At 36.8% G+C, this 288,358-nt stretch overlaps 5 protein-coding genes and 1 non-coding gene across 13 annotated transcripts; 3 read left to right on the top strand and 3 right to left on the bottom strand.

Moving 5' to 3' along the window:
- Positions 1-1,910: 1,910 nt before the first annotated feature.
- On the bottom strand, positions 1,911-65,707 carry DNAI4 (dynein axonemal intermediate chain 4). 2 transcript variants are annotated; one of them, XM_087820504.1, is made up of 17 exons: positions 65,631-65,707; positions 61,010-61,193; positions 52,106-52,290; positions 50,684-50,796; positions 42,403-42,556; positions 36,574-36,713; positions 33,357-33,551; positions 31,717-31,911; positions 22,316-22,524; positions 18,317-18,403; positions 16,965-17,116; positions 14,982-15,139; positions 13,743-13,864; positions 11,912-12,010; positions 10,832-11,058; positions 8,156-8,312; positions 1,911-3,499 (listed from the first exon to the last, which is right to left on the bottom strand). In XM_087820504.1, the coding sequence occupies exons 1-17, from the start codon at positions 65,675-65,677 to the stop codon at positions 3,449-3,451; spliced, it is 2,475 nt and encodes an 824-aa protein (XP_087676630.1). In that variant the 5' UTR covers positions 65,678-65,707; the 3' UTR covers positions 1,911-3,448. The 2 variants fall into 2 exon arrangements, with proteins under 2 accessions (XP_087676630.1, XP_087676631.1); XM_087820505.1 differs by lacking the exons at positions 1,911-3,499; positions 10,832-11,058 and having other exon boundaries at positions 8,196-8,312; positions 65,631-65,686.
- Positions 65,708-65,982: 275 nt separating this feature from the next.
- Positions 65,983-117,877, top strand: MIER1 (MIER1 transcriptional regulator). 5 transcript variants are annotated; one of them, XM_016208214.2, is made up of 16 exons: positions 65,983-66,064; positions 67,111-67,211; positions 69,946-70,019; positions 80,426-80,448; positions 80,579-80,617; positions 84,876-85,021; positions 92,276-92,437; positions 93,124-93,256; positions 95,371-95,435; positions 98,423-98,495; positions 105,561-105,712; positions 106,464-106,545; positions 107,722-107,816; positions 110,256-110,383; positions 112,504-112,643; positions 114,956-117,877. In XM_016208214.2, exons 1-16 carry the CDS (start codon positions 65,998-66,000, stop codon positions 115,258-115,260), a joined length of 1,785 nt encoding a protein of 594 aa, XP_016063700.1. In that variant the 5' UTR covers positions 65,983-65,997; the 3' UTR covers positions 115,261-117,877. The 5 variants fall into 5 exon arrangements, with proteins under 5 accessions (XP_016063700.1, XP_016063654.2, XP_087676632.1 ...); XM_016208168.2 differs by lacking the exons at positions 69,946-70,019; positions 80,579-80,617 and having other exon boundaries at positions 65,998-66,064; positions 80,426-80,450; XM_087820506.1 differs by lacking the exons at positions 65,983-66,064; positions 80,579-80,617 and having other exon boundaries at positions 66,968-67,211; positions 69,943-70,019; positions 80,426-80,450.
- Positions 117,878-129,830: 11,953 nt separating this feature from the next.
- SLC35D1 (solute carrier family 35 member D1) lies at positions 129,831-170,465 on the bottom strand. 3 transcript variants are annotated; one of them, XR_015715040.1, is made up of 13 exons: positions 170,243-170,465; positions 169,415-169,448; positions 169,232-169,318; positions 168,472-168,539; positions 166,860-166,931; positions 165,962-166,030; positions 163,512-163,614; positions 159,487-159,579; positions 149,006-149,073; positions 147,776-147,854; positions 144,062-144,144; positions 131,626-135,073; positions 129,831-131,520 (listed from the first exon to the last, which is right to left on the bottom strand). XR_015715040.1 is itself a non-coding variant. In XM_016208145.2 (12 exons), exons 1-12 carry the CDS (start codon positions 170,443-170,445, stop codon positions 134,965-134,967), a joined length of 1,068 nt encoding a protein of 355 aa, XP_016063631.2. In that variant the 5' UTR covers positions 170,446-170,460; the 3' UTR covers positions 129,831-134,964. The 3 variants fall into 3 exon arrangements, 1 of the variants encoding a protein (XP_016063631.2); XM_016208145.2 differs by having other exon boundaries at positions 129,831-135,073; positions 170,243-170,460; XR_015715041.1 differs by lacking the exons at positions 129,831-131,520; positions 131,626-135,073; positions 144,062-144,144 and adding an exon at positions 149,171-149,297.
- A 13,377-nt stretch (positions 170,466-183,842) lies between these two features.
- On the bottom strand, positions 183,843-204,512 carry C9H1orf141 (chromosome 9 C1orf141 homolog). Its single transcript, XM_016208787.2, has 6 exons — positions 204,438-204,512; positions 202,637-202,797; positions 196,223-196,335; positions 187,911-187,980; positions 186,025-186,211; positions 183,843-184,409 (listed from the first exon to the last, which is right to left on the bottom strand). The coding sequence occupies exons 1-6, from the start codon at positions 204,510-204,512 to the stop codon at positions 183,843-183,845; spliced, it is 1,173 nt and encodes a 390-aa protein (XP_016064273.2).
- Positions 204,513-219,091: 14,579 nt separating this feature from the next.
- Positions 219,092-271,828, top strand: IL23R (interleukin 23 receptor). Its single transcript, XM_016208776.2, has 10 exons — positions 219,092-219,161; positions 220,673-220,969; positions 228,025-228,148; positions 240,459-240,619; positions 246,313-246,458; positions 252,219-252,375; positions 262,416-262,505; positions 264,901-265,006; positions 268,349-268,439; positions 271,175-271,828. The coding sequence occupies exons 1-10, from the start codon at positions 219,092-219,094 to the stop codon at positions 271,826-271,828; spliced, it is 1,896 nt and encodes a 631-aa protein (XP_016064262.2).
- On the top strand, positions 237,022-237,128 carry LOC148092445 (U6 spliceosomal RNA). The gene has a single exon (XR_015715149.1). It is a non-coding gene; the product is annotated as a U6 spliceosomal RNA (small nuclear RNA).
- Positions 271,829-288,358: the final 16,530 nt, after the last annotated feature.

Genomic DNA, 288,358 nt, shown 5'->3' on the forward strand with positions numbered 1-288,358 from the left:
AGAATATCTGGCCTGATTTGTGAAGAGGGTGCTGGGAAATCATTTTTTAAATTCATATAAAAAAACACTAAGCTTAGAAAGTCATTATTTCATTAAAAAAAAAAAAAAGAACTAAATGTTAATTTTATATAAAAATACATTATATTTTCCTTTAAGGAAATTTATTCTATAACAAGAAATTTGCTTTGACAAGAGTTAAAAATTTTGAAAACCAGTCAATTTGCATCCAAAATCTTAAACACAAGTAAAAGCCTCTTAAGGACCCACTCTAGAGAACTGGGTCAACCTGAGGAAATTGGAATGTTCTTAAGCACAGGTCAGAAAAATGTAAAAGGCCAGTTAGTAACTATTTTAAGCTCTGTAGACCATAGGTCTCTGTTACAGCTTCTCAACTCTGGCCTTGAAGCACAAAAGCAGCCATGGACAGTAAGTAACCAAGTAAGTGTGGCTGTGTCCCAATAAAACTGAAAAATTACACACTTGGTTGTATTATACTACAGTGAATTTTTTTTTAGTCACCAAGCAAAAGATACTATTGTTACCAGCAAGACAAAAGACAACGAGTGCTCAGTTCTTGTCTTCTTGAAGGAAAGATTTCAATCAAGAGACAAAGTGTAGCAAAGTAAATAAGAATTTATTGGCCGCAGCAAAAATATAGTTGGGACAGAGAAACAAGGAAGGGCACAGAAGAAGCAACAGGAGAGCCTAGGCTGGGCTGCTTTGGCTCACGGGGAAGTCAGAGAAAAGGGGGCGTTGGAGACAGGTTCAGGGGGTTAGCCCAGGGCAACCTGCCTCTGCCCATTGCTCCTCTCATGGGGTCCCTTAGAGGAAAGAAGGGGGAAGGGATTGGCACGGGTGTGCGCCCTGGGGGAGAGCACACACCCGGTCCTTCATCCTGAGCATATTTCTCTCTCTCTTGCAGGTGGGAATCTTAGGGGAGGTCTCAGGGAGGGTCTCAACAGAATATTCATCAGCTTTCCAGGGGTGCTCTTTCAGGGTCCCGGTCTCCATTGATAGGTTGGCACCAGGGCAGGGGTCAATGCAGCTGGTTCTGAGCAGCCACGGAGGTCACTTGTCTGTTTTGCTGCTTTCCTGGGCCTGGAGCTGAAATAAACTGAGGCCTAGGGGTCATCTCTGCGGAGGGAAAGGTCAGGGGATTCTAGACTGCATGAGCAGTATGAAAAGTCAGGGGGTCCAAACCGCATGACCAGCAACATGCTAGGGGAGGAAAGGCTACCCTGGGGGTGAGGTTCTTGTTTCCCCAGTTTTGCCCCTCGCTAGGGATTCAGAGCTTTCTGCCCTGGTGAGTTTCTGTACCTAGCCCATCGTCCTTGTTCTGCTCATGTCTGTCTAATTGCCTATAACACTATTACAGCTTTTTTTCTTTCAGATTTCTAAAGAACAGATAAATGCCTTCATTTTATGAAGTTATATCAGTCTTCACTGCCAAACAGGTAGAGATCAATTTTTCTTATAAACACAGACATAAAAATCCCAAATAAAATATTAACAGTTCAGTCATTCTGCGTATTAAAAATATTACATCATGATCAAATAGATTTATTCTGAGAATGCAGAGAAATTTCAACATGAGGAAGGCTATCAACACAATTCTTTTTGTTTTTTTTAATCTCACCTGAGTATATATTTTACTGATTTTAGAGGGGGGGGAGGGAGACAGAGTGAGAGTGAGAGAAACAGAAACATTGATGTGAGAGACACACCAATTGGATCCCTGCCCCATGCGCCGGGGATCAAGCCTGCAACCAAGGTTCGTGTGCCCTTGACCAGAATCAAACCCGAGACCCTTCAGTCCGAAGGCCAGCACTCTAACCACTGAGCAAAACCGGTAGGGCTATGAGAAATCTCTGTGCCTCCCTTTCAATTGTGTTATAAATCTCAAATTGCTACAAGAAAATTAAGTCTTAAATTTTTAAAAATTTTATGGTAACTAAAATTTACTAGTGAGAATCCAAAGCCAGCCTAGAAAGCCAGCAAAATAATGCCTTCTGTAATCCGTAACTCTCAGGTGAAAATCTTCAAGTAAAAATTTGATGCTAATCTGAAAGTATAGGAGAGTCTACAAGATCAGGGTTGAGAAACGCAGAATGGAATAGTTCAGTGCTTCAGGCTCAGTTGCCCAGGATCCAAGTATGAAATAGCTTCATTTTTCATTTAGGCTTGATGAGAGTAGGATATGTGAAAATTTTTAAAGATCAAAAACACATAATAAAAAGAAACACATCTTTTTTTTTTTTTCAATGAAATAAAGTTTTATTTTGTTGCACAAAGTGTTTTAGGAAGACCAGCCTTTCAAGAAAGACAAGAGGAAGTATCACAAGGACTTATAGGGCCAGAAAGGGTTGCTCCAAAGAAATGGAGATTTTGAAGAAATTGACACTTGTGAAAGGTAGTTCCCACTGTTGCACTGATTGCATTCTCGGTTTTCTATATCTGTCTTTTTTCAGAGAGCTTAGTGAGTTTTAAATGCCTTATCTTGCCCTCCTCACGGAACATGCTTTATAGGCCATACTGTCCTTCAGCCTCAGTTAACAAGATCGAGGACTTGTTAAACAGCACGGAACAGACTGTTAGCTATCTATATTTGGAGGAGTTGCTGCCTCCCACTCCTTCTATTTCCACAAGCTTGCCCTAGAACCCATTATAAAGTAACATCCTGATGCAAACTCTAGATCAGGGACTTTGTTTTCTCTGTGGGCCCATTAAGTCTGGGCAGATTCTGGGTGTGCAAGAGGAGGGAGCCCTGATGTGTCCCCGGCTCTCCTCACTGAACCGGGAGTGTGATGCCCAGGGGGCAAACAGTTCAATTCTCACATTTGCTGTCATATCTTTTGCTTGTTGAATAGTCTAATAAAGCTCTATAGCTTCAGCTCTCAGATCCAAGAAGATTAATATTGATTTAAAGTTGAGCATGAGGATCCAATACTCTTCTTAATACTAACACCTGCATAATTCATAAACCTTGAAAAACAGAGCTTGGAAAGTAGAAGTGTATTTAAAAAGTAGAAGTAGATTTAAAAGTGTATAGAACTTGGTCTTAATTAATATTTTTGTTTAAGTAATTCTAATACCTTCCATGCTTTTCTTCTAAAGAAATAATTTTCTAACATATTTAGACATTTTCTAAGTATGTATGTCTACTTGGAATATGATTAAGAAACAGAGTAGGAGTATCTTTCAAAATTTAAGAAAATCTCAACAATACCCTTACAATTAGCTTAGATAAAAAACTAATCACATAACTCTGGAATAAAAGTTGATTAAATTTATATTATACTTAAACAGAAGTTATATGTTAAATATTATTTTTAAAAATAAAAATCCCAGCTTACTGCATCTGAATCAGGCTATTGGATATTAAACGCTCTTTCTTTCTTTCTTTCTTTTATTTTAAACAATAACATGAAAAGATATCAGTAATGATGAATTATCCTGGTTGGTTTGACCTGGGTCCAAGCAAATTATCTATCATATCTCTCTGAAAAAAAAAAAAAGTCACATAATTACAATCAAAATACAAATTAGGAGGTAAAGTAGTCTTTAAAATGTCATTTAAAATTTATAAGTTAGTGATACACATATAAAGGACATCTGATAAGATTGTAAAAGGGAAATAAACCAAGGTAAGTTTAAACAGTAACAGTCACTTCCTTGTATAAACTTGCTCTTTCCTATGAAAGGCTTTTACTGCAGTTTGATAAACAGATTTATAAGGATTAGTAAAGGGACAATTTTGGCAGCTCCTGTTTAGCTTAATGCATAGACCTGAGTTTTCCCATCTGTAAAATAACTTTTAATCTTAATGATATCTTAGGCTTTTTCATGATCTGTAATACTTGATTTAGAGAGAATAAAATGTCTGAATTTCTATGTGGATTTTGTATTTCATTTAATAATAACAATCTTCGTACTAAAGGGTCAAAATGATCATATGTAAGTGGATGAAACCAAAGAGGGGCAGGGAGTTTTTAAGAACGATACAGTGAAAAGATGGGAACTGGAAGCAGAAGACTGGAGATTTTTCAATCACGCAGTCAAGGTGGTCTTGAGAAAATCACTTACATCTAGAAATCTTAGTTTCCTTTAGTGTATAAGGGAAATATTTAACATCTACTTCTAAAAACTGTTATAAGGTTCAATGAGCTAATGTATGTGAAAGTGTGTTATAAACTCTGAAGTTACAATAAACACAGTAGCTAGCGCTGTGCGACCCAGGTCCTGTCTTTCTGCCTGGACTATCGTTCTCCTTGGCCTTTCTCCATGCTTCACGCCCTGACACCCCAAATCAGCTGCCACATTGCTTCTCAAACCCACCTCATTCTAGTTCCTTCTCACTTGGGCAGATGTAATAGATCACTACTGTAATGTGTTCACTGTTATATTCTTAGTGCCCAAAATAGACCTCACCATAGTGCATACTCAGTAAATATTTGCTGAAAGAGTGGTCTGTTTTTTCTGCCTTCCATGTCTCTCAGCATTTATTTATTGTGTGTGTGTGTGTTATGTTTCTAAAACCCCATTTTGAAGATTTTACTTTTACTTTTTCTTTAATTTGGGGGAAGAAAAAGGTAAATGCCCAAAGTATACAGAATGACATGACAAACATTTGTGCATGGAAACGTAAGAGTAGACGTAATAACACCCAGGAGTCATTCTCTACAGGCTGCCTCCAGAAAAGGAGTTTCTTTGTGCAATGCCCCATGAAAATTGGCGTCTACCAAGTGCTTAAACCATAATTCTATACAATGCAAGACTTGAGCCCCCAGCAACCTGAGCCAGTTGGTGTTTGGACAAACAATAAATGCTAATGTGGTGGTAGATCCTGTTGACACCTGGCTACATCATTTGCTCTAATTGCAAGGCTCGGACCCCAGGCCCGTTCACGCCAGGCATCAGAATGATGTTGCGCCTAACCATGAGCCCTGACTGGGTAGGCCAGGGCTGCAGCCAATGTTCTACCACGTCACAGCACAATAATATTCTGGGTTTTGATCACATCAGGGAGCAGCCAGAGCTTTAGAAATCTTGTCCCTCAAAACCTCCACAGCCCAAGGGTCCTTCTCCTGCTGCTGTGTAAGGCTACAAGGCTGCGGGGCAATGCGGAGATGCAGGGGAGTTCTGACCCTAAGCCTGCTGCTGGTCCTTTCTCTGTGGTTTCCCCGGTGAGCCCTGCGGCAGCACACTAGCTGCATGTTGTCTGTACTTTGCCTTTGGAAAACACACATCCACTCCAAGTCAACAAATGTCTCTTTGCCTTGGATACTTTTTAATAAAAGAAATAAAACCTTATTGATAAATTTAAAGTTCCCTTTGCAACCCTCCCCAATCCTGTTCCCTCAGCATTCACCTCCCAGAGACAGCCTTTACCATCAATTTGGGACACATTCTTCCTATAGAATGAAATCATAAGCCTTCCAAAATTTTGATTCACTCTTGGTCAAAATTAATGGGGAAATGATAGGTCATAATGTTACTTGATAAGATATCTTGATAGAAAATAATGGTTTGATGTTAATTTGAGACTTCATATTACTGTTATGATTATAATTCTCTGAAAAGCTAGGAAAGAGGTATATCAGATAAGCTTGTGTTTGGCTATAAGTAACATAAAAACTGATTATTGGTTAATCTCCCAGAAATACAATCCTTAACCTTTAAAATACTATGACCAAAGCATAAAAAACTTACTTGTAGTAGGAAACTATAGTTATTTACTAATGCCTGGAATATATTTGTTAAAAGAAAATTTTGCTCATCAGCATTGAAATCATTCACACACACACATGCACACATTTGTCAAAAAGTGCAGACTCTTGGAATGTAGCCTTCTTTCTGCTTGCATGGCATACTGCTCACAATAAAAGATGCCTCTAACTGATTTAAGTCCAAACACAAAAATGAAACATTGTCTTCCACATTCTAGTCCATACATTTACTAACTATAAATATGTCTACTAAGAAACACAGTTTTAACTTTTGTGTTTAAATAATATTACATAAATCATAACATATTGTACATTCATGAAATTTGCTTTTATCACTCAACACTGTGTTTTTTAAGATTTATTCAAAATTTGTCATATTGACACACTGAAATATATATCATTTAAACTTTTGTATTGTAGTCACTCATGTGAATGTGCTATATTTTATTTATCTAGTTTTCCACTGATGATCATGTAGGTTGTTTCCAATTTATCAACACAGAAGCAAGGCTCTTATAAACATTCTTTTCTCATAAGTATGTCTGTCAAACTATCCACAAATTAAACAAAGCCCTGGGAGATATGTAGAATCCAAACAGATAGCATTTAAACATCTATAAAGATAGTAGTCCTACCAGATAGGAAAACTGTATTAACTTAGAATTAATTACCCAGTAAATAAATGAATAGAAATCAGTCAAGTGATACAGCAATATGTACAGGATTGCAGACCTCCATGAGAAGATGGAGAATGTAAGTAATATGTAACTAGACTAGGAGACAAGAGCTTCGAGACCACTCCATATGGAGGACACTGACAAGTCAACAGTAGAACAGGGCGCGGCCCGGCAGCCAAGATAGGAAAGTCCCCTTAAGGTCCACAGACAATATGCATCTCAGCCAGTTGAGAAAAGAATCTCCAAAACTGCTTAGAATGTTTCATGTGTTTCTTTATCGGGAAAACAAGTTTTTACCCTCAGGAGAATAAGAATTGTATATGGAAATAATGTAGCAAATCAAACCGGTAATGTTGCCATTTTTGTATAAGGCATTTGAACATATATTTTGTATTTTAAATTATTCATTATATAGAGAGAATTTGTCATATTAAATTTTCTAACGAATGAAGTTGTGATTTTAATTTAAATTAACTTTTATTTCTTTCCAATTTGATTATTTATTTAACATTTACAGCTACATAAATGGTTACGGTTGGGGTAGAACTAACTCCACCTCCTACACGTGACCCAAATCTAGTCCACACATCTGACTTCCCTGACCACATTCCCCTCTGGTTGGATACTCAAGTTAGTTCCTTCTTTTTCTTCTTCTTTTCTCTAATACAATCACAAATAATGCTATGGTTAATTTCTTTGATTGCCTTTATGAATATTTCTACAGGACAGAGTCCTAGAAGTGGACAGTCTCGGTTCATATTGCTAAATTGCTTCCAAAGAAGTCATACCAATTTCTCTTCCAACCACCAGTATACCAGAGGACCTATCTTATCAACTCAAATGTAAAAAAAATTTTTTTTAAATATAGGAGAATGCTATCACATTTTAATTTAATGTAATAAATTTTTATTTCTTTAGTTATTAGCAAGGTTGAATTTTAAAGTGTAAGTTACTAGTAATTTTTTGTGAATGAAGCTTCTAATCATTACCCACTCTCACTGAGTCTTAGTGTCTTTTCTTACTGATTTGTGAATATTTTTAACATGTTTATTGTATTTACTGTAATATTTGCGAGGTTAGTCCTTAAAATAGAAATTTAAACATGAAGAACTTGAAAAGCTACCTTAAAAATAATGGGCATCTATTGATACTGCTTTGCTTGCCAATGTTTTACAACACAGTTTTGGTATTTTAAGATCAGAGAAAGGAACTAGAATAATGCCAAACCAATAGAAACAAATGCCTAATTTAGGAACACTGGATACTGTCTAAAAATATTATTTCTTGTAAAAGTCTTTGAATATTTTCAGTAAACATTTTTTGGCAACATTTAACAATTATTAAGCCCTAAATATATACTAGACACAATTTTAAGTTCTTACATATGACATTATTATCCTCATTTTACAGATAGAGAACGTGAGGCTCAAAGAAAATTAAGTCTAGGAATCATGCCTAGTAGTAGGTAGCAACTCTTGGGACTTATATTTTTCTATTAGGTGTCATATATACGATTAACATTTAAATCAGGAGAATCTGAATATAGCAGATTATCCTACTGCACATGGGTGGGACTCATCCGATTTGTTGAAGGCTGTAAGAGAAAAACCTGAATTCCCGGAGGTGGAATAATATTCTGCCTCTTGACCGTACCATACTTAAGATATAAAAAATGTAAATCCCTTGCATGACACAAAATTGCAATTAAATAAAATCACGTAATCACATAAAATTTTGACTTTTGAGTCTTACCCGGCCAGACTCCGAAGCGGCGGGCATGTTTCTCAGTTCATACACAGCAACCTGCCCATCACTGTCTCCCACTAGAAGGCAGTCTGTTTGCTTAGCAAAGACGACAGTTGTGAACTTGATTCCAGGGTTAGCAACATTCACAATTAGGGGATCCAAACTGCAATAAAATATTTTATTTGTAAATTTAGTTGTTGTTAATACGTTCTTTGTACTATCAGACTTAGACAAGTCTGAAATATGCTTTGTGTTTCATGTAGCAAAAATCAAAAGCTTAAGTGTTTTCAAAATCAAAATAACTGCTTCTTACTCTTTTTTCAATCAAAACTTTCCATTTCAACTCGATAAAGCAATTCACAATTAAGGCGTGCACTTTTAAGGTTAAACTCCGGTGACGGTTAACTTCATGTGCTAACTTGGCTGGGCTAAGGTACTCAGCTATTTGGTCAAAACCAGTCTACATGTTGCTGTGAAGGCGTCATATACATGATGAACATTTAAATCAGGGGAATCTGAACATAGCAGATTATCCTACCGCACACGGGTGGGACTCATCCGATTTGTTGAAGGCCGTAAGAGAAAAGCCTGAATTCCTGGAGGTGGAATAATATTCTGCCTCTTGACCACCTTTGAACTCTAGGCTGCAGCCCGGACTCGACAAAAATGCCAGCTTGCCAGCCAGTCGTGCAGATTTGGGGTTTGCCAGGCACCTCAAGGATGTGAGCCAGTTCCTTACAAAAAAATCTCTCTCCCCTTCTCTTTCTTCCTGTCCCCCTCCTCTTCACCCCCTTTTCCTTCTTTCTTCCCTCCCTCTCTTTATTGGTTCTGTTTCCCTGACTAAATACAACTCCTTAAATAATAAATTTCTTTTAATAAAAGGACGTTTTGGTCCAAATGAACTTCTGAAACATAAAAGAATATTTTGAACAAGAACTTTTCCTACTCTTGGTCATCCAAAGCATCCACGGATTCCCTTAAAAAACAAACAGAAGCAGGAACTTGAATATTTCTTTTGAGGAAATGGGGTCTTAGGAGCTTCAGTTTTACCAGAATAATTAAAATCAGAGGTGGGATCATTTAAGTAGCCACTTTATATATTAGTCATCTCATACTCAAAAATTAATTGCTTTGTGATGTAATCCTTGATTTTTGGTTCAAGCTGTCTTAAGGAACAAACCATAACAAAAATTTTAAAGTTAAACATTATTAACTTCCAGGAAAAAATTTTTGCCATGAAGAATAAACCCATTGAATTTTCCATCATCTATTTAAAAATTTTTTAATTTATTGACTTTAGGAGGGGGAGGAGACAGAGAGAGAAGCATCATTTGTTGTTCCACTTATTTATGCCTCATTGGTTGCTTCTTGTAAGTGCCCTGACTGGAGATCAAACCAGCAACCTTTGTGTATTGGGACAACGCTCTAATCAAGTGAGCTACATGGCCAAGGCCATCATTTTTTTAAACAAGAATGTTTTCCCCTGCTCCTTCTACTGAAAACTAGCATAAAGATCTCCAATATTTTCCAATTGAGGTGGAATCATTAAACACTTATTGCAGCATTACATAAACTTGCAAATTAAAAAGAATAGGTGGGTGTAAGTGACACTAATAACTTTGGTGTAACACCTTAAGTCAAAAATTTTAATTAAATGAATTCTCCTTTGAATATGTTCTGAAACAAGGTAAGAGAATAAGTAAATATTTTAAAAAATAATTATTTTGTTCCTTTTCTTTATCTTACTGAAGAAAATCTATAGTTAAAACAATTAGCTGCCTCTCTGCATTCTATAAACTGGGCAATTAAAAAGAATTAAAGGTAGTTATGATATTATATATCAGCCTGTAATCATTTGAGGAAATGAATAATATAACCTATTTTCTCTTTATTTTTATTTATTTAAAAAATTTTTTTTTAAAAATATATCTTTATTGATTTCAGAGAGAGGAAGGAAGAGGGGGGGAGAGAGAGAGATAGAAACATCAATGATGAGAGAGTCATTGATCGGCTGCAGCCGGCAACCCAGGCATGTGCCCTGACTGGGAATCGAACCCTGATCACCTGGATCCTAGGTCGACGCTCAACTGCTGAGCCACGCCCGGCCGGAATATTTTTATTTATTTTTAGAGAGTGAGGAAGGGAGAGGGAGCGCGCATGCATGAGAGAAACATTGATGTGACAGGGACACACTGACTGGCTGCCTCCTGCACGCCCCACACCAGGGATCAAGCCCACAACCCGGGCATGTGCTCTTACCAGGAATTGAACTGGCAACCTTTTGGTGCGAGGGACTACATTCAACCAACTGAGCCACACTGACCAGGGCAATATAATCTATTTTCATTGAAGTATTTTTAAAACCACATAAGTAATTAATGTTAATATAGCATCTTGGCATACATCTTTATTCTTAAAGGACTCTCATAGTATAAACTATTACTTGTTTCAAAGTAAATGCAAGATGGGGGAAGTAGGTTTGCAGTTGTGAGTACACAAAACACAGAGTTCATTCTTGTATTATTCTCTATTAATTATTGTATTATTTTTGATAGAACAGCTGTAAACCTGCTTTTGCCCTACCCTGTACAGGTCTCTCTAACCAATGTCAAAACTATCAGGTATCGCTTAGTTTGAACTGCTTCTACTAGAAACATCCCTAAGAAAAATACTAACACTTACGTGCTGATGTGAAGGTCCCAAATCTCCACTCTGCTCTCATTTGCAGCTGCAAATATATAGGATGATTTTGGAGACCAGGCAACATCATAAACGACAGAAGTAGTTGGATAAAAACTCAAAAATGGCTTGGGATTCTCCTGTTGCCATATAATGACACCCCAGTCTGCAGAACAGCTTAAGAATACATCATGACAGAATGGATTCCATGCTATCTTATATACTGGACCCTTAAATTAAAAAAACAAATGAAAACACATAGGTAAATAGTATTTAATATCTGATTCTTTAAACTTCACCAATAAAATAAAAATGTTAAGATTTCTTAAAAAAAAAAAAAAAAAAAAAAAAAGCCCGGCCAGGCGTGGCTCAGCGGTTGAGCATCAACCCAGGATCCAGGAGATCGGGGTTTGATTCCCGGTCAGGGCGCATGCCCAGGTTGCGGGCTCGATCAATGACTCTCTCATCATTGATGTTTCTATCTCTCTCTCTCCCTCACCTTTCCTCTCTCTGAAATCAATAAAGATATATTTAAGAAAAAAATCATTTAAAAAAGATTTCTAGAAGATTTATCTACCATGCATTATTGTGTGGGTATTATTTTTGCTGAGGGTAAGGTCATAAATTGAATCTTCTCTAAATTATGCCAAACAAAAACATAAAAAATAGTTGATATAATATTCACTAAATATTAATACATATTATACATATTTACTTAAAAATATAAGGAGTATTAAGAAATGAATATAGATGGAACAATCATAAAAGATACAGAGAACAGGGATAGCCAAGAGATAATTTTACTTTCGGATCAGCAAGTTATCATAAGCAAAGCCTTTCAGAAACAAATAAAAATTGTGACTTCCTTAATGTGCAAGAAAAAAATCGAGGATATCTGGAAGCCAGATAAAATGCCCCAGACATTATGAGTGGTTTCCAAGTAAGAAAGCACTTATTTTGAGTTGATATTTTTAACTCTGAAGTTGTAAACTTATTGCATGTTAAAAATACTATGTATAATGACATTATTGTTTCAGAAATACTACAAGATAAATTTTCCATACTCACTATAATTAAACTAACCTTATGTCCTCTGTAGGTATCTAAGTATTGTTCATTGTATGAACAAGAACATTTGTGAATATGGCCTTCTTCAGTGCCAGCTAAATAGATATTTGTGTCCTACAACACAAAAAACAAAATGCGTTTGTTTTTAATACATTGGTAAATGTGCTAAATAGAAGATTAGACCATTCAAGATACATTAAAATCAATTCAAGAACCAAAACTAGAAATATTACCTCAAAGATAGTTGTCCATTGCCTTTTTCTTTCTATCATGATTTTATAATCATTAAACTACCTGAAGGCCTACTATGCAAAGAAAACATAGATTTGTTCTTTGCTGGAATAGAGGATATAATTTAGAAATTATAAGGACAAACACTGGCTTAAAATGGGGAAGAAACTCTTTAACACTTTTACTATCTGACACTGGAACTAGCAGTCCAGGGAAATAGTAAGTATTCTTTCATTAGAACTAGTCAAGGATAAGGCAGATGACTTAATAATACCTATTAATGTATATAATGCTGAAGAAATGGTTCTTGCTGGGAATGAGAACTTGAACTAGATGGTTTCTCAGAAATCTGTAACTAAATGTATGTATTAAATAAAGATTTTAAATGTATTTCCTATAGAGAAGTCTGGAAGTAAGTGTCCTATGTCCTCACTATGTGGGGTCAGAATCACCTTGGGACCATTTTAGAACTGCAGAATCTCAGGCCTTACCCCGGACCTTCTGAGTCAGAATCTGCATTTTCATAAGATTTCCAAATAATTTATATGTACATTAAAATTTGAGACACACTGTTTTAGTGTGTACCAGTACTTGAAGAATGCAACTACTGGATGATGGGGTATATGCAGTTTTAAATTACACAAAAAGTAAAATTTTTCCCCCAAAGTAGTATTACTAATTTACATTCAACTGTAAATAAAAGTCCCCTTTGACCTATGCTCTCTTCAACAGTTGGTTATAAAGAAATCTTAAATTTTGCCATTAAAAAGTTATACCTGATGATCTTAGGTGCCATGTATGTGAATATTAAGTGTTAAGCACATTTTTATTTCCTATTCTGTTCATATCTCTTGACTATTTTACTAATAACCTGTCTTTTGCATATTTATTTGTGTAATTTCTTTATATGTTCTAATACATATGCTTTATCTATTAAATGTGTCACAAATATCTTTTCCCAGTGTATGGCTTCTTATTTTCTTTAGTGTCTTTTGGTAAATAATAGCTCTCATTTTAATGTCATGGTTTGATTCCTGGTCAGGGCACATGCCTGGGTTGCAGGCTTGATCCCCAGTAGGGGGTGTGCAATGATGTTTCTATCTCTCTCTCCCTCTCCCTTCTTCTCTCTGAAATCAATAAAAATATATTTAAAAAAACCCAGAAGTTCATTAACTGTGCTTTGATTTGACTCTGGTCTTGATAAGCATGAACTTAAGTGGTCTTCCTGATCCCCAGAATCATAAGAGTAACTGCTCACACTGAGGGTATAGAGGGCTATATAGTACATTTGGTTTCTATCAGTATAATAGAGCAGCAGAGCAGATAAGAAGGGCAAGGAGGGGCACTCATTAAACATGCAGTTGTAAAGAGGATCCTGCCATCGTGCCTCAGAAATGCAGACCTTACCTCTGGAAAGTAGATAAAGACAGACTATATAATCAACTGGAATGTGCCATACTACCTTAGGTTGGAAGCTATGTTTGTTATTTTTTTCACTTACAAGGCACAGTATTAATCAACATGCTAACCTTTTGTCTTGCTTCCTATCTTAATACACTTCAATTATTGGAAGTTGTTCATATGCAATAGTAAATAATGGCTTGAAATAATTTACCTTGGGATGAAAAGCAAAACACATTCCAGGAGCCTGTCGAGATATCAAAGCTTCACCTTTCTTTTCCTTTTCCCCTCCTTTTTTACTGGCAGTAGGAGTAGTTCGCTTCAAACGCATCAAATCTTTATTTAAAGGAAAAATACATTACATTTCTTAGGCCCCACAGGGGTTTCAAATTATGGAGGTACACAGGTTTTTATTGCCTTCATGGGGAAATAAAGTCACTGTGATTTTTGCCATTAGATCTGTTTTTTCATGGTCTGAAAATAGAAGGTTTTAAGTTGCTTTCCCTGGGACCAGGATGGGGGTTTTAGTAGCTAGAAGAAGCTAGGATGGTGAGTGGACCAAGCAGGTAACAGGGGAAGAAAATCAATTACCATGTGATTTAACACGCATACGCTGTTTCTGCTACATCTGTGCCATAGTTTCAAGCAATTATATAGACAACTGTCAGGGCATCTGAACTAATTTTTAGAATGATGCAGGGCAGAGATAAATAAATGGAAAAAAGAATGGGAGAGAATAAGGGAAAAGGCTTTCTGCCTTAGAAAAGTAAGTTTGCAAATATAATAGTGTTGTTTGAGAGTGTTACTAGTTTCAACTGAAATTCTAAACTGTCTCCAAACCTCTTTGTTAAAATTACTTTAGAAGGGCAAAAAATAAATAAAATAAAAATCTATCTATCATCTATCTATCTATCTATCTATCTATCTATCTATCTATCTATCTATCTATCTATCTATCATCTATCTATCTATCTATCTATCTATCTATCTATCTATCTATCTATCTATCTATCATCATCTATTATCTATCTATCATCTATCTATCTATCTATCTATCTATCTATCTATCTATCTATCTATCTATCTATCTATCTAATCTATCATCTATCTATCATCTATCTATCTATCTATCTATCTATCTATCTATCTATCTATCTATCTATCTATCTATCTATCTATCATCTATCTGATTTACCACATGAAAAAGTATTGTAGATATAATGTGTCCCTTCTGCAAATAATGATTTCTGCCATCTTTTGCATGTGATTAGGTTAAAATTAGCAAATACCCAAACTAGATCCTTAGAAAGAAAATAACCAAGCCCAGTTTTCTTATTTAGCAAAACCAAAATCTGTCACCTCTTACACATGGTCTCCTAGGAATTTTTAATTCAGCATATAACAAGAGAAAGATAATTTGACATATATTTATTAGTAGTATATATTTTTTTACCGTGACAGTCCAGTCCTTTCCTTATAACCCATTTGGAGATTCTTCCATCTGCTGATATAGAAACTAATATTTCTCTCTTGTCATCACCTGTTGTCCCTCGATCTTGCTCTATCCACTGTAGTTGCCATACAGGCCCCAGATGTTTTTGAGGTGATTCACTGAAACAGGGAAAAGTACTAAATATAGATTCATTATAATATTTTTTTTAAAAAAGACTTGGAGTACAGGTGATAAGGACAACTCTGTAGAACACCATCACCTACTTATAGAATGCTTTTATTGCTCAAATCTGGACTTTTAATTTAAATATTTTGAAAAACAGGAAAGATCATCACTTTGCCACTTAATATTCACTGCTGTTTTTCTCATTTCTTAAAAAAGAAAAATTTTACTGCCATTAATTAAATTGGCTGTCATAACAAACACAAAAGCAAATTATTTCCTCTCTTAAGAATATATTTCACTTACTCTATTCCTTTTATTTTTTCCCAGTTAAGTTGTTTAAATTTAGTTTGTTTTAGACAAACTAAATAAAAGTACTTTATTTTTATAAGGATTTTTCATAGTTTAAATGAATAAGTTGTTTAAGTTTTATTCACTTCTCAGTGAATTTTAAAATCACTTGTCAGATTACTGACTGTTTTTCTATCAATGTTAATGGGTTGCTCTGTTCCTAGTCCTGAATTCCTTGATTCTTTTAAAAAGCAAACTCTCCGAAATAATAGTTCTGAATCTTTTAAAAATCATAGATATCTTTGATTATATGGTAAAATTTATGGACACTCTTCCTGGAAATAAGCAGAAAGGCCCACACTTACAAAACTATGCAAATAATTTCAAAGTTAAGCTTAAGAACTCCTGTTTTAATGCCTACTGCCACCCAGTTCTTGCTAAGTTTACTCAAACACTAACATAAATATTCTACCTCATTTTTGCCCCATTGATATCTGGTCTATCACAAAAACCTAACGTACTCAATATTTTTCCCCTTTAACTTTTTCATTTTCTCAATATGACTCATTTATTTATTCATTCACTGTGGTTTTTTTTCTTTTAAAAGTTCAATATTTATTTCTTTTTTATTAAATGTATTAGGGTGACATTGGTTAATAAAATTATATAGGTTTCAAGTGTACAATCCTATAATACATCATCTGTATATTGCATTGTGCCTTTACAGTCATTCATTCATTCTTAAACACTTACTATAATCCTATTACATATCTAATATCATGTGACAGATGTACTGAGCATGCAAAGATAAGTAAGACTTAATCCTTGCCTTCAAAGAGCTTACAGACTCCTCAGGAAGATGATATATACATAAACAATTTACATACAGCACGATATGTCTGTGACAGAGGTGTGTATAGGATGCACAAAAGAAAGACATGGGAATGTTTCCTTGAGAAGATGACACCGCAGCAGTCCAGGGTACATACAAACTTTCAGCTATAAGATGAGTAATTTCTGGAGATCTAATGTACAGCATGGTGATTATAGTTAATGATACTGTACTGTATGCTTGAGTTTTACTAAGAGAGGACATCTTAAGCGTTCTCACCACACACACAGAATGGTAACTATGTATGGTGATGGATGTGTTAATTAATTTGATTGTGCTCTTCATAATGTATACATATATTCAATCATCATATACAACCTAAATATATACAAATTTTTTAGTTATTCCTCAATAAAGCTTAGAAAAAATTAATTTTCTTTAAAAAAGAATAAGCATAAACTGTCAAGCCAAAGGAAGTTTGTTGATGAGGTGGGCAGAGAAGGAGATGAAGGGGATATTAGAGCAAAGCATTGCAGCTGGGGAGACAGGATGAGGGATCAGTAAATGTTTGAAAAATAATGGTAGCCCTCTCGGTAACAACGTAAACACTCATTCAGAACCAAATAACGTTAGAGTGTATTTTTACTTCTCTCTAAATAAGTATGTACTATACGTTTATCTAATTCTTGGATTCTCACCTGCTATCCAGAACTGGAACATTAACATTGCTCTGTACGTTATACACCGCAATGGTGCCATTGTGATAGCCAACTGCCAGAAGATTGGGTGTTCCAATCGAAAAGTCCACAGCAGTAACTCCATGTAGACTCTGATAAATACGTTCTGGCCACTGAATTAAAAAAAAAAATGACATCACATTGGTTTCGTAGACCACAGCAGGTAGGGTATGATGATGGCTGCAGTGTTGTTGGGTGGCAGTGGGGATGTGAGAAGAGTTAGTCCCCATTTAGTTACTCTTCTCTCCCTAACTTTCAGTATAAATGAGAACAGAGCCTCCTTGCCTTTCCTTTGACGAATCCTCAGAGCTCAATAATTTTAAGAAATACAAGATGGGTTTTTACAATAATTACCATATTTTGGCAATCTTTCAACAGGATTTGTTTGATCACTATAGGTTTACATTCTGAAAGAAAGAAATAATGGGCTCCAAAACAAATTACCTAGCATATATATTCCTATCTTCCAGTATATGTTCCAAAACAACCGATAGAAGAAGCTCCAGGACTCTCTAAGGTACTCTTTTCTACAACTCTGTCAAGAGTTTTATTGTTTGTTTTAATGTCTAATCTAAATCCTTTCTTGTTTTTAACACTCTACATGGAAAAGAAGACAACCTACTGATGAAGAATCTTATATCAATCCTTCCACATATTTAAAGTTGCTTCTTCCTTTCTTTTATGCTCTATAAACCTATCTTCCTAACAAACGTGAGACTATTTATAAAAACTCTAATTTTATATGCTCTTCTGATCCTTTATTAAGTTTTTTACTTTACATCTCAGTTGTGAATTAAAACTAAATGCAAAGCTATAAAGTAACAAGTTGACTAGGGCTATTTATCACACACACAAAAACATGACTGATTCTTATTTATTCTCTTTGAAAAATTCATGGCAATAATATCAATCTATTTTAAATCAACTGAGGGCAGCAGAAATCTGTATAGTAAGGTGATAAGGAGATACTCATATATTAAGAAACCACCCAGTATTAAATGAGATGTAATTTTCAAAGGCTTTTCATTTGCAAATTCATTCTTTGTATTTAGCAGTGATAAACAATGATGGTTCAGCTCTGGATCTTCAGATCTGACAGCACATAGTAGATGCTCACTAAATACTGAATGAATTTGTAAATGAATTTACTTTATCCTTCAACAAGAACACATTTTAATTGTTATGTATTTAAACCAAAAAAGAAGTTTTGTTTGAAAAATATTCTTGACTTTATCATATACAATTAACTACTTTATGATAGTTATGCCAACATTTAATTAAATAAAAATGGGTCTTATTCCTGTTTGGATTACCATGGGATTCTTTATTGACCAGCAGCAAGCCAATCCTTTTTTTTGCTCTTTAAATCCAAAATGCCCATAGCCAACAGCCAAAAGGTCCTGAAAACCAGAAAAATACATTTAATATAAGAGACGGTGGTATACAAATATTGGCAAATGTATAAAGATGCATATTAATTAACTGTGTTTAAAATAGTTCAACTGAGATTTTTTAAAATGACAGTATACCATGTATTTTACTTTATACCTTCATCTTCCTAAGCAAAATTATAATAAAAATCAAACTTTCAGATTAAAGAATAAGTACCCCAAAAGAATGAATTGCTAACAAGTTCTTTTATTATTGAGATACATATAAAAGATTTATAATCTTTCCAAGATTGCATTATTACATTATAATATCCCATGAATTTTTGAATCATTTCAAATGTAAAATAAAAGACATTTAAGGTAACAACAGGTGTCATGGAATGAATTGTGTCTGCTCCTTCAAAATTCATATACAAAAGTCATAATCCCCAATGTGATTATTTTAAGGATAGGCTTTTAGGACGTTATTAAGGTTAAATGAGGTCGTATGGGTGGGGTCCTAATCTGACAAAATCGATGGCCTTATAAAAAGAGAAAGAGACACCAGAGCCCTCTCTCTCCACCATGTGAGGACACAGCTGTCTGCAAGCCAGGAAGAGAGGCTTCACCAGTTACCCAATCAGTTAGCACCTTGATTCTGGACTTCCTAGCATCCAGAACTGTAAGAAAATAAATTTCTGTTGTTTAAGTCACCCAGTATATGGTATTTTATTATGGCACCCTAAGCTGATGAGTACAGCAGGTCATTTCAAGAAATGGTTATAAAGTTAATGATTGCCCTGGCCAGTGTGGCTCAGTGGGTTGGGCATTGTCCTGTGCACTGAAGAGTTGCCAGTTTGATTCCCCGTCAGGTCAGTCAGGGCACATGCCTGGGTTGTGAGCTCAATCCCTGGTATGGGATGTACAGGAGGCAGCTGATCAAAGTTTCACTCTCACATCTACGTTTTTTTTTCTCTCTCTCTCTCCTTCTCCTTTCCTCTCTAAAAATTAATGAAAGTGTTTTTTTAAAAGCTAGTGATTGACCAAACTCAGTTTTTTATTTGTAATCAGAATACCTTTATCAAAAATATATTGTTATGTTTTCTTGCCATCACCCTACTTTCAAGCAAAATTCATCCGTCTACAATTCCCTCTGCCTTAAAATATTCTTTACTGCTGTCCTTTCACCCAGACATTGAAAAACTCCTATTTCATCTCTTCTAAACTCAGCATAGGCACCACTTCCTCTAAGAAGCATTCATGAAACTCTCTTATGTGCTCCCACAGCACTATTTATTTTCCTTATTAAAGCACGTAGAAAACAATTATATGGGCAGTGTCCATATATGACTAAATTACTACTATATCTCTAGTGCCTTAACAGAGTTCCTGGCACAGAGTAAATATTCAATAAATATTTGTAGAATAGTTTAGAATAATAAATATAATAAACACCATTTGTCATATATATTTTAGTTTCATTCACAATTATTTACGTTTAATCTTAACAGCAATACAGGATGGGGCAAAAGTTTTACAGTTGTTCATATAGAAAATAACAAAATAATAAATAATAATACACAAATAAACCCTGTGTTTTATGTACTCACAATTGTAAACCTACTTTGCACCATGCTGTATATTAATTTTTAAAATGCCAATGGATATCCTAGATGGCTACAGAGTAGGTGGAAGCTACACTCACCTCCTAGTGACCAAACTGAAATTGCAACTAAAATATAGTACAATCAACCTGAATAACCAACTGAACATTGGCTGAACAGAAGTCTTATAAGCAAAGATTTACAGAGGAAGCCACATGATGACTGGTAGGAAGGGTGGAGACGTGAAAGGAGCTGGCCCCACTCCCATGGGCCATGGCTGAGATTCCAGAGGATCATCTCATCTGCAAAGGTTCCCCTGAGGAGCAGTGTCTCAACTCCAATGCCAAGCTCCCCGGTGCCAAGCTCCCGAGTCCAAAGCACCAAAGCTGGGAAGAGGAGTCCATATAACATCTGCTGTGAAAAACAGTGAGAATTCTGTCCATCAGGGAAAGACAGGAGTATTCTAGAGGCACGGAAGCCATATTAAAGGGCCAATTCACAAAATCTTGTTCACAGCCACTCACCCTGGGCTCTGGCAGGGAGAGGGTAGAGCAGACTATAAGACTATAATCATGTGAGGATCGGCTGGGGTTTGTGGATCTGGGGAAGAAGCTGAGGGGACAGTGACCAGAATTCCTGCACTGAGGCCCTCTACCACACTGCAGACACCATCTTTCTTGGGTGGGAGCCCTCCCCTTTCGGCATCAGCCTGGGGAATGCAAGAGCCCCACCCTCTGATCTCCCTGTTGTCCTACCCTGTAAAGCTCATGCCCTGCTGCGAAGTCTGCTATCAGAGCCAGGGAGCAAAAGTCCAGGCAAACTCAGGGGGTGTCCATGAATGGGTTGTGTGGCTGTGGGGCAGAAGCCATTCCCCACGCTTTCCAGTGAATAGTGATTGAGACTCAATTATAACAGGAGGGCTCACATAGCTCACACCAGGGAGGATCCTGGAGCACCCAGCTCAGATGGTAAGGAGACTGCACCACTGGGTCCCACAGGACACCTACTACATAAGGCCACCCTACCAAGACCTAGGAACACAGCAGATCTCCTAATACATAGAAACAAAGACAAAGAGGCAGAAAAAATGGGGAGACAAAGAAACACACCTCAAATGAAAGAACAGGGAGAAATCTCCAGAAAAAGAGCTAAATGAAATACAGGCAAGCAATCTACCAGATAGAGAGTTCAGCAAAATGGTTGTAAGGATGCTCAAGGAAATTAGTGAGAACTTCAACAGAGATAGCAAGCGTAAAAAAGGACATAGAAGCCATCAAAATGAACAAGTGAGGAATATAATATCTGAAATGAAGACTACACTAAAAAGAATAAAGGGTGGGTTGGATGAAACAGAGGATCAATGTTTCTCTCTCTCGCTCTCTCCCTCTCTCTCTGTCCCCCTCTCTAAAATCAATAAAAACATACTTAAAGTAATAATAATAATATACATAATTCAAATTATGTGTTAACTTTAAAAATACACTAAATATTTATTTCAAAGGTATTGACATTACATGAAAGGGTTTAGGAATAACTAATCCTGTCTTCAGAAGCAGTTTATAAATCCCAGGAGAAAATAAGTTTCATTACTCTATAATCATTTCTCTTTTACAAGCAAACATACCATTCCCCTGCTTAATGATTCATCTAATTTGTCTCAAGATGATTTTTAGCAGTGTAATATTTAAGAGTAAGAAACCTGGAGACGGATGTCTGTGTTTGGACCCTAGCTGTTTCACTTACATTGCATAACTTTGGGCAAGTTATTTATTCTTTCTGTGCTTCAATTTCTTTATCAACATAATGGGGAAATTAATACCTAACTCACAGAGTTTTTATGTTAATACAAGTAAAGTGCTTACAATATGTCTGGTACGTAGTAAGTACTATTTAAGTATTTGCTATTAATAGTAGCGATAGTATTTTAAGGAATCTCAAAATTATTTTGCACATTTTCACTGTTACTGGATGAAGTATCTATTTCTGAATATGATTAACTTAAGGAGAATACAAATTTGGGTCCGTGAGTTTAGTAAATGTTGAAATAAATCAATTATATATTATATCCTAGGTCATTTCTCACTATCTGGTGTGAATTCAGAGAATGTGATGTCCGAAGTAAATCTCTCAAAATAAAAATGGTAAGGAGAAAAACACTTTTTCGTAACTGTAGGCATTCTCCCCCTTTTGAGATACGAACTTGCTTTACAGGCATTTTTAAAAGTACGGATTATGTCCATTTAAGTACCTTGCCTAATAGATAAAGGAATTTTCCTTTGGACTTGACAGTTGCCCTTAAAAGCTAGAGATGGAGTTGTTAAAATATTCGATAACTTACTGGATTTGTTTTATTCCAGGCGAGGCTGCTCACGTTAAGCCCTTTGGTTAAGTCACAGGAAAACGACCACAGCCGCTCCAGGTTGGCTGGTATGGTTGACTGCCCTGCGCCCATCTCTATTTCTTCTTCTTCTTCCTTCTTAGGCTCTTCTTCTGCCTCTTCAAGCTTTTCACCTTCTGAAAGTTCTTCAGGCTCTTCAGGTTCTGGTTCTAAAAGTAAATCGAATAAAGAGAGTAGCATTTTCTATGCCTGTAGGGCCCTGCCCAAGGATCCAAACAGCACCTCTGTCTACCGCTGACACCACAAGCCCCACTGGACCAGCTGGATCATGTGGCTCAAATGACAGTGCATCCTGCAATAGCCGTCTGGCCCTGTTGCAGAAGCTTCTATGGTTCTAGGCCCCCTCAAAGCTAGCAGCTTTTCAGGTCACTCAACGAATAAGCCAGAGTAGCACATCCAAATGAGGAATGTGTTGCTTCCACAATGGGAAGAGGTCCATTGGGCATTGTGCCTCTCTTTTGGTTGTAAGAGGGGCTGGATGAAAGTATGTCTTGACATACTCTAAACCACCAGAAATTTAACTGAGGTGAAAGGCCCCTGAAACTTTGTGGGATTTATTTCTCACACTGATATGCAAATCAGTATGTTTATTTCTTGCTCACTGGATCCAGTCAGCATAATGTCATCAATGAAATGAACGAGTGTGATGTCTTGTTGAAGAAAAATGCCCCTGCAGACTAAATTACAACATAAAGCCTGAGAGTTGATATACCCCTGTGGTAGGACGGGGTCTTGTATTGTCAGCCTGGCAAGCTGAGAGCAGATGGTTCTGGTGGTTTTTACCAACAGATATTGGGGGGAAAGAAAGCATTCACTGTATAAATAAGTACACACCAGGTACCAAGAAAGGTGTTAATTTGCTCAGACAATGAAATCTCATCTGGAACAGCAGCTGCAGTTGGAGTCACCTATCATTAAGTTTATAATAACCCAATGTTTTTCTCCAAGATTGTATGTTTTCTACACAAGCCAAATAGTTGAGTTGAATGGGAGATGTGGTGGGAGTCAGTACTCCTGCATCTTTCAAGTTCTTGACGGTGGCATTAATCTCTGAAATCCCTCCAGAAATGTGGAATTGGTTTACTATTTTCATAGGTAGAGGCAGCCCCAGTGGCTTCCACTTAGCCATTTCCTACCATAAGAGCCCTCACTCCACAGTTCAACTACCAAGTGTGGAGACTCTGCCAGTTGCTAAATATTCTCTTGCAAGTATACGTTCTGGAACAGGGGAAATAACCACTGGATGGGCTCGGTGACCCACTGGACCCACTGTGAGATGGACCTGAGCTAGAGCTCCACTGATCACCTGACCTCTATGTGCCCTTACTCTCTGACTAGTGGATCACAGCGATGTTTTGGGTCTCTGGGAGCTAATGACTAATTATGTTTAGTACCTTTTTAGGTGTCTAGTAGTCATTCTTGTATATTTTGGTGAAGTTTCTGTTCAAACCTTTCACCTATTTTCATTAGACTGTTTACTTTCTTTTTATTAAGCTGTAAGTATCCTTTACATATTCCAAATTTAAGTCTTTGATCAGATGTATGCACTGTAAACATATTCTTCTAGTCTGTTGCTTGCATTTTTTCCCTTTAACAGTTTCTCAAAGAGCAGACATTTTAACTATCTCAAAAGTCTTACCAGTTTTTTCTTTTATGTCTTGGAATTTTGGGGTATTAAGTAATCTTTTCTTATAAAAAGATGACAAACATTTCCTCTTTTATCTTTTCAAATTTTTAAATTTAAATGGTTCATTCTGAGTTAATTTAGACATATGATATGACATAGGGATTGAGGTTAATTTTTTGCCCATATAAATATCCAATTGTTTCAGCATCACTTATTTAAAAATCAGCCTTTTTCTACTGAATCACCTCTGCATGTTTGTCAAAAAGCAATTGATCATATAGGTCTGTGTTTATTTCTGGACCTACTCTTCTGATGCCATCTATATATCATCTATCCTTAGGCAAATACCACACCGCCTTGATTATTATAGCTTTATAATAAGTCACTTATAAACAGATAGGGTAAGTCCTTCACCTTCATTCTCCTGTTTCAAAATTGACTTGGTTATTCTAGGTCCTTTGCTTTGCCACATAAAATTTGGAACCTTCTTGTCAGTTTAATTCTATTTAAAGAAATTTAAAATCATGGGAAATGTCTCATTTTTTACTCACGGTTTCCAGTTCTAGTACTCTTCATTCATTGGTGTGGATGCTAATATTTGTTATTGTCTTTCATCAACCTGAAGAACTTCCTTTAACATGCCTTGCAGTGGTGGTCTGCGAGCAACAAATTCTCTCATATTTTGTTTGTTTTTATTTCACCTTGATTATTAAAGATTATTTTCTCCAAGTGTAGAAGTTTTTTAGCACAGTAAAAATGTCATTGCATTGTCTTCTGGCTTCTGATGAGAAATTAGGGCATTATTCACTTTCTTCCCTGAATGTAATGCATTTTTTTCTGGCAACTTTTAAGATTTTTGACATATTACTTATGATATGCCTCAGTCTTGTTTTTATTGTGTTTAGCTTGCTTTGGTTTTGTCGAGCTTCTTGTAATGGGTGGTTTAAAGATTTTTCAAGTATGGAAATTTTCAGCTATTCTTTCTTCAAATATTTTTCTGCTGCTTCTCCTCTCTTTTCTACCACCACGGTTCCAAGTGCATGCATGTTAAACAGCATGATCGATCTTGAGACACAGGTCACTGAGGCTCTATGTTTTTTTTAGCCTTATTTCTCTCTATACTTCATTTTGGAATGTCCCTATTGCTTTGCTTTTGAGTTCACTGATCTATAGTTTTTAGAATTCTTCAACCCATCCAGTGAATTTTTTTTATTTCAAGTATTATGTTTTTCAGACCTAGAAGTTTCCTTTGGTTCTACATGTAGCTTTCATTACTTTTCTTATATTCTTATTTTCCTTTAAATACTTAAGCATATTTTATTTATTTATTTTTTTAATATATCTTTATTGATTTCAGAGAGAGGAAAGGAGAGGGAAAGAGAGAGACAGAAACATCAATGATGAGAGAGTCATTGATCGAGCCCACAACCTGGGCATGTGCCCTGACTGGGAATCAAACCCCGATCGCCAGGATCCTAGGTCGAAGCTCAACCGCTGAGCGACGCCGGGCTGGGCAAGCATATTCTAATATATTTTTCTTTAATAGACTATTTTTAAGGCAGTTTTAAATTCACAACAACATTGAACTCAAAGTGTAGAGTTCCCATACACTCAAACACAGATATATGCACAGCCTCCCCCAGAATCAACATCCTGAACCAATGGTACCTTTGCTACTATCAATGAACCTACATTTACAAATCATTATCACTGAAAATTCACAGTTCACATTAGGGTTCACCCTTGGTGTTGTACATTCTATGGCTTTGAACAATGGTACAATTGATATGTACCCATTATTCTAGCATCATACAGAATAATTTCACTGCTCTAAAATCTTATATGCTCTGCCTATTCAATCTTCCCAACCCTCTAAACACTGGCAACCATTGATCTTTTTTACTGTCTTCATACTTTTGCCTTTTCCAGACTAGCATATAGTTGGAATCATACAGTATGCAGTCTTTTTAGATTGGCTTCTGTCACTTAGTAATATGCCTGTAAGTTTTCTCCATGTCTGTTCATGACTTGGTAATTCATTTCTTTTTAGTGCTAAATAATATTCCATTGTTTGGAAGTACCATAATTTACTCATTTATCTACTGAAAGACAGCCTGGTTGCTTCAAAGTTTTGGCACTTATCAATAAAGCCATTAAAAACATCTGTGTGCAGGTTTCTGTGTAGATATACTCAACTCCTTTGGGTAAATTCCAAGGTGTGCTATTATGAACCATATGGTAACAGTACATTTAGTTTTGTAATAAACTGCCAAACTGTCTTCCAAAGTGGCTAAACTTTTGTGCATTCTTACCAGCACTGAATGAGATTCTTGTTGCCCCACATCTTTGGCAGCATTTGGGGGGGTGTTTTAAATTTTGGCCTTCTAATAGGTATATAGTGGTCTCATTTTAATTTGCAATTCCCTAATAACACATGATGTTGAGTATCTTTTTATATGCTTATTTGGCATATGTATATTTCTTTAGTGAGGTCTCTGTTAAGGTCTTCTGCCCATGTTTTAATAATGTTGTTTGTTTTCTTATTGTTGAGGGATTTTGGATAATATGTCTTTTGTAAATATTCTCCAGTCTGTGACTTTACTTCTCATTATCTTGAAAATGTCTTTCACAAACAGTTTTTTAATTTAATAAAGTAAGCTTATCAATTATTATTTTCAATGGATCATGCCTTTGGTGTTAAATTAAAAAAAAAAGTCATCACCATACTCAAGGTCATACTCATTTTCTCCTGTGTTGTCTTTTAGAAGTTTCATAGTTTTGCATTTTACATTGTGGTCTTTGATCCATTTTGAGTTACTTTTTGTGATAGGTGTGAGTTCTGTGTCTAGATTCTTTATTTTGCCTGTAAATGTCCAATTGTTGCAGTACTATTTGTTGAAAAGACTCTTTCCTTCACTGTATTGCCTTTCCTCTTTTGTCAAAGATCAGTTGACTATATTCATGTGGATGTATTTCTGGGCTCTGTGTTTTGTTTTGATCCATTGATCTATGTATCTATCCTTTCATCAATGACCGCACTGTCTTAACTACTGTAGCTTTATACTAAGTCTTGAAGTCCAGTAATGCCAGTCTTCTGACTTTGTTATTTTTCTTCAATATTTACTGACTCTTCTGGGTATAATAGCCTTTTAAAAGTCCCTGCCTGCTTTCCCATCATCTCCACCACCTTTCATCTGTTTCTGTTGACTGAGTTCTCTCATGGCATGGCTCATGTGTCCTTGCTTCTTCACGTGACTAGGAATTTTTTGCTGGATGCTGTACATTGGATGTTACAGTATTGAAAGTCTGGATTGTGTTTTCTTCCTTTATACAGTGTTAAAGTTTGTTTTGAAAGGCAGTTCACTTACTTTCAGGTTAGCTTAATTTTTCTGAAAGCTTTTTCTAAAGGGTTGTTTGTTGGGGAAAGTGGCCCTTCTGGATATCTATTGAACACCCCAGGTGTGCAATAAGGTCTCTACCTTCAGCCACTCAGAACTCAAAGGTCTCCTAGTCCTGAGTAAACTCTGACACTTGTTCATCTTATAGCTCCTGGTAGTTGTTCTTTGTTTACATTCTGGAATTTTACTCCAACATGCACAACTTGTGTTTCGGCCAAAGACTCAATGGTAGATTTATGCATTTATTTCTCTTCATAGCTTCCTCCTGTCTGATTCTCTATCCTACCAATTCCAGTCACCTCAGCCTCTCTGAACTCTTATCTTTATGTGCCATAGAATAAGCAAAATGATGTACTCTACTACAATTCATCTCCCTGTCCTGTGTGTGGTCTCATAATTATCTACATTATAACTAAAAGTAGAAGTACTATTTCATCTTTTTAAAATGGTCAATGATGGGTTCCACATTGCTATGATAAGCTTCCAGTTATTATGAGTTAACTGTATTAGACTTGCCCTCCTACCATAAATAGATATAAAGCTGTATTTGAAATATGAGGTAACTTTTCAGGCACTAAACAATAGGCATTGCACAACTGTAAACACCATGGTCAACCACACTTTCAGCCTGGGACAATGACCTCACCACAGTGCTGGGAAGTGAGTGTAGCAAAACACAGCAGTCCAGCTGAGTTGCAGAGGCAGAGATAAAAGTTCAAAGAGGCAGAGATAAAAATAAGCTCCAACAACTTGATTTAAAGGTGGAGATTGTTAAACTGAGTAAAAAAATCAAGACCAAACTATATACTGTTTACAACAGATACATATTAAACATAAAAATAAAAATGTTATAAGTAAAAGGTAGGAAAAATATCTACCATGCAAATAAAAAGGCTAGGAAAGTTAGTATGGCTATATTAATGTAATGCAAATTAGACTTCAAGACAAAAAGTATTATCAGAATAAATACAGGCATTTCTTAATTATGAAAGTGCAAATAACGATTTTTAAAAAGGGTAGCATCAATAAGACAGAACACTTTTAAATTTGAATGTACCTGAAAACAAAGCTCTCAGATATATAGAACAAAATTAACAAACCTAAAGGAAAATATAAACAAAACTATAATCATAAACTAGGGATTTTAATATTACTCTCTTATTAATTGATAGAAAGGGTCAACAAAAAGTCAATAAAGGTAAAATTTTGAAAACATTAACAGCAATTTGACAAAATTAACATTTAAAGAATACCACACCAATAATAACAGAATATACAATGTTCTTGAGTATAAAACACTCTCCATATGCTGGGCCATAAAACAAGTCTTGATAAACTTCAAAGGCTAGAAATCATAGGAATATGTTCTCTGACCACCCCACAGTATTAAATTAGAAATCAATACAAAAATATAGTATAAAAATTGGTAAAAAACTTTAAAAAATACACACTTCAAACTAACCTATGGGTCAAGAAAATCCACATAAGAAATTAAAAATTATTACTAACTGAATAATTATGAAAACACAAGCTATCAAAATATGTGGGATGCAGCTAATATAGTACTTACAGGTGAATTTATAGTACTAAATACCTATCTTACGCAAGAAAAAATATGTGAAATTAATGACTAACCTTCTATCTTGAAAAACTTGAAAAAAAGAGTAAATTAAACACAATATAAAACAAAAACATAAAAGTAAAAATGGAAATAATTGAATTTTGTTTTTTTAAAAGCAGATAAAAATTGAGAAAGTCAAGAAAGCCAGGTGATTTTTTTTAAGGATTAATACAATTGAAAAAGGCCCAACTACACTAATAAAAAAAGAGGAGAAAATTCACAAATGACCAATATCAAGAATGAAATAAGTGATATCACTATAAAGCCTGCAGATATTAAAGGATAGAATTTAAGGAGAGGGTATTATGAGCAGCTTTATGCATATAACTTCAACAACATAAATAAAATGGGTAAATTCCTCACAAATTACCAAAACTGACATAGGTAGAAATAGAATATCTGAATAACCCTATATGTGTCAAAAAAATTAAACTTGCAATTTGAAAACTTCTTATAAAGAAAATTCAGTTCCAGATGGGTTCATTGGTAAATTTTATCAAACAATTAAAGAAGAAATAATACACTTCTTTTTTTTTTAAAAAAAGAAAATGAGAGAAGGCTTCCAAAACTCATTTTATATATCTATCATAAAACTGATACAAAAACTCATCATGGTCTTTACAAGAACAAAAAATTACAGAAAAATATGCTGCATAAACTCAATTGGAAAATTCTTAACAGAATATTAAAAAATTGAATTTGCCAATATAGAAAAAGGATAATACAACATAACCAAGTGAGATTTAAACACAGGGATTAAGTACTTGGGGAAAAAGCACCTGAAAAGTACTCAATGTGATTAGTCTTTAGGACATTAAAAAGATTGCCAACATCAGGTGTTACCGAGAGTATGGAGCAACTGCTACTCTTGTATTTTGCTTGTAGGATTGTAAGATGGTACAAGTACTTTGGAAAGGTATTTTTCAGTTTCGAAAGAAGTTAAACATACATCTACACAATGACTCAATAATTCCATCTCTAGGTATTTACCCAAGAGAAATTAAAACTTATGTCCACAAAAAGATACATAACAATGATCATAGCAGCTTTATCCATAATAGTCTAAAACTGCAGACAGCCCAGGTATCCATTAACAGATGAATCAATATACAAATCTTTACGGTACATTCATTAAATGAAACAGTACTTGGGGGGAAAAATGAACTACTTATATATGCATCGCAAAATCATTATGTTGAGTGAAAGAAACCAGACACCAAAGAATACTACTATATGAACCCACTTATATGATATACCAAAACACCTAATCGATGGTGAGAGAAATCAGGTGAATGCTTTTTATGGTAAGGTGTAACTAAAAAACAGCACAAGGGAATTTTGGGGGTTGATGGATATATTCTCTATTTCTATTAGAGTATTAGTTACACAGTCTTATATACTTTCAAAATATATCAAACGATACAGTTAAAATATCTCTATTTTATTGTGTTTAAATCTTATCTCATTAAAATACTTTCTACAATATTTAATTTCTTAGATACATTTAAAGAAGTAATCTATCAACAGTTTTGCTTTTAAAATGTCAAAATGCACAGTACAAAGTAAATTTCAACCTTATAGCTCTTTAAATATAGAATTAAAAGTTTACATATATGATGAAAATGGTAAATATCAACCTAATACGAGAGAGGGGACATAGTTTTTCAATATTCTTGGATGTATGTAAGGAAAAGGTTTACAACCATTTGTCACACATGCTATTTTGTAACCTAAGTTTTTAATGTAGGCATACAGAAGTTTGATTTTGACTTGAAGGATCAAGAAAGATGTCATGAAGCAGCCTGCCCTAATGCATACTTGAAAGATAGGAATATAATAGGCAAAGATGGGATGGGTACAAGGGTGGGTACTTTTAATTGAAATATGCTTGGACTGTCAAGCATATTCCAATTAAAAGTAAAGCAGAAATGTTTAGATTTTGTTTAGGGATTATCAGGTGAGTATAATATGGATAACTTTTAGGGTCTCCAAAGTCATACAACGAGATAAAGTAGTCCGTGTCCAGATTGCAAGTATCTTTGTATGATACGTTTGTAATTTATACTAGGAAATGGGAAGGTACTGAAGGGTTTTGGGGGCAGTTAAATGCCATGTTCAAACCTGTGTTTATGATACATCAGTATGTCAGGATGGTAGAGTGGAAAGACAATTGGAATGGAATCAAAAGATCTTGGTTGGATGTCTAGCTTTGCCATAGACTATGTAACCTTAGAAAGTTTCTATAGCCTTTATTTTGTTCATTCAAATATTGAAAGGTGGAATAAGATCATCTTTAAAACCCTTCAAAATATTCTGAGAACAAAGAGGTGGAATCTGTAGCAAGGAGAACAGGAAGAATGACCCTGCAATAAAATTAGGGACAGGTGATAAAAGCCAGAACCTGGGAAGTGTTAATGGCAATGGAAAAGGAAGTCTGAATATGAGAGAATAATTTAATGCAGGGAGAAGGAAGCCACAGACGCTTATGAGTTTTGAATCCAAGGGACCAGGACTTGCTGTGGGTTCTCTAGTCTGGACTCTACTGTCACTCGCTCCCATGTTTAGTGCTGAAAGCTATATAAACACATCTTCTGATAAGTGATAACCCAGTCGAGATTACATTTAGAAATAGTAACATCATTTAATTTTTAAAATTATTTGAGTTTGTTTAAATGTGATTATGTTTTGAAAATACCTTTTAAAATAGGAAGCTGACGATAAGCTGCAAGTTTGGGCTGAAATATATTTTCCATTAGAACTCGTTCCATAAAAAATAAGTCCTGCTGAAACTTTCCAGATTTGAATATTGAATCTGAGTAGTTTTCTTCATCATCATGCACTTTAGACAGAATTACATTTTCTATTTCCATTATAGAACTAGCTTCACTATCTGTAAAATACAAACATAATGATAAAATAATCCAAGTAATATTAGATGATTCATGCATTCTAAATATTTTAAAAATGACATTTTGCTATCACTATTTCTTTTCTTCCAGTACTCAACAACTTCAATAGACATTTAATGAATATCTTTTATGTACTAAGCGCATGCAAGATATATATATATATAATATACATATATGTGTATATATATATATAAAACACACACACACATATATATATTATCTCATTTTGGAATTCTCAACCACTCAAAAATGTACTGTCTTTTGAAAGATAAAAAATGATAACCTCATGAGGTAATTTTTATGTCTGTACATTTTTTCCAATTAAAATAAGATAATCAGTCTTCAGATAAATGTCTGATCTGATTATTGTTTCATAGGAATATTCTACTACTGTGTTAATTTTTTATTGATGCTATAATTAATTATCAAAAACTTAGTGGATTAAAAACATGCAAATTTATTAACTTAGAATACTGTAGGTTAGAGGTCTGGTTGCAGGTCTCACTGGGCTAAACCAAGAAGTCAATAGGGTTATGTTCCTTTCCAGAGGCTCTAGAGGAGAATTTATTTTCTTTCCTTTTCCAGCTTCTAGAGGCCACCCACGCCCTCCCCCATCTTAAAAGTCAGGCAACATGGCATCTTGCTGATCTTCTGTCATTGCGTCTCCCTCTGACCACAGGTGGGAAAGGTCCTCCACTTTTAAGTACACATGTGATTAGATGGAGCCCACTTGAATAATGCAAGAAAATCTCCTCCTTTGAAGATCTTTATTTAATCACATCTGGAAAGTCTTTTTTGCCATGTAAAGTAAGATATTTATAGATTCCAGGGATTGGGATGTGTACATATTTGGGGAACTATTATTCTGCTTACCATACTACTTAGCACACTCTTATTTAAAAAAACAAAAACCAAATAAAGGTCAGTCCTACTTCCATGAAGATGGCATAGACATATTTTTGCCTGTTCCTCTTGCTAAAAACAACTAAAAATCTTGGAATATATGTGACAAACATAAGAAGGCTTTAAAAGTCTTTGGAAGAAGGCAGAGCAACTAGATAGAGTCCTGGGAACCTAAGGAATGACACAGTTGTGAATTCTCTGGGTTTCCTTATGGTCACATATATTCCAAATATAAAGCTGAAGAAGCCAGCAAATTTAATAAAATTGAATTTGTAATTGCAAAATTCCCCCCTCCCCCCCCCCCAAATCCCCAGGCACAGATAGCTTTACTGCAGAATTCTACCAGACATTTAAAGAATGAACACCAATTCTACACAATCTCTTCCAGAAAATAGAAGGGGAAGGGAAACTTTCTAATTCAATACTTTTCATGTTCCACCAGAAAGAAAATATTATAACTGCTAAAAAGAGAATTTATTGAAAACATCATGTGAAAACCTCATTCAAAAAACTGAAATCTTACTTTTTTCTGTAGTACTTCCTAGCCCTTTTCGGTCCTGATCTTTAGGAGGTACACTTGCTCTGCTGCTTGAATCAACTACAGATCGTTTTACACTTGCTTTACTGGTTGAATCAATTATAGATTGTGTTACTGGTAAGGAGGAAACTTCCAGAGCATTATAAGAATCATACAAATCCCAAGCAGTAGACATTATGCCTAAAGAGACAGAAAGGTAAAAATTACTGGAGACCAAATTCTAATATTTCAGCTTATACATAAACTAGTCATAGCAAAATCTAAGATATCTACAGTCTAGGAAAAAAAGTACTACTATTTAACCACAAAAGTACCAGTGCAGGAAGTGAATAAAAATTAAAAAGAAACAGATCATGAAGACAACTTAAAAAATCCTTAGGCATCACACTCTTAGCATCTCCAAATACCTTACTGTTTTGGTGACAGCTCCAAATTATCCTCACCATCCTTTCTGACCCCCACACCTCCCTCCTCTTTATCCCAAGTTGGTGCAGCATAATCTCATCTGTCTGTGAGTTGATATGGACTCAGACAATCATGTTATAACAAGGTTTTAATGTTCCTTTACTATGGTTAACAGATAACATGTTATATTCTGCAGAGCTTTTCCTTTTTAATTATCTAATTCATTTTATCAAGAAAAATTTTCTATATGCTTATGTGAAAAGATCATACATTTTGGGGAAATGATAGACTGTTCTCAAAAAATTGGTAGACTAGTATGGTTTTTAACTTCTCTTTTAAATTTTTTGTTTATATTTGTTCAAACGGGCAAATATAACAATGTCTCAGGAAAAAAGCTCCCAACACTTCATTGCTGATATAAAAATGAAAGGCTTATATAGCAATTATTTTATCAGTGACCACATAACAATATATTCCTACATGCTAAACTTACTAAACTTTCAGTTGAAGTACAGTGATTTAATAAAGAATTTTTCCCTGAAAATAAAAACAGGATCTGGATCTAACAAGTGCAACTATTTCATTGTTAGCAGCTTTTTCATAACGTAAAATGAAAGATTTCTGGTGTTTAACAAGGTTTTCAATTAGTAGGAGGGTTAACTTACATTTTATAACATTTCTATCTTATTGAGCTTAATAATATCTAGCAAAATCATACACGGAATAAATACCTACTGTATTTTGCTGAATTGGAAGGGGTATAATGTCCATGTTCATGAAGTAAAAGATCATAGAAAGAAACTGTCTTTGAATATTGAATTAAAAAAAAAAGAATGCTCTACCCTAGCTGGTTTGGCTCAGTGGTTATAGCGTCAGCCCATGGGCTAAAGGGTCATAGGTTCAATTCCGGCCAAGGGCACATACTTCGGGTGCACACTTGATACCTGGCCCTGGTCAGGGGCATGTGCGGGAGGCAACCAATCGATGAGTCTCTCTCACATTGGTGATTCTCTCTCTCTCTCTCTCTCTCTCTCTCTCTCTCTCTCTCTCTTTCTCCCACTCTCGCTGAAAAGCAATGGAAATAAAATCCTTGGGTGAGGATGGAAAGAATGCTCTGCTTAAAAAGAAAGAGAGAACAAATTACCACTCGTAGATGAGGACTCCCAGGAAAAGATAATCAGAACAGTCTGGGCCATAGTCTGACTTCAGCTTCCTTGAGAGTCTAGAGGAGCCACTTATAGGGAAAATACAGGGTAAGACCATAAATAAGTCCCCCGAAACAGAGTTTAACCCACTGAGGGCACCTGACAAGCTAGACACTGAATGTCCAGTGAAATAAAGATCAGGGTAAGTGGGCTGCTCTATATTTTCTATTCATCATGGTTTCTCTGAAGCTCTCCAGAGTAAGGTAAAACAGAACATGTCTGTGCAGTGAAATCCGTTTTCTCAACTTACCAAGAAAGGCCTATTGGAAAGGAACTACATTAAGAATGATAAAGGCAAGCTAGATACAGAGAAGAATCTGGGCAGATTCAACTGGGCATTCTATCCTCAGGTTTAGAAGATAGGACTTGGGATTTCCAGTTCCGTAATTAAGGAGCTTGGAAGTCACCATTCGGTCCTAAGAACAAGTGAAAAGCTAAACAGACTGAAAATCAACAACTCGTCTTGGATCTAAAAGAGAGGTAAGGATACTGCTGCCCCCAAGAGTGAAGAGATTAACAGGCAAATACAGGAAATCATGGCTTATTTGGAGCCAAGACTCAGGAGTGGAGTCCACTGTGGGAACCAGTGCTGGGGCAGGAAAACCTGGATTGTATTATCAGGTTGCTGGAGAACTCCACAAGATTTTGGAGAATAAAATATGCAAAACTGCCTTACCACTTGAGAGTTACGAGTTAGGCAAAAAACAAACAAACAGAGAGACAGACAAGTACATCAGTCCTTCAGATAAAACAGTCAAACCAAATTCCTTGAGAAAAAGGTCTGTTCTGCTCCCTCTCAAACCAGGAGCCAGGGTCTCATACTGGGAAGGCAGGCAGCTGTCTTTAAGACAAACCTTTCCCACTATTAAGTTCTTCTCTTGATTTAGCATTTGCCTAGAAGTTTGTCTTTTAAAAGAACTAGCTTATAGTTTTGCTGAGTAACAAAGGCCATTAAGATTATAACCTTTCTTTTAATTACCACTTTGACCACACTTCACTATTTTGGGCTATGCAGTGCTCTCAGGGTTGTTAATTTATAAACATTAAAAGATAGTAGTAAGAGAACAAGCTCTAGAGCTAGACTGTTTAGGGGTATCATTGTCTTCAATAATAGCTGAGTGACCTTGGGCAAGTGAGCTTGTTTCTTCCTCTAAAAAATGGGGGAATAATAATAGTACCTACCTTGTAGGGTTGTTTTGAGAATTAAACTGGTTAAAGGTCTAGAATAATGTAAAAGGCCTAGAATAATGTCTGGCACATTTTAAATGTTATTAGTTGTACATGATAGTCTTTGTAATACAAACAATTAGTCTTTATAAAGTTTCATAAACATTTGAAGAGTATAAAGTTCTGTGAGATAGTTTGTATGAAAATCAAAATTGATAATTATGTTATTCAAATATTCTCTATCTATTACTGGTTAACTTATTTGTCAAATTCTGAAAGCTGTACATCACAGTACCCAGTTACTGTTGTGATTTGGCAAATTATTTGTTGCTTTATATATTTTAACATTTACTTGTTAATTGACAGATTCAGAGAATGTATATCAAAACATGGTAGTTTATCAAGCAGAATAAAACATAAATTACCTTTCTCTTCCTTTATAATTTTGTCACATTGAACATCTTTATTCTTCGGTGCTCCATTAATAGTCTGCATCATTCTTTCAACATATAAGTCATTGCCTATTCTATTTCTACAAAGGTTCTCATAATTCTTGTTTCTATAGCTATAAAAAACAAAGTATACTCAGTTCATTAATAAAAATTTATTACCACACATGTCATCTCTCTATATTATGCATTTTCTTAAAATTATCTTCCCAATGTGGACTGTACCAAAAAGTAAGAGATCAAAAAACTCCTTAGGAAGAGATTGCATTAAACTAACAACAAAGGAGTTCTTTATGATATATCTCCCAACTTCACTAGTACTTTCAGTGGCCACCAAAAATATGTTAGCACTATCTCCACATAGATTTTATGAACTTTGATATGGACACTTAAAGCTATAAATTTCCCTCAAAGTACTACTTATTTTTTGTATCATCCTGTAAGCATTACTTTCATAATTGTTTAGTTCTGAGTATTTAAATTTCCATTATGACTTTTCCTTTGATTCATGAAGAATTTAGAAAATGTACTTGTTAACTTACAAATGTATATGTGAATGTGTTTATGTTTTAGTTGAGACTTATTAATTTTTATCTTCATTCCACTGTGGTTAGAGAATTTATTTTGTATGATACCACTTCTTAGACATTTTTTTTTTTTATATCCTTATTGATTTCAGAGAGAGGAAAGGAGAGGGAGAGAGACAGAAACATCAATGATGAGAGAGTCATTGATCAGCTGCCTCCTGCACGCCCCCGACTGGGGATTGAGCCTGTGACCCGGGCATGTGCCCTGACCGGGAATCGAACCCCGATCGCCTGGATCCTAGGTCGACGCTCAACCACTGAGCCACGCCCGGCCGGGCCACTTCTTAGACATTTTTGAAAGTGTTTCATGGCCTTGTGCATGGATGATTTTTATAAATGTTTCATGTGTGCCTGAAAAGAGTGTGTGTTCTCCAATTGTGGAATGTAGAGTTCATGTATAACTATTAAAATATATTTTTGGTTCAAATTATCTACATCTGTACTAATTTTTATCTGGTTGACCTATCAATAATTGATAGAAGTATGTTTAAATATTTTACTTTAACAGGATACTTATCAAGTTTCCAATTTTTACTTTATATATTTGGAGGTTATTTTATTAGGAAAATGCAAGTTTAGAATTATTATAAGTTTCTGTCATTATGAAGTGACCTCCTATATCCCTAATAATGCTGTCCGTTTAATTGTTTCTCTGTAGATGATATGCTCTCTTTTTTCCTTCTGCTTTAAAATCTTTTAATATTTGATATTCAATACAGTATCATACAATGCACTAAGTTCTTTTGGTGTGTATGTAGATTTATTTTTATTTATTTCTTTTTCTGTAGAATGGTGTCTCTAAATAGTTTGGGAAAGTCCTTAACCACTTTCTTTGCTTAGTACCTCTCCTCCATTCTCTTTATACTTTGCCCTTTTGGAACTGAGGATATGTACATTAGACATTTATTCTATTGTCAATATCTTTTTAAATTTGTAATACTTTATATACCATTCTTATTTTTTATATTATACAAATTTTATTTTGTATAATTTATCCAGATCTATGTCTGTATGGTATTCAGATCCAATTTATTAAATCTATATTCAATTATGTCTTATTTAAATTTAATATTTACTTTATTTATTTATTTATTTATTTATTTATTTATTTATTTATTTATTTATTTATTTTTGTTCCAAATATTACAGATGTTCCTTTTTTTCCCCATTGACCCCTTCTACACCACACCCACTCCCCTCCCCAGGTCTTCACCACACTATTGTCTGTGTCCATTGGTTATGCATATATGCATATAAATTCTTTGGTTAATCTCTCCCCACACCCCACCCTCCATCTTCCCTCTAAGATTCATCAGTCTGATTCATGCTTCCATGCCACTGAATCTATTTTGTTCATCAGTTTATTCTGTTCTTTAGATTCCACATATAAGTGAGATCATGTGATATTTTCTTTCTCTGCCTGGCTTATTTCACTTAGCATAATTTCTCCAGGTCCATCCATACTGTCCCAAAGGGTACGAGATCCTTCTTTACAGCTGCATAGTACTCCATGGTGTAAATGTCCCACAGCTTTTTTATCCACTCATCTACTGATGCACACTTGGGCTGTTTCCAGATCTTAGCCATTGTGAATTGAGCTGCTATGAACATAGGGGTGCATATATTTTTTCTGATTAGTGTTTCAGGATTCTTTGGATATATTCCTAGAAGTGGGATCAATGGGTCAAAAGGCAGCTTCACTTTTAATTTTCTGAGGAGCCTCCATACTGTTTTCCATAGTGACTGCACCAGTCTGCATTCCCACCAGCAGTGTACCAGGGTTCCCCTTTCTCCACATCCTCGCCAGCACTTGTTGTTTGTTGATTTGTTGATGGTAGACATTCTGACAGGTGTGATTTTAATTGTGGTTTTAATTTGCATTTCTCTGATGATTAGCAACGTTGAGCATTTTCTCATGTCTCTTGGCCATCTGTACGTCTTCTTTGGAGAAGTGTCTATTCAGGTCCTTTGCCCATTTTTTAATTGGATTGTTTGTCTTCCTCTTGTTGAGTTGTATGAGTTCTTTGTGCACTTTGGAAATTAGCCCCTTATCAGATGCATCCTTGGCAAATATGTTCTCCCAGACCGTAGGGTTCCTTTGTATTTTGAGGCTGATTTCTTCTGCCGTTCAGAAGCTTTTAGTTTGACATAGTCCCATTTGTTTATTTTTTCTTTTGTTTCTCTTGCCCTAGGAAATATATCGGTGAAAATTCCACTGCGTGAGATGTCTGTGACTTTACTGTCTATGTTTTCTTCCAGGATTTTAATGGCTTTGAGACTTATATTTAAGTCTTTTATCCATTTTGAATTTATTCTTGTGTATGGAGTAAGTTGGTGATCTAGTTTCATTTTTTTTGCATGTACCTGTCCAATTTCCCGAATACCATTTATTGAAGAGACTGTCTTTACTTCACTGTATGCCGTAAGCCCTTAAAAGTGGGAACAAGACAGGGTTGTCTGCTTTCACCACTCTTACTCAACATAGTACTGGAAATCCTTGCCATAGCCATCAGACAGGAAGAAAACATAAAAGGCATACAAATTGGAAAGGAGGAAGTAAAACTGTCAATATTTGCAGATGACATAATATTGTACATAGAAAACCCTAAAGACTCCACCAAGTACTACTAGATTTGATAAATGAATTCAGCAAGGTAGATGGATACAAAATTAACATCCGAAAAGTGACAGCATTTTAATACACCAACAATGAACTCTCAGAAAGAGAAACTAAAAAAAACAATACCACTTACTGTTGGAACAAAAAAATAAGATACCTTGGAATAAACTTAACCAAGAATGTAAAAGACCTGTATTTGGAAAACTACAGGACAATGAAAAAAGAAACAGAGGAAGATATAAACAAGTGGAAGTATATACCATGTTCATGAATTGGAAGAATATCATTAAAATGTCCATACTACCCAAAGCAATCTATAGATTCAATGCAAGTCCTATTAAAATACCAATGGCATATTTCACAGAGCTAGAACAAATATTCCAAAAATGCATATGGAACCAAAAAGGACCCCAAATAGCCGCAGCAATCTTGAGAAAGAACAGAGTAGGCCCGGCTGGGCGTGGCTCAGCAGTTGAGCGTCGACCTAGGATCCAGGCGATTGGGGTTTGATTCCCAGTCAGGGCACATGCCTGGGTTGTGGGCTTGATCAATGGCTCTCTCATCATTGATGTTTCTATCTCTCTCTCTCTTCCTCTCTTTTCCTCTCTCTGAAATCAATAAAGATATATTAAAAAAAAAAAAAAAAAAAAGAACAGAGTTGGAGAGCTCACTTTACTGGATATCAAACTATACTACAAAGCCATTGTAATCAGAACAGCCTCGTATTGGTACAACAACAGACATATAGATAAATGGAACAGAACAGAAACCCAGAAATAGACCCACACCATTATGGTCAGTTAATATTTGACAAAGGAGGCAAGAGCATACAACGGAGTAATATTTACTTTTTAATTACAAGAATTAAGTCAGTGTTTACTTTCTGATTTCAACAATCATGTAAACATACTTTAAAGTACTTTTTAGATGTTTTTCCAAATATAAGTCATCATTGTGATAGTTTCTTAACGTTAATGATGTTTTAACGCTTTTACTTAAATGTTTTACATATATTTTACATTCTATATCTAGTAATATCATTATCCATAGTTGTCAGGGTCTAGTTATCGCATTTCTTATATCTTTTAACTCTCATTCTTAATGGCTTTAAAAAAAACAGAAACTAGTAATCTTTATTAATTTAGTGTACTTTTAACAAACCTTATCTAAGGGAATCTTAAGAGCCTAAATGGGTGTTTTCCTTCAGAAAAGACTTGTACTAGCTTATAATAGTAGCTAGGAGACCCTAATGACCTGGTACAACTTGAGATAATTGAGATCTTCTTAAGGGTCTGGGCTTAATAAAATAACCGCTTTTAGCTTTCTCAATTTTTGGGGACCCAAGACTTACTGGTGGACTCTAGATCCATGAGCTAATATAACATTTGTTTCTAGCATCTCTCGCTTTCTGATTTCAGATCACTTATTTATCTCTGTGTTATTTTTCCCTTCCCTTTTTTTGGTCCTAGTAGCTTTCGTTTATGTCATATAAACTTATTTATTTATTTTACTTATTTATTTTTTGTTAATCTTCAGCCGAGGATATTTTTTCCATTGATTTTTAGAGAGAGTGGAATGGAGGGAGGGAGGGGGAGAGAGAGAGAGAAAAAAAGAGAGACATAGATTGATTGCCTCCCACAACCTGACCAGCCGCAGGAACTGAAGCCAGGGATCGAACCTGCAACCCAGGTATGTGCTCTTGACCAGGATTCGATCCCATAACCCTTCAGTGTGTGGGCCAACATTCTATCCACTGAGCCACCCCAGCCAGGAATGTCATGTGAACTTCTAAAAGTACGTTATTCAAGATCTAATTGTACTATATTTTATAGTGCAAATAATTCTATAATATTTTATATTTGGATAAGAATAATGCCCTAAAAAATATTTTAGTGGATTTTTTTATCACTACTCATCATATTCAAATTATATTGGAAGCTAAATAATTTGAATAACTACATTAATAATTTATTTGTAGTAACTATATCAATTTCAAACAGCGGACTTCAGAGCAAGGAAAATCATCAGAGATAGACAGTGGTGTTACATAGTGATAAAGGGGTCAATTCTTCAAAAACAACAATCCTTACTTAATATGTATGTGCCTAACAACAGAGGTTCAAAATACATAAGGCAAAAACTAGTAATCTATTTATAGTCATTAATAAAGAGAAATGGAAAATCTCTAATATAATAAAGTCAATTATTTTCCCATAACATATATTCCCTTAAGTTCTGAATATAAAAATGTCAGTCCTTTCTTTTTTAAATTGAAAATAATTTATATATGCATAAAAATCATTAAAACCTATATTGAGGCTTAGAAGCTTCCTTTATTTCTTTTATGATTTAACTTAGTAGTTCCTCTACTTTTAAAAGAATATGGTAAAGTCATGGGTTCCTCCTTTAGAAAAAAAGTACATACAGCATAAACACTTTAAGTATAATTTCACAGGGCACATAGAGTAACAAATAGTTTCACCAGGCACATACACCACAGTATTTATCCAGGTACCCCCAAGGATAGAAACAAGAATAAGAAATTCCATCTTAGCACTCAAATTACAGAAGCAATGTAAACAGTTGAACCATACATACAGCACTTTGTCAGCTTCTTCAGCTTCTGTAGAAATCATGACTGTTGGTAGGTTAAAAAATGTCATTGTTTCTGTCTCTGTGAGTAGTATCTCTACAGTCTTCTTTAAGTCTTCTATTACAGGTTTTCCATCTGTTTTCTTCTTAACTGGTAAATCTAAAATGCACAATACAAATCATTTACTGATTGCTATTTTAAAATTTCATTTCATAAGTTATTGTGATAGGTCATACATTAGAGGTGGCTTTATATGGTCAAGAATCAGGACATGTTGAGAGATGTAGTCTGTTCAATTCCTCTGAAGCCAAACTGAATCTTACAGCCCATAAACAGTCTCTGTTTCTAATACAATAAGCATACCCGTCTCATACTTTTAGTCATAGCTCCAAAAGCATTCCATTACATCTCCCATAATATTAACGGAGAATGGGGTGAATGACTGTTGATACTACTCAAGAATATGGGCAAGTGTATTTTGGGACAATAGTATACAACCCTTCTTTGAGCCTAAGCTAACTTCTAGTCTATCTCTACAACAACCTTTTGTTGTTTGGCCTTCTTATCAGTTGTCTTTCGATTTAGATTACAGCCCACACCTCTAATCATCTTCACCAGGAGCTAAAGACTCTCCAATGAAAGTTCTGCTTAAATATAGGATCAAAATAGGCTCAATATCCATGTAAGTAATACAGGGAAAAGGGTTAGCCTCAAGCCTTTAGGCGAACCAGAGGTTCAAGTTCTTTAAAAAAATTTCATTCAGGACTGGGGAAGTTGGACTTGGGTAATAAAGAGCCATGACAAGGTATATAGGTCAGGCAGAGTGCAATGTTTTCTGTTAAAAACAGGATGTGAAGAAGGAATCCATGAGTCTTTGGGAAGGGTTAAGCTTGAATAGCTTTAGAAAAACAGAATTTAAGGGTGTACTTTCCAGAGACTAAGGCTCAGTCTCCTCTTAAGAAGGTCCAGAGCCTGAGAAAAACACTTCTTATAATCTAAAAAAATCCACAAGTTATTAATTCCACTAATTCCAGGAAATTAATAGTCTAGTCAATCTTCTAATGGCAGAGGAACTACCATTCACAGACAAAGCCCTAGGTTGGCAAAAAGGATTTTTGCCTGGATCTATCAACCATTGTCTGAATGTTGTTTAAATTTGGTATATATTGAAAAATTGTCTGAAACTCCCCCATATAACCTATAGAATCTATTTCGTGGGTCAGATCCCCTAACACAATTAGATCTTGACTACTTATCCTTCTCCACCTGGAAAAGTATCCCACATTTATCAATTTGCCTTGCCTGCTCCTATTTACTCCCAGTAATGGAGAGAACACTTCTTCTCCATTCCTGACAGTTCTTCTGGAAGGGAGCTCTAGTATGACAACCTTGGCTCCTCTCCATACCTTTACAAATGATATACCTTACGAGGGTTGGGGTGGGCCTGAGGTGGTCTAGATTCTTTAGTGAATGGGTGGGTAGGTCTGTCAAATTTGGGAGTTCAAGAGCAGGACTTTATCCATAATGTCATATTTTGTCTCCAATCTATCACAGCTACCCTTACTATATTTTTCAATTAAAAAGGGTTGCTATTATTTGACTACCTTTGGAGACCCCAATAGACAGGAATCTGTGAAGCCTTCCTTGGTTCCTACTTAGGCTAAAATTGGTGTGATACAATAACAATACAATTGAGTCGCAAAAGCATTTTATTCTTCTCTCCCTACAAATGGACTATATGCAGCAAATCAAGATACTCTATGAGTTTATGTAAAAGGTAGATAGCTATTACTTATTCATTTATTCAATGAGATCATTCAGAGACAATCTGTGTGTAAGGTGCTGTTTGGTCCCTACCTTGCAATAAAATCACAAGCTTTTCTAATCGTAAGCTTCCTTTTGATTATAAATAAAGCAATGGTTCTAAATTTTAGCATGCATCAGAATCACCTGAAGAGCATATTAAAGATTGCTGGGACTCACAGCTAGACATTTTTTAAACATTTAATAAACATTTGATTTTAGAATCATTTTACATATACAGAAAATTTGAAAAACTATTATAAAGAGTTCCTTCCTGTTTCCCTTCACCCAGTTTTTCCTATTGTTAACACTTATTAAAACTAATAAGTCAATATTGATACCAATATTGATACATTATTATCAAAAGCCATACTTTATCACAATTTTCTTAGTTTTTAACTAATTTCCTTTTTCTTTTCCAGGATCTCATCCAATATGCATTACAGTTAGTCATCTTATGTCCTTAGGCTTCTCTAGACTGTGACAGTTTCTTAAACTTCTCTCATTTTTGATGACCTTGAGCTTTGAGGAGTACTGGTCATGTATTTAGCAGAATGTCCTTCGATTTGGGTTTGCCTGATGGTGGGGAGGGGTTATGGATTTCTGGTAGGAAGATTACAGAGGTAATGTGTCATTCTCATCTTATATCAAGGGTACATGCTATCAACATGTCTTACCATTGATCATGTTAACCCTGAACTGAGGTAGTGTGTCAGGTTTCTCTGCTGTCAAGTTACTCTTCTCTGTATCCAGTACTCTTTGGAAGGCAATCAATATGCAAAACCCACACTTAAACAGGATGGAGAGTTAAGCTCTGCCTTCTTGAGGGAGGAATATCTATGTTAATTATTTGGAATTCTTTTGTACAGATTTTTCTATTCCCCCCATCTATTTACTTGTTCAATCATTTACTTACATCAGTATGGACCCATGAGTATTTGCTTTATACTTTGGAATATAATCTAATATTACACTATTTATTTTGTTGATGAAATTTTTCACCTTTGACCATTGGAAGCTCTTTCTGTCGGCTGCTGTGTCCCTTTCACTACCTCTACCATTTTTTGTTTGTTTATTTTTATTGTAGTTTTCTTTCTTAGCATTTGTTTACTTTCTGATCCCTGCCACAAACCTAGAATGCATCAATTCTCCAAAGATTCCTGTTTCCTTTTATTAGAGAATGGTATTAGAAACCAAGATCCGGGTACTGGGTAGCTATTGCTACTGGGATATCATTGTTTCTAGGCTCTTCAGACATTGTTCCTAGCAGACAGAGCTAGGAAATATTTCCTTTTATACTAACCCATGCATACATCTATATCAATATACATATATTAATCTGTATCTATATTAAGCTAAACATGAGTTCATATTAATGTTTCTGATTCTCATCTAGTGCCACATGTATAATTCTAACCTCCCTTTGTTTTATGGTCATCTCCCATTCCAACAACAGTGTAAAATCTGCTTCCCGCCATCTGCCTTCCATTTGTTTACATGTTCAAACCTAGTATACATGTACAACGGTTCAGAATTGTTTACCTATACTCCCTTGAAAAATGACTTTATCAACTAGAGTACACTGTTTTATGTGCAGTTCCATGTTTTAAATCTTACACAATCTACTCAATATCAATATCATTTAGGTCTACACCTTCCCCCCTCAACCACCACCACTCTTTCAGTGAGGTGATGTCATACATTTGTAAGTTATATTCTGATGTCACAGTTTGTATTCCATTCAAAGGTCCTTTAGCTTCTTCATTTCTTAATGTAGATATATTAAAGTTCACTTTTGTGCTGTAAGATTCTAGAATTTATAAATGTATACTTTTACGTATCCACCACTACAATATCATACAGAATAGTTTCACCCTCCTGAAAAATCCACTGTTTCACCTATTCAACCCCCTGCCCTCTCCAAGCCCCTGGCAACCAGTGATGTATTTTCTGTTTCTTTACTTTTGCATTTTCCAGAATATCATATACATGGAATTATGCAATGCTACACACGAGACTTTTCAGACTGGCTTACTTGACTTAGCAATAAGTATTTAAGATTCATCCATACTGTTGTGCAGTTTTATAGCTCATTTATTTTAATTGCTGAATATTCCATTATATACATGTACTATTGTTCATTTATCCATTCGCCTATTAAAGGACATCTTGATTGATTCCAATATTTTGTGATTATGATTAAGGGGCTAGAAACATTGGAGTGCAGATTTTCATGTGGATATGTTTTCAAATCAGTTGAATCCTTAGGAGTGGAACTGCTGGATTATATGGTAATACTATATTTAGCTTTATAAGAAACCGTCAAATTGTCTTTCAAATTTGTTGTGCCATTTGCATTCCCATCAGTAATGACTTAGAGTTCCTATTGCTTCTTATCCTTGCTAACAATTGGTATTGTCAGTTTTTTTGATTTTAGTCATTTTAATGGGTGTGTAGTGATATCTTATTGTTTAATTTGCAATTCCCTAACTACAAATAAAGCTGAGTATCTTTACATATGCTTATCTGCCATACATATATTTTTTTGTAAAATCTTTGTTCTACTCTTTTTTTATTTTTATACAAGTTATCATATATGTAATTTTCTAATATTTTCTCCCAGTATGTGGCTTGCCTTTTCATCCACTTAACACTGCCTTTTACACAGTAAAAAATTTTAATTTTAATAAAGCCCAACCAATCAATTTTTTTCTTGCATGGATTATGCTACTGGTATAATATCTAAAATCTCATCACCAATCTAAAAATCACAGAATATTTTGATATTTTCTTCTAGAAATTTTATACTTTTCATTTTACATTTAGGTTTATGATTTATTTAGAGTTAATTTTTGCGTAAGGTGTAAGGTCAGTGTTTATGTTCTTTTATTTTTTTTGCATTTTGACCTACAATTGTTCCATCACAGTCATTGAAAAGATAAGCCTTCCTCTATTGAAGTGCCTTTGTGTCTTTACCAAAGATCAGTTGATTATACTACTGTGGGTCTATTTTTGGGCTCTCTATTCTGTTTCGTTGATCAGTGTTTACTGTTTTACCAGTATGCTGTCTTGATGATGGTAGCTTTACACTTACTCTTGAACTTAGGTAACTTGAGTCCTTCAAATTTGTCCCTTTTTTTTTCAGGGTTGTGTTGGCTATTCTAGGTGCTTTGCCTTTATGTCTATAGAAGTTATAGAATCAGTTAGTTGATATATGTAAAAAATCTTGCTGGGATTTCGATAGAGATTGTATTGAATCTATACATCAAATTATGAAGAACTGACATCTAAACAATATCAAACGCCAATGCACAAATAGAGAATACCTCTCAATTTATTTAGATCTTTTTAATTCCTTTCTTCCCTCTTTTGCAGGTTTTGCATACAGATTTGGTCCATATTTTGTTGGGTTAATACCTCTTTTATTCTGCTCTACTATAAATGGTATTGTTTTTGAAAATTTCAAATTCAAGTTGTTCATTGATGGTATACAGAAAAGTAATTTGCTTTTATATATTATCCTGCAACATTGCAGGATATAAGCTTATTGGTGCCAGGAATTTTTATTTTTTGTAGACTCTTTAGCATTTTCTACATAGACAATCATGTCATCTGCAAGTATACAGTTGTATTTTTTCCTTTCCAATGTATATAAATTTTATTTTTCTTGTCTTGTTAAACTATGGAGGACTTCCAATGCAATGTTGAATAGGACTTGTGAGAGAAGACATCCTTCCCTTATTCTGGATCTCAGTGGGGAAACATTCAGCCTCTCATCATTAAATATGTGCCCTAGGGTCTTTTTTGAGATACAACTGACATAACGTTATATTAGTTTCAGGTGTATAATGTAATGATTCAATATTTGCATATACTGCAAAATGATCACCACAGTAAGTCCAGTTAATATTCATCACCATACAGTTACAGATTTTAGCTCCACTCTCCCAGCTACTTTCAAATATGCAACACAGTATTATTAACTACAGTCACCATGCTGTATATTATATCACCATGACTCATTCCTTTTATAACTGGAAATTTGTACCTTTGACTTAGGTTTTTGTATATTTCCTTTATTAGCTTAAGAAAGTTCCTTCTAGCTCTTGTTTTTAAAGTTTTTAAAAATTATGAATAGATATTATTTTTTCATCAAGTACTTTTTCTGCATCTACTGATAGATCATATGGTTTTTCTTATTCAGTCTTTTAATGATAAATTACATTAAAAAAATTATAAGTGTTGAACCAGCCTTATATTCTTGAAATGGGCTCTATTTGGTTGAGATGTACTATCTCCTTTATAAATTGCTAGATTTTGTTTTCCAATATTATTTTTTAAGATTTTTTTTTTGCATTTATGTTCCATGAGAGTTATTGGTCTATAATTTTCTTATGTCTTTATCTAGTTTTAGTATTAGGGTAATGCTATCTCATAAAATGAGCTGGTGAATGTTTCCTCTTTACCTATTTTCCAGAACAAACTATATCAGCGATTTTCAACCCTTATGCCACAGCACACTGGGGAACCACAAGAATTTTTAACACATGCAATACCTGACTATTTAGTCAAGGGCACTGACCTCTTTTCCCTGAGACTGTCAAATTAAAAAATGATAACATCCAGCACAACAATGGCCGTGTGATGTGAATGAATCAAAATTATATCTATTTTTTTCCTACCTCAGAGGAGATAGGTTTACACATATCAGCACACCACTATTTATGTCTAACCCCCACTCCCAGATACTCCAATTTAATAGGGCTGAAATAAGACTTTACTAGGGGAATTTTAAGAGGTATACCAGATGATGTTAATGTGCATTTAAGATTAAGAAACACTGCTCTAGTCTAAATAATCAGCTATGTGGCAGTAGAATTGTTTAGGTGTAATTCACTTTAGAGACTAGCTTCACCAGCACCTGGCCAAGACCACATAAACATCTGTATCATTCTTCAAGGCTTCCAGGGTGAGGCTGTGTCACGTCTGTTTGTTTTTGATGTAGACAAGCAGAGGAAAGTCTTAGGCAAATCATTTTTATAAAGATTTTAGTTCTTATCTTAAGAACAATGCAAATCCATGGAAGGGTTTTTAAGCTGGCGAGAGTGATCAGATTGTGTTTTTAAACAGATCATTCTGAATACAGTTTGGAAAAACAAACTGGAGGGTGGCAAGAAGATCTGTAGAGAGGGCTGGAGACAGTCGTGACAATAATCCAATCCTCTTGGTCTCCCTCTGAAAGGGTGAGTTTCACTCCTGGGACAGATTGTTGATTGCCTAAAATTCTTCGCTAAGTCTTTCTCCCTTACTTTGCCTCTCTCCATATATATAACAACAGAGAGGTGGGGACATCAACTATTTAGTTTTCCAACACTCTCTTGAAGCTAGGGGTGACCATGTGGCACATTTCTGGCCAAAAAGATAAAAGCAAAAATAAACAAGAAGAAAAGTCTTCTGGGGAAGCTTTTCTTTCCTGATGAGGGAGATGTGACTGGGGCAACGGCCTTTCTCCTTCTCCTGCCTCTTACGTGGATATAATGCCCAAGAGGTGGGGTGAATATTTTGAGTCCACGAAGCAAGAAGAAAGGGCTTAGGGAAAGAGAAGAGTGAAGCTGCCATACCAGAGTCTGGCATAATTAAGTCACAAAACCAAGGCCAAAAGTTAGCTACCTCTTAACTTCTTTTAATGTGAGAAAAATAAGACTTTGTTTAAGCTAATGGTAGTTAGGTATTCTGTTACTTGTTGTCAGATGCATGCCTATTGCACCGAAAATGTGAGTCCATCACCAAAAAAGAGGATTCCATCAAGCACTTTTCCAACTGTATCAATATTTTCACTAATCCTTCATTATCATCTTAGAGGGAAAAGCATCCTTACTGTGCTCTTAATGCAAATGCCCCTCAAGTAGGTACTCATTTCTTCTGGTGCTTCTAATCAACCATTATTTCGTCATTGTTTTATCTTCACTTTCAAAATCCTTTGCACTACCTCATGGTTTCTCCTTGGCTTGGAGTGGGCCTCTCCCCTTCATTCTGACAAATTACCGTTATCTTTAAAAACCCAATTCAAAAAAGTCAGTGACGTTCTCTGTGAACATTTTCTCTTTTTCTTACCTCAAAGGAGTTAATCTTTCCTTTCTAAGTACTCCCATCACATTCTGCATATGTCTTAGTATAGCATTGATCACAATGTATCAGGATTATTTGTCTCCTGAGTAAAAAGCTGAGTTCTTTAAAAAACAAACAAACAAAAAAACATGGTCTGTGATTCCTCAAGCTGGTGATATAGGAACAGTCACCTCGGGAACTTCTAGAAACATATGGGTAGTTATTACTCTGGTAATATTCATGTGGCTACTGTACACACCAGCATTTGGGAATCATTACCACAGTTCTTTTATCTTAAGTATCTAACAAATAATGAGCATATCTGCTAAAGAAATATAATGGTCTGCTACTGATAAACAGCTGTATTTTCATTACCTGTAAAACTTGTCAGTCCTTCCCGTTTATAGGGTTGTTCTTCTATTTCTTCTGCTGTTGATTCACTAGTTGATAGACTTGACTTAGAAACTGTACTGCTTCCTAAAACTGATCTTTAATAATAACATTATTCATTTATTTAGATGTCAATATGGATAATTAAATATACAAATGAAAAAATCAGATTGAGAAATCAATTATACATAAGCAAAATTGATAAAAATTAGTTCTTCAAACATCGTGATTTTTAATATTCTTTAAGAAGTCATTTTAAATATATTTTAGAGATGAGACATGTCAAAACTATGCCTGAAGTCCTTCAATGGATTCCCAATATATTTAGGGTAAAGACCCAAAAGTACAGCCTACCTACCTAGACCCCACCTTCAGTATCACTCTTTCCTTCCCCTCTTCTTTCTTTTAAGTTCCTCAATCTTGTAGAGCTTTCCTCCTTCAAGACTTCAGCCTAGAACACCCTTCCTTTCATGTGTCACCAGGTTGCTGCTCATCATTCAAATCTCATCTTAACTGTGACTTACTCAATTTGATAAGGATCCTCCCTAGATTTACTTAAAAGAAAATCTGTGTACTCAATGGAAAATCAATACTAAAGAATCCCAAAATAATTTCCTCAAATACATGAACTTAAAATTACTCCATGATATCAAGTGCTTTCTTCCTTTCTATTTATGGTCCCAACTGCACTCCCTGAGGGTGGGTTAAGTTTACCGGAATATCCATTGTTTCGCTTAGCACTCCCATGGATACTCTAGAGCAGCATTCCCCCCCCCTAAATCTCATGCTTAGTTAACATCTGGAACTTTTGTCAGATTGAAAATTACACACTCAAATATTTCGCCATAATCTTTACATTGTTTTAGGATGTATACTGTTTTATTATTGCAAAGACTCTGAACTTCTCTACTATAAGCATTCATAAAATTTCAAGTACAAAAACAAATTTCAAGTACATTAGTATCTATGTAATAGATGCATAACATTTCATTTACAAAAAGGAAAATTATAAAATAGGAGAAACCAAACCCTGAGAGAACAGGATTTGCATGGGAAAATGGGGGTGGGGGAAAGCCACTCTTTCCCAGAAATTGCAGCACAAAAAAGAAACTGAATAAATATGTCTGTGGGCATGTAATATGGCCCCCTCTTTTGGTTTTTCAGGAAATACAGTAAAATTTATATATTTTTTCACAAATGTTTTGGTGTGAGAGCAGGGGAACTTAAGCCATGCAAAGTTCTACATCTAATTAAAATTAATTATGAGAAGAGCATAAGGATGGCACATTAGCATGACAGAGCGGAGCCGGGAGACTGGAGACAATAGGCATCTAAGTTACACATATGCAACTTAATGGAAAAACAGTATATATGATATAAAAAAATATATAAAATAGTATACTCTACCTTGTAAACTGCCCTAACATACTAGGATTTAGTGTATTTTGATAAAGGCTGTGGGAAGTTACATATTCTGATGCAAATGATCCTTCCTGTGATGTCAATAGTTTATTTGGCTTTGCTGTACCAGTAAGTGGATCTGGACGGTAAAGAGGCCGAGGAGTAACATCAACTCCATTTACATCAAACACCTGTGGGAAGTGTAATATAAAATGAAATAAGTTCAAAAGATGAGGTTTCTAAATAATTAGTCCTATAAATTAGAAATAAAAGCAGTAGGGGAAAAAAGATAAGCATAATGTTTCTAGGATAGAATAAACATGAAAAATTGATCAATAAAAGATTTTATGCTTAAAAAGTTTCTTAAGTAGGCATACGTTTTTAAGTCTTATGTTTCACCTATGTACAAGCAATATATACTAATTTTGAAAAACTTCAGAAAGATTATTATTCATCCAGATTATTTTTGTATATTTATTTTTTTGTGTATAGCTTTTTAAAAACTTACTTTTCACATTAATAATCATTTCCAGATTACATATGGGGGGAGGGGAACACAGCATTTATTCTTGCATTATTGTTTATTAATTATTGTATTATTTTCCATATGAACAACTGTAAACTTACTTTTGTCCCACCCTGTATTCTCGGTTTGTTTTTGGCTAGCTTTTCATTTTTTCAATTTGAAATTTAGCATATACAGAATTGTAATTAAAACAAAACCATACAGTTAATATAAGGCAAGTATTACAATAATCACAACTAAAAAAATTAGAACATTGATAGCACCTCCAGAAGACTTTGCCTCTCTGGATCACAGCTAGTGCCCCTAGCCTTTGCCCCTTCTGGATTTCAGCCATTCACTCCTCCCAGTGGTAATTATTAACTTGATTTTGCTAGTCATTTCCTTTCTTCTTTTTATAGTTTTATTAAGCATGCATTCTTAAACAACAGCATTTACTTTTTATATATTGTATCGAAGTAAAATATGCATATAGAAAGTACACATATAAATGTACAGCTTAATGCATTTTCACCAACTGAACACACCCATGGACCCAGTATTCAGGTTTAGAAACAGAAAATTACAGAATCCCGGAAACTCCTTTCATGAAGGATACTATCTCCCACCAAAGGTAATAATTACTCTGATACCATGGATTAATTTTGCCTGTTTTTAAACTTTATTTAGATGGAATCATACTATATTTCCCTTTGGTATCTGGTTTCTTTTGTTCAATATTATATTTGTGAGATTCATTCATATTATCAAGTATAGTTGTAGATGATTCATTTTCACTGTTTACACTATTCCATTGTGTGAATATGTCACAATTTTATTTACCTATTCTATCGTTCATGGACATTTCTGTGGTTTCCAATATTCTGGCTCTTACAAATGGTGCTGCTATGAATACTGTTGTACGTATTTTGCTGAATATGCTGTATGAATTTATGTTGGATATGTACCTGAGAGTGAAATTTCTGGGTAATGAATTATGTATATGTTCATCTTTAATAGCACTGCTAACGTTTTTGCAAGTGGTTCCCACCAACAATGTATGAGAGTTCTGGTTGCTCCAGATTTTTGCAAGCAAAATCCCAGTATTTACCATGTTTGTCAATGTAATTTAGTTTTGCCTGTTTTTAAAATTTATATAGTCATATATTATGACTGATACTCTGTCATCTTTTGTTCAACATTTTTATATTTCTCCATGTACAGAAGAGGTTTGTTCATTTACTGGAGACTATAAACTAATCTGTTGGATTAGTATATCATATCTTATTTTTCCATTTTACTTTGACTAGACATTAAGTTGTTTCTAGGTTTGGGGCATCATGAAAACTGTTTTAATGAACATTTACGTAAAAGTATACTGATACACATGAGAATGCAATTCTGTGGGGGATGTATAAATGTGCATTTGATGGGTCAACCTGATTAAATTACACCTAACTATTCCCGAAATTGGTTGTAAAAATTTTTACGATTACCACCATTGTGTGACAACTGCTATTACTCCACATTCTCAACAACTAGCACTGTCAGATTTATAAATTTAAGCCAGTCTGGTATGTGTATACAGATATCTCATTTTGATCTTAATTTCCATAAAGTTGAGTTTCTTTTCATATAATTACTCCCATTTTAATTCTTTTTTTTTTTGGGGGGGGGGAGAAAAATGTCCCATACCGGTCTTTTGCAGACTTTTTTTTTTTTTAAAATTGATAATGGGAGTTCATTATATATTCCAAATATGAATCCTTTCAGTTTTATGTGTTGCAGATGTCTTCTTTCACTCTGTAGCTTCATTTTCTTTGTGATAATTTTTAATAAATAGAAGTGCTTAATCTTAAAGTAGTCAAATTTATCACATTTTCCTTTATGGTTTATGCTTTAGATGTCTCGTTTAAAAAACATTTCCAATCCTGGAGTTATGAAGATGTTTTTCTGTTGCTTTTCATGTTTAGATCTACAGTATAACTGGAATTGGGTTTTGTGTATAAGATGCGGAAGGCAAAAAAAGAATTAAAATGGGAGTAATTATATGAAAAGAAACTCAACCTTATGGAAATTAAGATCAAAATGAGGTATCTGTATACACATACCAGACTGGCTTAAATTTATAAATCTGACAGTGCTAGTTGTTGAGAATGTGGAGTAAAGTCCTGATCACATTTGTTATAAAACAAGTGTTTATATGTGCTTGAGTCACTTGTAGGCTCTCTGCTCATCCCTTTGCTAATGTCACCCTTGTTATTAAACTTGGTATCTGAGAGGGTAAATCTTTCCACCAAGTTCTTAATCAAGAGTGTCTTGGCTATTCTTAGGCTTTAGCAGTTTCATACAAATTTTAGAATTACCTAGACAAGTTCCTGAAAAACATATCATGAAAAAAAAACTTCTGAGATTTTGACTGAAATTGCAAAGAATCTATATGTCAAAATTCGAGTATAACTGATACGTGTACAATCTTTCTATGCATAAACATGACCTATCTCTTCATTTGTATCTCCTTTAATATCCTCCAGTAAAATATTAAAATTTTAAAAATACAGATATTTACATCTTTTGTTATATTTATTCAAAAGTACATGATGCATTTAATGCTATTATAAATGGTATCACTTAAAAAGATGTAATTTTAAAATCATTTGTTGCTGGTATACATATGTCATGTGTTGCTTGTTTGATTTGATATCCAATAACCTTGCTTAAACTCTTACTATTTTGATAATTATCAGTAGGTTATTTTCAATTTTATATGTAGACTATTGTGTCATCTACAAATATTCAACATTTTGTTTCTTCATTTCTAATTCTTATTCTTTGCATTTCTTTTTCTTCTCATACTGAACTGGCTGAGGCTTCCAAAAATGTTGGATAGAAGTGGATCCTTCTTAGAAATGCCTCACCATTAAATATAATCATTGCTGTATGATTTTTATAGATAAGAAATCAGATTAAGAAAGTTCCTTGTGATTTCCAGTTTCATAAGAATCCTTTAAATAATATTTAATCTTATCAAATACTTTCTATCTGTATTTAGATAATCATATGCTTTTTTCCTTTTAAATGTCATTATGGTAAATTACACTAATGAATTTTTAAACATTAAACCTATCTTAGTATTTTGGTATACACTCAACCTCCTCATAATGTATTATCTCTTTTTATTGATATTGAATTTTGCTAATATTTTATTGAGGATTTCTCCATCTATGTTGGAAACTCAAATAAGATTGGCTTATAATGTTTCTCATATTGTTGTTGGCTTTTAATATCAAGATAAGACTAGCCTCATAAAATGAGTTTTGGAGTATATCCACTTTTCTATTTCTGTTTTCATCCATATATGTTTAGCACATATCACTAGAGAAAAACCATCTGGGCCTAGAATTACTTTAAAGGAAGGTTTTTAAATTATTCATATTACTTTCTTTAATAGATTACAATTTTCAATTTGTCGTCTCAGTAAAATGCATGTTTTGAAAGAATTTTTCCATTTTATCTTAATTTTCAAAATTTAAAATTGGAATTTACAGACAATATGCACTATCTTTTATTTTTATTTAAAAAAATTTTTTTAATCCTCACTTGAGGATATTTTTCCATTGCTTTCCAGAGAGAGGGAGGGAGAGGGAGAAAGAGAAGTATCAATGATGAGAAACATTCGTTGGTTGCCTCCTGTAGGCCCCCTACTAGGGATCCAGCCTGCAACCCAGGCATGTGCCCTGAGCAGGGCAGTTTGTGTATTTTTAGGAATGTGTCTATCTTATATAAGTCATTTTATTTCTTGGCATGCAATTTATTATAGTATTCCTTTATAATCCTTTTTATTTCTGTAAGGTTGGTGGTAATGAACACTCATTTCTGATTTTAGTACTTTGAGTCTCTTTTTTGTGGTGAAGCAGGATACATGATTGTCAATTTTTGCTGATCTTATCAAAGAACCAGCTTTTGGTTTCACTGATTCTATTGTTTTTTATTCAATATTTCATTAATTTCTAATCTATATTATTTCCTTCTTTCTGCTTCCTTTTTGTTGTTGGTTTTTTTTCTTCCCAGTTTCTTAAAGTGGAAATTTATGCTACTGATTCTAGACTTATCTTCTTTCTTTATAATGTGGGCATTTACATGTATAAATTTCCCTCTAAGCACTGCTTTAACTGTACCCCATAAGTTTTGTTATATTGTGTCTTAATTATCAATCATCGTAAAATATTTTTTATTTCCTTTTGATTTTCCTTTGACTCATTGAATATTTAGGAGTGTGTTGCCTGATTTATACATACTTATGAGTTTCACAGTTTTTTCCTGTTACTGATTTATAATTGTATTCCTTTTGTTGTTTATTCATGGTTTTATAAACTCCACATGAGTAAAATCATCCAGTATTGCCTTTCTCTGACTTTTCACTTAGCATAATACCCTCTAGGCCCATCCATGTTGTCACATATGGCAAGATTTCATTCCTTTTTATTGCCAAATAATATTCCTTTATCCATTTACCTATTGATGGGCATCTAGGTTGTTTCCTTGGCTATTACCAGTAATGCTGCAATAAACATGGGGATGCATATTTCTTTTTCAATTAGTGTTTTTACTTTCTTCAGATAAATACCCAGAAGTGAAACTGCTGGATCACGGGGTAGCTTTTTTTTTTTGAGGCGTCTCTAAAATAATAAAAAGTATAGTATAGTAAATACATAAATCAGTAACATAGTTGTTATCAAGTGTTACATACTGTACACAATTGTATGTGCTATACTTTTATATGATTAGTCATATAAAAGTATATGACTAATCATATAAAAGTATAGACATAGGTCTGTCTAATCTAGCATCAATACGAGCATGTGAGTAATGTGTTGCACTCAGACATTATGATAGCTATGACATCCCTAGGTGACAGAAATTATTCAGCTCCCCTATAATCTTCTGGGACCACTGTAGTATATGTGGTTCATCATTGAACAAAACATTGTTATGCAGTGCATGGCAGTCATTTTTTAGGTCAATCTTTGATATCTGTTCTCACTACAAAAGACCCCTTCCAGCTGTCGTTATTCCCTGGTTCCCTGTAAACTAGACAGCCTACAATCTAATGTATATCTTCACTAGATCCACAAATCTCCCAATTGCCTCCTACCATAACCTCCACTGTTTTTTAGGGTACTCTTGGGTTTAAACTTCATGCTCTGTTGAAAATAAAGTTGGTTACTTTCAGAAGATATTAGGGGCTGTTTTACACCTTGCTTCTTCCCCCCGATTAAATCTCTCCATCAGGTCCCTGTAATGTGAGTGGGGACAATGTTAAACTTCCCTATGAGTGACAACATGGAGGGGGTGGAGCAGTAACCTGAGGTCTTCTCAGCTTAGATCTCCTGATAAGGAACCATAATCTCTTGAACCAGAGGACCCAATATTCTTAGGATGTCATATTCAAGGTTGACCTCATCAGTGGGGATTAGGCAGAAGAAAAAAAAATCCACACTTCTCAACCACAGGATTTAGCCTCAGCAATGGGGCTGGATGAGAATCACTAAGGTTCTGCTTCTGGGAAAGTAAGTCATCAGCTGGGAGGTGAGCGGAGAGGGAGTTGTGTTCTTGGCCTCAAGCAGTCTAGAGTGCAGTGTTACTTTTGTATAGGGTGTGAGATAAGAGTCCTACCTCATTCTTTTCGTGTAGATATCCAGTTTTACCAACACATTCATGGAAAAGACCATTCTTCCCCATTGCATAGTCTTGGCAGTCTTGTTGAAAAGCATTTGACACATATTGAGGGTTTATTCCTGGGCCCTACATTCTATTCCATTGGTTTATATTTCTTTTTTTTTTTAATGTCAGTACTATACTGTATGTTTTTAAATTAGGAAGTATGAGACCTCCAATTTTGTTCTCTTTTTCATGATTGTTTTGGCTACTTGGGTTCCTTTGCTATTCCATATAAATTTTAGGATGAATTTTTTTTCTGTAAAAAATGTCATTGAAATTTGATAAGGGTTGCATTGAATCTGTGGATCGCTTTGGGTAGTATTGACATCTTAACAATATTAAGTCTTCCAACCCATGAACAAGGGATTTTTTTCTCATTTATTATTGTCTTCTTTTATTTCTTTCAGCAATTTCTGTAGTTATCAGTATACAAAGCTTTCACCTCCGTTCTTTATTCCTAAGTACTTTATTATTTTTGATGTTACTGTAAATGGATATCTTTTTCTTAATTTTCTTTTGGGAGTGTTCATTGCTCAGTGTACAGAAATGCAACTGATTTTTATGTTAATTTCCTATACTACTTTTCTGAAAAATTTTTTTTAAATGTGAAATCATTAGGTTTTCTATATATAAGATCACAGCATCATGTTTTCTATATATAAGATCATGTGAATTGAGATAATTTTACTTCTTCTTTTCTACTTTAAATGACTTTTATGTCTTTTTCTTGCCTAATTGCTCTGGCAACAACGCCCATTATGAGGTTGAATAAAGTGGCAAAAGCGGGCATCCTTGTCCTGTTTCTTTATTTCATCATTGTGTATGATGTTAGCTGTAGGTTTTACAGAATGTCACTCAGGAAATACTTTCTCTTTCAAGTTAGTCAAAACATTAAAGAAAAAAATTAAAAAAAAAATCATGAATGGATATTGAATTTTTCCTAAATGCTTTTCCTTTATGTGTTTTTTATTATTTTTTTTGTCTATTAATATGGCAAGTAGTAATGATTTTTAAATGTTGGAACAACCTTGCATTCATTATCCCTATTTGGTCATGACTGATTATCCCTTTTATGAAGTATTGCTAATCCTATGTAATATGTATGTTATATATGTATGAATGTATAATATATACATAATGTATATAAATGTGTACACAATCTGTATATTGTTGTTATGAAGTAAATATTTGTATACTCCCAAAATTCATGTTGGAACCCTAATCCCAATGAGATGGTATTGGGACATGGAATCTTTGAGAGGCAATTAGGTAATGAAGTTGGAGCCTCATGAATGAGATTAGTGCCCTTATAAGAAGAGGCCAAGAGAAGTAGCTAAATCTCTTTCAGCCCGACAAAGATACAATGAGAAGGTGGCAGTCTGCAACCTGATAGTGGGTCCTCACCAGAACCTCATCATACTGGCACTCTAATCTTGGACTGCCAGAAGTGTGAGAAATACATTTCTTTGTTTATAGGCCAGCCACTCCATGGTGCTTTGGCATAACAGCCCGGACTAAGATGATGGTACATGTAATATATTAATTTATTAAAAATGTATAGGGTTGTTTCCATTTTTTGGCTATTATAAATAAAGTTGCTATGAACATTCCAGGTACTAGTCTTTGTATAAACCTATACTTTCTTTTCTCTTGGGTAAATACCTAGAAGTGGAATGGCTGAATGCTATAGTAGCTATATATGTGACATTTAATAAACTGTCAAATTGTTTTTCATTTTTCATAAGAGAGTTCTAGTTGTTTCATATACTTGCCAACATTTGGAATGATCAGTCTTTTAATTTTAGTCATTCCAAAATAGGTGTTTAGCAATATCTCACGGTTTTACTTTGCATTTCCCTAATGATTAATACTGATCATCTTTAATGTGCTCATTTGCCATCTGAATATGTCCTTTGGTGCAGTTTATTCAAATGTTTCACTCTTTTTAAAATGAGGTTGTCTTAATATTGTTTTGGGCACTGTTTATATATTTTGGTAACTACTTTATCAGATATAGGGTTTGTAAATAACTTTTCCCATTGTGTGGCTTTTCTTTCCATTCTCTTAGCAGTGTCTTTTAAAGACCAGTTTTCATTATGATGAAGTCCAGTTTATCAATTTTATCTTTAATGGACTGTGTTTTTGGTGTCATATCTAAAAAATCATTGCCTAGCCCATTCAGATTTATATATTATAAACTTTTCTGTATAACAAGCTGTTATAACAAAGTACATGTTTTATATATACATAACAAACATATATATATACACATGTTATACTTTGTTTAAAAGTTTTAAAAGGCAATTCTTAATAGTCCTCTATTGAGATAACCTATTTTATGACAATTCATTTCATGATATTTTCTAGAGAATGCTGCAAAGAGGGGATGAAAACTGTACTATCTGTATTATAGCTAGATTAGTTACAATTAATATCATAACCAACTAGTTATTAAGGTCATGAGGAAATTTTTCTCATTCCACTCTAATATTATTATCAATAATAAATTATAGGAGGCAACTGCCAATATTATACTGTAAGATATGTTATGTGGTAAAGACTAATAAAATCAACATATCAGTATTAGGAGTGATTATTTCAAAGCATCATATTTTCTACCTTTAACATTTCATCAAGTTCTTCAAGGTGTCATTTTCAAATAAACTCAGAATACTAAAGAATATTACCTGTGTGACTGTCTTTGTCATGGGAATATTCATTCTTTCTGATATTTTCACTTCCGGTAGAATCATCATGTTTTTTGACATACCCATTCTGCTTTGGTTTGAACTACTATATGCTTTCATTTGAGCTCCTTTTACTGGGTTGGTAAAGCCAATAACAGACCTCCTTGGCTGAAGGCCAACGCTCCTATACCAGGAAAAGAAAACAATACAGAGGACCCACAATTGAAGAAAAATTAACCAACGATAAAAAGACTTTCATTTAGAAACATGAAAACAATCTAGACATATAAATAAGAAATAGTAATAATACTTAAGAGCTCATTAGGGGTAAGCACAGTTCTAGAATGTTTACATGCATTATGTCAATATTTCCGCACAACTCTTAAGAGGTTGCTATTACTATTATTTATATGAAATCACAGAAGTTTAAAGGGAAACATTTCTACTAGAGTTGAAATTTAAACCCAGGCAGTAAGATCCAAATTTCACATTGATTCCTCTGGGTCTGTTTCCTTATCTGTATAATAGGGATAATAATAGTATCTAATTCATAGGTTATTTGAGGATTAAAAGAATTAATTTATATATTATGGTTAGGAAGTATCTAACATGTAGTAAGTACAAATGAGTGTAGAGTGCACTTACATAGGCAGATTAAAGCATGAGTATAAACCTGGGAAAGAATATCATTTCTTGCCTAAGCAATTACATAATAATTTTTAATAAGAAGAGAAGTTATAAAGTCATAATCAAAATGTTTATATCCTGAAGTAAAAATATGATTTCACTTTTGGATCTACTCTGTAAATTCATTAGGACAAAAACCTACCTTATCATTCATTCATTCTAGTATTCTGATTGTACTGTGGATTTCTATAAAATAAGGATAATTTGCCCTTAGACTTTAAAAAGGAAATATATTTCCAAAGAAAGTGTTTTTAATGATAGTGTTACTTTTCAAATCATAAAAGATCAGACTACAATAAAATATTTGTAAATGACATCAATCCACTTTTCATATTTTATTCACAGCATTTATTACTCCTTGACACTTTGTTGTTGTCCACTCCTCTGCTAGAATATAACCATGTTTAAGGCAAGAACTTTGTCTTGTTCACTGCTACGTCCCTAATACCCAGGACAGTGCCCAGTATACTGTGGGCACAAAACAAGTATTTTTTGAAGTAACTAAGTAAGTTCCATTCATGCTGCATTGTTTTTAAGTATTCCACCTTATCCTCCCTACTTCAGCCTCTAAACAACTTTACCTCCAACACCGCTAAGAAAATAAAAATGACCAATCAGGTAAAAACTCTTTAAATTATTTCTCCACCTTCATTAAATTCTTCTTCCATATCCTACAAACTCATATAAACCCATCTTTATTTATTTCTTTCTCTTTCAGTAGAAGAGTTGCCATTCTCATCTAAGGCTATCTTTCTACTTATGCTTTGAAATGTCTTACTACTGTCTCAGGGACACTTCTCCATCAATAATTCCCTGTCTCCTATATCTTATTTCCTATCTTTTACCCTTGGCATATAATTATGCCCCAGTCATCCCCTAATTTAAAAATCTTTCCTTTAGCTATGTCTTCCTCTATCTATTTACTGTATTTCTCCTTCCTTTCATAGTCTAACTTCTTAAAATACTAGACAGTTATACTGGCTACTTCGTTACTCATTTGCTTCATAATTCACTGCAATCCAGTTCTACTTTTTCCTCTCCTCTCCTACTGCACAGAAACTATTTTCATTAAAATCACCTAGTCCTCCAAACTGAAATCCAAGGGACTTTTTCAGTACTTATCTTTGCAGCATCTGACAGTTGTCCATTCCCCCTTCTTCAACTTCTTTGGGGCCTCCAGTCACCTGACCCTTCCATTTTCTACCAACTAGTACCTTTTAGGTTTCTCTTCTTTCTCTACTCAATCCAGAATACGCAATTCATCAATGGACTTACTTTTATATATATATATATATATATATATATATATATATATATATATACACACACACATATATATATATATTTTTATTGATTTCAGAGAGAGGAAAGGAGAGAGAGAGATAGTTGAAACATCAATGATGAGAAAGTCGTCATTGATGGGCTGCCTCCCGCATGCCCCCGAATGGGGATCGAGCCCGCAACCCGGACATGTGCCCTGACCGGGAATCGAACTGCAATCTCCTGGATCCTAGACCAACACTCAACTGCCATGCCCGGCCGGGCTGGAATCACTCTTTTAACATAATCTTCAACTCTTATTTTCTTTCTCCTTGACATTTGCCCTCTCATCGTTACAAAATCCAGTCTTCCCATTCTATTTTTCCTTTATTAGTTTCCTATTTTGAGGATTACACTGAGGCTCAAACCTCAGTTATCTGTCTTCACACTATACACACTACTCCTGAGTAAATATAACAAAACACATGGATTACATGACTACTTATATTCCACTTCCTTATGGTAATCTACATCATCATCACTATTTCCTTTCTCCCATCCCTTAAAGATTTTATATCTTGAATTACTGACTCTGAGTATTTCAATACCTATGAAGGTAATCCTGCTAATACTATGGTTTCTTAGTTCCTTGAAGTCTTCTCGCATAAATGATATTGTCATCCTTGCTATGTCAGCTAATTACTCCCATGTTCATAGCAGGTCAACCATCACTTCCTATTTTTCCATAGCTTGGGTGAAGACAGATTAACAAACAGAGTATACCAAGTAGGGGTAAGTTTCACAGAGAAAAATAAAGCAGTGTAGATAAGGAGGAAGTATTGTTATATATATGTGGGGTGGTTAGAGAATTCTTTGATAAGGTGACAGCTAAAGGAAATGAGTGAGTCATGGGGTCATCTAGGGGTACAATATTCCAAAAGACAGCAAGTACATCTTTTTTCTTTTTTTATCCTTACCCGAGGATATTTTTTCCTTTGCTTTTCAGAGAGAGTGAAAGGGAGAGAGAGAGAAACATTGATGTGAATGAGACATCGATTGGTTGCCTCCTACACACCCCCTACTGGGGCAGGGGATTCAGCCTGCAACCCAGGTTCATGTCCTTGACTGGAACCGAACCTGAGACCCTTCAGTCTGGGGGCCGGTGATCTAAGCACTGAGCAAACTAGCCAGGGCAAATACATACATCTTGAAGTGGGGAAATAATGTGCCTGATATTATTTAGAACAATAGTCAGTGTAACTAGTCAAGAGGAAGAGTCCAAGGTGAAATACTGTAAGGCAATGTAAGTAGTGAGCTTTAACTCGGAGTGAAATGGGAGGCAGAGGTAGAGGAAGGTTTTGAGAAGAGCCACAGCCATTACTATGTTGAGGATGTTGGCAAGGCCATTTATGTGGTTACTGCAGTGTTACAGTGACTTACATTGGAGTGGTAGTCTGGACTTATTTTGCAGATAGAGATGGTAGAATCTGCTAATAGAGTGGGATTTTAGAGAAGTCAAGGGTAACTCCAAGGTTTTTTACTAACAGAAAGAGTAGAAATTGCCATTTCACTACAGAGTTGGTTAGAAAATTAAGTTCAGTTTTGGATATGAATTTTGAGATGTCTTATTAACTTCTAAGTGCAGATGTTTGATTTTTTAAAGTCTGTTTTCTTGGGAGAGGTGCTGGCTAGATATATAAACTTGTGAATCATCAGTGTATAGGTGATTTTTAAAGGCATAATGGTGAAGAAACGACATTTAAAGACTGACCCCAACAACACTCCAATATTTAAACACGGAGAAATGAAGAAGTAACAGCAAAGTATTTTGACAAGAAGCCATAAACCAAGGGAAGAACTAGGGAAGAGTGGTAGTGTCCCTGAAACCAAAGGTAGTGAATGAAAATTCAAGAAGTGATAAACTAGATCAAAGCTGCTGATGGGTGAGTTAAGAATTGAACAGACATGGCCATTGAATATGGCTGGGCAGCTACTGTTGTTGACCTTTACTAAAACAGAAGGTTCTCTCCCAAGAACTTTCAACAAGTTCTGCTAAAGAAAAATTAGCTGAGCTGGAGGAGATGGAAGAGATGTTCAAAATTTGAAGAGAGAGAAGAAAAGGGGTCTGGAAATATGGGAGAGTGAACTAATCAGGGAGCTTTAGCGGCATTGCTGAGCAGCATTAAGGGAACACTTAAACTTATCAGCAAGACAAGTCCTCGGAGCTGTGTGCTTTCGCCAGCCTCTTATTCACCTGTTGCAGGAACAGAAGAATGTTGTAAGCAGGAACGAGCTTTAAGGCAGGATGGAGTGAGGAGGAGACAGAAAAAGATACCCGCGACTACAGAGCAAAGTAATGTTCAGTTAGACCGCTCTCAGAAGTTGAAAGGGTTGCACGTGTAGGCACAGGGTGTAGGCAACTAGCTTGAGTCTGCAGAGTGAAAAAACGGAGTGCTAGGAGGGTGGTTCTCAACAAATTCGGTCTTTTCTCATAGAGCAAGCACAGCAGGAGGTTTGAAAAAGGCTGTACTGGGTCAAGGAAGGAGAGACATTGCCGCCTGGAAGGTTCGAGGGCTGCTGACTGAGCCCAGCTGAAGCCGGAGAAAGGCTCTGAAAGGGTTGCTTCCCTGCGCGACCCAGAGGGAAGGACTAAGGTTTTAGCGCCGGAACTTACATTCCGAGGTTCTGCTGCTTGCGGCTGCCTCCTGGAGAGGTGGGCATGGTGGCGACTGGCTGGGAAGGGGTCGATCACCCCCTTCCCATCCGGTTTCTGGAGTCCCTGTACCCCAACCCCAGGCGTTAGCGGCTGGGGCAGAAGCACCCGAATGTTTGCCGGGCGCCATGGAGACGGTGGAGCTCAGGCTCAACAAGCGGCCGCGCGGTTGGCTGGCGGCCGCAGGCCAAGGAGGAGGGCGGAGGCGGAGGGGAGGGCAGAGGGTTGGTGGAGCAAGAGGAAGCTTGGGGAGACGACTAGAAGAAGGAGGCGGGCGGCCCCGGCCCCAGGCCCCTCCCAGGCTCCGAGTCTCCCCGGCTGCAGGCGGATGGATGGGGCTTCTTCAGGCGGTGGCGGCAGCAGCGAAGGTGGCGGCGGCGGCAGCGGCAGCGGCTGTAAGTGCAGCCTCCACAAACCACCTCTCCTCTCCTAGTCCTTTTTGGGACGAGGGACTCCTGAGTTGTCCTCTGTCCCCTTTCTCCCCTTCCCCTCCCCCACCGTAGAGTACCGCCCGGAAGACCCCTAACTTCCGGGGAGGGGCTGCGGCTCGCTTCCCCTCCCAGAGTGGCGCCGGCGCATGCGCAGCTCCGCTCCGCCCCTCCCAACCCCCCAACCTGGTCTTTCGCTTTGGCGGTGGCCACCGGAAGCCTGTGCGGAGTGAGTTTGCCTAGCCCCGTTCGCCTCCGCCCCTTTCTCCTGTGGGCCTCTGATCCTGGTGGGGTGGGGCTAAGCTGACCTCCCCTCTGTGGCTCCGCCTCTTTTCCCCAGCATCTCGGGGTTCTGTCCCAGCCCACCGGAGGCTCCGGCTCGCACCGCAGCCCTTGGGGTGAGCAGGGTCCTGGGCAGATCTGCTCTTTTTAGAGGGAATGAGGGAGGGAAGAGAGATCCTAAGAGGGCATTATTGTGAGGGACCGAGGTTCTCCCAGCCGGTGGAAGGATTCCTGGGAACAGATGCCTCCCCCTCCTTTGAATGGCCTTGTTCTTCCAGCTTTTAGTGGAGAGATCTCTGGCCTGTAGCTCATCTCTGGTCCTCCTCGCTTGCTGTGTGACCTTGAGCGAGTCACCACCCCTTTCTGGGCCCCAGTTATCCATCAAGCTTTCTCCAACACTAAAATTCTTAATTTTGCAGAAAAACTTATGCAGTAACAAGAGTGTCCGGTCTCCTGAGGCCGCTTAGCCGAGATGACCTGGAGTTGACTGAACCTTCTTTCTTCATTCCTGGGTGGAATGAGGTGACCTATTTATTGGGTCGCTTTTATTCCTTTACCATTGGTTACAAATTGCATGACTCAAGATTCGTTAATGTTTTCAAAAATTGTCATGGGATCCTTGTTCTAATTCCTGGACATCTTTTAAAAATTAGAGATAGGGTGAATGGTGAGCTTGTGGTACTTTCGTCTCTGGTCTAGTTACTACTGAGGCTCTCTTTCCTTTGATCCAGATGGTGTGGTGGCTCGATTCTCCCAGTGCCTGGCTGAGTTTCGGACGTGGTTAAGAACCAACTGGTTGAGGTTCAATGCAGACAAGACGGATGTGATGCTGGTAGGCAGGGGCACACTTGGAGATTAAGGGAGGGAAAATCCAAACTCCCTCAAGTACTATCAATATACTGTTCTTATATGTCCCATTGTTTGAGAACTGCGAATGGGCCAATAATTTCCAGAGTTTGGGTGAGATAAAAATAACATGTCAGTATAAGAACTATAAAAATATCGGTTGGTGATAATCTGATAAAATAGGGCCACTGGATAAAACTCTTTATGTAAAAATTATGAAAAGAAAAACCTAAACTGTTCTTTGAAGAACCAAAAGGCTATGTGAGTGTATTGGGCTGGCGTTAACAATAAAAATCAAACTAATATAAAGATGCTGATGCTGATTGTCGAATAGATGAGGGGCTTCCAGATGTAATGCATTACTGCTTTGTAACCTGCATCCTGCCTACTAAAGTAAAAGTAAACTCTCAGCCTTTATCTAAAATGTCATTTTAAAAAATAAGTGGTATTTAGGTATTTTCAACCAAATTAGTAGTTATCCATAATTTTTTTTTACCGCACATTGTGTAGGCTTTCACTTTTAAACAAATTTTAGGAAATAGTTAAAAAATCTCAAAAGGAACTCAGGGACTCTGAAAATTGTTAGATATAGAATTTGTTTTTAGGGTTTTGTATGTGCTGTATTAATCTTGTTTCATTCAAACAGCCCCAGAGTCTAAATTGTTACAAGTATTTTTGGGGTGCATTTTGAGAGGTACCTTTTTGAGTTGCGTAACAGGATGTTTATATGGTATGGGTATATATTACTTATATTTGAATCAGGTGTTGGTACTGAATAAAAGGTTATATTTCTTAGGATATGTAAATTGCCAGAATTGTTTACTAATTGGTTAGTTTAAGGTATTGGTTGAAGTAAAATTGTGACCTTAAAATGCTTTTGTTAACAGGAAAATAATAATTCTGAGTGGTTCTTGTGTGTGTATTATAGCTTCTATAAAATTGTTTAATAACTTTAATGGAGCATTCAGTAAATTGCTTAAAAATAATTTCCCAATATAATAGCAGTTTTGAGTAGCTTAATATAGTAAAAGTTAATGTTAGTTTCCCTGAAAATAGAAAGCCTTAGGTGGGGAATGGGAACTAAAGAGGCATTTATTCAGGCTTTGTATAGTGATTTTTTTTGGGGGGGGGGGGGGACATTAGCCACAAACCTCACATAAAATTGGAATTAACCACACTTTTTAGTTTAACTTTAAACATATACTACAATTAACAGAACTACTATTCTGAATGTCACATTAATAAATACTGTAAACCATAATAATTTTACACAACTCATAGGTATTGGTGAATTTTCTCATGCCTTTAACTCTATCATGTCTTGTTTTCAGCTCTTCTAATATCAGTAGTCTTTCAACATTTATTTTTTTGTTAACCCAAGTATAAATATTGACTGTTTGCATTTGAATACAAAGAAGACATCTGTTGTATTAATCCAAAGTGCTGAAGAACTCAGGGTAATGGATGGAAGTAACGAGGTAGATGCTGGATTAATAAAAAGAATGTTCCAAAAATTAGAGTTTTATTTTTGAGAAGAGCAGCTTCTTCATGACACAGTGAGTTATTGGAGGTGTTTGAACATAGGCAGAAAAGCCTAGTAGTGAGTAGGAAAACATAGTGAGGGACTCCTACCTAGAGAGGGGAGAAATAGACCAAAGACCTTTAAGGTCTCATCTAACACTAAGATTCTATGGCTAATGAATACTTAACTTTTACATATTTGATACTGAAGAGGTAATCAAGAGTTTTGAAAAAGACTTCACTTTCCTTAAGGTGGCTCCTAAAATTTGTAAACATATATCCCTAGAATAAAATGGGAGTAGAACTATACTGAATTTAGTAGTCACATGGTACCAATGACCTACAGTATTGGAGCTGTTTCTCTTTACATTTAGAATCTCTGAACCCCCCCTCCAAACGTCACTGGACCCACTTTTATAAAGATGGGAAAGAGAAAAATGTAGAGGGAGGTTTTTTCTCCCTCTATACCATAATGCCACTAAAAATTAGTAAAATTAATACACAGTATTAATAAACTTAAAGATCACTTGTCATTAATACCCATTTCAAGTACTTCTCAGACCTCGTTTTTCCTGACAATTTCAGAATTCATTCAGTAGTTTAAGAGGCTGTGATCCCCAGCTTTTTATCACAGTTGGGACTTTTATTGATGGTTTAACTGAAGAAGCAAAGATTAAATGGGCCTAAGCAAGCAAATTATTCCTGTACCTTACATTTTTGACAACACTTTAAAATTTTCCTTTTGGTAACAAGCTACAGAAATTTCATATATTAGCTTTCGTATTTAAATGGAAAATCCTTTATCATCATGGTATTATAAAGCCTGAGTTTCTACCTTGAGGCCCCTTATTATTTTTATCTTTACCCACCTCAAGTCTATGCACATCCACTGTTCTTTGCCTTTAGCTGTATCCATCAAACATCTAAAGTGAAAATTATGTGACTGTGAACTGACTTTAAAAAGCCATTTTTATTTCAAGTCCTAAGGATTAAGGTAATTCCAACAGGGTAACTTAAAAACTATATATCTATGCTAAAATATTTATTCCCCCAAGGAATCCTGAAATACACTTTTATATAAGTATTCTAAAAAATAAAATGAAAATACTGTACAGTACAGTTTATGGTAAAACTTGTTTGTAGATTTGGGAACCTTAAAGTTTTCCTTTCTCTTCTTTCCCTTGCTTTTCTTTCAGTAGAAAATGTGCATCAGATGTTTATGTTTAATTGGTTTACAGACTGTCTGTGGACTCTTTTCCTGTCAAATTACCAGGTAATGTCTTTTCACTTAGCAGCTACTTCATATATCTGTAAATGCACAAATTATTATTGGACATAAGAATTTCAAGTTAATGTTGAATCTTTAGAAATAGGAAACTGCTTAACAGTCTAGAATTCTAAGGGAATACAAACACCGTAAGAAAACAGCCTCCCCCATATTGCCTTGTAAGTTAAGTATTAAAGAAAAATTTTATATACGCACATTTGTGCAATATATTGTAGCACTGGCATTACATTATTTGGAGAGAATGAGCAGTTTTCATAGTTAACTTGGTGATTTTGGTAGTCATTTAAAAAATTGCATTGAGAGGAACCCTTGTACATGGGGGGGGGCTGTCCTTTTGAAATAAGACTTTTAAACTCCTGGTTTAGTAAAATATGTTAATGCATGTTTTAATATCACCTTTGCATTAGCCAGTATGTACCTTAGTAGTGGAAGTGAAATATGTTTGTTATTTTGCAGTCATTGGCTCTGGCAATCAGAGCTGGCATTAAGGCCCATTGACAGTTCTAGGCCAATATGTTATAATAAACTTTCAAATTGCAGGCATTGTAGGCATTGCAAATAAGTTCTCCCTACATGCAGTCAAATCAGAGATTATGTCCATCAAAGAGCAGCTTTTCAATATTTCACATTTAAAATTGTTTCTCTAGTGGAAAATTCGACCATTGCACACTTACTTGTTACTGGCATGTCAGCAGGTGTGTGAGGAAAAGCAAAGCGAGGAGGATGGCAGACTACCTAACACAATCCCTTTTCTTAATCTCTGCCCGTATCGCTAACATTTTGAGATACTGAATTTTACATTTCCCATTGCAAATCAATCGAGGGAGGAGTATATATGTCAAGGGATAACTGCTTTAAAAGCGCACTACTTGCCGCTGTTGCATCACAGCAACATCCGTTTTCCAGCAATGCACTTCAGAAAAGGCCTACATGTAAAATATAACGTGTCTTTTTCCCTGCGGCGTGAATGCCAGAGGCGGTGCCTTTGGCACCCCTTGACTTCTCTAGATCCGAGAGTCCTCTGTCCTGGCTGGAGTCGCCGATCGGCCAGGTCTGGGACTTCCTGAGATGCCCACCTCCCTCCACACCCACCTTGACTCCGCCCCCGCCGCCCAGCACAGGGGGAGGGGGGAGGGCTGCCGCGGGCCCGCGCTCCAGTCCCCGCTCCCGCGCGCGCCGCCTTCTCCCTCCAGTCCAGCTCCGCCGGGTAGCCGCGAGGGGGCAGAGTGGGGCGTGGTGGGCGCGCTCGGGCTGCTTCTGCGCGTTCCCGCCGAGGCAGCGGCGGCGGGAGCGGAGAGGAGGCGGGAGGCGGCAGCGACTGGAGTCCCGTTGCCGAGTCTCACATCCGGGTTCTGGCCGTGACCCAGCTGTGGCCGTAGCGGCGATGTGACCCGTCAGTACGGCAAATATGGCGGAGGTAAGGGAGCGAGCTCCCCCTCCCCGTCCCGGAGCCGGGCGCTCCCGGGCCCCGGCCGGGGAGGAGTGGAGTGGGCCTGGCTAGGAGAGGCCCAGCCCTGCTGGCGCCACTGCCCACCTGTTGTCCGGAACAGGCCGCGCTCTGGGCGGAAGCTTTTCCTGGAACTTAGTTGGGATGGGTGCGGGGGCTGGAGGGACCGGAGGCATAGTTGGACTTCGGGGACAGTTTGAAGGGTCGGGAGCTGCGTAGTACTGCGTGCGGGGAGAGACCCGGGGCGGGGGCGTCCGCTGAGCGGGGGCGCCTGTGGCGCAACTTTGCCGCCGGGTTCTAGGGGCCGAGAGAGGAGCTGCCGCTTCCTCTTGCGAAGTTTCTTCCCTCCCTGACCGAGATGCTGTTGCGCCCTTCCGCGCCACCCCCGCCGTCGCTGCTGACAGCCAGCCCGTGTTGGTGGGGAAAGCCCAAGGCTGGACGGCCTTGGAATAACTAATTTTCCTGATGGAGATAGTATGAGCTTGGAGAAATGAACCTGGCCTTTCGCAATCCAGCCCTCTAGGATGCGGGAGTCTCCCCATTTCTCCAAACTGTTCCATCCCTCCGCCCCAAGGTAGAAAGAACCTCTTTTTTTCTCTACATTTCAGCAGAGTGGCTTTTTACCTTCCCCTATTTCCCTTTCCTGGCATTTTCACCCCATTCCAAATCTAGTCGATCGTTGTCTTTTAATATATTTTTTTCTCCCTTGGGGAAGTTTGTTTTGTTTGGTATTTTTTTGCCCCCCTTTCTTCGGTGGTATTTACTTTAAATATTTGGCCTCAAACTGGTGGACAAACAACACTGTCTTGATTAATTTGACCTTAGTATATGAACTGGCGATTTAAATTTTTGCTTCTGATTTAAGCCGTAACATTCGATTTTTACAAAACTTTTTTCTTATCCCAGGAAGAATTTTATTATTCTTTACCTTTCAGTTCAAGAGGTGTGATATATTTAGATTTTTGTTTTCTTTGAGTACAGCCACTATTAATGATTGATAAGGCATTTCTCTTGTGTGAATTGCCATTTGCATGATCTCAGAGGCACCCAAAAACAGATTCAGGAAGTAGGCAACTTTTTACCATCAGCCCCCAATTTTTGTCTTTTTTATTTGGTAATTGAAGTCAGTGGAGAGTACTTTTATCAAAACCATAATACCTCCTTTTTAAACCTTGGAATACAGAAACATGACTAAATTAAGGAAAGTTTATTTGGAGGTCTTTTCATGTACCTGTTGCGTTAACTGTATTCTGGAATGGTTCTTAGGATGCTCCTGCTTGCCTTATGGAAACTGGCTTTATACTTATGTCCTGGAGTATTTGCTATTAAACAGGATGAAATTTTGCTGTAGCCAGCCTGTTTGCTACCAATATTCTTTTTAAAACATTCAATTTTTCAGATTTAAGATTAAATTTAACCTTATATTCTATTTCTTTGCTCTTTGTGGTTAAAGAATTGTATTTTAATTTCACATGAATTGGAGAAAACATGGTACTTTGTGTTTACTTAAATGTGACTGGATTTAGTCCACTCAGCTGAAAGAATTTTAGTCCTGGTGAGTCTTAAGTGTTTTTCCCTTCATATATAAGAGGAGGGAGGGGTTGTATGTAGCTGACTTTACATATATTTTATCAAATAGTCTTTATTGGATCATCCTGTCAGTGAGTATTCATTGGATAAGCAGCAATGTGCTTGCCATGTTATAGGTGTTGTGGTTTCTTCCCTAGTTGTGCTGCTCACAATGGTTTGAGTTTTAAGTTCTGTAGTCATATTTTAAAGCAAGATATTATTGAAGGAAAGTAACTTACTATATGAAAATATGGTGAAATTTAAATTTTTAAAAAACCTCACCCAGAAATTTTCACTGCCCAGCACACTGAAAACTTACTACGTAAATGGAAGTATATTAACATTTTCTTTCTTGTTTTAGAAGTTAAAGATGGTTGCATTAGTGTAATAGAGGAAAAGCAATATTTTGAATCATCAGTCATTTCCTAGTATTTTCAAGTGTATATTTTAGTTTTCTTAAAAATTGCATCGCTTAGAGAATGGAACTTGCATTCTGTAAAAACACTTGCGTGGTTCAATTTTAAGAAGAAAAACCCTGAATTTTGTTTTCAGCACATTTATTTAGGGACCTGGTATCTTTAAAAAATTCATCTTTTACATTCTTCAGTTACTTGTAGATGGTTTTCTTGATAGTGAATTTGGAAGAAGAGTGGAGTAAACCTTCATCTGTGTCCTACAAAAAATCTAAAACAGCTGAAGAGGTGAAAAGTAAAATTAATTTATAATATTCTGGTTTCAACATTTTAATAAAGATGATTTTAGTGACTGCTCATTTAAAAAAATTAGATGAAGGAGAAATGCTTGGTTTATAAAGTGCTTTTACTTGCTTTTGTGTGAGTTTTCTGGAGATTCATTCTTTATGATCCATGTGGTAAAATAATTCAAATGCTGGCTCTATTTCTTTGGTTAAGTAAACCTGAGGATTGAAGCTAACTGATGAAGTAACAGTAAGTGCAAAGCAACAAAATGCGTTTATTCAATAAATCTGAGGGGAAAACAGATTATTGAAGAAGCATGTCTCCAGAGGAAAAAATGGAGGTATTATATGCTTCTGGGGGTTTTGGTTGTTATTTCCTACATAGGAGAATGACCCTGGCCTTGTTTGTTTGTCGTCCCCCACCCCAAAAAGTATTTAATTCTTGAATACAAATTACTTTAGATGTAAATAGAATATACCACTTTTTCATACTTGGTCTGATCATCTCAGTCCATAATAGGAAGTAACTAATTAATGATTCTTCAAATTGCGGTAACATTAAAAACAATATGCTTAGAAGAAATGGCATATGCTCCCTTTTAAAAATACTTTTTGGTAATATTTTTCATTCTTTATTATACCTTAAAGTTATTTATCAACATTCTAAAAGAAGACTCTTCTAGTCACACTTGAAATTACAGGGCAGTCACAATTTTACAAAGGCAGTGAGAAAGAAAGAATAAGAGGAAGAAATAGTTGATCCTTTGGGTTTTATAAGGAACGTGGTGTAGGGACCTCTGGGAAGGAACAATTTGTCTTTATTTCAGAGTTTGTAAACACATAAGGGACTTTTTTTCTCTAGGAAAAAAAAAGCCACAGCATAGCGCAAGACCTATCTTTTCACTTAGGCCATATTGCTGTTATGTAAAGAGAAGAAAATTTAATGGACTTGCTTTTCTGTGTTTTATGTATTCTGATATTTCCAAAAATTATACATAATCGTTTATTCACTATCACATCTATTCATTCATTTATTTAAAAACATACTCCTTGTTTAATATTTTTTTAGTGTTTTTGGGTTTGTTTTTTTTTAAGGAAATGTGATCATCTTGCTATTCTTGATAGAATTAATTTCTACTCTAAAAACTTATTTTGCTACAATGAATTTAGATCTTAAATAATTCTCTGTATTGGTAATGAAATTTTTTTCTTTTTATAGTATTTATAATTCAGAGTTAGTAAGGATTTATCGAAAGTAATCAAGAACATCAGTGCATGAGATTCCTTAAAAGCTTAATTCAGAAGAAGTAATAGGTAAAAAAGTGCTTGATAAGGTAGGAAAGGTTGATGGGGAATATATAGACGTGAATTAGTTTTAGAGAATTCTTGTGAGACTAATCAGTTTCCCAGATAATTTGGAAATACAATGTTGCCATTGGAACTTTAGCATGTCTTTATGAAAAGTAATTAACTGTATAGAAATTTCTTTGTTTGAACTTCAGATTGAGTCCCCTGTACATTTCAAAAGATTTGCAAATGGTTTCAAAAATAATTGCAGTGATTAAACTGTTCAAGTACCATTCTTTGCTTGGCAGCCATTGTGCTCGACTTATTCTACGGCTTAGAAGAATGACTTATAATTATGCTTATGTAGATGTGCAGTTCATAAAGTAGTGCCCCTAGAAAGCTTTTTGCAAATTGAGATCCTCTTTTCCCAATAGTCCTAGATTAAAAAAAATAAATTTTGAAGAGTCTGTTAAACATATCCCATCCATTTGGCTAAGGATTCCTTAGTAGTAGTATGTCTTATGATAAATTCATAATAAAAGTAAAGAACTTTTATTGTAAAGGAATTTGAACTAAACTTGAAGAAATTTAAATCTTAGAGAAAATGAAACTAAGCAAAGAGTTGTAATTTGTCCTAGGTCCTGCAGTTAGTCTGTGGCACAATTAAGACCGGAACCTCGGCTTCTGAATTCCTAAAGCTTAATAATAGTAATTCATCCTTTAAGTCATTACTACTATAGTAAGTTTGTTAATTTTTACTCCAAGACTTAGTTATTACTTAACCTTTTTATGCTCTGGAATTCCTCAGGATAACAGCAAAGTTAAGTGATTTAATTTTGTATGGAGGAAGAGGGATGGTGAGCTCTTGGCATAGTCCCTTCTGCCTTTCCCGCTATGGAGTAAGGCCCTTAGCTTCTTCCTGGCTTCTGTTCTGACGCCCATCTGTGTGAGAATCTCCATTTTAGTGTCTACGTTACTAAGTAGGTGACATACACTTAAAGAAATGGCGGCAGAATTGGTTTGAAGGGAAAAATTCAGTTATATTAATATGCTCTTGATTGCCTGGAATTAAAGAATCTAAAGATTACTTCATGTTTTTACTACCTTATTATTTTTAAATACTGGTAATATTCTACTTTATTTATTTATTTTTTTACTCTCTCCCAATTTATAGTTTTCTGGTGTATGGGATATTTCTCACCGTGTGCTAGAAAAATATAAAATCATTTGAACATATCTGAGGCATTGAATATTTGTTACAACTATTAACAACTTGATTGACTAAATTGTATACTATATGGGTCAAGGTATAAAAATTGCTATAAAAGTTAATAGGTTTCATTTTTTAAATTTGATTTAGCCTACTCATACTGTGTGTATGTGTCTGTCTGGTGTTATGTTTTCCATCTCAAACAATTATGTATGTACCTAAAAGAAAACTAGGTTATTTTTCAGAATTACAGACTTGGTAAAGAAAAAATAGTGGTGAGTACTAGGTTTTTTTAACAAAGAGTAAAGGAAGAAAATGAAAATGTCTCATAATTCTACAAGACAATCTTCATTGACTTTCTTTTTAAGAAACAAGGAATAATGCTTGTAAATAGTTAGAAATCCCAACTGTACAGAGAGGTGTAAAATGAAAAAACCCTTCTCTCCCTGACCCATTCCTTAGTGGTAACTGTTGTTAACAGATTCTTGTATATACTTTTGGGAAAAAAGTTTTTTATGTATATTCTAGCCCAATTTACTCCCTTACTCTACACATCTCCTTCCCTCCCTCCACCCCTCCCTCCCCCCCATAGACACACACACAAACATACATATGTATGTATTTTTATATTAATCAATATAAACATCTGTGTCCTTTTTGATGGATTAATAGTGTTCCATTGCTTGGAAGAACTATATTTCCATTTCTAACTAAATAGTGGGCTTTAAAAATTTCCCCCAGCTTTTTGCTATGAACAACTTTGTGATGATGAACATTATACATCTTCGTGTTCTTTATTAGGCATATCAGTAGGGTAAGTTCATTTTGGCAAAATGATCTCCCGAGCAGTTAAACCAACTCGTATTTTTACCAATAATATATGAGTTCATTTAAAATAATTTTAATCCCCAATGTAAAATCTTTACTGCTTACATTTAATCGTTTGAGCTTTTTCTAAAATTTGATATTGTTGCAAGTGAGTACCTGTATGGCTTTAGTTTTATTTTTTTCCCCTTCTTTCTCTTCTCCAGTTTACTGTCGTCATTGCTGGTAGATTGTTGCAGTTTTCCTGGAGGGTATTAAAGATACCATTTCCGAAGGAGACATAGATAATAGTCTGACATGACCAATGATGACTTGCAGTCACATTTTAAACCTTTGGACAGATGAAAACCATTTGAAAAAGAAAAAGAGAATAAGGGTAAAGTAAGGGTAAAGGAGAAAGCAAATGAAGAGAAATTTTTTTACTTGTTTACCTGGGAGGTATAGAAGGAATCGGGCCCTAGGTTTTAGTTCCACCTTTTTCATCTACCATGGAATCCTAAATAAGTCACTCTGTCTTTCTGGGTTTGCTGAGATACAAAATTAGGTAGCCGGGGAAGGTATTATTGCCAGGTTTATGGTTATGATCATATAACCATATATAGTCCTATATATAAATGTAAACTAGTTTTAAATACGTAAATAAAAAAGGCCCTCATTCCATACTGAAATGCCCTGTATTATTATTCTAAACTCATATTTTGAAAGATACTAATTTTGTTTGTTGGTTGGGCAGAAGTAATCTTTACAGTATAAACTGTTTTCAAATGCCAGTTTTCCAGAAGCTCCCCTTTTTCAAATTTATTTATTTAGTAATCAGTCATAGTTTTTCTTTTTTTTTAAATTAAATTTATTGGGGTTATATTGGTTAATGATCTTATTTAACTGGATATCATTTCAAGAAACTGATGTCATTCCCATCCTTCCCAAATCAATACAATGGAATTTTATTTTGAATATAGAATACTAAAATGTGTATGTGTAGGTTAAACCATCCCTGCTTTCCCTTCCCCATCCTAATCTAGATACAGCATCAGTCAAGTCATGGTTTTTGAAACATTCCAGTATGTCTGACATAATATGATCATTAATGCTATCTTTTAACACTGGGTGTTCTACTTTATGCCAGCTGTACTTACAAATGCTACCGTCCTCGAGATATTTGGTATCTTAGTGAATGGAAAATATTTGTGGGCTTTTTTGTAACCTTAAAACCTTAAACTGGTAACTACCAATAAAATAACAATCAGTATGGTATTGGCATTTAGTGCTGTTTGAGGCCTTTTACAAACTAAAGTATACAGACACTATTCACAATTCAATGTCTCTGTTATTACCAGTATCTAACATCAATGAAAATGTACCAGTTATTCTTCAGTAGAATAACTTATTTTTAATCACAAAGCATTTTTAGCAGACTGTTAGATGGAATAATTATTGGAGTGTTCAAAAACAACTAAATGTTCAAAGAACATTTCTTTTAAGCTGCTCATTTGAAAGATGCTGGTTTTTCTTCTTTATGCCAAGCAAGCCTGTTTCAAACGTTTAGTAAAAACGAAAAACAGAGTTGTAAGGCTACTTTGTGGATAGTGAATCTGAGACCAGGTGAAGATAGTCATGAACATTGCTGTAGCCTTGGACCAAGGTTGTACTTAAACTTTGGAAATAAAGTATAATTACACAAAATAAAAGATTAATTTTTGAAAATATTGATTAAATTTGTATGGTGGTTAAATTCATTTTCAGCTGGAAATGGGTAGTTCTGCCTGAAAGATGTTAAGCAAACTAGAAACCCTTTTTATGGTTACATTATTCTATTCACTCACCCTACTCTTCAGCTTCCCATTAGAGGAACTGAATTAAAAAGTAACACTCGTTTGATTGTTGTGGCAGAGTAACTTAAATAAGGATGATGACACTTGAAAATATGTGTTACTAAATACTGTCAGTTTTTTGTTAGAATAAGACAATGCTATAGGCAAGAACCATTTTCTTGTAAGAATTAAAAGAAGAAAATAGGGCCCTTGAAAAAGTGTGCCTTAAAAGAACTGCGTCACCACATGGGATTTGGGCACTTACTACAGTAGCATAATGTGGACAGTTTTCAAAATGGAGTTCTAACACCTCATAAAAATGTGTTGGGCTTTTGAAGTATTGAGCACATTCTTCATTTCTATTTTGTTGTTGCCTTTCTGTACCATTATTTGGGAGAAAGAAGGAAAATACTAGAATATTCCCTATCTCTTCGATAGTGTTTTGGCCTTCTAGTGTCTCTTACTTCTATTGGGCATAAAATAGATAGCTCTGAATGAATAGATAAGGTTTTAATGATAAAGTTTATATCATTTGAAGCATCTTTTGAGTTTCTTACTGAATTTATCTTATAGAAGTTTATGTAGATGACTTTGTTATAATTTAATTAAGATAAAATATAGCCACAAACTCTCAAGTGGAGATATTACTAAAATAAGTTACTAACAATTTTATCTTCTAAGTTTTCCAACATGTATGTGATTAAATTTGAGAGGTGGAATGGTACAGTAGAAGGAGCATTATAATTTGGAGTCTTTGTGGTCTTCTATCAGATAACCTAACCTCTCTAGACTTAGCATGAAAGGTTGCTAATTTTGTCATAATTTACAAGTATGTTGTTTGTTAGTGAAGTTAACCTAATGTGCTGTTTGGTGCTTAAGTAATATTTTAATCTTTCCATCTGCTTCCTTGCAATATAATTTTTAGTTAAAATAATGTCTTAAATTGTTTCCGCCTCCATTCTCACACATATTTAAAAAATATATTTTTATTGATTTTTAGAGAGAGAGGGTGGGAAAGGAACATAGGCTGCCTCCTGCATGCCCCCTACCGGGAATCGAGCCAGCAACCTGGGCATGGGCCCTGACTGGGACTCAGTCGGCAGCCTTTTGGTACAATGGATGACACCCAACCGAGCCACACGGGCCAGGACTCACACATTTTAAGTTAGAGATCAGCTTTATAGCAAGCCTTGTACATAGTTTTCCTGTATTGATATGAGGGAATATTTCAGAAAGTTTCAAGATCTAAGTCACATCTCTTAAATTACATATGTTATGGGACCCATATTTGCCTTTAAAATCTGAATCAATTTCATATTACTGTCTTTGCTTCTAGATTCAGGAGTGTTTTTCAATTTCCCTATATGTTTAAATAAATACAACGTCAGAAAGGATTATACGGGAAGTTTTTGTTCGTCTTAGACAGTTCAGACATTAAAACTTAGGGTAGTTTTTGATGTCATATTAGCCATTGAATAATTCCTGTAATGTTTGTAAAGATGACTACACAAAAATGCTAATTTTTCTTCTTTTCTCCTCCCTTAGCCATCTGTTGAGTCTTCAAGTCCAGGTAAGTATTTTCTATATTTTTTATAATCTCTATTTGACTAATATTTGTCCTACTAGTTGCATAAAGGCTAGAGGAGTTAGACTATCATCTGACTTCCTTTTCTTTTGAACGCTTCTTTTCTCTGGGAAAAAAATGGATGAAATATTTGACTGCCCGTGAAAATACAGGTGAGGCTGCTCTGAGTTCAACCTCATGACTGTTTGTGGGCTCTCTTTTTTTTTTTTTTTTTGATGAATTTTCACATGTATTTCATAATAGTTTTTAATTGCTATTTGACTTGAAGTACATATGAAGTGTACTTTTAAAAAAGGAATTACTAACTGCTTAGAAATATGGCTTGTATAGGAAAGTCAAAGTATTTTATTTGAGAGAGAAATTATTAAACATTTAGTGAAGGAAGGAAAAATAAAATAAGGAAAATATTCAACAAATGAATATTTAATGTTGTAGGTTAAGGATGTTATTTTTATATTTCAATAGGATCAATTTTTATCCTGTGACCATATATCTTTGGATTTTTGTATTCAAATACAAGACAGATTAATTTTTTCCTAACTTATAAGTTGTTATCTTTGGGCCAAATCTGGGCGACAAATAAATGTGTTTTTGTTTGGCTAGTGTAGTGATCTTAAAAAATTTAAATATTTTATATAAAAATCTTGATTTAGGCTTCTCATGATCAATCAGAGGTTCCAGCTCCACTGGTACAGGATTTCTGTGTGGCAGCAATTGGTAGGAGCTAAATAGCAGTCAGCAAAGAATTTGGCACCAACCAGTTTTTCTAACTCAGTGTCCAGGGACTTTACTGAGAGGGAGTACTGCCTTCTGCAGTGAAATACTTGGATTAAGTGGCAGGGTAATATAGCTAAGAAGAGAGAGAGAGAGAGAAAGGGAGCTCTCTGAGGCCTTGTAATATTTTATTTGAAAACATCTCACATTTATTGAATATTTAGTTATGTATTATTGAATTTTCCAGATTATTGAAGCAGTTACTGTTCTGTGTTTTAAATTTTAGAAAGTTTGTAAAAATGCTTAACATGATATTTGGCTTTTTTTTTTAATAGAACAGTTCTTTTCATGAACATATATCATTGTACTCTGTATAGTATAAGGCATCAAGTAGGGTTGAACTAGCATACCTCCAGATTCCTTCTAAATGACTAGTATGCTAAATTCACAGTTGATTTTATCATATTTATTTCAACTTCCTGGTTTATAAATATGTTCTGGATGGTTGAGTCTGACCTCAGATAATACTAGATTACCATATCTTTTATAGGACATGCAGTTTTTCCTAATTTCTTTTTCTTTCAAACAGAAATCATTTTCATTGAAAAAATAGGTTGTAGTTGGTTTTTGTTACTGTTGTGACATTGTCGATAGACTGAGTTTTAGATATTGTTCTGTGAAGTTTTGAGACATTCATCAGGTAATACATAGGGACATAAAATAATGAACGACTTTCTGAGTTTCCATTGCATTTGAATTAGTCCAGGCTGAACTGGAAGTATACAGCAGCTTAAAGAATGTAAATGTCTTTGGTGCTCTTTACTACTTGCTGAATGCTTATACAAACAGATTGAATCTTTGGGTGTTTTTTGTTTAGATTTTTTAATTGTTTTAGACTAGGGAAGATCTTTTAAGATAGATAGTGCTTCTGCCCAAAGGAATATTTATTCTTATAAATAATACTAACTACATAAGTTGGAGAAAATTAGGATAGAGGCTTCATTTAAAAAAGTGTTTGGCTCACTGGTGAAAGGCTGTGTCCTGTGTAACATCTGCACTTTGGAATTCATTCTAGTAATAATAGTCACATGACTCAGGTTAAGTGGTTTGTCTATAGACTCCACCAAATAAACTAATGTGGAGGCATAATACAAGGTTTAACCTGTAAGACTAGTAGCCATTAGAGGCGGGGATTTAGGGAGGGGAGGTAATAAAATAATTTAATGAGTGCACATGATATAAACTGAATTTATCTTTTGAATGTTTGAAATAATGTAAGGTACCTTTTAGTAATTTTGCAGTAGAATGTAATTTTATGACAAAGCACTGACTGATATTGGCTGTAACTCTGAAATATAATATTTATTTACACAAAGCATCAGACTCCCTACCCCTAATAATTTACTTTTGAGACTTTTTTTCCTATGAGACAGCCTAACAATGGGCCTTAGTAAAAGGAATAGGATGGTTATTTTGTCCCAAACAACAAGGTAAAAAGAAGTCAAACAAAGAAGTCACATGAAGGCAAGAAAAAATTGAAAGTTTATAAGAAACAATACAGTGTATATGTGGGGAAAGGAATTAGAGTGAGAAGGGAGAACAGGTTTACCCAAACTATTCCGTGTCGGGAGGGAAGTGGCAGGGCCTTAAATGTAATTGGCTTTAAGTGTAATGACAAAAAATGAGGGACTTCAGGGAAGTCGTATAATACTCGTGATTTGGTCTGTATACTCATGTGAGTCCGATTTTCTTTTTTTTTCTTAAGTTGGTAAAGGAGGGTAAGTTGTTAGTAATTAAGCATAGTTATTGTGACAATATTTGCATCTAATAGGAATTATATTAGGATAGTAGTATTCACAGGGGTTGTGTGAGGCTTTTTAGTATCTTTCTGTGTATAGGGGAGAAGAAAAGTATAGTATCATCTATAGGAATACATAATTATTGACTGAGTGTCCTAGAAGATTGATTGCTAGGTGAACTGAAAGTTTTCGGAGTGTTTTCCATTAAAAACTCAGAAGGGATAATGATTGGGACCAAAAAGCTATGACTAAATTAGTGATTCTCAAACTGCAAGTCCCTCAACCAGTACTAAAATGCCATATTTTTCTTAATTTTCAAAAGAAATTAAGGTAATATGCTTTTCTAAGTGTTTTTATTTTGTAAATCATTCTAAAACTTTGATAATTTGTTAATTCTTCTGTACTGTACTGTAGGATGAGACCTGATTTAGCAGTTTCGTGTTTAGTTATTTTATGTTTAAAGTCAATATTTTATTATGTTCTTCAGAGAGTACAATGGCTTCTAAGTGTTTTGCTTTCTGACCTGGCTTGATATTCACTTATAGTAAGCATAGGCTCTCTTCAGGTATTCTTTGAGGCAGGATACCTACTGTTTCTGAGGCTGAGACTTACAGGAGGCTTGGAGTGCATTAAAAGCACAGGCTTTGGAATTAGCAGGCCCAGGATTCAAATTCCATCCTTGCCACCTACAGGCTCTATGAGTTTAAACAAGCTTCTTAACTCTCTGAGCCTTAAGTTTTTCTTTTTGTTTTTGATAGGATTGTTTGAAGATTAAATGAAATAATGTATGTGAAGTGCTTGAACATAGTATTTGGCACATAGTAAGCACTCCAAAAATGGTTCTTACTCTAAAAATTGTGGGACGTGACAAGAACCCAGAGTCTTCTGCATTTCCTTATCCCCAATAGTCTGTATTTCAACAAACCAGCGTCTGTATCGCTTTGTTTTACTTATTGGTTCTTTAACTGGAGTGAAATGGAAGGGTAGGTGCATCTATAAATACAACCTTTAACAGTTTAAACTTAAATTGATTTTTTTAATGTTAAATAACTTATTTGTTTATTAGTGAACAATGCTTTTGCAAACTTAAGTCCATGTTTGACAATAGCCAGATGTGGGGATGGTTTACAGAATATGTATGCCATCTACTATTACAAGGCTTGACCTATTGAGTACAGCAATATTCTCCAGACACCAGGCTAAAAATAGATTTAGCTTAACCTACTAGGTTATTTTTAATGCCTTTCATAAGAGTTTTGTATGTAATGTTAGTACATTTTGCTTTTATATTTTATCTTTGAGTTATTTCATATAAAATCATCTAAGTAAGTTAAGGACAGTTACCTACTTATTGGAATAAATTTTCATGGAAGTGCTAATAGAAGAATAACATTTGAGTGCAGCTTTATTTTCATTAGACTATATATTCAGATGGCTACATATTTTACATGCCTATGTATTCTCAGGAACCGTAGGGGTTCATACTTGTTGGGTCTATTAAATACCAATCAAATGATCAAGAATTGTGAACTTTCCCACACAAAAGATCACTTTTTGATATGACCATTTATTTTTTACAACTCAGGTTTCGTGTTTAGAAGATTACAATATTTTTCAAATGCTGTACATACTTTTTAAAATTTATACCCTCCTACCCCCCCAGTTCTAACTGTGTATAAAGATGAGACAAGGCAAAAAAGAATTCCTTAAATTCCTTACAGAAGATTTGGCGGGGGTTGGGGGAGGTATGAGTAAGGACAAGAATTTCAGAAAACAAATATTTGCTGTGCATAGCTTTTCTTTGACTTATATCAGCTTCAGATAACATACATTATATTAATATTTATAGGATAAACTTAATTTGATTTACTAAACTTTTAAAATTATTCTTTTCCAGGAGGTTCAGCAACATCAGATGACCATGAATTTGATCCATCAGCTGACATGTTGGTTCATGATTTTGATGATGAACGAACATTAGAAGAAGAAGAAATGATGGAAGGAGAAACAAACTTCAGTTCTGAAATAGAGGATCTTGCAAGGGTAAATAACAGTAAGAACTAGAGGATGAAGCATTGATAACTTTTTTGTGGAGAGGGTAAATGCTTGAAATTTTGGTTCTCTACCTATGTTTTGAGAGAAAAGGGATATTATATACACTTGATACTGAAAAATTCTATGTGGTCATAGGTGGGATGTTTAAAGTTTGAAATGAAAAGCTTTTTTTTTTTTTTAAATATATCGTTATTGATTTCAGAGAGAGGAAAGGAGAGGGGGAGAGAGAGAGATAGAAACATCAATGATGAGAGAGTCATTGATCGAGCCCACAACCCAGGCATGTGCCCTGACCGGGAATCGAATCCCGATCGCCTGGATCCTAGGTCGATGCTCAACCGCTGAACCATGCCTTGCTAGGCTGAAAAGCTTTTTTTGAAGAAGTAACTTTATTATGTAAAATAGAATTCAAGTACTTACTTTGTAAAACATCACAGTTATTGGGTCAAAAATGGGCTGTAAAAGGATCCTAAATTCCTTCTTACACACCTCCTGTCCTCTCCCAGTTACTGCGCCTTTTATTTTTACTCCCCTCATAGCCAAAATTTAAGAGTTGTCATCTCCTTCCTCATTTCTCATTTATTCCATAAAGTGCTGTAGTTTGTCTCTGCCCCTTCCTGTTTTTTTTTTGTTTGTTTTTTTGTTTTTAAATATATCTTTATTGATTTCAGAGAGATGACAGGAGGGGAGGGAGAGAGAGAAACATCAATGATGAGAGAGAGTAATTGATCGAGCCTGCAACCTAGGCATGTGCCCTGACCGGGAATCAAACCCTGATCACCTGGATCCTAGGTCCACACTCAGCCGCTGAGCCATGCCCGGCCGGGCTCTGCCCCTTCCTGTTAAGATGACCAATGATTTTATTATCATATCCATCAGTCGGTTTTCTCTATTGCCAGTGGTGATTGACCCAACTTACCACTCCCTTCTTTACTTGAATTCTGGAGTACCCCACTGTCCAGTTTTTCCTGTCCACTTGTTCTTATTCATTATCCTCTGTAGACTCATCTTCCTTTACCCAGGGTTTAAATTTGGAATTTCTCAATTCTTAGTTCTGGACTTTTTCTTCTGACTCTAGAACATTGCTTCTCAAAATGTAATATGAGAGTCAGCTGCTTCAGAATCACTCTTGGACTTACTAAGAAATGCAGGTTCCTTTGCCTCTCCCCAGGCATACTGAGGCAGAATCTCATGGGGGTTAGGGAGTCGGTGCGTGGGGCTCAAATCTGTATCTTCATTAAGTATGCACATCACATTTGAAAATTGGTAAACTATTAGGTGGTCTGATCTAATCTTTTCTCATGGTGTCTGTAAGCTCAGTATCTTAGTTCATTTTTTCTAGCACTATTGTATTCTCTGCTCCAGTTTTGTTTATCTAACCACCTGTTTGACATTTCTGCTTGGATATCTCAATAGACATCTTTAAGTTTTAAATGTTCAAAACAGAACTATTAATTGATGTTCTTCATCTCTACCTGTTCCTTCCCTGTCTTTCACTTCAGTAAAAAATGGTACTACTATTTACGTTGTTACCTAAGTCAGAAACCAAGGAGTCATCTTCCTTTATTCTAAATAAGTCTATTTCTGTTTACAGAAGTATCTCTTATCACCCGGCTGGCGTGGCTCAGTGGTTGAGTATTGACCTATATGATCCAGGAGATGGTGGTTCAGTTCCAGGTCAGGGCACATGCCCTGGTTGCAGGCTCGATCCCCAGGCTCTGTGGTATACCACCATCATATATGTGGTGCATCATTTACAAAATATCATGACTGTAGTTATGAAAACTTCAGGAATAGTTTAAAAAGCGCATGAAGAAACTGGAGTCAGAACTATAGAAGAGGCTGGAAAGTCATTCAAAACGCAGATAATTTGCTTGGATAACTCAGAACCTAGGTGAACGTCAGAGGAAACAAATGATTTAATAATCACAGTCATTTCATATATTCATGAAATGTAAAGGCAGTTATTTTCAGTTATTTGCCTGTATATACACACAGATTTCTATCATTTTAGATATAGTTTCCTGTTTCTGAATAATACATCCATGGGATAAAAGAAGGAAAATCTTGTATTTTCTGTCTTTTCACATTCTACATTACGCAAGTAATTAACTACTCGAGGACATAATTAAGTACAGGTTATAATAGATTATGAGATGGAATGATTGTTGTTTTCTGTTTCAGAAAATGGGCTATTACATTTAATTAGCATAAAGTTACTAATAGGCTTTGCTGAAATTTTGGGCATGTGATTGTCTTTTCATTTTTTCTTTATTTTACCTCCTTCCCCATTCTGTAACAGCTGCTCAAAATTTGCTTTCAAACGACTGTTCCTTAGGAAATAGTAATTAAAATAGAATTATTTATAGAGGACATAGAAAGGAAGAGAAAGACAAGGGAACCAGTCTTTCATCATTATTTTCAACAAGACAGTCTTAAACCTTTTCAGATACTTCTAACTTTTCCCAGACTAACTAAGTAAGGCTTAGGTTTATGTAGCACACAATCACCAGTGTCTTCATCAGTAACCTATAGCGAAGCTAGTTCAGGGCCAGTGTGTTGGATTTACTGTAGTTATAAAATCTTCAGGTATGAACCAGACCAAACTGGTTTTTGTTTTTATTTTAAAAGTAAGCAAGATTTTATCTTTACTTGCTTTTATAGAAGCTAAACATATAGTTAGTTATTCCATGGATTGCAAAGTGTTTTTACCTAGCACTTTTGTTGCGTGAAATGGACTTTTGATATAATTGTGGCAGGATTCTGACAGTTGATTCATTCACGAGTAATCAGTAACTGCATAGCTTGTGGTTTTCAGTTCATTTCATTTAAATTCTAAAATTTTAAGTGAAAACTAGCTTTTCATAGAGGAAGCTTTGATATGTATTGTTATGGTTGCTTGCATGAAGCTTACCAATGTAAAAGGTAATTATATAAGTTCAACATTTAAATGTTTTAATAGAATTAGATATACAGGTTAGAATTTACTGTGGTGATCTTAATAGGGATGTTGGAATCATTTCTATAGTAAATAGACTTTTGTTGGCTAGAAATAGCAATATGCAGATTTAATCCTGTTTTTCAAATGCACTCTTAAAACTCATAGTTTCACAGGGTAAAGTCTGGACCTCAAGGACTCAAGTGCCACCAAAACATGCTTTTTGTTTCTGCTTTTCTATATGGTGATGTCCTTTTTCAGGCCAGCTTTCTTCATACATTGTCAGTTCCCAGGTCTCCCAGATTTACTGCTTGAGATAGTCTGTGTTTCTTTAATTGCTATTGATAAAAACCTAGAAACAAACTGTAGCCACACTTGGGTCACGTGCCCATTCCAAACCTGTGGTTAGGGAATGCAGTAATTTCAGTTGGGTCAGGTGCTGTGTGATCTAGGGGAGGCTTTCAATCATAATACATGCTTGGAATGGAGAAAAGAATATTCCTGGAAAAAGAGTATAAAAGTAGATTGGGAGTGGACAACAAAAAATGATTCTTACATGATACTTACTAAATCTTTAAGTATTTCAGTTAGCACATAGTAGGAACACTGTTATTTGAATTTGAAAGTGAGGATTCCTCAGCAAAATTGATGTTGGTTTTTATTATAGTTTTAGCCCAGTGTTTGCTATAAGATCTTAATTTTATACTCTAGATCAAGTAGGATACTTTTCATATTACTGTCAAACTCTAGATGTTGTATTCCACAGTGGGCCATGACTGTTGCTTAATAACTTATTGCTGCTGACTGTTGCTTACTAAATTGATATTGGGTGACAGAGGTTAAGAAAAAAGTTAATATCTAAACAGAAGCACAATACCACTATATACTTTGTTTTTATATTAAGCAAGCATTTTCTTGATGGAATAGGCAAGGATTCCTTTGCTTATACATGATAGAACCCACCTAAAACTAACTTTGAGAATAAACGTTTTAGATGTATATTAGAACTTCTTTAGAAGTTTATTGTTTTTATTATTTTTTAGAAGTCATATGAATGTGTATCTGGGTCCAAGGAATGCCTAGAACCAGAGATTCACTGTCACTAGGACCTCTTGATCACTCTTAACCCATGGTTATAAATCCTGTTTATTTCTTCTGCAAGGCCTCTTAAGATTTTTCTTTACCACAACCACTCATTTAGGTTATGTTCTGATTATACTGCATGTGACTTAAAGCAGTGAATTCCAACTTAGCTTAGTCTCCCAGGCAAACTAAATCTCTCCCTGCCTATGTCCATCTTGAGCATTTGGTTGTATTTTCCCTAAGCCCTGCCATAGTGTCAATCACTGCTCAACAGCTACTCTCAAACTGAATCAAAAGTAGAATGTGACAGATTTTTTCGAAACTAAATAAAATAGAGAAAATAGTTTAAAATGCCAGCCCTAACTTTCTGTTTTTAGTTATTACAGATATCCTCTACTCTAATCACGGTAACCTATTCATTATTGTTTCTATACTTGTGTAGTTTTTTCTGACTTGATTCACGTTTTTCTGTTTGCAAGTTCTATTACTATTTTTCAAGTTAAAGCAGTTCTCCAAATGCACTGTGATCAGCCACTTTTGACTCTCACTTGTCTGCCTAGTCAATATTGGAAGTGTTGGTAAAATTTTCTTTGAGAAATAAAGTTTTATAAAGTGAGTCACACTTCTCAAATATGTATCCAAGAGGGGAAAATATTAACCTAACCATGGATGTCAGACATTCCACATTCTTGATAGTGATTTAAAAAATAAAAATTTCTTTCCATGCAGTTAGTATGATACCAATTCTTTTGACACATAACTGAGCTAGATGCCAGATATCAGTGACAAGGTTTATTAAAGGTAACGATCAAGCTTTATTACCGCCCACTGGAAATGCTGATTTGTAGGTATTTTATCATAGAACTATGAGATAAGTGGTTCTTAATCTGATCTCATCAGATACTGATGCCAGCAGCATCAGTATCACCTGGCACTTATTTTTAAAAATGCGTATACTCAGGCCCCACTTCATATTTATAAGATCAGAAACTATAGGGTGAGACTCAACAGTCTGTTTTAATAGACTCTCGAGGTGATTCTTTTGCCTTTGGGTAAGACAGACCACAGGGTAGAGAGCCTGAGGACATTTCTTTGGTAACCTGCCTGTTTTGTGTTATCTCTCAAAGTATCAGTTAACTCAGTTGTTAAAAAGTTATTAGGATAGTTTTAAAGATGAAATCAAATGAAACAAGCTCTTCATGAATTCTTAAGGTCCATGTAAATGTCAGTTGCAAACTTATACTAAAGTGTTTTTCCTTGTTTTGCCCTTACTCGTACCAGTGACTTCAGTGACTTGTTCATAGTAGTGACTTCAGTTGTTAAACCTGCTTCTAATTTGTGGTGCAGAATGAGTTTATGGAAAGTATGAGCTGGGATTAGGAGGTCTAGGTATTGTAATAAAGTCTCTGTCAGTGCATGATGTTTCTCTTTGCTTGGTTTTCTGAATATTTATAAATAAAAAAAAAGCATTCCTATCTGGTACTTTTAAAGATCTAATAAGATTGTGTAATATTCTCACTGTGCTTTTATTTCTCTCCTTGAAATGCCTGGCACATAGAAGATACTTTATGGCAGCTTTTTGTTATTATTGTGTATAAAACCAATCTCTTATCTTCTCTTATTCTACTTTTTTCTTAGTTTCGGAATTCTGTTTTACTTCTCAAATCTTGGCTCCTAATTCCCAAATTTCTGTATCTTGTACCAGATCCTTGGTACATGGACCAGATATCTGCATGGACTAGATCCTTCAACACCTCAAACACTGTGCTATTTACACTTTGAGAATCACAATATAAGATATCAGTTAAGTGTATACCAGCTGGTCATTCAGCTTGGTTGTTATACCTTGCCTGACATAGTTGCCACTTTTCAGGCTGTGGCTACAGTAGGTCATTAGCCAGGGATTTTAGAATCGATTTCTCTTTCAGAAACAGATTCTCAAACTGACTTTTAATTAGAACATTGATTTATAATGTGAAGTAGAAGTGTTAAAACAACATTCTCTTCCTATTTTTATAAGAAAGGTTTTAAAAATTGTAATAGTTGCTTCTTGCACACGAATTCTGAGTGATGGGAGTTAATTATATGATCTACGTGATTAGTGTCATTGGGTTATATCATCTAGTTTGATGTACCCATCTCTACCGCAACAATATATTTAACATGGGCGAGATTTATTTCTGCCCATGAATAAAACTACAAGACTGCTGGAGAAATACACAACATGTTTTGTTTCATGATTACCCTTTTGCTAGTTTCTAAACTGACTCTTTCTGTTAAGGGTTTCGTGTGTGCTTGTGTGTAACACGTTCAGGTGATTGGGTTAAGTATTTTTAGAATCAAAATTTTGTCATGTTTCCCTGACAGTTCATATCAGTAATCATATTGATTACTGATTAGAGTGAGTACCTTCTGCAGGAAGCCGATTTCATTTTACTATCACATGGATATTTCTTCATTTCTCACCCTCAGGGTATGTTTTTGTGGGATTTGGGGGAGATCCCTGGCTGAGGCAGCATGGTATACTGATAAGGGTATGGACTTCTGGAATTAGACTTGAAATCTGGCTACGCTAGTTGTAACTTATATGACTTTTTTGGAGAAATGGCTTAATCTGTCAGCCTCAGTTTTCTTATCTATAAAATGGAGATAATATAACAATTTTATAAGGTAAATAGTAGGGATTGCATGAGATGGTTTTATATGTAATTATAGATTACCCTAGAAAAGAATATATGGCTAATGCAGTTCAGTATCATTCCTGTACTATATCATTGCTGTTTTCTTTTAATGTATTTGGCTGGGTGGGCTGTGAACTTCATCTCCCTTTCTGGATATATTAGTTTACAGTCTGTTTATTTTCTAATTATTCTATTTTCCCACTTCCATATATGGCTCCTAAGTGTGAGCATCCATACATGGTATTAACTGATGGTGTACATTAACTGAATTGATTGCACACAAAAATAGTTGTAAATCAATGTCCCTGTTTGTTATACTTAAATATTTTGTTGTGAACAATTTTAATTGGTCAGTCTCTTAAAAAATTCTTAAAAGACTAGAATTTTCTTAGCTTTCAGAATTATTTTCAGTTTCACTTTTTGTGATTTGAGAATTACTGATACAGATTTAAGAACATTCTTCTGTATGGAATGAATACAAATTTGTGAATATGAAATATTACTTGTTCAGAAATTAACTTTTTATTTTGGTCTATTTAGGAAGGCGACATGCCAATTCATGAACTTCTTAGCCTTTATGGTTATGATAGTACTAGCCGACTACCTGAAGAAGATGAGGAAGAGGAGGAAGAGGAAGAAGAAGGTGAAGATGATGAAGATGCTGATAATGATGATAATAGTGGCTGTAGTGGAGAAAATAAAGTAAGCTTATACGCAAATTTTTAAGATTGTAGTCTTTATTGTCAGTTTTAATTTTTGAATACAGTCATTTTGACTACTTATTTTTATAATCTGTCTTCTTTCTGATTTTAGAAGTAATACATTTAAATATTAAAATTTAAGATATAGAAATACACTATAAAAATTAGAAGTCCCCTGTTATCCATTCCTAAGGGGTAATAATTTCATCTGTGTTATTCAGATTTCTTTTCAATGCATATTCTAAATAAATTTGTACCAACTTCTAAAAAACACTATGTTTTTAAGTAATAAAGGCTAATTTGCAGTTCTGTTCATTTTTATTATTTGTTTTGAAATAATTTTAGATTTACAGAAGAGGTTCTGATGTTGTACAGAGACTTCCTATGTACTCTTCACCCAAAACTTTCCTTTATGTTGACATCTTACGTAACTATGGTATATTGATCAAAACTAAGAAATCAACACTGGTACCATACTATTTAATTAAACTATAGACAATTCAGATTTATCAGTTTTCCATTAATGTCCTTTCTCCTGTTCCAGGATTTGACCCAGGACACTATGCTACAGTCAGTGTATTTTAGTCTTCTGTTGTATTTGGAATATGGTGACCTTTTATCTCCCAGCAGGTTTTTTGGGGTGAGGAGGGGTTACATCTTAAAGGAATTTAATTTATGATTCCACAGGAAGAGAATATAAAGGATTCATCAGGTCAAGAGGATGAAACTCAGTCTTCCAATGATGATCCATCACAATCTGTTGCTTCTCAAGATGCGCAGGAAATAATCCGCCCACGTCGATGTAAATATTTTGATACAAGTAAGTGTCACTGGTTGCTATAGTTGGGGTATAATTTTTACTACCTAATATAGGGCCTAAAATTCTAGTATTGTTTTTACTGCTGTGTTTGAACTTACTCTGAAATCTCACTCAGCAGTAATGGGGTTTTGTTCTAGGTTATTAGTTTTGTAATGCTGGGCCCTGTTCATGAATATACTACAGTAATTATGTCACTATACTACTTGTTTTGAGTGTCTTCCTTTTTTTCTGTCCTGACCCTTTCTTAAATTTAGCTTGTTTCATGGTCATCTTTATTTCTCCTAGTCTTTTCCTCAGTTTTCATTTTCTACTTTCTTTGCCCTTACTTTTTTGAGATATATTCATAAGCCTTGCTTTCTCTAATCAGTGCCTCCTAGGTCTAAAGAAGTGGTTGACTCTTGAGATAAGAATATGTTATACATAGAAAGAATTCTCCTAATTTTTCTACAATTATGATCTAGTCAGAAATGACCAGTAGTCAGATCAGCATTTAATGTATCTATCTTGATTATTTGTATGCTCCATCTGCTCCACAGTGTTTCATTCTAAACAGTAATCTTTACTCTAGAAGTCAGCTCTTTGATAAGGAATCAACCATTACTGTCGTTTGTTTAAATTTTTGGTCTAAATTTCTGTACTTTAAAAGAAAGAACACTTAAAGAACAATAACTTCTCATGAAATGTAGTAATGTATTAACTGATTAACCATGTCTACTGCTTTGTATTTCTGTTACACATTTAGTTTAGAAGTGAATGTAGTACTGCTAATAATAATTTTACTGAGTTTTGATTCAAGATATGGGCCAGTTGAAAAGTGCATCAGTGCAAGAAGAGATTAGTTACTGAAATAATTGTGTTGATTTTGTTGTTGTTCCTCACCCGAGGATATTTTTTCCATTGATTTTTAGAGAGAGTGGAAGAAGAGAGAGAGGTCAGTCTATTGCCTCCTGCCCACACCCCAACCAGGGGTGGGGATTGAACCTGGAACCCAGGTACATGCCCTTGATGGGGAATCGAACCTTGAGACCCTTCTGTTTGCAAGACAACGCTCTAACCACTTAGCCACACCAGCCAGGGCAATAATTGTGTTAATTTTAAGTTTGGGGAAATGTAGTATTAATCACTTAGAGAGCAGATCCATTGACAAAGTGGGGTGCTAAGTAACTGCCTCTTGAAATAGTATTTAATCTGGTATTTCAGTTGTGATGTGTGCATGGAAGCTGTACATATACTGCCTAGCTTAGTTTCTCCATAAGAAGATTAATATCTTTTTTTTTTTTTTTTTTAACATATCTTTATTGATTTCAGAGAGAGGAAAGGAAGGGGGAGAGAGAGAGAGATAGAAACATCAGTGATGAGAGAGTCATTGATCGGCTGCCTAGCCCACAACCCAGGCATGTGCCCTGACCGGGAATCGAACCCCAATCTCCTGGATCCTAGGTTGATGCTCAACCGCTGAGCCATACCCGGCCAGGCAGAAGATTAATTTCTATATGTAATGTTACTCTGTTGAAATTTGTATGCCATTTTTTAGTTAAGATGCTGAGAATCTAATAGTTTTCAGATTTCCCACCCCTTTCTATAAATACATTCTTACTCCAAAATGTAAACACACAGCAGCTGATTTCCTGCTCTGAATAAAACAGAGGTTGGGGAGAATGGAGGGCTCCTCCCTTCACGTGTTTCCCCCCCAAAATGATGCTAAAAGTTCTCAGTGTTTCAAGCACTGTTTGGAAATGACTGTTTTGTCCAAATTCTCATTTTATAGGGAAGAAATTGAGATCATAGAGCTTATTCTGTCACCAGGCTGTTGATAGAAGAATTAGGTTTAGAAACATACTATTTTGATTATAAATTCTGTTCCCTGAAGTTGTTGTAGAATATCATTTCATGAGAATACAGTTGTCTAAGATAAGGATTGACCTAGAACGTTTATGGGCTTTTTTTTTTTAACCGATAGGGTATTATTTGATTAGAAATATCTTGGCCTAACTCTGGAAATACCTTTGGGCTTATTTAAATATTTTGATGATAAATGTAAGAATAAAATACAAATATACAATGTGGACAGGATAAGCAATCATTTTATAGTAGTATTGTCTTACTTATTCTAGATAGCGAAATAGAAGAAGAATCTGAAGAAGATGAAGATTATATTCCATCAGAAGACTGGAAAAAGGTAGGTAGAGCCATATTTTCCAAAAACTTAGATAAATTAATATTTAAAAAGCCAAGCGAAATTACTTTTTTACTAGCTACATATATGTTGATAATGTTGAGGTAAGCCCTTTTGTGACATGTAAATGTTGGGTAGATGTTCAGATTTCCCCTAGTACATTCAGGTGTTTATCTTTTTATGAAATAAAATAATGGTATAAAAAGAATTGTCCTTTGTTGAACAAACTGACACTCAAACCAAGATTAGAAATTCAAATTTCTGAACTAGTGCTGAATTAGACTTTGTTGCACTATAGAAAGTATCACGTGATTTTTTTTTTTTTTAATGTATATAATTGGAAAAACAATTGTGGAGGCCTTCTGGTATTTGTTAAGTAAATTCTGTTTAAAAATTTAGATTATAAAATTTTCTATCTTATATTGTTGATATTTACAGCTCCAAATATAATGTGTAAAGAGATGGATTTGAGCTTCTCTAAAACTGCATAATTAAATAAGTCGATTTCTAAAATGAATCTAAAGATAATATGTAAGTTTTAAATTACAGAATTGAAAAGGGACATCTGTAAGATTTTAAACAAAAATAAAATTTTGAAAAATTACAGAATTGTATAACATTGTTTAATCATACAATTAAATTGAATTAATTTTAAGCTGTTGCAGAACTGTTGACTTATGAATATGTATCAAAATGTCATGTAAAGTTGTTTAGAGCAAATCACTTATATAGAAGAAATGATGCTATACTTCTTAGATCACCTGGTTTTTCCCTTAAAAACTCTGTTGAGTGTTTTCTTGTTGTTTTTCCTACATTTGATTTTTAAATTTTGTGCATAAACAATCATTTCTTTGAACACAGACTAGCCCAGAACATCAAATTAAGTGGAATTTCTGCAGATAAGTCATGATTGTTTGATTATTTAGTTAATACTTTAGAGCTTTCCCTATGGTTTCTTGTTTTGTTTAAAGTTGTCTGGTCTGGGATGCTTGGGGCAAACTTAAAAATGAGCTGACCCCCTTGCTGATTAAAATAAGGGAACATTATATTTAGAGTTTTTAATTAAGAAGAATAAAGTATTCAGATGAATTTGGACTGGGCTACCCAGGATTTTGGGCTACAGCCAGAATTGATCTATTACAGGTTTCCAAAAAGGTGTTTAGAAGAGAGGGACATCTGTTTGAGATAGAATGGTAAGGGAAAGTTAGCCCAGTACAGTATCTGTTAATTAATTCGAGTGAGTGGTGAATGAGTGATGGGTCTGAAGACAGAACAAGGTTCACAGAAGTAACTATTTGTGTGACCTATTTGGGGAAATGGTTTTTGATCCAGTTTTTTTCTGGTTTTTATATCATGTAGAAATTAAAATGATAAAATCTAGAAACCTTGAGTCATCTTAAACTGTTATTTTCCGCCACACATTCAAGTTTATATAGCTTTTCTCCAACATAAATTAACCATTTTTGTATCTGGAGTGTTCAGTACAGTATTTAATTAGATGTTATTTTATTTTAATGAAGGGACAAAAAGCTCAGGAGGGAGAACAGGGGGGACGTGAAGTCTTTGCTGAGGAGTATTAAGTGCTTCCTCAGGAATAGTATATAAGAAAGCAGGCTATGGTAAATCCAGATTGTTTTATTTTAGTATGATTTTGTTGCAATAAAAAATTGTCTAGATTCAGAGATCTAAGGCTTGTAAGATAAAATTGAATTTTTATAGAAACAGGTAGAAGAAACAGCTTTGAAATCAAATCTGTGTTCAAGTTATAGCCCTAGAACTTACTAATAGCGTGTTCTTGAGGAAATAAATATTTTTGAGTTTCATCTCCTCACATAAAATATGAGAATAATAATTTCTAACATCAGTGAGGTGACAGTAGCTGTAGAGAGGGAGGAACTTTTTAAATCCTAATAGTTATTTAAACTTACTAGACCAAGATTTTTGTATCTTTCCTCCTTTAGTCTTCATTTTTAAAATGCAGTAAATTTATTCTTAACATTTAGCCACCAGACAAAAGAGAGTCTGTAATCTTGGATCCTGTGTGTTGTAAAATCTCATCTGTGGTGATTTCCAGTGTCTTTTTGAACAGCCAGTTTCCCCTAATTTGTGATTTGACTATATAAATATGATTACTAGATTTCCTAAAGTAAGATTTAATTATGTTTTGGGAGGTTTTTATTTTATATTGCTTTAATGAAAGGCACTTACCTGCTTATCCATTTGGTTTGGAGTTTCATATATTTGGTCTCTGCTGAGCTTTATGCAAACCCTTTTTATTGCTTTCTTTATCTTAAAAAGCTCTGGTTCTCAGACTTAAATGTGTGTCAGAATCACCTGGATATCTTGTTAAAACACTAATTGCTAAGTCCTATCCCCTGAGTTTCTGGTTCAGTAGGTCTGGTATAGAACCTGAGTATTTGCATGTCTATCAGTTTCCCAGGGACCATAGTTTAGAGTGTAGATACTATGAAAATATCTGAATTTGACTTCCTGTTTTTTAGTGTTGGAATGATCTTACTAATTGAATAGTAAGAATTCACTTTTTTATCTATATTTTGAAGTAAAGTTTGTATCCATTGTCTGTATTGCATTTCACCCCATTATTATTACTAATATTTTCATCCAATCATATCCAAGCTCCTATCTATTATTAACTCATTCATCCTCACAATACTTCTCTGAGGTAGTTAATTGTTGCATCTTTATTGTATGACACAGGAACCAGGAACAGTTTGCCCAAGAAGATGGTAATGCTAGAAAATGGATATCTGTTACTAGGTCTTCCTAATGTATTTTTAAATTTTTTTTATTGATTGATTTGAGAGAATATTGATTTGTTATTCCACTTATTGATGCATTCATTGGTTGATTCTTGTATGTGCCCTGACCAGGATCGAACCCGAAACTCTGGTGCATCAGGACGATGCTCCAAACCAATTGACCTACCTGGTCAGGGCCCTTACTAATGCTTTGTGTTATTTTTAAAATAGGAGATTATGGTGGGCTCCATGTTTCAAGCAGAGATTCCAGTTGGCATTTGTAGATACAAAGAAAATGAAAAAGGTGGGTTATTAGTAAAGTTAATAGCTGAATTTATGTTTTTGAAGTGATGAATGGTTGTTTTATAATGGGATAAGAACATGACAGTTTATGTTACCCCGTTGAATTTTGAAAGAGGGCCTGCATTATTTCTGTAAGAAGAAATATGTTTACTGTTTTTTTACTTTTGTTCACACAAGTCTAGTGAAAAAAGTGAATTCTTATTTTGGTATTAAGTGACTTAAAACATCCCAACTTTTTATTTCTTTTTTCTTCATATTTTAAATACTCTGAATATACCCTTTCATAGCCTGTATAATTTAGATTTTAAAAGTTATGTCAGTGGAAACTGTTGGACAGGTCTAAAAAAAACTTAATTGCTGTAGAAAGCAAATTTACTTCTGAAACTTAACATTACTTATTAAAATGTATTACTTTGATATTTGTGTATTTAAAATAATTTGGGAAACAACATATACTTGAAGTCTTTCAGGTTACTCACTTTAGGTGAGTTCTAGAAAGAATGTTGTGGGTGTATGTGTGTTTTCAATGAGTTCATGTGCAATGTGACATCACTCAGTGCTAGAAATCTTTCTTCATTTCTTTTATTTCAGTTTTCTCCACATTTCAGCTTACATATGCAGATCCTTTTGGAGTTGTAGATGTCTTTCGTTGTTTGTTTTCTTTTTAGCATCCCCTCCAGAAATTTACTTTATATTCTCAGTGTTCACCTGCTTTCAGGGCAAGCAGCAGATCAGAGGTAATTAAGGGAACACCACAGACTGGTAAATTCTAGTGACAGTAAAAATGTTTTAACACACCAGTAACTGCTTTCCACTCACTTTCAAGTTAATTCCTACAACACATAGGAACATTAAAAATATGAATATGGAGTGACCTAGTTACATAGAAAAGTTGTGCATATGTTTTGTTAATACATTGTAATCGTATGTAAAAATAAATGATTCATTAGCTTTTATATTGAATTTTTGAAATTGAATTTTCAACGTTATGCTTTACCTGTGTTATATAATGGTTAGTATATGTTCATTGAGTTTTTTCTCTCCAACTAAAGAACTGAAAGTTAGACATTTGTTCCATGTTATTAAATTTCTTTATTAAGCTCTATTACAAATTAATTTAAAATTGACTATGAAAGATAGTGCTTGTCTTTGAAATTTTGTATTTTGTCAATGGGAAGGAAAACTCAGTTTTATATGTGGCAAGTTAATGTTATGGCTAAAGATAGTTTAATTATCTCAGTGTGTTCTGTCTTTTTTATTTTAAAATTTTTTTGTCATATATCACAGTAAATAAGTGATCATAATCTCTAATTTTCAATTTTTCAATTTTGGTTTAGTATTTTTAGTTTTAACAATTTTAGAAAGGAATTTTTTTTTGCCTTTTTTTTTTTTTCAGACAAAGCAGTAATTCATGAAGCTTTCTCACTTTGAGAATTAAAGCCTATTATATTGTGTGAGGATCGGAGTAGATTTAGCAAGGTGATAACTGCCTTGGAGGGGGTCACTGTGGTATAGGACCTGTCCTCTGCTTTGTAGCTACAGGAATTGAAACTTTTGTTGTGATACCCAGAATTTGTTTTCACTTAAGGTACCCCATGCATACAAACCAAACAGATGCAAAACTTACGTAAACCACATTGTTAGAAATAAAGCTGTGAAAGGGACTGTGCTTGGTTAGTGCGATCTTTTCTTAGAAAAACAAGTATAGGATATTTTTCGTTGGTTTGGTGAGCACACATTCAAAAGGGAAAACATTTGGTTTGAGCGATTTTGATAAAAGTTCCATAAAACTAAGATATCCTGATATCTTCACTGTGGGAATTATTTGACAGGTGGATTAGGATTTTTTCATTGATACAAGGAAACCCTGTTACTGAGTATTTGGACAGACAGTGACAAATTTTTTCTCTGTGACATCTGATTTCTTTTTTACTAGGCTCTATGCAGATTATATATTCCTCATCAGTTATCACTCCTAATTCAAACAATTATATAAATAAGATTTATTTGTTACAGTCAATTCAAAGCATGTTCCTTTGAACCTATACCTATTCTAGTCACAAAACTTAAACTACACGTTAACATTGTCTTAAATTTTTGTAAATTATCATTTATTCTCAACACAGTATGTTATAATCATTTATTCATCTTTGTATCCTTAATACCTAGAGTGATCCTTGTCACATAAGCACTTAGTAAACATTTGGTGGCTGGTTATTAGGTGGGTGCAGAATGCTGTTAACACTACTGATACAGAGTCAGTAAACTTGGGTCAGTATCTAGGTATTTGACTTTGTACATATTTCTTAATTTTTTGCCCCTCATCTATAAAATAGCAACATTAGAGCATTTATTTACAGAGCCTGTTGTGAGGATTTATATAGGACATTTTTATGTGTAGCACTTAGCAGCATAGTGTCTGGCAAATAGTAAGTGCTCGATAAATGGCATTAATATTCAATAGATGATTAATTTTATCCATTATATTTAGGTTTTATTTAGATTTTTCAGAAAGCATCAGTTTGTGCTCTTTTGCTTGCAAGTGATTAAAACCCAGTTCAGTTTAGCTTCAACTAAAAAGAATTTACCTGATTGCTTTACTGGAAAGTTCTTTCTTTAAATATAACTAGATTCAGAGGTTCCTCTATCAGGTGTCCCTTCCCTCCTTCTCTCTTTTTTATTGTCAGACACGCTGAGATGGCTACTGGAAACTCCTGGCTTATACTTTACACTGTCCTTGTAGCTGGAGAACCAGCAAAAATAAGAACTTCCCCATCCCCCTTTACTCCAGCAAGAGTCTAAAGAGAGCCTCTGTTGACTCAGCTTGGGTCATATACCAGCCAGAAATAATTATGGTGACCAGAGAGATGAGTGAGTAATTTAGTTTGCCCTGGCTCCTTTATCTGCTCTTGGGGCTCCCGGGGGTGGTGTCAGCCCCACTCAGAGCGTATAGGAAGGGTTTAATTCTCCAAGATGATGAAAAACATGATTTTTCAAAGTTATGTATGTTTTATTTATGGACTAAACTGAGTAGACAGTGCAACTTTGTGGTCAGACTAAATAATTTGAGTGCTGGTAAACATTCTACAATCAAACCTCCCATTACTCCCACCACTAAGAATTATCTGGCCAAAGTGTCAGTAGTGCCAAGGTTGAAAACCCTGGACTAATTTAATTGAGAATTTAGATGGGCTACTTAGGAAAAAAGAAAGTCAAGATTCAGGCTATTCCCAGCCCAATTTTCATGCTTGCGTGTCATAAGTTTTAGAGTAAGTAAATGATTATTAGGAATTACAAAGCAGTGAATAGCAAAGGACCATGTAAATTGTTTCTAATGAGCACTTGACATCGATTCTTAAGTTACTGAAAACTGAACATGTGCATTTCTCTTAGTTAATAATACTGTCGAAACAGGCATTTTATTTAACTTTGCAGGTTTCTCTCACTATCCCAAAGTAGAGCGTTCCTATGAAACCTTTTGTAAGCCAAAATGGCACAAAGCCGAGAAGCAGTTACATTAGCCTTCTCCCCTTACTCGAGGGCACTACATTCTAGCACTACCCCCGCAGCAAAAGCAGTTGTACCAAATCCTATATATACTTTTACTTAATACATATATGTACTTATGATAAAGTTTAATTTATAAATTAGGCACAGTAGGAGATTAGCAGCAATACTAATAAAGTAGAACAATTACAGCAATATACTAATAAAAGTTTTGTGACTAGGGTCTGAAAATATCGTACCATACTGTACTCACCCGTGTGATAATGTGAGAGGATACAGTGCCTGTGTGATGGGATGAAGGGAGGTAAATTACGCAGAGCTCTTCAGACCACAGTTGACTGTGGGTGACTGAAACCACAGAGAACAAAAACGCTTATAAGGGGTAGCTACTGTACCATTAATTTATGGTACGCTTAAAATTTTTTGAGCATTCCCAGGTGCAAAAAATAACCTACCAAATCATACCAAATAACACATAAAACCTAAAAGAACATTATCATATAGTAAAAACAACAATGATATGAGGCTTCTCTGTTACCGTAGGACACATCTTGCCAAGGGATGCACAAAATAAATATAGATCAATACTATGGCAGCTTGATGCTGAAATGATGAATGTAGTATCCAGGGCAGAAGCCTGGGGGCGCCACTCAGGCACGCTGGCTCTGTAAAGGCTCACAGCAGAACAAATGCTGGACGCCATTGTCACTTTTTGCCTTTTTTCAATCAAGCGAAATTGTTTTCAGATATCTTTTGATTAGCAAAAACAGCTACTAACCTAGGCCTTTCATGAAAGTGAAGTTGTGTAACTGGAAAAACTCAAACGACTTAAAATTTATATCATTAATCATAGTATGACCTTTTAAGATCGGAAATTGCTATTGTAAGCCTCATTATTACAACATAATGCTGATTATGGATCACCATTCTCATCCTCATAATATAGTAATTAGAATTTTTACTTAGGCATTAAAAATGGAATAACACCAAAAAAAACACTGGAGGTTAATAAATGCACATTTATTCATTGGGAATTAATCTCTCAGGTTGCTTATGGTTTGGTTGTGGTTTCTCAGCTTTCTACATTAGTTACACAGATACAATAAACTTTGTTAAGTTCTTTCGTAACTCATTTGGCTTATCTGAGAAAAGCTTAGTTTGATTTAAAATGCCATAAAAAGCCCTTTCCCAGCTAACCTTTGATAATATAATAAATGAGCTATTGCCTTCTGAACTCTTTCACATATTTACAATCATGTAAATTATGTGTTCAGGTAATATAAGGTAAATATATTTGTGATTGCTTTTTAAATTTTCAGTATTTAGGCTTGGGAATTCATTTGGAATGAAATAGTTTCAGATGTTGTTACATTTCAGTGATTGTGATCTTTTAAAATCTAGCATGTTCCTGTCACTTTAATTATAACAAAGTATGTTTTTCTTTGTGTTACTAGTAAAGAGGGTTTTCCTGTCACGTATTTATAAGTGTTATTTCTCCTCAGTATCTTAGTGTGGAGTTCTTCTGGATTTCTCATCTCTTGGCATTTAGTCCTTTAGCAGTTGTGTTTCCTGGTTTATTTAGATCATAGTTGAAAGTCATTTTATTTAGAGTGTCAACTTCACTGGAAAATAATTTGGTCTATTTCTGGAAAGGCAACATGGTTTATTCTCTGTGAAAATGCTAATTGTTCTCACAGCATGGTCATTTTTTTAGTATATTGTAATCGCATAAAACCAAGTGTTATATTCTCAGGGCTACATTATCTAGTCACAGCTCTAGGGGTCTGGCTTGTCATTTGGCTCCATCTGGTGATGCTTGTGTACTCAATTTAAATAAGGTGATCTATATATCCTTGGCTACCTGGGACTTCCAGAGTGATTCCAGACTTACCTCCCAGGTAGTTTGTGTTGGTTTCATAGACTTTATATGGGGGTATCTATCTGGGAGAATACTGGGGACTCAGGGACACCCACCCTTATCTTCCTCCTCCTGAGTCAGGGTTTCCTTGTAATAAGGCCTTGTCCACCCCCTAACCATCACTCCAAGAACAGAACTGCAGTCTGCTCCCTTCAGTGAACAGAGACTGAGCAGGGAATAGAAATCAATAGCAATATATTCAGATTCACTCTATCATGGGAGTTTTATTGTATTTACAATTTAGAGTTTCACTGGAATTATACCAGCAGATTTAAAAAGGAATGAGATTTACAAAGGAAAAGTTTCTAGAGATTATCTGTTGAGCTGTATTTTAAAGAATATAAATCTTGGGAAACAGAAGGGTAGATTATTTGAACTGTATGTGTGTGGTGGGTAGGGCAGGCAGTATACATGAAAACACTTAACATATTGCCTGGTACATAGGAAATGTTTAATTAACTGTTAATTTCTTTTTTATTGCAAAAGGAACTTGAACACTGTCAGTTATCCTTTGTCCTTTGTCCAGCTGGCTTTTTCCTATTGGTATTTAAATGATAATGTCTCATCTATCTCTAAAAATCAACAAACAAAACCAAAAACTTTCTTCCACTCTACTTCCTCTTTAGCTACTGCCCTAGTCTTCCTCACAACTCAACTTTCCAAGAGTTTGCTACTTTTTTCTTAACCTTTCATTTACTCTCCAGTCTTCCCCAGTATGGCTTCAGTTTCTATCTCCACACAGAATGTTCTTAAAACATCTCCCTCCTTGTTAGTAAATCCAGCGTACCCTTTTTCAGTGTTCAACCTGGCCACTTAACAGCATTTAACCAGTCTTACCACTCCTTGAAACATTTTCTTCTCCTAGCTGCTGTGGTGCCAACAGTTTTGATATTTTATCTTGTCTAATGTTTTTTTTCTTCCTGTCATTTAGAATTTCACAGGGCTCTCTTAGGTTCTCCTCCTCTCCTTTCACTTTTTAAATTTTGTTAAGATTTTAGGCTTTAATCTTATTATAATGGAAATTCTAATGATGAATCAAATGCTTTTAAAAAAATAGTGACTTGTTTTTATGAAAATTACTTATATTCATTATAATACATTTTCAAGCATCATAGAAAAATATAAAGAAGAAAAAATTGCCCCAAATCCTACCACCAAGAAATAAAGCAGTGCTAATGTTTGAGTGAGCAGTTTTTTAGACAACCCTTTTAAAAAATATTAAACATAATATTGAATCTTAAAATGTGCCAGAATTGTTTTAAATTATTTTAAGTCCTTATAACCCTATGTGATAGGGTTGCTAAACCTATTTCACAGGTGAGTCAGAGAGAAGGGAAATAATTGCCTAAGGTCATACAGGTAGTAAGTGGTGGTGCTGTTCAAACCAAGAGAGCTGGTAAATAATCTTAAGACAGAACGTGAAAGGGCATAAAGTGGTCTTCTCTGGTTAGATTGCTTATTGACGGAGGCTGTGAAGATTGCCCAAGATTGAAGTCAGGCAAGTAGTAAGTAGTAGGACCACAGTTTACCTTTCAGTTTTTGTCATTTTGGTTCTAAGTATGAGTTATTTGTTCAATGATATGTTTTAACACAAACTCAATTTTGGGCATTTTGAAAAATAATTATGTTTTACTAATTTAGTATATGAAAACGATGATCAGCTTCTGTGGGACCCTGAGTACCTACCGGAAGATAAAGTGATTGTATTTCTTAAGGATGCATCTAGAAGAACAGGTGATGAGAAAGGTGTAGAAGCAATTCCTGAAGGATCGCACATAAAAGACAATGAACAGGTACATGAATAAGAAATGTTGTAATTTCCCCAATATAAATTAATCATATACATTTTAAAATGTAAATGCTGTCACATTCAGTGTTGTCACTCACCAAAATTCCTATAATGTTATCAACAGAATATGAAGTTATAGTCAGCATGTAAGATAGCTACTGTTAACACAGTCACTTCATGGGTTATGATTTCAGCTCAAACAAACAAATCTTGATATTTCAGTTTGCCTGTGTATATTTATTAGGCTTTTTTGAGAAAAGTTCTTTGGATGTCCCTGAGAATCTGGATCTCATTAAGTTGGGAATATTGTACACATCTGATTATAATGTTCTCATGCACACGATAGACCAGTGCCTACCTCGAACCTAATGACAGCATTATTTCTTTTACCTTTTTTAGTCAGTGTTTTTCTTTTCTGATTTGTTCTAAATTATTTTAGAATAGAAACCCCAAAAGGCTAAAAAGAAGAAATTTGTGATCTTTATAAAATAATTTTTTATTTCTAAATTCCTGTGATACTGTGCCAACCAAGTTAGTTATTTATCCTATTTTCTAAATATTTAGACACAGTTAATTATCAGGATTGAGTTTATGTTTTTTTCTCTGTAGTGTTCCATATGTTGCATTCACTAGAATTATTTGTCCTCCAGAAAGGATGAAAACACTGGATTCTGGAAAAGCCTTTACTGTCTTAAAGAATTATAGCTTTCAACTGTTCATAGTCTGGGTCACATTGAAGCCCTTTATTTTTGTAGGCATTATATGAATTGGTTAAATGCAGTTTTGACACAGAAGAAGCATTGAGAAGATTAAGATTTAATGTAAAAGCAGCTAGAGGTAAGCATAATATTAAATTTTATTTGTTTTCATGATGTAGCAGAAATTTAAAACTTAAGCTCTTCAGTCCATGTACTATATACTACATTTAATAATACTGATCTTTCTGAATTCCAGTAAATATTTGTTTAATAACAAGTAACTTGTTAAGTAACTTGTGTATAACAAGTATTTTACAGGGGTGGGCAAAAGTAGATTTACAGTTCATATGGAAAAAGACATGCAGGTTATGATTATATTACAATAGAATAAACTTTCTGTTTCATATACTTAAAACTATAAACCTACTTTTGCCCACCCTTGTACGGGCATTATGGGAAACAGGATTAAGGCTGTCCCTTCTTAAGAGACAAGAAGTCTATTTAAGTAAAAGTACATTTTCTTATTTGATCTTGGTGATGGCACTATGAGCTAAGTAAGAAATATGACAGGATGTTACCTTCACTTTAAAATTGATAAGACTGAGGTCTCTGAGCTGAAGTAACCTAGCCGAGGCAAACATTCATAAATAGTCATAACTAAATTCTGGGTTTGAGGTTTTTTTAACTCTCAACTAGCTACCACCCTGCTTCATTAAGAATATTGTTTACATATAACAAATGAAAGGTTCATTCAACAAAAATTGGAAGATCTGCTAAGTTCTAAGGACATAACAATAAACAAAGTCCCTGCCCTCATGGTGCTTAGAGACTGAGTAGGGAAGCTGAAAAATAGTTACAAGTTCTTAAGGAACTAGAGGGTGCATTTCGAACTTATTACAGTGGGACTTAACCTACTTGTGGGAAACAGTAAGGCTATTAGGGAAAGCTTCTAGAAGAAAATGGTATCTTTTTTGTGATGTTGGAGGCAGGAAATAATTCTAGGCAAAAGGAATAGCGCGCACAGAGTCTAAAGAAAGAACCTAACAAATTTAAACAGTTGAAAGGGGGCCAGTATAGTTGGATCATAAAGAATAAAGGAGAAAGTGGCCCAGGTTGAGGCTGGAGAGAGGTTATCATCCAAAATTTTATTAATAAGGAGTTCTTGTCACTTTATCCTTTGCAGCCATCAGTGATAGAGCTTAGGGGTAAAATATTTCCTTCATTGTGACCAGAAAGTTTCATTTTTATTTGCAGTTTTGCTAAATACAACATTTGGGGGAATATTGCTTAACAGTTTTTCCCCCCATTTTGTCAGAGGAATTATCTGTTTGGACAGAAGAAGAGTGTAGAAATTTTGAACAAGGACTGAAGGCCTATGGAAAGGATTTTCATTTGATTCAGGCTAATAAAGTAAGTAGTGATACATGTTCTCTCTTTTACAAAAAGCAATTTAGTTAACTACCCAGTCCGTCTTATATCTTTATTATTTTCTAATGTTAAAAGTTCTATAATGAAATTTTAATATATCGGTATTTAGGGCATTATTATAATAAGCATGCCTGGACTTCTGGCATATATTTGTCAAGTGATTGTTTTTAGCGCATGATTAGAAGCCTTTATATTGGACTCATTTGAAAGTATGCTCATCAACTTCTGGTTGGGATTTGTGTGTACAATGTAATTAATTAAAGCTATTTTTCACAACCTGTGACAGATTTTTTTTAGGAGGTCTTCAAAATAATTTTGAAACTTTAAAGCATCTTCATTTTTCTTTAATCCTCACTTGAAAATATTTTTCCATTGATTTTTAGAAAGTGGAAGGGAGGGAGAAGGGCAAGAGAGAGAGAGAGCAACATCAAAGTGATTGATTGGTTGCCTCCGGCACCTGCCCTGACCAGGGCCAGGGATCGAGCCTGCAACCAGGATACTTTCCCTTGACTGGGAGTTGAACCTTGCGACCCTTCAGTCTGTGGGCCTACGCTCTAACCATTGAGTCAAACCAGCAAGGGCACTTTATAACATTTTTGACATGACATTATTTATACTTAAAATATTTTTTACATTTGCTTAAGTCCTGAGTGGTCTAAAGTCAGTCAGATGCTTAGTATTTAATTTGGTTTTAATTAGGATTTAATTTTCCAGAAGAACATCTCAACAACTCAGCTTTATTATACATTATTGTAATTTTATTATTTGACTATTTTATTTAGTATGATCATAATTTCGTATTGGTAATAGCAATCATACAATGTCAGTGTATACCCAAAATAACTTCATAATTACTTGCAGTTTTATTTTTATTTTTTTATTTTTAAATATATCTTTATTGATTTCAGAGAGAGGAAAGGAGAGGGAGAGAGAGAGATAGAAACATCAATGATGAGAGTCATTGATCGGCTGCCTCCTGCACGCCCCCAACTGGGGATCAAGCCCGAAACCTGGGCATGTGCCCTGACGGGGAATCGAACCCTGATCGCCTGAATCCTAGGTCGACGCTCAACCGCTGAGCCACGCCCGGCTGGGCTGCAGATTTATTTTTAGGTTTAATTCTCTTGCAGCTGTAACCAGGTAAGATTTTTAATAGTAACTACACAATTATATGGACTAGGAAAATGTGCTGTTCCTATGGGAAATTGGGACTGGCAAAATTGAAATCTGAGTTTAAATGTAGGAAATTAAGTAATTTCCAGGCTTATAAATAGTACATTTTTAGCAAATATAAGTTGACGAAGAGCTTGGCTTTACATATTTCCTTGAAGATAGTAACCAAGTCTTATGTGATGGCTTGTCTAGGATGATCTTAACAGTATCTGGGCTTATGTCTGAGCTCTAACTATTTTGTCACCACATTTTCCTTATATACCTCTGGATGTGATCGGATGGTGTCCACTTGATTTATTTCAACACATACTTAACAGTACTTTATATTTCATAAGTAAAATAGTTTCTTACAAATCCCGTGAGTTCATTTTTCTTAATTTTGCTCTTGGTTATGTTGTTGCATTTTGGTATATGACATCAGACATAACTAATAGAAAAATTTCAAGTCTTAGCATTATTTTAAAAAATGTATCTATACTCCTTAATCCTGTGTCAAAATTGTGACGTACAGGCAGAGGGCGAAAAAGAAAAGTGTATGTCATAAAATTGACCTTAGGTGCAATCAATCCCACAAGATACCTACTTCAAGATAGAAGTTATAAAATTAATATTGTCTTACATCCCAAACAACTTGTGCAGATACCTTTTTTTCGTTTTAAACTCCTGGTGTTTTATTATATACATCAACCCTTCCAGCTCTCCACGCCAAGTGGCAAAACAGAATTTTGTCAACATCATTTGCTAATCCCATAGGTGAACATTATGTAAGGTGAACCCATTCAGTTACACTAAATCACTGGAGTACCTTAGTAAACAAAGCATTGGCATTATTATAATCGTTTTGACTCACTGAAGACTATTGTCAGCCTTTCTAGAAAGTAAAATAATTGAGTCTGGATCACTGTTGGGAAAGTGTTTGCAAGCTGTTTATAACATTAATTGTAACTCAAATGCCACTTACAGAGATTTACAATTGGGAAGTACTTATTTTTATAGTAAATTAAGATGATAGCTGTTTAAAAGCATAATATTGAATATCTGAAGACCTGTTGCCAATGTATTATTTCTCTTAATGGGTGTTTAGAAAGAATAGTTTTTAACACAGCTGCTGCAGTGTTGTATTTTATACATAGTAGTATATGTTACCTAAGGACCAGCTAAATTTGTTTTCTAACTTTGGATATTTTTTATGAAATAAGTCCTTTTAGGAAGGGGTGATTCTTAAAAACAAGTGTTTATTTCTTATAGGTTCGAACAAGGTCAGTTGGTGAATGTGTAGCATTCTATTATATGTGGAAAAAATCTGAACGTTACGATTTCTTTGCTCAGCAAACACGATTTGGAAAAAAGAAATACAATCTTCATCCTGGTGTAACGTGAGTTTACATTTTCTTATGAGTCATGTTTTTACTAAGCTTTTCTGTTTGCTTTTTGGGTTTTGTGTGTGTGTCTTTTTAATTTAATGACTTGAGAGAGAAAGGGAGAGAGAAACATAGATTTGTTGTTCCATTTATTCACGCATTTTTTGGTTAATTTTTGTATGTGGCCTTGACCGGGGATCGAACTCACGACCTTAGCACATCAGGATGATGCTCTAACCAACTGAGCCTATCTGGCCATTAATTTCTTTTTTTAAAAAGTAAAAATTAACTTAGCATAACTCTGGTTATTTCAATGCTCCTCCACCCTCCTGGGTGGTCTTCCTGACTCTTCTTCTTCCTTAACCATCTGGATGCCATTAATCATTAAGAAACAATAATAATTCTTTCACAATATCATTAATGTATTCAGAAATTTAAAATAACTTTGATATCTAGTCAACTCTTATTTCCTTTGCTTGGCTTTTAGCATCCTCCATTATCCATTCCCACCATACCAAATTTATTTCCAACAGTTCCTCATCATGCATCATCTGTTCCTATTAGCCTTAGTTTCTGAGTTCCCTGTGGTATTCATCATACTCGTTTGTTTCTGTGTGCTTCAAATTTGTTACACAGTAGTTCTATAGTTAAGATGAATGGCATAAAACTGAAGAGGTCTTAAAGACCATCAAATTTAATTTCTTTCATTTATAGATGAGGAAAATACAATTAGAGTGTTAAATTGATCCGCTTGTCATATATGTTTCTTTGATATGTGTTAGTTTTATGCATCAGATTATTGGAAGCTTTTTGAGGTCAGGTACCACATCCCTTTATTTATTATATCCCATAACCTAAGGAACAGTGTGATCATGAAGTTTGAGGTTATCGCTATACTTGACTGTCTTTTTATGGACTTTTAACACAGACTTTGAGTAAAGCTCTGAGTCCTTACACTGTTTTCTTACCCACATTCTTTGTCCTGCTTACAAAATTCTAAAACATTTGACTTAATGTTTCTATTATACTTATTCTGAGGGAATTTTAAAATATGTATTTAAGTTTTTATTGAGAATCTACTCTGTGCCAGGCACAACTTAGGCATCAGAAGTGCAGTGGTAAACAAAACAGACCAAATTCCCTGCCTTCAGGGAGTTATTCCAGTGCCGGTGTTGGCAGTCTTTTTCTGTAAAAGAGCTAGAGAGTGAATATTTTAGGCTTTGCAGGCCTTAAGTTTTCTAGCAACTACTTAGCTCTGTAGTGCAAAAGCAGTCATAGACACTGTGTAAACGAATGGGTGTTGTGTTCCAATAAAATAATATTCACAAAAACAGGTGGCCAGCTCACAGGCCATAGTTTGCTGACCTTTATTCTTGTGACTTAATAGCACTTTATAGTTTACAAAACACTTTCCTGTACATGTCTTATACAACAACTCTATATGGCAGATAGGTCATGCATGATTACGTGCATTTGATAGATAAGGACACTATACATCAGAGAGACAAGTATTTAGCCCAGGCCTGCTAACCGCAAACCAGTGTCACACATCTGTCCTCCCATCCCATAAAGTTCAGGAGTGACTTGGGGAAGAAGGAAACTTGAGTTTAATGATACACTGGCAAATAATGCCAGCAGATAAGCCCAGAAATTTAGTGAACTTATAGTTCAGAGCTAGCAGAAAGATAATATAGAAGGTGTCCAGGAAGATTTAGGGAGGTGATTCATTGTTAGGACCTAATTTGTCCTTCAGGTGTCGCCATAGTCATCAAATAGACTTTAGGGGCTTTAAAATTCCAACCTATTCAGAAATTCTTCTGTACTCCTTCTGGTTGACATCATCCCTATCTCTTCACTTGCAGATCCTTTGGTTTTAATTGGGCCACTCTACCTGTAGATCTCTAAAATTAGCTAGTTTAAAGGCTCTTATGCATTTTTCCTATAAATGTGTAACCAAAAGCAGCTTTCCATTTAAATGTTCAGATCCTGGTGTGATTGATGAGGCACTGGAATGCATGTAAGTGAAAATTAGAATATGTTTGTTAATAAAGCCTTCTAAATTTAACCTTGCTTAATTTTAATTTTCAGCTTTTTTAATAGAAAATAATTACTTTATCATTTTACTTAATTTTAAGGGATTACATGGATCGGCTTCTAGATGAAAGTGAAAGTGCTGCCTCTAGTCGAGCACCATCTCCTCCCCCAACTGCCTCGAACAGTAGTAATAGCCAGTCTGAGAAAGAAGATGGCTCTATAAGTAATAGTAATCAAAATGGTAAGCAACCAAAGAAACACTTCTGTTTCTTTCTGTAGCCTGGAGTACTCAGTTTTGGTTTCTATTAAACTTCAAAGCAGAAGTTAGAGTAATAATTGTAAATACCAGATGAAACATACGTGATATCAGCATACATACATACATACTAATACACACAGAATACAAATTAATTGGAAAGACTTCCCATTGATATCACTAAAAAGTAAGTTTAATAAACTGTCGACAGTGACCACTTCTTTTAAGAAATTTATTCTTTTTGAGTAGCATCTATTTTCTTATCTGGTTGGGATACCTGAATATAAGTGTTCTTGTTAACTCTTACACTCAAACTCCATCCATTTCACATCAGAAATACACAGATATTTTTAAAATACTTTGAGAGCTTATAACACATACAGACAAAAAGAAATAGATAAAAAAAGCACCGTTTTGAATATTTTTCTCTTTGATAGCATAATAACCTTGAAGGATAGGAAAAGGTACAGGAGGTTTCTATAAAAATAGAAACATTTCTATTTTTATCTCCATGAAAAATGTGAAAAGCATACCCACCACTATGATTGAGGTTCAGATAATGTTCTTGTTTAAAATATACAGTGGACCAAAGATCATTGTAAGACATAGAGAATTATTTTGACTTCTAATTTAATAAAAATGATCTTCCTAAGTAAGACAGTTGCCAGGCAGAAAGAAATAAGTCCTTTACTCCTCTTTAGAAAGAAACTGGTAAATTAGATAAGTTCTGCCCACCTACATTCTGATACATTCGCCTTACAGGAGGGCCAGTATAGAGCTAGCTAACTTCCTTATGACAGAAACTAGAAGAGAAACACTGAGAAAAATGTGACCCTGGTTCTCTGTCAGACCTTTGGTCTCACACTGGCACTGCTGTGGTGAATATACTGTACTTTGTTCATTTGATGACCCCTCTCTATTTCCCCACTACTTCCCTGATAAGAGCAAGCCAGATAAATAAAAATTAGGGCCATTTCCTCATCCAGAAAGTTTCACTGACATGGCATCTAATGCTAGCACATCCACCCTGAAGTACAGTAAAAAGCTGAAACTCAGACTTTGGGACTAGGGGTAGAAACTCAGTTGGTACTACTTTTGTGTTTTCCTGTTTGCTTATAATACCAAATAAATAATTTTCTTGTTCTTTTTTAACCATTTGATGAGAACATGCAGTTAGCCTAGGAGAGTTTCATAAGTTACCTATAAATTACTCAGTAGCCCAGAAGCCATTCACATCAGGTGTTTAAAAATCAAGTTTCTCAGGTTTCTGAAGGAAAGGAAGGAACTTTCCAACCCAATTTTCTTTGTAAGGGACTTTATCAGCGCCTTGAAATCTTACGGTTATTTTTGACCTAATCTCAGTGTCACCAGCTCTTTGGGCTTACTACGACCAAATAGTTCCTTCAGTGTCATGATGCATGATTCCCATGTGCATTCATGATTTGAGTGTACTTTTGAGTTGGGGAAAATAGAATATTTGCCTTGACCAAAATGTAATTGAGGCTCATCCTTTATACTGAATATTTTAATTAAACTTTATCTTTAGTGGCGCATTCTATATTTTTACATTAAATATCCCCAAAATTTCTACTTCATTTTGCTGTTAACTTGAACATGACCTTTTTACTGTTACTTGCTTTTATTAGAATAATTATGTTCTTTCTTTTCTCACCTATTATGGAGGAATTTGTGTTTACTTTTAGCATTTTCAGGTGTATGCTTAGATAGTGCAAGCATTAATTTTTAACATGACAGATTTTTTATATTAATGTTGTGTATGATTTACCCTTAAATTACAGTAATAGCCATATACTTACATTAAGAATAAAAATGTCACATCATCCTGATTTTATATGGCAGTATAAAGCTCAAGCTTCTAAAGAGAATATAATTTTTTTACATGGTTTTAGAAAGTTACAGCCATTTGCTAAATCTAAATAATTTGTGTATCTTTGCTTAAATGCAGCTTATTTTGACTGCTGGATCCAGTGCTTATTTTGTCACATAACATCCACCTGCTCTTAATATATGCCGAATTCTGTTCTTAATTCTTTACATTTATTAACTTAATCTTCACAACAGCCCTGTAAGGTAAATTATCCTGATTGTATATGTGATGAAACAGGTACAGAGAATATAAACAACTTGCCTAAGGTCACACAGCTACTCGGCAAATAGAGCCTGAATTCAGACCATACACAGATTTGATACCTCGCTTCCTTGATGAAAAGCTGTCTTATAACAGTAGCTATCTCCTAACAGTTTAATATTAGCAGTTTATGTTTCTTCCAACTTAGGGGTGTCATCTAATGGACCAGGTGAAATGTTAAACAAAGAAGAAGTAAAAGTTGAAGGGTTACACGTTAATGGACCAACAGGTGGAAATAAGAAACCACTTCATGCAGATATGGATAGTAATGGTTATGAAACAGATAACCTTACCACTGACCCAAAACTTGCCCATATTGATGAAAAAAGTGAGAGACCTGCCAAAAGGCGAAGGGTAAACAGCAATGGAAAAGAAAGTCCAGGTTCTTCTGAATTTTTCCAAGAAACAATCTCACATGGAAAATTTGAAGAACTTGAAAACACAGATGACTGAATTTTAGATTTAAAATACTTTCTTTGGAGTAAATCCTGGTGTGACTAAAATTTTCAGGGTTGATGGGTTACCTTAAAAACTTGATTTCCTAGAAGCAATTCGTTAGAATTTGAACACTGAATTGCGTCCTAACTTCAGTAAATAAGATTTCGTAATTCTGCCTTTTGCAGAATTTTTATTTTAAAACTATAAAGACCCATTTAAGGATATAACAGATAGTTTAGTAAATTTGAATGAACTGAAGATGTACATGTACCTTTTCATTGGATATATTAATCCTAAAGTTTTACTACAAGGTACTTTTTGCTTAATTTTGATGGCAGAGAAGAAAAAACGAATTTTCTGCTTAACAGCAATTTTTTTTAGTTTATTGAAATCTTTCAGACATTTTTCTCTATATACAAGTTGAGTTATCGTTATTAAGGAAACCCCTCTGAATCCTGAAAGTTATGCTAGCATGATTTTTTATATATAGAAGTTTAAAAATAAACCAAGTCAGGTTTGTATATGTAAAATTGTTGACATCAATGATGTCTTTCCATATTCTTATCTGGGCTTAAGAAATACATTCTGTATTTTTCCAGATTCTTTGTAGCCTTTGAAAGATTTTTACAGTACATATGTCTTGACTGAGCTGTCCTTTCTTAATACAAAAGCTTGTATAATTTTCTTAAACTTGTACAGTTGGTAAACTTTTATGAGAGGAATTGATATTCTGAGTCTGTCAGCTTTCATTTTATTTTGCTATGGTTTTTCTAATGAATTTTTAAGTGTTTGTGTAGTAACTGAGTCATGTTTCTTATCCAGGTGGTAAAAGCATTCATGAAGGATTGTGAAATTTTTTCCCCAAATTTTTACTTATGGGCAAATAGTGTGAGAATTCTGAAATTAAGCATGATACTTAGATTGCATAGTTTGTTTGTATTTGCTATAATTTTCAAAATTATTTTTGAAGCAAGACAAAAGTTTGTTAGCTTAAATGCTTAATTGTATCATGCTGACCAGAATCCTGTTCATTTATTTTTATATGCATTATGAAATTTCCCACTTTTGCATTAAATAAACTGGGGAAAAGGTCAAGTGATATTTAGGTAATTGGCACACACAAGGAGTTGGCAGGCAACAATATTGATTTTTAAGAGGAAAAGTGATGAAGTTAGAAAAGTTTTTGGACTTTTCCAGTTACATCTTAGTTTTCCAGATTTGATAAGTGTATTTCCAAAATGAAATTAAGATATACAGTGACTATTGCTCTGTGATTACAAATAGGATCATCCATTTGCATAACCTTGCAAGAGTGCCATTTTATTTTTAGTGCAAAATTCTTGTTAAAAAATGTAGTTTTATACAGCTGATAGACCAACCTATATCCAAACTTTTATAAAAGATTGTTAACTATTGTTTTTCACATAGGCGTACCCCAAATGCTTCTACCAATTCATCCCTTTCAGCCATCAGTTCAAGAAGAGCTGATGCCTTTTAAAAATAAATCTGTGATCATCTTTTTAATGGCTCAACTGTCTAATGCAATTGAGTAGAGGTTTGCACTGAGATATGGTTTAGGCCTTACTCCCATGAAGTATTACTGTTAACATATGTTCAGACTGCTTCGCTCCACCAGTGTGAACAAGTCTCTTCCTCCCCTCCCCCCAAACAGTGTTAAAAGCCACTTTACAACACTTGACTGACTTCATATAATGTACATTCACTGTTACATACATATCCAAGTAAATCCAAGTTTTGGGTGGAAGTGTTGAGAAGCATGAATTTCTTTTTTTTGGTTTTTGTTTTGTTTTGTTGTACCTAGAACATTAATTTATCCAGAATGGCAGCTTTAACATGGTTGCAATCCATTTTCTAAATCAGATTTTATTAAAACATCCAGAGTATCCTAGCTCTTTGTCAAAGACAATAGAAATGTTTCAAACAAATAGTAATATACTTTTTAAGTTGTTGCAATATTTGAGATACCATTTTCACCTTTTATGAAAGATGCATTTTGTTTGCAGGTTTGTGAAGTTCTTGAATATGGCACATGTATACATGTTAGGAAATCTTAATCTTATCTTTTTAAAGTATGCCTAATGAAAGACATTCCACTATTATAATACATAATGCTCAGCTTTTCATAAAGAAATATTTAATTATATTTTGTGTTTATACAGGTATTTCACACAGTACTTTGCTCTTCATAATGCAACCATTATAACTTGATAAGTCATTGCACTATAAAATTTTTAGTACTATCATGAATCTAATTTGCTTAATATTTAGTACATTTCATAACTCTTGAACTCCTGACAAATTGCATTGGGAAAAGAAGTCTTTGTTAAAGCTACTTAGTCTCTCCCACCTCCAGCAAAGCACTATTATTTTCATTTGGAATGGTGTTCTGTTTATGATGTGTTTTCAAATAGAGTTCAGAATCTGCAACTCAGTTCAACATAAATCTGTTGAGCTTTAAAATGTATTTGAAATAATATTTAAATGGGCATTTAAAATTATGAGTTAGATGTTTTTAAATTTATGCATAGTAATTTTGCACTGTAAAATAATTCCCTTCTCCCATTCCGCCTGCCATTCTGAATATGCTTATTAAAATATTTTTTTAAACATATTTGCCTACTTAATGTTGTGTGAATGATTTTCATTACATTGATTCACTAGAATTACAGGTTTTGTTTGTATGATGCACATTGTTTACAGTACAAAACATACACAATGTCTGTTATTCCTGCTCTTAGACATACTCCACGAAGTAGTGTTTCAGTGACTCCTGACCGCTTCTTGCTCATCTTGGATGATGTATTTTTGTCTTTTTTTTCTTCAGAGAAATCCTTTGGTCTATGGACCTCTAGCCACCTGTTTTCTCTTCCTCTGAACTATATAATTAAAAATATTTGTTCCCTTCTTTTGCAGTGCAGATATCACTGCAAAATATAGTATCACATAATATTTTGCAAAAACTTTTGTCAGAATATTTGCTTTGCTCTTAATGGAAAATTAAGAATGGGCACCTAGAACAATTGAGTATTTGTGAACTTTCATAGGCAAGATGTGTGCTGATGACCCTGGGTGTGTAACGTGCTCTGTATCACATTAAATGCCAAATCAGAATTGAAGGTTATCCCAACTATAATCCACACTCATGAAAAATGCCATGTGGAAAATCATATAACAACATTATGGGAAGGAAAAAAGAAATTTCCAAATTTTAATCTGTTCTGTCTTCCTACAAATGACGTTTCTGTATCATGTGATTCTATAGATTATTAAAATTTTTATAATGAAATCAACACTGCTCTTTAATAATCAAGTTTATCCTTTGCAAAATCTTAAAGGGTCATTCCTCCAAGTTGTGGACTAATTTTATGTACTTATTTGGATTAGCCTCTTCTAATACCAATTTCTGTAACCTCATTTATTATGTACCCATAGTATTATGCTGGTGACATCTGTATGTACATTGGGATTTTCCTATTCTGAACCAAGGATATTTTTTATCTTAGCTCCTATGACTTACTTAGGATGTATATTAAAGTGTCATTTTGCTTGCTCTGAGGAAGAGTAACGCTAATTCTCTTGTCCAAATAGATGCTGAAAGGCTTCTTGACATTTAAATGTCATTGGTGACAACTTTTTGTTATGTTTCCATTTACCTTATACAAGTATAGGCCCAAATACTATCCAGCAAATATTTGGGCTTATACTCATGCCAGCTCTTATGCTTGGCCTCTGGCCTCAGAGATGTGGCATGTTCTCTCCAAGAAGGCATTAGCAGGTAAGTGCTGTGATGGGAGGAAGGGAAGGCTGAGTGCAGAGGACAAGTGGGAAGGAAAAGCAAGCACCGATCTCAGGCAGCTCACTAGATTCTGCCATGTAATTCTAGCTAAGTAAGATTTTCCTCCAACTTAATATTTCTGTTAGAAATTAAGCCAACATGAAAAAAATATATGTTTCCCCTAAGGCCATTTATTTTAAACATTATAGGGCTGATTATACATATTATTAAGGACTCGCCCCTTTCTCTTGCCATCCACTCTGGTGGGGAGTCTCCCGATTTCCTGAAGTTTGGGAGGCCTACCTAATGCAAATTTTGTCTGGTAATTAAATTCACTTTTTACTATTCTCATCTTTAACATGAATGGTTGATTGTAGAGTTGGCTAAGTGTTTCTTTCTGCACACCAACTAGAACTTGTTTGTGTAGAGTGAGTTCAAGTAGTTCTAAAATAAATGGTCTTGCTCCTTTCCCTCTGAAAGAAAATGGATTTTGGATTAATATGAGGCATATATATAAACTTTTTAATGAGAAAAAAGAGGCAATCTGGACCCTGAATTAGGGGTGGGTTTTTTTCAGAACTGAAAGAGATCAATCAGAGAATGGCATCAGACTTTTTGTTTTGTTTAGATTTCACATACAAGTGAAATCATACAGTAGATGTGTTTCTCCGTGACTTACTTCACTTAGCATAATACCCCTCTAGGTCCACCCGTGTTGCAAATGGCAAGATTTCATGTTTTCCTATTGTTGGGTAATATTCCATTGCATGTACCATATCTATCCATTCATCTACTGATGAACACCTAGGTGGCTTCCATATCTTGGCTGTTGTAAATAGTGCTGCAGTGAACATAGGGGTGTAGAAATCTTTTCAAATTAGTGTTTTTGTTTGGACATATATATGGTGGTATAGGTATTTACAGTTATATCTTCTTGGATTGACCTCTATCATTATGGAATGTCTTGTTCACAAGTCTATTTTGTCTGGGACAGGTATTGCTACCCCAGCTTTCTTTTCATTTCTATTTGCATGAAATAACTTTTCCCATCCCTTCACTTTCAATCTGTGTGTCTATCTAAAATGAGTCTCTTGCAGGGAGCATATAGATGAGTCTGGTTTTTCTTGGTGTGTTGTTTTTTTTTAATTCATTCTGCCACCCTATGTCTTTTGATTGGAGCATTTAGTCCATTGATGTTTAAAGTCATTATTGATAGGTATGTGCTTATTGCCATTTTGCTAATTGTTTTTTGGCTGGTTTTGTTCTTCGTTCCTTCATCTCTTGATTTCATGGTTTTCTTTAGTGTTTTGATTGGGTTTCTTTTGCTTTATTTTTTACAGATTTTTGGTTTGTGGTTTTATGAGGTTCATATATATATATCCATCTATCTATAGTGGCCTATTTTAAGCTGGTAGGCGTTCAATTTCAAACGTACTCTAAAAGCAATATATTTTTAATCCCCCTTCCACACTTTTTGACATTATGTTTTGTATGTTTTAGTTTTTGTGTTTGTTTTTTTAAAATATATCTTTATTGATTTCAGAGAGAGGAAGGGAGAGGCGGAGAGAGACAGAAACATCAATGATAGAGTCGTTATTGATTGGCTGCCTCCTGCACGCCCCTGACTAGGGATGGAGCCTGCAACCTGGGCATGTGCCCTGACCAGGAATTGAACCACAATCTCCTGGATCCTAGGTTGATGCTCAACTACTGAGCCACGCCCAGCCAGGCTATATGTTTTAGTTTTGTGTGCCCCTTGACTGTTATAGTTCATTTTCCTACTTTTGTCGTTTAAGCTTCATATTTGCTTTTTAAATGCTTGATTCACTGTTTATTATGTATTTGCCTTTACCAGTGAGATTTTTTTTTCTTACTGTATTTTCTTATTTCTGGTTATGACCTTTTCTGCATAAAGAAGATCCTTTAACATTTATTGTGGACCATTTAGTGGTGGTGAACTTCTTTGGTTTTTGCTTTTCTGGGAAACTCTTACCTCTCCTTCAATTTTGAATGATAACCTTGCCTGTACAATGTTCTATGTTGTAGGTCCCTTTTAGCACTTTAAAAATTTCTTGCCACTCCCTTTTAGCTTATAAAGTTGTTGAGAAATCAGCTGATAGCCTTAAGGGGTTTTCCTTCTTTGTGACTTGTTTCCTTCTTGCGGTCTTCAAGATTGTCTCTTTATCCTTAACTTTTGCCATTTTAATTATATTAAGTCTTGGTGTGGACCCCTTTGGTTATTTGGAACTCTCTTTGCTTCCTGGTGGATGTCTCTTTCCTTCCCCAGATGAGAAATGTTTTCAGCCATATATTGAAGAGACTTTTTCCATTGTATATTCTTCCTTTGTTGTAAATTAGTTGGCCATATATGTGCAGGTTTATTCCTGGGCGCTCTGTTCTGTTTCATGGGTCTGTCTGTCTCTTTTTCTGCCAATACCATACTGTTTTGATTAGTATAGCTTTGTAGTGTAGTTAGATATCGGGAGTATGTTACCTTTGGCTTTGTCCTTTCTTTCTTGGGACTGCTTTGGCTATTTAGGGTCTTTTGTGGTTCCATACAAATTTCAGAATTTTTTGGTTCTATTTCTGTGAAAAATGCCATTGGGCTTTGGATAAGGATTGCATTGAATCTGTAGAATCCTTTAGGTAATATGGACATTTTAGTAATGTTAAAATAATGTTAACTTCTAATCCATGAACATAGAATACCTCTCCATTTCTTTGTGTCTTCTCTAGTTTCTTTCAACAATGTCTTGTAGTTTTCAGTGTATGGGCCCTTTCTTTTGTTATTCCTAGGTATTCTTTTTGTTGTGATTGTAAATGGGATTGTTTTCTTCTTTTCTCTTTCTGATATTTTGTTAGTATATAAAAACACCACAGATTTTTGTACATTGAGTTTGCATCCTGCTACTTTGCTGTATTTGTTAATAGTTTATTGGTGAAGTCTTTAAAGACTTCAATATATAAAACCATGTCATGTGCAAATAGTGATACTTTTACTTCTTCCTTTCCAATGGATGCCTTTATTTCTTTATCCTGCCTAATTGTTCTGGCTGGGACTACCAGTACTATGCTGAATACCTGGTGAGAGTGGGCATCCTTGTCTTGTTCCTAATCCAGAGGAAGAGCTTTGTGTTTCACCACTGAGTATAATGTTAACTGAGGGTTTGTCACATATGGCCTTTATGTTGAAGTACTTTTCCTTCTATATCCATTTCATTGCATTTTTATCATAAACGGCTGTTATATCTTATCAATTGCTTTTTCTGTGCGTGTTTATATCATAATTTTTACCTTCTGTTGTGTTCTGTTGTGTGGTGTATCAAGTTGATTTGTGGATGTTAAACCATCCATGCTTCCTTGGAATGAATCCCACTTGATAGCAGTGTATGATTCTTTTAATGTATTTTATTTAATTTGCTAGTATTTTGTTGAGGATTTGATCATATGAGATACTGGCCTATAATTTTTTAAAAATTTTTTTTGTGATGTCCTTGCCTGGTTTTGGTATCAAGGTAATGGCACATAATGTGAGTTAGGAACCATTCCCTCCTCTTCAATTTTTTGGAAATGTTTGAGAGAGATAGGCATTAAATCTTTTTTGAATGTTTGTTAGAATTCACTTGTGAAACCATCTGGTCCTGGACTTTGGGGGGTGGCAGTTACTGTTTCACTTTCTTCTTAGTGATTGGTCTGTGTAGGTTTTCCAGTTCTTCATGATTCAGTCTACACCTTCTTTTGTCTGGATATCATTTGCTTGGACTATCATCTTCTCCTTCACTTTGAGGCTATATTTGTCTTTGGAGCAGAGATGGGTCTCCTGAAGGCAGCATATAGTTGGGTCTTGTTTTTTTCAATCTATCCAACTACTCTGGATTGATGCATTTCATCCATGTACATTTAGGGTGTTTACTGATATATGAGGACTTACTACAATCATTTTATCTTTTACTTAATGGTTGCTGTGTATCTTTATTGTTTCTTTTCCCTTGTGTTCTTTTGTGCTATTTTGTTTTTTGTGCTGTTTTTCTCCATTTCCATTTTTTGTTTGTTTGTTTGATGCCTTAGCTCTAGACTTTCATTTTGTGGTTACCATGAAGTCTTTATAAAGTGTTTTATAGATAAAAGTCATTTTTATTTTAATAGCGTCTTATTTTCATTTGCCTACACAAGTTCAGTCCTTTTCTTCCTCCCCTTTTATATTTTGTCACAAATTAATCCCTTTTTATGCTGTGCATTTTTTACCAAATTGCAGTAGCTGTAGTTATTTTTAATGCTTTTTCCCCTTCAACCTTTGTATTATAATGGTTTAATATCCTGTTCTCAAATAGAGTTGCAATTTCCTGCTTTTGTCAGTTTGTCACCTTCCTCAAAGTTTTTTGTATACTTTTGTCTTTTGTTTCAGGTAGAAGAGCTCCTTTCAACATTTCTTGAAATGCAAGTTTTGTGGTACTAAAGTCCCACAGCTTTTGTCTGGGCAAGGCTTTATTTCTCCTTCACATCTAAACGATAAATCTGGATATATTTGCTGGTAGTTCTCTCTTCTCCTTCTGGGATACCCTTATTATCCTTATATTGCAGTTTCTAATGTAGTTATTTCTACATAGTTCATATTTTTTAAAATTAGTTCTTTCTCTTCTTCCTCCTATGTCATTTCTAGGTTTCTGTCCTTGAGCTCACTAATACTCTCCTTCAGCTGGTCTGCTCTATTCCCAGTGCTTTTTAATGCATTCCTTGTCTCATTTATCGAGTTCTTCAGCTCCAGAATTTCTTTCTTTATAGTTTGTCTCTTGTAAAGTTCTCACTTTGTTTAATTTTATTCTTTTGCTGTTGAACAGCCTTGGCCGGAATCAAACCCAGAACCCTACAGTCCGTGGGCCGATACTCTAACCACTGAGCCAGGTAGGGCTTTACTTTTGTTGTTGTTGTTATTGATTTTAGAGAGAGGAAGGGATAGGGGGAGAGAAAGAGAAACATCAATGATGAGTCATTGATCAGCTGCCTCCTGCACGCCTCCTACTGGGAATCGAACCCACAACCTGGGCACATGCCCTGACTGGGAATCGAACCATGACCTCCAGGCATGTAAACAGGAAGCCAAAAGTAAACAAGCAGGGTACTTTGATATGTACAGTAGCTATACTGGAACCCTGCACACTGGGCTTTCTGCAGAGCCAACAAGAAGCCTGTAAATGAAGCAACTGGGCGAGAGGAGCCTGCCAACATCCAGATGTGGCCCTTCTGGAGCTTCCCACTAAGTCCTCTCATTTTACAAAAGGGAAATCCTAAGGCCCCAAATTGAAAAGTGTCCAAAGTTCAACCACCTTAGCTGCTTAGACAAGGTCTGATCCCTCTGTCCTATTCTCTCATGGCATTTAATAGTTTATAATCATGTATTTATGCCTAAGGCCATGGCCTCAACCCTTGGCCTGTCAGTCCTCATTGCCAGGAAAGGGAAGTACTACTGTAGCTGACCTATCACTGGTTGGCAGGTGGCTCTCCTAAAGCAGCAGCTCCCTTTGTATGCATTTGGCTAGAACAGTTGGGGAAGAGGCATTCCCTCAAAGCGAGCATGTACTGGTCACAGAACAGTCATTAGGCAGCTAAGACAAGCCTACTGCAAATAAAATCACATACCATCACTGACTGCAGTTACCTTGCTGTGCTAAATACTCATTATAAACCAATCCTCACAACCTTATTTCTCCCAATTCTCAAATGAAACAGCCACCTAGAGAAGTTGAAAGATTTACCCTGTCCATTGATCTGGATTTTGTTCACCCATTTTCCCAAGTTAGATCTTTGCATTCAGGGACAATGTGTGTTGAAGGTTGAAAGCAGACATTACTTGGAAACGACTTATTAGCCTTTCTCCCGCAAGTCTGAGTTCTGGAAAGGGGAAAGTCCCCCAAATTGGAAGGGGGGGAAAATGTCAGTAGGTTCTGAGAACAGCTGGAATGCAAGTCTCATTCTTTAGCAAGACATCAGAGGAAAAGCTGCATGGGGCCTAAGACAGGCCAGACTCCAAGCACTGGAACTTAACAGTAGTAGAAACTATTGCTGTGCCAAAGTTGATGTTTGGCAGTGATCATGAAGGGCAAACACAAGAAGGTCCCTCCTCTTTTTTCCAGGCAACAGGCAGTTCCCTTGAATCTTGTATAACTTTAGAGAAGGACTGGGATTGAAATTCCTGCTACATGGCAGGACGGAGATTACTCTGCTTTGACTTAGAATAATAATTTGACATTACTTCCATACCCACACATTACACTTGTCGACAGCTTCATGAACTCAGAGCAAAAGGTAGGCCTCACAGGAAGGAGCCTTCCTGTGACTGTTTCCTTACCACTAAAATGCGGACAATAAAAGGACTTACTTTAAAGGACTGTTTAGCAGGTTAAAAATGTATCAATATGTAAGGTGCTAAGAAAAAGTGCCTACGTAGCATGTAGCAGATGCTCAGTAAATTTATTTTTACTGTGGCAGAGCAAGTACTCTATCCCATCGCTACACTTCAAATATTACCTTTTTGGAAAACATTTGGAAACCCGAGTTAAATACCTTAAAAAAGTGTTCACGTTTGGTTCCCTGAAGTTCAAAAGGTCTGAAGACATTAGATTTATAAAAAATAAATTCATCACTGAAGCTTTCCTTAGAAATGAAAAAATAGAAGCAGCTTTTATTATCACCTGTTCTATCTCCTTAAATAAATCTTGTTTCTCTTCTATGATTTCACGAGTACGCTTTAGGACCCTATCATTTCTCACCAGGACTGTGCAGCTGCCTTCTCTAGCTGATGGACTTATCTGGACAGCCCTGCCCTTCTTTGACCCCCAACCCCACAGTGATCTGAACAGCATCCTCAGTGACCTTGCTGTAGCCTCCATTTAGGCATACTGATAGCCAGTGGGCCAAATCTAGCTGGCAGGCTTTTTGTTTAGTTTTAATTTGAGTACCTTTAAGCAGGTAGGCACAAGCCTTAACACTGTTGCATACATTGATTGCATTCATGAATTCAGAGTCACACTTTTTACCTGCCTGGCCCCTGTAAGATTTGAATTTGTCAACACCTGATCTACAGTATACCATTCAAATCATGCAGCTGGCATGATCTAAAATGAAGATGAGGCCATGTTTCTGCCTTGCTGAGCTCAAAAAGTATAGCTATTAATTGACTACTCTTTATTCATTCAGGAAATATTCACTGTGTACCTACAATGTGCTCAGCACTGTCCTAGATGCCAGGGACAGTACAGTAAACAAAACAGGCCAACATTGCTGCCTTCATAAAGCTTACATTTGATTAGAGGAAATTAGTCCTGTGGAGATAAAGCGGGAGGAGGAAGCAGTGTGTGGTGGGGGCAATTTCAGACAGACTGCTCAGGGAAGGCCCACGGAGGTGAGGGCATGTGCTAAGAAGACATCAAGGGGGAATGAACTCGACAGAGGCAGATGTAGCTGCCCTGGAATGCTAGATGGCTGTCCCCTCCAATCTTAGTTGAATCCTAGTGCTCCTTGAAGAATTGGCTCAAATGCCATTTTTCTAAGAAAATGTTTCTGCTACCTTTGCCAGGAAAAATGATATTCTTCCATTCTTATATATATATATCTCTCAGATAATTTCAAGAATCTGTCATCATTGGTAGATATTATCCTCAAAATATTCACTTCAAATAATTACCTTAAGCATAAGCAGATGTGAGGAGGGACTCTTGATCATTTCTGACAGCATTCTCCTAATTACAGGGATGTGATCTGGAATTCTTTCAAAAGAAAAGATTTGGGAATCAATAAAAGATTTAAATTTATTAGCTAGGGCAAATTAGACAAATTCCTTAGCCTTGCTTAATTAAGCCACCACTTGCCAATGGTAAAGTATTATAATGCGAAAAGGCATGATAAAGGTGTAACTCCATGAAAGCACACAGTGGGCCTCCCTAAGGAATAGTGCTTTTCTTTCCCGGAAAGCAAACCGCCTTCCATCATTTACCTCCAATGGCAGCCGTTACCACAAGAGGGCACTATCGGCACAGCTGGAAAAGCAGGGCTGCTTTGCCTTCTCAGACTCAATCAGCTACCAGCTCATGCCTAAGTTTTAAATCCATGGTGTGTGGACTTTGAATGAAGAATGGCATTTGACATGCACATTGTGGTGATGAACTTAGTACCACCAAGTCTATTATAAGCAGACCAGGAGAAACAAGAACCTAGAAGGGTGATGAAGAGCAAAGGTCTTTTGAGTCAGACTGATTAGGGTTTGAATGTGGGTTCACCAACCATATTGGACAATTGTATCTCACTGAGCTTCATTTGTCAAACATGGTTGTGCCAGGCTTCTGTCAGAGGCTGGTGCTGGCGCCAGTTAGCTCAGTCTGGCTGGCTGGATAAGCAAACACGTGATGAGAGCTGCAGGGAGGAAGTCCTGGAGGTACCTGGTAACTGCGCACCTGCTGTGGATACACAAACCAGCTCTCTGCTCTGCTCCTCTCAACAGTGCCTCTTCTGTGGAGTCCCCAGTACTGACAACTCTGAGTGCAAAATCCAAGCGAGACAAGAAACCAGCAAAGGACTAAGTAGAAGAGCACCAATTAGAAAGGAAAAAAAGTCAAACTCTCAGAGGACTTTTCAAAGTTGATTAAAACACATGCCTTAGGGACAGACTCTTCAACAACTGGTGTCAGGAAAACTGGATATTCACATGCACATGAATGGAGTTGGATCCTTACCTTACACCATATACAAAAACTAACTAAAAATGGACCAATGATCTAAATTAGGACCTAAAATATAAAACTCTTGGTAGAAAAAATAGGGGAAAGCTTCACGACAATGGATTTGGCAATTATCTCTTGGATATGACACCAAAAGCATAGTCAACAAAAGTAAAAATAAACGGCACTACATCAATATTTAAAACTGTGTATCAGCCCGGCTGGCATGGCTCAGAGGTTGAGCATTGACTATGATCCACGAGACCGTGGTCTGATTCCAGGTCAGGGCACAAACCTTGGTTTCGGGCTCGATCCCCAGTGGGGGGAGCGCAGGAGGCAGCCAATCAATGACTCTCATCACTAATGTTTCTATTTCTCCCTTCCTCTCTCTGAAATCAGTAATAACATCTTTTTTAAAAAACCTGTGTATCAAAGGACACAGCAAGAGTGAAAAGGCAACCTACAGAATGGGAGAAAATATTTGCAAATATATTTGATAAGGGGTTAAAACTCAGGATATATAAAGAACTCTTACAACTCAACCCTCCAAAAAATCCAATTTAAATAGACATTTCTCCAAAGAAAGTATATAAATTGACAACGAGCATATGAAAAGATACTCAGCACCACTAACCATCAGGAAAATACAAATCAAAAGCACAATGCAATATCTCACACTAAGATGGCTACTATCAATAAAACAAGTGATGGCAAGGATGTGGAGAAACTGAAACACCTGTGCACTGCTGGTGGGAATATAAAATAGTACAGCCACGATGGAAAACCATATGGCAGTTCCTCAAAAAGTTAAAAATAGAATTGCCATATGACCTAGTAATTCCAAAAGAATTGCAAGCATATTTGCATAGCCATTACTATGGATTTTGTGTCCCCTCCAGATTCATATGTTAAAACCCTAATCTTGCCCTTGCTCAGTTGGTAGCTCAGTTGGTTAGTGTCACCCTGATACACGAAGGTTGTAGGTTTGATCCCCAGTCAGGGCACATACAAGAATCAAACAATGAATGTGTAAATAAGTGGAACAACAAATCCATGTTTCTCTCTCTTAAAAAAATTCTTTATATACAAAAACCCTAATCCTCAATATGATGGTATTTGGAGATGGGGCCTTTGAGAGGTAATTAGGAAATGAGGGTGGAGCCCTCCTGGCAGGATTAGTGCCCTTATAATAAGAGGCAAAATACAGCTTGCTTCCTCTCTCTGCTCTCCACCATGTGAGGAAATGAGAAGATGGACATCTCCAAATCCAGGAGTGGGCGCTCTCACCAGACCCTAGATCTGCCGGTACCTTGATCTTACGAATCCCTCTAGAACTGTAAGAAATAAATGTTTATTGGTTAAGGCACCTAGTCAATGGTAATGTTACAGCAGTCCAAACTTGTTACTGAACTGAAGGGGTTCATTTGCCTGTACACATCAAAGCCCAATAAGACATGAACAGGAGTTTGCAGTCAAGAAAGGATTTTTTAAGGAGATGGTGCCATGCCCAGTCACAGGTAGCTTATGATCAAAGACCTAGTTCCCTGATAGCTTCCAGGGGATGGATTATACAGGGGAAAAGTCACTAATCATGGTGACTAAAGGAGTTATGATCATGGTCTCTACTGATTGGTTGGTGCTGGGTAGGGGTAATTGGCCATTGCATTTGGTCCTGATGTCCACCATGGAGTTGTTCTGTTCAATTTCATACGGATTTGTTCTGCGGGATCATTCTGAGGCCAAGATATTATGTTTAGTTTGGTTGAAAACTGTCTCAATAGTCAATAGCCCCAGGACTTTGTTCCTAAGACTACTGGATGCTGACCAGAACCTCACTGTCCTAAGGGCTTAATGATTAAGGGAGAGGGAGGTGAGTGAGTCAGGGTGCTAGATGAGGCCAGTTTGAGTCAAAGGGGAAAAAATAAAAATAAAGGGCAGATTAAAGAAAATAAGGTTTCTGTGCAGTTACAAACTAAGATGCCCATGTGGGTTCAGCAGCACTATTCACAATAGCCAAAAGGGAAGCAACTCGAGCGTCCATCAAAGGATGAACAGATAAACAAAATGGTGTAGATACATGTGTTCAGAAAAAAGTATTTATTTGACAACTTTACAAAAATATTTAGGCACATAATTTTCCTGTTTATGTCACCTGATTTACATATCTCAATCCTCAGTACCTCTTAAAAACACTAAAATGGTCATTTGGTAAATAGAATTTATACTGAAAAATACTATAATAGGCCAACATTTATAGACAAAAATCAGTTGATCACCAGCATGAGAAAGCAACATTTATGAACAAAATAATCTCTAAAAAACATTTTTGTGAGACGATAAATCTAACCAGTAGATTTATATTAAGTATTTTCAAAAAAGAAAACTAAAAAACAACAAACCCACCATACAACATCTCTTCATACCATGACGAAGTGGCATCCTCACAGTAAGCACTAGAAGACAGGTTTAGGGATTGTGCCAGAGGTTCACAAATACCAACAACCGAGATGGACCAAGATGCAGACGCAGCACATCATCAATGCATTTAATTTGGAGAATGGAAGGAGGAATGATGGGCCTGCAAGGAGCTCCTTAAGGTGACAAGCAGGTAAAATTTTAACTGAATCACCATTGTGAAGGGTAATTATCTTCCTCTAAGATAGCGTAATTTTTATTTTTTGAGTATTACCATCAAAATATAAGAGTAATTTCATCCTTTTTAAAAAACAAGTGGAATCACCTGCATCACACAATGGCCACAGTTATATCCAGTAGGTATTAAAAACAGACCTTGAACAGAAACTATTTAAGCATTCTGGAAGCCAACAAAGTACAGGGTCGCACTTTTCAAGGAATACACACATTGGCCAGGCCTCTAGCATTTAAAGAACACAACTTAAGAAACTTGTTTTGCCAGTAACAAAATCTGCCAAGTGCCTAATATGTGCTAGGCATTGTGCTGAGTAGTTTCATATCCAATACCTCATTTCTTTTGAATATTATTATTTTCACCTCAGGGAGGGAAAAACCAATTAAGAGAAACAGATAATACAAAGTTATGGGGAAGCAAGAATAGGTGCAGTAGAGGGAGGAGGGACTCAGGATAGTCATAGAATTCGAAAAGCCTGGCACATCTCAGAGCCAAAAGACTAGTATGAATTCTATAAAAGTCTTCTTAGGTAAAAAAAAGCTTCAGCTTTATGGTGGGCACCCCCTAATCAGTGATCCTGATAAATCCTTCAACTGCTGCTTTCAGTTAGGCTCTCATTAAAGAATATGAGCAAGAACCATGTCCTACTCATCTGTTTCCCCAGAGCTTACTGCTGTATATTGGTTTGATATAATTTCAAATTTACTTGTTTAGGACAAAAATTAAGTTGTTTTGAAAAAGTAAAGCTGTTTTGATATAAAAATGAAGTAAGATGTGTCATGATGACATCACCTCAGCTGTGAGGGGTGTCCCTGGGGGCTTATCAATAAAAAACATCTGACGAGGAAGCAGCTGTGGCAAGGGGCTGTGTTTGTGAAGAGAGTTTATGAAGTCTATTAGAGAGTTCTGTCCGGACAAGGTAACCCTTTGCTGATCCAAATAGCTCTCCCAAGACCACTGGGCACTAGCTCCAGCACGGCAATGGCGCCTCTTTTACCAGCAGTGACAGAAGCCTGCAGCAGCCACTCAGAGAAGGACATCTTGCCTGCCAACGCCAGGGCCACTGTTCCCTAGCAATCTGCTCTAGCAACAGGCGATTTTCTTTTCTGTGCTGGCAGCTGGAAGGCCACTCTGTAGATTAAGCTGTCTTTCCCAAGAACCAACCCTGTAGAAAGGGTACACCTCAACTAAATTTGGACTTTATTTCATTCACCTTCCCTTGCCTGGAACAGCAGTGCAATTAATCTACCATTGCTTTGGAGTACGTTATTTTGTTATTGGCTTAGGAAATTATTATAATTCCCACAGTGAACATGTGTTAAAAGGTTGGCAAAAACAATCTCAGTCTCTGAGTACAATTTTACCATCCCAAACAAAATACTTAGCATAATGCCTGTCATAAAATACTCAGGAAATCTTTGCTCACTGAATGAGGCCATGATAACAGAAGCAAAGGCGAGCCTCAATTCCTAAGTACTATTCAAACACAGTCAAATGTGGAACTATTATTCTTTCCATGAAGATCATGTATCAGCTTCACTGACCTGAACTTTCCATGGATGACTGTCTGGCACAATAGTAATACAGAAAACTTTTAACCTACATGCAAGCTGGATCCTACAAATGACTGATTCATAAAGTCAACAGCCATATCAGGTAATTGGAAATCACCTAACATGTTGACCATATGTAGCCTCACCAACCAGGGTTATTCAAATCAATCTGGCACTGACTAAAAGCAAACCAGCTAAGAGGACTTCACTGTTGTTAACCCAAAAGAGAGAAGCCAGTAGTCATAGAATTTGGCTTTCAGAATTCTCACCACAGCTCATCTGTCTCACAGGGCAAATTAAGGATTTAACGCTATACTGCCTCTTTTTCCTCCCAGGAGGTAGTTAATAGGTCAAATTTTTTGACTTGTAAGATATCAACCTTGGCGCAAAATCCAGACATTCTGAGTGATGCTATATAGCTCTAGTGTACTGCTGTAACCAAGCCTCACATAACTGAAGCAAACTCCAAAAATGTGGGTGGCAGTTGAAGGGGGCATCCAGGAGTCAGAACATGTACGGGGCAAAAGCTATAAGTTGTTCTATTGCATCTGGTCGAAGTCTGGCATAGGCTATGAGCCCTGAGATCGATGTGCATTTAGCGAAGCTGTATCTATAAATTATTTTCTCAGGCAAACCTGGAGAGATGACAGATCTTCAAGAGATGACAGATGACCCCAAGAGGCAATTCACCTCCTGATGGGGTTCTAGCTCAACACCTCTAAACACATCCAAAGGTGTTTCATGATGAGAAATTCTACAAGTTATTTCTAATGTCAAAGTTCCTTCATGCCGCTAAAAGAAGGAACAGAACTGCCACAATTAGGTCTCTCAATGCCTTTCCACTGTTCCCAGACAAACCCAGGCAATGGCAGGCAACAGTCACAGCCAGCAGTGCCTATCAACTGTGGCCAGCCTGGAAGCTAGATAAAAGCTCTGGCATACAGAGTGATCCATCAGATAGAGCTCCCTGATTTTGCAAAGCCTATTCCTCTCCAACTCCAAATTCAATCAACTGCTTTCCTCCCTGAAAGAGCTCAAGCTAATTCAGCCAGCATCCCTTACTCCCTCAGAAAGGGGCAGTTCATTAATGGCAGCATGATTCAATGGAAAAAAACATAAATTTGGGCTAATTAGCAAATCACCTACTTTCTTGTTTTCTCACTGGTAAAACAGGAGCAGTAAGAACCATCTTATACAAGATAACGTCCTATGTTCCCACCAGAATTTCCTCATATCAGCTGGTACTGGAAAAAAGGGAGCCTTAGGACCTCTTACATGGAGCTTATAACTTGGAAGTTGGCCATGAGGACCTAGCACCACTGGACAGGCTTTAATAAAGACAAAGCAAAATAAGGGAAAAACATAAATATGAAAATGACCTCAATATAATTTTTCAAAAATACAAACATCAAAATCTTCCAGGTGCCCTGTTGAAGCACCAAAATACTCATTGTTTAGGTCAAAGGAGCCCAGTGCAGGCTACACCCAATGAACTGGAAAGTGGTGTGTGCACCAGTTCAAAGGCACCAGCCTCCCGTACACTCCCTCAGCCCAAAGTCAGCATGTATCTGAGTCAAGTCACAGAACTGTTTAACACCCCGCCTGCCCAAAGAGGCAATTCCATGTCCATTCATAGCTGCTCCCCCAGAATGCAGCATGGTCTTGAGAGAAGCTGGCATCCTCATTAAGTGAGCCAAAGGACAAAGAATGTAGGCGGCAATAACCAAAGGAGAGAGGTATGCTCATGCCATTTAAGGAAAAAGGAAGGTGATGAGTCCAACACTGACGCTGCCAGAGAAAGACTAAACCTCAACAACACAGAAACATCTAACCAGCCTTTCCCCTCAGGCCAATACATTCAGAAATGTAAGACCCAGTCCTATTGATTTAAAGAGGAGTAAGAAGAGTAGCAACTAAAGCCAGAAAAGGGAAGCACAAGGAAATGTATGGTGGTCACCTTGCCTGCCTGCCATTCTCACTCAGAGAAGGGCTGGGCTGTATGGTTCACAAAATGCAGCCCTTCGCATGCACTGGACCTCACACTGCAGCATTTGGTTTCACACGGTTGTGGGTTAGGTAGGGAAGGTGCTTCTAACCCCAGGTAGAGATCTTTAGTTTCTGAAAACTGAAAAAAGTTCTGTGACTTGTTCACAGTTACATCTTCTGAATGGACCAACAGAGCTAAGTTCTCTGTCTTATCCTCGGTCAGTACAGCAGTGAGAAAATTCAACTACTTCTAAAACATGTCTGCACCTCCAGAACTTAGCACAATGCCTGGCACACACTACACACTCACTACATTTTAGCTGAATGAATGAATCAGACAGATGGGTAAGTGAGTGAAAGGTCTACATTCTCCACCCCTTTGTTACCCATCCCACAAAAGAGGGGACAGCAAACTCTCACTGGACGCACTCTGCTCACCCCAGGGGTTCTGAGGAAAGCCAACATGGAAAGCAACACACCTCAAAGCCCCGCCAAGTTTTTTAGCGCCAAAGTTGTTGTCTTTGGCAAATGCAGTGATGCTATCCTTATGAAGAAAATGCAATCATTAAGAAATATAATTCAAAGAGAAATTTCCAATACTCCCCGCCTTGCCAGCAGAAGGAAGGCTAAACCTGCCTCCAGACACAGCAACGATTTGAATGATGAGGCTCCAGTTGGAGCACTTCATACATGCAGCTCTCAGGGACACCTGGATATCAAAGTATGGAATAAAATAGTTTCAAAACACTGATGTTTCACTGTCGGCAAAGAAGAAAAATAAATTAAAAAGCCCGGTGTGTTTTCCAGTCTGATATAAATTAATTCAAATGGCATATTTAAAATAGAGTCAATTATAAGTTCCTCTCATAAAATGTTAAAAGGCAGCAATCAATCCTCAGATTGTATAAGTGCAAAGGAATAGTATTTTCTCCATAATCAAGACACTTCAGTATCTGTGTAAAAACTGCCAGTGTTCCAAGCTGATCAGAATCTTGGGCCTACGTCGGTGAAGCAATCCTCTGGTCATACTGCTCCTTTCCCCTTAATGTCCAGCTTGTTACTGGCCTCCGACTGTTTGCTTAGCTGCTCTTCAGAGAAAGTGATGTAGGAATACACCAGGCTCCCAGCAATGCTGCAAAATAGAAAATCACCATCAGGGAGGAAGGAAGGAATGGCAAGTGTAAGGGAGACTGGTGTGAGGGGTAGAGCTACCTGTATAAATCAATGGCACCTAAAATTAAAACAGATACAGCATTTTCACCTATAGAACTAGACACACTCCCCTATCCTGGTATTATCCACTGTTGTTGACACTTTGGGAAAAATGAATGTCTGCACAGACTTGTCAGCAGGAGTGCCAATTTTATACAAGCTTTTGGAAGACAATTTGTTGAAATCAAAAACCTTAGAATTCTGCTTATCCTTTGACCTAGCAATCTACTTTCATTGATGAATTGTGTATATCCTCTTAGACTTATCGACAAAGTGTTTACCATAAAATTTATAACAGCAGAAAGTTAAAGGGTAGATGTCCCACAGCAAGAAATTATATAAAATTCATACAACAGAATACTATGCATCCATTAAAATGACATCTTAAATGAAAAAAATCTCACAAAACCTTATTACCTAATCCCATTTTATTTAAATGAACAGAATATGTATATTGATATGCACCAGAATAAAGTCTGGAAGGAACGCAAGAATATTAACAATAGTTACATCTGGATGGTAAAATTATAGGTGATTTCTTTTTTATTTGTATTTTCTGTATTTCTGAAAATAATCATTCAAAGCAAGTTATTTTTAATAAAAATGAAAATCATCCCAATTAATAACTAAACATGCAGACCCTGGGAGATTCACAGAGCTGGTTTTTCTCTGACGAGAATCAAGTTTGCAGTGGAAAACCCATTATCTGAGCTCTCAGCCTCGGAGTTGGTTGCTAGTACCCTTCACTTGTCTACCATACCTACCGCCAGGAAGGGTCACTCTTCTGGGACAGTGATTACTCTTATCTATTCTCTGTGGGGACCTCAAGCCCACCTGCAATATAGAGCTTCCTACCCCAATCACAACTGAAAGATTGGTGGAGGAGCTTAGAGAGCTAACACTCTGAACTGCCCTGACCTGCTCTCCCACTGAGCCTGCTACCCATGACTCCCTTGGGTCTCTAGCTGGCAGCCTGGCCTGGGCTCTGTTTTCAGATGTCCCTGCCCTAGGTTTGGCCCCTACCTTCTGCTTGACCACTTGGCCCACAAATTTACTGCTTATTTGAAATTAGTTCCATTTTCCTCTGGACTTTGGTGTCCTAGCCGCAGCCCCGACCAGCTACAGCAAGGTGAGAGATGCCTAGCTCCAGAAAATAAGGAAGATCAGGCACTCACAGCACTTAATAATCAAATTGTGGCCATTTACTAAAGTCTACTACATGTCAAGTATTTTACATACATTTGCTATTGCAATATTCTTGCAAGGTACAATATCTCTGCAGATAACAAACACTGAGTCCCAGAGTCAAAAGATAACTTGCTCAGGGTCACAAAGCATGTTAATGATAGACCCGAATAAAACCCTGTTAGTCCAATTGTTCCTACTGAAATGGCTTCCTCTCTATGACCCCTGCTCCAATCGATATTGCAGGTACCTATCCTTATTTTGTTCCCATCAGCCTGTAAATGTCCCAAAGCCTTACTCTTAGCTCTGCAGAGTCCCTTGCACAGGTCTGGCACTTTGTAGCAGCATAGTAAATAATTGCTGGATGGAATATCGGTTATGGCCCCATTCAAAGTAAGAAACCTCATTACCCCAATCCTTGTGCCAGTGTTCACAGAGCTTCGTCTTCTTCATCTGGTAGCTTTATTCCCACCCACCTCCTTTCCCCTTCCTTCCTTCTCTCTTTTTTTTTTTTTTAATTTTATCTGACTCTTCTGGAAACGGTTCTTATTTTTCTAGTGCATCAAGTAGATGACTTTTCTCTGGCAGCTGGGCTAGGACCCAAGGAGATGGTTAACTGTAGCCTTCCGTACTAAAGCTCAACACTCTTCAGGTTCACTGTACATACACGATAGTCAATTTCCATGTGCCTCAACCCCACTCTATGCCCCAACAAAGTGGAAGGAATGCCCCTTCCTTCTGCCATCCTACCCTCCACTAGATTCCCACTCCTATGAAAACTTAAAACATAGCAATGCTCTCTGTATTTTTTCCTGTCAAGATTACCTTTGATGCACTTGTCAAGCAGAATCCACCTGGAAAGAAATAATGGAGCCATGCAGGATAGAAGACACGGAACTTATTCCAGGCTTGGTCCTTGGGGTGATCCTGGGCTCTACGCTTGTCAGTGCAGTTAGTATAATGAAGAAACATGGACTCTGGAGTCAGGCCTTGGTTCAGATCTTGAATATACTGATAGCTCTGTACCCCTGGGCAAATTTGTTAATTTCTCTGAGATTTTACTTCTGTAAATAAGAATAATACTATCCATCTAGGCTTCTTTGAGGTGAGAGCACACATGAAGAGCCAGGCCCCGAACCTGGCACACAGTTAAGCAATCAGGAAATATTCATTCCTTCTCTGTGAGCTCTGATACTCACCAACCAGAGGCGAAATGCCATGTTAACAAAAGATATGGTGGTATAATCAGATTTAACCTGATGCAAGAGGGGCACACTGTTGCCTCATAACCAAAGCAAATCCAAACAGAGAGAATACTGTACTCTGGAGAATGCAGAGCACAGAGAGTTCAGATATTCACAAGTTCCAATAAGAGGCAATAAACATTTTTCATCTCCTCTTTATTCCTGATAACCTTTGACCCTCCTGTTAAGCTGATCATTATCAGAAATGCCCTTTCCTGCATCACCTGATGAGAACTGAATATTCATCACAGGAATACTGTGTGCCAAGCAGTGATGCTTTGGAAAGGGATACCATACCATTGACCCTTGAACAACATGGGGGGCTAGGGGTGCAGACACCCAATCAAAAATTCACATATAACTTTTGACGCCCCAAAAACTTTACCAATAGCCTACTGCTGACTAGAAGCCTTACTGATAACATAAACAGTCAATTAACACATATTCTGTATAAGTATTATATACCATATTCTTACAGTAAAGTAAGCTAGAGGAGAAAATGTTATTAAGAAAATACGGTAGAGAACACATATAGTACTGTACATATTTATTGAAAAATGTTCACAACAGCACAGTTTACAATAGCTAAGATCTGGAAACAGCCCAAGTGCCCATCAGTAGATGAGTGGATTAAAAAGTTGTGGGACATTTACACCGTGGAATACTACATAGCTGTGAAGAAGAAGAATCTCATACCCTTTGGGACAGTATGGATGGTCCTGGAGAATATTATGCTAAGTGAAATAAGCCAGGCAGTGAAAGAAAAATATCACATGATCTCGCTTATACGTGGAATCTAAAGGACTTAATAAACTGACGAGCAGAATAGATTCAATGACATGGAAGCATTTTGAGACTGACGAAATGTCAGAGGGAAGGGGGAGAGGGGGTGGAGAGGGAGAGAGTAACCAAAGAATTTATATGCATATATGTACAACCCAAGGACACGGACAATGGTGGGGAGAGGGACTGGGAAGGGGGAAGGAACAGGGGGGAAGGGTCATTGGGGAGAAAAAGGGACATCTGTAATACTTTAAACAAAAAAATTATAAAAAAAGAAAAAAAGAAAAGAAAAACCCACATACACGTGGACGGACCCACACAGTTCAAACCTGCACTATTCAAGGATAAACTTTAAAATTGCTTCTGAGCAGCTTTGGGAATGCAGGGAAACGGGGAGGAGGGGAAGACGAGGACAGGAAATGAAAGGGAAAAGCCTAGATTTTAGGGGGGAACTACATCTGACTTTTTATACATCACTACCCAATAATTGTGAATCAGGATCTTCTACTACAAAAAAAGAACTTCTCATTAGTCTGGCACCATAAACATTCACATGAAATTTGATAACTTCTGGTACTTTGGAATTGGTATTTCTATATCCAACCATCCTAAATATTCATTTTTTAAAATCTCAAGCAATTCTCCATCTGCCTAATATTCAGATCACATAGTACTACTGAATTCACTGAGACGCGCTGTGGCAGACACAGCCAGGAAATAAACAGAAGAAAAAGAAAAAGCTACTGTGCCCCGCAGACAGGGGTCTAGTTAGAATAATGCAAGAAGGATAGGAAAGTGCTGAACAGGGCCCCTCCTCTGCTCTGATCCCCTGCTGGTCTTCCAGAGCCATGCAAACTCAACCTGCCTCTCCTAGACCTATAGCCATGGACACATTTAACAGCCACAGACGATGAGAGAGCCATTCTACAAATACATACTAAAAATGCCTTCAGTATAGCACCTTCATGGCCAGGGCATTAGAGTACTAAAGGACAGCAGTCTCCATCTCTCCTTGTAGCTGACACGTTTGTTCATGTGTCCAGCCAGGTAGCTCTGCCTCTTAGACCCGCCTTCCATACGTAAAATGTCAACCCAATTCAAAACCTATGAACCAAAACAGTTTGACTTCTACTGCTATTTTTGAACATACATATTTCCCACCCCATAATTTAATGTACCTCTGGGTACAGTCTTCCTACAGCAACAAGGGACACCCCATCTTAACTCCCACACAGCAGCTGCTTGGGGAGCCTTTTCTCTTCTGTCTCACCAGCCAGAGACAGCTGTGCTGCCTATATATTTTTCACAGCCAACATTTGTCACCAGCAAACAGGTCACTCAATTATCTCTTCCTTCATTTGCTGTCTCCTCTACTAGAAGGAAAACTCCATGAAGGAAGAGGGTTTTGACCAGTTTTGATAGCAGCTCTATCTCCATTGCCTGAAACAATGTTTGGTGCCTGGCAGGTACCTACGATACATTTGTTTATGAGTAACTCTTCCCAGCTAGATTACAAATTCCCTGAGGATGAAAATTAGTCTAAGGCTTTGCATGCACTAAGTAGTCACTTCCTTTAATAAGTGTACAGAAAGGGTTAAGCAATCCTGGTTCTCATGCTGCCTGCAAGGGCAAGAGGATAAACAGATCAGGCAGGAAGCCAGCAGGGAGACTGCAAACATTCAAAACAAAACGGAGCCATTCTAACCTCTTATCCCATGTGCCTTCACATGGTTAAATTATAGGGCATATTTTTAAAGTCCAATCAGGGTTAGAATCTCAGCTCTGATTCTTACTATGGCAGCTGTGTGACTTTGGGCAAGTTATTTCACCTCTCTGAACCTCAATTTCATTACTATGTGAACTGGGGGGTAATTAAATGAGATGGCACTATAAAGGTAGCCGTCATCTACTAGGTACTCAACAAACATTAACTTCCTATCTGCTGCCTTCCCAGGGATCTATTTATGTCCTTTCTATACTAAGATAAGTGTTGGTCTGTACACATACTTTAAAAATAGAAGTATCTTAGTCACAGAATTCTGGCCAGGATGTGAATCATTCTATCTGCCTAAGAGTTTTCAGATAACCTAATTGGTACAGACACTTTCAAAAAAGAGGAAATTTTTCATAAAGATACACTTACTATACAACCCAGGAATTCCATCCACTCCTAGGTATTTACCCCAAGTAAAATGGAAACTTATCTCACACACAAACTTCTAAGCAAATGCTTTAGCAGCTAATACAAAACAGCTAAAAACTGGACACTTGTCTTTCAGTTGGTAAATGGATAAACTATGATATATCCAAAATGGAATTCTACTCAGCAATAAAAAATTAAAAACTACTGATATATGCAACAACATAAAATCTCAAATGCAACATGGAATATGTTAAATGAAAGCAGTCACACCAAAAGCTACATATTATTGTTATATGACATGCTGGACACTACATGGATAGAAAACAGGTATTTATTAGGGGCAGAGGTTCAATGGAAAGGGACATGGGGAGATTTTGGGGTGGTGGTGATACAAGTGTTTCATATCTTGAATGTGATGTAGTAGTTACATTACTATGCATTTGTCAGAACTCATAAAACTGCACATTAAAAGGGATGGATTTTACTGTATTTAAGTCTATATTAATTTTTTTAAATGGAAGAAAAAAAAGAATTACAGCTAAAGATGAGTTCCAGAGATTCTAAGAATTCAGCCTGGGTTGTTACAAGGACGATGATGTCATTACCTGGAGAGGCTACATTACTCAGGCCAAAGCGCAGGCCAGAGCCCAGCCACTTACAGAAGTACAGAAACATTCTCTGTCACCACCCTTCACTATTCATTCCCACCCTCTCTGTTACTTTCTTAGGGTTGGATGAGCACCCTAGTAACTGGCCACTGGAAAAAGGCATTTAGAGGGAGTTGGAGACAGCCAGACTTTCAACAGAGCCCTACTTATGTCAGCCTAATCCAACATCTTGAGACAGAAATTGCACTGGAAGAACTTTCAAGATGCTGGATTTGATACATGTTAGGATGACATAAATTGTAACATTCCAATATACTCAGGAACTTAAGTTATTTTAAATAGCTTTCAATGTGAAAAAAAAGATACCTAATCTTTTTTATAAGATTATCTTATAAGAGATTTAATCTGTAGAGATCTAAAAATGAAAACAGAAGCTTTTACTTCATTTTGGCTATCAGGTTATTTATTTTAAGGGGACAAAAAAAAAAATTAAGGCATTTCTGACTCAGGTCTATATAGTGTCATAATGATTCTTTAATCCAGATTTTAAGAAATGAATGAAACTCAGGCCACACACAAAGTAAGAACTGTTTCACCATTTTGCTCCTTATATCTTGGCCCTTCCTCACAAATTTTAATGAAAGAAATAGACATTTACTAAGTAAGCATAGATGTCAAGCAGTGAATTAGGTACTTTAGACTCATTATTTTATTCTAAAAACTCTAAAAAGGTAGGTATTTTCATCCCCAACACATAAGAAAACTGAAGCTAAGAAAAGATAAACAACTAACTCAAAGTCACACAGATGGCAAGCTTCAGCACTGCAACTCCAAACAAGGTCTGGACCCAACTACTCATCTTCTCTCTATAACATGCAATTCCCAGACGCACATACATGCCCACCATACCACCTACGCCTAATTCCACAAGTGAAAAACGATCTTTCCTCTAGAAGGCTGTCAACAATAGTGGCAAAAAAGATGTCAGGAAAGGAGCATCAATGAATTATTAACCTATTAATAATAATTGTGTTAAATTCTCATATTGATCCACAAGAAAGGTAGAACAGGTGTTATCACTTACCTTTGAAGAGATAAAAGCTCAGGGAGGTTAAATAATTTGCTGCAAATTAGAAAGATGACAGTACCATATCCTAGTAGAGAGCTTTATAGTTCCCAAAGTGCTTTTTCAGCAATCCACACAGAATTCACCCACATAGAATTCATAAAGCAAATATTTATTCAGCAACTACCAGGCTTCATTCTAGGAGCTTGAGAAACTTGAGTAAGCAATACAGGCTGAGAGCCCTACCCTCATGGGAGTCACATTCTAGCATGGGAGCAATAAATATAAATAAGCAAATTATATGGTATATTAGAAAGAAAGTAAGTATCCTAGAAAAGGTAAATAGAAAAGCAAAATAAAAGGGTTTGGAAGTATCAAAAGGGGAAGAGTAGATTGCAATTTTATTTTTTAATTAATTAATTTTATTAAATTTATCGAAGTGACATTGGTTAATAAAGTTATATAGGTGTCAGGCATATAATTCTACAATACATCATCTGTATATTGTATTGTGTGTTTACCACTCCCAGTCAAGTCTCCTTCCATTACCATTTATCCCCCCTATACACTCCCCCTACCCCCATAGGTTGCAATCTCAAATAAGTTGGTCAGGGTAGACTTCCTTGAGAAGATAACATTTGAGCAAAAATTTATAGGTGTAAAGGAGTTACCCATGCAAGTATCTGGCAGTACAGTGTTCCAGGTAGGGAACTAGCCTATACAAAGGCCCTAAAGTGAGCATACACCCACTTTAAGGGAACAGCAAGGAAACCTATGTGGATGAAGTGGAGTGAGGGAGAAGAGAAGCAGGAGCTGAAATTAGAGAGGTAAAGAGGTAGATCCTGTAGGGCCTTGTCAGGACTTCGGGACATGAAGAGCCTGGGGCAGGGGTAAACAGAAGGGTGGTATATTCTGACTTACCTTTTATAAGGAATATACTGTCTACTCCACTGAGAACTGTGGGACGGGATTTGGTGGCTGTGGTGGGTGGGAAATGAGTCAAACCAGGGACAAGTGTAGAAACTAGAAAGTAATTTAGGCAAGAGATACTGGTGGCTTAGATGATGATGGGAGGAATGCAGGTGGTAAGAAGTGGTCTTTTTCTGAATATATTCTGAGGTAGAGCCAACAGAATTTTCTAACACCCTAGATAGTGGGTATAAGACTGAAGAGTCAAAGATGACTTCAAGGTTTTTGAAGTGAAAGGGTAGAAGGATGGCATTTCCATCAACTGAGATGCAGAGGCTTTGGGTGGAAGAGACTTTGGAGAAACTAAAAGGAGTTCAGTATTGGACATGTCAGCTGGAGATATCAAGTGGGCTATTAGGTACACAAGCATATGTTCAGGACAGAGGTCTGGTCCAAACACAAATTTGAGAATTTTTAACCAGATAAACAAGTTTAAAACCATGAGATTCAAAATTCTTCAGCTGAAAAAGATCTTTCATACAAGTCACCCTCCTCACTGATGAAGATAAATAAAGCCTAAAGAAATGCAGTGATATGGCCAAAGTCAGACACATATAACACATTTCTAACAAAGTTAGTGTTCTTTAGCCCTGCATTTTCTTAATAACAGTGTACTGCCATCTAGCATACTATAAAGGTAGGTGTATTCTTTGAAAAGCTAAGTAAAAGGAGTTCAACTTCCAGAAAAGGTTCCCCAACTATTATGCATAAAATATGGAACCATTTTCTCTCTTTCTCAAAAAGCACTATCTTAAGATGTTAAATATATAATATATTGTAGGCACTCCATAACTGTTTGTTTAATAAATGAACACACATTTGACATTAAATAGCCCAACCTTACTGTGACACTATTTGAGTACCCAAATCCCACTTGTCAAGGTGGTTATATTTAAATATTTTTACTTACCTGATATTTAAGCCAATGAAGTTCGTCCATGTGAAAATATAATCTCCACCAAAGACCATTCCAATATAAGTTATTAATATATTCTAAAAAAAAGGCAATATACTGTTACATAGGTTTAACTGAGCTTTTAAAATATTCATATAAATTCATCCATGCTATGACCCAAATACCTATCCTTAATGCAAAAACAAATAAGCACACAATAACAAAAATCAACCAATCCTAAAATGAGTGTCGTATGAGCAAGAACACTAACAAGGAAACAATGACATTAGCCTTTTCCCAACTTTTTCCCTACAGAAGCTAAATGCTTTCACCACTACTAAAAAATGCTAACAAGATTATCAACAAGAGCTGGTGTTCTCAAACTTTCTCTGCTCTGTGGTATGGGCTGACTTTATAAATCTAAATTGAGAAACGCTGCTGTTGCTAGGGTAGAAAGCACTAAGGCGTATCTAGCAACCTTAGAAAAGAATGTTCTTTCTCCCACTGAGATAACTGTGGACTAGTGAGGGCAGAGTGAGGAAGGAAAGCCTGCTGACATGCAAGGATCTTTCCCTCCTTTTTGAAAAGGACATAGGGGATGGTGGGGAGATTACCAACATGAGACAGTTTTTAGAGGAACCTTCCTTGGTATCTTCAAAAAACACATGGGAAATCATCTCAAAGTAGCATAACTAAGTCATCTCTCCTGACTTCCTTAAACTCCCAGGTGTGAATGTCTTCTGCTTATCTGGCTTCCCTTTAATTAAACTCAGACCATAAAGGGGAAATAAAATTTTCCAAAGTTATTCAGTTCTTCTCTAACCTCCATTCTTTCACATTCGTAAGTCACTTCATCCCTCTCTGCCTTTACAGCTGCCATAAATGCGAAATGTCATAAGCATTTTCAGTACCTGCGTTCTCCCAGATTAGGCCTCCGAAGCAGACAGGAAAGTGTTACAGTGATTTTGTGTTTGTTCGTTTTGTTTTTTTAATCCTCACCCGAGGATATTTTTTTCCACTGCTTTTCAGAGAGAGGGAGGGAGGGAGGGAGGGGTAGTGGGGAGGGAGGGAGAGAGAGGGAAACATCTACCTGAGAGAGACTGCCTCCCCACCAGGGCTGGGGATGGAGCCTACAACTGAGGTACATGCTGTAATCAAACCTGGGACCCTCCAGTCCGCAGGTCAACACTCTAACCACTGAGCCAAACTGGCCAGGGCAGCTAGAGTGTTTTTAAAAGGCCAAAAACAAACTTCAAAATTATATTTAAATGGAGTGCCCTTTGAGCATTCAAAATTATGTCAGCCTCTTCTAAGTCCAAGGATTGAGAGAGCAAGTTACTTCAGAGGAGATCTTTTTAATTATTTGAGTTGGGGGGGGGGATGAAATACCATGTAACGGTAGGCAACTGGGGAAAATGTTTAACGGACCTCTCTTAGAATACAGAGATCCAAAGATCCAGGGAGAAGGTAGGTTAATTTGCATAATTGCCCAAGGAACTTGAGAAAGGGAAAAGACAGAGAACCCAATCCTTATTGTGTAAAACCAATCAGAAGTTAGAAAAACTCTTAAGCATACATTAGGCCAACCTAACAAGGGTTTGCTATCAGGAAAAGACACCAATGCCCCCAAAGCAGAACCAACCAGGAAGTACTAAAGAGTCTGGTAGTTCAAAACTAATTCTCAAAATTTAGTAATACCTGAGACTTATTTGGAAACCTTGTTAAAGACAATAATTTCCAGGCCCTACTTTAGAGATTCTGATTCAGTATATTTGAGGTGGGCCTAGGAATTTCCATTTTTAATTAGTTATCCTAAGTAATTTTCCTACCACACTTAAGAAACAAGGAATGCTCGCCCAAGGGTTTATGGGGTTGGGATCTTCAAGCACAGAAGTCAGCTTAAAACCCCTTGAGGAACAACGATTGAGCTAAAGGGTATGACTGAGAGGCTAATGAGAGAAGCTCCACTGTCACCCATGAGACTGAAACAGCAAGAGCTTCCGTGTACTCCCATCTGCCAGACAGTATAACACCTTCAACAGAAATACCACAGGGCAGTAAGAAGCAACAGCAATTGTAAATTAATCAGATAATCCAATTTTTCCCTCTCCCTACAGCTTGTAAACAAAACTGATCCCTTTGGACTAAGTCCATAGGGTTCTGTGCTGAGAAGGAAATATCAAAAGCACTGGACTTTATGTTAACGAGAGCATGACTGTATTTGTACCCCATGCTGATCATGATAAAGAAAGTACACTAAGAAATATTTAGCAAATAAGTTTTGTTACTAAAATTAAACACAGGCTTTCCTGTACCATCCTTCTTTTTGGCTAAAAACATGGTACCAACTGCCCTGTTCTTATTCTGAAGATGCAAGCCATCCACTTTGCTCTTAAAGATTTACTTTACAAAACAGAAACAGAGCTGAGAGATAATTCTGGGGGCTAAAACCACATCAGACAAACAGACCTTTGAGTGTAGATTAACTGTCTCTAGATTTCAAGGGAATTCAAACAGCTGATTGTTATAGCTTAATTTAGAATTCTAGCCCGGCCAGGCGTGGCTCAGCGGTTGAGCTTCGACCTCGGATCCAGGCCATCGAGGTTCAATTCCCAGTCAGGGCACATGCCCGGGTTGCGGGCTCGATCCTCGGTTGGGGGTGTGCAGGAGGCGGCCGATCAATAACTCTCTCATCATTGATGTTTCTCTCTCTCTCTCTCCCCCTCTCCTTGCCTCTCTCTGAAATCAATAAAGATATATTTAAAAAAAAATTCTATTCACACCAAACACTCCAATTCCATGATATGAAGTCACAAACCTTCTGAAGTTTTAACCCAAACCTAGTTTCTAAATGGGTGGTTTCATGTGGACACCACACCATTGGGGGTGCAAAGGGAAACACAGCAAAGCAGTAAAAACTTTACCTCTGCAACTACTTCCCTCACTTTTTGACAAACAGGGCACCATAAAGGAGCTCCCAAGGGCAACTGCACTCTTTCCCCAAGTGACCTAGGATCTACTTCTCTAGGCTTTACCTTTTTTAGAAAGCAAGCCTATCTTACTAATTCATTTGTAATTCAGGCAAGCTGTGGCCTCTTGGATCTTCAAGTACTAGAATTACAAAGTCAGATGAAAGAGGCCTCAGGCTTCAAGCCACAGACTTCAGCTCAATATTCGAGTCAACTTGACCCTCCAGGCTGAAGACAAATGAGCCTCCCTCAAGTAAAATGGTCAGGAGGAAATGATATCACTGGAAATGTCAGACACGGGTTTTAAAAGTGGGCCATTTAAGGTTTGGCTGACACATAGGAAAACTCCCTTGATTAGTTCTGGCAGGCATCCTTCCCCTACAAAACAGCCAGAACTCAGTGAGGCAGAGAACAGAACAGTTCCCACCAGGGGTTACAGAGACAGGCCTCTCACTACTGAGCTCACCATCTGCCTTGTCAGAAACAGGCCAAACTCTTCTTTCTCTACTCTAAGATTTCATACTCCCCTTTCTCATACTCCTCAGAGCTAAACTGCCTGAAAGCAGAGATTATGTCTTCCCTGAGTTCTTCAAGACTGTGTCAGAGAACCATCACCACAACTTGTCAAACTATTGAGAAAAAAATATATATGTGAGGAAATAAGGATTATGGGGCTTAAAGCCATAGCCAGACTTATTTTAGAGGAATCATTTTCAAATAAAGCAGGTACTCAAAAGATAACAGTATTTTTTCAACTCACCTTAATACAGCCAACTATTGTAGTTGTAAGAGCAGAATTATACTGAGTGCAGAGCACTGTGGCATACATCAAGATAAACCTGAAACGAAGAAGGAATAGGTATCTGATGAGTAAGATCCAGTTGCTTACTTTACAATGATCATTACCCAAGAAAACAACCAGTGTTGGCCATTCTAGCATGTTCTAGTCATTGACTGAGCTTTCCCTACTTCACTGCTGCTTGTACCACCACTTCAGATTTTTTAAAATTTCATTAAAAAGAAACACACGTCCATTTACTGATCAGGTGTTTTTCCCAGCTACCTTCACCAAAACCTTGAAGCCATCATTCATAATCATAAGCACTCTGTTTAGATCATATTCCTACTAATTCACTTAATCCAGACAAAGCTCAGCGCTCACAGACCCTGGCTCAGATGCGCACCTGCCATCAGGACAACAAGACTTCTGGACCAGGATGAAACAAGAGAGATTCTTATGGATGGAAGAAACCCAAATTATAACTACTTTAAGAAGGGCTATAGGTTCACTTAACAACTAAGTGGCAGCAGGTGGAACTCCCAGCTTTATAATGAGGCTTCTGAACACAAAGGCCTCAGTACTAAGGCACCATGTCAAGTTTATTTTGAAGCTCACTATGTACCTAGCCTGTACCAGATTCAGTCACAAATATCAACTGAACTAACTAGTTGAGGAAAAATGTGTTAGGGAAACAAGGAGGTGAAGAGACACATTTGCAGGTACCCTCCAGCCTTCTACATACACTCTTCTAAGAGGAAGACACCCAGGTAGTGAGGAGTCAAACAGTCCCCCCAAATTCAAGGGTTGGCACTGCTACCTACTAACTGTGCAAACTCAACCTACCTGAGTTCTGAGCCTGCTTTCTCATAGGTAAAAGGACAACAATATCTCCCAAATGGTCAACGCAAAAATAAAATAATGCATGAACTATATGGTGAAAAATAATGTTGAAAATAACGGTGCTTACCACCTACTATGTTATTGGGTAAATGTTAGTTTTTCTCTATTCTTCTAAGCATGACTTTGGGATTAGTTTAGTTACCCTGAAGACACATTCCCAAGGGCTGTGAAACCACGTGAATCTGGAGGCTTACTTATCCTAAGCTGATACACTAAGAGACAAAACAGGATACTGAGGAAAGATGCAAAAGGAGCCGAGAACACATTTCTCTAGTAAAACTACCTGCTAACAAGGCAGCAGAGGCTTACCCCATTACACAAGAGAGGGTGAACTGCAGAAGAAAGAGGGTGTCGGCCCAGCCTTCAAAATCCATTGCCTGTAATATACAACAAAGCATTCGATTTTAGAGCAAAATCAGCTGTCCTATTAGTTAATCAAAATCCTGTGTGCTTGCTCCCACCACGTATACACACATTTCCCTGCGTCCCTCCAAGGATAGAGGCTGATGTTCAAGAATTTCATATGGAACTGAATCATTAAGCAGTTACAGAAGGTTTCTCCTTTCCAAAATGTAATGTGGGAGAGATTTTGTACTTCTCCCTGTTGGTACAAAGAAACTGGTCATTTGCTTGAAGGCACAAACCACATGAGGCAAATCTCAGTTCTCCCAGATGGCTATTATCAAAGGCCTTCTCAAACATTAAAACATACTCCCTCCATAACATATGAAAGCTCAAGTACAGCCTTAGTTACACAAATTCAGCGGAGGTCTGTCCAGGGAGAATTACTATTTTAAAACAGTTGATTGTAAAAGCAAGGATTTTTGTTGTTTTGTTTTTAAGCCAAAAGCAACAGAATGGAGAGACATAAATGGGAACATTGATCATCTCATCTCTCATCCAAGACAGAGGGTTTCTCTCTCAAGTACGTAATTTCTCTTGCAATATGAATCTGATAAGCAAATTTGAGAAACATTTCATCTTTCACTTCTCTGCCAGCCAGTCCAGCTTCTACTCTAACCACATGCACATAATCTCACAGCTCCAGGGCTCCTGCAATACCGGGCTCCTTGTGGTTTATAAAACATGACATGCAGTTTTACACTCACGTGCCCTTGCCTGGAAGGCCCTTCCCCTCAGCACTTACCTAGCTTCTGTTCACCTATCACACTAAGGTCAAGTACCTCCTTTGTGGACTTTCCCTACCCAAGAACACCTTTCTTTGTGCCTCAGCAGATATACTTCTCTACAGGGCTTTTATGTCTCTGAACTGTGTCTTTCTACACCAACTCCACAGACTGTGAGCTGCCCGGAGAGAGGACCCATATCACATTTATCTAATCATATTCCTAACACAGCACTTGACAGTAAACATTCAGTGTGTTTACGGTTCTTTCTTTGTTGAGGCATAATATTTAAAAAATAAAATATACCAATTATAAGTGCATAAGTCTTGATAAATGTATATAGTCATGTAACCACTATTACAATCATGATAAAGAAATTTTAGCCTCAAACAATAAAACTCCTAAAATATAGAGGGGAAAGGTCCATCACACTGGTTTTAATAATAATTTTTTGGATATGATACCAAGAGCACAAACAACAAAAGCAAAAAGTAAATAAGAAGAAACATATCAAACTAAACAGCTGCTGCACAGTAAAGAAACCATCAACAGAATGAGAAGGCAACCTACTGAATGGGAAAAAATATCTGCAAACCACATATCTGATAAGGGGTTAATATCCAAAATCTGTAAGAAACTCATATAACTCAACAGCAAAAAAAATAACCCAATTAAAAAACAGACAGAGGAACTACATAGGCATTTTCCCAAAGACATATATATAAATGGACAACAGATAGATGAAAAGGTGCTCAACATCATTAATCATCAGGGAAATGCAAATCAAAAGCACACTGTGCTATCACTTCACACCTGTTAGAATGGTCATTATCAAAAAGACAAGAGATAACAAGTATAGCAAGGGTGGAGAAAAGGGAACGCTTGTATGTTGTTGGTAGGAATGTAAATTGGTACAACCTCAATGGAAAACAGTACAGAGGTTCCTCAAAGAACCAAAACGAGGACTACCTCATGATCCAGCAATTCCACTTCTGGGTATTTATCCAAAGGAAATGAAATCAGGATCTTGAAGAGATACCAGCACTGCCATATTCACTGCAGCTTATTCACAGTAGTCAAGATATGATAACAACCTAAGTGTCCAACTGCCAGTGAATGGATAAAGAAGTTATGCACATGCACTCACATACACACTCTCTCTCTCTCTCTCACTGGAATATTATCTGACCATGACACTTTAAATGTGCACAAAATTTACATACAGAAGAGATTATTATTGACTTAAACTTCCACCACTATTATCTCTCAGTGATAAATTTGCAAGCGAATTTTTCTCCCCCCTAAGACAGAAGTTCACAGTGAACATGTACATTGTTAATCAGGAAAAAAAAACCCCAAAAACTTTTAAAACAAAACAAAACTTCTGCCTCTAGAGAAGACTAAAGAAAATAACCTGCTTATTCATTCTGTGCGACACAGAACTAGATGGGCTCTCTGCCACAAGGCCTGCAATCTTCAATATTGGCTGAGTGGTGGCTGTGAGTGCAGATTGAATATACAAAGATGCTTTCTTAGGCTTTTCTTCTGTTTTGGATGAAGGAAATACACACCACAGGCATGAAAAGAATGTGGCATAACCAATGGACAAATGGGTTATATGGACTTCCTAAAACTAGGCATTTGTTTGAATGAGACTTTTATTTAAATAAAAATATTTTGAAAAAGGTATAATTTTAAAAAGTGTTCTTTAGTTGCTTCAGTTAAAGAAATTGAGAAAGCAAGTAAGATGGGGCATCAAACACTACATAATCAATAACACAATCAATGAAATCTAGTCCAGGGATATAATCAGATTTGTCTTATGTACCAACTCTAATCAACTGATTTTGGCTGTCTGGACCACTGTCTTGGTGAACAGTCTCAGGCTATGTCTAGGTTTAGCAAAAAGTGCTATGACTACATGGCAGTATCTGCAAGGAGCACAAGATAACAGCACCAATTCACCACCCCTAATCTAGTGAAAAGCATGAAATAATTTCAATGTGCACTTCAGTCTAAGATACAACCATTCTTACTCCCAGGAATATTTGCTAAGAAAAGAGTCGCCAATTTACTTGAGATGTGAAATAAATTCCAAATCATGACTGGGACATTTTCTTAAGTGTTTTGGTATCTCCCTTAGTATAAAGTCTAAAAATAAACAAACCACTTAGTCTTTGGACTTCATATTAAAGAAGAAGGTTGATGAGTGATATAATTCTATTTTGAAAATTCTTTTCCCCAAAAAACTATGTAAAAAACCCCTGAAACCTTATCCTAGAAAGTAAACTGCTAGGAACCTAGCTAAAATAGAAGAGAATGTCAGTGGTGCAAATGATCTGAATGGGTTTCCTGCCTACCTTGGGAAAGTGGTCCTAGGGTACACCCTACCCTATTTTCTGCACTATTGTAACCATGTGCCACAAGTTTTCCTGCTCTCCCTTGTGCTCCTAGCTCAGACAAGGAATCGGAACCCAGGTATCTTCACTACCTCTGCTCTGCTTGCTAGGCTCTGCCACCTATGGAAAACCTATGTATCATGGCAAAACTACATACTCCAGCTTACCAAGTCACTTTTATTTGAAAAAGAAATATTCTCAAAGGTAGAATGGGTAAAAACATTACTTTGTCAATCAAACAATACACAAAGAGAAAGAGCTCATCATTCATAACTAAACAATAACTGATCCAACCTTCCTGTTTTATCTATGGAATACCGAGGTCCCGGAAGGAGAAGGGAACTGTCTCCATGTGCAAAGAATAATTCAGGGTTTGCGAATCAGTCTTTGTGGTCCACAGAGTGGCCCAGAAAAGATAAACAACTCTGGAGAGGCCAAGCCAACAGCCTAAAAATGCTTCTTATTTAGTTGGCAATGCTTATTAAGAGACACCTCCAGGTAGATGATTTATGCAGCAAGTTTTCTTGTAAAACTCATCTGAGCCATTTAATATAACCAGTGATATAATGAAGACATTATACAATGTACCAGTGCCTACAGTACTGGCCTTGTGAGATCTACAGCAAGGGCTCTGTTCTCCCATCCCTACATGAGAACACCTAGCAGGGTGTGCTGTCAGAAGGCCAGCTCCAATTCCTGGGACTCTGAATCACTGGCTTTGTGCTGCAGACATTCCCTTCTGGAGGCAGCAACTCACAAGTTTAAACACAGTCTGTCCTGACCCTTTAGAAAGTCATTACCATAAAAATGACTTTAGAAAGTCATTAGTCGACTGATGCTGTCTCTGCCTTTATCTAGTTAACTAGATATCTTTTATTAATAGTAAGCTGGCTTTTGCATGATACACAGTTTTGTTTTGTTGCTTTTTTAAAAAAAGAATCTTTTAAAGTTAGAAAACATATGTTTTAAAAATCTAAATGCTGAAATAGTATTGGTTCCTTGATTTCTGGTAAATCCAGAGCTTTGAAAATTTTGAATAAAATTTTTTTTAATCACATACACACACCGGTTTGGCTTCTCAGAATGCTTTGTGAGTGACTTGTATTATGTACTCACTGGGGTGGGTGAGTTGTTCAGTTGGATCTTTCAGTTTTTATGGTAAATTTTCTTCTTCCTTGCCCTCCAATTCTTGCTTAAAGGGCTGTCAGTCCCATCAACTGGTCTGTACAACTCCTGCCTCCTTGGGAGCTGACCTTTCAGCGCCCTCTCACTGGATTCCTGTCCTAACAGAGGAAGTTTTCCATCTTCTGCCTACTAAAGTTAACAGTGGGATTTGAAGAAAAATAATTTGTATCCGATTCTGTCTCAATTTACATTCTAGGTAGCGAGTCTGCAACTCTGAATGAGAGTAAGTTAACTTGTCCTATCTCCCCCAGTCATTTTAAAATTTAGAATTCGTCACTGGATAGTCATTTATTTTTTAAAAACACTTTATCCTTTTTTATTGTTACTTTTATAAAATATAATTTAAAATACAGTCACATGGTTCTACAATCAAAAAAATATAAAAAGATAAATAATAATGTCTCCCTCCCATTCCTGTTACCTTTGTAGGGGTTCAGAATGAGTCACCCAAAGATGTGCCTCTGTGGTATTTTACACTAAAGGCAACTGACATACTGCAGGCTCCAGAGAAACTTTTCATGCCCTCTCTCAGAAGGATTTAAATTAAGGGTCTTCCCCATAATAAGAGTTATCAGATACCTTTCTGACCTATCTATATGGCAGGGCAAACTACTAATGACTAAACATGTTCTTACCATCATCTCCCAATAACCTTCCTCTGAAGCCCCAAAGCACCTTTCCTCATCCTTGGATTAGAATGTCATATATACCTCATTTTAACTTTCTGTCCCTGAACCTCACATGTATGTAGTGTCCCCATATGTATATATGTAATTAAACTTGGTTATTTTATCTTGTTAATTTGTCTCATATAGATTTAACTATTAGACCAGCAAAAAGAATCTTGCAGAGCAGAGCAAAGTTTCATGCTCCCCCACACCCACCTTGTGTTCTCTCTCTTTCTCTCTCTCTCTCTCTCTCTCTCTCTCTCTCTCTCTCTCTCTCACACACACACACACACACACACACACACACACACACACACACACAGGAAAACTAATACTTTATTAGTGTCATGTATATGCTTTCAGTTTCTTTACTTAGTGAATAAAATGTATGTGTATATATATTCTTATTGTCCCCTTTTTATTTTGCTCAAAAGGCAGCATATCACACACCCTGTTTTACACTGTGCTTTTCATTGAACAATTTATCTTGGAGATTTTTTTATTCAATACTTAACAGATCTGGGTCAGGAAAGCCAGGAGCCCAACAGGTGAGAATAGTTTATCAGCACTGGTTACCAGGAATCAGAAAGCAGCTGGGCTCATGCCAGCTGTCAGAACAGCAGCCTCAATTTCACACTGGCACGCCTTTTACTTCCCAGAAACTCTGTCTCAGCCCTGGAAAGGGCCCTATCTAGAGAACCAACCAACTTGGTTGATCCAACCTACTCAGTTTACACATGACAAAGCAGGTCAGGAGAGCAGAGGGTCTTGCCCAAAGTCAGACCACGGTCAGGGACAGACTTAAGAGATTGCTGGTCTACTGACTTCTGGCCCCAAATTCTCTCCCCTGTACCACTTACTTTTAGGGATGTGTCACTATCTGCAGAGTCAATTTCAAATTTCTGTATTTAACACTGGTGCCAACTTAGAAGGAAGCACGATGTGGTGTGGTTGTAAGAGCGAAAGCACTAGTCATAGAGTCACGAAATCTGGGTTATAGTCCTGAGCCATCTTTGGGTCCCAGTTTCCTCATCTGTGAAATAAGAGACCTGAACCAGATGCTCTCTAAAGTCTCTTCTGAAGTCTCCAAAGTCTCTGATTTTCTCCTTCTAACAATACTGAAGAGTCTGGTTCTTGCAAGCTATGCCTGTGCTTGTGCTATTAGTTACACCTGGAATATACCTTCTATTTCTCTCCCTCCACATCTTTCAAGGCCCACCTTGACTTTTCCTGGGATTTACTTACTCAGAAACTGTTCCTTGTGAACAAGCTAAACACTCCTATCTCAGCACTTACAACCTGCTCTTCCCTTGACCTAGATTACTCCTTCCGCAGAGCCACAGCAATTGGCCTCTCAGTCCTACTGAACGCCTCCTCAAAAAAAACTTACAGATGCTTTTCCTAAACATCGTATCCAAAATGGGACTTCTCCAATCACTCTTCTCGTTTTACTTCTCTTCATAGCTCTTAGTGTACAATTATGTTTAGTCTATCTCACCCCACTGGAATGCAAGTTCCTTTAAAACAGCAACATGTCTTTTTTTTTTTTTTTTAACTTAGAACAGCACCTGACACATAATAAGCGCTCAATAAATATTCAGTGAATGAAAGAAATATGATTATTTGTAAACAATTAAGTAACAACAAGGCCAAGCTGCAGAGACTCCACTTCTAATACTACCTGAGGTGTTTCTCATGTTCAGCAGCTTGTTCTGTAAGAAAGCCCTGCTTGAGAGTCCCAAACTGGGGAAAACTATAAGTCAGGGAGGGAGCACAGATGTAGTCATGCAAATAGCAAAGGATTCATTTGGAGTCAGACAGACAGGCTCTACTTCTAAGCTCTGCCACTGTGCAACCTTAAGCATGTCCTTAACCTCTATAAATCAGGAAACAACCTACCTCACAGGTATACAATGAGGATCAGGGAAAATAATGTCTGCGGGAGGACCTTGTCCGGTACAAAGCATCATACCCTATAAATTATTACTAAAGGCCAGGAGTAGGCCCAATTTGTTAACATGGGAACAGCTTTATTTAAGAGAAACCGCCACATGAAAAAGTACCCATTCTTTAAAAAAGACATGCACACGCCCGGCTGGGCATGGCTCAGCGGTTGAGCGTCAACCTAGGATCCAGGCGATCGGGGTTTGATTCCCGGTCAGGGCACATGCCCGGGTTGCAGGCCCGATCAATGACTCTCTCATCATTGATGTTTCTATCTCTCTCTCCCTCTCCTTTCCTCTCTCTGAAATCAATAAAGATATATATATTTTAAAAAGACATGCACATGCATGAATGTCTGTCTACTTAGAGGTATACATACTTTGGACATAAGACACAGGTCTAAAAGACACATACTGAAAACGAACCTGACTTACTAGAAAACTCTTACCTGAAATCCTGCCATATATCTCACTCTGTAATGTGAACCCTTCTTGCCAGACTTCAGATAAACTGCCCATTGACTGCTATGAGACTGAATTTTCCAGTGGAAGAAGTCAACCGCAACCTCTTGTAGAATACTATAAGCCTCTTGGACACATTACGCTGCCTATGGCTTCCACCCATTGTTTCTGTGCTGGTTAATAAAAGCAAACCGCTCAACCACCTCTGTAAGTTATTTCTCAACAGCAAACCCCAGAATAGGTTAGCATTACTTGTTGCATTTGGTAGATAAGAAAACCAAGCCCTATCTCCTTTAAAAAGCCAATCTTGATATGAAACCCATACAAATTTCTTCCTAACCTGAATACTTATAGTACTAACTGATGGGCATGCACTTTGGTGCTAGACCTTACACCATCTCGGTAGCATTACAAATGTCTTGTGTGGCAAGAACTGTTATATTTCTCATATAGTCTCAAGAGAACTTAGCACAGGGCTTTCTTAGCACAAGAAAGATGCTCAGAAATACTAATCTGAATTGAACTTAAAGGAAATTATAGTGACTTATCTCAGGAATTTAGGAATAGAACTAAACTTAGAATTCTTACTTCTTAAGTTTCAAATTTAATTCACAACCTACAAAACAACACTGATTACTCATATCACTCATATTTTAATTCTGAGCATAGGCAAAGCTCCCTGAGGCACCCCATTCCCAACAAGGAGACAGACTTGATCTTCCATTTTATAACCTACAATGCACCCAAAACATTTCTTCTACAAAACCTGTAATAGTTTATTGCTCTGATGGTGGCAGGTCTGCTCCACAAGGTGACTGTATGGTCCTCAAAGGCAAGAATACAACCTAACGCATCTTCTTTTTTCTATCACCTGTGCCTAACACTGTGAGACACACAATAGCACTTAACTATTTGAGAATGTTAGAGTGAGAGCAGATTAAGGAGAGAGTATTAAGAAAAAGATCACGAGATCATAAGACTGTCACCTAGTGTGTCCATCTATACCCCAATAAAAGTGTTATAAGAACCACATTATTCTAATAGGTGAGAGTGAATAAACATGTGAGAATCAAAATACTGGTGGGGTTTGATTACAAGGCAACAATTTCAGCTTCCATAACTAGTTTATTATCCCAACTTGAAAGTATTTAGATGAACCATTATTCTTCCAAAATAAACTTTTCTTGATCTTTGCCTGGCATTTTCATTGGGGAAAAAAGATTACTCAAATTTCACTCCTCTGCTTAAAAAAAAGAAAATAAGAATAAGAGGAAAACTAAATCTCATCCTAATACAGGTGGCAGAATAATTTTTCCACAATGAGTAGACATTCTTAATTATATTGCAGCACTCCAAATAAAATGTATGTTACTGAACTATGAAATATGCATGAATTATGCATATAACATCTAGTTAAATGATAATCACTCTGGAATGAAGAAATTTCTCCTTTGGTTCAGTTTTTTCAAGCAGCTACTAGTCAGTTTCAAGTCAATGAAAATTCCATCTTTGCCAAGTGTGTAGAATAACATACCTACATTAATCCTTCCAACTTTTGCATGTACAGATTGGCCTCAAGATTTGGAATCATCTGTGTTGCCAAGAAGGGCCTGGTTATTTTGTATTACATTCTTGCTCCAAAGCTAGAGTGAGGGTTGCTTCTGCCAGAGTCTGCTAGAGGAAGGCAGAACACTGGAAAGACCATGACCTTTGGGGTCAAGCTTGGGTTTAAATCCTGATTCTACAACCCACAGACAGTGTGACATTGGGCTAGTTGCTTAATCTCTCTGAATCTTTATTTCCATCTGGGCAAAAGAGAGATAATTCAAACTTTCTAGAGCTGTATGGGGACTACAATATAACACATACATAAAGTGACTAGTCCATAATAGGGACTCAATAAATGTTAGTTTCTCTTCCCACGTTTTTTGCAGCCACAAAATACCTACTTAACACTGTTCATTAGTCAAAGCAATAGCTCTGTTTTCTACTTTGGTGTCATTTGTAGGCCTGCTGGCAGCCAGGTCACACAGTTCATTAAGACCATCACACATGTTGAAGATGATCTGTGCCAGTTTTTTTTTAAAGAAAGTTCTTGATGAAAAAAACAAAAAACAGCTTTATAAACAGTCTTTGCCTACCTTTGATTCAACAGCAATTTTTAACAGTCTAACTACTTTCAAAAACCTTTTCTTTATTTTGCTCCCACTGATTTGTGGGAATTGTCACTGTTATTAGAGTAAATAACCAACACATTTATTCTGAAAAACTACTAGCCAGAGGAATCATTAGAAGGATTGTTGGTACAGAAATCCTTGGCAGAATTCTAGGTTTCCATTTATGTAGTCTGCAAAATTTTGTGAAATCTAACAAAATGGTATTAATTTTTTGCCTATGAATATGAGCTTGTTTTAGAGAAAAAATTTTGTCTGGATTTATTTTGTTACTCTATTTTGGGTTTATTTAGTTAAACATTTGCAAAAAGTGAGTAAACTATTATATTATTTGCTATTTATATGGTTGTCACCACACAGTGCTAAATATCTCCTGAGGGGAAAAACCAGTTTGGGATTTAAGCCAGGATGACAAATTTTACACCAAAACAGAGAGCTTCTAGAGATGCCTAGAATTTTAAATCTGAAGAATTATACTATTTCAAGATTTTTTTTGTTTTTCAAGGGTAGTTTGCTACTATTCCTATTTTGTAGTTTAGTAGAAATGTAAAAATTTCCTTCATCTATCCTTCTGGCTCTATAAGAAAAGGACACTAGTAGGCATGTACTATTTTTATGTTGGCAACCGGAGCTGTTTTGAGCCATTTTAGTACTATCCAATTCTTATGCCAAGAAAAAAGGTTAGCATGACATTAGCAAGCTAAAAAGTACATTCTCAGTCTTTGGTCCCTTAATAAGCATATTACTTAACAACTCCACCATTTATCTTTTGTCTATACATAACAATACAATTAAAAAATATACACCATTAAACCATAGTTAGAAAGCCTACCTTTTGTGCATCTCCTGTAAAATACGAAATGGCCAGGGTGGGCAGAATCATGAACAGTGCATTGTAATAGAGCAGACCATATTTTCCCAGCTCCTAGGACAGTAAACAATTAGGTGTTTCATTTGGTTCTAGCAGATAAATATACAAAACCCGACATAAAGTACTACCCTCATTATACACGCACCTACACACACACCTCCTGCACAATATACAAAGCAAATTAGGCAAGTCAGAAGTTCTCAAACATTAAGAAAGAGCCTAAGCTTTCTAAAGAAAAATAAAAAATACATGTTTTAAAATTAATTTAAGGTAAATTCCTTGAGTGTTTAAAATCAGAGAAATAAAAATGACATCAACTATTGCCTCAAAACAGTAAATATGGAAGAGATTATTTTGAACAAATGTACACATCTCAATAGAAATTCTTCCTTGAAGCCCTTCCCTTTCCAGAACTGAATAAAAAATCATTAAGTTAGTCTTGGACTTTTCAGAACCATAACAGAGTGCCATTTAAAAGAGATGGATGGCTCTGGCCAGTGTAGCTCAGTTGGTTGGGCATTATCCTGGGCACCGAAAAGGGCACATACCCGGATTGCGGGCTTCATCCCCAGTAGGGTACCTGCAGGAGGCAGCCAATTGATGTTTCTCTCTCACATTGATGTTTCTCTCTCTCTTCCTCTCCCTTCCTCTCTCTCTAAAAAAATCAATAAAAAAATATTTTAAAAAAATTTTAAGAGAGAGAGATGGATGGACAGACTCACACATGTACCAACACAGGCACCTATAACTTCCCAGTGAAGTATTTCTGTAAATGCATAGGTGAAGTACATTAAAAATGAAGATTACTATATCTACAATTCCCTAAACATAGTATGACTAGTTGTACCTCAGCTACTAGGGAGCAATGAGGACCACGCACATCTTCAAACACAGGGAGCCTATGAGAACTCTGGGTCTACCTCTGACTCACACACTTCTGGGGCATTTCATTGGGATGCAGTCACCTTAAAAAGTAGGCCAGAGTTTGGCAGGTCAGGGGGCTGAAGAAGTAGTAAGGACAAGGACATGATATTTGCCTAACTTCTGTGATTAAAAGATCACTGAATTATTAAAAAAAGTCAAACTAACTTCTCAAAAGAAGCTTTGAAAACAAATATCCAATAACAGAAAACTAGTTAGACTATGATGCAACCATACAAAGAAACATTATACAGCCATTAAAAATGTTTAATACTGAGAGGTGTTCATGAAACAGTAGTAGGTGAAAACGTGTTAGAAAACATTATACAGCATCGCTCTTTAAAAATTTTACACATAGTTAAGTGTGTACATAAGTGTGTGCACACACACACTAAAGGATATCCACCAAAACAGTGCTTCTCACTTGATGGTAGAATTAAGGAAGATTTCTATTTTCTTCCTCTTGTTTATCTATGCTTTCTACTACTTTTATTATAAATATGTATTACTTGTGTGATTTCTTTAAAGTTAAAAATGTTTTAAATTCAATAGCTGCATTCATGTCTAAAATGCAGCCCTAAGTTTTCATGCCACATTACTCATGATTATAAGCAGTCCTGGGATTATACATAATAAAAACTCCCGATCAAAAGCTTCTCAGTGGGGCCATACTGCCTCTCGGATAAACCAAAAAACTGATTGCTTATGGCGACCACAAGCATCAGTGAAAAGGAATGTCTCACTTCTAAGGCAACAAGGAAAAAGCCATAGGACAAAACCACCTTAAACAGGACTCCAGTCAGCCAGAGACATAAGTGTTATCCATCTCTTAAAGAGGATGCCTACACACCACACAAACACACACACATACACACACACCCATCCAGATAACTGACAAATGCCAAACTGTTCTGTTTTTCTTTTCACATTTTAACTGTTTTGAATATCTTTTCTCCTGCTTTTTAAAGAAAGTACATAGACTAAAATTTAACTTAGGGCATCATTATAAACATGCAGTACTATATTGTGTGGGATTTTTTTTAACTGATCTTAGAAAGAGAAGGGAGGCAGGGAGGGAGGGAGAAACATGTGAGAGAGAAACATCGATTGGCTGCCTCTTACACAGGCCCCTAACAGGGATGGAACCCGCAATCTGGGTTATGTGCCCTGACCAGAAATCGAACCCACCACCTTTATGTGTATAGGACAACACTCTAACCAACTGAGCCACACTGGCCAGGGCTGTATTTTGTTCTTACGTGGTGTTGCACTTAAAGCTGTTTAATAGCCCCTGAATCATTTCTGAGTACTCCATCTGATTTTTATAGTTTTCTTGTTTGTTTCTCTTATTGTTAGCTGACCTTTTATACTGCTGGTAAGCCTCTCTCTGCATCTAAAAAGAATCCATCTTCTAGTTTGTTGCTCCTAATCCATGCACTATGAAAAGCAGATCAATAATGCTTAAAAGGTCTCATACAAATAAGTCACAAGTCATTTCTATGAAAGGAACTAAAGGGCTCTCCTGGGAATGAAATACTCAGAAATCCTCTTTGCTTTTTTCTATGTTCCAGGATATACTCTAGACTGTGCTGTACAATATGATAGCCACTAGCCATATGCAGCTATTTCAATTTAATTACAATTACATTAAACTACTAATTCAGTTCCTCAGTAGTACAGTCACTTATCAAGTGCTCAACAGTCACATGTGGCTAGTGGCAACCATTAATGGACAGTAGAAATACAGAAGATTTCCATCGTCACAGAAAAACCCTACTATGACAATACTGAGAGAGATGAGGCTGCTGGAAAAATGAAATTTTATTATTCATACCTATTTTCCAAAGCAGCAAATGAGCTGGAGGGGGGAAAAATGGGATAAAAACTAAATCTCTAACTGGTCTCTTTCCTTTTGCTATTTCAAAAAGATAAATTTTTTAATAGTGGCTTCCATTAAAATGCAATCATCATACAGAATTGTCAAGACAAGTACATGGAAAACAAGACATAAAAGTTATGTTTAAAGAAAATTTGTTAGAAACAGATCTACACTGTCCCTAGTTCTTCAAGGATATTAAAAAATAAATATTCTCTGAAAACGAGAGGTATTGGGATGGTCATGCACCTTAGGGTTCTTTCTGGAGAAGGCAAAGCCCCTTGCCAAGATGATACTAACTCAATATTAATACTACTATAGAGTAGATAGGTCATTGATATTTATTATCTGAACTCCAAAAAAGGACCAGAAGTAGTTTCAGAAATACTGCACAAACTAAACAGATAAGGTCATCTGACTGAAAACACGGGTAGGAGAATATGATAAAGCCATGGTCAGTTACAATGAGATAAAATACACCAGCTATTCAGGAAAAACTATGGTGACATCTATGATAAATATCTCATGTGGGTCCCCATATAGGATACATTATGATAAAAAGGACAACTCCTTCAATAACAACCCTATGATATGTAAAGCTCAGTTCCATATAGCCTCTTCTTATAATAATGTAATCTTACACCATAATGTAATAAAGCAATGTGGCTCAAATACTCAGCTTTCTGATGATCTGACTTGATCTAAAAATAAAATTTAGTGTGTCTATACACAAAGTATATAGTAGACAAACTAACAACAAATGTCTTTAAAGCCTTTGTGTGCATGCTGCAAGTTGAGAGAGAAGAGCTGGGTATACAAAGTTCATGTGTATGAGATCTAGGCCAGGGAACTCGGTGTTGCCCCTCAGAAAGAGCGTAATGCTCCCTAAGGTTTCCCATTATCTGAAGGACAAATACACAAAGTCCATTATTTTTCTGCAGCCCCTTCCAACACTCACTTCTCTTCAAATCTGCTCAAGGTCTTTCAGATATTTCTTTCTTGTCCAGTTCCCTCACCAAGGCCTCTAAAATACAGCCATGAATATTTATAAACTACTCTCAGAGATCCTGTTTCTTTACCATCCCTCCTCAATATTCTTCTTTATTCCCCGCTTCTTCCCTGACAAACTGACATTATCATTCCCAAGACTGGTAAACATCTCTTAAAGAAACTTTAGATTGCTACCTACCTTTGAATCTAATTTTTGTTTTACATATGCGCCATTTGCTGCTGTCAGGGCATCATTTATCAAAATAAAAACATATCCTTCCAGATCAAAAGCCAAGTCAGAGCTGCAAAACATAAGCAACACTTTAACACCAACTTACATTTAAAGAACATGCATTTAATTTTAAGTAGATCTGAATAGAGTATTTGCAACAACATATTCTTATCTAGGTAAATGAAGATTAGGCATTTTATCAACTACTAGTATTTCTTGATTTCTAGCTACAAACTGAAATTTTTATATTAAGTAGAGTCTTCAGAAATGCAAAATACTAACACTTAAAATCATTAGCAATAAACAATCATGTCAGTTAAATAGCACACTGCTCTGAAGTCAAAGTCAGACCACAAGCAGCAACCAAATTCACTATCACATCTGAAGCAGGCAGAAGGCATCAGAGTTCAATTTCACAGGTAAGGAAACCAAAAGGATGAGTTGTTAATACATCATTTTCCAAAGGTTCATGTAAAAAGTAGGACTCTCTTGCACAGGTGGTTGGGCCACTACGTGGAATTTCTGAAGTGTGGATCATGGTTAGTTCTGAGATCAAGCTACAACAGTGTCCAAAAGCACACAGTTAAGAACTCAAATACTGTGATAATTGCGTAACGCTCCTATGTGGTATAACTTAGTGGCATTAGGGGAACTAAAGTTTTCTAGTATTTAGTAGAGATAAGAATGTATTAAATTCAACAGAATAAATGAAAATCTGAGAAAAGTATGCCTTCAGCCCTAGCCAGTTTTGCTCAGTGGTTAGAGCGTCAGCCTGCAGACTGAAGGGTTCTGGGTTCAATTCTGACCAAGGGCATGAACCTTGGATGCAGGCTCGATTCCCCCACCCTGGTGATGCAGAAGGCAACCAGTCAATGTGTCTCTCTCACATTGATGTTTCTCCCTTTCTCTCTCCCCCCCCACCTTCCACTCTCTCTGAAAAGCAATGGAGAAAATATCCTTGGGTGAGGATAAAAAAAAAAAAAGAAGAAAAGAAATGTATGCCTTCACATTTTAGCACCCTATCTAAATAATGGTCCCACATTCTGTGATTTTGCAAAGATACTACATATTTGTACCTGAACTACTACATGGAACAAGACTTCTGAGGAGCTCTACGCCACTGCAATTTTAGGCAGAACAAGCCTAATGCACACACCCTCTTTCAAGCAGCCTGACAACCCTAATTTCAGACTCCCTTCCTTCCTCCCAATCTCTTTCCCAAGTAAAATCTTCTAATTAGACAAGTCTGGTCCAGATAGCAATCCTCCTCAGAAACCTTGCAGGCCAGATGTTAGCTCTGAGAAACCCCTATCGTTTGGCTCAATTTTGGATCCCACCAGCTAGCTTCAAGGAAATGCTTCAAAAAGAAAGGTAGGATGCTCATATAGAATTTTTCTCCAAGGCAATAATATCTAGAAGGAAAAGCAGTTAACTATATAATGAAATTCCAGTAACCAACTATTCCATTCCCCCCTTTTTTAACAATGAAATTTCACTTGGAGATTTAGGGTGGAATAGAATTTGACTTATATTCTCACCCCCTCCCTGTCTATACCACAGGGATATGATGAAGGTAAATGAGCCAATCCAAGAGGACCAGTGTAACTCCCAAATGAAAAATAGCAATCAGACAGAATTTGTGGCATTAGTATCCCATATATGCAGGTCCTAGGCTAAGTAAAATGTTATAAAAGGCTTCTAGCCATCATCTTAATTTTCTGAGTCTTTGGATATACATTTTCTCCACCCATTTGAAAACTAAAACTTAAGAACAATGGAGAAAGTTTTAATAATTTAATAGACTATCCAAGTTATGGCATTTGTGATATATCTTAAGTGAAGCCAAATAAAGCAATTCTATTATTTATTATTCCACAAGGCAAATAATTCATTATCATTTGCCATTTCTGAGACACTATTTTCTTTAGCAGCATAAAAAGTAAAAATACGCCACATGGTTTATAAAAGCACATAGGCTCTGAAGACAGGCAGAAAGATTCAAATTCCAGCTAGCTCTGCTATTTACTAGCTGTATGACTTTGAACAAGTTACTGAATTTTAGTTTCCTCAACTACAAAATAGAAAAATTATATCCACACCTTCCAGAGTTGTGAATATATAACATGTAAAAAATGTCAAACAAATTGCGTGGCATGTGGTATGTGGTCAATCAGTAGAAGACAGTATAATAAATGCTAAATTACATGAATTTAACTTTTAGGACTCCCAAGAATCTGATTTTGCCAGCCTTGATTTTAACAAACCCCAAAAGATTTAACTTTTAAAGCATCTTTTGGATGCTTTTCAAAGATATGATTCTTATTTGCCTATAAAAATTATCTTTATTGGTAAATCATCATTAATAATTATTGATAATTTCTAATGTGCTCATAAGCTTATATAGGTCCATGTCTTACCTGGCAGCTACAAAGGCTCCAATAATCATTGCAAATACAGTCATCTTAATACTCCAAGAAAAAGTCTTCCTATTAAAAAAAAATTAAATATATACATGTGGCTTTATTCACAAAGATATTTCATAACATGGGCAAAAAAAAAAAAAAGACACCTTTGAAAAAAGCTATAAAGTCATATTTTAAATGTTTCTAAGGAATTGGATATTTAAAAGACCCCTCTTATTAAGCAAAATCTTATATACATAAGTATACTCTTTTTTTCCTTATTCTTATCATTTGTTATTATTGAGCCTGAATTTCAGCAAATAGGAATTTCTTTAAGTAGAAAAAGGTCACACACATTTGTAGTAAAAGTAGCCAAGACAAGAACACTATTTAAAACCTATACTGCCCTGGCTGGGTGGCTCAGTTGGTTGGAACATTATCTTGTACATCAAAAGGTTGTGGGTTTGATTACCAGTCAGTGCACAAACAGAGGTTGCAGGTTCCATCCCTGATCAGGGCAGGTAAGGGAGACAACCGATTGATGTTTCTCTCTCCCCCTTCCTCTCTAAAAATCAACAAAAACATATCCTTGAGTAAGGATTAAAAACAAAACAAAAATAATATATTGTTTCTGACCTGGCTTCACCCAATGACAGCAGTTGGTATAGGAATTCTTGAAAGTATATCTCATGTTCAGACAAGTTTCTAACTCCAATTCATAACCTTCCCAACTACTACTCCCATAAACTATCAATTCCTATAACAAAGGGATAAAGTTGCTTAAACTTTCCAAAAGATAAAGTAGAAGCAATACAAATAATTTTAATATTTTTATTAAACAATTATTATCTGGCTACCTTTTTAAACTGGTTTGAGTTTATTAAAGACTAGATATATCAGAAATTTAGCTCACTTGAGTAAAACTCCTTCAGCAAACATTGTAAACAGTATGGAGAACCTTCTCAGAACTGTAAACATTGGCAAGCTGCAAAAAAAACCCAAAAAACATAATTAGGTAAAATAGTTTAACAATTTATTTTTTAACTGTTTTAAAAGATTTTCCAAATTATTATTTAAAAAATTCCATGCTGATTAGTCTGTGATTAAATTAAGCCCTTATTTCTCTCTAGAAAGAATTCTTATTTGAAAGCCTGAAAGGGCTGCTTTTACAAAACTACTAGAAGTGAGAAACACTGAAAATGGTAGAGATCATACATCTATTATCAAAGACTACTAACAGCCACATTTTTTACTTATTATGTATACATCTTGATAAGTAATCATGTTAGTCTTTAAGAGAAAAAGACCTCTTTCTCCTTTCTTTACTGACCTCCCTTCCCACTCCCAACCCTCCAAATAACATCTACAATAATCTTACTCCATGAGACATTCCTTAATTGTCCTTCTGTGGAAGTAATTTTGTCTTCCTCTAAATTCCCAGATAATTTCGCTTGCACTGATCAAACATATAGCCTCTTGTAATACAGTTATTTATGAATATATCTCATCTCACTAAAAAGTGCCTTATATTTAGCTGGCAGTCAAAGATAGGGTGTGAATGAATGGATGACAATGGATGAAAGAGAGCAAACTCTATTAAGCAGCCTTTGCAGAAGGTCTGCATTTCTTTCCAAGTGGGTAATGAGATGGAAAAGGATGCCCTGCCCATGATAAATATGACTTCCATGGAACACTCTCCAGAGATACCATTATGGTCATTCTGTCAAGTTTCTTGGGTCTAAAGAAAGAGGAAATGGAAAACACTTTGTCTCTGATCCTCAGAGATCTCCCCATTCTGTTTTACAATCATCCAGTAAGTATGACAGGGGTTTAGCTCACATGGAAGTGGTGAAGCTATGCGTTTCTGTTCAATGGTTTCCCTGTGTGTATAATTTTAACATTACATACACCCAACACACACTATACTCCTTAAGTGGAGAAACCAAGAATTGGGAGGTTAGAAGATAGTAAGATGGTGTTGCATAACATAGAGAGCTATCACTTCTTTCTAAAAGTGAATACACTGCCTCTACAGTTATATAGCAGTGAATAAAATATTAATCATACTTAAATCAGAGTTCCGTCTGATGTTATTTTAACATGCTAAAGTAAAAACTACAGAAGTTCTCATATCCACCCTCTGATTTTGCTTGCGGAATTGTCAAAAATATTATATTCATAAATTGTATTAAAAAATTTAAATTCCAAAAGCCAAGCATATATCCTTCACTACTATAGAGCTGGAAAAATAATGAACATCTCCTGTCACAGCATTTTATAACATTTTAAGACTTCTATCATCTCAAACTGAGGGATAAAAATCCAAAACAAACAAAATCTTCTCTCTTTAAACTTAAAGAGCTTAACCTAAAACCTTTAGTGTGATCTTCAATAATTAGTAACAGAAGCTTTCTGGTCCTTTCATTTATTTCAGAATCAATAACGATGTGTTAAATATTTGACATTCAAGTACAATTTTAAGAATATATTATATAACCTCACTAGTAAAATAAAGTTATCCATACTTCAGTTTCTTTGTGCTGAACAGTCCCGTGATTTGGTTCCCAAAATATAGTAGAGGTAGTGGAAACGTCTAGAAAATTTAAAAAGGGATAACAAAACTCAATAATAAAGATAGCCAAAACAGGGCCTTTCAAACAGAAACAGTTATGTTTATATGATTAAATTCTTTCCCTTTAAAACATAAGATTAGTTCTCATATACAATTCTGGCCCCCATATAGTGCCCAAAAAGCATTATTCCTCGATAAACAGCACTACTATGGCAGAAAGAGAGAGGAAAGCATGGGAGGGAGGGCACACAAACATGAATATGATCAAACATGTGGGACAAACACATCATTTGCTTTAAAATATGATAATGTGTTAGCCCACAACTCTAATGTCAGCAGAAAAAGGAAATGCATTTCATCTTCATGTGGCGCCAAGCAGATGCAGACAGAAGAATAAGAAAATAAACCCGAAGAAAAATGAATGAAGAATACACTGGCTAGATTAGATGAAGAACAAGCAAGATGGTTGTACTCCCAAAAAGTGTTCATTAATTAAAACAGAACCCGTGATTTCTAGGGGCTTTTTTTCCTTAATTTTAAAGAGATTGTGGAACTTTTAAAAAATACATATCACAACACTTCTTCTTTACCTTCATTATACCACTCTGGATTGGGGGACAGTTTTTAAATGTGCAAGGCACTGATTAAAAATATATATACATACGGTGACTTCTTTTCAGAAAATAAAGTCTCCTTTCTTTCTTTGTTTTTACCTTTCGAGGTACATTACTGTCAAGGTCAGGAAACTTGACTACTCTGAGGGCCTTTCCCACCCAGAGAACTGCCACTGTGGCCACCATCTGTAAACAGAGAACACAGATTCACTGTCCCACACATAAAGACACACACAGAAGCTCTCAGGGCATAACCACGTAATGCTGAAGATTCCAACTGACCTGGCCAAGTCCAACACATAGTGAGGAGGGAAATCTACAAAATGGTAGAGAGGGGGAAAAAAACACAGGGTCAGAAAAACCCAAATGTAGCTCTGTGAATTCCCTTTGCACCTAGGCAACCTTAAAATGCATTTTGATACCAAATACACTCATGTCAGCCCCTAACGCAAGTGAAAATGGGTGAGAAGAATCTCTGCGTGTTCGAGGCAACACCGCTGATTTTGTGCCCTGGGGCGGCCACTTGGCCGCACGTCGTCCGATGCTACAATTTCAGTCCGCTGCCTGCAACGGATTTTTTGAAGGAAACGAAGCCTGGGTCTCTTCAACGGTTTCACACCTTTCATGCAGAAATGCTTCTGCCTCAGGGTCCCCGGGACAGCATAGAGGCTTATTATAAATGGGCTTGAGGATGCGCACCCCAGAGGCTGTCAGCGAATTCGGGGAACCCTGAAGCCCCAGCCCCCGGCCCGGGCTTCGGGGAAGGGAGGGGATCCCTCGCTCTGCTCCCTCCCTGCCCTGCCCGGGGAACAACAGGTCACGAAGCAACTTCGCCCGGGCGCTCGGCGGGGAGGGCGCTGCGCGGCGGGCACCGCAGGCGGGCGCGCTCTGAACGCGGCCCCGGACGCGAGCCGGGCCGTCCGGAGCTCGGCGCCCGGAGCGCGACCCCAGCCCCGCCGCAGCCCGGGCCGCGGGGCCGCCGCCAGCCCTCCCCAGCTCCGGGCCAACTTTGTTCAGCTTTAACTTCGGAGCCAAAGTCCAGGGAGCCGGCGTCCCGCCGCCGCCGCCCACTCCTGTCCGCGGCCTCGGCCGCCGCCGCCTCGGCCCTACCTGTAATTGGTGAGCACGCTCTTGTTGACCACCACGATGAGGAAGGAGCTCACGCCGTAAAAGCCGGCGGCCAGCAGCTTCAGGAACACGGTCAGCGTTTCGGCCGACGCCATCCCCAGCTCCTCCTCATGTCTGTGTGTGGAGGATTTCGCGGGGGCTTCTCCTTTAACCCGGGCATGCTGACGTCTATGAACTTCCGCCATGGCTGCGGCGGCGGCGGCGGCCTGTGAGGGGAGCGGCGCGGGGGCCTGCGGCGGCAGCTCGCGGGGGACCAGCGGGGCCGGAGCCGGCGGACTGGGCAGGCTGCGTGCTCGCCGCCTGGGCTCCCCGCACAGCCGCCTCCCGTCCCCGCCCAGGGGCAGGAATGCCGGGGTTCACACCCCCAGGACTTTGCTCCGGCTTGGGGCAACGCGGGGTCAGAGGGGAGGGGCCATGCGGGGCCGGGCCTGGGCAACAGATGGAGAGGGCCTGGAGAAGGGGCAGCGGCGACCCTGAGTGCGGGGCGCGAGGCAGAGGAAACGCGGGGACCCACGCGGGGACACTGGGACGCCCGACCGCCAAGCACGGCAGCTGCGCGGCGCCGCCACCTCGCGCCTGCGCGCGAGCCGCGCCTGGTCTCCCGGCGGCTGCGCGCCTGGGACGCGGAGGCTGCGGGCGGCAGGGCTGGGAGCGTGTTCTCCAGGTGGTCACAGCGACAGAAATGCACACCTTCCTCCACCGCGTAGCAGGAGGCTGGCGGGTAGTTCCCAGGTAGTGTAAGTCTAGTCTCATTTTGAAAGCTCTTGTGGTCTCTCTTGCAGTGGGTCAGAGCCACTCCAAAGGAGCAGATGTGGATCAGAAGTCCTCAGCTTTTCATTCTAAATTGCCTCCGGCTTTTAGCGTTTTCTGAACCCAGAAAACATCAAACATACACTCGTTGCAGATCAAGGGGAGAATTTTTTAAGAAAAATATTGATATGTCGAAAAATGTAGGAAGATAATCAAGCACTTTGTAGACTGGTGAAAGAGCAGGGTGTTGGGAGCTGAGTTCCAATTCTAGGTTTCCTAGAAATGCCTCCTCACTAGCTGTGTGCTTTTGGGCCGGTTGGTTGAGGTCCGTCAGCCTGCATCTCCTCATTTCTGTGAAGATAAAGCTAGCACAGAGCTAGTTTTCAGTAAATGGTAGGCATTATTATTATATAACAAATCATTATCAGCTTAAGCAAAGAAATGACATCTAATTTTAATGTCAAGAAAGAAAAAGAACTTTGAATTATTTCCGTAGTTTGTATCTTTTTATATCTTTTTTATGTATTTTTCAATTGTAAAAATATTCATAACATAAACTTACCATTTTAACCTTTTTTTATTGCGGTAAAATATGCATAATATAGAATTTATTATTTTAAGACTTTTTGTGAACAGTTCAGTAGCATTATGTACACTGACATTATTGTGCAACTCTCACCATTACCCATCTCCAGAACATTTTCATCATCTCAAATTGAAATTACATAAGCCACTAAACAGTAACTGCCCCCTCAATCCTCTAGGAACCACTATTCTTTCAGTCTCTACGAATTTAACTACTCTCTGTACCTCATATAAGTGGAATCATACAGTATTTGTCCTTTCATATATAACATTTTCATTTAGCATGTTTTCAAGTTCATCCACATGTAGCATGTATCAGAATGTTCTTCCATGATATGCATCTTTTGATCTATGTCTTTTGTCTTATTCTGGGAACACCTGGTTCTTCTAATGTTGCTTAGGAGCAACTGGGTGACCTCCTTCACATGCCTCACAGGGCTTAGGCAATATGGCTCCTGCCCACATCTCCAGAGGCAGGTACTCCTTGTATTTCTCTTCCTAAGCTGCAGCTAAGTCAAACTACATCCATTCCCTAAAGAACAATGTGAGTTCCAGTGTATTTACTTCTGTTTTTACTCACATTCCCTCCGTCTGGGATGCTTTTTCTCTCTCCCCTATTCCCCTGTCTCCTGAAGAACTCCTACTTTTCATTCAGTGTTTCGGCAAAACATTACCCTCTCTCTGAGTGCCTTCCTTCACTCTTCTCTCCACAAGAAGTGACATCTCTTTTTTGTCCCCCTGCCACCCCATCTTTGTGCATCCCCTTTACAGAGGCTCTGGAATTACATGTTTACATGTCAGTGAGCTTCCACTAGACAGTGAGCTTCTTGAGAACTGGGAGAGGCGGGGACACCTAGGACAGTTTAGATGTTTTTGTTAACTGAACCAATGAATGATGAAACCTTTTAGCAGTGAGGAAAATGGCTAAATTTCTTTCTTAACTGCTAGCGGCAGAAGGAAACTAACTAGAAAGTTATATTTTGAGAAACATTCCTTGTGAAAAAATTATTATAAAATATTAATGTCCTTCATGGCAAAAGCAAACAAGCGAAAAAGACATATTACATAAGTATCTTCTCTTCCTCTCCCACCCCAACTCCCTCTCAGAGGAAGCAATTGCTAGCAGTTTGGAGGCTATGTTTAGAGCCATTTTCTGTGCATATATGAACACATACCTACATATAAATATTTATGCACATATTTTATACATTTTAAACATGCATGGAATGAACCAGGTCAGAACACTGATCTTCAAACCAGACACTGCCTCTGACACTAATTTTGTGGCCTTGGGCAAGTTATTTGATATTACTGTACTTTAGTTTCCTCATCTGTAAAATGGGGATAACAATAGTATGTACTTCAGAGTGGTGGTGAGAATTAAGTGGGTCAATAATGGTAAAGTACTTAAAACATAGCACACTTATAAACACTTTATAAGTGATTATAATAATAATTACTCTTAATTATTATTATCATTCAACCTCTTTTCACTTAGTATTCCTTGAAGGCCTTTCTCTGGCAATATAGAAACTCTACCTCATTCTTTTTAAAAATGACTGTAGAGAATTCCATCAGCTAGATGCATCATAGTTCATGTAATGCTTCCTATGAACATTTAGGTTGTTGCCAGTTTTTCGGTTCATGAACAATTCAGCCTTGATTATCCTTGTCCATTCAACTTCGTACAGGTATAAGTTTCTAGAAGTGGAATTGCTTAATTAAAGACTACAGTTGATTTTTTAAAGTAGTAGAATTAACAACTTGATCTCTAAGGTGGTTGTACCAATTTTACATTCCCATTAACACTATGAAAATAAAACTATCTTTTAAAAGTCACATGACAACAGTGGAGGTCACTAAAAGAGGCCAGATAATAGTTCAAGTGCTGCCCTGTGGAGTATGAAATGCTAAGTGTAAATTTCTGCAATAAATTAATTGCAGTTACACAAAATGAAATAAAAATAAATCTCCTAAAAGTACTGGTCCAAGCAATTACTGTTGTTTTTCTAAGCATGATTGCATTATTGGTTAACAAATATTTAAGATCTATCACAGACAGGCCAAGAACTGCGTTGAATTTTCTCAACACCAGTAATGATTTGTGGACCTTCAGTAAAATACTTTTAAGGCTAACAGAGTCAAGCATTCTCAATAGGTTCCCATAAAGATAAGATAGGTGCCCATACTGTAGTAGGGTGTTTATTATAGGTATTTAGACTTGTAGGTATGTTTAGGTATTTTAGGTACTTGAACCTGTTTCTTAACCTCAGTAATATTAATCACAGAGTTATATGTGGGGGATTTAGATATTATTTGATAAAATTGAATAAATATTGGACCATATCTTAAAAAGCTGTATAAAATTGTAAAGACTGGATTTAAATATTCTCAATGATACACAAATCTGTTTGGGAATCTCAAAATATATTGTACATCTTGCTAGGTGGAATTACTAGCAGAAAAATCTTTGTAATTAAATCATGTCTTTTAATCAAAATATTGCTTTAGCCATGATGTACCTCCCTGAATGAAATTGATTCTATACACTATTTGTTAACATGACTCATATTATTTCTTTTCCCTGCACTTTTCACTTCCCCTTGGTTCACTTGCTCTTTATACTGGAATTAATATAGGCCTCTTTTGGTGTTCACCTTCTTTCACCAATTTCTGTTTCATTGCCAGGCTAGATCATACCCAATGTCCTGCTGTGTTGCATCACTAATTACATTATAGCCAGGGAACAAAGATTATCTGTGTTTTCTATTTGAACAATGCTTTTAAAATTCTGAGAAGCAAAAAGCATGAAAGGAGCATGGGGCTTCTCTATAGCGCCTCACACTTCTCTATGATGGGCTGGAAGGAATGAACTTATTGACCATATGATGAGTCTGGCCATGTACAACTGAAATTCATTGTCTCATTTCATCCTTACCTGCATAGGAAGAAGGTGAATGAAACAACTAATGAACAGGAAAACAAGAGTCGAGAGGGAGTATTCGGCATATCCTGAGTCCTGCAGCTGTAAGTGACTGTACAGATTTAGCCCAAGTCTGTGCTCTTCTACTAGACAATCCTGACTCATTTTGACTAGGTGGACATACTTTCTTTTAAAAGATATTCTTGCAATGCCATAACCTCCTTCAATTACCAAGTTTAGTGTTTATCAACCCTATAAAGAAGAATATCCAAGAGACAGAAACAGCAATCTATTGAAGTTATAGTCAATCATGACCCATTCACAAATACTACCATACCAGATATCAAATTAGGCATTTTCAAAATATAAAGACATTTCAAACTCAATATGTTTATGATTGAACTTCATCCTAATCAACTTCTTTCAATCTTCTGTCTCAGTGGATTGGCCTTACCATCCACCTATTCACCACAGCTCTTCCCTCTCTATAACCACCCCTCAATCACCCTACAACTCACACCAAATTAGTTTTATCCCCTCCACTGCACTGAAGCTGCTCAGTCCTAAGTCACCAATGACCTCCATGGAAACAAACCCAGAAGACACCCTCAGTCCTTCCCTTGCTTGACCACTCTGCAGCACTCGCACTGCTGATCCTCTCCCTTCCTTTAGCTGCACTCTCTTCCCTTGACTCCTGGGATGCCACACTCTCTCAAACTTCCCCTGGTTCTCTGGGTGCCCCTTCTCATTCTGCTTTGCCGGTACCTCCTCTTCTATATTAGCTCCATGAGCAAGAGTTGATTCAAGTTTTAGAAAACATTTGTGAGCTCTCTAAAAGATGCAAAATTGAGAATGTAAAATGAGGCACAAAAATGGATATCTACTTAATATAAGAAAAATAAGAACTAAGAAATTTTAAATTTTAAGTCTGGCAGAAAATTAATATATTTTTCCTGTCAGTCATATTTCTATAATTTTTTCTATATTTTGCTGCACATTTTTTACTGTTGCCGAATGTGATCTCACACACACACACAGTTTTAGGCGTGAAACAGCTCTGGCCACCAACACAGGCATCAATTAGGATGAACTAAGGATTGTATGTCTGCTTTGCCCCTGACTGATATAAGAGCACAACCAATCAGGTGGTGCCCATTACCAGGGGGTTTATAATATATTTTTGATAGAGGTAATAGAAAAATAAGTCAGCCTTTCTTCTAGTATTGTTTGACCAGTTTGTTTTTACTATTAATAGATGGGATTTTTAAAACAGGCATCCTCACACCCAGACAAACTCACTGTAGCACTTCCTCAAATGTGCCCTACAAACACATTCTGATAAGTTCTATTTTGCACGATTACCATCAAAACAGAAAAAAATGCATAGTGTGTTATTAACAGCATACACTACATTATTATTTGCAAATAAGAAAACTTTTATATTGGATTTACTGGGGTGACATTGGTTGAGAGACTTCTGTTTTGACTAAGTATTGATGAGACCCAATTCTCTGATAATATTTGTCTGATGATTGAAGGAAGTTTTCAGATACAGCTCTAGACTCTGTTTCAGATGTTTTTTCTCTTCATCTAGTCACAAACTTTTGAAACTGACCACTGTAGGACACATTTTATTTCATAATGTGTCCTCTGGACATGTAGCTTTGTGTCACATGATAAAGTAGCATAGAAGACAGTTGGACTACTCTTGGACACCAGTGATTAGAGCATCAGCCCTTGGACTGAAGGGTCCTGCATTCGATTCCTGCCAAGGGCATGTACCTTGGTTGCAGGCTCAATCCTCAGCACTGGCCCGGGCATGTGCAGGAGGCAACCAATTGAAGTATGTCTCTCACATTGATGTTTCTCTCTCTCTCTCTCCCTTCCACTCTCTCTGAAAAGCAATGGAAAAAATATCCTTGGGTAAGGATAAAAAAAACAAAAAACAACTAAGTAACTTTATATAGAAGTGACTGTGTATTATCTATATACTTCCTACTAAACCGAGACCAGATATATCCTGAACTCAATTTCTCCTTAGAAGGAGTTCCAAAATACCTTTCACTACTCAAATGTTTTTTAATATGAGCAGAAGCATGATGGTGGAAAAATTTAAGTGGAAAGAGACAGAATTATTGGCTAAAATATCTCATCTGCAAATTTTATAAATGTATAAAATATATAAACCAGGTGAATATTTTCTAGGGTCCTTCTTGGGGCCTTAGAAAAACTTCATAAGTAAGGGTCATGAAGTTTAAGTTTCATTAGCTTTATGGTCTATGTTCCTAAGAGTGGACGACTTTGTTTTTGGTTCACAATTGTATTTTTGGTACATAGAGTAGTGCCATACAATACACATATGTTAAAAGAGGGGAAGGAAGGAAGAAAGTGGGGTTGTGTTTTTTCATAATTTGGATTATAAAAGCATAATATGTCTTCTCCAAACTTGGCAGAAAATAAGTATTAGTAGAGTTATTTCCAAGGAAGGACAATGCATTGGGCCAAATGAGGTAGTACAGGATCTTAACCACTCCACACATTAAGATAACATGTCAATACAAGGAGGTGATGAGCCTATTCAAACTCTGAAGTAGGCAGAACTAGGAGATGGCCCAGGAAGGGGAGGTGCTAGATGGAAACTTGAGTAGAGTCAAAAGAGGAAACTAAAGTTAAGATGGAGGGTTTACATACATATACACATCCCCTGAGGCATCTTTAAGAAATTTTGGGCCTGGCCAGGCATGGCTCAGCAGTTGAGCATCTACCTAGGATCCAGGCGATCGGGGTTCTATTCCTGGTCAGGGCATATGCCCGGGTTGTGGGCTAGATCAATGACTCTCTCATCATTGATGTTTCTATCTCTCTCTCTCCCTCTCCTTTCCTCTCTCTGAAATCAATAAAGATAATGTTTAAAAAGGAAAAAAAGAAATGTTGGGATACTGCGGGCTTCTCCTGATGACTCTGGAAGGACCAATGCTGTTGATAAATTAACATAGCTGTAATGTCCATATTTCCTCATCAATTCTACTTAGGGTTGATACTCAGAAGCAACACACCAGTAAGGCCACTCTGTAGTTAGAATATAAGAATATTTCTACAATTGTTGGTAAATAGTAACATCCCTTGGTCCTCTGAGACTCAACCTACTGCCATGGTCACCCTAGCCCCTCCTCTGGAACCCCCACAAGTCAGCAACCAAAGGAGTCAGTCCTGGAGTGACGTCCTGCTTCAGTTATAAGTTTGGTTGGCCAGTGCCCGTACCATGCTCATTATTAAATCTTTGTCATATAATCCCTGGTTCTACTAAGCAGTCAACATAGCTACATGAGAGAAATCATAAACTGGGAGGAGGCCTAGTCTCACCTTCCTGGTACCCTATGGGTTAGCCTAAGAATAGAGTAATACAAACCTATTGCTTAGATTGACTCTTCTCCCTAAAGCTGAGCTTTCCCAGGATGGACCATTGGACAGGCAGCCAGCTTCTCCATCAAAATAAATAATGGCATAAGCCAAGTCTGTTCTAGTCACTGTTACATTACCAGGAACTAGCACAATGATGGTATATAGTTGATACTCAAGCATTTTTTGATTAAAAGTTGAACAGTAAAGAAGGTAGAATCTTAAAGGAATAGACCTTGAAAGATCATCTAAAATCATGAGAAAAAAATCATTAGAAGTTTTCTATGATATGCAGATGGGGAATCTGAGGTTGGCCAGGTTTAGAGTCTTGCTGAATCAACTATATACATTATTAATAGAACTGACTGTAGAACCCTGGCCTCTCATATCTCCATCCAATGTTCTTTTCACTACACTGAACTCCCTCTATTAGATCCAAAGATGCAAGTAACCCCACTTGGAATTTCTCACAGCCTGGAGGAATTCAGAGATGATCAGTATTGTTGCCTACGTGGGAACTAGAAATGTTAAGTAAATGCCAAGATTATATGAGGAAGTAATCTCATGTTACAGCTGCAACTGGTTTTGCTTTCCTCCTGTTCTTGGAATTGGTGAACAGGGTGAAGTCATGAATTTGAGCACAGTGGGAGATTTTGGAACAGCTACCACCATGGAATGTACAAAGGATAGTGAACAGGAGTTAAATAAAAAGATTGCTGAGAGCTGAGAAGATAAGGTTGAAGTTAAATAGAATGACTGTGCATGGACCTACTCAGCATGGTGGATGAATTTTCTCAGCAATGTTGACAACAATAAAGAATTATCCAGCCCCAAATGTCAATAATGCTGAGCCTGAGAAAGCCTACCTTAGAAACATTTTAAGTGTTTAATGGCCACATGTGGCTAGCAGTTACTATAGTGAACAACACAAACATAGAACATTTCCATGATGGCAGAGCATTCTACTTGACAGCTCTGGCCTAGAAGATTTTCAAGATCCTTTTTAACTCTAAGGTCCTAAGCAAATCAATGAAAGAAAAGAGAAAAATAGCAAGATAGTAAGGATGTTGGGAAGAAAAAAATAAGGCAAAAGAATAGGATAGTCTTTAGAGGTATTAGTTACCAATTAAACACGTATAGTTCATACCTGAAACAGAGAGCCCATATTTAGTTTCTGGTTCCCATAGAAGTCTACACTTAGGTTTGGATCAAATTAACTATTGACTAAAATAAATTAGGCATGTTGACAAACTAGGTGCCACTTTGGAATCTACGTTGTGATTACTGGTCAGACCTGCTCTTTTGTCTCTTTCTTGTGGTCATCCACTGCTTTAGCTATAAAGGCAGTGTCCTACCTCTCTTCTGGGCAGAGAACATATATAATGAAGGTTTTCTTTAGAGTGAAATTGGCAGTAAATAGGATTTACATTTAATAATATCCCCTTGGCTTTCATAAATGACTGGTTTTGATTCTCCCTTTGGGCACTGAAATAAAATACCTTCCTGCTCATACCACACCTGTGTCTAATCCTGCACACCTGACTCCTGGAGAAAAATGAGGCATCTCTGATGTCTTGAAATATCTGAATGGCTTCCAGGAAATGGAGAAATGTTTTCAAAAATTATCCAATAGCCATTCTGACAGGTGTGAGATATCTCATTGTGATTTTAATTTGCATTTCTTTGACAGTTAGTGACACTGAGCATTTTTCATGTCTATCGGCCTTCTGTATGACCCTTTGAAGCCCACAGAACACCTTACCTCATTAGTTCAGGATGTCTAATATACCTTAATTCCCCTATCCCTGAATCTCTCCTGCATGTGGGGTCTCTGATTCCCTCATACACATGTATTGTCCGGTTACTTTCTCTTGCTAATCTGTCTCATGTCTGTTTGATTATTAGACCAGCCAAAGCAAGCTTGAGAGTGAAGTTTGTTCTTCCCTAATACCTCTAACCCCTCCTTCCCTTCAGCCCCATAGGCCTCTTGTGGTTACTAGCTCTGGGGAATTACATTACCCCTTGTAGTTTTCTTACACTGAACTGATACCTCAGTAGCCACCTATTATATTCTCCTAAAGTTATTCACTTGTCGATAATTTTTTTTATCCTTACCTGAGGATATTTTTTCTCACTGCTTTTCAGAGGGAGAGTGGAAGGGGGAGAGAGAGAGAAACATCAATGTGTTCCCTCCCACATGTGACCTGGGGGCCGGAGCCTGCAACAGAGGTGTGTGCCGTTGGCTGGGATTGAACCCTTCAATCCGTGGGCCAACGCTTTAACCACTGAGCCAAACCAGCTAGGGCTCACTTGTGGATAATTTTGACCATCTGATTGCTGTCAAGTCTCCTGGCTGATAAACAATTAGCAAAACACGAAAATAGGATGGGCTGTTTTAAGAATAGTGACTTCACTCCCAGCCAGATGGTCAGAGGACACCAAAACCTTGAGTGAGACAGGACAGTAAGAAGTTAGGAAATGGGAAAACGGAGACAGCTGAACTGGCCAAGCAATTTACAGCCAGATACAGAAGTTCACAGGGGAGGCAAGCCTGGGTGCCTAGCGATAGAAAAAACTGGTGCTGGACCTCTCCCCCAAGGTGGCCTTTCCTTCAGACATATCATTGGTCCTGTGGTTTAGACTCCCTGGCCTTTCCTCCCTAGAGATAACATCTAGGTCTCAGTTGTATTTCAGCTCCTGGCCCAGAAAAGTAGCAAAATCAGGCAGGTGATGCCAGGACAAGCTGCAATGACTAATGACCCCTGCCCTGGCACTGACCAATCAGAAGAGACCACGACCCCAAAAAGACACACCCGGAAAAGCTGATAGTCTATTGAAATCCTCCCCTAAGACCTCCCCTAAACTCCCAGCCTTTAAAAAGCTTCAAAACAAAGCACCCAGACTGCACTTTCTCACCCAGGAGCATGCCCACACCTTTCCCTTCCTCCTCTTGGAAATATTATAAACAAGTGTTCAGAATTTTTGCCTTTATGAAATAAAGTCTCCAATCTCCACTTCTACCCCATATTTCTCTTATGCCACATCTTTCTTACTTTTGCATTCTGCTTTTAAGGGATCATGTGATTATATTGGGTACATCAATAATTCAGATTAATCCCCATATTTTAAGGTCTGATGGTTAGTAATCCTAAATCCATCCTCAAAGTCCTTTCCCAGCAGTGCCTAGATTAGTGTTTGAATGATAAGGGGCTGGAATCCTGGGGAGATATCTTTGGAATTCTGTCTACTACACTGGCTTCAATAATAATTATAAAAAATTGTGAACTCATCTAGACGTGGCCCATGTCACTGTCTTCTAGGAAATTGTTCCATTCAAAATATCCATTCTTAGGGGTCACTTTCAATAATTTCCTTTCTGATAGGAAATCACCAACTTTTCTCTAGATTTTCAAATTCGTTGGCAAATGTGCCTGTGATATTTTTTAAGATTCTTTTACTCTCCTGTAACTATGGTCTTTTCTCATTCATAAGCTCATACTGGGTTTTTTTGCTCTTCTTCCTTAAATCATGCTTGAGAAAGGTTTATCCATTTTAGTGTATTTTAAAAACACATAAAACAAAAACTTTTGCTTTTATTTATCCTTTTATACTATCCTTTTATTTCTACAGATCCCAGCTGTCCAGCTAGTCCCAGGACACAACACAACCTCCACCATTGTCTTGTGACTCAGAAACTGGGCTCCAACGGCCACACTCAGATTTCAGCATCAGAATGGAAACCACATCTAACCCCGCACCCCACAGCTTGATGATCCACCGACGTTTGGTTTAGGAGAATGACAGGTTTAAGCTGAGAGGAGAAGAGAAAGGTGCTGACTTTAGGTCACCATCTTCCCGGAATCCACTGCTCCCAGGTGTCCAGCTGTTTTAATGGAGAATCCTCAGCAAAATGGAATTTTTAAGTTTTTTACCTTCCTGAAGGATAACACTCACAAGCTCAAGCAGAAACCTTCAAAAATGACTAAAACAAAAATCCTGTTTTAATTTGGATCTACTTTAGGCAAAAGTCTAAATACTGTAGTTAGGTTTTAGAAAAGATTGAATTAAGAGACTTTGAGGAACATCTTTTAAAATGTTTTACTTAGACATTAAGAGCAGGGGCAAGAGGGCATAGAGGGGATAAATGGTGATTTTTTAAAAAGAAATACATTTCAGCATGTCAAATAAAGTAAAAAGAGAGCAGGGGGAAGGGTAGGAATAGGAAAGGAATCTTTAATGGATGTTTATCATACTCAAGGTACTTCACATTATTTTTTTAATCCCCAAAATAATACTGTAATAAGGCATTGCTGTCCCCGTCTTAAGGAGGGGATACAGTAAAGCGAGGCTCAGATAGTTTACATTATTTGCCCAAGTTCATTCACATCTGCCCAAATCTAAGCCCCATAGTTGTTTATCTTATACTGAATACCAGGAGGGAAAAATGACCATCATTACTGTGCTATTATTAGGTATATTTTCTATTTCTTTTCATTTGTATTGTTAGTGATGAAAAAGAGTTTGTGTTTTATCTCCTGAACCAGCAGGGCAGTTAGGAAAACTGTTCTGCTTTGTAGTGAGCCTGGGAGGAGGGAAAATAGGGGTAGTCTGGGGGTAAAGGGAGCATAGATAATAGCAATAAAGAGAACAGGAGTGTCAATCCCTGTTTGTTAGACAAAGAGAAAGATGGCTTCAGACTTGGAGCTGGGGCTGCTGCTTCTCCCCAGCCAGCAACCAGAAGAGAGGCAGACAAGCCAGGAGAGCTCGTGTGCTCCTCCCCAGCCTCCAGCACACCTGAGCACGCCTCATCCTGAAGCCTTTTCTTCTGCTCTTCCGTCATTTAGTCTCCAGTTACACTCCTCCCTCCCCCTTCCATCTCCATTTTCTCTCCATCATTCTCTTTGAGAGCCAAATGTTGCCTCTGCTTGTGAAGACACACTTGAGAGTAGCATTGATGACACACAAGAAGGAAAACGTCCAGTCTGAAGTGGAAACAGAGGAACCTGAACAAGTTTATCGCCTCACCTTTGAAAGTTTTCAAAGACCCCCCCCCCCAAGCCTTCGTCGAACTGAAATGCTTCTAATTTTTTAAATCCACTTCTCCTCAACTACTCACAGTTAAGATTTTTCAGAAAAAAAAGTCCTTTAACAAATGGATTACAAGCGAACTTTTGGAAGGCAACTTGTTTCTAAGTTGAGTTCTGCCTATATACGGTTCAGGTTAATGAGAAGTTAATGAGAAACAGTGAAATAGCAATGTAATAATATGCTTAAAATGTTTCATACTTTATAGGATTTGCTAAAAAAATTTAGTTATGAAGGATAAGTTATTCTTTTAAATTAACAATTCAGAAAAAAGTCCAAGTTATACTTGAAAAAGGCATTTTACAATAATGAAGTTTGAACATTTACTAACCAAAAAAACTATTTGAAATTTTACAAAGCCTTTTTAATTGCATGAATTGCTAATGTAAAATACAATGATTATCCAAAATGCCGATATGATTAATTCCACATGGATCAGGTTAATGGTACCTTTGTCTTACTTTATATTTAATTTTAGAGCAAGGTTGTTGATGTTATTTGGCTTCCAATAGCGAATTTCCAGGATCAGTCCATCACATTCTTGGTCCAAATCAAACTTGACTGTAGGAATGCTGGTGATTGAGGAACTAATTGGGATAATTCATGAACTAGTTCCTCTTGTTGATACTTATTTCCTAATTTTGTCCTTTTGTTTTGTAAAACATTGATTTTTCTTAAACAGACTACTGTTGATTTGTAACTCCAATTTCTATGCTTTGCTTCCTTATATCATCCATTAGAACATTACTATTTAGATAAGAATTTCTTCTATGATCTTGAAACTTTGTTATTTGCTTCTTGTTATCCAAGTATTGCTGTAAACAGTATTTTATGAGGCATTTAATTTTTACTTGGTAAGCTTAACAAATCGTCCAGTGGAGTTACATTATGTAATTTATGGATTTTGAGTACCTTTTTAAAAGGCTTTGAACAACATTTGACAGGGAAGGAACTGACTTTGCTCATTCTTTCAAATTTGCCAGTTTTAGCACTTGTTTCATGAGTAACAGTTTTACTAAGGAAACCTACAAATTCTTTTGTTAGGCAGGAAAAAGTCTCTGAGAAATTATAGAGTTTATTCCGAGATATGTTTTTGGATGTTTGCATAGTAGTTTTCTTCTTTAGTTTATCTTCTACAATTCTATGACCCGCTGCAAAAGATATTGCTTGTATACAGTTCCTCCATGCTGTAGGCATAGTTCTTTTAGGTTTGGAAGAAGTAATAAACTGATTATTAATTAAAGATTTGAGAATTTCGTGATTTCTTTCTAAAGCAAAATTTGCTCTTTTACATGGGTAAATGTTTCTATTTTCCATATGATGGGGAAGAAGCCTATTTTTTGTTAAAAGTAACATTTGTACATATCCAGTCTCATGGAAAATTATGGGATTTGTGTCATTTTGTCCCTGTGGATTAAAGAAAAGAATACTTAGTCATCAATCTATTGAGGCAAGAAGGCTACATGTATTTTTAAACATAAAAATAAAATAATAAAATATTCTAAAAATTATACATAGAAGTTTTAAATATGAACAATAGTGGTATTTAAACACACACAAAAACAAGTGCTTGTATGTGACACACTTCCTTCTCTTCTTAATATTCTACCAAGATGTTAGGGTTAAAAATCTGAACTTTTGGCCTCCTAAAATCCTTTTTGAAATAAAGCAGGATATTGGTAGAATAAAACATCATTCTGACCTTTCTTAGATTTCCATGTCCAGAAATAAAAAGCATATCAAAAAATGAATTGAGTCAAAAGGTCATAAGAGACATAACTGATGACAAACCCAAATTATAAAGTCTGGATATCCTAGTAACTAATTCAGAAAATCTAAAATGATCTTTACAATGATTATATTTGTTACTATGTCCCAACACTTAACACATAAAAAGCGCTCAATATATATCTGCAGAATAAAGTAGCCAAAGTAGTAGACTGACTTAAAAATAGACTATTTTTATTACAGTAGTAGCAAAATTTGTACATATAATCTACTCACTAAACTCTTCCCCACATTTCCATTCTAGGGCAAAAAAATTAACTCCAAAGAAACTGTTAAATATAAAGATCACCAGTATTTAGTTTATAAGCTAAGAAACTAGGATCCATCTAATTGTTTATTAGTGTACCTAGTTGAAAGACATGTTAGTGCCTATGATTTCCCAAAAAGTGACAAAAGATCTGGTTTTGCAATCCATTGGTGATGCCAATGTTATCTACTTAGCCACAGTAGTGGAGATCTGTCATATTTTTGGTCTGCCCAATACCTTAGGGAATTTTTCACTTCTAAGTCTATGTACCTTGAGGAAGAAGCACAGAAACTAGCTTTATCAGCCTCTCTTGAGGTTAGCGCATAGGCATGTGACCTGGGCTCTATCAATAAGGTATACCTAAGACAAGTCTTTAATTCAGAAAAGGCAAGCACTGTGAAAAAACAGGCATTGTTAAAACCATTCTAGTGAGGATGGTGGTAGATATATCCCGCTTTGAAGGGCGGCAGTGGCAAGGGTCTTAGAAATAGTGCTCCCTGCCCAGAATCAGAGTTGCTAACTGTTATCTGTGACATCAGCATGGGCACCTGTGGAGCAGTCTGAGGCTGTCATTTGGTGACTTCTGACTGGATAGCTTTCAAGCCAGATAGTCTTTCCAGCCTTCCTAGAACCTCTGTGCGCTACCAAATAGCCTTTAATAAATGTATTTTCTGGTTGAAATAGCTAAAGTAAATTGATAGAAATATGATACATGATCCATTTTTAATACAATTTTTATTTGATATTTCTTTATAAGCAAGAAAATTTGATAAAGCCTTCTTCACTTAAAAAACACACAAAATGTTCAGCTGGTGCAAAGGAATTCCCAGTTTGGGGGTGATAGTTCTAAAAAGAGCGTTATGACTTTAAGTGCGTGAAACTAAAAGAAGGATTTACCAAAGATTCTGGTCACTTGAATATGATATTCCCACAAGCAGTGAGAATACACATATTTACTGAACAGTGGTAGATAGCCTTATTACTTACCGTGTGAGAAGCTACTGGCTTTGCTGGACTAATGTTGATTATCTTGGCATTTGGCTTCTTCAGTTCATCCTCAAAGCATAAGGGGAGCAAGCTTTTCTTTCCTACTGAACAATTCTCACTTAATGGATCATTTCTGACAGGTTTACTTTCTTTTGTACTAAAATCATTCATCTGTGGAGGAGATTTTCTTCTGGAAATGAACACAAGTTCAGAATAAATGTCTATAGGGCTGATTTCAACTTGTCAGTTTCTGTCTGCCGCCCCCATTCCTCAAAGTCACTGCCAACACCTCTCCCAAACCCTCTGTCATAGACTTTAAACCTGATAAGACATGCCTTCCTGCCTGGTTTGGGGGAGGGGACAGCAAAAGTGTTGGTGGAAGCAAGACAGTAATCTGTGTGCCTCTTTGTTTTATGAGTGGGAAGAAGGAATATTATGTAGGTTGAGGAGAACACCGAAAGTAGAGAGGTATTTCCACATCCTTTGTTGAGATTTTGGGAGAAAAGTGTTTTGCAGGGCAGCTTCCTTCCAACATAGGGTGGCCCCAGCTTGGTTAGCAGGATGGAACGGGTGGTTAGGCAGAGGGTATAATTTTCATCCTAGGTGTCCCTTGGTTCATGTGTGGCATGGACACTGACTTTAGGCTTGCCAAGAGGCTTGCCATTGCAATGGTGAGGTAACCCCTAGCAAGGGCTCAGCATAAGGAGGGACAGTCTAAGGGCAGATGAAGGACATGACAGAGACTCAGAGAGTCCTACCACACTAATGAGAGTTAACGGTGGACACTATCTAAATTCAGAGAGTAGACCATATATACATGAACCACAGGTAGCAGCAGTCACAGAACATCTAGGAATGAAACCAGCATTACAAGGATTCTGACAAAGACCCTTGGTCCAGTACCTTTCCTCAATGTCACAAAGTCCAGTGAGCCCCTCCCTCATCTTCTCAGATACCATCTCAAAAGAAAAAGGACTGAGATAAACCTAAAGAGACTAAATATTATTGCTCCAAACAAATTTTAAAGTACATTGGGTTAACATGATTTTTTTTTTCATTACATAGTTTGAGGAATCTTTACTATTGTATTCTCTCCATTCATTTTACCATGTCTTTCTCTCCATTTGACGGTAAACTTGGAGCAGATAGAACATATTTTCAGGGTCCGAATATAATGCTTACTAGCTAAGCAGTCTAGGATTAGTCATTGGATTGCAGTATGGGCCTGAATAGTAATAAGCCAGAATAAATTCATTCTGGCCTACTAGAAAATAAAAGGCAGAACTCTTCCCGTTAGAAACATCACTGTACAGAATAAAATATTTAAAAATTTAAAAGAAATTACCACCCAGCTGATGTCGCTCAGTGGTTGAGCACTGACCTATAATACAGGAGATTGAGGTTTGATTCCTGGCCAGGGCACATGCCCAGGTTTTGGGCACAATACCCAGGAGGGGGCTGCAGGAGGCAGCCGAACAGTAACTCTCTCATCATTGATGTTTCTATCTCTCTCCCTTCCTTTCTCTAAAATCTATAAAGACATATTTAAATAAATAAATAAATAAATAAATAAATAAATAAATAAATAAATAAATAAAATTACCTCTTGCCCTGGTTGGTATTGCTCAGTGGTTAGAGCATCAGTTCATGCACCAAAGGGTCTGGGGTTTGAATCCTAGTCAAGGGTACATACCTGGATTGCAGGCTCAATCCCTTGCCCTGGTTGGGGCACCCAATCGATGTCTCTCTCACATTGATCTTTCTCCCTCTCTCTCTCTCCCCCTCTACCTCCCTTCTACTCTCTCTAAAAATCAATGGGGGGAAAAAATCCTCTGGTGAGGATTAACAGTAACAACTAAAAAAACAACAACTATAAGATAAATTACCTTTTATTTACATAATCTTCTAAGTCACCAACCAAATTAAATGGTTCTTCAGGGTTTTTTTCAGTTTGAGCTGAAATTATAAAAGGTTGTGATAAAAGGAACATATATACTATGGCATTTAAGAAATTTCTTGTATAAAATATTTTACAATATAAAATAACATAGAAAGCACCAGATATAGTGCTTGATCTGTAGTAGTTACTCAGTAAAAACTTCTTATGTGAACAAGATAGAACTGGAAAAGACTATCTCAGGTCTAATGAGACTATCAAGGATCTGATGTTTAGCTAAGACATAAACATAAAACTGGCCCTGAAGATTTTTGTGAAAGAAAGGCATTCCCAAATTTCCAAATATCTTCAATGTGTAAAGTCTTATTAAGTCTTATTAGCCAGGAGGAAGTCTCAGACGGCTAAACACTATTTGTATGGCAGGAGGTTATTTAGCAAATGTCAAATAGATCCGGCCAACTGGCATAAAGAAAGTGTCCAAGGTTGAACTCTTCCAGTTATACTTGGTAGCCAATTCAACATTTCTCTACCTTCTTAAAAGTGTCCCCAGACATACATGCTATTAGCAATAAATTCAGCTTCTTTCCTTGTCCTCAAGTAGTTTGTATTCTAGTGTAGTGCTTCCCAACCCTTTATCATAGACTCCTTATTTTAAGTTTTTGAACATACAAGCCAATTATTGTCTAAATTTTCTTTCATTTCATGGGTAAAAACATTCTGTCAAATTGTGACCATCAGCTATCTTTTAAATAATTTCTTTTCTTTGCTACAGAATTTTTGATAGGTCCAACATTTTTTCCCTTGTTTTTCTACTTACTAACCTTTGTATCAGGACACTTAAACCTGGGCTTGATATTAGTCCAAAAATAATAAGGGTAAATTTTCTGTGGATGATCTCCCAGTTTACCTGAATACTATTAAATTCTCCCCTTAGAAATTAACGTGTAAACCCAGGTGTTATCTTATGCACTGAGTTCAGGCATTCAGCTTCCTGAGTAGGCTGGTGAGGGAGCTGGAACCGTGAAAAACCATGGGGAAATTTGTTTCTGTGCACTGCATGTTTTGTGTAGCTTCTTCATGACTCTAATGCAGTGATGATGGTGGGTACTCTGTCCATTTATATGTGAGGGGTCACTTGGGTTCCAGTAACTTAGTTTGAGGAGGAATTTAGTAAAAGAAAGGCCTCATAGCTGTTAGGCTGTTCAATGGGGTCATGTTTTTTCTTTGCACAATTTTCTTTGTGGCTATTAATTGCGCTTGCAAAGATGGTTCCTAGGAAATTGTATCTTGTCTCTTCTGTTGTCAGCCCTCTTTTCAAGACCTTGCTCCTCCAAGTTAAGAGGTTTCCCCCTAACTGAATACATCTGAAGCAATACTGGGAATCCAAGGGAACAAATGACTAGGTGTGGTCATATGGTCATTATATTTCTCTCAAAATACTGCTAACAGTGACTTGGAACGCCGTTGACTTGCAATAAGGAGAGGAATACCAAGGGAAGGACTTTCTATCTTTTCGTGACCAATTACAAACCCCTTTCCTTTGAATGCGTGTGTGTGTGTGTGTGTGTGTGTGTGTGTGTGTGTGTGTGTGAGGGGGTGTTGTTAATAGGAGTGTCAGAATATCTTTTACTGACTTTTACAAAATATATGTTTTTATTGATTTCAGAGAGCGGAAAAGGAGAGAGAGATAGAAACATCAATGATAAGAGAATCATTGATTAGCTGCCTTTTGCACACCCCCTACTGGGGATTGAGCCCACAACCTGGGCATGTGCCCAGACCTGGAATCAAATCATGACCTCTTGGTTCATAGGTCAATGCTCAACCACTGAGCCATGCTGGCCGGGGTTTTACTGACTTTTTAAATATTTTTCCTTTCTCCTAGGAAATGAAACTGTGCACTGACTTCTGGAATCTCCTTTCAGATTACTTCATATTGTAATATATAACAGATGTTCTTTAAGCTTGGGATAAAATGTTCTAGTTTTGATGTAATAAATGTTTCTTCTTTTTGTATTTAAGTTGCCAGTTTTCCCAGAAGTCTTAGTTTGGGACTTTGATAAAAGAATTATAATGCCTCTCCTGAGAGAGACTCCAGAAATTTTATAAAGGAAAATTTGCTCTGTTAAAGAGGGTAGACCAGCCTGTCTCTGCTCTCAGGGAACACTTTGGAGAAGATGCAACACCTAAGTGGGATCTTAAAGAATAATGCATGTTTTGTTTTGTTTTTAAAAAAGGACTGTTAAAATTGCCTATTTAACAGACCTTTCCCCCCTTTCTTTGCTAACAGAACTCTGCTCTTATTTATCTTCCTCCAACCAACTATGTCCTTCAAGTGAGACTGGGCTCCTTCCTAACTCAAGCGAGTGAATCTTGAATGATCTAAGCTTATGCTTTTCAAAATGTGAGCTATAACTCATCACTTTAGACACTAAGTCAAGTTAGCATCTCCTGACCAGCATTAAAAAAAAAAAAAAGAAATAGAATAGAGTGCATCACATGGATCTTAAGTAATAACTGAACCAAATACTAAAATACTGCAGTCAAGTTCAACTTATGGAGAGAAAGACAAAGAATTAGGGCTCCATGAATCTGAATCTTCTGCTCCACATATATATTAGATTGTAATATAAAAAGTAGTTCTTACAAGGGTCATATTGAAAGTTGGGAAAACTGATTTAAGCTGATGATGATTTATTGGTTTAGACATGGGTGCATGAAGCTGTTGTAGCCAAGGAGACGTAAAAGGAAGTCTGCTGGAGGCCTTTGGGGAACATTTTCCTCATTTCTACAAAGGGACCAAAGGGCTTTTCTCTTTTTCAGTGGATGTTGTCACTATACAAGTTATCTGATCTAGTAGTCACCATATTTTACAGCAGGGCTGAGTAAGAAGACAATGAGGAAAGACAGAGGAAGTGGATGTTTGATGGCATCACTAAACCCCTTAAATAACCAGCCCTGCCAGTGCTTTACTGAGGGACTTATTATTTTTTGAGATTATAAATATCTGTATTGCTTAAGCCACATGCCATCATTTTAATTGCTGCTAAAAGTGTCCCAACTGTTAAAGATGAGTAGGAACCTATCAGGTGGAGAAATAGGCTCTCAGCATAGAGAATAGAATGGATCAGATCACAGAGTATTTGGAGCAGACTGCTCATTATGACTAGAGTCACTGTGGGTAAACAGACAACAGAAGGCTGTAAAGATCTTACTTACCATACTAAGCAATCTGGACTTGACCATTTTTGTAATAGAGTGTCTTAGGTGTTATTAAGTAGTGAAATAATATGGTAATATGATCAGATTCTGATATGCCTTGGTTCAAGATTTTCTTAATGCTTATGTTTAAAAGTTGGATGCAGCTCATCCAGGCATGGCTCAATGGTTGAGCATTGGCCTAGGATCCAGGAGATTATAGTTTGATTCCCAGTCAGGGCACATGCCTGGGTTGTGGGCTCGATCCCCAGTCAGGGGGGGTGCAGGAGGCAGCCGATCAATGACAACTCTCTTATCATTGATGTTTCTATCTCTCTCTCCCTCTCCCTTACTCTCTCTGAAATCAATAAAGATATATTAAAAAAAAAAAAGTTAGATGCAATTAATTTTCAATTATTTCAACATAAGCACACAATGTATATACCTCTAAATAAAGTAGTGTCTTTTTCCTTCTTATAAGCACTAGATTGAATGCTGGTTATAGGATAAGAGATTGTAGAACCCGACTTTCTTCTACATTCTTGTCTCTGCTGTGAATATAATAAGGGCTTAGCGTATTCTACCTAAACATCAGGAAAAAAATGGAAAACTGTTTTAGAAATTGTTTCTGTCCATGTGTATATGGATAATTTATACTTGATGATTCACATTTGGAATATCTAATTATGATAACTAATAGCTGTCTAGTTCTTTAAATTCTTTAAAATATAACGTTTATTTAATTCTCAAAAAACCCCTATAAGATGGGTATTATAAACACTTTATGGATAAGAAAACAAATCTACAGAAATTTTAAAATTTGCCTATGCTCATGTTTTTACTAATTTTTATTTTCTCTGGCTTTAAAACCTAGCCTTTATATCCATATAAAACTTAATTCTCCAAGTGCAGGGAAAGTCTAAAGTTCAAATACTGAGAAACAAGTAGCTTTCTCAATTTAGACAGAGGCTTTACTCTCTCATACATAGAGTCAGTGCAGCAGAATAGCCCTGAGTAAAGGGGGAGAAACTGGAACACATTATCCAAATTTTCCTACAATAGAGTCTCAGATTGGCTCCATATGTTTTTACTTAAATATGCATACCTAGATATTCAAAATATACATATGCATATGTAAATATAAACTGCATAACTTGTGAATCTTCATCAACAAACCAAACGTTTGTTTAGCACCCACAGTTGTTTTTCACACTAGGCACAGAATATATGTAGTTCTGGATAATATGTGATAAAAATAAAGCATATGATAAAAATCTGGGCCACAAAGAACTCACATTCTTATTGGATAAGTATGATTACATACATGAAACATTAGCAAATAATGTAATAAAGAAATGTCACTAAGAACCAAACTAATCAATAAATGAGGAGGAGTTTAGAAAAGAGGACTATCGGTGAGGGCTAAAACAGACAGAAAAGATTTCATCAATGAGGAAGAACTTAGTGCTATGATTTGAAGATGAGGGTATTTCAGAAGAAGCCTAGAGTATTCATAAACAGAATATTTAGAGCAGGGAGCCTTTATCATTTATCGAGTATAACAGACAAGTTTGAATAGGTAAGAAGGAGAGTTGTAAGAGAAATAGATTACAGATGTGAAAGTCAAACAGAGAAACTTTAATATAAAGAAAAATTACTAAAATTTAGACTTGAGAAGAAAACCTGTTATGGTAGTTGTTATTGTAATTACATAATCTAAATAACTATTGCATGCTCAAAAATAGTCTTGGCTACACATTAAAAGATTAACAAGTACATACATATTTTCATATTTTAAATTAAAATAAAATATGTAACTTATGCATATATAGATTATGATGCTCTGTCTTAACCAACTTTATAATAACTGCTATGCCGTATCATATTTAATAAATAATTTCTGCTATGCTGATTGTCTAACAAATAATATATTATTTCCTCTATTATTTCCATATGTAAAGTTTTCCATAATATCAGAGATAAAATCACTTTAAAATCTTATGCTTTTGAATCCTAAAATCCACTTGAATTTGGGATTGGTAGAAGCATATAAAAAATTATTTGGGTTAATGGGAATGGCTATTAAGTAGTTATAAGCATACAAATTAAACCTACCTCATTTCTATCCTTAAGATAAAGAAAAGTTCTATTAGATCTTGATTTTAGATTTTCTTCTACTGGTTCTAAAGAAACAAATCCAAACATAAATGATATTTCCATACTATTAGACTGCTTTTAATTTAACTCAATAAACTATTTTCTCTGCATTAGTAAAATTTTTAGAAATGTAGTTTGATAATCTTGTTTGCTTACATAAAATTGCTTTTACATTTTTAGAGCTAAATATGTTCTAGAATAATGTGCTTTAAAAGTGAATTTCTATTAACAGAATATAACTTTTGATTACTTACTATAATACAATAAAGCTGTATGTTGGAAAAAAAATGAATTTCTAAATAAAGTAGAATCATACTTGATAGTCAAATTTTTTTATAAATTCCTTTGTAAAGAGAGATATTTCCCTCAATCTGAACTACCCTCTCCTCATCTTCAATCATGAGTTTTATTAATCTGGATTATCATTTAATGGATTGTCTTAAAGTAGGCATACTATAGGGCCAAGCATATAGACTTTGGATTTAGATAGCCTGGAACCAAAACCTACTTTTCTTGTGTGTGAGTTATGTAGACTTAGGAAAGTTATTTAACCCCTCTGAGCCCTAGTTTCCTCATCTGTTAAGTAAAAATGATAGTACTTATCTTAATAGCGATGCTGTGAGGATTAAATGAGATAAAAAATAGATGTAACAAACTTAATACAGTGTGTGGCATTCATTCAATCAATGGTTATTTGTTAATCACCTATAATATGCCAGGCACTGCTGTTAGACTCTGAAATGGTAATTATTGTCCAACAATGCATACATTTTAGTGGGTAATACAGAAAATAAACAAGTAAAGAAACAAAGGATTGGAAAATTATAAGTTGAGATATATGCTGAGACAGAAATAAACAGATTTTGGTGAGTGAGAACAATACAGGGAGGTATAATTTAGGTAGGGTAGTTGCTATGTATTGAATGTTTGTGTCCTTCCCAAAATTTATTTGTTGAAGCTCTAATCCTCAATGTGATGGTATTTGGAAGTGGGTCTAATTATGTTTAGATGAGATAATGAGGGTGGAGCCCCCATGATGGGATTAATGCCTTAATAAAAAAAGGCTGGAGAGGGTGATCTCTCTGCCCAATAAGGACACAGAAAGAAGGGCGGCTGTCTGAAAACCAGGAAGGGGGCCTTCCCCAGAACCTGACTATATTGGCACCCCAATCTCAGACTTCTAGCCTCTAAAACTGTGAGAAGTAAATATTTGTTGTTTAAGCCACGCAGGCTACAGCAGATTTTTAGAGCAGCCTGAACTGAGAGAGAAATTGGTACCTTACTAGGTTTTAGACTTGCTTGGGCCCCATCACCCCTTACTTTGTTCCTATTTCTCCCTTTTGGAATGGGGATGTCTATACCATCATTCTATTTTGGAAGCACATAATTTGTTTGGTTTCCCAGGTTCACAGCTGGAGACAAATTTTGCTTCAGGATGAATCATACTTTGAGTCTCACCCATATTTGATTTAGATGATATTTAGATGGGATTTTGGACTTTAGTAATAATATAAAACTCAGTATGAGAGTAAAATAATTGAAGTGTTCTAAGATCCTTTTATTGTATAAGGGCAATAAAAGGATTCTGAAAGGATGCATATTGTAATTTCTAGGGTAATAATTTAAAGAAGAGAAACAGTATATAACTTCCAAATTATTAAAGGGGAGAAGTTTAAAATTAAAAAAATTCAATCAAAGTAGATACAAGAGCATAGGAAAAGAAGCATAGAATCAACAGGAGAGATAGAAAGAACAAAATAAGATTAAATATAAATGGACTAAATGCTCCATTTCAAAGACAAAGATTATCAGAGTAGATTTTTAAATCTAACAACTTGATGTTTATAAGAGATAAATCTAGATCATAATGTTATAGAAAGGTGGTAATAAAATGATGGAGAAAGATATACTATGCAAATGTTAGCCAAAAGAAAGCTGTATAACTACAAGTATTGTAATATTGGATAAGATGAAAATCACTTCATAATGAAAAGGGTTCAACTCACTAGATATGTAATAATTCTAAAATGTTATGTAATTCATAACATGGCCTAAAGTGTATTAAAAATCTGCACAGCAAAGTTTGACAATGCTACAAATAAGAATAAATATGTCTAAAATTTCCCATTAATTGTCAGAACAAACCAGCAGAAAAATCAGTAAGGATATAGAAGAGTTGAAAAACACAATGAACAGGTTTGACCTAAAAGACATACAGAACACTGCACTCGACAGCTGCAGAATATACATTATTTTGAAGCACATATGGAGCATTTGTAACAATTGACCATGTAATGGGTAATAATGCCATTGTTAACTAATTATGCAATTATACAGAGTGTATCTTCAAACCACAGTGAATTGAGCTAAAAAAACAATAATGAAAAGATCATTAGAAAAGCCTTATATATTTTGAATTAAGACATATACTTTTAAATAACCAATGGGCCAAAGAAGAAATCATAATGGAAAATAGAAAATAGACACGATACTCTTGAAGAACAAGGTGGGAAGACTTGCTCTACCAGATATCAAGGGTTATTTTAAGCTACAGAAATTAATGTTCCTGTAAAGTAAGTTTCTATCAAGCAAATGTCCATACTTGATTGATTTTTTAAAAACAATAACAAGGAAACTTTTAGGGTTGAGCGAAAAGGAAATTCAGAAATTTACTTTCTTGAAAAATAAATAAACATAAAAATATTTTTTAATTTTCGAATTATATAAATTATCCATTCTGATATTTAACATCTCTTTCTCTTAGGAAATTCTTTATAGCTCACTAAAATCTTTCACACTGCAGTTATAACCCATATACTTCAAGCAAATGCTTTGAACAGAGACATCAAATTATCAAGAAGCTTTAAGATACAAATACTAAAGTGTATAATAAAAGCATGCGTTAATAAATTAAAGGAGAAACAAATACATTACACAAAGCATTACCTAGTGACTTGTTTTCTTGATTTTTTATATTTGTTGGTACAAAGTGTGGTCTTAAATTTAACTTTTCAAAATCACTCTTTCTAGGTTCAGGCTTATTTTTGAAGGAGACATGCCTAGAAGAAATAAAATTAATGTAATTAAAATAATCAGAACATTTATAAAACAAATCTAAAAAACAAATTTGGAGAAATGTGGTGAAGTCCTAGTTATATAGATTTGGATGTTATGATATTAATATATTCCAGTACAGAGTGTGAAAAATTGGGACTCATTAAGCAGGAGCTGAAAATATTAGTGATATTCATTTGAAGTAGAGAGAGAATAGAAACTGCTGTTGTCATAAAATTGAGAGCACTTCAGGAAGTTGTTGGTCAGGAGCTGGTTAACCCTTTTAGAAAAATATGCTGGAAAATTGTTAAATGAGATACTGTGGACCTTGCCAGATGAGTCAAAGTGATGAAACGTGGAGTTAGGATCAGTTCAGACTCCAGATCACAGCATTTATTTGTTGTAAACAGTAATTTTTGTCCACTAAATTCCGACTATTGATGGTATATAAGAAAGTTAATGGTCTATAACTCATGATATTTTTGGCCTCTAAATGCTTATAACCCATGATTCAGTCCTCAGACCTCAGGCACTCACCTGTAGTGGATATTACCCAGTCCTACACCTTCAAATATTGCCCATATGCTGATGTCTCCAGAAGTATAGACTAGACCCCTAACTCTTCTTTGAGCTCCAGATTTATATGTCCAACTACTACATGACTTCTGCATTTAGATGTATTATAACCATCTTAAATGTAACATATCTTTAACCAAATTCATGCTTCCACCTCCTTCCCAATCTGTTCCTCATCAGGTTTCCCCATCTGCATTCAACCAGACGCTTAGGGCAAAAACTTTGCAGTCATCTTTGATTTCTTTCTCTCATTCCCCATTCTCAATCTGTCAGCAGATCTCACTAGAGACTTGTTAACTCCAGTCACCATGCTGGACATTACATCTCCCAGACATTTATCTTATAACTGGAAGTTTGTACTTTTTGATCACCTTTATCCATTTCAATAGCTAGCTTCTTGATGACTAGAGTTGGCCAGAAAATAACAATGAGAAAGAAGATGGTAACAGTGGCCAGATTAAAAATTTTGGTTTTTTCCTCTCCTTCTTCCCTTCCTCCCATACAACTGGGTGCTGGTAAATATTTAATAGCTTTTTCTCTAGTGTTGGTTGATATTTTCATTCATATTAAGGAATAATATGAAACTGAACAATGAAGACATATGTTGTACCTTCACATATTCATTAATGACATAAGCTATTTCTTTGCTGAGACAGATAATAGTTTTTGAATATTAGAATAATCTTTCCTCAATTTTCTTTTTTGCTACTTAAAGTATAATGGCTACAGGAAAGAGACATACTTTTAAGTTTAATCTTCATCATTAACATTTTCTCCTTAACTTCTTAAATCCAGACAAACAACAAATAAAAATTTGATTTGTAGTATTCGCCAACTTCTATGATTAAATATTTCCATGGTTGATTTCAAGCTACCAATGGAACATCACTGAATATGGAACTGAGAAGAAATGTGCAGTAGCATATTACATAATAGTTCTACCATATGGATACAATATATGTAAATAATTTTGAGACCATAGGTAATAGTAAAGGGTAATAAAATAATTAGGAAGTGATGAGTTTTGAGTATTATCTTTGTTTTTAGTATGTCTTTGAATTCTTAGTTTACTTAATTTTATTTTTAATAATGACTGTGTTTAATAATGATCTCACAAAATTCCTGAAAATTCAACAGTCAGCTCTAAAGAACTGGTAGGAGCTAACTCTAGCACACCACTGTTCCCAACCCAGAGGAAAAGATATTAGAAGATGGAGGAGGAAAAGGTGTGCTGAGGAAGACCACACCCACCTTTCACTCACAGGTAGGGGAACAGGAAGAAGGAAATTGCTGGCCATACCCTTTTCCATTTCAGCTCTTCCAATGTCACTACCCTGGCTTGATGGGAGCAGGGAAAGTTGATTAGTATGTGGGATCAAAACACTAAATTGGACAGACTTTTAATAACCAGAACTAGTCAATGAAATTAGAGAAATAAAAATTGTTATATGTTATATGTTTCCGAGTTAAGAATAGACAAATGAGCCCTGCTGGCGTGGCTCGGTGGTTGAGCAGTGACCTATGAACCAGGAGGTTGCTGGATATATTTTGAAAAAGGAATAGACAAATGAAACAGTTAAGCTATTATTTTATTGTACATTTTTAAAAAAAATCTGTATTTATAAGTGAGATTCATCAATGGTTTTCTAATTCTTGTGGTCAGACTGGAGAATCAAATACAGCTTTATAAAAAGAATTGGAACTATTTCATCTTTGTCTATGCTCAGAAACCATTTAAATAGTTCTTTAAAACTTTGAAGAAATGCACCCTGACAGCTTCAAGGAGGTATTTTTGTCCTTCAATAAATGCATACTTAACATGATTTATAGGAAATAAATTGAATTAAGTGCTAGATGTTTGGGTTACAATTCTGTTCTCAATTGATTATGACTTTCTTTCCTAGTTTACATAATCTCATGCCATGTTTCTTTCTTTTGTTAAACTTCATTATAGGGATTAATTTTGTGAACTTAGTTGAGATGTAACTAAATTATAAATCCTGCTACCTACAAGCAGGTAGACTTGTAGAATAGATAAAATGGGTATATAGAGTCCTTCTAAACACAAAGGGACCTGGGTGAGGGTGTTCTATTACTCACTGAGGAATGAGGCACAATAACTTTTACTACTCAGTTTACAGGAGGGTCAAAGTTTCTGTTATTCTATCAAGTTTCTTCCCTAAAAGTAGGTGTGAAGAACTGTGAAAAGTCTGAGATTTGACCCCACTTACAAACTAACAAGTTAGTCTGTCAAAGGTTCATCTATGCTGGCAGAAGACATGAGACTCCTGGATCAGAGGCAGAAGACTATTTGTTATTCATAGTAATAGGAGTAACACAGTCTACGCTAGTTCTCTGAGCCCCTCTTCCACCAGGCAACAAGCAGAGGACCAGGCGACACCTGCACACACAATGGGTTATATTACAGGAATGGAACCCTAAGCTTAGGGAGTCCAAATTTTTATAAGGACATGGCTGCTCTTGCTTAGAAGACAGCACTATCTCTGTCTTCCAAGGCTGTTTGCTACATAAACATATTTGAAACAATAGTCAGAAACAAAGGCAGCCAGTGCCTCTGCTCATAAGATATACAGAAATACAAGAGACCTTTGGAGAATTTTCTCCCAACAGTAGAAAGAATGAATGGGAGGGACAAGCGCCGAGGAATAAAAATTGTGTTGCTAGTACTGGGTTCTTATAATATGAGGAATGAAACTTGTAATTATAAATTTTGTGGGTTAATTCACTAGCATAAAATTATAAATCTGGTTTTTGTATTGATTTTGGGCTGCTTGTATTTTTAAAAATTCATTTCCCTTAAACCTTTCTCCCCTTCCATTTTTGATCTTATACTTTAAAAAATTCCATGAGATTATATTCTATTGTAGCTGAGTTAAAGGAAATATAGGTAAAGACCTTGATTTTGCGTTGCATGTGCTGAAATTAAAGGGAGGCTGCTGCATGTTCCTGGGATAAATCATTGAAATGGCTCTGGCACATGAAAGTAAGAAAACCCAAGAGACAAGCACAACTCAGATGGAAGCATGGGGTTTGTTCTAAAACCTGTCTCTTCCCAACTGGAAATCCCTTATGAACTCCTTCCCTGGTAATTCTTTGGAATATTTTGTTTTCATAGGACAGCCTCTGTGAGATGGAAGTCCAGAGCCTTCATTTTGGCACCAGAGACAATTTCAAATACATTTTTGCTTAATAAAGATTCCTAGTTTGTATCTTTCTATTATCCATATTTCATTTTAATTTGAATATTTCAAGTAAGTTCCTTAGAAAGAATACGTAGACAGATGACATTCTAAAGTATTTTCTTTCCAAAAAATTGTTCTCATATATAAATGATGATTCATCCAAATACAGGATTCCCGGATTGCCATTCTGTTCAAAAGTTAAAAATGGTTTACTGTTTTCCAGTATTAGAAATGCAGATGAGACATATGAAACTCATTTGATTTCCTTTCCTTTGTAATTAACCAATGTTTTTCCCTGCCTTTGGTACTAATTTTACCATAAGTCTAGCACTTGGCAACCCTTTTGATCTGAAAATTCATGTCTGTCTTCAAAAAAGGGCATATTTTTCTAATATTTCTTTGCTTTTGATTTTTTTACCATCTGTTTCTTGCTCTCCTGATTTATGTATTAGGTATGTATTTAGATATTGACTGTCCTGAAAACTGCATGTTTTCACTTATCTGATCCTCCCAACTACCCCCCATCTGCTGAACTTTAACACACAGGTATATTTTACTGTTGCTGTTGTATCTCCAGAGTATAATAGTCACTCAATAACTATTTAGAGAAGAAAATCAATAAATGAAAATGACAGTAGTATGTAATAGCAAAGCTATTGTAACAAAGATAAATAAAAGTTATCTGCAAGGATTTTTTATTTGAATTTGGTTTAGAGCCCTAGAAAAAACAATGTTATATCAGAATGAGAATTATTCAAGTATGAGTGAAATCTAGTATTATATTAAATAGTAATTTATGTTTCACTTTTGGAAATAGAAGACTAGGTGGTTTGGACCAGCTATCCTGAGAACAACTAAAAAAGATAGACAAAATGTTAAAACATTTGTTTAAAGACATCCAAGAGCTCCCTAAAAAGAGTAAGAAATTAAGAGAGCCCAATTATCTGGGCTCTCTTCGACATTTCTGGTGCCTAGAAAAATTTTATAGCATTACACACATATACAATGCCAGTGAAAGACCAACTATGACATATTCAGACTAGTCCTTATAAGTACACAGGAAGCTTCCTTACTTAATTTTGTAGGTGGACTTTTTTGTTGTTGTTGTTGTGTAGACCCTGAGAAAGGTGATATCTATTAATAAGGGTGCCCGGTACCTAACTGGGCTCAGATTTAAAAAAACAAAGCTGCCCTGGCCAGGTGGCTCAGTTGGTTGGAGTGTCATCCTGTACACAAAAAGGTTGCGGGTTCAATTTCCGGTCAGGGCACATACCTCGGTTGTGGGTTCCCATCACCATAGAAGTGTGAATGGGAGGCAATCAGTCGATGTTTCTCTCTCTCTCAACTAATCAATAGAAACATATCCTTAGGTGAGGATTTAAAAATAAATAAATAACAGAGCTTAGCAGCTGTTTCTATACAGAAGCCTCTTACACAAACTGCACTTCAATGAACTGCCTGCCTGCACTGTGTTCCTGCTGGCTAAGCCAGCCCTTATAAAGGAGTTCCTGGAATTCTATTTCAACCAATAGGACTGAGACTTTCCCTGTCCAATCAGAGCTGCACAGTTATATCCCTATCAGCATCCTCACTGACAGTCAGAGCAGCTCTATTCTGACCAATCAAAACAGTGCCATTTGGGCCAATCAAACTTTGAGGATTTGGAGTCTTCATTTGCATGAGGACAGACCAATCCCTGACCAGGGGTGGGAACTTCTCTCTATGTAAATCAGCTCCCCTCTGTCTCCCAGAGTGCACTTTCCCTTTCCACCCAAGCCTAAAGACTGTTTCCACAGCTGGAAGATGTCTTGTAGGAACAGAATTGAGCTATAACACTATTCAGTTGTTCCATAGTCTTGCTGTTCTCATAGTCATACTGTATCACAATTGAGCTGTTTGCACTGAGTGAAGTTTCCTTCTTCACTGTATCCCAAATTAGAGATTCCTGTTGGCATTGAATTAGTGCCAACAACCATCAGTTGACATCAGTATATTAAAGTTTGAAATAAATCCTGATGTTAATTTGAGGCAATATAATACAGCTCAAGAAAACTCTTTTTTAAAAAATATATCTTTATTGATTTCAGAGAGGGAGAGAGATAGAGAGATAGAAACATCAATGATGAGGGAGTCATTGATCAGCTGCCTCCTGCACGACCCCCACTGGGGATGGAGCCCGAAACCCAGGCATGTGCCCTGACTTGGGAATCAAATCTCGATTTCCTGGATCCTAGACCAATGCTCAACCACTGAACCACATTGGCTGGGCAAGAGAAGTCTTTCTTTAAAAATTTAGAATTACAATTACTATCTGCAATTAACATGTGCAATAATGAAATATTATAATACATGTTTTATAAACTAGGAATATTCTGAATGCTTATCGCGTATGTTATAATTCGTAACCACTATGAAATATACCTGTTTGACAAAGCTGACATTTAATATAGACTGCATAATCTAAGACAAATCTAAAGTAATGTTTTAAAACTCAAAATTGAATGTCTGAAGTAGTTAGAATGGTTACCTTTTAGTTTTTTTAATACCATGTGACTTATCTTCTCTCCTCTTTGATACTGTCATAGATGTGGGTGTAGCAATAATAGCCTCTTCATATTCCAACTGAAAATCAAATGTCAGGGGTTTAATAGGAGTCTTTTTCTTTACGCAGCTCTGAAGAGTGTTTTTCTGCAACAAAGCCAAAATATAACACTGAAAAAAAGAGTACTTTTCATATAAGAAAATCTTGTTTGGAAAGGACAGAATTAGCCTCACTTTACACACTCATACACACACCACCACAATTTATGTGGTAGTCAGTAATGTAAAAATAATACAGATTGAAAGTCGGGGGTCTTGTACACCAACTTTTTTTGTGCCATTGCTGTGTGACCTGAGCTGCTCTTTTCCTATTAATGAAGATGTTGGACTAGATAATGATGAAGGCTCCCTCCTAATTCTAAAATTCAGAACTTAAGAACAACCTATATCTTTAGCAAAGACAATATTGATACGTAGAGTTACTGGAACCATAGCAGGCCGGTTTCTCCAACCTGTCCCTCTCCCTGTCACCGCGTATGTTGTGGATCATATGATTTGTCGAGTAGCATGAGTCAGTACTAGAGTTAAAAAAGGAATCAAAAGAGAACTTTGTTCATATCTTTATATAGATGGACTGAAGAGGAAAAAGGAGTGCTAAAGAGTGAGTTAAGGAGCCAAAAATCTTCTACAACGAATTCTCCCAGAGCACAGCGCCAAGGAATAAAGAGATGAAAAATCTGAAAGCAGGTCAAAGGATGCGGGAACTTTTGCTTGGGCCAGCAATGTCAGATGAGGCGCTACGGGAATTGCCTTCCTGCTCAAACTACTAGAAAACGAGGCGAAATACAGGAAAGCAACTGTAAGCAGGCATCGGAAAACAGGCAGAGCAGGACCACAATCCCCAAACAAAGGGAAATGAGGTAAACCCGACTACAGTGCTACCTCAGGTTTCGAACGTCTCCGTTGAGGAACATTTCGGGTTAGGAGCGCCGTAAACCCGGAAGTAAAGGCTTGGGTTTGGAACATGCCTCGGAAGTGGAACCCGCCACGCGGCTTCCGCTGAGCGCAAGGTCGTGAGGCCCAGCTGTCGGCTGTTGACCCCTCAGTTTTCGAACGTTTCAGAACTCGACGGTCTCCAGAACGGATTACACTCGAAAACCGAGGTACCACTTTCATAAATACGTTTTTTCGCTCAAGGGCTCCTCTCTGTCTTCCTTGGTTTCTCCTGCGTGCTCTTATCTATGCCTCACTTATTCACACTGCTATATTATTTTGCATGTCTTTGTGTAACCAAATTAAATTGTTCATATGTGCTAAAAAATCTGGTTTTTTGAGGACTATATCCTTTATTCTTTATTATTCTTCATTTATTGAATTTCATAGGAGTCTTACCGTTTTACTTTAATTTTTATGAACCTTAATTATTTGTAATTTGGTAACTATACCAAATATTTTCTTTCTTTTAATAAACCAAGTAAATAATTTTTAACATGTTTAACATATTAATAAGAACAATAGTTTGTAGTCACATTTACTATTTGACTGCTTAAGCTCTTAAGCAGTTTAAATACATCATAACCTAATATGGCCACTATCTAGAAGTTACCTTATATCTAATTAATTCTTTACAGTATCCACCTACATTGATGACTCTTTCAACTAATATACTTATTTGTTTTTTACAAATTAATTTATATCTTCATATTAACTAAAAAGTAAAAATAATCATTCACATTTGAAACGAACTTTTAATAATTTAATTAAACTTTAGCTTTTATTTTACAAACCTTTATTCTTCTGGCCAAAAATGTATTTGCTTGCTCATTTAGAACATCTAACTTCTTTACAATTTTTTCTGCCATTGTCAGTCAGTAAATTCCTATTTAAAAAGAAGAAAAATAAAGAAATCTCTAAAACAGTTTAAACATATAATTGATTATGTAGGTATAAGTTAAGAGAGTCATCTTTATATTGCTGTTTTAGGTAAAAAATAAAATTGTAGAGGTCATAGGATAAATTCTAGAATTGTAGAGGTCAACTTTTTTAGGTAGAAATTCACATGATCAGAACTCTCAGATGTGTGTAGGCCCCAGGAATTTTTAAATGTATAATAAAGGTGAATTGAAAGTTCAAGATTACCATATGAGAAGCAGATGTGACTCATACTTGAAGTATACTTGAAGAATATGCAGCTTGATTTATATCTATTTTCTTTTGTCATGATATAATTTTAATGAAAGTAAATGTGAAGAGCTCACATTTATATAATCAGTTGCATTGAAATTAAATTGGTCGATGATCCAAGACCTTTAATATGGCACTTCTAGTCCCCCTCTAGAAACACATATACTATGTGTTTCTTGAAGGCAGAAACCATGCCTAATTCATCTTTGCATCCCTAATACCTAAAAACCTGAATGAATTAACCACCAGCACTAGAGGAATTGGACAACTGTAAATGCTATGACTGCTTTTAGCCTGCATTTACATTTATGAGAATACACAAATTTTTGACAGAGTCTTGTTGAGGTCCTTCTAAATCAAGCCATAGTGTTGAAAAACATTGCTTTCTCTCCCATCTTCAAACTTAGAAAGGCAGCATGTGTACTGGTAAGCAACATGAACTCTAAAGTCAGGATCCCTGGGTTTGAATCCTTGGCTCTGCTTCTTACCAGCTGTGTGACCAAGAGCTAATTGCTTAATTTCTCTGTTGCCCCATCTGTAAAATCGGAATAATAAAAATGCATATTTCATGGGGTTGTTATGAGGTTTAAATGAGTGAATGTAAATGACATATAAATGTTTGGCAAATAAAAGAAATAAATATAAGTAATGATATACTTACCAGGGATAAGATATGTGAGATTATACTTAGGGATAAGATATGTGAGATTATCTGTAAGTGTTGCAAAATGTATGTTCTCCATCTGTATATCATTTTGGTTTTTCTGCCACACCTGCCCCCATGCAGTCACCAATGGTGTCCATATATCTGACAGCCTACTTGCTTCCTTCACAATATATTTCTTCTATTACTCTAAATCCTTGGAACTTAGGAAACAATGAGAATTTATTCAGCAAGTCTGTATCTTCTATTTTAATATGACAATTCAGTATCTTCCGTACCATGTCATTTGATTGTTTCCTTTCCTTCTCTAATTTTCTCACAGTTTAACTTCTCAATTTCTTATTAAATTTTTATTCTGAGTTCAGTGAACAGAAACTAAAACACATTGTCCTATAAAGCACAAGTGTAGGCATCGTATTTAGAGAGACTACCCAGATAAGCATTACTATGTCTCCATACTGGAAACTCATAAAAAAACACACAAAATTAGTTTGTGCTCAAGTAAATAGATCTAATTATCCCCATTTCAACTGATATAATAACTGGGGTGGGAGAGATGATCTCACTTCTTAAATATGTAGAGATACGTCTGAAGCATTCTTTTATGTACTTAGAGTTGTGGGAAAATGCCCTCTTCTGGAATGTAGGGTTCTTCTACCGTCAGCGAAGACTAACTCATAGAATCTTGAGGCCAGAATGAGTCAACAGTCTGTCACATAATTCCATGACCAATGAAGCAACAATGACCCCAACTGGACGAGACTTTTCCAATCCTTTTATTTCCTTCAGACCTTTAGGTTTTCACTTTCCGTCTCCTAGGTCATTGTACTATACTCCCTTCTTATCCCTCCCTTCCTTATCTCTCAAATATTGATACTTCAAAATGCCATCAGAGCTGTGTTCCTTGAACAGGAAACTGATCAAATCCAGCTCTAGGCCACAAACCTCAACTTGCTCCCCATTACCTGCAGAGTAACACATAAACTCTTCAGATGATATACAAGATGTTTCAAGAAAAGACAGTCTAGGATCTGGCTCAGTCCATCTTTCCAGTTAATCTTCTACCCTATCTTGTCTCCTTCTGCCATACTCTACTACTATTCCTTGAAAACATCCTGCCTTTCTCCCAGACATGTCTGTCCTTCACTAAAGAACTTGGCACGCTGCGCTATTGAATTCACTCTAACAAATCTCTTTCTCACTGTACTGAAAGCTCATTTAAAGCAACAATTGACTTACGCCCCTCTGAATCTCAGGACCTAACTGGGATCTGAAAATTACAATTTAATTTGGAGAGGTCTCTGATTATAACATTTTAGGGGGAGTAGCCCCAGTGTATCTGTAATAGATGATGTTAGTTCAAGATGATTTACTGGGGGATAAAATGTAAAGTTGAGTGAGTTATTATAAAATGTGGTTCTTGCCAAGCTGAAACTCAGTAAAATTATTTTCAAGGGAAATTTGGATTCATATTCTTAATTACTTTCTCAGTAATGACAGTTTTTTGAAAAAGAACACAATGAAATAGAGAACTTGCCAACCAGGGCAGAATAAAGTCCCCAGTCACTCCCACCATAAATCATCCACAGGCCTCATTGCAAAGACTTGGCTACATCAATGAACAATTTCAAGATTGCAGAGCCAACACTATAAGCACATTAGAGTCTGAGGTATTACTAAAAATAATATCAAATTTAAAAGTTACTTCTGAGAGCAAAACACTACTACATTTTAATAGTTTAGAACCTTAGGGACTAAAAAAAATTCAAAGCTTCTTCAGCAAGTTCCAAATATCTCCTTTTAAAGGAAAATTTCAGGAAAACTAAAAGAGGCTCTAAATTCAGACACTAAAGATCAGGACTGAGAAATTATCTAGAAAATGGAAGCTTAAATTAAAATTTACTTCCATTATCTGGCTTTACCAGTTCAAATACATATTCCTTGAAGGCAAGGACTCTGTCTTAATACTTTCATCTTACACAGTCAACCAACCAGTATATTGACCACATAATGAGCACTCTTAATGATATCATTGTTCCGATGTGGTCTCTTCTTTCCCCTCTTCTTAAATGTTGGTATTATCCAGAGTTCTGCCTTCAAACTTTCATTTTTCCACAAACTAGTCACTTTCCCTAGCAATCTCACCCATACCCGAAGTTTAAATTACCACCTACTTGTTGATGCATCCTAGGTTTATGTTGCCAGCCCCATTTTTTTCCCGTTCATTTTGTGATTGCCCACCAAACATCTCCAATGGAAATTCAACATGTCTACACATTCATTTATATCCCTTCCCAAACTTGCTACATCTGACACTCTTTATTCCTTTCAACTGGTCATTGAGAGAAAAAATATTGGAATCATTTTAATTTGAATATTATTATTAATTGAGTGCCTACCTTGTCCCAGGCACTAAGTCTTTTATGTTCGTTACCTTATTTAATGCTCTAAACAAGCCTATGAGGTAAGTACTATTGTTAATATCACTTTACAAATGAAGAAGCAGAAACTTGCCCACAACTACATGACTAGTTAGTAGAGGAACTGAGTTTTATTTTCAGGCGGTATATTTTCAGCATCCATACTGCTAATCCTCACTGTTAACAATAATAGCACCAAATATCCATATGTTTCTATACATTTTTTCATCTCCCTTGCAGTTAGGTTGGGACCATCCATCTAGTTCTGGCCAGTGGGAATGAAAGTGATGTATGTCTTTTCCAGGCCAAGGCACTTAGGAAATTGTGTTCCTCTCAATCTCTTTTTTCCTTCAGCTGTGGCAAACTTAAGAGGCCATGAATTATGAAAGACAGCAGAACTACAAGTTGGAGGAAGAAAGTCTTTGTGTTAAATTCCAGAGGTTACGGGGTATTGTTATCACAGCATATCCTATCCTATCCTGACTAATAGAAGCAATATGTCAATAAACTCCTCCCTGTCCTTCACTATCCATATCCAATCAATTACCAGATCTTCTCATTCCTCTTTAATTCTTCTTCTCTGTCCTTTCCACAGTGGAATAGAGCTACCCTGTTCACCACAGTCTAAATTAGAGCTGCCTCAGCCAATATGCAGATTCTTGGAAATAAATGATAATTGTTTTAAACCAGTAGTTTGGGGTACTTTGTTATATAGCACTGAAGTGGTAACAGCTAACTGATATACCTCCCATCCCATTTCACTCCCAATTGTATGGTTCCCACAGGATTTACTAGGTTCTTCTTACAAGACCTGACTTCTTGTAAGATCTTTTTACAATATCCTGTCATCAGTTTGTCCAGAGGCTGACTGGGCCACTTAGAGCTCTTCTCAATATTTTTAACTTGGAGGTAGAACACTAGGCAGGCACTCTTTCTGTGGTCTAAGGTGTAAACCTGGGAATTATCATCAGCTATATTGGCCACTCTGGAGAAAGCAGATCCACAGTGAGAAAGATGAGTCAGGAGGTGGAGGGCGACACCTAGGGGCCTTTTAGAATCCCTGTCACAGTTATTCTTAAGGCCCAGTTGCATCTTACCGTTTCTTAGGTTCTCTGAACCAAAAAATTCTCCTGTTTGACTAAGCTATTCTGGTTTGGTTTAGTCACTTACAATTGATCATTTTTCATTTTTATTGTGGGAAAAAATAAAATAAAGTTTACCATCTTAACTATTTTTAAATGTGCAACACAGTAGTATTAAGTGTATGCAGATTGTTGTGCAACAGGTCTGTAGAAATTTTTCATCTTGCAAAACTGAAACACTACATCCATTGAATAACAACTCCTCTTTTTTTCCCTACCACTATTTTACTTTCTGTTTCTATGAGTTTGATTATTTTAGACGCCTCATATAAGTGGAATTATGCAGTATTTGTCTTTTTGTGATTCGCTTATTTCACTTAGCATAATGCCCTCAAGATTTATCAATGTTATAATATATGACAGGATTCCCTTCTTTTTAGGGGCTGCATTGTATGTATGTACCACTTTTTTTTTTTTGGTAGACATTTAGATTACTTCCACCTCTTGGATATTGTGAATGATGCTGCAATAAACTTGGGTGTACAGATATACACATATTTTCTTGATGGATTCAAACTAATAATTATTTATGCACTCTCTGCTTCTCCAGTTCGGGAGAAAACAATGAAAGAAAACAGGATCAGATGACAATAACAATGGTTTGGGGACATGAACACCCGTGAGTGAAACATACTCCCATCCCAGGGCCTTTGTCCATACGATACCTTCTACCTGTCAAAATCCCATCCTACCCTTATTTTAGGGGCTATTTTCAGTGCCGTGTTCCCTGTGGAGCCTTCTAGACGTTCTCAATGGAGAGTCACTTTCTTTAGCTTGAACCTCCATGAAATATCTCTCTGCCTCTCTATGGCATTTTTATTATTTTCCATTTTCTGTTGTACTCCTTCTGAAAAAAAAGACAGCGTCTTACTCATATTGGTATTTCCCAAATTATCCTGTCAAGAGTTTAACACATAATAAGAGCTCAATAAATATTTGTGAATTTAGTGGTGCCCCACCCAAGCCCCTGAGTTAAAACTAGATCCCCCTTTTTCTGAGAAACCCCATACTTAGGCCAATCCACCTACTTTATACTGAAGGTTTGTATTTCAATTACTGCCCATAATTTGACTGAAATTAAAACCCTAAATTAAAATTGGATGAATGAGTCAGTCAGCTAGTTTTTTAAATGTCAAAGTATTTGTTGACAGAAGCCAACAGGCTGAATTTGATCATCCTTTAGATTAAAGTCTATTTTAGCTTCAAAGTTCTTTAGTTTCGTGATTTATGTAGTTGGTTATTTTTCCAATAATAAATAAATGAATTTCCTGGTAACTTTCTTAAGTTATTAGAAAATTTGCCTTGGTTTATTTTTCCTGGCATGATCTGGGCTCAGTCCTAGGACTTCTTCCCTTTTCTATTTCTAGTTTATATCTGCTTTCTTGGTAATCTTATCCATTTTTATTACTTTAAATTTCATTTATGTGTAGATGAAACTCAAATTTTTATATCCTGTCTGTTTCTCTCCTCTGAATTCCAGAATGCTATGACCAGCTGCCTATTCAACACCTCTGTCTGGATGCATAATAGACATTCTAAATGTAACATGTCTCAACGCAATTTCTAATCCCCTTCCCTATTCCTCAGCAAAGTATTTTGCTCTTCAAGTTTGATCACACCTCAATTAATGGCCACTTTATCCAAACTTTATAGTTGATTAAGCCAGAATCCTTGGAATCAAATCATTGTCACTTCTCCGCTTCAAACTCTTCAATGGCTTAACTCAATTATCAGAAGAGCCGAAGGCCCCCTAGAGTCTGACACTACTGCCCACCACCCTCACTGCACTACTCCTCTGAGCTCCTTTTCCTCTGACTTAATTCCCATTGTTCTCCCCCTCCTTACCCTGCTCCTCCCACAGTGCCCTCCCTGCTGGAACTCTCATGCACCCTAGAGGCTCTTTAAAAAGTTTTTTTTTTAATCCTTACCTGAAGGTATTTTTTCACTGCTTTTCAGAGAGTGGAAGGGAGAGAGAGAGAAATGAGAAAGATATATCGACTGGTTGCTTCCTGCACGCACCCCATTTGGGGCCGGGGAATGGAGCCTGCAACCGAGGTACTTGCCCTTGGCTGGAATCTAACCCGGGACTCTTCAGTCCAAGGGCCGAAGCTCTAAACACTGAGCCACATCGGCCAGCGCCACCCTAGAGGTTCTTATTCTCCCTCCTCCTTGTCCCACAACTGTTCTGTCTATGTGAAGCACTTCTTGTAAATTAACTCCACGGCCCCCTCCGTCACTCCAACCAGATCTTTGCTCAAATGTTATATTCCAGTAAGAACTTCTCTCAGCACACTGAATTCTGTCTTTTCCACTTTATTTCTTTCCAAATGCTACACCATCTAAAACTATATTTTATCTGTTGGTTTTACTTACTATCTCCTCTCACTAAAATGTAAGCTCCACAAGGACTGGATTTTTGTCTGTTTGTTTACTCCTTTATTCTCAGTGCTGAAATAATTGCTGGAACATAGTAAACACTCAATAAATAGTTCTTGAATAAATGAATGTTCAAATAAGTACAAAAGGTCAGAACAAATATGGACAGAACAAAATGATAAAGAATAATTTTCTTTTCACTTGAGTTTTAATGAATGTTTCTAGAAAGGCAAGAATGATTCCATGGTATGTTTTACATTCTAATTTTAAAAACACTCTCATTTAGTTATTTAAAAAAAAATTCAGTCATGCGCTGCTCAGTGATGAGCATACATTCTGAGAAATGTGTTGTAAGACAGTTTTGTCATTGTGGGAACATCATAGAGTGCACTTACACAATTCTAGGTGGCATAGCCTAGGTGTGTAGTAGGTTGTTGCATGCACCAGCAAAAACAAAAAACAAAACCAGAGCACATACTTCAATTAAAGAGCAGTATTTAGCCCTAGCTGGTTTGGCTGAGTGGTTTGGCCCTTGGACTGAAGGGTCCTGGGTTGGCCAAGAGCATGTGCCTGGGTTGCAGGCTTGATCCCCAGCCCCAGTGGGGAAGCAACCAATCGATATGTCTCACATCCATGTTTCTATCTCTCTCTCTCTCCCCCTTTCCCATTCTCTGAAAAGCAATATCTCTGGAAAAAAATATCCTGGGGTGAGGATTAAAAAAAAAAGTAGTATTTAAATGATGCTTTGCAAATTTTCAATTGTATCATCAACTCTTAAGTCTCAGACTTTTTTTGAGATGAGTAAAGGCAATTAAAACCATTGAAGTCATTAGCTTCCATGCAAACAGGTCCTCACTCTTTCATGTGAGTGGATAGAACTCTAAGTCTTTCTGGAGGAGACCCTCAATATTCAAAGTCATTTGCATGGATAGATTTGCAAATTTGAATATCTTATTGATATATTTGTTGAACAGCATAAAAATCACCCTTAAAATTTGAGCTTCCTCTAGAATTATAAGTGAAGGCCAAGTGAATGAGGGGCCTGCAACACAGAGTGATGAGTGTGTTCTTGACCATGTTGAGTTTTATTCTTCTTTATCTGAAAAATTCTCTAAAAATATTTTGAACACCAAGAAAGGCTTCATAGGTGTTTTATCCCACTGATTGGCAAAAGTGAGTGGATAAAAAAATAATATTATAACATTTCTTATATGGCCTTTTTGAGTCACTAAAGGCTCAAGGTCTATTTTGAAGGGGATAGAAGAAGAATGAAAATAAATTCAATGGAATAAAAACCCTCTTTTCCTCTCTTATTATAGATAAATTTGCATAAGTAAAATGTGTGCAGCAGTAGACATAGCAGTAATTCCCTCCAGCTGTCTCATATTTTAGAATTGACTAGGAAGAAACTTCTCCTTTATATTCCTTCCTTTAAAGTTTTCCTTGTTCTTTAATATGTTTAGTATTTTTTAAATGTTTTAAAATTATCACATATACTCATCCTAAAAAATAGGAAGTTACAAAAAAGCAAAAGGAAGAAAAAGTAACCATAATTCCATAATCCAAAGAAACTACTATTGATATTTTGGTGTAGTTTTTCCACATATGTTTTTTGTTTGGCTTATATAGTTGAGCTCTATCTAGTGAGGTGGTCTAAATGTTTTCCTTAACTACCTTTAAAAGAAGCTTTTAAAATTATGTACTCCCTTGCATATTTTTTAATTGACATCTAAAATATTAAACATAAGTCAAATAAGTTTACTTCCTTTTATATAGACAATAGAAGTTATTGAACATCTTATAAGATGAAATAAGTGAGACTAGGCTGTAATTGGAACAAATATGCCATAATATGATAACATAACCTTTAACTATCTTATTGACTAGAATACAGCAAATCTGTAAGAAATCAATTAAAATTTTCACATGAATTTTATCCAGTGTGTCTAGAAAAACTATGATAATCCATCAAAAATCTATTTAACATTTAAGAGGATAACCATAAGTCCCTTATATTGCATCTGGTCCCAAGTTTCAGACTATTCTAAAGTGGTCCCAAATATCCCCAAATTGGCTAAAATTCAGAGTATCTCAACATGAGCTGAAACACAAATATTTTCATAAGCTTCACTTTAAAAAATATATATATGTCAGGGAAAGACTAGAAATCTTACGAGTTTAAAGTGCCTTTATTAATTATCCAAGGAGGCCTCCTTAAAATCAATATTTCCATTTATCTGTTTGTTTGGTACCCTGCAGCTACTTATAACCAGGGTAATGCACAATACTGAGATTTGGGGAATGAGGAATACCATTTTTTTTATGAATTGAGAGAAAGATGACTGTGAACCCAGACTCATTCTCAGAGAAATCAAATTTAGGAAAGGCACATGTTGAAGTTGAGAATTTGGAAATTGACCTCTTTTGAAGTATGCGTGCAATCTTCAAGAGCTAGAGTTGTACATTGAAGGTTTGGAATTCACCCCCACTTCTTAGAGTTCTTAAGTCTCTAACAAACTCAGGAAATAAGACAAAGTTGACCTTTAATGCATATCTCACAGGAAATGGTGGTGATTCAGCCTGTAGCACCTGTTCCTCCAACAGAGCTAGATGAGCCATAGGTTTTTGATGCTGAGAAGAATAAAAAGCTGCATGTAGGTACCATCCTTTGGATGAATCAAAAGATTTATGGTATTTATTTCTCTTGATAGAGTCTACATAACTCTTTATGAATAATGGGGTTATTAATTCAGTGGTTGAGATAATAAAATAAAGCGACACCTCATTCATTTGGCTTATTTGAAGAGTATGTTCTACCACGTAAAATTACCCTCAAGATTATTAAAATTTATAACTTCAAGTTTAAGCCATGAAGTTAGAAAAACAAGTTCAATATTTTTGATAACAAGTTTTCTTAAATGAATAATATTTTCTGTTACCTTCTTAAATAAAGACTAAAGGACTGAAATTGTACTTTTTGTAATTACTCAGAGTTGTGAGTGTTGAAAAGTAGGGCAGGCCCAGACAGGGAGCTGGGAACCCTTGGTGAAGTGAAGTGGGCATGAAGTGGTAGCACACACCCAGTGGAGGAGGAGGGGGTAGCAGGAGAGGCCGTTGAAAGAGGGATGCTGGTATCATAAAAGCTAGTGCAGAGTCACAAGTGTGAGATCAAACAGGAGGGGGCAGGCAAGAAACTGAGCCTGAGTCATTGACCCAGATTAGGTAAGCTTTGCTCTACAGGAGCTGGCACACAAGGCTGAAGCTTGCAAAAATGTGAACCTGAGGCTGCTGTATATTCCTCTGTATAGAACTGTTTTCAGATCTTTCCACTAGCATTTTATTCTTCCACATTGTACTTTTTAAATACCATCTTCTTTCCCACTTCAGATCTTTGACATCCATTAACATCCCCTTCTGTAGTCATAGCCCTGAACAGTGTATGTTCACACAGAGAAGGCACTAAGGGAATGTGCAGCCCTTTATTGGGCCTATAACAACAGAAAGGCAGGATGACACAGCCAGTCATCAAAATAACTCTTCACTTTCATTGCACACACAGTCTACAGTATACTGGAGAGTGCAAAAGAGTCATTTCGGCTCTCATAGGGCAAACGAGTATTTTCAGTCTATTTAATGCCATGTTGTTTACATTTTGTACTTTTTGTTGGTGATTTTGCGCTTTAAAATGGCCCCCAAAGTATAGTCCTGAAGACCTAAGTGCAAGTAGGCTGCAATGTACATTACAAAAAAAAATATGTATGTTAGCTAAGCTTCATTCAGGCATGAATGACAGTGCTACTAGCCCAAAGTTTAATGTTAATTAATCAACAATAGATTAAGTAAGGTGTCTTTAAACAGATACACACATAAAACAAGATTATGTGTTGCTCTATTGATGAAAATGTAAGCAGAGACTCGAAGGACAAAAAAAATTATGAATCATTAAAACAGTTAATGGGTTGAACTTAAAATTAAAAACTTCTTCTCTCAAAAGGCATCATTAAGGAAATGAACATATAGGCCACAAACTAGGAGATAAGAGTTGCAGAATATGTATCTGATAAAGGACTGGTTTTTCAAAATATATAAATAACTCTCAGAATGCAATAAGAAAAACAACAAACCAATAAAAATGGGCAAAAGACTTGAACAGACTGTTCACTAAAGAAATATATACAGCAGATAAACACATGAAAAGATGGTTCAGGACCACCATCAGCCCCCACACTACTTATGTTCTTCTTGTCTTTTGGGTTAACATTTTCTGGTTCTGGCCACCCATTCCTTCCCTTATTGCTCTGAGTGTTCTCTCTGAACCTTATATATATATATATATATATATATATATGTATGTATGTATGTATACACACACACACACACACACATATATATGTATATTTAAATTTATTGGTTTGAGAGGGAGAGAGAAACATCTATTTTTTGTTCCAGTTATTTATATTTATGCATTCATTGGTTGATTCCTGTATGCACCCCAGTGGGGGATTGAACCTGTACTTTGGCATATCAGGACTACACTCTAACCAACCAAGCTACTGAGCTAGGGCTGAGTCTTCTTATTCTAATCTTAGTTTTAATACTGTTGACATGCTGAAATCATCCAAATTTACATATCTAACTCAAACTTTTCTCCCAAGTTTAACAGTGTCTACAACAGCCGATCTAATCAGCTAGTTCTCTCTGAATACTTGATAAGCACCCCCAAATCAACACGCCCAGAACCAAATTCATAATTCCCCCACCGTCACTCCTCCTTTTGTGTGCTCAGTTAATGTCATTATCTATTGAGTCAGCAAAACTAGTCACTAGAGTCATTCTTCCTGTCCTGAATCCTTAAATTCCCACACACGTTGTTGACTGCATAATTCCAAAAGTCACCATTTGTTTATTGGTCACAACAGCCTGTCCAGCCTGCCTCCACATAGCTATCAATTCTGTTTTCTCCTTTCAGTTCTTGCTGCCTTTGTTTTGCTTTAGGCCCTCATCAGCTTTTGATTTTCAATAGCCACCTAACTGGGCTCTTTATCTTCAGTCAATTTTCTGCACTATAATTAGAATTATCTTTCTAAAATACAATCTGATTCTGTTACTTCTGTTTTAACAGTCTTTGCTACCTCCTGACTGACATTAAGATAAAGATTAAATTACTTAGCAGGAATACAAAGCCTATTACATTCTGCTATTGACCTAATTTTCCAGCCCAAATCTTGTTCCTCTCAACCTGAAGAAACGCTTGCCAGTCCCAAAACATCTATATTACTTGCAAATTTTGTTCTTGTGAAGTGTTTTTCCACAGCCTCTCCTTTACAGGTTGGGAAATTGTTATGAATCATTAAAACCCAATTGATAGTCATTTCTTTTGTGTGGTCTTCAAAAACAATCTTATTTGTATATTTCAGTGGTTCTCAATTCTGACTGCTCATTATATCACCTGCTGGGGGAGGGGCTTTTAAAAAATATCAATGCCCAGCTTCCACCCACAGAAATTCTGACTTCATTGTCTAGAATGAATCAAGCATAGGAATGTTTTAAGTATTCCTCTAGAGTATTCTAATGTGTGAGATACTAAAGATATAAAAATTAAAAAGACTGTGGAGTTCCTGACTTCAAGGAATTTGCTGTGGCCCTGGCCAGGTGGCTTGGTTGGTTGGAGTGTGGTCCCATACATCAGAAGGCTGGGAGTTCAATTCCCGTTCAGGGCACATACCTAAGGTTGTGGGTTTAGTCCCTGGTAGGGGCATGTCCAGGAGGCAACCGATTGATGTTTCTCTCTCTCTCTTTCTTCCTCTCTCTCTAAAATCAATAAAAACATATCCTCAGATGAGGATTTTAAAAAGAAAGTTTGCTGTAGAGGAAAAAATATTATCATTTACATTAGAAAGATGTGTATAAAGTGAAAGGGTATGCATGTAGAACAAATAGAGGAGGCAGGAAGTAAAGGTATGCCAAGAAAGGGCCCCGGTGATGCCTACTATAAACCAACCAAATGTTTGGTAAATTTTCTATTTGCTTGCAGAAACCTGCTAAACTGCAAATGATAATTTAAACTCAAAGTAACTGATCTGTAATTTAATCACTGTACACATTACAACAAAGGAGCTGCTCTGTAATCAATCACCATTATACCTTCAATGCCCAGAACAATATCTGGCACATAGTACTTAAAAATGCATGTTAAATAGATTAATGGTCAACAGTAACATTTAAACTTTCTTTTCTTAAGAAGCAAATTTATAATTAATACCAATGTTGGCTGCTAATTAAAACTTAGCATCAGATATTTGGTGTCAAAGATTTTGACAGAGAGAGAGCATGTACATGTGTTCTGCTGCTTGGATGAGACAGGTAATTCTAAATTAAGCTGAGGAAAAAAAAGTACTGACAAAGCAGCTCACTTTCAGTAATCTGGGTTTTCCCAAATGGTGACATGAGAGACAGTCATTTTGAATTGGACAGTCTGAGTTCCTCTTCAAGAATCGGAAATGTAGGTCAGGACTTTGCTGACATTTCCACTTGCCTCATAGCTGAAAATCTGAAGTGATCATTGACAGGCAAGCAGTGGGGAAAGAAGACATGACTTGGGCCTGGCTCTGAAGTGGAATTATGTGCCTCAAACAGACTAAAAGGTAAAGAGAAAGTGATCATCCAAATCCTTAAAAACAGCTGTATTTTCTTTTGGAAATACTTGGGCAAAGTTATTTTCTCTTATAAGTTCTTGTGATATTTTATACAGTGGTTATGGATGAAAGTTGAATCTATAATATTGTCTGACATCACCTTAAGTAATAATTATTGTATATATTCTAATAGATGAGTAGTTAACTTCTGACTAGAAACATTTTAGGGCTTGTTTTGCCAATTATTTATCAAGACGAGACCAACTATTGTTAACAACTTATGAAAAGGATCCCTGTATTCATGAGTCATGAGGACCCCAGTTTTTAAAAATGTTATCAGATAATTTTGTTTTGTTATTTATAGGAGAGGCTCAAGATATATTAAACAGATAAAAATAAGTGAATAATGTTGATTATTGAATAACTGAATTATTAATAATGTAAGAAACTGATTAACAGGATACGGCAATTCCTATGTGTTTCTTTTGAGCTCTCTACAGATGAATGAGCTTTCTGTAAGTTTAACTGGTGATAACACATATGCATTTATCTCACTTCATCTTTCTTCATTTTAAATGCCTTTTCTCTGGAGATTCTGAAATTTTTGGTTTCTCCAAAGTTTTACTCATCAAATACTGATATTCCTGGAGCTTGATAGGTGCCTAATCTGGTCAGGAGGAAAATTCATCATCAGGAGTTAGAGTAGATAGAGATTTCTGATGAGAGAGACTAGATTAAGAGGAATTATATCAATGGTCAAAAGGTCCTACTGAGGTAATTCACCAGTGATTTTTGAAGGGCAGAGAATGCCATTACTTGACTTTCCTCCTCAACCTCCTTAGTGACTTTTTGCTGTTTCCTTCCTCCTTTCTTCCTTTCTAATCAAAGGTTCTGATCAAAGACAATAATTACTGTTAGGAAAAAATGTAATGCCATTTATTATTTTATTAAAATATTACAATTTAAACATTTTTGGTATTTCTTCTAGAGGGGAACAAAGAGCTTTTCCTGCTTTCAGGCATGAATCAGGCCATGGTTCAATGGGACGTGGTGATAGCGCTTTACACACTCCTCAGCTGGTGCCATGGAGGTATAGTATTTTGAATACCCATTGTTATCTTTTATTCAAATAAGATATTGAATGTCTAATATTTTAGAGGTATTATGCTAGAATCTCTGAAGAATCAAGTTATTATACTGGGAAAAATTATATGGACACAAAAAATTATGTGGAATGAAATAGAAAAGTTCAACCCTCCACCTAATGCAGGGTCACTCTCTCAAGTATATAGCTGTAATGAACACACCTTTACCTCGCATATAAACATTTCCATGAAGGAGTTTATTACTTTGAGTTGACATGTTCTATAACTGTTATATGAAAACCCATCAGAGATTTTGAGTTTGATTCAGTTCCACAGACCACTTGTTGATGGTGACTCTGTGTCAGGCACTGTGCTAAGCCTTTTATCCCTCACAACAACTTCTCTCTGCAGTTTTATGTGCTGCTGTTATTCCCATCCAATGATTTACACAAACATCTGGCATAATGACAGGCAGAAGCAGTTATGAGGAATCCAGGAAGGGGATCATCAGAAGTTCAGGCAGGACAGCCATTTGCATTTAGGAGTTTCTATTGGAGGTAATGGTATCGTGGGTAGGCAGCTAGAGTTCAGTTACTGGGTGACAAGCAACACCAAGGAAGGGTTCTAGACCTTGAAGAAAACTTTGCAGATGGTGCAAGTTACTCAGAGTAGTGACAAGTACAAAACTGTTCTGCAGGTTGGGACACATTTATATTGGAGATATAGAGGTAGCCTCATCGTCAGAACTAGACTCCTTCCTGCAGGATATTGACTTGTTTGTATGAAATCCATGCTGACTCCTGTTGATAACTGATTTTTTTCTATATACTGGAAAATTATTAACTTACTAATCTTACTAATTTATTGTCAGTGTATTTCTCTTTCATTAATCCATCTATTTATTTCTAACATTGGACGTATACTAAATATGCTGTTTTGCAACTTTTTTTTTAACTAAAATAAAATTCTGAACATTTCCCATATTATTAAATCAAGGATGAATTTTAAGTGGCCACCAAACAATAGATTTTCGCTATAAGAGTACGGTTTTGTTCATTCAACTCAGAAGTTTCTGGTAAAAGTAGCCCTTGTCTACAAAATAATGAAAGATTGATTGATTGATTGATTGATTGATTGATTAGCTAGAGAATGGGGCTTGGATTCTGCAGTGCCTAGTGTTATATCTAATCTTACCTTTTAAAAATGGTGTAACCTCATAATGCCTTGGTTCTCTGCTTTAAAATAAGACAGCTAATTACAATTGTTCTTTAGACAGAGAAGCTTAAAGACTGACATTCGTCTTGTGTCATGCAGCTGTAGCTTAATGGAAGCATAGTAAAAATACATGATAATAAACTAATCAATTAAAAGATACACTTAGTCCCAAGACATTTTCCTCATGGAAATAATTTAATTAATAGAAAAGAATAAATTTTAAATATAATAGCCTATTTTTTTGAATCTCCTGTTTTAAAATTTTACATGGAATTTATTATTTTAATCTACTTATTTCCAGGAATTACAAGTATAAACTGCTCTGGCCACATCTGGGTAGAACCAGCCACAATTTTTAAGATGGGTATGAATATCTCTATATATTGCCAAGCAGCAATTAAGAACTGCCAACCAAGGAAATTTTATTTTTATAAAAATTTCATCAAAGAAAGATTTAAAATCACAAGGATTAATACAACAACAGCTCAGCTTCAATATAATAACTTTCTGGAACCACGTGCCTCTATGCACTGCACTGCTGAATGTCCTGGATATTCTAAAGAGACACTGATATGTGGAAAAGACATTTCTTCTGGATGTAAGTGTTGGGGGTGCATTCAAAGTCCAAAGGAGCAGTTGCTGGTATGGTTCAGTGGTTAGAGCGTCGGCCCTTGCACCAAAGGGTCTCAGGTTTGATTCCCGGGCAAGAACAGGCACCTGGGTTACAGGTTCCATCTCCGGCAACCAATTGATCGATGTGTCTCTCTCACACCAATGTTTCTCTTTCTCTCTTATCTCCCCCCTTTCCCTTCCACTCTCTCTAAAAATCAATGGAAAAAATATCCTCTGTTGAGGATAAACAAACAAACAAAAGAAGTTCAAATGAAAGCTGGTCTAGCAATTAACCGGTAATCACCAACTTATCTAAAAATAGAGGCAAATTGATATAGTGCACTTCTTATATTAGTTTAATACAGAAGTTGCAACCTTAAATGTCTCCAGCAGCCAGATTGTTGAAAAATATGAGTTACAAAAGCAGGTGGGATCTGTGCAGAGAGGAAAGCACATACAGTATATGGTCTACGGGGAAAACCACTGACCAGCTCCAGCATTTGTGAGGGCTCAGTATTCCTAGATTTTTTGACTCTTCAAAAGAAGACAGCAATATGAATTTTTAATGTAAACTCTACAAATTTTACGTTACCAATGCCTTCAAAAAAAGCCACTTGCCTGGCGAGACACAGCATACATGAGAGGCAGCAACTCTGGTTTTAAATGTTATTTTCATCTGTTTTTTGCTTGTTTTTATTTTTCTAGACTAATATCATCAAACTTGAAGCAAATCTCACTGTGAAATTTTGAGGTTAAGATTTAGGGAGAAAAAAAACAATTGCAAAACTAGCTTTGTGTTCTTGCTATGCTCCTTACCAACTGTGTGACCTTGGGCAAGTTGCTTAACTAATCTGGGCCTCAATTCTATATCTATAAAATGAGGCAAGTTATACTGACTGTGGTAAGCACTTAATTTTAATCATTTATTTTAAAGCATTTTATACACTTTAAAGTACCACGACATTGTGCCTAAACCCTTAAAAATACATCCTTTGGATAAAACATTGAAGATTCTGGTACAATTTCCTTCCTCTAACCCCACTGCTCCAATTGTAAATCATTATGCTTATTACTTTAATTTTTAAGAAAAAATTTATCAAGTTAATCCTTAAAATATTTGCTAATTTCAATTTGTGTTCAAGTATTCTGAAGAGGTTTAAAATATTAGAGCGATGTGGGCTAATTTACATAATTATTGGTATTTAATTCTTGGTTCTGCTATTATGAAAGATAGATCAGTAAATTCAGCACTGTTGTAACCCAGATACTTATTCCTCATGGCACCTGGGCCCATTTTCAGTGAAGATAAAGGGCTTGGGGTCTTTGCCATGTTCTCTGCCTGCACACTTATGAGAATCAAATCTGAGTTCTGACTTCCTCACCTCCAGACTTTACCTAGTAAGAGCCAGACACCCCGGCCCCCAGGATGGATAGCTGAAAAGCAGGAGCCTTCCTTGTTCTGAAATAAGGCCATTGTCTTACTTACCTTGGTTACCTGATCTTGCAAGATTTTCAAAAAGGAGAAGAAATATGGGAAGTGGTAGAGATAAACTGAGGAAGAAAAGGAAGTAGTAAGCTTTGGGGTCAAAGTATAAGGTTGGCTAACATATGCCTTAAACGGATAATAACATGCTAAACTTGTCCTAAATTGTGGGAATGGAAACCACAGGCAGACATCTTATCTGATGTGTGAGGACTCCTTACCTTGTCCACATCCTCAGGAAACACAAATAAGCCTTAATGTTTAAATACTTTATGATAGAGTGTCCCCCAAAAATGTATACACACTTTGAATAACTATAAAGGAAGTATTTATTAAAATATATTTCATTTTCAAAATGAAATAGAATCAGCTGTTAAAGTGTGTACACATTTTTTGGGACATCCTACCTATATTTATCCTTTGTGGTGGGGTTGGGGGTGTTGAGATAATATGCAATTTCTTCACAGGGCAAATAAGCAGCTTTCACAGCGATGAGGAAAGGTTAGTCTTTCATTTAAGCCAGAGGAAGGAAGAGGTAAAAGAAACCTGGCCTCCCTTCCTGTGCTGCAGCTTGGGCGATAGATTACTACCAGTAGTTCTCCCAGTGCTGGCTGAGGGTCTCTGAACCCCCCAAAGACCGTTGGGTGACATTTAAGGTGAGGGAATGGACTTTGCTCCCCTTCTAGGACAACGTAAGGAAGCACTTGTCCTCTGCAAATGGCTGCCTAGAAAGAACATCACTCTTTCCACTTATTTACTTTGTGAGTTATAACTTCTCACATAGATCTCTGGTTATGTGTGTGAAATTGTAACAGCCAGGTAAAAATTTACTCAAACCCCTGGACTCAAGAACCCCTGGGTTCTTGGGTTCTGCATTCTTAGCAAACAACACTTCCTATTTAAGTAGATCAAAACAAGATATTTGAGGGTTTTTGTGGTACTCTAGAAATCACATTGCTTTCACTGGATCACTTTGATCACAGGATATTTGTCCTGTGAGCTTTACCGTGTCAGTTTATCGTTACTGCTTTAAATATCATGATTATGTGTATATTTTTAGACTGCAGACAAGTCATAAAAGACAGAGAGAAGATCAATGAGTCATTGCTTTCCCTGAAAAGTTATCCATATATATTTTAAATGGTCTGTACTTTATTTATTTATTTATTTTTAAGTATATCTTTATTGATTTCAGAGAGAGGAAAAGAGAGGGAGAAAGAGAGATAGAAACATTAATGATGAGAGAGTCATTGATCGGCTGCCTCCTGCATGCCCCTGACTGGGGATCGAGCCCCAACCCGGGCATGTGCCCTGACCTGGAATCGAACCCCGATCACCTGGATCCTAGGTTGATGCTCAACCGCTGAGCCACACCCGGCCGGTCGGTCTTTACTTTAATATGTAATTTGTGAAATACAAACTATTATCACGATTTTCATTTTTAGCCATGATTTTAAACACTTCTTAGATTCTTATCTGAAATTAAATGCACGCTTATTACAGGAAGTTTGTTCTATCAGAATAACACCAGTTATGGAATCAAATACTATAAAATGTCTTTATGCATTTAAAAATACCAAATTAATATAAACCATACATGGAATAGTCACATTCACAATCATTTATTTAAAAGTTTAAATATCTTTGATTTTAGTAACTTAAATTTTAATAACTTAAAATAACTTAAATTTTAACCATCTTCGCTCTCTATTTATCTTGATGAAAGCAGACTTGTTATCCAATAAAAGTCCTGAATATTCATCTTTAACATTGCTATTAAGTATCATTACTGGCACAATTAGGTGACCTGTGCTCTCCTTGGAGAAGGAATTAAAGAGTGATCTTTGTGAGAAGCACTGGATCTCTCTTCATTTTAAGTCTTATTATCATTTCGTTAATCAAGCCAATCAATTAATGAAATACACTTTACTGAGAGATTGCTATGCACCAAAAATGTGTTAAATGCTAGAAATTCAAAGAAGAGGGAATCACAGACTCTGCCTTCAGGAAGCTCTCAGTAGAAAATGATCCTTGGCTAGACTGAATTAATTAGAAAACTGGCCTGTGATTAATGAGTGCCCCAATAATAGGGGAGGAATAGCATTGGTAGGCAAGAGCAAAAACTTAAGCCCCATCTTTGTATATTTCAGGGGATTCTCTAGTATTTGGCTGTAGAGCAGGTTTTTATTCTTGAACATTGACTAACCTGGCAGTAAGCTCTAACAATTTGGTCTTACTCTCATAACCATACTCACATTCCCATCTTTACATAGCTTCACATTAATATTATAAATATTATGTTTATTTGCATGTGTATATATAATCTATTTGACCTTTTGCAGAGTTAATCACCAGACATTTATAACCCTGAGCATTAACTTCTTATAGAATGATGTGGAATAAATAGCATGTCCCAAAAGATTGCCAGTTTTGTTTCATGATGACTGAATCAATGATACTCTCTTTCTGAACCAGAGGACAAAAATAACTTCACCACAAATCACTGTAATCATCGAGGGACCACCACTCAATAACATCCAAAATGACATAAATGTCTGTTTCTACAGTCACCTCCTTTAAGGCACAAATAAAATTTAAAGATTTCTTTACCCTACGTGGTGTCCTGTTTCTCCCCATTGTAACTCAATACTACAACTCACAAAAATGTTATAAAGTACTTTAGCGTTTTCTTGCTGTTTGAAAATAATTTTTAAATTGTAAAATTAAGTTACAGTCCATTAGTAAAGTTAAAAAGATTAGACCAGCAAAAAGAAATACTCTTTATATCTATAAATCCCATAATCTCACCATTAATAGAATCTGCCTTTAATAATTTAGGCTATGTCTTTCTAGTTTCAATTTTCAGCCTCTCTCTCTCTCCCTTTCTTCCTCTTTCTCTCTGTCTCTCTCTCTCCCTCAGCCTTCTCTTTCTGTCTCTCAAATGAGACCACTATACTACACTGTTTCACTATCTGCTTTTTTCATTTTATCATATGGTCATTACTTACTAAATTAATTCATATATACTAAAATTGTATTCTACATTGTTTTGGGATATATTTTAGGAGTGTTTTATAGTTTACTTAACCTTATTTGGGGGTATTAAGTTTGTTTCTAATTTTTCATTATTATAAACAATACTTTAAGAGGTACATTTTTTAGCCAAATATTTTGTGTATCTATGAACATTTAATTAAAGATAAAATCATAGATGTAAAATTGCTGGGTTGCAAAATATTACTCCAACTTGTAAGGACGGTGATATGTAGTGTTCTCCATAAAGGCTGTAACAATTTCCACAAGTGTGTTAGAGGATTTTCCTGAGTCTGTTCCAACACCGAGGATTACCATTTTTCAAAATCCTCTACATTTTGATTGGTCTAAATACTATCATTTCAATTTGCAACAAGGATAATTTTTTTCATATATTTATTTCTGATTTTACAAATAATATTCTTGGTACATAATTTGCAAGTGAAGTGAAAGGAGTATATTTAGATTTAAGATAAATCTTTGGGTTTGACTTCAGGTGCATAAATGTCTTTACTTTTATTCTTTATGAGCCCCCATTCTGCCATTTGTCTGGTCATTCTCTGACTAGTTTAGTTTCCCAGACAGAATTGCACATGTAGGGATGAGCTGAGAGAGCCACACCTGAAAAGTGAGTATATATTCAGCACTCAATATTTCCATATTTCTTTGTAATTTATTATTGGGTGATGTAACTGAAAATTCCAGGTGCTGTTCCATAGTTGTTGCTGTTTCATCAGCTCCAGAGCCCCCAAGGCCTCAAACAATGTCATCAGAACTCTCTGATCTTTTCCCATCCCTGGGTTTTGTTTTCCCCTTGTGTTGACTTCATTCTTAAATAGATAGTTTCACTATGACAGCGAGATGGCCACTACCAACTCACAGCTCCATGTTACTCAGAGGCAGCAATCTCAGGGAGGAAGAAAGTGCCTCTTTTACAATGGCTCCTGAAAAAGTCCCTTAAAGAATTCTGATTGGTTCATCTTGAGTCATGCGTTCATTCCCAAGAGAAATACTCAATCAGCCTAGGTCAAGGGTACACTTCTCTGTAGAGCCTAGTGATGGACAACCCTTGGGGTAGAAAGGGGATGAGGCTGGGAGTGAGGGAGATATCAGTTCTAAAAAGGGAAAAACGCTAGCAACCAAAATCTAGCAATAACCTCTATAATCAGAGAAAGCACTGAGAAGGGGTGGGGGAAGGGAGAAAGAACTTCGAAATAGAATTCTGTGATTACAAACATTTTTAAAAATCTTGTTTTTTATGGTGGTAAAATAGACACAGCAAAAAAGTTACCATTTTCACCATTCTTAAGTGCACAGTTCTGTGGCATTGAGTATATTGTGCAACCATCACCATCATCCATCTCCAGGATTCTTTTCATCTTGCAAAGCTGAAACTCCATATCCATTAAACATCAGCTTTCCATGCTTCCTTACCCCAACCCCTGACAACCACCATTCTTTCATTCTTTCTATCTCTATGACTTTGACTACTCTAGATACCTCCTATAAGTGAAATCATACAGTATTTCTCCTTTTGTGACTGACTTATTTTACTTAGTATAATGTCTCCAAGGTTCATCTGTATAGTAGCATATGTCAAAATTCCCTTTCTTTTTAAGACTGAATAATACTCCATTGTAGGTATAAACACTAAACTTTTACAGTGGAATAAGTGCCAGAGGAGAAGTCTGCCAAAGTAGTAGAAAAACACTTTGGAGAACTCTTTCACAGGAGCCAAAAGGCACGGGGGTTTCAAGAAGGGTTTGACCAAAATACTAAACGCTGCAGAAGTCAAGATCAATAATGACTGCAAAGAGGTCATGGGATTTATTGATTAGAAAGTCATTAATGCCCTCTTAGTAGTTAGAGTGTCAGCCCTAGGACAGAAGGGTCTTGGATTCCATTTCCAGTCAAGGGCACATACCTTGGTTGCAGGCTTATGCGAGTCAATCAATCAATATGTCTGTCTCACACCTCTCTCTCTCTCCCCCTCCTCCTTCCCCTCTACTCTCTCTAAAAAAAAAAAAAATCAATTAAAAAAATATCCTCAGGTGAGGATTAAAAAAAAGAAAAGAAATAAAAAGTCATTAACAACATTAGCAACAGTGGTTTTGTTGGAGTTGTGGACCAAATATTGGTTGTTAGGGGTTTAAGAGTATATGGGAAGAAAAAGACCAGTATAATGAAGTCTTAAAAAAACCCACAAGTTTAGTTGTTAAAAGGAGAAAGATACAGTGGTAGTTGAAAGGAGAAAATTTAGGGGGGTCGATTTTTTGGGGGGAGATGGGAGGAACTTGATCATATTGGTATCCCTAAAGTAGAGAATATAGCGAAATATATAAAGGAAGGAAGCAATATTTGATGGCAGAGTGGGTTGCAAGGTGAGGTGGTAGGGAATGAATGAGAGAAGTGCTGAGTGGGGATTGATCTGTTTTCCCAAATAAAATGGGAAGTTTATCAACTAATGACTTTATAAAGAACTCTATGTCTCTAGGGTGACTCCTAAGTGATACATTTTGTTGCAGATCCACCAGATGTCCCTGACAAGGTAACCTGTGTCATTTATGAATATTCAGGCAACATGACTTGTACCTGGAATACTGGGAAGCCCACCTACATAGACACAAAGTATGTGGTGCACGTGAAGAGGTAGGTTCCTTCCTCAACATTTTAACATAAGCAGTTGCCACTGCAGTTCAGCCAGTGCTTTACAACTCCCCCAGGATCCAAGAAATCAGCCCTCAAGCATTAAATGGACATGCTAACCCGCTCCCTATCTACAATCAGTGAAGCTACCACAACCCTTTTGGGCTGTTAATATTTTCACTTTGGTTGGCGAGGTTTTTGATAATCTTTATAACCTTTTAATTCATTGGTAGAGAACTGGGGGGCAGTGGCCTAATTGTTATATAGCATGAGAGTTTTAGAAGGACCTTTGTTTAAAAATCCTAGAACTTTCCTCCTCCTAAGGTTTAGGGAATTTACTTATTTTCTCCAAGTTGACTTCTCTTTATCTTTGAAATGGGCCTAAAATAGAACCTATTGCATAGGTTTGTTCTAATTATTTACATGGAATTTGGCTTTTAAAGGGTGTGTCACAGTGCCAGGTCCATACTTAGCACTAAATTCATGAAAGCTATTATTATTAATAATGATTCCCCCAAACTTAAATTTAGTGTCAAATAGGCTGAACAACTTTCCTGGTTTGTCTGAGTCTAAGGAGGTTCTCAGGACACAGGACTTTCAGTTTTAAAACTGAAAGTAATAATTAAGTGAAAGAAATCATTTTCTACTTGGAGTTTAGGAGGGCTTTGTAGAAATGCTCTTGTGTTTTGTTCGAACAGTATGCAGACTACTGGAGCCAAGACCACCAGGCAGCCCAAATCCCTTAAGTTTCATGCTTAAAGATAACTGGTTAATCATAAAAGTTATATTACTTCATACTAAATTAAGTTGGGGGAAAATGCATGTTTAGTTTCTACTCTTCAGAAACTAAAAAATGGGAAAAAGTTGATATGAAAAAATCCCTTTCCATTCCTCAGTGTACATGGTTCAAATCTTTCTATGCATGTCCATCTGTTTTGGATTCCTCTGCTAGTGTTAAAGATGGAAATAGACCATTAATTTGGAAAATGTAGCCAAACTGGGATAAGTTGGCCACCCTATCCATGTTTCTTTATATTTTTAAAAATAATGCCTTCAGTTGTGTATTTGAAGTACACATTTTGTTCTCTCAGAAATTTCACAAACTACTTATTTAAAAAAATTATTAGATCTTTACTGTTCGCCGCGCACTGAGCCAAAAGCTTTATATGTGCTACCTCATTTAATCCCCTATACAACCCTATGAGGTACATAAGATTCTTTTTTCTGAGTTTCGTAAGCAAGGCTGCTAAGGCTTAGCAAGATTAGGCAACGTGTCCAGGCCCACACAGCCACAGAGAGGGAGAGGTGGGATTTGAACTTGGGCTGGCCTCACTGCCTTATTTCTAATTTACTTATTTTCTGCTGAAATGGGGTCGAGAACCAGATCATAGAGCCTGTTTAATAGATGCCATCCAGGTCTCATCATCGTGGAAGAGAACAACCTTCCAAGCATGCTCATCTTCTCCACCTGTTAGATACTCAGAATAATTGTGATTAAATGAAACATAAAAAGTAACACCTTTTCATTCAAGAAATTCTGGGTAAAAACTAGACATTTTTATGAATACATGGCTAAGCCTGGAATTACTAGCTGTGTGACATGGGCAAGAAGGTCACACTTTTCTTTCTGAGCAGGGGTGAAACAGAGGCATGAGCAAGTATTAAAGGGAAAATGGAAACACTGAGATCAGAATCAGGGTGCACTGATGCATAATACACAATATGCTAAGCATCGTGCTCCATGTGCACTTCATGTGCATTATGTCTTCAATCCTCAACTCAGCCTCGTGAGGTAACTATTATTATTGTTTTACAGGTGGCTTGGTGAGCTCATACTGTCTCTCCAAAGTCACTTTTCTAAGACATAGGGAGCGAGGATTCTAACAAGGGCCTGAGAGTTAACTTCTACCCCTGGCCTGTGGGGTAAAATAGTCTCCATGAGATGGAAAAAGGCGACGAGGACAAAAAAACTTAGAGTTTCCTTGCTAAGTCCACTTTAGGAATGTGAAAGTGAGGGCAGTGTGGGAGCAACCCCACAGTCCAAGTTCACAGGAAAACTGGGAAGTGCCAGACTGACAGAGAGCCTAGAGCCTAGACGGGTTTTACTATTTCTTGGATCATGGTTGGTTGGTTAATTTTAAAAAATATAACAGCTTTGTTGAGTATGATTCAATATATGATACAATTCACCGTATATAAAGCGTACCATTCAATGGTTTTAGCATATTCACAGTTTTGCAACTATTACCACAATCAATTTTAGAACATTTCCATCCTGCCAAAAAGAAACCCTATATCCATTAGCAGTCACCATTTCTCCTCAGCTTTCCCAGTCATAGGCATTCTCTGTGAATTTGCCTATTCTGGCTGAATAACGTTCTATTGTATGGATATATTACACTTTACCCACTCATTAGTGGATGGAATTTGGGTTGTTTTCACTTTTTGACTATTACGCATGAATAATGCTTCTATTCATATTTGTACACAATATTTTGTGTAGACATGTCTTTATTTCTCTTGGGCATATATTTAGAAGTAGAACTGCTGGGTCATAAGATAACTCTGTTTAACCTTTTGAGGAACTGCCACACTGTTTTCTAAAGCAACTGCACCATTTAACATTCCCACCAAGAGTGAATGAGGGTTCCAATTTCTCCACATTCTTGCCAATACTTGTTAGTATCTTGTTGTTACTGCCGTCTTAGTGGATGTGGGTTAGTCCTTTCAGGTCCCACTAACCTGCCTTCTTGGGTTCCTGACAATAAAATTGCATTGTATATTTGGAACAAACATAGCACAATTTGAGAAAATATATTTGTTAGCAAAAACTTGCCAACCACCACTTAATTTCCTATTTAATGTCATAAAAATATTCTCCAAATAGTTTGTAAGATTATTTATTATAGATTTCTTTTAAAATTCATTAATCCATTCTAAATTATATATGTTTAAATTATTTATATGTGACTTTTTGTTTTGTTTTGTTTTTTCACACAAAAAGAGGGACACACAGTCTCTTTATAAAGAGAATACCTCTAGTGAGTTATGAGATTGTTCCAACAGAAAGAGCAAGGGCTTTAGAGTTTTACGTTTTATTTCCAGTCCTGAGACTTATCAGTCAGGTGTCTTTTATGATGCAAAGATCAGAAAACCCAAGTGCAGGTGATTTGAACAGATGGGACTTCTGTTCATATCAGGCAGTAGATGTACTGAGCTGGCTAGATAATTCAATGACAGCCAAGGACCCAGGCTCTTTCTACCTTTCTCCTCTGCAATCTTGTGCGTTGGCCTTAATCCTCAGACGCTGTACCTCCAGGCTTCTCGTCCAAGTGCGCTGCAGATGGAGCTTAGTACTGTCATCTAACATCGCCCACTGTAGTTGTTAGCTGTGCTATCTTGGAAAAGTTATTTAGCTTTGCTGAGCCTCAGCCTGTTGTGAAATGAGGATAAGTAATACCATACTGGGTTATTATAAAACTTATAAGAAAGCAAATTATTGAAAATGGTTTGCAAATAGGAGATGATTAAGATATTAACAACAAAAAGGTGAAACTAAAGTATTATGGTGACACTCAAGGTTGACTCTGGGTTTATTTAATTTATTCTTATATAAAAACCTGACTGATTTGGGAAAGAAGTTTAATGTAAAGGTAATTTATAGGATATTATAAACAATAATTGTATTTATATTATTTTCAAGTAACAGTAATTATGGACAAATTACTAAAAAGAGATGTTCATATATGTTTTAATAAATGAGACTAATTTTCTAGCTGTTGTACATATGTCAGGAGTAAATTCACTCATTCATTCAAACTAGGATGTAAACTCAATTTGGGTAATAATTTTTGTTTGTTTTGTTCCCTGCTGTATTACTTGAGCCTAGAATGCCTGGCGCATAGTCAGTGCATTTTCCCTTCATAGCCTAGTTAAAGAATAATAACAAAAGGTCATATATATTAAAAAAAAACTTTTCACCGTCTTTCCTGAAATCCAACAGTAAATTATAGCCCAAATCAAATAAACCTAACCAAAATTCTGAACTAATGGAGTCCAGACTAATGGGATTTTATCATATTTTAAAGAGGACTTGAAAGATTAGCATAAACATGAATGTTCTCCTCTCGAAAATTCAAAGAATGAGCTTTCGTAAGCACCGGTAAATATCTATTTATCTTATAATTAAAACACATGCATGAGTTGAAAAAAATTAGAAAAGAGAAAGTCAATTTTTCTAACTAGCAAAAAGGTCTTACCTCCCAGGAAAAGCTGACTTACAATGAATTTTGTGGTTGAAGTAGTAAGTATCAGATTTAAGAAGGCTCTTCTTGATCCTGGGTTCTCAGTGTATTTTCCAGTTTGGCCAGTAGGTAGAGATCAGCATTTGCAAGGTTTCACTTCCAACTCATGTGGTTCCATTTTCCAGTAAAATCACATTTACTGACAAGCATCTTACCTCTACCCACTCGTTTTACCAGTGGAAGAAAGGTGGCATTTCCTCCATTGAAGGATGGGGACTATCAGGGTCTTCTGATGGTGTTGGGTTGAAGTTATAAAGTAGAGGAATTGTGTCTATATTACTTCAAGAACTTTCTTTGTTCCCAGTACCTTTGTAGTGACCCCATCAGCAGAGCTGCATGACCATTCACATACCCTCCTGTACCCTTCTATATTTTGCTATGTATCAATGGATGGTGACCAAAGAAATCTTAATGAGCTTTTGCTAATAAGCATCTACCTGCTGCTGTCCCAATACCCTCAACAGGTTCATGTAATATGTGTTATTTATCTTGGAAGCTTTTGTAATATCTGGCACAGTGCCTTCTACTCAATAAATACTTGAATGAAAATTAATGAATGATGGTAGCCCTTCATTCCATTCCATTCAAGTTAGCTTAGCAAATATTTATTTAGCATTTTGTGTCTTCATGACATCATCTTAAATTCTAGAGATTAAAAAAGATAGACACTTTTTCTGTGCATGAAAAGCTCATAAATTTTTTAGAATAACAGCAATGGTGGAATTTTCAGGTGCCATTGAAAGACCAATAGGGCAATTATTTTTAGATAATATATAATTTCAGACCCCCTAAAATCAATTGTTTATTCTGCCATTTCATAAGATCTGCTTGTTTTTGCCACATCTTTTTCATATTCACATTCCTAACAACCAGAAAGAGTTCTTAGATATGATTCCAAATATTTTTATGGCTCTGATATTACGTTTCAGTAATTCTTTTAGGACTTGATGAGCCATTCACATTTTAAAATCCTTTTCCTCACTGGTTTTGTACCTGTGCTCAGAAAGTTAATTGTGGCTGGGGACAAACACAGGCTTAGTGATACCACTTTCTGTTCATGACCACTAACCTCAACTGGGCCCAGAGAGCCACCCAGTAATCCCACTGTATTTCACTGGTTAAGTCATTCCCCCACTAAGACAAAGGATTGTTTCATTACGTTTTTCTCTCATCTCTGGGTCTCCAACATCTTTCATGGTCTGCTGATGACCTGCTTCCCATTTCTTTGAGAAAACAGAAGCAATGAGCAATACCACAACCTCCCTTATCCACTGGTGCATTGACATCTGTACACACATACTCCATCTCCTCTTCTGCTACTGTGGAACTACCATTACCCTGAGGCCAAGTCTCCGCTGGTGTCCCAGATCTTACCGCTCCTACCTACTGGAGGACGCTGCTCCAACAATATTCCTCTATCTCTTCTGTATTATCACCTTTTCCATTGTCACTGGATTATTCCCTTTAGCTTTAAAACATGCTTTAGCATCTGCCCTCTTGAAAAATACAACGCTTGCTTGATCCCTCTGCTCTCCTACCCCATTTCTCTTCCCCTCTGTATGGCAAAACTCCTCAAAAAAGTTGCCTGTACTTGGTCTCTGCTTCCTTTCTTCTCATCCTGTCTTTAGTTTAGTGAAGTTTTTGCCCTCCCCTGAAACAGTGCCACTGACGACTTCCCCATTTGCCAAATCCAAAGGCTTATTCTTAGCCCTCATTTTCTTTATCAAGATCATTTACTATCAGGAACATTTAATTTAGCTTTTCACTTCCTTCTGGCTGTCAAGACACCGCCCCCATTTGGTTCTCCTACCTTCTGGATGTTTTTTCTCAGTCTCTTTGGCTGATTCCTTTTTATTTCCAGTTAATTAATAGACCCTCACAGCACTATCCTAGGGTCTCTTATTATCTCTACCTAAAACTCCTTACCTAAAAGATATCATCCAAATTTATGGTATAAAACTCTCTAATTTATATCTTTCCAATCCAGACATGTCTTCTGAACTGCAGCTAACGTGTGTAACGTCTTATTCAACGTTTCCTCTTAGACATCCAAATGTAACTAAAAACTAATATTTTCAAAATCAAACACCCAGTTTCTTCTCCCCCAGACTTGCATTCACCTTTTCAGTAACTGGCAACTCTGTCCTTCATATTATTCAGGTCAAAATCATTGGCCTCTACCTGGATTCTTCTGTACAAATGATCAGCAAAATGTATTGGATCTACCTTTAAAATCTGACCTCTTTCACTAGATACATAGCAATCCTGGTCTAAGCCACATCACCTCTCATCCAAGTTAGTACGAGAACTTCCTAACCCATTAGTTATTCACAATGGCCAGCGTAAGCCTTTTCACATGCACGTCAGAGCTTGTCACTCTTTAGCTCAAAATCTCTCATTTCACTCAGATCAAAACCAGGGTTTGTAATGCCCCCTGTGACCTTACAATGCCTTCTAAATCTCCCCCTCCTCCCTAACTCTCTGATCTTTTCTCGAATCCCTTTCCATCTCCCTCACTCCACCAAGCCTCCTTGACCTCCTTACTGTTTACTGTTCTTTGAATGGAACAAGCAAGGTCCTTTGCAGATTGCCTAGAATGTTCTTCCTCCAGAGGCCATGAGACTTGATTGTTTACTACTCTAATGTCACCTTCTCAGATACGCCTTCCTCATCTCCCTAAAACAAGAAATCCCTCACCCTTACCTCTAGCACTTCCTAACCCCTTTTTGCTTATTTTTCTTCTGAACATGCATCACTAACGGACAGACTATATATTTATTTGTTCCTACCAGAATGAATGCCACACAAAGTTTGGGAATTTATCTGTTTTGTTCATTGTTGTTTGTTTATGTAGTATTTTGATGTATAAATGCATTTATTACTTGGTAGCATAAGGCTGGTTCCTCTTTTCCTCCCTGGAGTTTTGTCTAAAGTAGTACTTGTACATAAGTGGGTATTAAATATTGTTCAATGAGTGGTTAAGTAAACAAAAGACACTATTCTCCATTATCACCATAAATTGACAGTGTTTAATGAAAATCTGTTAACTACAACTATGCTAGGCACACAGAAGACTTCAGGAAAATATAAATCATGCTGACTCCCTTCAACAAATAATCTCATGTATTAATTAGCTATTAATTAGCACATAAAAAAGAAATAGAAATAAGAAATTTAAAAACTTTATAATATACAATTTTATCTAAAAATAGTCCCAAAGTATAGTCAGTCATTATTATTGGAACCTTCATCTAAAATAGTGCTTTGTGGTCTAGATGCTAATATAAGAGTAGGCTTTAAAAGCAGAATTAAATTACCCAGTATATGGTTAATGTCATTTCGAGAAAACATTTTCATTTTGACTTGTGGTCTCAATATGTGCGGTAAAAGAATTAGCCACAAACCAATTAAGAATATGCATGTGGTTTTCTCTAACTGGAAAATATTCAAAGACGCCCTACTTACTACTTACATGTAGTTGCCATTTCCCTATTTTCACATTTTAATTCTTTCTTAGTGTGAAGTTAGCGTACCTTATAACAAATTCTTTGCTAATTTATTTATGTTCCACCTTAGTTCAAAAAGAATATAAGTCGACTATGTAAACACTTGGGTATAATGGCATGATTTGACCTCAGATACAAGCAATATAAAATTTCACTTGTTGAAATACAATTTTTAAATTTTTTCATTTTTATTCTTTTAAATGTGTAAAAGTAACATGTCAAAAGTACCTTTTAAGTCATAATACTAATTGTTTTTAATAATCCCCTTATTCTGTGTGAAGCCACCTGCTCCATGCTTTATTATTTCACTTACTCATTTATCTCATTTATTCATATTAACAACGACGTTATTATTTCTGTTTTACAGATGAGTAAACTGAAGTCCATAGAGATTAAATAACTGGCTTTAAGTCTCACAGTTTATCAAGGGGCAGAGCTGAAATTTGAACCTAAGTCTGTCTCTAAGACGCACCATGGTACGTCCTTCTTGACCTCTCATGGTGTTCATAGTGATCTCCCTGCTGGTGAGAGGAAAGAGGTAGCACCGGAAAATGTGCACTGAGGGTTAAAAACCTGAGCTGAACTAGGTAGGGTGGCTGCTGCCATCTGCATGCTGTGTACTCCCCTCACCCCCCACCCACCCACCTCTGTCAGCCTTAGAGAGATTTCTTAATTGCCTGCTGAAGGTATGCTGCTCTGGAAGTGGCAATAAGTTTAAAAATAATAGAAATATAATTTACCTAGTATTTTGATTTATAAATGCATTTGTTACTTAGTAGCATAAGACTGGTTTCTCTTTTCCTCCCTGAGTTTTGTGTCTTAGCAAGCATGCTACTCTGGATTCCAACAAATCTAGGTGGCTGGCAAGTTATAATCCTGACTGGGAGATTGTGGAGCTGGAGAAATTTGGAGTTGCTGTATAGACACATAATAGTAACAGGGCCTGAAATGAAGCCCTAGGGATGAAATGCCAGTGATTTTTAAACGGTTTCTTCCCCACAAAGCCTATCAAGTCAGTCCCTCAGGACAGTGAGCAGTTAATGGTGTTATATAAAGAAATCAGGCGCTGCTTGCCTCAGCAGCACAAATACTATAATTGGAACAGTGCAGAGAAGATGGACATGACCCCCGAATGAAGATGACATACAGATTTGTGAAGCCTTCCATTCATCGGATGTGAGCGTGTAGGGCACTTGTCTTTTCACCGCTGTTCCAATTTCACGGTTACTTCCCTTCTAAATTAGAGTATCTGTATCAAGTTAGGGTTCACAATGCAGTACAATTAACTTAGGAATCTATAGGTAATATATCAAACAGAAAATTAATATTGAGATAGGACCTAGACCATGGCCACAGCTACCAAAACAGGGAGAAAAGATAAAATAAGAAAATAATATTTTAAAAAATGTTTCACCTTCTTTGGTTGTGTCTTAAGGGTGATGGAGAGAAAATTATTAAAAATGGCAAATTGAGAGCCCTGGCTGGGTAGCTCAGTTGATTAGAGCGTCAGAGCATCGTCCCCACATGCCAAGGTTTTGGGTTCAGTCACTGATCAGGGTACATACAAGAAGCAACCAATGAGTGTATGAATAAGTGAAACAATAGGTTGATGTCTCTGCCTTTGTCTCTGTCTCTGTCTCTGCCTCTGCCTCTATCTCCCCCTAAAATCAATAAATTTTTTAAAAACGCAAAAATAAAAAGGCAAACTGAAGATATCAGAAAGGCAGCATACTGTTGACAATAATGGAGTGACTGGCAAAAAATGCTGATTTTCAAAGAAAAATAAGCTAGTTGGAAATGTGCTACATACAGTTCTGGCCTTAGGCCGATGCTCAAATGCAGCTCCTAGTGAGAGCGCAGATATGTGGTAGCTGTACGTGTGGAATCGCGATGGAAGCCAGGATGGTGAGCGAGCCGAGGGAAAGAGCTGCGGGAAAAGGCAAGCACCAGGGGCTGGCCCTGCGTGTGGTGGGGTCAGGAGGAGAGGAAGTTGGGGGAGGGAAGGTGCCACCAAGCAGGGGTGAAAAAGATCCAGGAGCTCTCACCCAGAAGACAGGACAGGGTCCAGCAGCCAAGGGAAGTACGAATTTTAAGTAGCTAAGAGGGACAGATGCTAAAAAGAAGATTCGGAAGACTTCACCTTGGAAAGGACACCATTTTAGAAAAGTAGTTTCATGGGAAAAGTGAAGGCAGAAATCACAACAAAGGGTTTAAGAAACAAGCAGGAATGGTAACTTGGATGTAGTAACTAAGGATGTAGGAAATCTGACTAAAACTTAAAGAAAAGGGAATAAAAAAGAGTTCGTAGTTCGAAGAGTTCCAGAAATATAAACTTAGTGAAATATAAACTTAGTGAAAACACTTTCATGTTATGAATGGATCTGATTACAGATAATGGTGTCTAAGAGTCTGAGGGGCCCTATAGTTACCTCTGCAGATTTCCCTCTGAACCAACTGAGAGAAACCACAGAGTCAGCTGGTGAATATAAAATATCAAAGTATCTGTTTTTAACTACTTTTAAATACTGAAATATTTTATGATATTTACTACTGATGATGCTTGATCATGGAGAGCATGGCTTTGGGATGTGGCAACAGTAAATTTTCTAATACTGATTCTCCTGGAATAAACGGATTTATTGCCTTTGCCCCCAGTCACGGCCAGCACTAGACAGCTGCAGGTCCCCACGTGGGACACTCACTCCTCTGACATGTGACAGCATGTCGGAGGAGCAGACTAGAACAGGACATATCTCTGGTCTTCTGACTCCTGAGGGGAAAGAAAGAGGAAGGGATTGAGGTCCACATGCCCAGTTTCTCCTGAGTATAATCACCCTCACTTTCAAGGGGGAAGCGAGAGCGAGGGGCAGGACCAGAGGCAGGGAGTTTTAATGACAATCTCTCCTTACAGAAACCGGAAAATGAGGCAAGAAACATTCCCCTTTACTCTCCTCTCCACTACTCCCAACCCCTACCTCCTTAAAATATTGTAGAGTAGTAATTTTAAAAAAGACTTAAAAGAGAGTCTCAAAGTTTTTGTTCAAAGTTATTGTCAGTTAATAAAATTTCAAGTTTTAGCCTTAACAAATAACATTGGAAATTTTAATTGGTGGGTTAGAGATCCTCAATTATTCAATTATGGACACTTAGATCAATATAATTGGAAGTGATCATTTGATAGCTCTCTCTCATTCCCAGTGAGTCTCTCTCCTCTATCTTCTCCACCCTCTCCAGCAGTGAAAGGCTCCTTTCCCCTCATCCAGGCAGCCACCAGTTCTAGTCATTTCTACTTTCAAAATTCGTAGGAGTTTTTTTTGACCCAGTCAGCTCTACTTCAAGTTATTACTTACAGGTTCATGTTCCACATCATTTCCTGTGTATCAGAAGGTGCTGGTGTTTTCTGTCTTGGAAGGAGGGTCTTCCCCTACCTCACCCAGATCTCCAGCCCTCATCGCCCCTCTCCCCATTCTTACATCTGGTAGAAATGTCTGGCTCAGAGCCCTTGCACTGAACCCCTGTCACACAAGGCTCTTTCCCAGAGGGTGCTCGTCCACTTCAAGCTATGTCCAGAGCCAACTTGCTCAATAGGTGCAGTAGGCACAGTGTGTAGGGCCGACAATATTTTCAGGAGTTCATGAAAATATTTAATTTCATTTAAAATCAGAAGAGCCCGGCTGGACGTGGCTCAGCAGTTGAGCGTCGACCTAGGATCCAGGCGATCAGGGTTCGATTCCCGGGCAGGGCACATGCCCGGGTTGCAGGCTCGATCCCCAGTCGGGGGTGTGCAGGAGGCAGCCAACTGATGACTCTCTCATCATTGATGTTTCTATCTCTCTCTCTCCCTTTCCTTTCCTCTCTCTGAAATCAATAAAGATATATTTAAAAAATAAAATAAAATCAGAAGAAAAAAAATGAGCCGTTAAGTCAGAGAAAATGTTTTAAAATGTGATATTAATACATTTGCTTTTATGACAACAGTTGTAAAATATTATAAAAACGTAGGTATGTACACATATATATAAACATAAACATAGCTACACACATCTATACTACTTTTTTTCTTTAATTCTCACCCAAGGATATTTTTTCCTTTGATTTTCAGAGAGAGTAGTAGGAAGAGAAAGAGAGAGAGAGAGAGAGAGAGAGAGAGAGATCAACTGGTTGCCTCCCACACAAGGGCCTGAGGATTAAGCCTGCAACCAGCTACATGTCCTTGGCCGGAATTGAACCCCGGACCCTTCAGTCTGCAGGCTGACACTCTAACCACTGAGAAAACCAGCTAGGGCACTTATTTTTTTCTTAATGGAAGGAATCCATGAAAGTCACACTTTGACTGTAGATAGCCTTGAATGTCTTTTTTTAAATTATCAAAATTAAATCAATTTTGCCTATTTTTCAGTAAATGTTGCATTCTGAAAGCAAGCTAAGAAGGTAGCATCAAAAACTTGAGGAATAATTAATTCAAGCCAAACATAACCGGTAATTTTAATCTTTTTTTTAAAGTTTAGAGACAGAAGAAGAGCAACAATATCTCACCTCAAATTATGTTAACATCTCCACTGACTCATTACGAGGAGGTAAGAAGTATTTGGTTTGGGTCCACGCTGCAAATGTACTGGGCATGGAGAAGTCAAAACAACTGCAAGTTGACCTGGATGATATAGGTAAAGAACAAGAAATCATGCAATGTCTTTACGAATAAATAACTTATTTGTGCTGACCTACTTAAGTGAGATCTAGATCTAAAAGGAGTTCTCTGAAAGTTCCTGTAGATCATGCTAAAGAAAACAAGAATTACTCATAATTTTTAAATGGGTGTATGTGTTTTTAAAAATATAGTTATTGATAACTTTTGGTGTTCAAGCATTGTTCTAAGGGCTAGTGGAAATAAGATAGACAAGGTACCTGCTGCTCTAAATATCTTATGAGCTACCAGAGAAGATGGAAAGAAATAAGAATTAGAATAAAGCGTTATGAGTCTTAGGAGTCTTATGGTGTGAGAAATGCAGTACAATGAAGAATTCTTCTGTATGCACTATTGTGGAAATTATGGTTTTGTTTTTATTTTGAAAACTTTTACAAAATGCAAAGATAATTGTGGAGAATTGTGTAGACATCTCCATGTTTATCAGCCAAATTTAACAAATGTTAACATTTTTTGCTTCAGATGTTTTTAGACTTTGCTTTTTAAACTTATAATGATAGAATAAATATTTCTATTAATTTAATCTACAATAATATTTTTGATAAATGTCTTTAGTCATTTATTATTGGAGATTTAGACTGTTGCCATGAACAAATTTTTGCTAATGTTTTGCTAGTTGGTTTTCTCAAGATAAATTCCAAAAAGTAATTGGGCCCTTTACAACTTGAGCCTTTTACAACTATATCCCAGCCCTAAAGCAAGAGTTCAGCCAAAGAGCACCAGTGTGAATCACCCTCTCTTTGGAGATCCCAGTGCCAATTATTCCTGTTTTTATCACAGTTATTTACCCTTATCTGTGGATTTGCTTTATGTAATTTCAGTTATGCTTGTCAATCATGGCCCAAAAATATTAAATGAAAAATTCCAGAAATAAACATTTTATAAATTGTGAATAGGTTGCCATTCTCAGTAGTGTGGTGAAATTTAGAGCCATCCTGTTACATTCTGCCCAGGTTGTGAATCATCCTTCTAACCAATATATCTACCCGCTATGTATATGCTAACTGCCTGTTAGTCACTTAGGAGCTGTCTTGGTTATCAGATTGACTGTTCAGTGTCACAGTGTGTTCAAGTAAACCTTACTTTACTTAATAATGGCCACAAAGTGCAAGAGTAGTGATGCTGGCAATTCAGATATTCCAGAGAAGCTGTAAAATGCTTCCTTTAAGTGAAAAGGTAAGTATAGAACAAAAAGATGTTATGAAAGAAAGAGAGAGAGTGCACACTCTCATAACTTTTACTATAGTATGCTATTATAATGGTTCTATTTTATTATTAGGTATTGTTGTTAATCTTTTATAGTGCCTAATTATAAGTTAAACTTGATCATAGGTGTGTATGTGCAGGAAAACACATAGTATAATAAGGTTGGGTACTATCTGTGGTTTCAGGCACCCACTGGGAACCTTGGAACCCATCTGCCTCAGATAAGGAGGGATTATTATTGTATGGAGGATGATTTCAGCGAGCTAGCTTTATGCACCACTTTCTTCAGTGCTAACTGCTATTACATACATTTTGTCATTTAACCCTCACAAGAGCCTTATTTTGTAGAAGAGATTATAATGTATCCATGAGGAAACTGAGGCTAAGCTGCATTAAGAAATTTGAGATTGCAGAGCTAGGGAGCTTCTAATTCCAACATCCTCAACTCCTATCCTCAGTTTTTATTAAAACGCATATTACAATGTGTATGACAACTTTCCTGCTATCTAATGATTTAAGAAATGTGATGCCTTCTTTTGGGGTACAGCATGGGTATCTTTGGGGGATCACAGGTTTTCAATTGGAGCTAATATTTCAACTAGCTAAAGTCAACTATCTCAACTAATAGGATTGGTCTAAAAATCTGTCATTATGCTCTGAATTTTGGATTTGAAAATAACCACTGCTGACTATGGTGAGAAAAATAATTCCATTGTATTACATATTCTTGGAATTACAGTTCTCTTGACCATGACGTATACATTTTTGTAAATTTACATTCTGAGGTAGAATGGGGCAATATGCCCTTTTCTTATAACAGATTCACCTTGATGGATTAACGATGATTAAAGGCTATCATGTTCACTATCATTTTGGCAATATCATTTTTAGTAACTAAATTATTAGTAGTAATATTGCTGTTATCATCACTGTGATCTTATTATGACCTTAATATTATTGAATTGGGTTCCAGACAACAAGTATATTGCATTAAATTGTGGAAACAATCACACATGGTAGTACTATGCCCATTTTACAGATAAAGAAAGCTAAAATAATTTGCTCAAGGTCACATAGCTAGGAAGGACAGCTAGATTTCATCCCAGACTTGTTGACTTGCCATAGTTTATTATCACCCCACCTCCCATGAAGGGAAAATCTCATCTGGTTGCCACCAGCAAGTCTGACTTCTCACACTGTGAACATGGGAGCCTCCTGTTTGGAGTTGTTATTTCTCCCCCTTTTCCTCCCCCTCTTCCCTTCTTATTATTCAAATAATGTAACAGTGTAGGGGCTCCACCCAACAAAGCCACCAGAATATTAATAGATGAGCTATTTTCATTGGTGACACTTTAAAAGTGAGACATTGCAAGTTAGATAAATGAATTGTCCTATGAAACTGAAGAAAGTGAACTCTCCTAGGAGCAATTTCCACATAACAGCTATGGGATTGGGCTTTAATTAAGTTAGAGAGGCTGTGCTGAAAGGCAGGGCTAAGAATGCAGTAACACTGTGTCAAAATGACATGTGAGAGAAATGTTTAAACTTTTGTAGAGAAATAAATTTTAATACAGAAAATGCAGTGCCTCTGGCTGCCATTTTGAATATTAATTTCCCCCAGTGAATAATTATGGGCAAACATATGCTATTTATTTCAATACAAGTGGAAACTTAAAATATGGTATCTATGATGACATGACAGTTTTGGGGGGATTTGAGAATTTTTTTTCAATTTATGAATATTTCATGGCAGGCAAAACTGAATAATACATTGTTTATAGATAAATGCATATGAGTTAAAAAAAAAAATAAAAGCAATAGAATTATTACCAATGAATTAAGGGTAGAAGTTACCTCTAGAGGGAAAGGGAAAAGAGGTTTGGGAATGGTTGTATGGCCACCAATCAATGTCTTTCATAGGATCCAATTTAGTTTGTTTTCCAAATGGATGGTCAGTTATTTCATAATACTTTGTCATTTACTTCTTATAGATATTTTCTTTTATAGTTTTGCCATGTACTTTTATCATATGCTCAGTTCTCTTTTACAACTGGATCTAGATTTGACAGCTCTTTTAAAAATGTAAAATAGAGAAAAAAAGAAATAAAAATAAAGAAGTACAATTTTATGGGAATGTTTGAAACCTAAGCAATGATAACAAAAATTTAATATTTGAGTCTTGTGTAACAAACAATATGTTCAAATACATATTATGTAACATTTAATTGAAAAAATATAAGTTCATTTAAACCTAAAAGCTTACATCTCTACTGCATTAACTTGCTCTGTGCTAAGACTATCTTAAACCTGATTTACTGTGTTCTGCATTTCTCATAGGACTGAACAGATTTTTGGTTCCTCCCCGGAATATTTCATTCTGCAAATGAATGTTTATGCTGCTCTACCAGTGGCAGGCCAAACTCAGAGATGGGAGATAGGAGGGGGTAAATAACATAGTATTGAGGATGCTTAAGTGGCCCCAAGTGGTCTCAGAGCCCCCAAGAAGGTCCACTTCCCTGAATAACGTTAGCTTGCTCGAGCTCCCAATGGGGTCCACTTCCCTGACTCTCGAAATCTCTGAATACCAATTATTCTTAAAGAAGCTTATACTAGTTAAAGGAAATCAACTATAGGACTCAGATGATAAGAGTTTTCAGTACAGTGAGGTCTTTAATTAGACTAATTCTGCTACTACTTCTGTTCTGTGCTAGGTTTTGCCCAAAGATTTTATTCTAAGACTGTGCTACTAGAGAGCAAATCTTTAATTTTTATATTTCTGTATAAATCATATACCTGTGCACTAATTTTAATTAATTAATTAATTAATTTTTAAAAGATATATCTTTATTGATTTCAGAGAGAGGAAAGGAGAGGGGGAGAGAGAGAGAAACATCAATGATGAGAGAGTCATTGATCGGCTGCAGCCCATAACCCGGGAATGCGCCCTGACCGGGAATCAAACCCCAATCGCCTGGATCCTAGGTCGACGCTCAACCTCTGAGCCACGCCCGGCCGGGCATGTGCACATAATTTTAGATCATAGTTATTAATAATAAAACAATACTTTTCCTGAAGAATACTATATAAATTTAGAATAAATGAAAAAAAAAAAGAATTCATAGAGGATATTAAACTGTAATAATAGTTCCTAAAAACACATACAGGCTCTTGAGTTCTTTGTTAAATAATACATGTAGAGGCCCTCACTGGGTAGCTCAGTGGGTTGGAACATCGTCTCGTACACCAAAGAAGTTTCAGGCTGGATTCCTAGTCAGAACACATACCTAGGTTATGGGTTCAATCCCCGGAAAGGGAGCATATGGGAGGCAAACATTCTCTCTCTCTCAAATCAATAAACATATCCTCAGGTGAGGATTTAAAAAAAAAAAGGAATGCTAGGGAAGAAAAATAATACATCTAGAAAAGTCATAGGGTTTTTTTTTGTTCTAAGCATGCATATAGGAGAAATGGAAAGTGTCAATGGTTCTGTTCTGTTCAGATAGAACAAACTTGTAAGTATTTATGCAGTTTAGAAACATAGAGATTTCAGTTACACCCTTACTCCAAGTACAACAAAAGAACTAGTAAGATAACCAATCAGAATTTCAGTTCCCTTTTGAAAGTTATTATCATGGAACATAGTAGTAATTGGTAAAATCTTAGAGCCCTGTGAGACTTGCTTTGCTCAAATCATACTTTCAAGTACAGGTTTGTTTTAATGGAGAATAAAACAAGTTAGTAATAAGTAAAATATTCATATAAATTTCCATATAACACTGGAGAATAAAAATAATATTATTGCGAAAGGTTTAAATTTAACAACTGATCAAATCAAATTCTCTGAAGTAAATTTAGGATGCAGAAAACATCACCTCTCCCTAAACAGATGCAGGGAAGAGCTATCTCTTTTATTTCTTTTTGACACTCTTTTGTTAATAAGACCAGGGTCTGGAGTTTCATTAGTTAGGATTTATAAGGGTGTGGGAGGTGAGGGAGAGTCAAGACTATTAGAGTTCCTTTTCAAAGAAATGAAGAATGGGCTAAATAGAATTTTACTTAACAACCACAATTTTCTCCTATATAACAAAATAGAAAAAAAAAACACAATCATTAATTGTTAATTAGATCATGGAATTACTTTTTAGTGCTTAGAGTTTTTGCTAATCATTTTTAAAATTTATTGATTGATCTTAGAGAGGGGGGAAGGGGAGTGAGAAAGAGAGAGAAGCATGTCTATTCATTGTTCCACTTATTTATGCATCCATTGGTTGATTCCAGTATGTGTCACTGACCAGGGATCGAACCCACAACCTTGGCATATTAGGATGATGCTCTACCCAAGTGAGCTAAGTGGTCAAGGCAGTACTTTTGAGCTTTAACATGTCTATAGATTGATGAAAACTAGTGAGTTTCAAATTGCTGGGTTTTTGTTTTTGTTTTCCCTAGTGATACCTTCTGCAGCCATCATTTCCAGGGCAGAGGATATCAATACTACAGCCCCCAAGACCGTGATTTATTGGAACAGTCAAACAGCAATTGAAAAGGTTTCCTGTGAAATGAGATACAAGGCTACAGCAAACCGAACTTGGAATGTAAGCTAACTTTCACTATTCTTTAGCATGTAAATGAATGAAAAAACCCGCCAACCGACAGTCAGTGATCACGGTGTTACATGTTTTTATTTGGTTCTTTGTGTGATAGTCAAACCACTCTAGTTTTAATAATGATTACACTATGCTTCCCAATAGAGAGATGTTTTCTGCAAAGGTCCTCTTGCCTTTTGTAAATTGCTAAATAGACAAATGTCCAGCGGAGAGATTTCCATCTATTTAGCTCCTTGTAATCCAGTGTCTTAGGGTGAAATTTACATCAGTGATCACGGATATAAAATTTAAGGATTTTGTACTGAAATTCAACAGGCATTCAGAAAAGTAAAAACAGTTCAAAAGGAACTTCAGATTTTAAATGAAGGAAAAAAAGTGTAATTCAAAATGTAAGATTTGTGACTAGTATAGGCCTCAGTCTTAGATGAGCATAAGGTTAAAAAGTGAATGTCTAGACAAACTAATCATCCTTAAATACCAATGGCAAATTACCAGTGTCTTAGGAGAGGCATAGATACAAGGTTCACTAATAAAATCACATCACATGAACAGAACCTGTGAGCATTAATAAAAAACTCACTAATTTGAACTATACAGTAACACTAGTCTGAGAAAAAAGTCCCAATTTAGGGTATTTGAAAAGATATGCAACTTTACTTTTTCAATTACAATGAACTGCCATTTAGTCAAAATAATTAAGAAATGGAGTTGTCTGGCTTTGCTCAGTTGAGAGTTATTTATCATGTATGATAGATAAATGGATAAAGAAGATGTGATATATGTATTACATATATACATATATATACACAATGGAATATTACTCAGCAATAAAAAAGAATGAAATCTTGCCATTTGTGACTACATGGATGGACCCAGACAGCATTGAGCTCAGTGAAATAAGTCAGACAGAGAAAAACAAATATCATGTGATTTTATTTATATGTGGAATCTAAAAATAACCCAAAACAAATGAATAAAGAAACTCAAAACAACAGACCCATTGATACATTGATATAGAGACCAAACAAGGTGATGTTTTCAAAAGGGGAGGAAGGTGGGAGGATGAGTGAAAAGCAAGGAGAGAAAGAGAGAGAGAGAAAAGGAAGGAAGGAAGGAAGGAAGGAAGGAAGGAAGGAAGGAAGGAAGGAAGGAAGGAAGGAAGGAAGGAAGGAAGGAAGGAAGGAAGGAAGGAAGGAAGGAAGGAGGGAAGGAAGGAAGGAAGGAGTTAATTTTAGGTGAAGATGATGAATTGAACACCCTCACTCAAATAAAATAACAACCCTCCCTTTCAAAAAGCAGAGTTATGAGTTACATATCATGTATGGATTTACCAGTTTTCAGGGAGTTAAGTGAAACGATATGTATTTAACACTAATCTTTGGTGATTAGTGTGACACCAGAGCCGCCTTCTGCTTCAGGCTCATCCCGAGCATCAGTTTTGCTGTAGACCAATGTGTTTAAAGAGTGTGAAGAAGACGAGGGTAATACTATACTGACTTCATAACCTCCTCTAAAGGTTGTTCTTTACAAATAAATCCCTGATGTCAAGTTGTTTATTTACCCTTGTTCCTTTAAATCAGAAATGTGTATGTCCAGTTGTTCAGGTTACACTTAGATGCGAGTTCATGTGCTGCATCATTTGGTCAGTAACCAAATAGCCATCCTGCTGGACTCCTTGACTTATGGTATCTGTGTGTACAGCAATCCCACACTTAAAGCCTGGGGCAAGTGAGATAAACACTAAACAAAAACCCATGACCTCTCTTTTGCCCATGTGGAACTTAAAGTAAATTTGAGAACAACCTAAATGAAATTCTTGAGTCTTAGATTTTGAATTAAAAGGGTTTTGCTCAAATAGGACATCTGGAGCCCTTGTGTATTATCACAGTCGTAGGATGATACTGAGAATATGGAGCTCCTTTATTTGGCATAAGTAGGAGGAGATTATAATAGGCTGTAAGAATGTTTAGAAAATACAAAGGAATTATCAGTATCTCTGCATAGGTTTTCAGAAAGCAGCTGTTTTCTGGTTGAAACTTTCGTTCTCTGCTCCCCCTGGTGGAGCTACATATGCCACTGAGACTTGGTAACGGGTAAACAAACTTGAGCTCCTTTTTCAGTACCTTCTCTTCAATCAGGAGCAGGCAAATGAAGGAGCTGAAAGAATATTTGTTATCCGATCTAATTTTTATAATAATATTCTGTGATAGGTAATATCAGCTCCTTTACAGAATGGGCTCAAAAGAGCTTAAGCCAAATTCTCTAAACTTTACACTGTTAGTAACTAAGTGCCTCTCACAGAACTTACATCACTTTTGGGCACCCAAAAAATTTGGAAAATGAAAAAACAGGTATCCTATCCCTTCTACTATGATTCTCCCAAATGTAACCAGTCACACAGACAGAAAAAGGTGAATTACTATTTCTATCTGGATGACCCAAGTCCAGTTAGTAGTAGCCAGAATGAAGCTTGTGTTTTACACTGGCTACCCCATCAATTTTGTCTGGGTCATGCATAAAGTGTTGTCTTTGCCTCCAGGTAGGGAGACAGGAAGTCAGAGTCAAGAAGAGTGGGAGGACATAAAGGACTACAGATTTGTTCTTCAACCTCGGCTCTTCCTCCATCAGACATTGCTGGAGGGAGGTTCTTTACTTCCAAGTGGCAGGCAGCTCCCAGGAAAGACTTGTGGCTAAGCACACAGGCCCTAGAGTTCAAAGTCTAGCTCTGCCACTCTGGTTGTACAACCTTGGGCAAGTTCTTTATCTTCTCTGTGCCTCATTCTTCCCATACCTAAAATAGAAATAAGAGAAGCACCTACCTCATAGGGTTGTGGGGGTGATCAAATGCTGTTAGAAGCTAGCCCGGAGCCTGGAATAGAATTAATGTCCAGGAAATGCTGATTATTATCATTATTTATTCTTCATCTTAACCTCCAGGGAGCCATGCAGCAGGCTTTGCAGAGCAAAGGAAGCCCACCTGAAAATCAAAACCATGCATTGAGAATGCTTTTCAGCCCCTTTTAGCTAAGCTGCATCTAGACTGTGAGGCATCAGCCAGCTAGCCCTTCAGGAGATCCCGCAAGGCTGACACCATGGGGAGAATATTTACCTACTTGGTTATTTTCATGGACTGTCTCCCTGGCATCTGAAACTTGTGTCAAAAATTGAGCTCACAGTCCTCAGCAGCAATCCTTGCCCGTGGCTGTGTACCCTATCTCAGGACCATTTGCCACGTTGCATATACTTATCTGTTTACAAGGATATTTCCCTGTCCTTTAACTGTGAACCCCTGGAAGGCAGGGCTGTTCCAAAATCATTTTTGTATCTACATCGATTCTTATAATGTCTAGAATCTTATAATGTCCCACATAGATAGTATTTTAAAACATTAGCTGTAAGTATTATTGTTTGCCTTTAATAGTGCCCAACAACACTGTTCTGTTTGTTCGAGCAGATGGATTAATGGTGACTCATTTCTCTAATTACACAAGGCCAGGATATTGGCAAACTGTTTATTCAACGGCCAAATAGTAAACAGTTTAGGCTTTGCAGGCCATGAGGCCTCTGTCCCAACTACTGAACTTTGCGTGGACAGCATGGAAGCACCCACAGACACCAAATGAGTGGGCATCGTTACATCCCAGGAAAATTTTATTTTTGGACACTGAAATTTGAATTTTATATAATTTTCATGCATCATGAAATAGTCTTCTTTTTATTTTTCTTCCAACCATTTAAAAAATGTAAAAACTATTCTCAGCTTATGGGCTGCACACAACCAAGCATTCGTTCTTTTCCTGGAATGTCTAACAGAACAGTACACAGATAGCAGAGGGTCAAATCCTTGGCCTTTGAGTTTCAAAAGTATAAATGTTGGGATAAGACAGGAGACTTGCTAGAACATGTGATTATTAATCACAACTAAGTTTCCCAGTAATCATGCTCCTACCCTGGCTCCACCCGCACAGAAAGAGCAGACACTGGCCAGGGCCAGGGCCAGGGGTAAGAGAGAGGAATCAAAAGAGTCAAGACCCTGGTGAGTCACTGAGAAGGGCCCCCTCCCCTGGACCATGTCCCAGGTTGGGAGTTGGAGGAAGTCAGGATTATAGAGCTCGGAATAGGTTTGAGATTTTCCTTCCCTCCACCCAAGGATGCGCCCAGAAACTTGGATGTAACCCTAAGAAAAGGGCTTCCTCAAACTGATGGAGATTAAGTTTCCATGTCCCACCTTCAGAATTGAGCGTCTAACTAGAAATTAACTGCTATAAAAAATAAAATCATATTTCTTGCACTTGAGATCAAACCCTCTCCATAGTCGCTCAGTTAGGTCTAGCTCTCAATGTTCATTTCAGCCTCTGAAAAGAACACCTTGAGGTGTCACCTTGTGCTTGCAAGGCCCTAAGCAGTCACCTGGCTTGACTCATGGGAGAAACAACTCTGTTAACAGTTCTGTAAAGTTATTCTTCCTAGTTTAGAATTCGGAGTGCACTTTAGGGTACTTCCTCAAGAGGACCTATCTATAAATGTAATGGCAAGAGCCAGATTGGAGAATAGCAACTCCCTTCTAAGAGAAGGTAATATGAAGCAGAATGCATTTGAAAGTCAAACTTTTGGCACAAGTAAAATGTCTCCTGGGTTCCAGGAGACCCCAAGTGTCGCCAGTCACATTTATATAACAGAAATTCCAAGGGCCATGGTTAGAAAAATGGCTCATGGAGACTCTGAATTATATCTTTCAGGGAGCATGACATCCCCAATACAGATATTTTCATGAATTTTACATTTTCAATGCATTGCAAGTTTTAGAGATTTATGTTAAGATTGTTGAGCTTTTTTAAGATTGGGTTTTAACAGAAGAATCCCTAAATGAGGTTGCTATCTTGCTCTTTAAAAAAAAATCTTGATAGTTTCAACTTCTTCTTTCATGAGTGTCTAGTAACTGTTTTCTCCCAGCCGCTGCATAAATGCATTTCTAGATATATTTTATGTCTGCCTTTCAATTGTGCTTCACTTTTTTCAGTAAATCCACTTATCACAACACACTGAAGTTGCTGTGTAAATGCCTGTTTTCTCTCTCCCATATGAAGCAGCTTGTTTGGGGGTCATTTTTCATTACATTTTATAGCAGGTTGTAGTGCCCCAGAAAACAATTTGTAAGTTTATACCTCAGCTCTTTTCTTGCTTAACTTCCATTGGATTTTTATAGTTCAACTTTCTTAAATGTTTTATTTTATTTTCTCTCACACACATACATATACATAATAGGTCTTACAGAATGTGCACAAATTTCCAATAAGGACCAATTTAGCAGCTTGGCTTATAAGTAATTTTTTCTAAAAGTTATCATTAGCAAGTGAAATTATTTCACCATTCATGAACAATTATTGATCTAAATATCCAACTGGAGAGAGAGAGAGAAATCAAACTATTGTTATTAGATCCCTTGTTTCTTCCACCCCATTATAATCAGCTATTTCAAAATTAAGAATATATTATGTTTGGACTTTCTTGAAATTTAAAATCTTGAGAGAGTTGTCAAATACAATGTGTACTTCATTTTTAATATAAAATTACATGTACATATTATTGATGGCCATGTTTTATATAAAATACCCTATTTCTCTTTGTTTTCCCAGGCTCTAGGAGAGTGCCTGAAACATAATAGGTACTCCATGCATTTCTGCTAAATGGAATAATTGTTTTAAAAGCACATTGCATCATTTCATTATTGTTACTCATCCATTTTAGGTTAAGGAATTTGACACCAATTTTACATATGTGCAACAGTCAACTTTCTATTTGGAGCCAAACACTAAATATGTATTTCAAGTGAGATGTCAAGAAACAGGTAAAAGCTACTGGCAGTCCTGGAGTTCACCCTTTTTTCATAAAACACCTGAAACAGGTGAGTGTATTTATATATTTAATCTGTTAGGCTTTCCTTCTGACCTCTGTCTCTCTTCTAATTATATATATTTTTTCTTCTTCTATCAAAATTTACAGAACTATTTAGGGCAGGTGGTAATACTTAAATTTTCATTTTGCTTTAATTTTGTTAAGGCTGACTACAGTATATGTAAAGGTTCTCAAATGTTCCTGGGCATGAAAACTACCTGCTGTGTATGTTCATCATCCCTGCTTCACAGGTCTCAGGTAGTGGGAATGGGGGGATACTCAAGCGTCAGCATTTCTTACAAATATCCTGGGTGACTGTGAGGCACATAATAACTTAAGACCTTGCTTTGAAAAAAACATTATTAAGAGTTACATTCAACTCTTTAGGTCAGGCTGATAAAATATATTCTTTTAGAAGAATTTCTAAAAGAGATACAAATCAAATTGTATCAATAAACATTGATTACCTACTATATACAAAATAATCAGAAAGAGTTAAAGCACTTAAATATGAGATTATTCTCTTCTCAATAAAATCTAGCTGAGTTGCTGTTTATCTTTAAGTATATATTATTAATTTAATATTCTAGTCATTTACACATGTAATTCAATAAAATCTTAACCTAACAGACTTCAATTGTAAACAATTGAACAGAATTCAAAATAAAATGAATCTATTGTAACTGTCATAAAATTCCATAATTGCCCCATTATACTGAAGATATCTCCCTACTATAGGTAGCTTATACACTAGATTTAATTTTTTCTTTTCAGAACTGAAGAACTTAATTATAATCACACTATTGTTATTATCAACTTTATTATAACATCTTGTAATTGTGTCTTATGTTTTCAAAGCGCTTTAACATGCATTATAAATATTGGTGACCACATATAGAGAAAGCAAAGACCCAAAGACTGGCTTAAAAGTTCTTTTAACACCTCTTAAAGCCCAAATCTTAGAAACACATTATTTTTTTTAAAAATAATTTTTTAATTTTTCAATTACAGTTGACATACATTATTTGCTTTGAGTGTACACTCTAGTGATTAGCCATTACATAAGTGATCATCCGATAAATCTTGCACCCATCTGACACCATACATAGTTATTAGAATATTATTGACTGTATTCCCTATGCTGTACTTTATAGCCCCATGACTATTCTGTAACAACCAATTTTTACTTCTTAATCCCTTCACCTTTTTCATTCATTCCCCCAACCCTCCTCCCATCTGGCAACCATCAAAATGTTCTCTGTATCTGTGAGTCTGCTTCTGTTCTGCTTGTTTGTTTATTTTGTTTTTTAGATTCAATTGCCATTTTATTGTCCTAATTTTGATCTTTTTTCCCCCTTCTTAAAGACGACTCTTTAACATTTCATATAATACTGGCTTGGTGGTGATGAACTCCTTTAGCTTTTTCTTATCTGGGAAGCTCTTTATCTGTCCTTCAATTCTAAATGGTAGCTTTGCTGGGTAGAGTGAACATGGTTGTAAGGTCCTTTTCATCACTTTGAATATTTCTTGCCAATTCCTTCTGGCCTGCAAAATTTCTGTTAAGAAATCAGCTGGAAGTCTTATGGGAGCTCCCGTGTTGGTAACTAACTGCTTTTGCTTCTTTTAAGATTCTCTCTTTAGTCTTTAACCTTTTGCATTTTAATTTTGATGTGTCTTGGTGTGGGCCTCTTTGGGGTCATCATGTTTGGTACTCTCTGCATTTCCTGGACTTGTAAGTCTATTTCTTTTACCAAGTTAGGGAAGTTTTCTGTCATTATTTTTTCAAATAGGTTTTCAATTTCTTGCTCTCTCTCTTTTTCTTCTGGTACCCCCATGATGCAAATATTGATATCCTTGAAGTTGTCCCAGAGGCTCCTGACACTATCTTCATTTTCTTTCTTGATTCTTTTTCTTTTTGCTGTGCTGATTGGGTGTTTTTTGCTTCCTTAAATTCCAAATCACTGATTTCATTCTCAGCTTTATCTGTTCTACTGTTGATTCCCTGTAAATTATTCATTTCAGTTAGTGTATTCTTCATTTATGACTGGTCGTTTTTTATGCTGATGAAGTTCTCACTAAGTTCATTGAGCATATTTTTCTATGCTGGTACAATAGCAAAAGGTTAATTCAGTGGCTGAATGCAGAGTGACTTCAGGATAATAAATAATAATAGCTAAAATTTATTGGATGCTCTCTCTGTGTTGGGCACTAGGATAAGCATTTTACACATGAACTTCCCTTTATTCATCACTGCAGGAGTGTAACTATTATTCCAGTTGTGCAGATGAAAAAGATATGAGACACAGAGAGATTGAGCAGTTTTGCCAAATGTTACAAAACTGGTAAATGGCAGAGCCGGGGCATAATGCAGGCTGTGGGATTTTAGCACCCACACTATAGCTCTGCTGTTTCCTTCCTAAGAGACCTAGGAGGGCCCCGTGTCAGCACCCCCTCAGCCACCTAACCAAATCCCCCTCTATACATTAGCTAATAAGAAAACTATGCCAACAGCACTTAATTACTTCATTTTAAGTGTAATGTTTGTTATGAAAATGCAAACACATGAGAAAAGAGTAAACCATAAGATGCTATTAATTATTTCTACTTTGGCATGAATACAAGATGTGAAAGCAGATTTGGATTAAGGTGAAGAGAATGAAACCGCAGGACTCCAGGAACCTTGGGATAGGACAGTCTGAGATGAGGAAAAGTTGGCCTTGGCAGAGACAGAACCACCAGAGGGCAATTCATGTTTTTCCAGCTGGTCCTGGTTCAGTCAAGTTTCTAGAAAGCAGTGCTTCCCAGAGTGGACCATCTGTATTAGAAATACTTGGAAATTAGTTTCAAATCAGATTCCTCAGCCTCTAGTCAAGTGATACTTCTGCAGTAAAGTGTAAGACCCACTTCATCTAGAGGTTAGACACACCCTTTAAGAGGGACAAGTGTCATGAACAACATTGTTGGGTGTGGGCAGAATATACAGGGAGACCATACAGCACAATCAAGTGGGGTTTATTCCTGGGATGCAAGAATGGTTCAACATATGCATATCAATAAATGTGATACACCACACTAACAAAATGAAGAATAAAAATCATATGATCATGTCAATAGATGAAGAAAAAGCTTCTGACAAAATTCAACATCCTTTCATGGTAAAAGTTCTCAACAAATTAGGTATAGAAGGAATGTACCTCAACATAATAAAGACCATTTATGACAAGCCCACAGCTAACAATCATACTCAATGGTAAAATGCTAAAAGCTTTTCCTCAAAGATCAGGATGCCCATTCTCACCTTTTCTATTAACACAGTCCAAACTAGAGCAATTAGGCAAGAAGTCCAAACTAGAGCAATTAGGCAAGAAAAACTTAAAAATATGCAAATTAGAAAAAAGTAAAATTGTCTCTTTCTTACAGATGACATGGTCTTATATACAGAAAACCCTAACATCTCCACCAAAAAACTATTAGAACTAATTAACAAATTCAGTAAAGTTTCAAGATCAAAAATCAATATACAAAAAAAAAAAAAAAAATCAATTGCATTTCTGCATACTAACCAGGAACTATCAGAAAGGGGAATTAAGAAAACAATCTCATTTACAATAGCACCAAAACCAATAAAATACTTAAGATTAATTTAATCAAAAAGATGAAAGACCTACCCACTGAAAACTATAAGACTGATGAAAGAAATTGAAGACACAAGTAAATTGAAAAATATCTCATGTTCTTGGATAGGAAGGATCTATATTAGTGGTGGTTTTGGAGGGGAGCAGAAAAGAGTTGGCATTGAGAATCTCAGGCCATTATCTCTTATACTATCTGGTCATCTCTGCTTTCTCTTCCTCCTGCCCACTGCTTCACTAGTCATCCCAGCCCACTTTAGGAGGCTGGAATCTCCAGAAGCACTGGATGTGAAACCATTGTCCTAGTGAACCATGCCATCCCACATTACTCCTCAGCCTAGACCCTGCCCTGCCTTTGGATGTGAGGTTTCAGCTGAGATCCCAAGAACCAAAGGCTGCTGAAGTTGGTGCTTCTAGACCACCAACCTGGAGAGCTGTAAAAATTCCTGGTGTCTATAAGCAGTACTGCAAGAGCCCCAGAGGGGAAAAGATAATTTGTCAGTACAGAAAATCAACATTGAAAATGTGAAAATCAATTCCCTAAATTCAGTAGCACTGATGTAAAAAAGGTGAAAGGACTTCCAGACAGGAATGTTTTCAATTCTGCGCTGTAATACAGATGCCTTTATAAAGACAGAAAGGCCCAGGCTCTGTAATCTCTTTAATGACAAGTCAGAGGCCTGAGGGAAGGGCAGTCACATTTCATACATAATGACTAATTAACTTGCTTGAATTGCTACTTGCAGTAGAAAACTTTCCCAGAGAAATCATATTATTCTTTTTTATTTTTTGACAATTCTCCAAAAGTCTGAGCAGGATATTAAACCACGTTGTATTCTGTTCCCACAAAACGCTATTGGTTGTTGCATTACCAATGACTCCATAAAGATTCTCATTAATTTTTCAGGACTTCTAATGACTAAAAGAAAAATAATACATAAATGTTATAGCAATGCAGCTAAATATAGGTGATATTAAATATAATGAAATTAGAGGGTGGCACACAGAATGTACTTTTCAAAAATTCTGCTGTTTCTAATTAGAGATTTCTGATTCATTCATATTGAGATGGATTATAAATTTGTAGATTCATGTTTACTAAACTGGGTTAAACAGGTACACAATGTTCCTTAACAACACACTAATCATTTTAGACTCTTCATCTGCATTTATTTCTTTTTCTTTGGGTCCTGTACCTAATAAACCACTGGAGTTCTGTAGAATGAAAAAATAAAAAATAAAACCACCTCAAAAAGCTTCACAATCTCTCTGAGGTTTGCAACCCACTGATAGAGACTAAAGATTATGCTTTTCCATGAGGAAGTAATAATCTTCTGTATTAGTTTCACCCTGCAGGTATTATGAGTTATCACAAACATAGTAGCTTAAAATTATACAGATTTATTCTCTTATAGCTCTGGAGGTGAGAAATCCAAAATCACTATCACTGGGTTAAAAACAAGGCATCAGCAGGGCTTCGTTACTTCTGAAGGCTTTAAGAGAGCGTTTGCTCCACTGAGGCTCCCACAGTGGAAAGCCCCACCTGCCTCTTACCTATTTTAGGATGCCCACAAAGAAGTATGTCCTGGTGCTGAGCAACTACAAAAATGGCAAATGTTCACTAGACTCTTTCAAACTCAAGAATAGGTACATACTTGAGAGCAAGGCTGCACTTTTGAAGAGCCTTAAACCGCTGGGTAAAACTTGGAAGTTGCTCATTCCTACGTATAAAGTTTTGCTACACTTTGACGTCAGACCTCTGGATGGTCCATGTCCCTTAGGAAAATTTCCTGGGTGGCTGTTGAGTTTTACCTTTTCCTCTTCTTGCACTTTCTCTTTAACAACACGATCGCCATACGTGTATTTCTTGCCTTCTTCTCCCTCTATGTACCAAGTACTTACAGCCTAGGAATAGAGGCATGAAGATAATTCCTTGAATGTGTCTAGACACACACCCCTGTCTTTAATATGCAAGAATGACACGATTACCCATGAAATGATTCATCGTTTGACTTGCTTTTCAAGGTGTGGTAATGAATTTGTCCTGACAAATCCTTTTCTCTGCCCTGGGCAACTGGTGCATATTTGCTATGTCTGGCCATTGCCTTTTGCTTTGCCACTGACATGAAGTAGAGTTAAATTTCTACCCTTGGCCCAATAATGTTGAATTCCAACCATAAAGCTAAACTGGCCTGGGGAGCTCACACTTAAATGCTGTGAAACAGCTGAATTGATTAGAAGGAGACTAGAAAGAAACCAAAAGGAGATGTTTATATTTTAAGAAAAATAGACTTGAAAAAAAATTCCAGTAACTTGAAGAACACACCCTTTGTCTCTTTTAATATGACTCCTCTTTCTTGAATATCTAGAACCTTCTGAAAGAAAGGTCTAGAAAAGTCCCTGTATCAGCTCTGGGCAAAACCTTTATGATGTGAACCTTGGTTAATGTATCTTTGACAGCAAGATCAACAAGGGAAAAGGTAAATTAAGGGGCCTTACAAATATCCATATCCTATGGCTCAGAAATTACACTTATAGAAAGAAATCTAGTCTTAGAAGATAAACAGAGATATGGAAAGGAGATTTATGTACAATGATATTTATCCAAAAGCTAGTTTTAATGGTAAGAATTTGGAATACAATCTAAAAGTACAATAATAGCAACAGCACTTACTAAGCTTTTAATTTGTGTAAGGCATGGTACTAAGTGATTTATATGAATTATCTCATCAAATCTCACAAGTGCTGTTATTATTCAATTTTACAGATGAAGAAACTGAGTCACAGAGAGATTAAGCAACTTGCCCAGGGCCATGCAAATCCAAGTAGTAGATCCAGACTTGACCTGAGCTTTGCCTGAGTCCAAAGCTGGTGTGTGAAACAAATATAGTATGAAATTGATGAAATATTAAATTGTCATTAGTGATGATTTTGACAATTTTTAGTAAAATGAGGAAATGTTCATGATATAATATTAAATAAAAAAGAAAAACAAGACACGACATTTAGTAAAGAGCATGATCTCTACTAAGGTTCAGATATACACAAGGATTGTTAACAAATATAAAAATAATTGTTTCCAGTTTGTGAACAAATATAAAATGGTATTTTCTTTTCCATACTCTTTGATACTTTTCAAGCAGCCTACAAGTAGCATGTATTGCTTGTATAATCAAGGAATATAGTTGGTTTTTGGAAGAAAATCACTCTCGGCTGGAATATTCTAAAAATCAGTGCTAAATGGAGTGGCCCAGCCATAACCCACTGTGGTGGGGTTCAGAGCCCTACAGGCCCAGGCAGTCCTAACACACCGTGGCCAGCGCCCAGCGGAGCCAGGGCCAGGTCTCAGCATGGGAGAGGCTGCTTTCAGGGCTGGCTGAGCCAGCCTGAGCCATCCTGCTGCAGAAGGGAAGTTACTAATTAATGGGGCCAGTGACCAGCAAAACTGTGTGTCAGAACTGGGTGGAAATTTTCACTCTGTGACTTCTACCTGTGTGACTTTGGGCAAGTCGTTTATTTTTTTTTACGTCTTTGTTTCCTCATCCATAAAATAAGGGCAATGGTGTTATCTACCTGATTAAGGTGTCGCGAGGATTAAATGAGAGGAACTAGGTAAAGTCTAGTACACGACCTGGGACATAATTCGTACTCAATAAATGTCACTTAAAAAGAATAACAAGCGCCCTTTGGCCCATGGTGGATGTAGAGGGAAGGGCTGAGGAGACCGATTTGACATCATCCGTAAGAAACAGATGGGCTACATTATTGCTAAAACCTTTTGAGCAGATTTGACGAAATTAGGCGGGTGTTTGGTAGGCCCAAAAATGTATGTTATGTTTCTAGTTTTGGCCAAGTATAAGAAACTACATTTTTTGTTTGAAACCATTGTAAATTCCCTATGAACACATTGTCTTCTATAAGACTAACTCTAATATCCAATGTCAGTGTGTATAAGTTATATGCAAATTTTTACCAAAGTAGATGATTTGGGTTTTCTGAGTATAGTCAAGGATACACTGTGAGAGTAATAGGCATAATTTAACATTCTGTTGCAAGGACAGAATGGTGGATATAACACAACAGACATTAAATAAATAATAATAATACCATAAGATTTTTCTAGCACATTAGGCAATACACTGATGATTACAGCTCATGTAAATAGCTTTTTAGTCATAAAAGATGCGTGTATATCATTCTGTGTTTGTGTTTTTGTATATTAAAATACTTGAAAATACTATAAATTACTAATAGCAGGTAGATTACAGGGATGGGATTAGAGATGGTTCTTTTTCTCTCCCTTTTACTTTCCCTGTTGAATTTATTTTCTCTTATTGTAGTACTGCTTTTATAATGAAAAAATGATAAAATCATTTAAGAAGAAATGACCTGACCACTTGGTGGCAGTATTCCATGAAGAATCTAGTCTATGTGGCTTCATTTCAGTCCTACACTTAAAAGTTTTGCTGCTGTCTTGATTTCTTCTATAACAATCTTGTTTATAAATTGTTTTACTTAAGATATGTGATTCTTTGTGAAATTACTCTCTGATAATTAAGGCTCTCTTTTAAATGACTTCAATGTAATTTAAATTAACTAATCTGTTTGACTTGAAACTATGATAACAAAAGACCCCAAAGGAAGATCATGTTTATTCTCTATTGGGGCTAATAAAGCCCTACTCAGACATGAAAATTATTTTTCAATGGTGCAAATTATAGGCTTAGAACAATTTTCAAGATTGTTTTCTGTTGGCTGGGAAATCGTGTCCTTGAAGTCACCTCTGGCAGCTTTTAATCATCATCAGTTTCATAGACAAATAACCACCTGTAGTTATACAAAAGAATTATATTAAACTGTATTAAAAGCCAACAGCAATATATATTCTTAAATAAAAATGGTGATTTTAAAATAATGAAAGTGAAAAAAATAATCCAGCAACATTTGCTATAAATGCATGGTTTTACCAAATTGAAAATTGTGTCACATTTTAATGTTATATTTCTCTTAAAATTTCAAACTAATATAGATGCAGACTTCTGCATGGGCTCCCTGAGAATGAACAGAAGCTTATAAAATACTAATTTAGATGAATAAACCTGGCTGTTGGCGATAGGGTATAACCTTGCTCCCTCAGAGTTCGATGGAACCACATACTTGGAAACAAAAGACTTCATGAAGCATTGAGAAGCCAAAGAGAATTTCTGATTTGTCACAATTCACAGTGAAACATTTCCCTCTTGCTGTGGAGAAGCCAGAATAAAAACACAGGAAAGAATTTTTGGCTTTTCTAATGTTTTCATCTTCTAAAATTTCCTACCCATTTTTCTTAGAAAACTAGTCTTCAATTGAGCTTGTGCTGGCACCCAGATCAGCCCTTTCAAAAATTTCCAAAGACCCATAGGAACCTTTTTTATTGGAACTCTGATATTTTTCTCAAAGAGAATTGTCTGGGCCACATAGCTTGTTATACAAGTGTGTGATATCTCAGTGGCAACTAAGGGCACCTCCAGTCGTGATTTCCCCCTGGCCTCAAAAGTAATTTTGTTTTTTTGAAGAATTTGAACACTGAAATCAGAATGACTGAATAGGGGCTTGAGGCACTCTTGGAGATCCAGGGCTTAGAACCATTTTTAGGATTGTCTTCTGTCAGCTGGGAGAATCGTGTCCTTGAAGTCACCTCTGGCAGCTTTTAATTATCAGGAGGGAAGAGTTGGGTAAGGAAGCTCCAGGACTCTGGAATTCATACTGAAAGCCAGTTCACAGCCAAGGCTGCTCACCCCACCCTGGTCAGAAGCTTTCATTAGCAGTGTCCTAACAACCTTTATGACTAGACGGGGCTGGCCAGGATCCTTGCCAGCAGGAAAGGAGCAGAGGGAGGTCATTAATGGCATTCTGCCCCTGTGTTACAGCCTCAGAGTGTCTACTAATCAAAATTGGGCTTATATGGTGGCAAGAGGTTGCTCACTAACAGCATCTCACAGATTGTGCAAAGGCAAAAGTGACACATGGTGGAAGCTCTTAAGGAAACCTAAGTTTTATTGCACCATCTATTGGAAGGAATCAAATAGACACCAGATATTGTACATTTTTTCTGCCTCAGTGAATGAAATAAAGCTCCTTGGTATTTGTTGCCTATAAGCCTCATAAAATTAGTGGACACACCTTGAAGTTTTACAAACCCTGAGTAGTTTTTATTGTTTTTTTTTTTCATTGTTTCCTCCTTTGGGATTTACCCAATTAAATAAAAAAAAGAAAAGACACAATCAAAGGCCTTCACTTTTATTCCATCTTTCAGGACTATAAAAGTTACTGATTTACTTTAATCATCTCCAAACAAGTAAAGAAACTCTCTTAGGAAATTGGGTAACCTGAGTGCAGTATATAAGAAGCTGATGCTATTTTCTTTCTGTTTAAGTTCCTCTGGTCACACTGAAATCATTCCAACACGATACTCGGAATTCTGGGCTTCTAATGGCTTCCATCCTTAAAAGACACCTTACTTCTGGTAAGAAAATACAATTTGGGTTTTTCTAGTAGACCTTACTCATCATTTGTTTGAATTCTCCATACTGAAAAAATTATGTGTCAGGCATAAATTTCTTGATAAGAAGATTAGCCATATGCTTTCTATAGTAGCTAATCAACAAAGATCTGCTTAAAATTGAATTTAAGGAATGATGTAGATGGATTTTACCAGCTTTTGTTCTGAGTTGGATACATTTTCATTTTAATTGGTGCTGGGGCTCAAGACCCTAAACTTCTTTCTAAAAAATTTCCACTATTTCAGTGTCTGCCATATACTAGGAGTTTTATATACATTATCTTTTTCAATCTTCAAAACAACCTGGTGAGATAAGTGTTACGTATCTATTTTATAAATGGGAAAACTGAGGCTCAGAGAGGTTGAGGAACTTGTCCAAGTTCACACTAAGAGACAAACTAAAATTCAAATCCTGTTTTTAAAATTCTGAAGTCTGTGCACTTTCTCTTGTACAATCAAGATCCTATTTTATTTATTAGTATGACTCAAGATTTTCCATTGATGAGCATAGCTAAATATTTTAGGCATAAAAAGATATTAGATTGGGTTATAAGTTGTGCAATGGGCAAATACAACTCTAAATAGAAATTTTAAATTAAAAACTTTAGGCTATTTCACTATTTCACTATGAACCACGGGGAGACCACTTATCTTCTTGCATAGAAATCTTTGCAGATTATATTGACATTCTTTGAACTTATCATTTATGTATTTAACAAATATTCACTAAGCAATTACTATGTGCCAGGCACTGTTTTGGATGCTGGGGAATTTGCAGTGAAAAACATGAACAAAGTCCCTGTCTCATGAAGCTTCTATTCTAGATAGATGGAGGGGTGGGGGCTGAGAAAAGCAACAAACAAAGCAAGAATAGTCAGGTGGCAGTAAATGTCATGAAAAAACATGAAGCAAGGTATGAGCACTCTGAATCTGTACATGTGAATCAATTATAAGCCAAGTGCTTAGGTTCAGTGCAGACCCCTAATTACAGATGCCTACACAGACCTGCACCTTGACATTTCTGTGGGAATTGTGGAGGCTCAGAACTCAGAGCAGCTCTATTAGACAGGTATTATTACCTCTATTTTACAGAAGAGGAAACTTGAGCTTCAGCAAGTTTATAATTATGCCCTGAGGTTACAGAGCTGATAAGTGGCAGAGTCAATTTCAAACCCAGGTATCTCAGGTCACTCTGCTTTATCCTCGTCCCCTTTGCGGGGGTCTTATGTTCCTGTGGGGATTCTCTATCTTCCTCCAGGCACTAATGCCCAAGGGCATGTGGCAGTCAGCACCTTCCATTCATTGCATGAAATCTTCAGCAATTGTGTTTTAGTCCTAGGAAAACAGTAATGTCATTTCCCAAGGGAATTTGGAGTAATCTAAGCCTCTGACCACCAATTGGCTTTGGGAGAGGGGTTGGACAGCCTGGAGACTCCAAGTGTATGGTAGGTGCAGCTGGGAAATAACTAGAGAAGGGCCAGTACAGTGTCTGCCACATAAGTACCTGATAAACATTTGCCAAAGGGAGGGAGGAAGGGGGATGGAATGGAGGTGAATACCCAGCATGGCTCAGAACAAACTCCAGTGTGATAAGTCATTTCTCAATTGCAGTCTTTATTTGAAAATAGAAAATAGGGTTTTACATGTACTAGGGAGAAAATGTGATGATCTTGGTAGGTAGCACATGTTGAATATATTATATTGATTATTTAAAGACTTCAGGGGATTAATTCAACTTCGAAATGCAAGGAAAGCATGGTTAGCATTGATTTTAAAATGAAATGTGAGTGCAAGATGTATAACAATTTAAAATTTTTTCTTACATATATTGTTCTAAGTAGAATGAATGTTCTTTCTCAGCAGAAAAAAACTCATGAACAATAAATTTTGAAGTATGGTGACAAGTTGTGTATAACTTCTGTCTCACACAAAAGGTTAAAAACACATACAGCAAAACCTCAGTTGTGATTGTGGCCAGCTTTAGACTCTGTTACAAGCAATTGAGAATTCTCACTTGTGTCAGAAAAGCCAAATGAGGTTCATCACTAAGCCTTCTTATATGAAATATGCATCCATAAGCTCAGAAGAATGTCTAATGCTGACCACATCTGCTAGAGATGCACTTCTAGAAACCCACTGACATCAGATACGTGCAACCCCATTTCTCAAACAAAAAGCACTGTCATGCAATTTGGAAGGGCAGTCCTTTTACAGCGCAAGGTAAAGATTAATTTTGTTTCCCCCTTGCTCTTTTCCTTTGAGATCAATGACCTTCACTTTGAGCAGAGCAGACAGAACAATGCTTCTGATATCACATGGACACTGATGCTTAGCTAAAATTATTTTTCTTTCCTCTCAGACAACAGGCAACCAGACATTGGACTTTTATCGGGAATGGTCTCCTTTGCTGTTGTGTTGTCAATTCTTTCTTTGATTGGAATATTTAACAAATCGCTCCGAGCTGGGTAGGTTTTTGCAGGATTTCTGTTTTCTGATTTAGACCATATATTTGAACCACCAAAATGTAGTTCATTCAGTTATTTACTAGAAAAATTCATCAACATTTTTATTCAGAGAAAGGAAAAACAAAAGGAACAGTATTTAATGGGTACGTACCTATGCCAAACTCTTTACAAATGTCATTCATTGAATAATCCTCACAATGGCCCTGCCAGAAAAGCTCTATGGTCTAATTTACAGATGACTTACACAGGTTAGGTGGTCAGCTCAAGGTCACTAAGCACTAACCAGAAGTCCAGACCTGGCTGATTCCACAGCCCATGTACTGTCTTTCACTACACAACCTTCTCACTGCGCCCTCAAGTTTATCTACAGTGCCTGGATTCTTTAGAGTGGTTAAGTCATATTATAACCTGCCTCAGATTCTACCCACACAAGTCCCCTGAGTCAGTGTGAAGAGAAGTGTGGCACCATCTGAAATCATCACTTTGATACCATTCGTGTTAGTGGTTTAGCATGCAGCCCCAATGCCCATTCTCCGTGGCCTTCTTTGATCATGTTTCCCCAGTATGGTATTAGTAAAGATCAACGCCTAATTATTTAAAAATGCAACTTTGAGGAAAGCAAGGCCTTTGATTTCCTAAATTTTACTAGATGCACTGAATACATATTTCTTTTTAAAAAATGTTTGTATGGATTTTTTTTAGAGAGAGAGAGGAAAGGAAAGGAAGAGAGAGAAACATTGGCTGCCTCCTGCATGCCGCCTACTGGGGATGGAGCCAGAAACCTGGGCATGTGCCCTGACCAGGAATTGAACTGGTGACTTCTCAGTGCATGGGACAACACTCAACCAACTGAGTCACACCGACTGGGGCTGAATACATATTTCTAATCTATTGTTTCATGTGGCAGTCTCCGAGTACATCCAATGACGCACAAAGTTTAACACATACGAATACGCTTTGCCTAATTGGCACTGAGTTGCTTTTTCTTGCCATCACTTACTTCATGAGATAATCTTTCTTTCTTTCAAATTTATAATCAAAACACAGTAGGAAGATTTAGAATGAACTATTTTAGATAAAGTATACTAGCGATTTTTTAAATTTGTGTGGGCTTTTCCTCAGAACTTAAGTGTTTAAATTACATATTAATAAACATATCCCTGCTACCCTTGAGAGGTGGGCGAATGAATATGGAACTTTATTTTCAGTTGTTTTAAAATATATTTGATGCCCGGCCGGGCATGGCTCAGCGGTTGATCGTCGAACTAGGATCCAGGCGATCGGGGTTCAATTCCCAGTCAGGGCACATGCCTGGGTTAAGGGCTCTATCAATGACTCTCTCATCATTGATGTTTCTATCTCTCTCTCTCCCTCTCCTTCCCTCTCTCTGAAATCAATAAAGATATATTTAAAATATATATATATTTGATTATAAATCCCTTTGAAATATTGTAATATTCAAATGTATACCACATACAAATATTGATATTTTTATTGTTATCCAAAGTAGTCCAAGTTAGTGTGAAATTTTAAATAACTTAAATTTGTTGCTAAGAATAAACTAAGAATTAACTTCCTGTTAATAATGACAAATAAGAAAATAGGACAATTCTGTGCTAATTTAATTATTTAAATAAGTATTATTTTTAAAGAGAAAAGAACAAGAGATAATTCCAATGTAACTATTATACATATGAGCAAATACTGTTATTTACTATAACTACACATTATATATATAACCTTTATTTCAGAAATAGAACTGGAAAACGGGGTAAAACATTTTAAATAATAGAACCAAAGGTGGGTAAATATATATATATTTTCACTGTATCAGCAGCTGGCATAGGTAGGTACTCAAATATATATTTTCTCACTGTATCAGCAGCTGTATAAAAACTTTTCTATAATAGCATGAACTGACTAATTTGGTCTAATTTTAGGTATAGACAGAGTAGAAATTAGTAAAAAAGCTGAACCATGAAACACTGCATAAATATGTGTAAGCAAATTATTTTTACCCTATAATTCAAGATCAAACTGGGCTAGCAAAGTACATTCAGTCATTTTGGTTGTTAATAAAGTCCATAAAGAAGTTGCTTCAACAGATGAACAAGCCTGATCTGTTGTTAACAGATGCATAGTTAACATGGAAAAATGTACAAGAGATCAGTTTAGTCTCTCCTGAGTTTCTGGTACAACCTTCTTGCTGTAAATGCAGAAAGTGCTTTCAACACAGTAGCAGGGCCAAGGGGTAGCTTTGGGGAAGAAGCGGGTCATACACAGCTTCTTCCTCTTCTTTCCATCACCTCACCCCAGTGATCCTGAATAAGTATGTAGCCTAAATAAAAAATGGTATTCTCACTGTGCTACAATACTGTAAGACAATTTCCCAGCCTCTCCCCCCCCCCCCCCCCCCAGGGGATTCCATCCACATAAAGAAAGTTTGGAGCCACCATTTTCGTCTCAACCTTATTTGGAATCATTACAAATTCAGAATTAGAGAAACTCAAATTATATGGTTTTATCATATAACATTCTCTTCTTTAATATATAGATATATTTTTTAAATATATCTTTATCGATTTCAGAGAGAGGAAGGGAGAGAGAGAGAGATGGGAACACCAATGATGAGAGAGTCACTGACCGGCTGCCTCCTGCACGCTCCCCCGACTGGGGATTGAGCCTGAAACCTGGGCATGTGCCCTGACTGGGAATTGAACCTGGATCTCCTGGATCCTAGGTCAATGCTCACCCACTGGGCCGCGCCCAGCTGGGCATCTTTAATATTTTTCTGTGGTTATGGCCACCTTGGAAAGTTCTACAGAATATCCTTCAAGTTTTCCAAACCTTTCCACACTGAGCTCTCTCATGCTCCTCACGCTCCTCATGCTCCTCGTGCTCCTCATGCCTCCCGTGCTCCTCATGCTCCTCATGCTCTCCATGCTCCTCGTGCTCCTCGTGCTCCTCATGCTCCTCGTGCTTCTCGTGCTCCCTGTGCTCCTCGTGCTCCTCATGCTCCTCATGCTTTGCCGTATCTAACAGATGGACAGCTTTCACTTCCAGGGTGCCTCGCCCACGCATCTTGAGTCTAGTGTGAGTGTTTTGAAATGTTCTGACTCCTTAGAGAGAAGCAGAGCAATGGAGAGGAGAGAAGAATCTGAGCAGAGATTGACTCAATTTCCCACTTAACTATTTCAAGTAAGAGATGGAAATCTTGGCTCCTGCTTCAGGAAGTCTGATTTTGATTATACATTCCATTCCAGTTGATTTCCTAATCTCCCATGTGACTGCCTACACCGATCCTAAAGTAAAATGCCTCTAATGTGTCATTTTGTCTTTTAGAATTAAAAGAAGAATCTTACTGCTAATACCAAAATGGCTTCATGAAGACATTCCTAGGATAAAAAACAGTAATGCTGTGAAAATGCTACAGGTAAACCAACACCAGCAAATAAAAACTAAATGGCAGAGTACAGTTCAATAGAGTAGAATTTCCATTCCAATAAATGAATGTGCATGCATATAAGCATAACTGGATAAACATATGTAGAAACAGAGTAATATATATCCCAAGTCGTACTTAAGAGATGAAAGAATGGAGTTAGGGAAAGAAAAGAGAAATAGAAGAAAAAAAACAATGCTTTTCAATGCCTTGAAAGAAGGTGAAGAGAATAGTCAAAGAACATATATGCCTAGCCCATGGACACAGATAGCAGCGTGGTTAGGGCCCGAGGGAAGGGAAGGTGAGGTCTGGGTGGAGGGGGGCAAAGGAGAGGAAAATGGGGGACATCTGTAATAATGTCAACAATAAAGTAATAATAATAATAATAAATAGAGAAAAGTGAAGTGAAAGATTATGAACTAGGTGCCAGGGTCACTTGGTGCCATGCAGTTGGTAGGTGTCTTCAGGGACCAAAGGAAGAGGGCAGAAAATCTCAATTGAATGAGCCTCAAAGACACAAAGGGATTTCCATTTTAAGTGAAATTAGAGAAGCAAGTGGAGCCCAAGGAAGACACCACCTCACTCCTAAAACCCAATGGAATTTGAGAAAATAAGTGTGAGAGAACTGTGGGAGATGGTGTCACCAGGGATGGGCCAGATTTCCACTTCAACAAAGAAGAGAAGGGTGAACAGGGAAGACCCTGAAGATATATGGAACTTTGTTGGTGTTAGAGTGGAACTAACTTCTGATGATGACGGATGAAGGGGAGGAATTTGCCATGTGTGCTCCTCCTGCTTTCCAGTACTCTGGCCTGGCCATCAAGACACTTAAAACCTAGTTGGTGGGACAGGCACATTATCCAAGCATTGCAATGCAGTGATGTAAGTGCAGTGGCAGAAATGAAGAGTATATTGAAAGATGAACAGGAGTTGCTCAGAAGAAACAGAACATTCAAAATAGAGAGGACAACAGCACAGAGGTGAGAAGAGCACGTTAGGTATTGCTTTATCAAAGGCTTTATCTGAGGAGTGGCTGGAATAGTGTGGAATGGTGAGCGAGATGGGATCACAAAAGGTCTTAGAGCTATGGAACTTCATTCTGTTGGCCAATAGTTTCCAAACTTAAAAAAAAAATAAATCTGTACTTTTAGCCTAGGGACCCTATATTCAAATGATGTGAAGAACACGAGTATTTGTAAAACAAAGTGGCTCTATTTGGATCTTTGCCAAGCCTATTAATCAGCTCCCCCCCCCCCCCCCCCAATCTCCAACGAAGTCCCTAAGGCAACTGTTTTCAGCCTTGGTTGCATATTAGAATCCTGATGACCATGCCAATTTCGGGATCTCTGGGGGATGGGGAGGCCTGGGGAGACCCAGGCATCAGTATTTTCCAAAGCTTCCCAAGTGATTCCACCACACAGCCAATGTCCAGAACACTGTTAAGGGGTTGAAAACCACTGCTAAAGACAATGAGGAGCCAGTGGGGGGTTTTCAATTGAAATAGACATGGTCCTAGGAAAGAGGCAGATTTAGGAGGGTCAGGGACACGAGTACAATGAGGTGTGGACAAAATGTCAATAAGCAAGGATTCACAGTGCTGACTGATTTGCAGAGGGTCTATAACGTAAGGAGTGAAATGAGTCTGGAATATGACAAGGAGCAGGTCATTCATTGGTAATCCTGGTCCAGAGGTTCAGTTGAGAAGTGAATGGAAAGGAAGTGGGGAGTGAGAGCAGAGACATCTTATGATGAATGTGGACTAGAAGGGAAGTGAAGAAAGGGACTATGCTGACATGTGGTCAGCTCTCAAGTACTTGTGGAATGAATGAATAATAGCTCCAGAGGAGTGTGGAGTTAGAAGCATGTTTGTGCTAAATTAGACAGGCCTGGGAAGGATTATTACAGAGTGAGGGGGAAACTTGATTGAACAAGACTGTGAAGGGAGGGGATGGTCTAACTCTAAAGGAAAGAGGTGGAAAGTTTGTCTTGAGCGAAAGGTGGGACCTTTGTCTCTGGGTACATGGAGGAGAGAAAGGGTGTGGATATGGCTGATTTGGAAGGAGGTAATGTTGCCTAACAATAGAGGGGTGATCTAGACCAACTGAGCCCACGTATGCAATGAAGTACATCGTTAATTAACTGAAGGACAAGCATACGTTCACCAAACTACAGATAACAAATACTTGTCTTGCTATTCATTCCATTTACTAGTTCTATTTTGCTCCCCCATTCATTGTAATAGGGGATTGGCGACCTCTTATGGCTCAAAGAAATAGCTCTGATCCGTTGTGATCAGACCCTCTTCTTCCTTTACTGTCTTCACTCTGGAATAGTTCCCATTGGTCTTCTGTGTCTGTCACTGTGGTTGGACTCCCACCCACTTCCCCACTCGGTTGCCTACCTAAAGTGGGGAAATCACCTTCCACAGAATACAGCCACCTTGCATTCCTAGTTTCCTATAGTATGTCTAGTTCTTTTGGCTACATCTGACTAATTTGTAGAGGGTCCTTTAACTGCTATGGTGCCCCCTTATCCACGGTTTTGCTTTTTCTACTGTCAGTTATCTGTGGTCCAAAAATATGAAATGGAAAATTCCAGAAATAATTCATAAGTTTTAAAGAGCACCCATTCTTAGCATTTGTCCAGTGTATTCAGTCCATATTCCGTTATCCAGCAGGTTCCTTTAAATGTTTTCTGTAAACTAAAACAATGCTTTTTCTCCCCAGGAAAAGAGTGAACTTATGAATAATAATTCCACTGAACAGGTCCTATATGTCGATCCAGTGATTACAGAGATAGAAATCTTTTTCCAAGAAGAACACAAGCCCACGGACTACAGGAAGGAAAAGAATACAGGTTCCCTGGAGACAACAGACTGCCTGCAAAAGTCACTGCTCACCAATACTACAGTTGTATATATTCCTGATCTCAACACCGGGTATAAACCCCAGATTTCAAACTTTCTCAACGAGGAAAACCATCTCAGCAATGATGATGAAACAACTTCGTCAACTCTCAAACCAACAGTTGATTTCTTAGACCTGGGGAAAGATGCCCAGTTTAAAAAATATCCTAATTTTGCTCTTTCTGTCTCAAGTATAAATTCGCCAAGCAATACACTCTTTCTTGAAGAATTAAGCCTCATTTTAAATCAAGGAGATTGCAGTCCTTCTGACATGCAAAACTCGATAGAGGGTGAAACCACCATGCTTTTGGAAAATGCGTCACCCAGTGAAACTATTCCAGAACAGACCTTGCTGCCTGATGAATTCGTCTCCTGTTTGGGGATCGTGAATGAGGAGTTGCCATCTATTAATTCTTATTTCCCACAAAATATTTTGGAAAGCCACTTCAATAGGATTTCACTCTTGAAAAAGTAGAGCTGTGTAGTCAAAATTAATGTTGAGACAGTTGCCTTGCAATCTGAAGTTGAATTTCCCCCTCAACATAAATTTAATTCTGCCCTATTTTTTTAAAGTAGAGCATTAAGATCCAAAGATGGAACATGCTTTATGGTCACAAAAGCACCAGCAATATTGGGGACACTTTCTACATTTTTCAAAAGTATCAACTATATCTGTTTCGTTTTCCCTCATTGCAAGGCACAGAGCAGCTCTCTCTGCCGTATGAAGGATAAATAATACAAAATATACGGTAATGAAGAAAATGCTGAAATAGTTATTTAAAATTGAGACATTAATATTAGCTTGCAAGGGGAGAAGCAAATTTAATTTTCACTTTATTGCTTAAAACTCTCTTGAGTAGATAGAAACATAGCCCCCAACAACAAAATAAGTAAAGGGCAGAAACAGAGGAGCAATTAATTAGCATGTTTGCTGTATTATTTTTTCTACTACTTTCTATTCAGGTGTTAGGGATTTGATCTTTCCTTATTTTGATTACCGACTAAGAAAGTTATAAAACAGTGATGTGTGGAAATCATGAGATTGCTGTCTTCGTTCAAGTTAAGAGTGATGGCATTGTTCTGTGGTGTAGTTGGTGTATTAATTACATTATAGTAGAATTAATGAGGTAGCAGATGCAGGATTAGCAAGGCGTAATTTTTTTCATAATCAACTATGTATTAGATACATGTCAGAAAATTACTGTTAACACAGATATGTGTCTAAATACTTGCCACAACTTCCATTGCTCCATATCCCATATCTCCTGCAGACATCACTAACTGATCACCACATGCCTTTCTGCTGAGCCCTAAGGCGGCCCCAGAGTCAATCATCTGGACACAGTGCTTGTGAATGGCCACGTCAATAATGGCTGAGACTGGAGATGAACTCTACCTGCCAACCAGGTCAATATTGAAAGGTGGGTGATCTTAGAAGTATGAAATGCATATTTTAAGCTGAGAATTGGTACCCAGAAGACTTCTCTATTGTGATTAATTTTTATGGTCAAGGGGAACAATTTTTTAAAGATCAGAACAATTTGAAAATAGGGTAGCTTACCCACTGAATTTTTCTTTGTCTTCTAACAGTTCAGATTAAATAGTTTAATTTTATTATGACAAGTCAAGCAGTTAATTAAAAAAAAGGATCAGTTGCCTACCATGTGTTTAGCACATGAACAAACTATTTAATTTTGTTTTTGGCTTTTTTTTTTCTAAATAAAAAAGGAGACACTTAATTTTTAAAAAGCTAAAAGCAGTTTGTCGTCATTGTGTCCCCATGAGGAGCATGAGCACACATCCTTGTTTTCCTGGGTTTTGTCCCAGTGTTAAATATTATCGGTGCGCCCTTTCATGCTCAGAAGCTTCCCATTTGAGTGATAAATCACATGGTCACTCTATCTGTGAAGACTGTTTAATGTCCAGTGTGTAAGTAATTTATCACAAATCTCTCTTTTTTTGCATTGGCAATCTTCTTTATTTTGCTTTACATTATTTACTAAAGCCATTTTGTTCCAAAAATGGAACATTACCGTTCCCAGAGTAAACAACATCTCCCCTGCTGTGAAATTCTATTCTGTTTTTCCTAACATATGCGTATGTTCATTGGACTTCGCACGTTCTGAAAGTATATTTTAAATCGCCAGTGAAGTGCCAGTATTAAATATCTTGGTTTGTAAAATGACCATATGCCTTTGCTTTGTTCTTCTCCAAAGGGAGACTAATGAAGCAGAGGGCATTTGAGGGAACAGTAACAAAAGGCTGGGTAAACCTTTGATGTGCACCAACATGAGGATGACATCTGTTAACATGTGAAGATTATTTTCTTCGTGTATTTCAGTTTAACTGTAATGTCCCCCACACCAAAAACGCTTTTGTCCAGCTTAAAGAACTCCAGCATTATTTGCTCTGCATGTGCTTCCATTACCGCGAGCGAGCGTCTCCTTTAGAACTTCTCCTGCTCTTTGGAGCGGAAGAGGCCGCTTCCTCTTTGTATGGTGTCTTCCCCACAGCCACATTGCTAGTTAGCACAGAGCCAGTGCTGCTGGGCCCCACATCGCTAGTTAGCACAGAGCCAGTGCTGCTGGGCCCCACATCGCTAGTTAGCACAGAGCCAGTGCTGCTGGGCCCCACATCGCTAGTTAGCACAGACGACACTTCTAGGGCCGTCTTTGCCATTAGCCCTCATTGGTCCCAATGGACTGAAAACGGAAGCGATACCTGTAACAGAGGCAATGTGCCTACCATTGCCTTAACTCTGGGAAAATTTCATCTGCGTCATCACAATGCAACCTTGGTAAAGGGGCAAGAGTTTTCTTTCTAGGATTCTTTTATTCAAGTATTATTCACTGAAGTATTGAATGTCCCTACTATGTGCTAGGCACTCTGAGCAATATGGATGTTAACAAAAGCAGCCAAGCCCATGCAGCCTTGGGGCTTATATTCTATGGGCAAGAAACACACAATTCTTGCAGCTAAGTCACTGCCCTTCGAGGAGCTTATATTTTAGTGGGGAAAGGGGTAAAGATAGGAGATGATGAGAAGCAGAAAAAAATAAAGAAGAAAAATGCCAGCTCATAAGTGCTGTGCAGAGAGCTAAAATTAGACAACGTAGTGGAGAGCAACTTGGTGGTCACCTTACACTGGGCAGTCAGGGAGAGTCTCTCCCAAAAGGGGACACTAATGTTGTCATTTGAATCACAGGTAGGAGCCAGCAGGGGAGAACCAGCTTGCCACTGATAAGTTTCTTCTATAGAAAAATTCGCCAGTGGCTAATATCTCTTCTTCTTTCCCTCCTGTTCACGTCGCCCCTAACCCCACCCCACCCCCTGCCACCTCTCCCTTCCTCAGCCAGAATCTTCTGTATATTTAGGGGACAAGTGTGTATCTCTTCATCTTTCCATCTAGCCCTTGGGCTTGTTATTAACTTTCTGAGTCTCACAATCTTTGTAAGTTGCTGCTTCCCAAGTGGATGTGCCATACTTTTTGGCATGGGTTAAGGAGAAGAGAGAAAGAGGGAGGAAAAGGCCCTGATGATACCATTGAGAAGGGAGAGGAGAAAAGAAATACAAAGAAAGAAAGGCAGGTTCACTGTCAGTAGTGCTGAAGCAAAATGGAACGTCATAATTCTGGACAATCCTATAACTAAGGGACATCCAATTTCCTCCTGGTCTAGTATCTTCCTTGTCCCTTGTCTCCCCACCTTTTTTTAACATAGAAGCAATGGAGGAGGCACAGTTGAAGCACAGTTTGGGGGGGGTGTTTTCTTGGGGGGGATGTTATCCTTTGTTAAATTAGAAATGTGTTTTTACTAGACTTAGAAGTAATATTTGATGATATAAGAAGGTTTATGAGTTTTAGCATGTGGTTCTCAGGTAACATGGGCTGCTGTCTGGCCCTGCTGATTCAATCGGAGGGCGTTCCCAACTTCTTTTCTTATCTTTTCAGTCATTCTCTCTTTGTCATAGAAGCAGCACATGACTATGGCATAGGGCAGAGTTTTCATAAATAAATTTTAGCAACTGAAATGAAATCTGTTGCAGAAGCCCAAAATGTAAAACAGGTGAAAGCAAATCTGTTGAAACAGAGGTTGAAGGTCACGTCTGAAGCAGCGTACACAGGCAGTGTGAAAACCCAAGGCTCAAGGGGGGTACTGTCCTCCACACCTGGGTGATCTGGAGCCCAGCCAGCCTTGAGAAGCCTGCACCTCAGGACTGTATGGAACTTTCCATCTCAGCCACAGGCTAATGGGACCACAACTCCCCTAAACCTTCCTACACCCTGAACGGCTTCATAAAAAGGAGCTTTCTCTTAGAGGTTGCTAGTAGAAGCAGTACTATATACAATAATTAACTTGTTTCTTTCCAATTACATTATCATAAATGTCTGGGTTTTGTTCAAGTTTATGTTCTTTTTGCGATTATTAAGAATAAAATATTGTGCTGTGAACATAATTAGATTTTATAACCCCAAAGATTGTTGACTTGTGCTGTGGTTTATCTCTTTCTAAAGTAATTATACCAATTATAGGAGGTGATGTTTTAATGGGTAATGTTATCCACTTGGCAGACACTATTGATTTAAAATAAAAGAAAGTGATTAAAAACAATTTATGGAGCTCTCTTGGGTAAAAGTATGAAACCAATATAAAATAATTGGATTCTGATTCATGGAGTGGATTGTGTACTAGTTTCTTGGATGCCATAGTTAAGGCAATTTTATAAGGAACTCTAACAAAAGTTTGATAGAATGTTATTATGTTTCTTTCCCACTGCTAAGATTACACCATTAAATCCCAATTAATGTTTCATGTTAAGAACTCCCTTAGCTATTTTGCTAATTTTACTTTTCAACCTACTCTGCATCTTTTTATCCAGAATTTCCATCAATTTTCTGAAGATGCATTTCCTTTATGCTTATGTTCAGGAAAACAACTTATTATTTAATTTTCATAATTAGCATTTAGCAACAAATTAAGAATTTTTTCTTAAATGGTTCAGTTTTGTTTGGGATAGTAAAAGAATTCTGGCCTAGCCTTCTGAGAAGAAATAAAATTTTTTTAAAAACTAAACTAAGCAAGTGTTGGAGAAACATAGATCTTTCCTGAGATCCTTGGTTCAAAAATTCAAGCATATCAAAATGCTGTTTCTAACCATGAAGGCATAGCTAACAGCAGTGACTCTGTCAAGCACAGGAAGGAAATCATAAATAGCAAACACTGGAACCCATGTGAGACACGGAAGTCAATAAGCCCTACTGCTTTCTCTTTGTTCACATTCTGCCAGAGAATTTATTAGACGCGAGAGGGAAAGACTATAATAGAAAAATATTTAAAAGGCATTTTTTATTTTCAAGCTACACAGTAATTCATTTTTTAAAATGTTTTTAAAAAATCAAAGTGATATCAATATAAATGGAGTGAAAGGTGACAGTCCCCCTGCACGGCCCTGCTTCCCATGCCCCATCCCTATCATAATAATATGGTGAAGGAGGCTTAATATATGGTGATGGAAGATGATTTGACTTTGGGCAGTGGGCACACAATGCAATATACAAATCATGTATCATAGACATGCACACTTGAAACCTATATGGCCCTATTAACCAATGTCACCCCAATAAATTTAATAAAATAATAGTAATAATAATTCTCAATAAATCAATGTTTTTCTTTCCAGTTTTTTAACGGTTAAAAATGTGGCACCGTTCTATGACTCGTTATTTTTGCCTAACAGTACATCTTGGAAATCTTCTCACGTTGTTATATATAAGCTTTATCTTACTCTTTTAATAGCTGTGCAGTATTTCATAGAACAAATCCATTATAATGCTTTTACCTATTCTGGATGTCTCCGTTGTTTCCAGCTTTTCATTATTATACCCATTCCTGTAATAATTCCTCTTCTCTACATCTTCGCACACATCTGTGAATTGGGGGCTGGGAGGGATAAATGCCTAAAAGGGTATAGCAAGCAGAGGAATACGAGGTACCTGAGTGGAGAGGCAGGAGATGTCAGGAGACCTGTGGAGCAAACAGGAGGTGAAGAAACAGGACTAGGAAACCCCAAAAGCATGTACTTTCAGGTAGCACGGGACTGCTCTTGTTCACCTTGTAAACAGCACCAACCCGAAATTCCAATCACACTCCTGCTGCTCTGCTTTAGTGTTCAGAGCTTCACAGTAAACATGAAAACTGCAATATATTCATTGGATACCAGCTGATGTGATATTTATTCCAAGCCCCTTATCTGGATTTAAACAAAGTTCAGTACTCATTCTACTTTGGGATTCAATGTAGAAGATTTATTTTATCTTCGTTGTTGACATTGAAAATCACTTATATTTTCTTAAGTGAGGAGATTAGGATTTTAAGAAGCTGCCGGCTGCCAAATATTTGCAAGTCCATGTTTCCTTTTTTTAGTATGCATTGCACACCCCAGTCAATGTGCTAGTTTGGAGATTCCTTTTGATAGAATAGAGGCAGCATATTCAGAACCCTGTGAGGGACCGGCAGGAGCTTGCTAAAGCCCAGAGTAATGCAGAAAGGCAATTGTAATGCAAAACAAACGAACAAAAACAACAAACAGGCTTTGGAAATACAATATTTGAGAGATTCAACCTAGCCTCATAACTTTAATGAGATAATGATTTTTAAAAGCACTCTTTAAAATTCTCATTTTTCCATTTTGTTTCTTTTGTTTTACTAAGCAACGAAAATCCTCATTTTGCAAAAATACTGCAGAAAAGCATGTAGAACTACAACTATAACCTAAACTTTCTTTTTTTATTTTTCCATTGAAGAGCTTGAAATAAAATCAAACAATCAGGGTTTTTGAATTTTGAATCTACCACCTGCCAAGTGTGTGACCTTGGACAATCACCAGAGTTGGATCTTCTCTCTCCTTGTCCTATTTTCTCGGACAGGATGTACCTTGCTAAAGAAGATTTGACTGAGTTGAATATTCTCTCCTTCCTGAAATACTTTTTTTCACTGTACTCCAAGGACACCACAAGCCCATGACTTCTTTCTCTGACCACTTATTCTCAGCCTCCTTTTCTGGTTTCTCTTAGCCTCTCTGTCACGTAAACATTGGAGGTCCCACAGCCCAGGCCTCGGTTTTCCCTTTGGTGATCTCGTCCATTCTTGTGGCTTTAAGCACTACGTACATGTCGTAAAAACAGATTATTCTGACCTCTACCGTGAACTCCAGACTCATACATTCAACTCTCTATCTGACATATCCTTTTTTTTTTTTTTTTTTTAAATATATGTTTATTGAAGGAGAGGGAGAGAGAGAGACAGAAACATCAATGATGAGAGAGTCATTGATGGAGCCCACAACCCGGGCATGTGCCCTGACCAGGAATCGAACCCTGATCGCCTGGATCCTAGGTCGACCCTCAACCGCTGAGCCACGCCTGGCCGGGTGACATATCCATTTGCACATCCTCATGGCCTGTGAGACCCAATAGGAGGTATCTCCCAAGCCTTCTTTTCTCAGAGATAGCCCCATCTCAGTCTACAGTATTGCCATTTTTTCAATTGCTCACAAATCTAGGTATCATCCCTTGACCTTTTTTGCTCTCACTCCTCATGTCTGCACTATTAAGAAATCCAATCTACTCTACCTTCAAAATATATCCAGAAATTAAATCACTTCTTACCACCTCAACTTGACCACCCCAGTTCAAACCACCATCATCTCTTGCCTAGGTTATTGCAAAAGTCTCCTAAGGTATTTCTTCAATAAAGTCACCAGATGGTCCTGCTAAAACAACACTTGTCCAAAACCTGCCAATGGCTTCCCATCCCCTGAATAATAGTAGTCCAAGTCACTGCAGTGACCTATGAAGCTCTATCTGGTTTATTTCTCCCTATCTCACAGGCCACCTCATAGGCACCTCAAGGATTTTTCTTGTCTTCCTTCTTTCTGGGATGTTCTTCCTCGAGACTGATGATTTTGAGGAGCTGCCCTGGAGCACTGATCTCTACTTTTAGATGAGACTGATGTTTTTATTTTTATTATTTTGTTTGTTTTTAGTTAATCCTCACCAGGGACATTTTTTCCATTGATTTTTAGAGGGAGTGGAAGGGAAGGAGACGTGAGGGGGAGAGAGAGAGAGAGACATTGATTCGAGATAGGCACATCGATCGGCTGCCGCCTGCACATACCCCATCTGGGGCGCAGAACAAGCCTACAACCCAGGTGCATGCCCTTGACCTCTGGGAATCAAATCTGGGACGCTTTGGTGGGGAGGCCAAGCTGATGCTCCAGCCACTGAGCAACACTGGCCAGGGCAAGGCTAATGTTTTAAAATCACTGTTATTGATCATACTGTTATTTGTATGTAAATTAATCCTAATGGATGCAATAGGTAATCAAAAATTATTTTTTCAAAGAATAAATGGAACACACCCCTATGGTGGTCATCTACTGTCTCTCCAGTTCCCCTTTCCTGGGAACTACTCCTTTCCTCCTATCCATGTTCTTCAGTGTCACCCTGGTCAGCTGGATGCAGATGATTGGTGTGAGGCCTCCTAATGCCAGCTAAGCCAGTCACAGGCCTTCCCCAGGACTTGCCTCTGGTCAAAACAATGGGGCTAAAGGCGCACACCTGACCTAAGCTGGGCCAATCAAAGATTTCTCCCAGGAACTTTGTAGAAGCAGAGGCTCTCTCTCCACTGACAGCATTTTAGATGCAAAGTTCAGAAGCTGTTGGCAGTCGTGTTTTCTCCACGTGACCAGAATAAAAGGAGGGCAGTCTACATACAGAGAGCAAGAAAAATAAACAGATGAGCAGAAGGGGATGGAAAAGCCTAAAGGCATCTAAGTACTGCCTGGTTCTGTTAATAAGATTCAATCACATTCACGACTTACAGTTAATGGGAAACCTTTATAATAGTCTTTTTGCTTAAGCTACTTAGAGTTGTTACTTATAATTGAGAGTCCTAATTAATACAACTCCCTAGACTTAAAAAGGAAGAAAAAAAAAAAGCTTTGTCTTTTGCTCCCAGATTCTACATGATTTTCTTCTAATAATGATTAGCAATGATGCTGTTGGTTTGTTTTCTCTTGCACATCAGTTTACCTGAAACTGAAAGGCACTACTGCACAAAGGCATATTTGATGCTGTTTTCGGTAAATTGTTGCTGGAGTTAAACCTCAAGCCATCCTGACAGCTTCTCCCTACATCAACCTCTTTGCAATCACAGACAGAAGAATTGGCAATAAATGCAATTCAGCTTGAAGAAAACACCATACATTTTAAAAGTCAGTGAGCATTGGATTGCACTATCCGCTCACTGTGCATCCTAAGTGGAAGTCTAAAATGGAAACAAAGTTCTAATATTTTTATTTTTAAAAGTATTTATAATTTTCAGCTTTCCATCTCAACAACTATGCCTGGACGATGATATTGCAAATTATCTGAGAAGAGGACAATCCCTTTAAATTAAGTGACTGACTTTCAGAATGTGAGTGAAGTATGGCTAACCAAAATGTTCCAGCAACCAGACACAAGTTCTTTTCTGTGACTACGTAAACAAAAAATTTTTGCATGCTACCAACTTTTATGTGGTGTAGTATGTAAAAGATAAAGCTCCTTATCTGTGTTTGTGCAGAAACCAGGTAACCTTGTCATAAACTGGGGGAGAAATGACTTAAGTGTCACCTCCCACATTTCCTGCTGTGAACAGACTTAAGAGCCACTAGGTGCCATAACCATTAATACTCAAACTTGACAGAAACTAAATCTCAGTGCACAAACTGGAGGAAAAAAAATAACGTACCTGCGATAAATGGGTTCTACAAATTCACACCTGGCTTCTCCCATACATTGTTTAAGTTCCCAACAACTTTTGGTGTATTATTAGCATTTTAAGCTGAGGAAACTGAGTCAGACAGGTGAGGCATCTTGCCAGGGTCACCTCACTCACACCATGTGCCTATCTCAGCGCTGTGCCCAACTGTGAATTCCTCAAGGTAAGGAAGATGCTGTTTAAATTGTTTCTTTTAATGAACATTTGCCCTGCGAGACTAGAACCTTGGTAGTAATAATGTGTACATGCCAAGAATAGAGCAGTTACCAAGAGTATATTAAAGCCAGCAGGTGTGTGTAATAGAGGAATTACTAAAGGCACACCTGTGGGACATTTTCAGATTCAGCAACAGTGAATCATTGAAAATGGCCTGACCACCAAATGCAGCACCTGATCTTGGACTGAATCCTATGCCAAAGACAAGAATAAGAGGAGATTTGCTGTCAAGATTATTAGTGGGGCATTCAACAAAATTTTAATATGGGCTGTAGATTGTTTTTAAAATGCTGCATCACTGTTAAATTTCCTTCATTTGATACCTGCACTGTGAATACTTAAAAACACATCTTTATTGATATGAAACACATTGGAGTATTCTAGCTAAAGGGGCATAATATATGCAAGCAACCTCAGATAATTTAGTAAAGAAACTGTATCTCTAGAGGGAGAGAAAATAAAATGAGAGAGAGAGAGAGTACAGAAATGGCAAAATGTTAAAAATAGTCTGGTAAAGGTATATGGAAATTCATTGTATGTATTGTTTTCACAACTTTTGTAAGTTTGAAATTACTTCAAAATATAAGGCTAATAAAAAAAAGCACCAGGCTTAGATCCAGGAGTCCTGCATTTCCCATTACCCATCTGAGCGACATTTGTCATTTCACATAACCTCTCTGGACCACGTAAAATACAGAAATTATTTGTTTTAACTGTGGGTTGGCATTCCATTATGTGAATAAACCTCAGCTCGTCCATTACCCTGCATAGGGTAGTTTCAACTTTTTCACAATTACAAACAGTGCAACAGTGAGCAGCTGTATGTATTCTTCCTGTGCTCCTGTGCAAACTTATCCTAGAGTTGATCCACATGATCATCAAGGATAAACTCAAAAATGGAAGATTGGGGGGAGGGGAGCACAGTGCAAAAGGATACATTAATATGATTCCACTTGTGTAAATTTTCAGACACTAAAATACATGATAAAAGTACAAAAACATACACTGGATTAATATACAACTTCACCAGAGCTTACCACTAGGGGGCGGGAGAAGGAGGAGTAGGGTGGGTTTTAGTTATCTCTACAATGTTTTATTTCTTAGCGAGAGAGACAAAGGCAGAGAGACAGAGAGACAGACAGACAGACTAATAAAAGAGTTCAGTTAAAGAATCTCTCAGTCCCTTCCAGCTCTAATGGTTCATATTCGAGTTAGATTTGTAATCTAAAAGTTTATAACCTTTAGCCTGCTTATGAGTGTGTGTAGAGTTAATTTAACAGAAATCAATACCTACATATTAAGAAAATACTGAAGCAGGCCACTGAGCTACCTACTAGGTAGTCAGAGATTAATAAAACATGGTTTGGAATGCTTTGAAGGAAAAAGGATTCTGCTGTTGTATTAAAGGAAAAGCTTGGTTAATTATTTTTTTGAGGAATTTCTGCAATAATTAAAGGAGGTAATGAATATGGGAGTAAGGACAGCTTTAGTTAGAGAAATGCTTTCAGCTATTTATTCCTGATGTGAAAACAGGAGCTTTTCATTCTTAGCATTGTTGGCTCAGTGAACCGCCTAAGGAAGTTACACCCCAGAAGGGAAACATGTTATTACACATCAGAATTGACTGGTCCTCCATAATAGCTACAATGGAATTGCATGTATTGAAACAGCAGAAAAACACAAGCAAAGAGAAAATATTTTTGATCCAGGACTGGTATATCATTTAAAGTAAAACAAAATGGTAATTTCGTAATTATCCAGTGAATTTCTGCAACTTGAAACCAAACTTGGTAGTTCAAGCAAAAAGTGTGTCTATTGCTGTGTACCTATGATTCCAGCAAACCAGATCTCTCTGCCTCTGAGGGTCACCTCATGTAAACATGAACAGAGAGTTTTTTTATCCATCAGGTCTCTTTTGGACCAAGGGCAGAAAACCTGACTCAAATGAACTGAAATGAAAAAGGAATTTATTGGGTCAGGTAACTAAAAAATCCAGGCGTAGACTGAACTGCAAGTACGCCTTGACCCGGGAGCTAAGGCTATGGCATCAAGACTCAGTCTCTCCCCATCTCTTGGTTTCTGCAATGCTGGTTTCATTTTCAGGCTCTATACGGTGGCCGCCGCAGCTCCAGACTCAGGGACTCAGGTCACTCTTACTGCTAGCACTCCCAGGGAGAAAAAAGATGGTCTCAGCTGAGTTATTCCTACACAAATTCCAATCTTTAGAGTATTTGGCATAACCAGTGTCATATGCCTATCTCCAAACTAATTAATCACTGTTGCCAGGGAATTCTCATTGGCCAGGCGGGTAACATGTTCACCAGAGGAGTCAGGGTAGGGTTAGCTCTACTCTCAGCACACTAGCGGCATGAGGTGTTCTTAGTTAACACTTCTCACACTTTCATATGCATTAAGTGGCCAGGGGAACTTTTAAAATGCAGATTTTTAACTCAATAGGTCTGGAGTAGGCCCAGAACAGCTGCATTTACAACAATCCTGGCCATAAGAGAGTCCCAGGGAACATACTAAATTGCTCTTTAAGGATTACAAGTGTAGTTCATTACAGGCTGGACCAGCTACATAAATGAAAAAGGCAAGTGCAAAATGAAAATGTGAGGCCCCTTGTTCAAAAATTATTAAGAATTTCAAGAAGGTGACAGCAGAGCATTAAACGAAGCACAGGGCTCTTCTAAGCTTGAGGCCTGTGCAACTTCACAAGTCACACACCCTCAGAGCCAGCCTGAGTGCTGGCTTCTGTTCTGATGGGTTTGTGGCCAGAGCAGGACGGCTGTGAATAGTAGGAGAGAGGCTGAGGCAAATCCTGTGGTCCTTCTCTGCTCTTCTCCCAAACCAATTCAGCATCATCTTTGAACAAGTGTTGAACAGTTATTTGCAAACCATCTCCCTGAAGGTGCACCAGGTATTAGCCTGCTTGTGGAGCCTATGTGCCTCAGTCCAACTCTCTTTAGAAGAGCCCTGCAAATGCTTTCCTCTCTCTAATGGCCGATAATTTTACTTCCATGTTAGGCTCGGTATTCTTGCTGTGTGTCCCCAAAGCACCTCATTTTTCCACAGTCATAGCACTTATTGCATATCACTTCTGTTAAAGAGTTTAGTTGTCTATCCTCCTTCCTGGACCATAAGTTCAAGGTGGGTGGGAACAGTGTCTGTCTTGTTTATGTTTGTGGCCCCTTTCTCTAGAATGATGCCTGGGACAATGTTCTATAAGTATCTATTAACTGAGTCAACAATTACAGCAACAGTTAACACTTTTGGCATTGTCAGACATTTAAATTTTAGTCATTCCGGTGGGTGAGTGGTGATATCCTACTTGGTTTTAATCTGCATTTCCCTGATGACTAATGAGGTACATTAACAGACAAACACACCTTGTCTGTGTGTTTATTGGCCTTATGAAAGCCTTCTGTATTAGTTGCCGAGGGCTGCATAACAAAATACTACAGACTGTGTGGCTTAAACAACAGAAACTTACTTTCTCACAATTTGGGGGCTAGAAGTTTGATATCAAAGTGCCGGCAGGGTTGGTTTCTTCTGAGGCCTCTCTCTTTGACTTGTAGATGGCTGTGTTCTCACATGGTCTTCTCTCTGTGGTGTCTCTGTCCTAATCTCCTCTTCTTATAAGGACACCAGTCATACTAGGTTAGGGCCCATGCTAATGACTTCCTTTTAACTTAATTAATTCTTCAAAGATCTTATCTCCAAGCACAGTCATGTTCTATGGTACATATGAATTTGCAAGTAGGGGACACAACACATCTATCATCTCACATACTTAGTTTTTCTTTCTTTTTTTGGTGAAAACATTCAAGCTCTACTCTTACTAAATAATGCTCAACCCATACCAGGCATTTAACGAATTGTTGTTAATATAATGGACGGCTGAATCTTTCATGGGTCTTCACAAAGGACAAATGAGTATCCTTCCAATCTGACCCACCCTGCATTTCAGCTCATTTCCCAGCACTCTATCCCATGAATCCTTATGTTTCGCAGAAATTGCTCAAACCTTCCCAACCCGCACTTTGACCCCTCACTTCAAACCATACAGTTTCATCTCCCTCGATGGTCTTTCCTTTGGGCCTGCCAAGTTCCTATTCATTCTTCCAGACCCGCCTCGAGTGTGACATCCTGTGTGACTGTGGTGATTCCCTTGGAATGAGTTGGTTTTCTGATTATTCCCAAGGCAGTGAGCACATTCCAAAATTTACCCTGTACATATGCTGTGTGTGTTTTTAAAATCTTTATATCTGTTTTCTTCACCAAAACTGGTGAAAAGACTGAAGACATGAAACTTCTACCTATATAGGTATTGTCAATATTTGCCAATTGGCACTGTTAATTGAATGAATGGCTGAATGGCTAACAAATGTTCAAATGTTGGCTTTAGGAAGATTAAATTGGCAAAAGAGTAATTAGGAGTATAATACAAAGGCAATGAAGACCTGAACTAGGATGCCAGTAGTGATGATAGAAGTACAGCGGCACCTCGGTTTTCGACCGTCTCCGCTGACGAACATTTCGGGTCCCGAGCGCTGTAAACCTGGAAGGAAATGCTCGGGTTTCCAACCCGCCTCGGGAGTGGAACAGCCACGCAGCCTCCGCTGAGGGCAAGGCCCTGAGGCCCAGCTGTCGGCTGTGGATCCCCTGGGTTTCGAACGTTTCAGAGCCCGAACAGTCTCCAGGACGGATCACACTTGAAATCCAAGGCACCACTGTAGTGAGAATATCAAAATGGCAAGATTAAAAGAATTTGACAACCACACAAAAGTTAAGAAGAGAGGAAAAACAAAATTAAATCTAAATCAATTTTATTCAGTTATGTACCCCTTTGACAATCTAAAGAAAGCTAAGGACATTCATCCCTGAAAAAGAAATGCACATATGCTCATTCAAATCTTTCTGCATATTGAATCAGAAGATTCCTTCCTTAAACATCCTCCACTCAAGCTCACACACGACTCCTTTAAAGTCATAAGATTAACCAACCTATGAATGACTTGAAAAATAGCTTAGTGGAGTTAAGGAAAGTTGGGTTTTGAGAATACAGAAGACTTTATCGTGTGCATAGTTTTGAGTACTCTAGAGGGAGCCTTGGGGAGCGGGACGTGTGTAACTTCCAGCTGCTAAAGCATGCTGGAATCCGGAGGCGCTGCTGCAGGACAGCGAGTCCCTCAGTAGCCAGCTCAGCCGGGTGCTGGCAAATGGAACTCAACCTCTATAGGCCCTCGCAGAGTGAAAAAGGCCTGCTTGTGGGATGAGTATATGAAAGTTATGAACCCAAACAAGCATTTCCTTATGTGAGCCTTAGCAGGTACATTCATTCACCTTGAATAACCAAGTTTACTGTGTAACGCTAACGGGCCACAGAGGCAGAGATGCTCATCAGATGGCTGAAATGGTTATTGGAAAAGAAACTGGGATTGAGATGAAGATTTGAGAGTCATTCCTGCTGAAGAGTGAATTTCATATTTCTCAGTATGAGGTTACCAAGTGCAATAGGCAGAGTTCTAAAATAGCCCATGATTCCCACTCCCTTGTACTCACACCTTTGTGTAAATTCCCTCCTCTAAAGTGTGGGTGGCCCCTGTAACGTGTTTCTAAACAAAAGGTTATGGTATAGATGATATGATATCACTCCTACAATTATGTACCCTTTATGGCAAAGGTGAAGGTATTTTGCAGATGTAATTAACGTCCCAAGTCAGTTAACTCTGAGTTAATTAAAAGGGAGGTTATCTTGGTGGACATAATCTAATCAGATGAGCTTTTTAAAAGGGGAACTGAGGCTCTGCCTGAGCTCAGAGAAAGTCTCCTGCTGGCCCTGAAGGAGCAGCCACCATGAATTCTACAGTTGCATGGAAACTAATTCTCCCAGCAACCCTGTGAGCTTGGAAGAGGACCCCAAGCTTCAAATGAGATCACAGCCCTGGTTGGCAGCTTGGCTGCAGTCTTATGAGACCTGAGCAGAGATCAAGATGAGCTGTGTCCAAACTCCTAACCTACCCAAACTGTGAGATAATAAATATATGTTGTTTTAAACTGCTACATATGTGGCAATTTGTGATGTAGCAATAGAACACTAATATACTCAGGAAAAAAGAAAATGAAGAGAACCAAAGAGGGCCAAAAATTCTGACATGTATATATCTACGTTTGAGTGACTAGGAAAGGAAACAGGGTCAGTAATGGGTGTTAAAAGGGAGGGGAGGTCAGGTGGTATCTATTTTGGGCTGCTATAACAAGAATACCAGAGACTTAAATGACAAGGGTGTTTGAGTTAAGAGTGGCTTAAACAACAACATTTATTTCTCACTGTTATGGAGGCTAGAAGTTTGAGATCAGGGTGCCAGGGTGGTTAGATTCTGGTGAGAGCCCTCTTCTTGGTTTCCTCACAACCAGACGGAAGAGCTTAGGTCTATTCACCCCCTGAAAAGGGTACCAATCCCATCATAGGGGCTCCACTCCCATGACCTCATCCAAACCTAATTACTTCCCAAAGACCCCACCTCCGATGCCATAACATGAATTTGGGGGTGACACAAATATACTGTCCTTAGCAGGTGGAGACTTCTAGATAATAATATAGAAGCTGATACAGGAAGCTGTTTCTAACCCTAAACATGTAGAAATTATGATTATTTTTTAAATTGTTTAAAATACATAGCAAGCCAAAAGCAAGAAAGAACAATCCCATTTGCCAGAAATGAAGAGAGGCCCAAACTAAGAGCATGAAGTAGGAGCTAAAACAGAACAATTCACAGAGGTAAAGGAAGTAATTATAGATCTTTGGTACTAGAGTTTTAGTACTTCTGAGGAGACAGCAAACAGCCTCAGCCCATGTGTGATGAAGAACTTGAATAATCCTGTGAACCACACAAGGCTCAAGGGAAGCAGCAGGCTGAGGCGGCTCATCCCAGGCTAACCCCTTGAGCCTGTCCCCAAGACTCC

Source organism: Miniopterus natalensis, chromosome 9, assembly GCF_054644295.1.
Source record: "Miniopterus natalensis isolate mMinNat1 chromosome 9, mMinNat1.hap1, whole genome shotgun sequence".
Taxonomy (NCBI): domain Eukaryota; kingdom Metazoa; phylum Chordata; class Mammalia; order Chiroptera; family Miniopteridae; genus Miniopterus; species Miniopterus natalensis.

Bases quoted from the DNA above. Each gene is read 5' to 3' on its own strand.
- DNAI4 (XM_087820504.1), bottom strand. From the start codon at position 65,677: ATGCCCACCTCTCCAGGAGGCAGCCGCAAGCAGCAGAACCTCGGAAT. The intron at 50,797-52,105 runs GTAGAGTATACT...TTATTATTAAAG, and splicing joins ATGTTAGGGCAGTTTACAAG to ATCAGTTTTAGGAAGCAGTA. The intron at 36,714-42,402 runs GTATGTATGGTT...TGTTTTTTATAG, and splicing joins GAAGAAGCTGACAAAGTGCT to CTATAGAAACAAGAATTATG.
- MIER1 (XM_016208214.2), top strand. From the start codon at position 65,998: ATGGATGGGGCTTCTTCAGGCGGTGGCGGCAGCAGCGAAGGTGGCGGC. The intron at 66,065-67,110 runs GTAAGTGCAGCC...CCTTTGATCCAG, and splicing joins CGGCGGCAGCGGCAGCGGCT to ATGGTGTGGTGGCTCGATTC. The intron at 70,020-80,425 runs GTAATGTCTTTT...CTCCTCCCTTAG, and splicing joins TTTTCCTGTCAAATTACCAG to CCATCTGTTGAGTCTTCAAG.
- SLC35D1 (XM_016208145.2), bottom strand. From the start codon at position 170,445: ATGGCGGAAGTTCATAGACGTCAGCATGCCCGGGTTAAAGGAGAAGCC. The intron at 169,449-170,242 runs GTAGGGCCGAGG...ACCATTTTGTAG, and splicing joins AGCGTGCTCACCAATTACAG to ATTTCCCTCCTCACTATGTG. The intron at 166,031-166,859 runs GTGAGCTAAATT...TTTTTTTAATAG, and splicing joins GCTGAAGGAGTTTTACTCAA to GAAGACTTTTTCTTGGAGTA.
- C9H1orf141 (XM_016208787.2), bottom strand. From the start codon at position 204,512: ATGGCAGAAAAAATTGTAAAGAAGTTAGATGTTCTAAATGAGCAAGCA. The intron at 187,981-196,222 runs GTAATGCTTTGT...TTATAATTTCAG, and splicing joins TCAAGAAAACAAGTCACTAG to CTCAAACTGAAAAAAACCCT. The intron at 184,410-186,024 runs GTAAGTAATAAG...TTTAATCCACAG, and splicing joins AGCCAGTAGCTTCTCACACG to GGACAAAATGACACAAATCC.
- IL23R (XM_016208776.2), top strand. From the start codon at position 219,092: ATGAATCAGGCCATGGTTCAATGGGACGTGGTGATAGCGCTTTACACA. The intron at 246,459-252,218 runs GTAAGCTAACTT...CATCCATTTTAG, and splicing joins CAGCAAACCGAACTTGGAAT to GTTAAGGAATTTGACACCAA. The intron at 262,506-264,900 runs GTAAGAAAATAC...CTTTCCTCTCAG, and splicing joins TAAAAGACACCTTACTTCTG to ACAACAGGCAACCAGACATT.